At 36.2% G+C, this 280,335-nt stretch overlaps 12 protein-coding genes and 1 long non-coding RNA gene across 24 annotated transcripts; 8 read left to right on the top strand and 5 right to left on the bottom strand.

Moving 5' to 3' along the window:
- The first annotated feature begins 15,992 nt into the window (after positions 1-15,992).
- On the top strand, positions 15,993-20,401 carry Aduk (unc-51 like kinase 3 homolog Aduk). 2 transcript variants are annotated; one of them, XM_090163265.1, is made up of 13 exons: positions 15,993-16,261; positions 16,568-16,708; positions 16,769-16,889; positions 16,948-17,052; positions 17,395-17,538; positions 17,594-17,676; positions 17,745-17,900; positions 18,684-18,789; positions 18,844-19,076; positions 19,141-19,216; positions 19,810-19,850; positions 19,919-20,042; positions 20,111-20,397. In XM_090163265.1, the coding sequence occupies exons 1-13, from the start codon at positions 16,124-16,126 to the stop codon at positions 20,131-20,133; spliced, it is 1,491 nt and encodes a 496-aa protein (XP_090019391.1). In that variant the 5' UTR covers positions 15,993-16,123; the 3' UTR covers positions 20,134-20,397. The 2 variants fall into 2 exon arrangements, 1 of the variants encoding a protein (XP_090019391.1); XR_016477257.1 differs by lacking the exon at positions 19,141-19,216 and having other exon boundaries at positions 20,111-20,401.
- On the bottom strand, positions 20,342-21,454 carry Xpac (DNA repair protein complementing XP-A cells homolog Xpac). Its single transcript, XM_090163266.1, has 3 exons — positions 21,234-21,454; positions 20,654-21,168; positions 20,342-20,577 (listed from the first exon to the last, which is right to left on the bottom strand). The coding sequence occupies exons 1-3, from the start codon at positions 21,362-21,364 to the stop codon at positions 20,426-20,428; spliced, it is 798 nt and encodes a 265-aa protein (XP_090019392.1). The 5' UTR covers positions 21,365-21,454; the 3' UTR covers positions 20,342-20,425.
- A 12,874-nt stretch (positions 21,455-34,328) lies between these two features.
- On the top strand, positions 34,329-35,680 carry LOC149921270 (uncharacterized). 2 transcript variants are annotated; one of them, XR_016477358.1, is made up of 4 exons: positions 34,329-34,740; positions 34,863-34,988; positions 35,057-35,333; positions 35,394-35,680. It is a non-coding gene; the product is annotated as an uncharacterized LOC149921270 (long non-coding RNA). The 2 variants fall into 2 exon arrangements; XR_016477357.1 differs by lacking the exon at positions 34,329-34,740 and having other exon boundaries at positions 34,810-34,988.
- A 2,283-nt stretch (positions 35,681-37,963) lies between these two features.
- On the bottom strand, positions 37,964-60,365 carry LOC149921269 (sodium/glucose cotransporter 4-like). The gene is made up of 14 exons (XM_090163723.1): positions 60,197-60,365; positions 55,135-55,206; positions 53,772-53,876; positions 51,857-51,916; positions 51,501-51,605; positions 50,448-50,553; positions 50,292-50,372; positions 49,021-49,241; positions 48,828-48,963; positions 47,392-47,650; positions 45,760-45,928; positions 42,434-42,655; positions 40,968-41,199; positions 37,964-38,681 (listed from the first exon to the last, which is right to left on the bottom strand). The coding sequence occupies exons 1-14, from the start codon at positions 60,281-60,283 to the stop codon at positions 38,464-38,466; spliced, it is 2,073 nt and encodes a 690-aa protein (XP_090019849.1). The 5' UTR covers positions 60,284-60,365; the 3' UTR covers positions 37,964-38,463.
- Positions 60,366-68,431: 8,066 nt separating this feature from the next.
- ATP8B (ATPase phospholipid transporting 8B) lies at positions 68,432-191,088 on the bottom strand. Of its 3 annotated transcripts, none has more exons than XM_090164115.1 (18): positions 190,815-191,088; positions 111,618-111,713; positions 84,418-84,476; positions 83,164-83,277; positions 83,002-83,100; positions 82,102-82,236; positions 79,730-79,800; positions 77,422-77,504; positions 77,110-77,357; positions 76,242-76,453; positions 74,852-75,350; positions 74,283-74,384; positions 74,094-74,213; positions 73,938-74,035; positions 73,007-73,871; positions 72,309-72,392; positions 71,999-72,244; positions 68,432-71,612 (listed from the first exon to the last, which is right to left on the bottom strand). In XM_090164115.1, the coding sequence occupies exons 2-18, from the start codon at positions 111,652-111,654 to the stop codon at positions 71,076-71,078; spliced, it is 3,609 nt and encodes a 1,202-aa protein (XP_090020241.1). In that variant the 5' UTR covers positions 111,655-111,713; positions 190,815-191,088; the 3' UTR covers positions 68,432-71,075. The 3 variants fall into 3 exon arrangements, with proteins under 3 accessions (XP_090020241.1, XP_090020242.1, XP_090020240.1); XM_090164116.1 differs by lacking the exon at positions 190,815-191,088 and adding an exon at positions 188,424-188,628; XM_090164114.1 differs by lacking the exon at positions 190,815-191,088 and adding an exon at positions 112,854-113,075.
- A 243-nt stretch (positions 191,089-191,331) lies between these two features.
- On the top strand, positions 191,332-195,038 carry pkaap (A-kinase anchoring protein pkaap). 2 transcript variants are annotated; one of them, XM_090163492.1, is made up of 12 exons: positions 191,332-191,422; positions 191,663-191,788; positions 191,854-191,946; positions 192,001-192,477; positions 192,538-192,636; positions 192,695-192,785; positions 193,375-193,498; positions 193,563-193,702; positions 193,874-194,018; positions 194,075-194,376; positions 194,468-194,597; positions 194,668-195,038. In XM_090163492.1, exons 2-12 carry the CDS (start codon positions 191,740-191,742, stop codon positions 194,779-194,781), a joined length of 1,764 nt encoding a protein of 587 aa, XP_090019618.1. In that variant the 5' UTR covers positions 191,332-191,422; positions 191,663-191,739; the 3' UTR covers positions 194,782-195,038. The 2 variants fall into 2 exon arrangements, with proteins under 2 accessions (XP_090019618.1, XP_090019617.1); XM_090163491.1 differs by having other exon boundaries at positions 191,359-191,487.
- A 27,674-nt stretch (positions 195,039-222,712) lies between these two features.
- On the top strand, positions 222,713-223,810 carry LOC149921266 (uncharacterized). The gene has a single exon (XM_090162139.1). It carries the CDS (start codon positions 222,713-222,715, stop codon positions 223,808-223,810), a length of 1,098 nt encoding a protein of 365 aa, XP_090018265.1.
- A 183-nt stretch (positions 223,811-223,993) lies between these two features.
- On the top strand, positions 223,994-224,899 carry LOC149921265 (uncharacterized). Its single transcript, XM_090162138.1, has 2 exons — positions 223,994-224,131; positions 224,228-224,899. Exons 1-2 carry the CDS (start codon positions 223,994-223,996, stop codon positions 224,897-224,899), a joined length of 810 nt encoding a protein of 269 aa, XP_090018264.1.
- Positions 224,900-225,310: 411 nt separating this feature from the next.
- On the top strand, positions 225,311-226,177 carry LOC149921264 (uncharacterized). The gene has a single exon (XM_090162137.1). It carries the CDS (start codon positions 225,311-225,313, stop codon positions 226,175-226,177), a length of 867 nt encoding a protein of 288 aa, XP_090018263.1.
- A 7,668-nt stretch (positions 226,178-233,845) lies between these two features.
- Positions 233,846-239,147, top strand: LOC149921263 (uncharacterized). 4 transcript variants are annotated; one of them, XM_090162464.1, is made up of 18 exons: positions 233,846-233,883; positions 233,986-234,098; positions 234,255-234,324; positions 234,398-234,472; positions 234,543-234,650; positions 234,713-234,757; positions 234,816-234,903; positions 234,977-235,006; positions 235,069-235,214; positions 235,276-235,399; positions 235,457-235,588; positions 236,191-236,272; positions 236,336-236,502; positions 236,566-236,882; positions 236,944-238,133; positions 238,202-238,245; positions 238,308-238,814; positions 238,895-239,147. In XM_090162464.1, the coding sequence occupies exons 3-17, from the start codon at positions 234,261-234,263 to the stop codon at positions 238,804-238,806; spliced, it is 3,111 nt and encodes a 1,036-aa protein (XP_090018590.1). In that variant the 5' UTR covers positions 233,846-233,883; positions 233,986-234,098; positions 234,255-234,260; the 3' UTR covers positions 238,807-238,814; positions 238,895-239,147. The 4 variants fall into 4 exon arrangements, 3 of the variants coding, with proteins under 3 accessions (XP_090018590.1, XP_090018591.1, XP_090018592.1); XR_016477141.1 differs by lacking the exons at positions 233,846-233,883; positions 238,202-238,245; positions 238,308-238,814; positions 238,895-239,147 and having other exon boundaries at positions 233,907-234,098; positions 236,944-237,539; positions 237,598-237,732; positions 237,804-237,886; XM_090162465.1 differs by lacking the exons at positions 233,846-233,883; positions 238,202-238,245; positions 238,308-238,814; positions 238,895-239,147 and having other exon boundaries at positions 233,907-234,098; positions 236,944-237,732; positions 237,804-238,008.
- Positions 239,148-239,189: 42 nt separating this feature from the next.
- LOC149921262 (uncharacterized) lies at positions 239,190-256,033 on the bottom strand. Its single transcript, XM_090162467.1, has 5 exons — positions 255,879-256,033; positions 251,616-251,721; positions 251,430-251,536; positions 245,605-245,777; positions 239,190-239,643 (listed from the first exon to the last, which is right to left on the bottom strand). The coding sequence occupies exons 1-5, from the start codon at positions 255,979-255,981 to the stop codon at positions 239,356-239,358; spliced, it is 777 nt and encodes a 258-aa protein (XP_090018593.1). The 5' UTR covers positions 255,982-256,033; the 3' UTR covers positions 239,190-239,355.
- A 120-nt stretch (positions 256,034-256,153) lies between these two features.
- On the top strand, positions 256,154-259,838 carry LOC149921261 (putative RNA-binding protein 19). Its single transcript, XM_090162659.1, has 17 exons — positions 256,154-256,390; positions 256,454-256,795; positions 256,861-257,064; positions 257,126-257,194; positions 257,260-257,398; positions 257,455-257,567; positions 257,634-257,840; positions 257,900-257,957; positions 258,019-258,073; positions 258,143-258,239; positions 258,300-258,611; positions 258,683-258,889; positions 258,946-259,148; positions 259,218-259,334; positions 259,401-259,506; positions 259,562-259,688; positions 259,748-259,838. Exons 1-17 carry the CDS (start codon positions 256,355-256,357, stop codon positions 259,795-259,797), a joined length of 2,442 nt encoding a protein of 813 aa, XP_090018785.1. The 5' UTR covers positions 256,154-256,354; the 3' UTR covers positions 259,798-259,838.
- A 7,369-nt stretch (positions 259,839-267,207) lies between these two features.
- LOC149921260 (ovostatin-like) lies at positions 267,208-279,980 on the bottom strand. 4 transcript variants are annotated; one of them, XM_090163949.1, is made up of 25 exons: positions 279,727-279,980; positions 278,618-278,778; positions 273,641-273,801; positions 273,374-273,571; positions 273,254-273,309; positions 273,031-273,103; positions 272,842-272,958; positions 272,569-272,768; positions 272,390-272,501; positions 272,185-272,303; positions 271,896-272,102; positions 271,305-271,835; positions 271,008-271,230; positions 270,671-270,874; positions 270,485-270,556; positions 270,220-270,385; positions 269,899-270,127; positions 269,586-269,825; positions 269,460-269,511; positions 269,305-269,394; positions 268,593-269,243; positions 268,004-268,517; positions 267,847-267,943; positions 267,608-267,782; positions 267,208-267,546 (listed from the first exon to the last, which is right to left on the bottom strand). In XM_090163949.1, the coding sequence occupies exons 2-25, from the start codon at positions 278,677-278,679 to the stop codon at positions 267,500-267,502; spliced, it is 4,596 nt and encodes a 1,531-aa protein (XP_090020075.1). In that variant the 5' UTR covers positions 278,680-278,778; positions 279,727-279,980; the 3' UTR covers positions 267,208-267,499. The 4 variants fall into 4 exon arrangements, with proteins under 4 accessions (XP_090020075.1, XP_090020077.1, XP_090020076.1 ...); XM_090163951.1 differs by having other exon boundaries at positions 270,485-270,532; XM_090163950.1 differs by having other exon boundaries at positions 271,305-271,811.
- Between the last annotated feature and the right edge of the window lie 355 nt (positions 279,981-280,335).

The following is a 280,335-nucleotide window of genomic DNA, read 5'->3' as shown; positions in this document are numbered from 1 at the left end:
AAGTTTACTTTTAAGAATACTGGAAGAGTTCTTAGATGTAACAAAAAAAAACAAATCTGCCTTTGAATATATAATATAATGAAATTTACATAACATTAGATTTTGAAATCATTCTTCAGTGTAGCGCCTATTTTCCTTTAAATATTCTAGAGTGCAGGCTCCCCGCCAGCAATAGGCACAAGTTGGCACGTGCCTACGTTGAAAAAGTGTAGGCCTACTTTGGGGGCCTCTAAATTTTGAAACGGTGCCTATTATAACCCTCAATATTTTTAGTTACTAGTTTGTAAAATAAGATTTGATATTTCCATTTTTAGCCTACTGAGAGTAATATAACAGATTGGAAACGAAGAAAATCGAAAGTTAATTTTATCGAAATGTACTATAATTAGAGTACGGTTGGCAACGTTGTCCGTTATTATAGATTTTCCCTCAGATTTTCCCCTTGAAAAAACTTTTTCTTTTGAATTGACTGATAAGAGATGGTGATGCCGGGAGGGGGAAATACGTCATGCTAGGCCGCAAAGTGCAGGGACACCTGTCTTTTTGCCTCGGTGTCAGTGAGAAGCTATAATACACACAACAAAGACATTTAGTTTCTTGGAATTTGACGACGTCAGTGAAGAGAACCGGAGGGGGGATTGCCAAAACTGGATTTATCTCTTTCTCGTCCCAGCAGAGGTAAAGCCCAAGCCTATTGCTTTGATAGGAAGGGGTTATTCTTTCAAATATTGAGGAATTTGGGTTTCCCCTTTTTCCCTCTTTTGCGAAGTCACGTGATTTCAGTGACCATCGAACGGGGTCCGTCAGTGATTAGGGCCTCGCGTTTCGTCAATCGTCATTTCGTTTTCGTCTCCTGAGCAAGATAGTTCTCAATTTCGAGTCTCTTTTGGCCAGAATTTAACTAGATTTAATAGTTTTCAACAACCTTTTTCAAGGCTAATAAGCTATTGTAGCTTAATTTTCCAAACAGCCTTTTTCAAGGCTAATAAGCTATTTGTAGCTTAATTTTCCAAACAGCCTTTTTCAAGGCTAATAAGCTATTGTAGCTTAATTTTCCAAACAGCCTTTTTCAAGGCTAATAAGCTATTGTAGATTAATTTTCCAAACAGCCTTTTTCAAGGCTAATAAGCTATTGTAGCTTAATTTTCCAAACAGCCTTTTTCAAGGCTAATAAGCTATTGTAGCTTAATTTTCCAAACAGCCTTTTTCAAGGCTAATAAGCTATTGTAGCTTAATTTTCCAAACAGCCTTTTTCAAGGCTAATAAGCTATTGTAGCTTAATTTTCCAAACAGCCTTTTTCAAGGCTAATAAGCTATTTGTAGCTTAATTTTCCAAACAGCCTTTTTCAAGGCTAATAAGCTATTTGTAGCTTAATTTTCCAAACAGCCTTTTTCAAGGCTAATAAGCTATTGTAGCTTAATTTTCCAAACATCCTTTTTCAAGGCTAATAAGCTATTTGTAGCTTAATTTTCCAAACAGCCTTTTTCAAGGCTAATAAGCTATTGTAGCTTAATTTTCCAAACAGCCTTTTTCAAGGCTAATAAGCTATTGTAGATTAATTTTCCAAACAGCCTTTTTCAAGGCTAATAAGCTATTGTAGCTTAATTTTCCAAACAGCCTTTTTCAAGGCTAATAAGCTATTGTAGCTTAATTTTCCAAACAGCCTTTTTCAAGGCTAATAAGCTATTGTAGCTTAATTTTCCAAACAGCCTTTTTCAAGGCTAATAAGCTATTGTAGCTGATTTTCCCACTGCCTTTTTGGAACCTAATTAGCTATTATATTTACATATACTATAGCTCTGCTTTATCCAAACGGTCTTTTCGAGACTACTAAGCTATAACAAGCTTCGTTTAGAATAGGTTTTAAATTAAGTGTTTATCTGGGGCCCAAAAACGCCAGAAGCGCAAGAGAGAAGGTGGTGTTGTTAGTAGTCAGAAAGGCGCGATGGAACGTTTTTTGAAATCGTCAGGCAAGAGTCATAATGATAGTCCCGGGGAAAGCTTGGGAAATAAAGAGGGTTTAGAATTCGAAGGTGGTAATATTTCTGAGGTTCTTCCAAACGTCAGTTCTGCTTTAGACATTGCACTAAGTAATGAAGCCGAAATTATTAGAAACCCTACTATATCTGCCGATGTGCAAGATTTAACTAATTTAACAGAAGTGCGCTTACACGAATTGGATATTAGTTTAGATAAAGATTGCCTTCCAGTTCAGCCTAAACTCAATCCTTTTCCGAAAACTTTAATGGGTGGTAAAAATCGTGGTTTCATTTCTTCTTGGTACGACAAATATCGAATGCTTGAGTATTCAGTTGCAGAAAATGCAGTTTACTGCTTTTGTTGCCGTCATTTTCTAGGCAGTAGAAATAATGGATTTGTGAACGGATTTTCGGATTGGAAAAATATGGCGAAAAAATTCGAAGAACATTTCACTTCGAATAAATCTTCCCACCAACTAACCTATAGAATGTATTTAGACTACACTGAATTAAAATCTCGTGGATCAATAGCGTGTCAGGTTAATGGCCACCATAGACTTGACGTAATTAGAAATAGATAGGTATTATCTGTACACGTGGAAGTCATAATTTTATGTTCTCAACAAGATTTAGCACTTCAGGGGAATACATCTGCCGATAAAATTGGAAACAGAGGAAATTTTATTGAAATTTTAGAACTTCTGAAAAGAAAATGTCCTGATTTGAAAGCCAAATGCGAGAGTATGCCCAATAATGCAAAATATATTCACAGCAGTGTACAAAATGAAATAATTGACATTTGTGCAAATTTAGTAAGGAAAATGATTGTCGAAGAGGTCATCGAATCCGGTGGGTTTTACTCTGTAATTGCCGATGAAACCCTAGACAATGCAGGGGTGGAGCAGCTAAGCGTTTGTATTCGATATACTAGAATAGAAATAGGTGTCGTAGAAAGATTTCTAGGTTTGATTCTGAGAATATCAGCTTGGCAATTATAAATCTTTTGCCAGAGGGTGGTTTAAAACTGGAGAATTGCGTTGGACAGACATATGACGGGGCAAATGTAATGAGCGGACACGTAAAAGGAGTGAGGGTGAAAGTAGAAGAGGCAGTAGGCGGACATTGTCCTTACGTGTATTGCTACGCGCACCGCTTAAATTTAGTTTTAGTTGACTGTTGCTCCAAAATATTGGCAGTTAGGGAACTACTTGGTTTGGTTCAGGCCATATACAATTTTCAAAGCAATTTGGTTATTAGAAGCGAATATTTTGAAAACTCCCAAAAAGATCTGGGCTATGAGATACTTAAAATGCCACAAAGCTGCGACACTCGGTGGTGGAGTAAAAAAAAAGGTGTTAGTTATTTTAGAAATAGACTCGATTCCGTAGTTTTAACGTTAGAGAATCTAATTGAAAACGGAAAACCAGAGGAAGCTGCTGAGTGTCGTGGGTATATATCCCAATTACATAACTTTAACAACTTAATATTAATTGTCGCACTAGACGAAGTATTAGGCGTAACGAATTCCCTGTCGGAATACTTGCAAAGTTCGAAAGTTATTTTAACGGAAGCCGTTGCCATTTGCCAAGCTACCGTTAAGACCTTAGAAGAATGTAGGAACTCGGAACGTTTTGATTTAATTTGGGTAGAAGCTACTAAAATCGCAGAATCTGCTTTTATTGCAATACCTGATCGTAACAGCGAACCGATAGCTTTACGGAAACGTAAAATAATCCCTAACAAGAGATTAAAACATAGTGTGGTAACGAGTACAACGGGTAGCAGGGAAACGGAAGCAAAAACCCTGATTGACCAGTTGAGGTCCACCTATTTCGAATTAGTTGATAAATTTATTTCAGAAATGAAAATTCGACTATTGGAAAACTCTGGCATATTCAAAGGTATAATGGCGTCTGACCCTAACTCGGAAAACTTTCTTAACGAAAACGATATCGTAACCCATTGTAACACTTATAAATGGTTTCAATTCGACCTGAATTTGTTAAAAAGCCAAATTAAAATAGCCAGAAATTTAATTATCCCCAAGAAATTTACCAGCGTAATCGACTGCTTCCACTATTTAATTAAAATGGCAGATGGGTTCCCTGACCTAGTGAAATACTACAAAATTGTTTCTTGCATTCCTGTGGCAAATACAATCTCAGAAAGAAGTTTCAGTTCACTCAAAATAATTGAAACACGTCTACGGACAACTATGGGAGAATTTAGGCTTTCAAATCTTGCTACACTGTCGATAAATCGTGATTTGTCGAATGGTTTAAAAGAAAACCCAAAGTTAGTAGTCGACGAATTTGGAAAAAAACTAATCGAAGAGTGTCATTCCTTGATTAAAATGCCTTTAAAAAATTCAATGGGAAAATAGAAATCATGTCAAAATTTAAAACATTTAAATAAAAAAAATCCTTGAAACTCGGGAATTTTTTAAATAAACATTATAGATGGGGCCTCTAATTCAGGCTGGGCCTACGTGCATAAAATCCCTGGCGGGGCTACTGCTAGAGTGTATTTACCATATCACATTATAGCGTAAAAATTAATGTACACTTTCCGCACCTAATCAATAAAATATTATTCTAGTCGTTGGGCGTCACTTTATTTCACACAAAATCAATGTAAGCAAGTAATGCGTCAAAGATGAAGACACGGTACAGTTAATGAAGCTGATTTCAAGTATTTAGCAAGATAAATATGTATTCGCTGGTTAGAAATGAAATCATTTTTTGACATTTATACGGCCTTAAGGTGGTCCCCTAGGAGGGTGTTTACAATCACCGTGTCTGTCTGTGGGTCTGTCTGTCTGGGCTGCGAACGCGTACGCAATTTCGGGGCAAAGTGTAATCACTACGTTCGCAGTTTCTTGGAATTAGGGAAAAGCTTTTTCCAAAAGAACCCTCTCCTGGTCATTGGGTGTATTATAATTTTTTTGTTTTTCAATTTGCGTTAGTAGCGGGCGGGATTCGACCCGAATCCTCCTGCACGACAGGTGAGCGTTCTCTTCCGAGGAGAGGTATATTTTGGCTTGACAACTTGTTTACGTTTAAAATGATATCCCTTACCCTTTTTTAGAATACAATTTGCCTAAGAAATCGCTCCCTCAATATTTGGGGGTCAAGGCAATTTCATCAACAAGTTGGCAAGCTTGCCAAAATATACCTATCCTCGGAAGAGTTTGCCCTTGTGCGTATTAACTACTTATAGACACGGCACTCAATGAAATACCGCCATATTCAGTGCGTCCGCTTAAAATCATAATCCGAGTCATATCCCGACCGTTTTTTTATAATAATTAAAATAAATAGTGCAAATGTTTTTGCCTTAAACAAAAATCCAACCTTAGACCAAACACGTTATTAAATTAACAAAGCAACAAAAATGAGGAACAGAAAATACAAAATTAACAATTATAAGAATGCTCACGAAACGTAAAATATATACGCGCGATAAACTATTTTAAAGACAAAAACCAAGTCATTGTACTTAAAGGTCTTAAACCATCAAATGTATACGGATAACAAAAGTTTAAGCGAAACCAAAAACTATTAGTGAAAGCACTAATAACAATACTAAAGAATAGACAAAAAAACAATACCAAAGAATAGACATGAAAACAATACCAAAGAATAGACATGAAAACAATACCAAAGAATAGACAAAAAACAATAGCAAACAATAGACAAAAAACAACGCTATCTCGAGCAGTGTGTCAGAATTTATAGCCCGGTGTACCTAGTAACAAAGACCATACCACCGGAGGCCTATCATCATAGTGCCCTACGCCAACGCACAGTGTTTCCAAATGCCCCAAAAACGGCAGAATTGGAGAAAATGCTATAATTTAAATAATATTTGCATATTTGGTATTAAAATGAACGCTGAATTAACGGAGAACCAACATTTTTTAGCTGCGCCCCCTAGCGGCGAAGTTAGCTTCCCTTGGGGAGTACAAGCTTTTGGTTGGTGACATTCGATAGCCCGTAATGGCGTTATTAAGTAGTATTAAATTCATGTCCATGGGTTTCTATATTTTTTGTCTACATTCAATTTTTGTGTCCAAAAACCTCGTTTTCAGGCCGGCCTGCCCGCATTTTATTCGGAAAGGCGCAAGTACAAACTTATAATTTTTTCAAAGCCCTCTAGTAAACATCCAAATATGTCCATTTCAGAATTATGATTAGTTTCCCTTCGCGGTTTTTCTTGAAAGTCGAGTTTCAAAATGTGGCAATATACGACTGAATTTCACGCCCAATTTTGGCTATATAAAATTATATACGAAATTATATTTTGCAAAATAAATTAGTGTCACCACTGTAGCTAAATCTAATATGAGCAACCTATAATATATTGGTACAAAATTAATAAATAACACCGTTAGTAATGTTATAAGTAATACACGAATGTGAGTTTTATTCGCTTTTTAATGTAAAGAGATATTGCATACACATTTAAACTACGTCCTCGGCCGTTAAACTCAATGAAAAATCCAACCGATCTAGATCGTGATGATTATTTTCGGTATTCGATTCGTCTTCGCTATCTGTGCCTTCCTCAGAAATATTTCTAAAATTAGGGTAAGTCGGCTCCTCGGGTACCTAAAGTAAGTTGATCACTGCTTTTACAAGTGGAGTTTTCTTCTGTTTAACTGCCCTTTTACCTTGGGAAAAGCTAAAAACTATGGGGTCGCTTGAGTCCATTGCTCGGTTAAATACGTCCCTCAAATTATCGACACGAGACGTTTTCCTGGAATGCATTTCCCTGTCACGACGGTAAAGTTTGTTTCGTGACTCACCGGCTTGTTCGCTAAGCATTCCAATTGGTAACGTAGCTTTCTCAATAATGGTTTCCTCGTGCACAAGAATTTTGTGTAAGGTGACGGGTAAGTAGAACCAATTATAATGTGCAACGTATTTAATAATAAACTCTTGACAAAACTGGCTGAATTTTCCGGAATCTATAGGGAGATTGGATGATATTGCCCATAAAATTACGTGCAAACCTTCGACAAGCCAGTTTTCAATACCAAGAATTTCGGTAAATAACTTTTGATTTAATGGAGAAAAGGCTCTTCTGGCTGTATTTCCGTCGTTGCTTGTGCCCGATCCACCTGAATTTGGAAAGTCTACCCTTAAAGACAGCTGCTCCCACATCGTACGCTGAATATCTTGCTTTCTTCTTTTAAATAACGGATTTCTATCTCCTCCCTTAACCCTCCAAGTTTTCAGTCAAAGCACCAGAAATAATGCTAAGTACCTTTCCATCGATTACCGTGAGATTGAGTTCATACGCATCATATTAGTCGTGAACGCGTGTAAATGTTCAATTTGATTTCTGACCCAATCTCTTTCTGCTACAATAGATTCCTTTGATTCTTTAATACATTGTATTCTAAGTGGTCGACATAAGCGTACGGACTGCGGGGTTGGGTTACTCCAAATGGTATGTCCAATTTCTGATTTCAAATTCAAATGAATAATTGTCGTTACAAAGAGGGAAGCGTCGCTGGATTCGTAAGAACAAATTTCTGTTTATATTGTGACTGGTCGGAGCTTCCGTCAAAAACCCAAGAAACTGCCAAATTAAGTCGTAAATTATCGAGGTGTAGAACTTCGACGTACCTAACAAGATATTCTTCTTGTAGTTTTAATAATCGGCTTATTGTGTGGTCTAAGAGCGCTTGAAGTGATACGAACGCGACAGTTTCTGAGTTCTGACACATGAACATTTGCCGGTCTGCATTGTTCTTTAACACTAAGTACCTTTTTATATGACGGAAAAAGAGACGATCCGTATAGTAGAGCAGTTTGTCTAATCATATTATAAGAATTAACCGACAAATTCCCGTCTAAAATAAGAGCAAGAGCTTCGTCGTCGGTACAACTTGTTGGTAGGTCTTTAGACAGTCTTGAACGTAGAACCGATACGCTAATTGGAGTGCGCGTTAAATCACGCAAAATCAGTGACAATTCGTGGTCTCCTTTCCTCTTAATGGCTACTGCTGCTGACTTTAATATTGTCTCAGGTGGTTCGTCTTCTAATAAAGACGCTAATTGAGCGACGTTGTCCCGTTTTGTGCGGTTCGATACCTCAGAGAATTTGGTAGATGTCCTTTCAACATTAGCGTCTTCCAAAACGTCTGTTAATGAAGTGTTCGGCTCAAAACTATTTAAAAGAGGCTTTGGAACGGTATAATAAGACTAAAGCCACAAATGATGCCTCCTTTCAAAGGTATTCATCTTTCTAAAAGTCTGTTTCCACCAACGGTTGTAAGTTTTTCAGATTCTCTTAAACATTCCATTTGAAATATCGACGGCTTTTTCTTTAGGAGAGTACCAAGTAACGTTCTCACAGCTGAAACACAGTCATCGAGGTTTGTATATTTCTTGAAAATCGTAACTAATTCCCTTTTAGTAATAGGTTCTGAGATAGTGGTCGCTGAAGTTGTACTATCGTTGGTCGAAGACGTACTTGGAATAGTAGAATTAAACGAGTCGTTTGGTGGTGTATGCAAAGGCGTTGCTTCTAACGTAATGTCATTATTGCTATTTAAAACAACAACATTTTGAACAGGCGCGTTTTCCATGATGCTTATTTAAACAGATATTTGCTAACTACTTTCGTTAATTTATTGCGTTTTGCCGAACACTGCAGTCGCGTCGTAGCGAAAGCTTCTCCCGTGAAAGACGATCAAATTCCCTTAAAAAACTACATCACCGCGTGGGGTTACGCGGGTCACTAATTTGTGTTTTACGTTTGAAGCATTTTTCCCAATAACATTTTTCTAGCCCAATGTGGCGGCTTAGGTCGATTTCTTTGGAAAAAATCGTACACTTTTGAAACTCGACTTTCAAGAAAAGCCGCGAAGGGAAACTTATCATAATTCTGGAATGGATATATTTGGATGTTTACCAGAGGGCTTTGAAAAAATTATAGGTTTGTACTTGCGCCTTTCCGAATAAAATGCGTGTAAACCTGCCTGTAAACGAGGTTTCTGGACACAAAAAATGAATGTAGACAAAAAATAAAGAAACCCATGGACATGAATTTAATACTACTTAATAACGCCATTACGGGCTATCGAATGTCACCAACCAAAATCTTGTACTCCCCAAGGGAAGCTAACTTCGCCGCTAGGGGGCGCAGCTAAAAAATGTTGGTTCTCCGTTAATTCAGCATTCATTTTAATACCAAATATGCAAATATTATTTAAATTATAGCATTTTCTCCAATTCTGCCGTTTTTGGGGCATTTGGAAACACTGTGCAGCGTCCCCAACCCGGACAGGTGACAAATCCAGCATGGGTAGCAGAACCCTACTACTGACGGCCGCACGTTAGACGCAAGCCACTCAACCCAGCAGAAGGTGCAGCAATGGGTGGACCAATCCCCACTTCGCCCACAGCAGTGGGATTAAGAGTGGATGCTATAGCAACTCCTGCCGACACCCTACCTACGTCGGTAAGGAGTCAAACCCTTTGGAGAGAGCTCCTAAATTGGAACGACGAGCACACAGCAGCCCAAGTAACGAATACCGTGAACAATTGGTGGAAACCCTGCCATTGGAATTTAAGAGGTTGCCATAACACTCAGCACTCAGTCCATCCCAAAAGTCAATAAGAAGAAGTTGAAGAGAAAACACCCGTGCACACACAAACACAACAAACGCAACACCCACAACCGTCACTCATAACACAACAAACACAAACAAAACAGAACACACCTAACATTCACAACCGTCATAACACAAACTCAACATTCACACCCTACATATAAACATTACAATAACGAAATATCCAATCAAACTGAGTTAAAACTTTGGCGACGGTGAGCGTTAACGAAAATAATATCCAAACCAAACCCAACCGCAAATTATCAAATATCGTCTGTCGTGTCGTCTGCAACTAGCCTTCACGCGTTACTTGTAACTTGTCTATTTGTATCGCAATAATCAAAAATTATTATAGTGTATGATAATAATAATAATCAGCTAGGCTAATACCCAAGGCACCACCTTAGGCCCAAGTCATCATGCGACTTTTGAAGCCCTTAATTCAGGTGACCGGGTTACAATGCGTAGGAGGGTGGTGGCAAGTCCTGCATGCCACGAGATCGAGCCAACAGCTCCCTACACTAACTATTACCGTTAACCTAGACAAGTTTTTATGGAAGGGGAAACCGAAGAACTCGAGGGAAAACCCCTTAAACCAGTGGGGAGAGAACTTGCACACTCAACGCAGAAGGAGTTGTTCCGAGTTTTCACCCATGTTATCATGTCTTACAAAAAACAATTAAGTGGAAGTGAGAAAAGAAAAAAGAAAAAGGAAGAAGAGGAGAAAGCGTCTAAATTACCTAAAATCAGTGGATTTTTGCACCTTTTGAAGAAACAGGTAAATCGACAGTGAATAAGGGCACTATAACTAATGAGGAAGAAACAAATAATTATCAGACCAAACGTAACTATGAAGATAATGATTATGATGCGACTACCATGCCGAACATCATCGATTCTTCCGAGAAACCTAATAGCATAGCTAAAGCTAATAGTGATGATACCTGTTTCGAGGTAACTATACTCTAAGGTGAGTGAAGACATGGCTACGATCAACGATGACCAATGCAGGTTTAAATGGTCTTTGCATGATGAGTGTCCATCGACAGCGCATTAAAGATTTGGAAACTAAACGAGCTTTCATAGAAAAGGTGATAGATACATTCGCGATAAAACCACGTAAAATGTAATAATTCAAGTTGTTCAACTGAATTTACTGAAACCGAATTAACCGATTAATCAAAAACTGCACCTGTAACACCTCAATCAAATTGACCAATAAAAACACATTTAATAATATTTCTTATAATAATATAGAGTCACATCATTGTAAAAATAATTTTGGAAAATGCCCCCCCTAAGAAAATGGTCTGTGGGCGCCCATGCTCCTACACCCTCTGCATTACGGCAGCATGCTCTGCGAGCTGCTTACCAGGCAGGTAATGTGTGGGGACGATCTATTTCTGCAAGTGATCGCCCCACTGATCCCTCAGCATGGGGGTGGAAGTGAGGCAAAGTGGGCTGGGAGCCGAACTGGACCAAAGAGGCACAAATATGGAAAGAGCTTCCAGTCCTAGGGAAATGCGGCTGCAAGTCCCTGCACCTGTGAGACCATGAGATGTTCATGTTTACGCAACAGCCTTCCATGCACTCTATAGTGTACTAACTGCAGAGGACACTGCAAAAATCACAGGCAAGTAGTTTTACCTTGAAATTTTATTCACATTAGGTAGAAACGGAACTGTCGCAGTTTGTTTTTTTTAAGCCGAGACTAATTAAGTTCTTTTCAATCCCAATGGACGGAACTTCCGGCTCTGCGACTCAATTCGCTCTAATAGGTCTAGGAAACAAGTGTACGAAGTGGCACAATTCTAATACAAAGTGTAGTTTGTCCCCACGAACCGCTCGCTACAAACGGCGAAGAGAAATTCAGAGGTGTTTGGAGAGGATCCTTCTTGCTCGTCTTGTGGTGGGTGAAACGATGTAAGTGGGCAAACACGAGGTCAAACACTAACTAACTCTCTGCTGTAGGGTTGTAAACTCCATAGTAGAAAAGACCTCCATTCGCTGGATTTTCCAGATAGATGGGGGCTCGATGTCTGCTATCAGGAAGGCCGAGTTCAGGGCAGATACCGGCTTGGATAGGGGTATCTTTAAGGTGCTTCACGGTCCAAGTACGGATAAACCCGATGATGGTTCAGATAAACCTGCACCACTGTAAGGCAGCCTCAGCAGTATTATGCCTTGGACCCTTAAGGGCCAAATTCTTGGTCTTAAAAATGCAGGTAACGTCTTTTATGATTATAACTGCGATACACCTAGGACATGCATACTAGTAAGAAAGGGAATTCATTATCTTCCGGTATCTATGTATTTTTCTAGGGACATGACTGTAGTTAGCCTGGTAGGCGATGAAGAGCTAACTATAGCATCTGCATACTTCCCGTATGATGAGGCTATGTCCCCTCCATCACAGGAGGTGACCAATCTGGTCAACCACTGTGAAAGAGAGGGAAAGAAGCTGATTATCGGATGCGAGGCAAATGCACACCATGTGGTATGGGCAAGCAGCTACTGCAACAGACTAGTTGAGGACTTACTGGAATATTTGGTTAGTACAAAACTCCATATTCTCAATCAACACAATGTACCAACTTTTGTTACCAGTAACAGAAGTGAGGTCATTGATCTTACGCTGTGCACAGAGAATGTCGCAGATGTAATTCATAAATGGCATGTGTCTAGTGAACCGTCACTTTCGGATTACAGACACATTTGCTTTAATATCCTGGTTAAACCCACTCGGGTTGACACAGAGATTCGTAATCACAGACGTACGAATTGGTCTGGCTATAGGGAAGACCTAGGTCTTTATATCTTAAGGATGTTGCCAAGGCTCTCATCGGTGCTGCACTTCGATTGGCTGTTGATCATATGCAACATGCCATTATCGATTCCTACCACCAAAACTGTCCGGTGAAGTCTACCAACCAGCCAAGACTAGTTCCTTAGTGGTCAGCTGAGATTGGTGGACTTAATAAAACAAGGAAGCTCTTCAATAGGGCAAAGAAAACGGGCGACTGGGTTTCCTACAAGAGTACTCTTACCGTCTATCATAAAGCTATATTCGCGATGCCAAGAGGGCATCATGGAGAAGTTTTTGCGAGAATATGTCTGATATTCCCAGCACTGCCAAACTAATGAAAATTATGGCACATGATAACAATAAACATCTTGACACCATTAGGCTGAAGGATGGAAGTTTTTCGACCTCTGGCAAGGAAACTCTAACACATATGTTAGAGACGCACTTTCCAGACTCTAGAGTCACAGACAGCAGCTGCTGTGGCACTGATAGTCTCCCTTTTAGGATAGAACCATAGATATAAGAACTGTATATAAAGGTCTAGATAAATTTCGGGGTGTCTAAGCCTAACTTAAAATACGGAATTGACACCTAGCAGACACCGAGGAAGACACGTGACCAAGAGTGCGAGCTCTCTTAGCATATTAGTACTAAGTGCTTGACCTTTCCGCAGGCCGTAGTCTTTAAACACCATCTGTTGGTGACTTTTAGTATAATTTTTAAGCAGGAGACAATGGCTCTCGCGACGATAGCACGAGCTTTCTTACCGATAGCAAGCGCCTTATAAGGATAGCCTGCAGAAATTACGCGTTTCTGCTAGCTGTCACCTCCGTATTCACTCCCTTTGAAATATTTTATCTAGACCTTTATATACGTTTCCTATATCTATGGATACAACGTACCAAAAGGGAAGATTAGGCTGTGGCAAAACAGGTTGTCACCTAGGAGCAACAAACACAAGGAGAACGCAGCTAGCCTTTAAACACGCTAACGAAGGGTTGTGTACGAATTTCATTGGACGAGCGTCACGAGCCTTTAAGCTGAACGTTTTACGGGCGGGGGGGAAGACAATTTCCGAATTTTCCCCTTCCGACGGCAGCAGCCGCTAAAGCGTCTAGCCAATGAAAAACGTACACAAGAAAATCCACGACTTTTGTCGGGTTGCGTTCTCCTTGTGTGGGTGTTGTGTTTGTTGCTCCTAGTTGTCACACACTCCAGGCTTATGTGGGCGATATATTCTTTTAAGCCCTATTTGTCCCCAGGTCCGAATGGGATTTTTCCCATGCTCCTGCAAGAGGGCAGCGACACTCTCTGCCCATTGCTTTGCAGCATCTACAGGACTTGTATTGCCTTAGGGCATATTCCAAGCTCCTGGAAGCTCTCTAGTGATTTCTGCTATCTGCTTCAGTGTTGACTTCTGTCTCAAGAAGAACTATCGCGGGAAAGTTATCCAAATTAGTTCGGATAGCCAGGCTGCTTTAAAAGCTCTGAACCAGTCTAGTGTTTCTTCCAGACTGATTCTTGGTTGCTTGGATCTCCTTTCTAAACTCGGGACGCTTAATAAGGTTCAGCTTTTTTGGGTCCCCGGACATAAGGGGTATCATGGGAATGAAAAGGCTGGCATCTTGGACAGGGAGGGTACGACGGCTGGGTTCTGTGGGACAGAACCTGCTTTCCCTATCCCCCGTGGCTTGATACGCAGCCTGGTCTCCAAGTACATGACTAACCGTCAACTTGAGCTTTGGCTCGAGATGGATGGCCAAAGACAGGCTAAGGAGTTTATCCCTGGCCCCTCTAGGCAAAGGGCGAAAGAACTGCTTCAAAATCTAGTATAAGGTTGGTTACTGGCCTGCTTACAGGTCACTGCCAACTCAACAGACATTTAAATTTTATTGGTATCAGCCTGCATGGCCAAGGAGGAAACTGCCTCTCAGGTTCTTTGTAGCTGCGATTTTTATGCGGCTCAAAGGCTAGAGCATTTTGGGATGCATCAATTAGAAACTAACGACTTCTTTAATATGCCAGCCAAAAGTATTTTAAGGTTTGTGTCGGAGATAGGACTTTTATAAGTCATAGGTTAGGGGTGCACAATGGAACTAAGTCACCTAAGGTTGAAGTGCATGGTTGGGCATTCATGCCTCCCCGCCCCCTTTCAATAATAATAATAATAACTAACTTTTTAATATCTCAATTCAATTTTTGTAAATATTGTTCTTTAATGTGTATTTTTAAAATATTACTATTTTCAAAAATAGGTAGACATTTTTGCTATTTGTAGATATTTAAAATTAATCCTGTGAGCTTAGTTCCTCCCTGATGTGTAAGGGACCCCAAGTTGGGGTGTGAAAATAAACAAACGCAAGGAGAACGCATCTAGCCTTTAAACACGCTAACGCAGGGATTTGTACAAACAAGCCTTTAAGCTGAACGTTTTACGGAAAGAGGGGGAGACAATTTCCGAATTTTTCCCTTCCGACGGCAGTATAGGCGCTAAAACGTCTAACCAATGAAAAATGTACAGAAGAAAACCCACGACTTTTGACGGGTAGCATTCTCCTTGTGTGGGGTGCTGTGTTTGTTGCTCCCAGCCGTAACGAACATTTCATAGAAAGGTCTATTGATAACCGCACGGGCCCTTGGGAATAGTTTTCTCCCAAAAGGGGATAAAAATGAGAACAGTTATCTTCTCCGAGAATTGATAACCGCACGGGCCCTTTGACGGGGTTTTGTCAACCCATGGCTAGGTATCATATAGTTCAAAACTGCAAGCCATTTTCTTCATTGAGTGGAGAGTATAGTACTTCTAGAGTAAAATTTTTTATTTATTTACTTTTAATTTACATCTGCTCAATAAGCCTCTAACAATGAGGACGGGCTTTTGTTTGAGCATCGATACATGCAAGTTGAGTTAAACACCCGAAGACAGTAACAAAATACAAATTTATTCAATGTTTACGATTTTGAGGGGAAACTATATCACGCAAAAGGGAAGATACATGGCGGCGAAAAGTGTGGCGATTTGGGATAGAAATAATTGCTTGGGGAAGAGAGTTCCAGTCATTAATAGTTGATGGTTGGGGGCAGTGGCGTAAATAGCGCCTCCGCAGACCCCGTGGCGCGGGGGGGGGCGAGAACTAGGGGCCACCAAACGTTTATGATTAAAATCGGTGCTTTTTAAAAGGGCCCCGAGTTATTTTTCGCGGGGGGGCCCTGGAGTTCCTAGTTACGCCACTGGTTGGGGGCACTTTCCTGAAATCACCTTCGTCATCTACCGCAAGCCAGTGGTGAGAAGAATTTAAGCTAGTGGCTCTATCTACCACTAGCGTGAACAGAGTACAAGTAGTCGATATTTAAATTGTGGCTCTGGGGTACGTTCAGTAACGCTCATCAAAAAATCGGTGAGTAATCGGTAACGGGAGGTACTATATTCCCAGCTCAATGATTTTCTTGGTATTCATGATTTAAATATGGTGTCAGTTCCTCAAGGCCATTATGGATCTTGTATCGCCATCTATATTATTACCATTAGGCATACAAAAAAAATTACTTTTGCTACAGCCTACATATCGTCTGCTACTATGGTTCTCACAGTACTCATCGTTCCTTAATCTTGATGACCGTTGGTCGTTTTATACATACATTTTTACTTTTAAATTGAGTTACAAGAAAGTAAAAGGTTTTTAAATGAATTTGTCATTAACATAATATAAAATATGGCTAGTTTAAGTCGAGCGAGTAGCCTTGTGGGCGGTAAAGCACCTGATCCAGGTCCAGCTGTATTGAGGGATTATCAATTCACCAATAAGCTTGGACAAGGAACTTATGCAAATGTATATAAAGCTTACAAAAAGGTAAAAATTATAAATTTTTCACTGGGAAACATATGAAACATTACGTTACCTTGGTTAAAAAAGGTGTAACGATTATGGGATTTGGCTATCATTGGCTTTCACTAAGGGAACATTTTACGCTATCAACATAGATTAATTAACTTGAAACATTGCTAGAGTTGTAGTACCAAAACTATGTAGAACTGGTAATGTAAAATGTCTCTATGAAAAAATATGTTGTTATGGAAAATAAATTGTTTACAAATTCTCTCAATTACTTCAACAAGACATTTTCACAACCTAAAATACCCTCTGATCATCTTTCAGGGAAACACACACAACTTTGTAGCCATAAAATGTATATTATTGTCATCTTTGACAAAATCAGCGCAAGATAACATTGTGACTGAAATAGAAATTTTAAAGAAAATTAATAGTGAATATATTGTCCAACTAATAGATTTTCTGGTATGTAACTTTACATAAGTAAATAAGCATTTTAGAAGTGTGAATTGTTAATTTCAACAGTGGGATGCTAATTATATCTATCTCATTATGGAATACTGCCCAGGTGGCGATTTATCCCATTTCATTCGACAACGAAAAAGAATTCCTGAAAACATTGTGAAACGATTCCTCCAGCAAATTGGTGTGTATATTGTTCTTCATTAAAAGCTTAATTATTCATTTATTTTGATTTTGTTTAGCCACTGCCATGAAAGTTCTACGCGAACTCAATATATGCCACATGGATCTAAAACCTCAAAATATTTTGCTAAGCTCAACTAAAGATCCTAAACTAAAAATTGCAGGTAATTTTATGGTAGCCACGTGTGAGTACTCGATCGAGTTAGGGAAATTTTTTATACTCGAGACTCGACTCGAAATCATGACTATTTATTTTAAATTTCATTTATACCCTCAAGAGTGCTCTGGGATCAGTTTAGATTTAGAGAACATTATTTTATTGTTGCTAGATAAACCTTGGCGCTCTCTGAGGGTCGTTAATGGAATTTCCAAGTAGTTTTAGACTAAAACTACTTGGAAATTCCAAACCGTTTTAGTCCATGATTCGACTAACCTTAGCTGAACCTCGTTAAGCCTTAGTTGAAACAATATGCTTTGATGAAAACTAAGAGGATCCAAATTTTTAGATTTTGGTTTTGCGCAGTACTTAGGAAATAAAGATGAAGCTACGTCATTAAGGGGATCACCATTGTATATGGCGCCTGAAATTCTATTGAAACAGCAGTACGATGCCAGGGTTGATCTCTGGTCCATTGGAATTATTTTATTTGGTAATTATTATTTTTCACCTGCACGTTCTTTTTAACAAGTTCTGTCTTCATTTAGAATGTTTGTTTGGGAAAGCTCCATACAGCTCAGATACGTTTGCGGAATTAGCTGAGAAAATTAAATGTGATAAACCTATTGAAGTTGGTTTGTGTGCTGTTTTTTAATAGTCTGTTACTTAAATTAACGGTTTTATTTTTTTCTGTTTTAGATTCCTTCAGCTATTGATCTTAGTGACGAATGTGTAGATTTGCTAACTCGACTCTTGCAACGAAATCCTAGTCAAAGAATAACATTTGATGAGTTTTTCGCTCATGCCTTTGTTGATTTGGAACACATGCCTTCATCATACTCTTATGAAAGAGGGGTATGTTTTGATATAAAGCCAGTTATGTATTAAGTCTTGACTTATCAATCTTCTGCAAAACTTCACTAACGAGGTTGAAATGACACCAACTAGGCTTAAGGTTTTCAACTATTAACTTGGTTGAAAATGCACCAACTAGGCTTAAGGTGTCCATCTATTAGCTATAGTTGAAATGGCAGCAACTAGCTTAGCTAGGTTTATTTTGTGTAAACCGTGGCTAATTCTATTGAAATTGCGCCAAGCCTTGGCTAATTCTGTTTAAATTGCTCAAAGCTTTGGCAAATTCGGTTGAAATTGCACCAAGCCTTGGTTAATTCTATTTAAGAAAGTACCACTTCAATTACACAGGTGCCGTCAAGCTTTCTTCATTTATAAATTTAAGAGTAATTTTGCTATATGTAGGTAGAAAGGGTAATGATATAGTTTGATGTTATTGGTAGAATTCATGCGGGTGTAAGCTAGTGGCTTTTTCACAACTGGTTACTATGCTATAAATTAGGCTTAAGGAGGAATTGTGCCAAATGTAGGATTAAATTGGTTGAACTTGTGCTAATCCTAAAATTATATCATAAAAGGTTTAAAAATGGTAAACTTTTTACCAAAAACCAGGCGAGAGGAGTTATGGTCTCTTCAAAAAAGTGACTTGCAGAAGACACTTGTGAACAAATCTGCACAAAATTGTGCTAAAACGTGCTTTCATTTGGAAGAAATTATGTTAAACCTTTAATTAAATAGGTTGAATTACGGTAAACTTTGGTTATATAAATTTCCTTTTATTTTAAGCTCTCTTTGATTAGAGACGCAGTTGAGAAAGACAAGAGAGGGCAATGTGAAAGAGCATCTCAGTTATATTTTGAAGGTCTTTTATACCTAGTGCCGCATGTTCAATGTAAGGAAAACCTACCTCCATTTTGAGGGAATTCAATTTAACAAGTTATTTTAGGCGAGTCTAATGTCCAAAAAAGAAGAGTACTGAGATTAAAAGTAACTGAATACATGGATAGAGCGGAGCTTTTGCGTAATCGCTCCAGAGAAAGTGAAGATGATGAGGCTACTTATTCTGTGCCAAACACAGAAGCTTTTTGCAACACAAGGGAAGATCTTCTCGCTAATATTTTATCCAACAACGACTCTTTGTCGGAAGCTTTTGCAAAATCACATGTAGCTGATGAACAAGTAATTATTATATTATCATTTACTATTATTACTATTTATATAAAAATAAATCTATGTTTCTAAGATGATGGCTGGAAATTATAGTAAGGCATTGGCACTGTATAAGCAAGCATTGAATGTTATTGTACCTTTGGTTAAAGGTATTTAAACTATTTAGGCTGTGTACCGCTTTTGACGTGACATTGTCATGATTGTTATGATATTTAAGGGAATATGAACTTCCGTATCTATGGGTGATCAAGGAATTAACATTTCTGCCGCCTAGGAGCAACAAACACAAGGAGAATGCAGCTAACCTTTAAACACGCTAACGCAGTGTTGTGTACAAATTTCATTGGACGAACCTTTACGCTGAGTGTTTTATGGAAAGGGGAAGACAATTTCAAAATTTTCCCCTTCTTACGGCATTAGGTGCAAAAGCTTCTAACCAATGAAAAATGTCCAGAAGAAAATGTCTGAATTCTAACGGGCTGCGTTCTCCTTGTGTGAGGTGTTGTTTGTTGCTCCTAACTGCCACCAGGTTTAACAGAAGCAAGCAATGATTGGCACTAGTTACATCAAAAACAAGTAACGCATGTTAGCAGATTCTTTGATTAAGTTCATGCTTCCTTCAAGTGACTTTTTTTCTATTAAAACCCACAATAGAAGATAACTATCATTGTATATTGTTTACGACAAAGTTATGTCAATTTATTATGAGAAAATAGATGAATTAAATGAAATTAAATTTTAGCTCTACCTGCTGGACCAAAAAGAGAGGTTTTACACTATGAAGTAAGTTTTTGATTAATTTTAGTTGCTAATAAATAAAAAAATTATAACTTTTTTTTTTTTAATACAAGGCCTCAAACTGGTTACGGAAAGGTGAAGAAGCTAAATCATGTGTTGCAATCCAAAAGCTTAAAATGAAAGATGTAGCTGAAGCCATAAAGAAAGGAGAGGATGTTGACGAAATTTCAACTTTGAGTAAGTTTGTTACGTGTTTAAAAAAATTAGTGCTAACTTGACAGAAATTGATATCAAATTGGATACAGGTACAAACTGCAGCATTCAATGATCATGTTCAGCTTTATGTGATGTAATTTATGAAAGTTTTTATTACAAAATACTTTTACTCGAAAAGAATTCTTTTTATGAAGGTAGTATTGTTAAGCATGTGATGTGCAAGATGGCTTTTATTTACTGTTAAGCTACTTCTTTTAAAAAGCAAGCTATTTTAATTTAAGTTATGTTAATAATTTACACACACAATGTTCTTTGTAATTAACAAGGAATTTCATAAAAAAATTAAATTTTAATACTTTTAATAAATATAACTGAAAGAAAAATTATTAAAAAATAATAAATGGCTACATTTTTTCATAACTCATAACATGCCCACATGAAATGCATTTCTTCTGATAAACATCGTTGCTTTCGACGTACGTTTCCTCACCATACACATGAGTATGACTTTTTTGCTCTTTCCTATAAAGACTGCTTCGAACTTCCATTCTTAATGCTGAATAAATTAAATTGCTATATTTAATTCTAATTTACATATTATCCAAATGATTTTATAGTTAGCAAATAATCACCTTTAATTTTTTTGTCATATTGCTTTTGTTTTCGTTTCTCGCGGTCAATTTCTCTTTTCTCATCAGCTTCTTCAACTGCTTCTTCACTACCCCAAACAACTAAAGCTCTTTCTTCGACTTGACATTGTAGATAAAGCTTCATATCACCACCTTTTTTATGTGGGTTCTTTTTAATTATATACTTTAAAGGGGGTTCTCGTTTCTCAATATCACAATCTTTTAATAAATAAAGTTTCAGGGCTTCAGTTTTTGGGATTAATGTGTGTTTATCACGGTGGCGGCACGCATCACAAACTGTATAGTTGAAATGAGAGTTAAGGAAAGATTCTTCAAATTGTTTCTCACATTCCAAACAAGTAGGTTTTTCTGCAGGATCTAATACAGGTACAACTGAGGATGTTGACGCAATTGTTGGAGTTGGATCATCGAAATCATCTTCTGGTATAAATCCACCTCCAGTTGCTGAAGAATTTGGAATTACACTTGTTGATGGTGGTAATACTTGTGACACAGAACTAAACCCAATAATAAACTTTTATAGACGAAATATATATTAAATTAAAAGATTAGCTTTATATACTTCAAGTTTGTTGACTTTAAGTTAGCAAGTCTAGTTTTCTTAAGCAGCAAAGCTCGTTGACGGTTTCTTTCTATTCGTTCTCGCTGCTTATCGGTCAGTACCACTTTAGTTTCATTTATTTCATTTTCCATTTTAGTTAATTATGGAACTCTTTTGAAGTTATGCGTTTTTTTAATATTCATAGAGTAAGAGGCCGAGCCTAACTAAAAATTTATCTATAAACCTTGAGCCTAAAGGCCCTAATGGCCTATAAAAAAAGCAGACGATTAAGCAGACTAAACACTTTCTAATAGTAAAGTTGGAATTTTGGAAATAAAGGTCAGGGGCAGGGCCAGGCTTGGAAATAAGGTTTATTTCTAAACTAGTCTATTTGGCCAGTGACTCCCAACTCTTGAATTATTTAAGTGGTCACGTAGACCAGTTGGTTAATATTACCACAGACCAATCTGTGATATTAAGGTAGATATTTTAAATTAATAAACTGGACACTGGACCAGTGAACCCCTAGCTTTTGAAAAAAAAAACTGGTCCGAGCAATTAATAAACTGGTCTTTGACCCAGTGACCACCGCTTATTTCCAAGCCTGGTCAGGGCTGGTCATAGTCACGGCATTTGACTACTAAAATAAATACTCTGAGACTACTAAAATTAATCGAAATCTGGGGCTCACTAGTCAATCTGACTAGTGAGAAACTTACCAAAATAAAAAGAAATTGTGATCGAGCAAAGTCATGTAACTCAAGTGATAATAAACTCATATTTTCTTTCTGATGGGTGAAGCAAAATGTTGGCAGTTCTTATTGTTTTTATTAGTCAGTGACTACTAAAATAAATTAAGATATAAAATATAATCTTGGAGGAATAAAACAAGTATACAGGAGTTGCGGAGAGCTGCGAAATCGGTTACGTCAGTGACCGTGAACTCGAGCGAGACGGAGGGGTTCAAACGCGACTAGCGCCAACTGCATACGGAATTTTGCAACTATTATCATTTTATAGCATTGTTTTCACGTCGTCTGGTTTGTTTTGAAACATTTCTAAATTCTTTGCGCCTTTTTCCAAAATGACTCGTATTTGTTTGGAGGAATAAAACAAACCAGACGACGCGAAAACAATGATATTAAACGATAATAGTTGCAAAATTCCGTATGCAGTTGGCGCTAGTCGCGTTTGAACCCCTCCGTCTCGCGCGAGTTCACGGTCACTGACGAAACCGATTTCGCAGCTCTCCGCAACTCCTGTATACTTGTTTTATTCCTCCAAGATATAATTATGTCCAATCCTGATAACGGTGGTCAGTTGGTCAAAGACCAGTTTATCAATTACTCAGACCAGTTTATTTATTCAAAATTTTCTAATCACTGGTTACCGTGTCCCTTGACCGTGTCCAGTTTATTAATTCGAAATAAAAACAAAAAATAAGAAATGACCTGTTTATTAATTTAGTTCAAGCATTATGTAACATAATTACTCATAAGTATGCCACAAACTCGATTTCTTCACTAACGGTTTGTTTCACAGATATTGCGTCATCCGTACCCTGCAGAATATTTGACGTCATCGAATCTCAAATGCCGATTTTGCCGTCGCACAATTAGCTCTGCGTCTGATAACAGTGGCGGCGCCAGGAATTCTCGCGAGGGTAGGCAAACCAAATAAATGGGCCCCCGACCCGGGACCCCCCTGTTCTCAACGAAATGCTTCAATAAAATAAAGTAGTGATGTACATGACGAACAAAAAAAGTTCTAACAATAGTAAAGCGAGTCCAAATATAACAGAACTGGTTTTATTTTCTAGGAGATACATTATCGACAATTGTTTCATTGTTATTTATAAATAATTTTATCTCTTGGGACAATTTTGAGACCCTTTCTAGATCAATTTGGGGCCCCTTATAGGGTGATTTTGGGGCCCCTCAAAATTTTAAGGTAGGCAGTGGCCTACCTGGCCTACCCCCTAGCGCCACCACTGTCTGATAAACTAACGGCCATTATTTTAGTAAACAAACCGGTATGAACAATCAAGGCTTAGGATCTAAAATGAACTACAATTTAGTGTCAAGTGCTGTTACTGCAATTAATATGCAAATTAATGAAGTTTTCGGGGACTCAGGTTCTTAAATAAATTTGCATGGTCAGATAAAAGAAGCAGGTTTATTGGAAAAAATAGTTGAAATTCAGGTTGATCTTTTCTGGGGCATCTACAGATTCTTTAGAGCCTAGGCCTAAATCATCTAGATTTGGTAGGGGACCCCTACCAAACGTCGAAACCTACTAGGGGTTTTAATAACGCTGGTGGAATTTGACGACTTGTTCCATTTTCGGAAAGCGATCACTGAACCGAACCGTATTGGTCATTTTCTGCAACCTTTTATTTTTCTAAACTACTCATTATTAAACCTCGGGTACGTTCAGCAGCCCTCATCAGACTCTCCGATTAGTAATCGCTGACATGGGTTTCCTACTGTACGCTTTTTCGCGTTTCCGGTTTTGACGTCACGATGATCATCGTTTACTCACCGAAGTCATCGGATGGGGCCTGGAAGGGCCGGTTTTTTCGATGACTGACGTCATTACTGACGTAAAACAGGGGTACGGTCAGTAGCAGTCAACGGAAAAAAAACCCGATGGACTTGATATTTTCCACCGATGAGCTTTTTCGTCATAATGAAGTCGAAAGTTGCTGAACGCTTTTATTCAGTCATCGGTGTTTTTTAAAATGGCGTAGCTTTTATAGTAGTTTTACGTCAGTAATGACGTCAGTCATCGGAAAAACCGACTCTTCCAGCCGATGACTTGGGTGAGTAACCGATGACTATCGTGACGTCAAAACCGGAAACTTTAAAAAGCGTACAGTAGGAAACCGATGTCACCGATTACTAATCGGTGAGTCCGATGAGCTCTGCTGAACGCAGCCCTACTATTAATTCAACGCCATTTTAAAAAAACAACGTTTTTTGGGATATATTGACTACCCGAAGTATTTTGTATTATGTACCATGTTACTTTATTTTAGTTTATTTTTAATTTTTATTTTACTAGTTTATTTTCTTACTAGTCTGTTCATTTTGTTCCATCCTTTGGATAAATTGGATATATTAATGTATTTTGATAGCTGTGGTCACTTTTGTAGAGCCGCCCTGTTTCAAAAGTGTGTTATCTCTACGGCTTAAATAAAAACCTTTTAACCTTTTAACCGGTGGCTGAATAAAAGCGTTCAACAACTTACGACATCAATCACGTCATTATGACGAAAAGGTTCATCAGTGGAAAATATAAATCCATCGGGGTTTTTTCGTTGACTGTTACTGAACGTACCCTTCATCGGCACAAACCGAGCGAGTTTATAAATTTCAATAAAGTTAGATTGGGCTGACTAAAATTCCGACACAAAAAATTATTTCTCAATTTAGAGGTTTTCCATTGGCTTTAACACATATGTTAGTAGCCAATAGTGGTACTCCCAAAATTAGAAGAATGAATAAAAAGGTTAAAATCAAACGTAGTCCACCTTTTTACTGGTTCGTAGTGAGGCTTTATGCAGAGTCCCTCGAACGAGTCGAACTGTCTGGCCCATAGAAATCGGATACCAAACCTTGGAGTAGAGAAGTTGACTGGAGGGGAAAAGACGGTGGGAAGTCTGTAAGCTCAACGTTACCCAGAATCCTTTGCTTCGCGGTAGGGGCGCCTTAGTGTCGCCCTCAATCGGGCAGTAATCCATTTTAAACATTTTTCCAAAGTTGCATGGTTTTTACCAGGTTTTGGAACTGGGTGGAATGTTATATTTACATGGTATCTTGAATCACTTTTGCAATTTTTATAACAGCAGTACTTTTTCATTATGAACAATTCTAACTATGTCAATGGTTAAACTATATAGTACCGTTTTTAAAACATAATTTTGACGGTTACAAATTTGCCATTCTAACCTCTAAGTTCAAACCTTTAACGGTTTGTTCGGCCTTAGTTCTATAAATTCAACATCAAATATTCACAACACCCTTGGAAATAGCTCTCTTTTTCGCCGCTAGAGTAAACCAAACTAGAACGATTTTTGAAATTTTGTCGCGTGGTCCGATTAGAACTTTTAAAGAACCCTGCCTTTGGCCCATCCTTTTCGTTTGGCTGGCAACGTAAGTTGCACCATCGTCGCCGCACTGGTGAACTATCAGTATTTCGCCTAAGATTAAATCTTGGAGTAGAGAAGTAGCTCACCGCGAACGCGGTTTTTACATCTTTAAAGCTATATGTTTAATTAAAGTTGAAGAATGGCTCAAAATTGCGTAATTAAATCGTGTAAGAGTAAATACACAAAAGAAAACATATCTTATTCACAGGTTGGTGTTAAAAATAGTTTTCTTTTTACGATAATTTCCAATCGCTAAGAACGCGCTAGAAAACGCGTTTCTTTCAAATCATAGAAAGCTAGTATTTTTTAAAGGGGCTCCAAAGTTCAGTGGCAAAAAAAAGGAACCGTAAATTTCGCACTTTACTGACTTTACACACATTTTGCCACCGAACTTTGGAGCCCCTTTAAATAAAAATTGAAGAATGGTTCAAAATTCCGTAATTAAATATTTTAGGAGTAATTACTCAAACAAAACCATATCTTTTCATGGGTTACTGTTAGAAATAGTTGTTTGGCGCGCAATGGTTATTAGGAAACCGGTGCACAGTAATGGTTTATCGCTAATATCTACGTTAGTATTGTATGTACGGCTATAAATCCAAATACGAACATTAGGGCCGGCTATTTCCTACATACGAGCAATCGTTGTGTCGTATTCGCAGTTTTAACGTTGTGCTCGAAACGCGTCTTACAATTTTACGCCTTCGTTGACTTAAAACGCATCCGCCGCTCTTCATTCTTGTTATTTCTGCAATAAATCGCTTTAAAATGAAGCTATTGTGAAGGTTGTGTGAGCTAAAATTATGGGAAAGTCGGAATAATGGGTCACTTCAATTTAAGTTCATCTTGACTGCCGTAAGTATTAAATCCACAAGACCAGCTAGGCCTATGCGACCAATGTAAAATTATCAAACAAACAGTGAAGAAGCAAAGCCTAAGCCTTCCTAACTAGCCCTAAATATTCAAAAGATAATCTATCATCTCGTAAAATAACAAAGAAATGCTGTATTTACCTTTCGAAAAATATGAATCCGAAAACCACATTCTGGATAGTTCTGGTGATCTCCGATATGAGCCGAGTTATACCTATTTTAATAATAAGAAAAGCTGTTAAAATTCTGGTAAATATTTTGGTGTATTTAAAAATGCGTGCGTCGCAAAGCAGATAAATTCTATTGTATTCTCACGCCATCTGTTTTCATTTTGAGTAGCTTAGTATAGTCTAATCATTTTTACGTCTTTCTGAGTTCTACGTTAGCCCAAAAATACTTTTCGTTGAAAATGATTTCGGCGAATTGATGGTCGTCGCCATTGAGTTGGGAATATTAATCTAGAGATGCAATCAAATCTGCTCCCCGCGAAACACGTTTTTGAAAAATACGAATGTGCCGTCTGCTCTAAAATGACGAGCAAACCAAGGGGACCTACTGAGCGAAATAAATTGTCATTGGCTAGCTGCATAAGCAGCCGATGCCGGGATGGTGACGTCAGTGGGAAGCCAGAAGCTCAGATTTCCGCATTGAAATCAAGGCCTTGACTAAAAAGCACAAGCGCACACCGTTCACAAGCGCACACCGCTTCTTCCTTCAATATGCTTCGCTAAAAAGCACAAAACGCACACCGCGCACACCATTCACAACTTTTTGATTTCTCTCTCTTTCGATTTCCTTCCTCTTTTCGACTTATTCGCACAACAATTCAGCAACATCACCGCTCTTTGCACGCCCCCGCTTCCATCGAAGCTCTGTCTCTGTCGTTTGGACGGCAATTCGGACAAAGTTGTGCCCCGCAAAACTAGCGGTGTGCGCCGTCAAGTAAACGGCACAACTTTGCGTAAGTACCGTGAAGCTGTTAAATTTGATGGAGGCGCCTAGGCTTATCGCTCTAGATTGAAGGATAATCAAAGTACTTATATTTTTAAAATTCTTTTAAATTTTCCAACACTATTAAAGTGTATTTTTGTGTCTTATCAGTTGAACAAAATTGAAAAAAAAACCTTGATTTAATCTTGGATTAACTAGTTAATCCAAGATTTAATGATGTATTAAAACATTAAAGTTTAAAGGTTACATTTAATTAAAAATAAAACCTATTTTTTCGTGAAGCTTACAGTATAATATATCTTAAGAACAATTCATTTATTATTTTGTGACCATAATTAATTTTTAATTCGCATTACAAAGTTGACATTTAAGCAGACGACGCGATTCACTTCAAAACGGGAAAACGCTAGCGGTCGATTTAAAAAAGTTGTGCCCCGCAAAACTAGCGGTGTGCGCCGTCAAGTAAACGGCACAACTTTACGTCGACTAGGCCTATACGTTAGATTTCTTTCATGACTAAAAAGCACAAAGCGCACACCGCACACCGTTCACAACTTTTTTAGATCGACGTTCTCGCTTCGACGGCAATTTAAAAAAGTTGTGCCCCGCAAAACTAGCGGTGTGCGCCGTGACAGGAAAAAGCACAACTTTGCGTAAGTACCGTGAAGCTTTTAAATTTGACGGAGGCGCCTAGGCTTATCGCTCTAGATGGTAGGATTTTCAAAGTTCTTAATATATTTTTAAAATTATTTTAAATTTTCCAAAACTATTAAAGTGTATTTTTGTGTCTTATCAGTTGAACAAAATTGAAAAAGAAAACCTTAATTAAGTTTAATGATGTATTAAAAATGAAGTTTAAAGGTTACATTTAATAAAAATTAAAACCTATTTTTTCGTGAAGCTTACAGTATAATATATCTTAAGAACAATTCATTTATTATTTTGTGACCGTAATTAATTTTTAATTCGCATTACAAAGTTGACATTTAAGCAGACGACGCGATTCACTTCAAAACGGGAAAACACTAGCGGTCGATTTAAAAAAGTTGTGCCCCGCAAAACTAGCGGTGTGCGCCGTCAAGTAAACGGCACAACTTTTTGTCGACTAGGCCTACAAGGTAAAATTCTTTCATGACTAAAAAGCACAAAACGCACACCGTTCACAACTTTTTTAGATCGACGTACTCGCTTCGACGGCAATTTAAAAAAGTTGTGCCCCGCAAAACTAGCGGTGAGCGCCGTATAGGAAAAAGCACAACTTTGCGTAAGTACCGTGAAGCTGTTAAATTTGACGGAGGTGCCTAGGCTTATCGCTCTAGATGGTAGGATATTCAAAGTACTTATATTTTTAAAATTCTTTTAAATTTTCCAAAACTATTAAAGTGTATTTTTGTGTCTTATCAGTTGAACAAAATTGGAAAAAAAAACCTTAATTTAATCTTGGATTAACTAGTTAATCCAAGATTTAATGATGTATTAAAACATTAAAGTTTAAAGGTTACATTTAATTAAAAATAAAACCTATTTTTTCGTGAAGCTTACAGTATAATATATCTTAAGAACAATTCATTTATTATTTTGTGACCGTAATTAATTTTTAATTCGCATTACAAAGTTGACATTTAAGCAGACGACGCGATTCACTTCAAAACGGGAAAATGCTAGCGGTCGATTTAAAAAAGTTGTGCCCCGCAAAACTAGCGGTGTGCGCCGTCAAGTAAACGGCACAACTTTACGTCGACTAGGCCTATACGTTAGATTTCTTTCATGACTAAAAAGCACAAAGCGCACACCGCACACCGTTCACAACTTTTTTAGATCGACGTTCTCGCTTCGACGGCAATTTAAAAAAGTTGTGCCCCGCAAAACTAGCGGTGTGCGCCGTGACAGGAAAAAGCACAACTTTGCGTAAGTACCGTGAAGCTTTTAAATTTGACGGAGGCGCCTAGGCTTATCGCTCTAGATGGTAGGATTTTCAAAGTTCTTAATATATTTTTAAAATTATTTTAAATTTTCCAAAACTATTAAAGTGTATTTTTGTGTCTTATCAGTTGAACAAAATTGAAAAAGAAAACCTTAATTAAGTTTAATGATGTATTAAAAATGAAGTTTAAAGGTTACATTTAATAAAAATTAAAACCTATTTTTTCGTGAAGCTTACAGTATAATATATCTTAAGAACAATTCATTTATTATTTTGTGACCGTAATTAATTTTTAATTCGCATTACAAAGTTGACATTTAAGCAGACGACGCGATTCACTTCAAAACGGGAAAACACTAGCGGTCGATTTAAAAAAGTTGTGCCCCGCAAAACTAGCGGTGTGCGCCGTCAAGTAAACGGCACAACTTTTTGTCGACTAGGCCTACAAGGTAAAATTCTTTCATGACTAAAAAGCACAAAACGCACACCGTTCACAACTTTTTTAGATCGACGTACTCGCTTCGACGGCAATTTAAAAAAGTTGTGCCCCGCAAAACTAGCGGTGAGCGCCGTATAGGAAAAAGCACAACTTTGCGTAAGTACCGTGAAGCTGTTAAATTTGACGGAGGTGCCTAGGCTTATCGCTCTAGATGGTAGGATATTCAAAGTACTTATATTTTTAAAATTCTTTTAAATTTTCCAAAACTATTAAAGTGTATTTTTGTGTCTTATCAGTTGAACAAAATTGGAAAAAAAAAACCTTAATTTAATCTTGGATTAACTAGTTAATCCAAGATTTAATGATGTATTAAAACATTAAAGTTTAAAGGTTACATTTAATTAAAAATAAAACCTATTTTTTCGTGAAGCTTACAGTATAATATATCTTAAGAACAATTCATTTATTATTTTGTGACCGTAATTAATTTTTAATTCGCATTACAAAGTTGACATTTAAGCAGACGACGCGATTCACTTCAAAACGGGAAAATGCTAGCGGTCGATTTAAAAAAGTTGTGCCCCGCAAAACTAGCGGTGTGCGCCGTCAAGTAAACGGCACAACTTTACGTCGACTAGGCCTATACGTTAGATTTCTTTCATGACTAAAAAGCACAAAGCGCACACCGCACACCGTTCACAACTTTTTTAGATCGACGTTCTCGCTTCGACGGCAATTTAAAAAAGTTGTGCCCCGCAAAACTAGCGGTGTGCGCCGTGACAGGAAAAAGCACAACTTTGCGTAAGTACCGTGAAGCTTTTAAATTTGACGGAGGCGCCTAGGCTTATCGCTCTAGATGGTAGGATTTTCAAAGTTCTTAATATATTTTTAAAATTATTTTAAATTTTCCAAAACTATTAAAGTGTATTTTTGTGTCTTATCAGTTGAACAAAATTGAAAAAGAAAACCTTAATTAAGTTTAATGATGTATTAAAAATGAAGTTTAAAGGTTACATTTAATAAAAATTAAAACCTATTTTTTCGTGAAGCTTACAGTATAATATATCTTAAGAACAATTCATTTATTATTTTGTGACCGTAATTAATTTTTAATTCGCATTACAAAGTTGACATTTAAGCAGACGACGCGATTCACTTCAAAACGGGAAAACACTAGCGGTCGATTTAAAAAAGTTGTGCCCCGCAAAACTAGCGGTGTGCGCCGTCAAGTAAACGGCACAACTTTTTGTCGACTAGGCCTACAAGGTAAAATTCTTTCATGACTAAAAAGCACAAAACGCACACCGTTCACAACTTTTTTAGATCGACGTACTCGCTTCGACGGCAATTTAAAAAAGTTGTGCCCCGCAAAACTAGCGGTGAGCGCCGTATAGGAAAAAGCACAACTTTGCGTAAGTACCGTGAAGCTGTTAAATTTGACGGAGGTGCCTAGGCTTATCGCTCTAGATGGTAGGATATTCAAAGTACTTATATTTTTAAAATTCTTTTAAATTTTCCAAAACTATTAAAGTGTATTTTTGTGTCTTATCAGTTGAACAAAATTGGAAAAAAAAACCTTAATTTAATCTTGGATTAACTAGTTAATCCAAGATTTAATGATGTATTAAAACATTAAAGTTTAAAGGTTACATTTAATTAAAAATAAAACCTATTTTTTCGTGAAGCTTACAGTATAATATATCTTAAGAACAATTCATTTATTATTTTGTGACCGTAATTAATTTTTAATTCGCATTACCACGGCCCCCTGCACGCGCTCACGCTGCTCGCGACGATAGCGGCCCCGGCGATCGACTGAAAATTGCGAAAGTGAAATTAGTTAACTTTTTTCCTACATCGACCTTTGGCGCTGACGTAACAACTAAGAAATGGCTGGAGTATATGGCGAAAACGTTCCAATTTTTAGAGTTTCATTAATTATTACTAATTGTGTAATTTTAGGGTTATAATTTCTTTCCGTAATCTTTAAATTACTTATTAATAAATAAGTAAAATACGTTTGGATATTTTTTAAATCAAAATACGCGCCGAGAAAACCAGACAAAGAAGACGCTGTCGACGTTAATAATGTAAACAAAAGAACTAGTCATGTGTCCGCTTATCAGCTGTTGTTTTTCGATTTTATTCTTACAGTTCTTTGATAGTAAGTTGTTTTAATATTTACAAAGTTAACTTCAATTTAAGTAAATAAGTAGTAAATGTAATGCAGATTATAAAACTAGAATATTATTTTTACAGTTAACAAAGTCAGACAATGTTGAAGATTGCTGAAAATCTATGAATGAGACATGTAAGCATTCTAAATCACAGACTCACTAGTCTCACTCACAGTTCACAATATGGTTTAGGTCTAAATGTAGAAATTCCCATTTTTTTTACCATAATTTAAGTTAAAATTGGTTTTTGTTAATTGCTTTTAAGAATCTCGATAACTTAGTAGTCCCACGCTCACATTAAAGTAATCAGCTTTTTTCAAGTAAAATTCATCAAGATTCAATTAAAATTACTGGATGATGTAGGAACATGCTGGATGATGTAGGAACATGCTGGATGATGTAGGAACATGCTGGATGATGTAGGAACATGCTGGATGATGTAGGACCATGCTGGATGATGTAGGAACATGCTGGATGATGTAGGAACATGCTGGATGATGTAGGAACATGCTGGATGATGTAGGAACATGCTGGATGATGTAGGAACATGCTGGATGATGTAGGAACATGCTGGATGATGTAGGAACATGCTGGATGATGTAGGAACATGCTGGATGATGTAGGAACATGCTGGATGATGTAGGAACATGCTGGATGATGTAGGAATATGCTGGATGATGTAGGAATATGCTGGATGATGTAGGAATATGCTGGATGAGGTTGAAATATGCTGGATGATGTGGATAAACATTCTTTTCGTTTCTGATGGTAGTTATATTCGAATTTGAGACCTAATCGTATATTGGCTCATATGTAATGCCACCAATTAAGTAATAGGTAGTGACGTACATCTGGTTCCAAATCCTACGATTACGCATTAGCCTCACAACAGACTATCATTAACTGAAGTTCCTTAAAATGCAAACCACAAACCAATCTTCCATGTGAAGTGTATGCTTCGTTGACTACAAAATCATTCCTGGAGATGCTCTTAATCCACAGTTTGCATAAATTTTCATCAGCGGGTAACTGATGAAATGACACTTTGGTCTTCTTAAAAGTAGATGAACACAATGGAACAGAACAATGCTGGTATTTTTTAAATGGGTAATTTGGAGGGGCAGGTCACTTCCTTGATTAACGACGCACCTCTCAAAAGATTAAATCGTTATTATTTTGATTAAATTCAATTTAATCACGATTATGTTGATTAAATCATGTTTAATTAATTAATATAATCTTTAAATCTATTTAATCATGATTAAATGATTAAATCTGATATAAATGATTAAATCTGATTGAAACAATTAAATCTGATTGAAACGATTAAATCGTGATTAGTATGATTAAATCGCGATTAGAAATTAGAACGAGAATCAGAATGATTATATTGGTGATTGGAATGATTATAATTGTGCGTGATTTTATCGAGCTTATTAGAATAATTTACTAAGTGATTAGAATTATTATTTCGTATTTACCGCGCTCGATAAAATCTCGATTCGACCGATTATATTGATTAAATCGTGATTAAAATGTTTAAATCATGATTAAGTTTAAATCGTGATTAAAATGTTTAAATCATGATTAAGTTTAAATCGTGATTAAAATGATTAAATCTAATTAAAATGATTAAATCCTGATTAAAAAGATTAGATCCTGATTAGAATGATTAATTTTTGTTGAAGAAATAAAAAACAATGAAGATATTTTGTAACAAAGTCATTCAACAGTACTAGTCCGTTCTTAATAGTCAGTTTTCTGTTGTACTACCATCGTTTCATTAATTGCTATGTATATATATATTTTAACCAAGTCGAAAATAAATCGTTCATTACTTGTAGCTGATGTCACTGGATTTATTTCGGTATCTGCGCTCTGCTCCGTGTTGCTGTTGAAAACTTCAACAATTTTTTTAATTTTAATTACGCTGATTTAATCACGATTACCTTGATTTAATAATTTTACTATGATTAAGACGCACCCAAAATGGAAGTGACCTGCCCCTCCCGGTAATTTTCACTTATTAAAAAAACAGGATGTAACGCAGCCAGGGTAATGGCATTTGAACAAATATTAATGTTTTATCTTATGCAAATTATAAAGAACAAAGTTTGGTGAATATGACAAAAATTATGAGCAGTTATCATAATTATAGTCTTAAATAACTACAAAATACAGTTTTTAATAACTTGAAAACTCATTGCCAATACAAAACTTAAACCATTTATGGTTAGGCTTAGCAATAAAATGTTACCACTCAAAATATTGAAATATTTATTAAAAAAAAATTTTTGAAATGAAAACTTACATACTTAAAAAGTGTAATTACTAATTGTTTGTTACAAACTTCTCCAAATTCAATAAAACAGTTGGAAAAAAACTTCACTAATGCAAATTCATCGCCATTGAAACGTATGTTAAACTTCCCGCCTCTTTGATAGATTCCGGTTGTTACACCAGCGTTCCAAGCGACGGAAAATCGCTGTCGCGAAAATACATGGGGAGGAAATTCTTTGCCGGGGCCGCTATCGTCGCAAGCAGCGTGAGCGCGTGCAGGGGGCCGTGGCATTACAAAGTTGACATTTAAGCAGACGACGCGATTCACTTCAAAACGGGAAAACGCTAGCCGTCAATTTAAAAAAGTTGTGCCCCGCAAAACTAGCGGTGTGCGCCGTCAAGTAAACGGCACAACTTTACGTCGACTAGGCCTACAAGGTAAAATTCTTTCATGACTAAAAAGCACAAAACGCACACCGCGCACCGTTCACAACTTTTTTAGATCGACGTACTCCCATCGACGGCAATTTAAAAAAGTTGTGCCCCGCAAAACTAGCGGTGAGCGCCGGTATTCCAATTCAAAGCCGTTAAGAAAGTTTTAAAGACAGAAATTTAATGGATATCCCAAAGATTAAAGTTCCGTAAATGAAAGCAACTATTTGTGTCTTATCGGTCGAAGGAAATAGTAAAGACGGTAACTTAATGATGTCCTAAAACATTAAAGTTTCGCTAATGGTAAGCAACTACTTGTGTCTTAACAATGTTTTTTTTTTAATCAATGTAGGAATTTAGATTGTTAATAGCGCACGTCGTGGCTTTCAATGACAGAAAATGTTAAAATTCATTGTTTTCAATAGAAATTTAAACTTAATGGACTTCATGGTTATTAATGAAAAACACGATGGACCTTATGTTTTTATCAATGTTCAAGTTCATTATTCTTCAAGTTAATTGTTGATTATGCCAGGAATTCGAAGTATGAGGTAAGAAGAAATTAACACAATTGTTTAAATATCATTTTTTACACTAAACAATTCGTTATACATTCTAGGTCGTGGTGGTTCGAGGAGCTCAGATCGAATCCATACCCCGGAAACAACAATGGTGATTACATTTTTATTGAGTCTGATGATGCTTTGGCTGCTTCAAGTGGTTCGCAAATCACGGCTGCTGGTAGTCCTTCGCTAAGTTAGGGCCTGTTGCAAAAGCCCTAGCCAAAGTGCTAGCCCATTGAATTTAACATGTGCGATTCTAGCAAAGCAGACTTTTGCAACAGGCCCTAATACTTCCAGCTCGGGAACGAGAGATCTGTCACGACTACCTCCAAAGTAACTTAAGACTTTCTGTTTATGACAAGAAAACCATTGACAATAATTGTACAATTTCAGAAATTTTCCTATAAATCAACCAAGGAATTCAAATCTGGGACCTAATTTGAGTCATTATGATGGAAGAAGATTCAGTCTTAGATTGCCCAGAGGCAGCGCTCCCGTAAGTCGTATAGGAAATGCAGCTTCGAGAACTTAAAGTGGTATAGCTTCGCCATCTTCAATAAAACCTCCAACTACACCTACTCAGTATCAGTAACATAGCTGGCAAAATAGTGGATCTAACTGGGTACCTCCAGCCAGCCAAAGAGCAAACTCGTTGAGATGAAACTCTTTAATAGTCATTCAAACTAATATGGAATAATTTACCAATAGCAATAGTACCGTATGAAATCAAGTTTCCTTCCTAATCACACAAATTTAACATTTCAGGAGGATTGTCCTTGCTCTCTCTTTGTTATAGCTATTGATTGGAGCCATGTACCCTTTAGCGTATGGATTTCGTGAATTGAGGATATCAAAAGCTCTGAGGTAAGCAAAACAAACTTAATATCTTAACATGTGCTAATGATTACACCCTATCTCTACCTATCCACAATTTCAATGAAGTTAACTGTTGGATCACATTTCTGAAACTCTTTGACCTTAATTGCCTTCAGAATTTTCATGGCGCTCGCTACTGAGGCACTCATTGTTTGTACTGCTAATTTTACTATCATCTTTTGTGTATGAAACTTAATGTGAAAGCGTGTAAGTTTGTTGGCCAGACTAAGACCCTCTACAGCTTGGATGCTCTCGAGTAATTCTACCAAAGACCATAATATTTCCTATTATTTGTCAAGATGTTAATAATTTTATATTTTTTTCCAGAAGTTAAAATAAAATTTTCTTTACTTCGTTATAATCATTTCGCTGATCAAAGATAACCTTGAAAAATCCCCACAAGTTTCTTAGAAGTTTGAACATATGACATATATCCAAAATGAATACTACTTTTTTCTCTGGGTTTGCTAAATTTATAAATTTTAAGTTAAAATTTCTATTTTTAATAATTATGAATTTTACCAGGCTTAGGAAAAACTGATTTTATTTCTTTGGATGTCATAACTACTACTAGTCGCTGGGCCATTGCAATATTGGAAGAAATTCCATCACCTACCATTCAGCACCAGTGGCTTTGATGTGATGAAAAGCTTCCCGAACCAGCTTGTCCAACAACCAGGCTGGTGTTCCGTGAACAAAAAAAAAACAATTGGAATTTTCCAACTGCCATTAATGGCAACAAAAAAAAAACAAAGCCAGAAGTTGTTATGGTGTTGCTTTCAAGAGATGTCTCTAGACAAAATTGCGCATTTCCTACTCATTATGCTTAAAATTTCACTCAAAATCTATTAAATAATAGTAAAGAACTCGCAAAAGAAACCTTATTGTGTGAATAAAGAGTTTTCAGATATACATGACTTTAATTTAAAAAAACGTGTTTTCAAATTTTTTCTTAAAAACGCGTCGCTTTCCCACTTCAATTCAAAAGTTAAAATTATAATAGTTCACAAAGTCGCTAATAGGTGGCGGCAGGGGCCATCGAAGAATTTTTCATTTAAATAGTTGCATTTTTCGCTCATAGGTGTCTTTTGTCGTAGTTGATAACCCTCCCATGATTTTCGTTCCTATCTTCACTAATGCTGTGTTAAAGCCTATGGGGAAATTTTGAACTGGGGCTCTAGATAGTATTATTCCCAACTCAATGGTCAGGCCCGTCTTAAGACCTTTTGGGGCCCTGGGCTAAATTATTTCTTAAGACCTTTTTGATCCCCAACGGTCAGCCTTTGTATGTACGTTGTCTAAATTCAACTGCACAATAATCAAACCAAAACTTTTAATTTCAAAAGTATAACATAGGCCTACTGAAAATAATATTTTTACTGACAGTGACTCTGTTAGGTTTTAGAAATTTTTGGTACCGTAGGATACGCGATGTGGCGATGAGTCAAATTACTTTAGACGTAACTAAAAGATACGTAATATTAATTTAGCATAAATAATATTTAACTAACTAAAGAGTTATCCCTAGAGTAGAGACTGTATGGCAGGCCTTTCCAGGGCCCTAAAACTGGCTGGGGGCCCTGGGCTGTAGCCCATTTAGCCCATGCCTTAAGACGGCCCTGCAGGCTGTGGTCACCTTGTTATCATTAAAATTGGGGTTGTGGTGAGCCCTCGACTCATTAATAAATTTTAAAAAATGTGCTATACATTCGACGTAGTTTAAGCCAATTCGTTTCTGCAGCTCGGGGGCAATAGAACCTTAACTATTCCAACTAATGCTATTGTATTCATCGCTATGTTTTGGTATGTAACACCAAATAATTCGGTGCGGTTTGTTTGCTGTTTAAATTACATTTTAGTGCTTTTTTGCCCCGATTTAAAGGACCATTTGAATTTTGATGGTGGGTTTCATGATCATGTGTTTTGAGAGGCTAGAAGGCACGCCTGAGTCACACGATGGAAAGGAAGGAGCTACCTGAAAAACATCCCGAATTTTTCAAACGATTTTATGCACCTTTAAATGAAATAAAATCTTGAAACTTAAAAGGACCTTAGAACTGCATTGTTTTATTAATTAAACAAAAATCTTTAAATAAAATCTCTTTTTATTCAATTTTTCTTTTTCAACACAATCAAATATAAACTTAATCTGATAAAAATTAACGTAGTTTACTCTTGGCAATCTTAATTCATTAAATGTCTTGATTTCTAGAAGTTTATTATTAATCAATGATTCACTGTATAAAACCTCCAAACATTTAGTCACGATATTTAAATTAAAAACAAATTTGATAAAACTGAATTTTGAATACCCGAAAACAGTACCAAAAAGGACGTAATAATATTAATTACTCTACGCATAAATTAATTTACAAGTTACAACACATAATGACTATGTACAGAATATCAAAACCTCTTCAATGAGGTAATAAAAAATCTTAGATCAGATTTTATTTGGAGGAAAAATTGTCTAAAAATCCACTTGGAATGTTTACAAGTTAGTTTAACTTAATTATTTTTTTAACTTTGAAATTTCAAAGTGGCACGAAGTTGAGCCTTGGCTTTGGATTTTATGGTGAAATGCGCATTACGCGTAGAAGCCCCATACGAAGGCACCCACGACTAGAAGTAGGATAGCGTTAAAGTTCGTAACGCTAGACCAGAATTTGTTTTCCTTGAGAAAGCCAACGGCTTGTTGGGCTTCTTCGGTAGGAGACAGTTGAGGAGCTTCTTGCTTCTGGGTATCCCTGAGGTCTTTGCTGACGCCACAAACGCAGAAGAATGCCTTTTTCCAAATTGGAAGATCTAAATAAATATATTAATAAAATCATTTCATTAAATTTTCAACTATCAACGGAAAAATTTTAATATATAGGTGTTATGCATGAAAATTGCTATCTGCTAGGCTTAGAACAAATTTAAACCACTAGATAGCCGAGGGGCAGGTCACTTCCATTTTGGGTGTGTCTTAATAATAGTAAAATGATTAAATCAGGGTAATCGTGATTAAATCAGGGTATTCAAGATTAAAAAATCTAATCAAGATTAGAAAATCTAATCACGATTTAAAAGAGATTTAATTATTCTAATCATGATTTAATCTTTTTAATCAGGATTTAATCATTTAAACGAGATTTAATCATTTTAATCATGATCTAATCTTTTTAATTAGGTTTATACATTTTAATAAGATTTAATCATTTTAATCACGATTTAATCAATATAATCGGTCGAATCGATAATTTATCATTAAAATCAAAACTAAAGTACGATTTAATCATACTAATCACGATATAATTTTTTAATCAGGATTTAATCATTTTAATCAGATTTAATCAATTAATCATGATTAAATCAGATTTAAACATTCTAATCATGATTAAACGTGATTTAATCAACTTAATCGTGATTAAATTGAATTTAATCAAAATAATCACGATTAAATCGGATATAATCTTTTGAGGAGTGCGTCGTTAATCAAGGAAGTGACCTGCCCCTCGTAGATAGCAGCTTTGAAGTTAGCAGATTCAACGGCGTTGCTAGACGTACGTATAATTATCGTACATGTCGATTACACCAATACGCAAATATGAGAAGGCCCTTTTACGGGGGTACCACCATTGTGTGTAAAATTTTAATAATCTACTTGTTACTAGATGGCGCCATCAGTTCACAATCTGAAATATCAAAAATTATAAAACCCGCGAAAGTCTAATTTAAATTGTGGTTATTTAAAAGCTTAAATTTTGTATAATTATATTTTCTAAAATATTGTATATAAACTTTCAGCTTGAAATAGCACTTAAATTATTATAATTATATAATAAATATAATAACTTAATTTTGTTTTAAAATTTTGCTCTAAAAAATCCATGCTGGCGTCATCTGGTGTAGAAATACGAAATTAAAATTTTATACTCGATGGTGGTTTCTAAATGTTTGTTTCCCTGTATGTAATATGCAAATTGGTTTGCTATTTTCGATCATTTGGTCTGAGGATACGATAATGTACGATACATTTTCTAATTTATGTTAAAACAGGTTAAAATTGTAACCTTTAATATTAGTTTTTTGGTTTAGTGATGATGAAATTTTTTGATTTATCATCAATTTAACAAGCTACTGATTTATATCTCTTTGTTGGTAGAATGATTACTAGGTTACTTTGAAGGCTATAAATACAACTGAACGCGTTTTTACCTCAAATTTCAAAATAAGTATCTTCAGAAACGAAGCGAATGCTTATAAAAGTCAATTTCAAGCTCCGATTCAATAGTCCGCCATTATGTCGCCGAAGTTAGCGTTACTTTTCACAAAAATAGCGTTTTAATTATCAATAGGCCTTGGTCTTATTACAAAAATAGTATTAGTCGATAGCTACGCCGCAAAATTTTCGTTTTGAAAACGAAAACATTTGAGAGAGTTGGCCGTTTTCGGTCTATCGAAATCTGGCAGCCTTGCCTGCCTTCCGGCCTGTATCTCCATACCGAAAATGGCCGACGATTACGCCGCCGAAAATATTTTACTAAACTGATCGGCGGCGTTTTTGAATTATCGACTAAGACTATTAGCTAGAAAAGGAGATTCCTCTCCGTTGTTACCTGGAAGTTACATACAGCGCCAAGCTCGCTACCTTAGTTCCGAAATCAAGTATCCCAAAAACAAACATTCGAGTTCATCATTATTTAAGTTTTAAAATATATTACTACGAAATGCTTTTTAAAAATATTATTAATTAATATTATTTTTAATATTTTATTAAATTAAGGTTGAAAACTTTGAATGCTTTTAAGAAAGACGCCGAAAAAGTAAATTCACTTAAGTCGAGTTACTTGGTTTTGGAGCCAATGAAGCGTAATTTATTTTCAAATTCAAATATACCGCCAATTTTGAAGTGTGTGAGTCAATAGTTGATTTTATAAAATGTCTTTACGCTTGCCCAACTTGTTGAAATGTTGCCCTAGAATAGTTCAGCCAAACTCTTTAGTGGGAGAGAAAACGGATCCACAGCTGAAGCGGGGAGGCAACATTTCAACAAGATGGCCAAGGTTTTATAAAAAGAACTATTGAAATGTTAAAAAATGTGCTTACCTTCGTCAGAATATTGGCTTTGAGGCGGTGCCACCTCATTTGGTCCAATGGCCTTCATTTCTAAGCCAGCTCCTTTCTCAGTCGGCTGTTCGCTGATGACCGCGTCATCAAAGGCATTGTTGACTTTGCCGCCATTGGAAATGATGGTATTGGCGTTGGTGTCGTTCTTGGCCTTGCGAATTTCTTTACGTGGTTGGTCGTTATGTCTTGTCCAGTAAGTCAGTCTGTATAACTAAATACGCGCGAAGAAAATTTATTTATTTGAGCCAAATGAGAAAAACACTTCATTCAATTTAATGGTCATTGATAATTCGACTCATTTACTTCTGTTAATATGAAATCTTAAACTTGTGTAACCTGGCTAATATACAATTTAAATATTCTTATTATTAATATCAAGAATGTATTTATTTATACTCAGGGAGAATGAATATGTCGAGATTATTTTTAGCGTTTCTCTAATTCCACCCGTTGGGGCCCCCGGTATGCTCCTCCGCTTTAATAAAATCAAATAATACTGCAAGCTCATTGGTTCTTAAAAATTACGTTTTTCGACGCGATTAACGCTGCTGCGAGGACGCAAAAAATAAGACCGCCTCCTCCCCCCCCCCCCCTTCGCGTGACAGGGTTAGGGGCTCAACGTTTCCGTCAATAGTCTCGACATATTCATTCTCCCTGAGTATAAATAAATACATTCTTGTTAATATTGAAAGTTTTAATTAATCGATTTTTTAAATCAAATCACCACAAAATTAGCCTATATGTAGAGCGAGATGTAGAGCCACTTAGCCGGCAATGTTCATAAGTTTCTGGCTAATACATTAATATGTTTAACGCGCGATTTAACGTGGTTCCCATAGAGTTGTACGCTTTGAACTTTGACATCAAATATCTCGGATTAAAGACGGAATTATAAAATTCAGCCTTGGTCAGAAAAGAGGTCTAATGCAGGCCTAGCTATGGTCAAACTTCATTCAAACCGGTTATAGTTATCATTTAAGGCACTAAAAGTCGCTAGATGACTTGGGCCTAAGGTGGTATTAGTCTAGCTGATTATTATGCTTACGGCGGTGACTATAATTAAGGATGGAACCTAGGAGCAACAAACATAACACCTCACGCAAGGAGAACGCAACCCGTCAAAATTCGTGGATTTTCTTGTGTACGTTTTTCATTGGTTAGACGCTATATCACCTGCTGGCGTCGGAAGGGGAAAATTCGGAAATTGTCTTTCCCCCGCCCGTAAAACGTTCAGCGTAAAGGCTCGTGATGCTAGTCCAATGAAATTCGTTCACAAACCTTCGTTGCGTTTGTGGCTCCTAGCTATAATTAAGGATGGAACGAACATTTCGCCATTTGACTGTGTAATAAGGAAGCATCTCTTCAATAAGACTGTTTCGAAATACTTTAGCAGCATTTTAATACCCTACGTGAATCATACCATAAGTAGATAAATATGCGCTTACGTTTTCGGGCTTGGCCGGTTCAGTGAGCAGGCTGACGACGGTGGTGATGACGCCGGAAATGACGAAGAGTATGATGCCAAAGTGAAGGTAGTGAACCCGGGCTAACACTAGAGGTCGAGGGTCTTCGAGCCCAGAGGCGCAAGATGGAGCGGTGAAGATGAATTCCAAAGCGAATCGAATCAGACCGATTATAAGGCCAGACATCAGACCCCAAAAGGCACCCTGTTTTCAACAGAAATGACAGCGTGAGGAAATCGGAAATACGACAGATGACACTCACTGAAGCATCAATTTACCAAAATAAGTCTACTGAATCCCCGTGTTGTTCAATTCTATTTACCCTGTCATTGTGACAACCCTGGCTGCAGTAGCGGCGCCAGGATTTTTGGGGAGGTAGGCCAACTATTTGGAGGCCCCACTAAAATTATGGAGGCCCCCCCCCCACCACAATTTTTTCAAATCCATCCACGTGGATTATTTAATTTTTTTGAAGCAAGTGGTGAAATTTTTGGGTAAAATGGGTACGCGACGAAAAATTAGAGTTAATTAGGAATTTAAACATTACTAAAAACTGAGTGTGATGATCCTTTTTTGTGTTCCGATAACACTTAACAAATGAGTGGTTATTTACTTATTTCTACGACTGAAATCCAGTCCATAAATTTACATTTATTCCTTCGGTACTTCGCATGTACATGCCTTACATCAGAACTTAAAACTTTACGAAAATGAATGTACGTAGGTACACTAACGTAAGTTAAGTAAGTTTAAGAAGGTTGTAAAGATTAAATTAAAGATACAATTTCGATATAGTAGCGCTCGCGAAAAATTAGAACTAAAAAATAAACTACTGTCAAAGAAAAGTGACTCGTACCTTTGAAAGGAATAAAAACAGCAGTGTCGTTAAGCGAATCACTCGCGTTGAATATTGGATAATTAATAAATAAATAAATTATTTCGCAAACAAATTATAGAAATTTTTTATATTAAATAATTTGGAGGCCCATACATTAAATTTTGGAGGCCCCGTAAGACGACTTTTGGAGGCCCCGTAAGACGACTTTTGGAGGCCCCTACCAAAATTTCAAGTAGGCCCAGGCCTACCCCGGCCTATTGCTGGCACCGCTACTGCCTGGCTGTGAAAAACATGACGCCATCTCTAGATTAATTGCTGAACTAACAAGGAGACATCCCCAGGTGTTTCTCCCCGATTTTTTTCAAACTCGGGGGTTAAGTACAAGGGGGTCTCGATCAAGAAGATGTTTGAAAAAATATCTGTACGAGTTAAAATTGATGACGTCATCCAGATGAGCCTCCGTTGATTTTCAATACGATCTCATCTGGGTGACGTCACGATTTTACATAGCCACGCAAAACTCGTAATATTTTGATAAAAAACCACGCGATCGAGGCAACCTTATAGTTCCCTTTTTTTTCGAATCTTGGGTTAAGTAGACCTTCATTTATTTTGAAAGCTCCTAAATGGAAAAGTTTCAATGGCCTTTCGTTTTTCCATGGCAACCAAAAAGGTTTTTGACAACTCAAGCATGCATTTGACTGAAATTTTATCGATAAATGATTGTAGACCATTGGACCGAAATCCCATTCGTCCGAATGTACCATTTAACCGAATCCCAATCGACCGAAAACCGCGTTTTGCGCGGTTTTCATTCAATATACCGTTAGTGATACATATTTATATATCGTAGGTTACGTGACGATAGTATATCTAATTTGGACTAAACTATGTCTTAAATATTTATTATTTCGTACCGATGTGTATTTTTTGACCTTTTTCCCTTGAAATTCGATATTTTCCGGGTTTAATTTTTGAAAATAACCTTGATAAGACCCGACGTGAAATAGTTGCCTACCATATCTAACCTAACCCAACCTAACCTAACCTGAACTAACCTAACCTACCCGAAGTGAAAATGAACCAGATTTAAATTTCCCGTTCAACCGAATCCCGCTATGTTGGGCTATAAACGAAAATACGTTTCGGTTCAATGGGATTCGGTCCAATAGTATACAACCTCGATAAATGGGTAACCATTTTTATCAATTATATCCAATTGTTTTGCCAAAATTTTAATTTTTAATTTTTGGAAAATGTTAGGATTTTTCCATGCTATTTTACGTAGAGAAAGTTTAAACTTGAGTTGTGAAAAACATTTTTGGTTGCCATGGCGAAACGGATGGCCATTGAAACTTTTCCCTTTAGGAGCTTTCAAGATACACGAAGGTCTGCTCAACCCCCGAGTTTGAAACACCTCGGGATACGTCTCCTTGTTAGTGCTTCCAACCGATTCTCAGATAACAGTTGCAAACCAGCTTGTTTAAACCCCAAACTAATCTGAGTTAATTCTAACGTTAATTCGCTAATTTTATCATCCTTTGAATTAATTGTAAACCAACCGACAGAAGGTGAGCGGATTTCAAATGCTTCACAGTTATCTTTTTAATATATCACCCGATTAAATTCCTTTCGAAATTTTTAATTAGTTTGTTTTAATTTGCTTTCCACAAGATTATAAATACTAAACGTATAAGTCAGAAAACTGTTCATCAATCTGAATTTGGTGAGATGATTTATCAGTTTAAATCGGTTACTCGAGACAATAAATCAGATACAGTTGGAAATGAGATTGCATGGGTGAGGGAAATATAACAGATCAACCTAGTGTTGTAAGTCAGAAAATTTACCGAAAAATGACCGAGACCTTTTATCCGGAAAATTTTCCGTATTTTTCCGAAAAAAATAAAAAAAGGTTTCATTCCATGATTAATCTAATATTGTTTGCAAATTTAAATAAAGCGGCTTTTTCGCCTCATTTTTACGAATCTAAAAGTAAAATTAAACATCTAGACTAGTTTAAACTGATTAACAATGTTACACTATTAATGTTTTGTAGTATGTTTACTGATATTAGACATTATATATCGATAAAAAGTTACAAACATTACAAATCCTTGAAAAGTAATTTCAGTTTCAATTTTTTATTTTTTCCGATTTTCTGAAAAATCTTCCGCATTTTATTTTTCCGGAAAATTAACAACACTAGATCAACCTGATCTGACTAACTGATTACCTTCAGATATCTGAAAATCACGACCTGAATAGCCTGATCAATTGGAAGCACTAGCCGAACTTTTAATTAATTAAGCTCGCGAGATTCTAGAAAACATCGTCTGCAAAATAATGGTCCAGTAGTGTTGGCTTTCGTCTGCTATGGCAGGAATTTACCATAGGCTGAAACTCTAGTGTACATACTTAGCAACTTATTAACTACTTAGTTAACTTCTGATAAGTAGTAAATGCTTACGCTTTCGTTGATGCGCTCCCAAAGAACGGCCAACAGGTAGACGGCGCAGACGGGTGGGGCCAAGAAGCTCGTCACACTTTGGATGTAGTGGAACAGTTGGCTTCCTTGGGCCAACTGGATGATGGGAATCCACGCGATACTGATGGCGACCAGGACCAAAGTGAACACCCTGTTGAATCAAATAAATATATTATAGATTTGCCTTCTTGTTACATAATTAATAGACCTTCTTGTATGGTATGATAACAGGAAATTATACTGGTATACACTTGGACTGTCTAAAGAAGACTATGGGGATAGAAATGGGCGTGTTTTACAGCCGAGATTTTCCCCTCGCGACGTGTTGAAATCTGACTGGTGTTTGATGTAATATGGTAATATTGTAATATCGTTAGATTTATGAACTTAAGGTGGCGCCACCAGCCGTAGCGGTAAGCGAACATTAACGGGCAAGCTGCCCCTCTCCCCCTCTCCCTCATCACTCTTACTAAGCAGAACATCTTAGTAATAATAAATCACAATAAATACTACTTTTAAGTAAATAATAGTTATATATTTAATGCACAAATGAAACACAACAGTCTTCATAATACCTTATTTGTTTTTTAGTGATATTCCTGATGATTATTATATCACATAATCACATATATGGATTTTTAGATTAACAAAAGTTAAAGAACCGAATAAGTCGTTTCCCTACAGTATTCCAATTACTGTCGTCCCATAAACGCGCTTGTTTTCTAACTTCTCAATTATTGTCAATGATGAATGCCATTTCCCGGCATCCTCCACGCGTATTGTGAGGTAGAATCAGGCGCGTGGGAACGTTAAGGGGAGTGCAGTTTGGATGCTAAATTTGGCGCCCCTTTCCAATTTCAAGGGGGGTACATTGAGCCCCTGTACCCCCCCCCCATTCTTACGCCACTGGGTAAAATAACACTATTCACCTACCAACTCAGTACATTTAGTTCACACAGGCACCATGGTCTAGTTTATAGTTATAGTTTTAAACCACTAATCGTGGTTGCCAAGCCACTGAGTTTCTACGTCCTCATAAGCTCGTGTCTAATGACCTTGGTAATCAGGCATTCAAATTTCATGTGATCTACCATTTGCACTGTATGCGTGGTACTGCGCAAATCGCGGATGACCTCAACTTAATTCTGAATATCCTCGCATTGGTAGGAATTCTATCATTGGAGCTGTAATAATGAAACGTATCCAACTGCCAGCTAGGAGTAACAAACACAAGGAGAACGCAGCTAGCTTTTGAATACACTAACACGGTGTTGTGTACAAATTGCATTGGACGAGCCTTTACGCTGCACGTTTTACGGAAAGGAGGAAGACAATTTTCCCCTTCTGACAGCAGCAGGCGCTAAGACGTCTAGAGGCTTTAGCGAATCAAAATTGTACGCAAGAAAATGCAAGACTGTTGACGGGTTGCGTTCTCCTTGTGTGGGGGTGCTGTGTTTGTTGCTCCTAGCTGCCACTCGTTTCAAAAAACTAACAAGGTAATGAAAGGCAAGATTGTTGACGGGTTGCGTTCTCCTTGTGTGGGGGTGCTGTGTTTGTTGCTCCTAGCTTCCATTCGCTTCAAAAACGTAACAAGGTAATGAAAGGCGCACTCACTTTCCGACAATGAGGAGTTCCATTTCGGAGGCCTGTCGTCTCAGACGTCTCCAGATGTCCATGGTGAAAAGGGTGGAGCTACTGTTGAAGATGGAGGTCAACGAACTCATGAGAGCGGCCAGCATGACGGAAAGCATAATGCCACGGACTCCGTGAGGCATCAACTCGATGACCAACTTTGGATAGGCAATGTTACTGCAGCCACCTTTGCTGCCGCAAATTTGGAAACACTTCTCTTCGTCGGAGCACGCTATTTCGTCTGGAAACAATAGGAAATCTTGTAGATACGTCATTTTACTTAAAGGGGAACGGTCAAGCTTTAACCAGTTAGATAGCCCTATAGCCCATTAAAAACTAAAATTTATGGCGAAAACCGCGTCAAAAAATCGAGTGGTTAATTTTTAATAAAATAAAGAAACTTCGGGAAATCGAAAAGCGCGCATCCGCCGCGACACCTGGTGAGAAGTCGGTGAGACGGAAAAACAACGTAGAAGCGAGCGCTGCTGAAGACGCAAAAAATTGGTTTCGCACGGGCGGCGCGTTCCAGTTATAAGAGACCTAAGCCTAAATTGCGCGATTTTAAAAGTTAGGATAGTTCGCAAATCGCTCATACGGGGTTAGTGGCGCTGGCGGCAGCCCCTAAGATGGCGGCGAAAATTCAAACCCAAACACCTGGCGTTATTTTTCGTTTAAACTTTTTGGGCCAAAAGCTATTTTTTCCAGACAAAAAAGGTACGTGTTAGTATATTGAACGTCTTATTAATCCTTTGATACGGAAATAAGGCCATATTTTTAAAAGATTGGCCGTTCCCCATTAAGACCAGAAGTTAATAAACGTCTTAATTCTGAGAAAATCAATTACACAATGGCGTATTCACGATTTCGTTTTGGGTGGAGTTTCAATTGTTTACCCTTTTTTGACCTTCAACTAATTTCCTTTTTGAACCCCCTCGAGTCTGAATTGAAATGTGGTTTTGTAACCCCCTCCCCTTGATCTATTTCGGAGGACAGTTTGAACCACCAAACCCTCCCGGTTCAAAAGCCATCTTTGTCAGAAAAGTAGGGTTAAAGGTGCACAGAATCGTTTATAAATTCGGGCCGAATATTAGGTAGCTCCTCCCCTTCCGTTACCTGACTCCGGCATACCTTCCCGTTTCTCAAAACACTTGATTATGTAGCTCCACATTTGAAAATCAAAACGATTATGTGGCCTTAAAATTTGAAGTACATTGTAGTGGTTTTTCGTAGACGGCCACTTTCACGACTACGAATTAACCCAAGTCATAACGTTCCTAAATTGCAATAAAAAGGCGTTACCCAAAAGCTCCACGGGCGTAACAACGGGTTTTTCAATGTCAGGATAGAATTTTTTTTAAAGTTAAGCTCAAAGAAGCGTTTAGAAGTTACAATTCCGAAGAAACACTTTATGAACTTACTTGGGAAAAGCACCCTGGCGGCCATTCCAGGCAATACCAACAAGAACAAAGGAGTCAACTTTAAGTACCCAGCCAAGATACAACCAGCCTTGGCGTGAGTTAAGCTCTTAGCGGACAAAGAACGTTGCACAATGACCTGTTAATTGAAATAAATTAGACCACGTCGACGCTAAAAGTGAGTGAAACACTGTACCTGATCGGAACACCAATACCAAATGGCGGAAATGGTCAAGCCAAAGATCATTCCTGTCCATGGAAGTTCGGGATCGTCGGCCGATCTCAGAATGTGTTCGTAATTGTCCGCTACTTGACTGCAAGATTGGTTGTCCCTTCCGTAGCCAATGTATTCTGGTTCAGGCTGAACGTTTTTGAAGTCGTGCAGAAGTTTCTCGTAACCACCAACTCGTATCAGACCTATTCGTTAAGAGATCATTTACGAATATCATAAGTAAATGGTATCACACAGGACACACGTCTCATAAATGACAATTACTACTTATTTTCACTACTGACAAATAAGTGTAACTATTAGCATAAGTAACGTACTATAAACATTAAAATTGCCCTAACCATATTTTTAACAGTCTTTTCACCAATAACCGATTCAACGTTAAAATGGCGATTATTTTCGTTGAATTATGGTTAATTATTGAATTAATGCACTTATTTAGGGTGTTTGAAAAGGTTATGCAAACATTTTAAGGATTTGTAGGGGTGATTTGAGAAGTATGCCTGTTTTTTCACCATTTTCCAACGATGAGTTAAAAGAGCGCCAGAGAGCTTCAAAGTGTGGCCTACTAGCAGCTGGAAGTAGGCTGCAACAAGCGCAAAACCAAGCAGCAGGGAAATGCAAACACTAAGGTGATAGGTAAAAAAGGACTTTGTAAATAAATCGAGGTAACCAGAGTAAAAAAGTAAACTTAAACAGTATTTAAAGTCGTGATGGACCGCGATTTCATCGTACCCCTGAAATCACATTTCCCCGCTGCTTGGTTTGCGCTTGTGGCAGCCTACTTCCAGGGGCTAGTGGGCCACACTTTGAAGCTCTCTGGCGCTCTTTTCACTCATCGTAGGAAAATGGTGAAAAAACAGGCATACTTCTCAACTCACCCCTACAAATCATTAAAATGTTTGCATAACCTCTTGAAACACCCTGTATACAATACGCTATAGTATATAGTTCAGGAACTTGCCACCGCATGGCGTTATTTAAATATTTTTGCCATCACAATCTAAATATTTAAAATATATGCCTAAAATATTTGTGTGTTTTTTTTAATTAGGATAATTTTGGCCAACTGAACGTTTTGCTACTCATATGACCTACTCATGACAAGAATGTGCTCTGGTGCATGGAGAAAGGGTAAACATTACACGAGGGGTTTCTTCCATATACATATTTTATATTCACTCGAACACATTCTTGCTAATGGTCGTATGAAGTGAGTATTTGAAACCACTTACTTATAATAGTTAAAGCGAAAGCACCAACAAGCATCAGGATAGTTTGAAAGAAATCAGTCCACATGACAGCGGTCAGACCACCTTTAAAGACACAGACCAATTAAAATGACTCAGGGTCTGAGGATTGAATGGTTTCCAAGGGCAAGAAGCGCTTACCAGCGACTGTGAATAAGGCAGCGATGAGTAAGAGTGCTCCGATGGACACGTACAAATCCCATTGAAGAGCTTCTTTGATGAAAATCGCTCCAGAAAATAAATCAGCCTGAAATTAGGTTAAAATTTAAATATATTTTAACGTTTACGTAAATTTATACATTGTTATTTTTAATACTACATTACTATACAAATTTAGTTTAAAATGCAACGTTTTAAAATGTTGGATAGGCATATTTAGATAATAATTAAATTAAATTATGCTAAATTATTTATAATAAGTTATACGTTTTCCTTTTTTCATGGTCGTGCGTGTTAAAAATTGTTCTTCGTGGTTTAGCTTGATATGCACCAAATTTCGCCTACGTCTGGTAAAATAACCTGAAGAGGGATTTTCGGTAAACTAATATTAACAGCAATATGAAAAGCGCGTTTTCGTATTGTTGAAACACATTTGGTCTTCATGTACACTGGTTTACCACAAACGCATAAACCATGTAAAAATTTACTTGAAACCGTATTAGTTTTCTTTAAGAATTGAACTGTGAACTTAGACCATTTTTGTTTAACTATTAATGTCTATTTTGAGATAAAAAATTAAAAGTTGTTGGTAGCGCACACATCTTTAAAATATAATGCCATAAGTAACATAGCTATTGCATAAGTATGACGTTTTCTGAAAACTACTTATTTTGATCACTGATAAATTATAACAAGGATTCAAATTGGGATGTTTTTCTTCGTTACATACCTATGGAAATTTATGTTACTTATGGTCAAGTGTTAATCAGAGCAACGCTATGTTGTACTCAAAACCACTGTTACCAGCGATCACTATCAAAGGCGGGGATATTACTGGCTCCGTCTGAAGTAAATATTAGGTAAAGATATCTAACGCATTTTAACCGGGCACCTGAATTAAAGGCAATAAAAGTCGCTTGATGACTTAGGTCTAAGGTGGTGCCTGGCATCTCCTTGGTTCTCTAAATCGTAGACCTCCCCCTAATTAGCAATAAATTCTCGATAGTACATTCCAAAGGTTAAAAAAACCCTTACAGATATTTTGGTGAAGATGTACAACAGTAAGGCTAAGACGGATAAATATATTCGAATTCTTTGTCCACCGAACCTCTTTCTCAAGTACTCGGGCATCGTGTACACCTGCGGAAGATAAAAATTCCACCTGTCAATTTATTTCTGAGTTACGATCGAATGACACTTTCGAAATATGAAAATGAAATAATAAAGGTTTAGCAAAACCGAAGTTTGAACGGGAAAGTCAAAACGCTTCTACGGGACTGCCGAGTTCGCTTGACGAAACGTCTGCGGAGGACTGTGGAAGCCTAGACGTTCCCGTTCATGCCGGCGACGGTGCTTAACCAGCTTCTTTTGTAATAGAAAGTGAAACTCACCCCTGATGCCATGTACACTGGGACGAACAGCCAACCCAGGATCAGGAGCACAAACATCGCCTGAAATAACAATACGGAACATCATTATCCGTACACGTATTAAGTTGCAATGAAATCGAAGCACTTAAACACGTTGGATAAGCTAAAAAATAACTAAACAGTCATTAAATACAAGAGCTGATTGAAGCAATTGAAAATACATCCTACTATCATTTGAAACATTAAGATTTTGCTTAAAAGAAGGCTAAATGTACTCTAAATTGAAGTATATTTTAGTAAATACATGTTTTCAAGGAAGACGCCATCTTGAATTCTTATTGACCATTCTTTTGGTTTCTCCCCTTTGGAAAATTCGGGCCGAATTTAAGGAGGCTCCTCCCAATCAGTAACGTGACCCATGCATACCTTCCCGCTCCCCAAAACGCATGATTCTGTAGCGCCACCCTCAAAATTTAAAAGATTCCAAGTAAATTATCGCCCGTATTCGAAGACGACTACACTCACGACTACGTATCTACCCATATCATAAGTTTCCCATATTGAAATGATAGGGTGCTGCCCAAAAGCTCCACCGGTGAAACAGCGGGTGTTTCAATGTCAGGATAGGAGCGTTTGCGCAAGGATTCAATTCATTGGAAATACAGACTAGCGGCGTAAAACGAATGTCAATATTTTCAAGGGCTTGTCATTGTAGTTCTACGCAAGGATAAACGCTATAGTTCGACACGGAAACCATATTTAATAAATGGTATCTTTATTCAGACCAAATTAAATCTGAATTGTACAAAATATGGGCAAACACGCTTTGATTCTGTAAACATCGAATCAGCAAAATTCCCAAATAATTGAAATCTTTTATGTAATATTCGATCCCAAATTCAAAATCACGATTGAATTTTTCCAATGACAATGCCGAATTCAAATCTGGAGGTAGAACACTCTTACGTAAAAGAGAACGTGCGAAGTTGATTTTTTAAATAATGTACAAATTTCGAGAAAAACTGTTAATTTTAATAGCTGACAGATTTCCATAAAATCTGACAATTTTAATAGCTGGCAGATTTCGAGAAAACTGAAAATTTCCATAGCTGACAGATTTCGAGAAAAACTATAATTTTTAATTAATAGTCGTTTTTCTGGAAAAGTCAACGGAAAATTATGTACAAATTTCGAGAAAATCCAAATTGTAAATAATCGACAAATTTCGAGAAAAGTCATATTGTAAATAATCGACAAATTTCGAGAAAAGTCAAATTTTAAATAATGGACAAATTTCGAGAAAAGTCAAGTTTTAAATAGTGGACAAATTTCGAGAAAAATCAAGTTTTAAATAATGGAAAAATTTCGAGAAAAATCAAGTTTTAAATAATGGAAAAATTTCAAGAAAAATAAAATTTTAAATAACGGACAAATTTCGAGAAAAGTAAAATTTTAAATAATGGAAAAATTTCAAGAAAAATAAAATTTTAAATAACGGACAAATTTCGAGAAAAGTAAAATTTTAAATAATGGAAAAATTTCAGGAAAGCTGTCCTAATCTTAGAACGGATTTCTGTATAAACTGTTGCAATAAAATTGCTTTTTATTGAACTGATGTGGAAGGAACATTACAGCAAACGTTCGCAAACAATAGCTTCGTACGTTCTCCGTTACGTATTCGAGTTCTCGCTCTTAAGAATGTCATTATCATAGATCTGTCATTTTTTATCAAGTTTATTTTATGACAATCCAGGAACTAGCGCTAAATTCTGGGTAATCATCTACGCGATAAGCGAAACGTTTACCTAACCGGGGGTTCAGAGGTTACGTAAAAGTACAATCGTTCGCAGAAATGAGTAAATGTTTTCGCTATTTTTAAGCGGAAAATAAATGGTAACAAAAATGAACGCAATAAAAAGAAAGAATGGAGGCTCACGTTGAGTTCGAATCCGGCGATGCCGATGCCGGAAACGGCCCCGGATCCGGCCAGGCCCACGAAATGCCCACTGCCGATGTTGCTGGCGAACAGAGATGCACCCACCTGTGACGTCAGGAAACAAACACTTTTAAATCAGTGGGAAAATAAACAATATATTACACATTGAAGAGAAACAGGGGGAAAAATGTGACATTATGCAATATGTCATCAATGAAATCCAGGAGCGTAGGAAGGTATACTTTTCGTACTTCTGATGTTGGGAAATTATTTTAAGAGTGATAAATAGTGATTTGCTTAAACAAAGGTAGTTTAACTAGTCCAACGGTTTGATAGTTTTGAAGTAACGATAATCGATTCCAGAGTATGATAGTTTTGAAGTAACGATAATCGATTCCGAAGTATGATAGTTTTGAAGTAACGATAATCGATTCCGTAGTATGATAGTTTTGAAATAACGATAATCGATTCCGCAGTATAATAGTTCTGAAGTAACGATAATCGATTCCAGTTTTAAATTAATTTTCTTAGTTTTGAAGAAACGATAAACGATTTCAGTTTTAAATTAGTTTCAATAGATTTGAAGTAACGATAATCGATTCCACAGTTTAATAAATTTCCATAGATTTGAAGTAACGATAATCGATTCCAGTTTAATACATTTCCATAGATTTGAAGTAACGATAGTCGATTCTATTTTTAAATTAATTTCCCTAGTGGCGAAGAAACAATAATGAATTTCCGTTTAAAATTAATTTCAATATTTGTGAAATTACGAAATTATATTTTTTAGTTATGAATGTAGAAAAAGCTATTCCACAGTTTGAAATAAACTCAAATTGATTCTTCGTTTTTAATTTAACGAAGATTAAGACAGTGTCCAATTACCAACAATCGATTCGATTGTCCTTAAATAACGATAACTGATTCGATATATTGAAAACTAATTCAATTATCTATAAATTGATAATAAAAATAATAAGAAATAATTCGCGGGACAAAAAGTGAATACAAGTCGAACTATTTCAGGTATGTTTTGAGCAATTCAGTGTAATAATTTTTCTAATACTCTCAAAACCATAGAAACCCTTAGGACTAATTTAACCATTACCGATAATAGCTTTAAATCGTAAAGAATATAATTAGATAAACGTGTTTAGGAAGCCAATGTAAAAAAACAGGTTGAAACTATTACTTATTACCGTTATTACAGATAAAAGTACACGACAATGATTTCCATAACTACTAAAATACAAGGTAAAAGCATTATAATAAGCAGTTTCTGGAAGATTGAAATTGAGAGGAATATTTTCCGCTAGATTAATCTTCAATTCTTTCTTGAAATTAATAATTTCAAACTTACCGTAACCCAATGCATACTCCTCCCGGCCAAGAAATATCCACTGACTGAATCACGTTTGCTTTTGAATGAAGACTAAAAAAAATAATATAAATTTAAAATTTTACATAAATAAACCATACACTAAATAACCCATAAAAAGAGGAACTCTATATAAATCGAATATAACCTAAACGAATAAATGTCAATACTGTTATTAAATAGATTACGCCCGTGCAAATTAATTTAAAATAATAGTAACTTCAGCGATTAATTTTAATGGTTAGTGTTAATAGAGAAACATATGTTTTTAAAGAATGGGATTTTGCATTAGTTTTTGAATATCGAATTTCTCATTGCAGTCTTTGGGAGGGAAAACCTAGGATTTACGAGTTTTTTTAATCTTTTTTTCCTGACGGATTCATCATATAAAGACTATGTAAACTTTGGAAAGTAAAACCTAGGTTTTTTGTATATAGACTTTTAAGGATTTTTCATATAAAAGATCTTTAAGGATTTTCCATAAAGAGTCTATGGGAAGTAAATTTTTTGAATTTTTTATTAAATGTTTTTTAATGATTTTTGGTATAAAATATATTCTTTGTGGATCTCCATATAAAGTCTTTAGGAAGGAAAATGTAGGATTTGGGATATTTATAAATCTTGATTTCTTTACGAATTCTTCATATAAAGATTATGGAAAGTAAAATATGATTTTAAAATCCATACTTTTGAAGGATTTTTCGTATAAAGTCTAATTAAAACATACCGGCTCTTTGTGGTTTGGCCAGTTAACCTCTAATGGTACGAGGAGGTCATCTTTAGAAAAGTAATATTTCAAAAAGTGTTAAGTAGTTATAACTATAATTACGATCGAAATGTGTCAGCAGGGGTCTCATTCAAGTATCAATCATAAATAATAGACAAGGGTAGACAAATTATGTTAATACTAGACTTACGAATACATGAATAATAAAACTATGGAAGGGTTTTTTCCAAGGTTTTGTTTCATTTATCCATCGACCATTAAATTTAACGGAAAAGTTTAAACCGGTTTAGGATATTAATCTGTGTATTCAGTTGTAGATTTCTAGGGAGCGGTTGGCTCGATCGCGTGGCATGCAGGGCTTGCCACCACCCTCCTACGCATTGTAACCCGGCCACCTGAATTAAAGGCTTCAAAAGTCGCTTGATGACTTAGGCCTAAGGTGGTGCCTTGGGTATTAGCCTAGCTGATTATTATAAATATACTTAAGGTATTCCCCAGAATTTTACTGTTTCTATTTTGCTTCGTTTATTAACATAATGGATTAAAGTTACAACAAAGTTTGATTTGCTTTTAAGTCAATTAAATTTTGGTATACCAAGTAGAATTCATCGTGGTAATGGGTGATTTTTCGGGCGCAAAATTACCCCCTCGGATATTGCATCGCGTTTTAAAATACCCAAAAAGATCGTGATTGAACCAAGCACTTATCTACGTAACAGAGAACGTTTGAAGTTAACCTTGAGCTTTGCTGGAGTGACTGAATAAGTATTTGCTGCTAAAAAGTAACCTTCAAAATCGACTAATTTCTAAAATAGTATTTGAATGCTATAATATAGTTAAAAATTGCTAAATATTGGTATTTTTATTTTATTGGAATTATAATATTTATATAATAATAAATAAATAAATAATATAAAATATTCAAAGCCATCAATTGCTTAAAAATAATGTTGCGCTTAATACGTCAATCATAATAGATATGTATATTAAGTAATAGCCTATCTTAACCTTGGAAAATCATAAGGAATCTCGAAAAATCATCTTATCAAAAACACGCCTCGAAATGTTTTAGTTTGGAAATATACAAATGTCAAGCATTATTGATAGCTGAGAAATAAACTGAGAGCCAAGTATGTATACAGATAAACGGAGAATATGTATCGACAACTATAGCCTCTGTTTCTATGATTTCCGGAAGAGAATCTCCGCCTACAAGGAGAGCAAGAATGGAATTGTGCTGGAGTGTCTTCCCCTCTTACGGAGATAAAGTGGGAGAGGATTACAAGAGATGGGCGTGGTTTCTCTTCGGGGCATCACGATTGAACAAATGTTTCCATTTTTTTTTCAAGAAAAAGCGTTTCACCCAAATCCGTAAATGGTTTTTTCATATCACACTACGATTTAAAATGAAATCGAAACAAGTAGTTTCCAAAAACAGTTAAGGGGGAAGAATACAGTAAAAGCCTGTTTTTCGTTCAAGCTGAAAGTTTCTGTTTTAACAATTACATAATCGAATTATATTTTTCTTATTAGGCTGAACCTTCCTCTAGGGCCTAAAATAATTTTGATAATTTTAATATTAATAGTTAACGAGGTATAAGGTCCTAACTAAAGGGTAGTTTGGGCGCTTGCCCAACTTGTTTAGCTCCGGGGGTTCGAATTAAAACGTAATAACTTAATTATTTTAAGCACTAAACCAGAGGCTGTTCTACACTTAAATATTAATTTTATAAATTAAAATACAATTTTAAAAGAGTTCAGCTTGAAATAGCGCGAAAGTAGACAATGGCCACTGTAGTCTTCCCCCTTAAACACCAGATAAATCCACTTGTGTTTGTCAATTTCAACAATTAATTGACAAGACAGTCTAACTGAAAATTCTCGGAAACTACAAACGCTGTTCAATCATTATCTATGACACTTTTCGTGACGTATTTTTCGCAAATGGAGCGTTTAAAGTGGAGTGCTAAATTAAGATACGTTTGGAAATTACGACAAGAATGTCAGGCTTGTTTAGCGCATTTGTTAAACCTATCGACTTCTACCTCCCTACAGTGTTAGACAAACTCCTGATCTTACAAGTGTTCTATAAAGATAATTGACTACTTAATCTCCCTCATTTGTCAATTTGAGATAACATTAAAAATCAATCGAATCAAACGCCGTTAATTCGAATGAGAATTATCTCAGTCTTATAGTTGGGGGTTTTTCCAAGCCTTCTAGGAATAACAAAAGCTTAGCACATACCGTTTGTGAAATAGGTCTGAGAAGATAAAACCACAAAATAACAATTGATGTAGTAACAAAAGATTGTTGAAGTACCCTATTTTATTGCTCTTGTATGTTGAAATTACGATAATTTTCAAACGTACTGTTTTGACGGACTAAAACTATCATTCCAGACTTATCTACAAATTATAGTTGTTCCGTGTTTAAAAGTGTAACGTTTCAATTTTTGTACAAACTTAAATTAAAAATTAAATGAAGCTTAAAATATTAATATATTATAATTAATACTTAAACGTACCGCGCTACTTATAAAACTAACCCGAAGATAATAGGCGCCTAAATAAAACATCTTCAAGGAAATCCCCAAGAAGAAATATTTTCGAGAGCCAGGACCTGCAAGTTACTGTTGACATAGTGCTTGTGGAAATAATGGAAATATTTCACCTGTAACAGGACGACGTGTTTTTGCTATGCCTTATAAACACCCTTATTTCACCACAACTATATTAACCATGCCTTGCGGGTCCTGGCTCTCGGAAATATTACTTCTTGGCGATTTCCTTGAAAATGTTTTATCTAAGCTTCTATTAAGTTTGGGAAAACTTATAAATTATAACTTAATTTACAATCAATATTCATAAATTAAATATCCAAATTATTTTATAATAAATGAAAAATATTAAAAATATTTATTTTAAAAACTTAACCCAATATCAATATTAATTAAATTTCAACAAAAACTGTACAATAAAAAGTAATTAAAATTATTATTTCATAGCCTCAAGGTAAAGGTTTCCACATAGAAAAAGGACTTTAACCGTAGTCTCAGACTATGAAAACTAAATAACTCTTAAAGATGAAGAAAAAAAATCCCTTCATCAATTTATCGCGGTCACAACATTGTGCAGTCGAATGTAAAGGGTTAAATATAAATCTTAAACAGGAGCCAAAGAACACCAAATAAAAAAAAGCTACATTCTTTCTAGAAATACCGGTTTACTTAGGTCTGCATTATTAATACTGTAGTCTCCATAATGTAGGTTGTAGTATAATATTATTTTAATTAATTAGCATTATAGATTAACTAATAAAAATAAACTATTGGCTTACGGGGTAAATATTAAATAAAATAATAAATAAATAAATATTTAAGAAAAACTTATTTTATTAAGTAGAATTTAACTTTAACTAACATTTAACATCTAAATAATCTAAAAGTTATTTTAACTCAATATTAAGTAACGTAATTTGGTTTTATTAGTAAGAAAATATTTAGGTAAAGCTAGACTAATTTCGAAAATCTTTGTGTATGGATTAAACTAATATAAAACCGACTTTAATCTAAATAGAGTGTATGTAATAAAATGAAATCTTGAATTAAGATTTACAAGTATACCTATGATAGTGATAAAGGTAATTCCACATCATAAAATAATCAAAACTCTTGTCTTTCCAAGAACTATCTGGTAAACACACCTGATACTATAACCAGAAAATCGTCAAAGGTTGGTAAGGGTTCAAGCGTATATGTCAAATTTCAGAAAGGGGTCGAGTACAGTCAAATAACAAAAACCTTTTTAAAAATTAATTTATTTAAAAGCCTTATCAAAAAAATCGCTTAGCATAGTAACTAGATTAGCATTATTTAATTTTATTTCTTAATAACCTGAATATAAAAAATATTTTTCATAACATTAGAAAAGGCTCTGATTTAAATAAAATTATATCCTAAAATACCTAAAATTTTCCATATTTAATTTAATTCCATTCATTTTAAAATTAAAAAGCATCATTAAAATTAATAATTATGAATAAAATTTAATCTCAAATACTTTATTCTTAAATAAAATCTCTCCAAAAATACCTAAATATTCCAATATTTAATTTCATTTAATTAAATTAAATTTAAAATTAAAAAAGCATAATTTAAATATATAATTATGAATAAAATTTAATCTCAAACGGTTTATTCTAAAATAAAATATCTCCTAAAATACCTAAACATTCTAAAAATGTATTTAATTTCATTCATTTTAAAGTAACAAAAAACTCATTTAGATGAATAATTCAGAATAAAATTTAACTTACGAAAATTCCAACTCCAAGTACGCCAACAAAATACAAAACAATCACCACAATGTCACCCCATTCCAGCTTAATGTCTTCACTAGCCATTGTAACGTATTACTATTTCCAATTTCTTTCAATATATTGCTTATTAAAACTCGACCGTAAATGTTACGAGCGACTGGGCAATCGCGACTTCGAAATATATATAGTACCTCACCTCTTCGCGCAGACGGTTTTAGAACTTTGTCTGCCACGGAAACAACGCGTCTTATTGGCTGAGACAGAGGCGTACATATTCAGGGGGGCTGGAACGATAACAATGACGTTTTGGAAGAGTAGTGTAACGTCAGGGTGCATCTTCGCGATAAGGAAATTTTTGCGTTATTAATTATTTGCACCTATTTAACAATAATTATGAGTACTTAGCTTAGTGGGATTTTCTCTAAGAAACGTTTTGTGTTTTAAATCGATATTATTTTAATCGATTACCTTAGCCTAATTTAGCCCTTGGCTATATAACTCCAAGGAAATACAAGTGACTGCTATGTTTGAAACGTAAGGTTAAACGATATAAACATAATCATTGGGGTATTAAATTAATATTTTCAATGTTGTTTTAATTGAAATTATGTATATATAGTTGACCTTTGGTTTGACAAATCTGGTAATTCTTGTAAACGCGGGGAGGTAAGCCTTGTGTATTTTCATTTTCTAGCTTTTTTGCAGCTAATTTGTAAATTGCTATTGAAAGTGATGGTTAAAGTGAAGCGGGACACGTGACGGAGATTAGCAATGAAGATATTTAAATAAGAGTATTGAAAAAGATTGACTTTCAAGGCGTTTATTTAGCTTTGATTATTTTTAAATATTGTTAGTTCCTTCGCGATTCCTATTATATTTGGGGAAAATATTGAAGCTTCGTTATCAGTCCCACCAATTAGCTATAAAAGGTACAAAATTTGTATATTATACTTCCATCACGAGTCCTATTTCACCTAAAACCGGTACTAATATTCAATTGGAAACGGCTTTGATTGTACCATAAGGAACTTAGTATGATATTACTTTTTACTTTCACCAATGGCTAATAAATGTAATAATTTTTTTTATTATAAATGTAAAGATTAGTAAGTCCATAACTCCAAAGGTTAATAGTCTATGGTTTCCCTTTTTGTATAGATCAACGATAAAGTGCAAAATTAGCATATTACGCGTTAATAAACTTAACGACCTCACCACCACGTGGTGTTATGTCAACATTTTAACTGTCACTGTCAGTAAAGGTCTACAGAATTAAAACAATTCTTTGGTCATGTAATCTCTTTAACATCAATATGTTAATGCGTAACATACGATGTTACATATGATATGTTACTTATGATTATACCCACAAATACCTGAAATCAACATCTATCTGTCTAAAAACGGTAATTGTTAACAAAAGAACACAAATCACCTGAAAAACGATATATTTTCAAGGTTGGCATCACAATGTACCTGAAAAAAAAATAGCATAGACGCAAAAATTGTCGCCACGTCCGCGTTCAATAGATGGCGCGCAAAAATTCCCGGACGTTTATAAAAGGGAAGTTTTTCCTGTTGCATCTAGTGTCGCAACTCCACACCTCTCGTTTTAATTCTAAAAAAGATCTGGGAGCGCTGTGACGTAAACCGATTCTGGATCCGGTTAAATTGAGCGCGAATTCCAGTTTTCGCTAAGTAAGATTTTTAATACTCTGTTACGCAACGATGAAGCCTACATTTTAAAGAAAAAAATCTACGAGGGAAAAAACCTGTTGTCTAAGGCGGGCTATTTTGGTTTAGAAGGGTTGAAATTATAACTGTTTGGCAGTATCGTATGCCGAACACGTATATAGGTGGCTGTTAATAACGTAGCAATGAATGATAGAACGTCTGTTTCTTTAAATTTAATTTTTTAAGACAAATTTTTAATACTACGTCATTTGAAATGACTTAAAAGGTTTTTTCGCTAATATTTCGATTAGTGTAAGGATAAAATTAAATACAAATTACGCCAGTTTGAAAATATGAGGAAATGCCCTTTCGCATTTTTGGGTTCTTGTTGCGCAATCGGATGTCGCCGAACACGCGAAGAAAATAATGACCGGAGGAAATATTTTGGCATTTTTACCCGAATATTTCAGTTTGATTGTTTAATTTTCCCATAATGCGTAATATTATGTAACAAACAGTGAAAACTTTAAATATATTCCTGTGAGTTTATTTAAATGGTGCATTCAAGCAAACAATAACAATTTAAATTGTAATTTGCGTACAAATTGATTTAAATTAAGTTATACAATATTTTGCTCGGATTAATATAAAAAATATTATTAATTTTATTTTATTTAACTTTCGGTATATTTCATTTGGTTCATTTAAATGATGCATTAAATTAAATCAATAATAATTTAAATTGTTTTAAAAAATTTGCTCAGAATAAATTTAAGTAATATACAAAATATTCAGTATATTCACGGCCAACTTAGATCCACTGCTACTCGCACTAGTGCGAGTAGCAGTGGATCTAAGTTGGCCGTGGTATATTTTATTAAACTTTATAATAATAATAAGCAAGTTTCAATAATATCTGACACATGTGCAGTTAAAACAAAAAAGTAGACGAGGATGGTCATATCTCAGGGTGACCTCGCTAACCTATGACCTCAGCTAAGGCTTCCCTTTGTTGTGAGAAGTACCATCCTAATAGCAAAAGTAGCATAAGACCCAAAAGTGTGTCAGCTGTACCTTCACGCCTATTAAAATTTCTAGTGAAACTATAGACTACATAACCTACTAGTTAAAATAGTACTAGCAACATTATATTTAGTCTATATTCTGGCGTGATTTTCTCTCTTCGATTTACTCGCCCTTAGAGGTAATTTAGGATCCTTGCTTAGACATACATGTACGTTCTAAAACGCCTCACTCGGCGGCGCTGGAGTACCTCGATTTTGATGACGTGTTTTCCGACCCCCTTCGTTTCCCTTTTTACTTTGCGACAAACTCTCATTAACTACTATACCGTTCTGACACGCTTTTGGGTCTTATGCTACTTTTGCTAATAGTTATTTTTAAAGCCGATGCGGTGCTGTTATTGGTGGATCTTAAAATTCATTTTGCGCGTGAAAATACGCCGCCATGTTAGGGTATAAAACAGATAAATATGCCGGTTATACCTCACAATGTAAAGGTACTGTCACGCGCAAAAACGTAATTTTGAAATCGCTCAATTGATTCTCACTTACTTAAATAATTTCCTCGAATGATACCCAATAACTAAAATATTATTTATTGTATTTTATTTTATAAAATTTATATTCAAATTAGCTATTTTAGAAAAATTTTATTTGTTAATAATTTTTTTCTGTTTAGTCACATTTTAAATAATTTTTCAAATTTAATTATTTTAAAATGAAAACCACATTTCTTTCGACTTCGGATTCGCTAAGGCCTAAGTCAAGGGCAATGTTCTTGAAGAAACTGCACAATTGTTCTTTCATAGAAATTAAAAATGCATTATATTCCCATTATATATGTATACAGGATGTCTTCATTTGATCGGCCCAGGCATTTTGCTCAAAAACTATATCTTCTAGAAATGTGAAATTTTCGGAATGTACTCTCTCGGTGGAGATCGTTGTTATTTGTGAATTTCAGAAAAATCATGAAATTTTTCACGGTTTTAGAATTTGTAGTTTTTGAACGCTAGGAGGTAGACGAAAAGTTTCAATGAGTAAGGTGTAGAGCATACTCGAAAACCTTTTATGGAGTTGGTGTGGTCAAAGTCGTACATTTTGTCACTGAAATAATAGGTCATGAAAAATAACAAGTTGGTACTACCCAAATGTTTTTACGCTTCATGTTATTGTAATGATTGTCTGTGAAAAAGAACATGTTTTGAGCCAAATCATTGTTTTACCATTACAAAATAAGTGTTAGAACAAGTGAAATTTTACTAAAACGGACCCACATTTTAAACGAATTATAAGTGCAAAAAAAAACTTTCGGAAATTCAGTTGGCATAAATTAGACATTTTGTAGACCCTAAAACTACTTTTTCTTGTTTAATAAAAAAACACCAACATTTTGTCCCTAGAGAACGTGTTTGGGGTCCTACTGTAATTCCTTATAAAATTGCACTTGTTCTAACACTTAATAGACGGTAAAATAAATGGGGGTGGAATTTTAAACCGTCATTTCCACTTAAAAACTGGACACTAGCCAGGGAGGGAACACCGGATTGGTTGGTATTGGAGTATGCGCAGAGACCAATTTTTAACTGTCGCTGAGTAACAAATATCTAAATCGTGATTCTTCGTAGAGCACGTGGTGCCATCTAAGTAAACTGACCGTTATATTTCGGGAATAAAAGCTTTACAAAATGGTTGTTTAACTGTAAATTTACCTATAACTTGAATTCTTTAAATTAAAATACAAATTATTAACTGAGATCAATCGTAATAGACGTGAAAAACGGTTGAAATGATTTCAGTGACAATTAAAGTCGCGAAGCGGGGAGGCTGGCAGCCATGCTGTCACGAAACATTTCCCCTTTTTTCGTACCCCCAAATTCAAAAACCCTTCAGAGGCTGGGAAGCCGTTGGAATTTATTTTACCGTCTATTTGTAAAGGTAAAACAATGATTTGGCTCAAAACATGTTCTTTTTCACAGACAATCATTACAATAACATGAAGCGTAAAAACATTTGGGTAGTACCAACTTGTTATTTTTCATGACCTATTATTTCAGTGACAAAATGTACGATTTTGACAACACCAACTCCATTAAAGGTTTTCGATTATGCTCTACAACTTACTCATTGAAACTTTTTGTCTACCACCTAGCGTTCAAAAACTACAAATTCTAAAACCGTGAAAAATTTCACGATTTTTCTGAAATTCGCAAATAACAACGATCTCCACCGAGAGAGTACATTCCGAAAATTTCACATTTCTAGAAGGTATAGTTTTTGAGCAAAATGCCTGGGCCGATCAAATAAAGACACCCTGTATATAGCTTAGAATACATTATTTTAAAAAGACTTACAAACGAAGATGCTCGGGGCTTCGGCAACAAGCGGGGTTTTTCCTTATAAACTTTTTTCCAGTAGGTTTTTTTGGAAAATTAAAATTAGGTAGTCGAGAGTATAGCTCAAGGCACGTGTATACCAATTTCCATGGCTGTATACCAATTCCGAACAATTTATCAGCCTGCACTCTCACTATTAGGACCCGATTTCCGAGATTAAAATTATCTTTTATCTAGTGAAATAATTGAAAATTCACCTAGAACCCGCACCACATTCATAACTAAATCTGTGAGATTCAATTTCAACGCGGCTGATGGTCATCTTAGATTTTTCCTAGTTGCTAAAAATGTCAATGAATTTTAAGCAAACTAAATTAACGGAACTGGCGGCGGCTATTAAAGTGGTTGCCCGAGATGCAGGTCACTCTGTTGCAGGGTGTCCTATAGTAATAATCATGATTTAAAATTTAATAATGAATTAATAATTTTTATTTGTGTACAACCAAAGCTAAATATTTCATTTTTAACTATATTTAATAATTATTTAGTCATGTGATGGGTGTCCTAATAATCAAGGAAGTGATCTGCTTAGTCCAAGAGCCCATGACAAAATAAGCACGTGATAAGGTACACGATGGGTCGAGGTATTTTTTAATTAGGTTAGTGATTTGTAACAAAGAACTGTTTGTCTTACGGGTCAAAGTGGGGGCTTTCCGGAAATACGAAACACGTGACGTCACTTCCGGTGACCTTGAAAATTGATATGACCTGATATTGGTATCATTCGATTGGTCTCAACGTGCTCTTATCAAATATCGCTAAATTAACCTTCAAATCTGAACCAAGACGAAACGCGAACTGGCCAAGTCCTATAGGTCAGTGTGTCAGAATTTATAGGCCTTTGTACCTAGTAACAGAGACCATACCACCGGAGGCCTATCATCATAGTGCCCTACGCCAGCGTCCACAGCCCGGATAGGTGACAAATCCAGCATGGGTAGTAGAACCCCGCAGAAGGTTCAGCAATGGGTGGACCAATCCCCACTTCGCACACAGCAGTGGGATTAAGAGTGGATGCTATAGCAACTCCAGCCGACACCCTACCTACGTAGGTAAACAGTCGGCACAGCTGGCACCGGAGATCCTGGTGTGACTCCAAAAGGCCGGAAAACAGGACCGCCGTGCCCTCATACGGTGGCCCGCCGCCCCACAGTAGGCTACCAATCCACCGAGGCGGCCAGTTTGCACGGACCCTCTCCGTTAGCCTGAGCCGAGGCTCAGTATCCAGCCCAAACCTGACCGAAGTCGGAGGTGGAGATAGGACTGTTTGATCGGAGCTAACATATCCCAGTGTGCCACCGCCCTTATGGGTTACAAGAGCCGGACCCCGACTCCCCGATAAAGCCACACTCTAACCCATTGAGGGCCCGTCCTATAGGTCACTACGAAATCCAAATTTTGAAATTCGAACTGTGGTCTCAGGTACTTAGCCTCAAAATTTACTCAATGTTAAGTAACGTAATAACAATAAGTATGACGCTACCAGTGCTATTGTAACCTATTGTTTAAATGCTTATTTTCGACACTGACCTTCTCACCAAGCTCCGACTTGGACTGGTACTCGAACTAAGTAGCGTGTTATCGTCCTTGGTAAGAGTATATTTCGCTTTAGACATATTTAGACACTAGGTGGCTCTGTGCTGAGAACTAAACGTAGATTGCGCAATAGCTCTGAAAATCAATTCTTAATCATACTTGTTGTCATTATGTTACTTATGGTATAACGAGTTAAACTTGAAATTTAAATCCATTTCATTTATATTACACTTTGATCCTAATAACAACCTCCTTCCACCTAGGAGCAACAGACACAAGGAGAACGCAGCTAGCCTTTAAACACGCTAACGAAGGGTTGTGTACAAATTTCATTGGGCGAGCGTCACGAGCCTTTACGCTGGACGTTTTACGGGCGGGGGGGGGGGGAGACAATTTCCGAATTTTCCCCTTCCGACGGTAGCAGGTGCTAAAGCGTCTAGCCAATGAAAAACGTACACAAGAAAATGCACGACTTTTGACGGGTTGCGTTCGCCTTGTGTGGGGTGTTGTGTTTGTTGCTCCTAGCTTCCACCCAGTAGTGGCGCCACAGGAATTTTGTGGAGGTAAGCCAACCATTTGGAGCCCCCCCCCCCCCCCCCAAATTATGGAGGCCCATCCACCGCAATTTTTTCAAATCCGTCCACGTGGATTATTTAATTTTTTTTAAGCAAGTGGTGCAATTTTTGGGTAAAATGGGTACGCGACGAACAAAATAGAACTAATTATGTACATCCCTTACATCAGAACTTACAACTTTACGAAAATGAATGTACATAAAGGAGAGTACCCGAGGTGTTAATTGTCTATATTCTTCAAAGTCCGGCTTAATGTAGACCTATATGAGATATGAAATTTCCCAAAAGGAGAAGTTGCACTACCCATTCGCTTTGCCATGGCAACCGAAAATGTTTTGGACCACTTAAACAAGAAAAATATCCTTTTAAAACTAAGAAAACTTTAAAAAAAAATTAAAATCACGAAATGGGCGACACTACAGGTACATGTCTTGGGCACACAGCCTTCATCTTTGCGTGCTTTATTGACCATAACATGTAGAAGTATTTTCACGCCCAAAATGAATTTTAAAAGCCGTCAATTATACTTTTCAGTTTACATTATAGCCCCGAGAAGTACATCAGGTAGCTCGTTTTGAATGCGCAGGTGTGAACGTCCTTCAAATCATGTGTATTTTTGCGTGATTTTGAATAAAAACTAGTTTAATTTATTATAAAAAATGACAATTGCTTTATTAATACAATTTTCTTAAACTGGCTACAATAAGACCCCCGATTCAGTTAATCTTAACGATTTCTAAAAAGACTTGTAAAATACGTAGGTTTTACGTCGTAAAATACGCAATCCTATATTTAGGAATAGAACTATTTTTCCTAATTATTTACCACTTAAATGTTAATATTAATTAGTTGCAACTATTACTACTTAACAAATTGACATATTAGTATTTTCAAAACGTTTTTCCCCCTATTTTAATTTCAAAGGAATCACAGTTTCAACCCATTTTTCATCCGATTATCGACACATGATTATTTTCTTTTATTATCCAGAAATAAAATTATATAAATACTGGTAAAATACGCTCTTATTATCAATGTATTTTAAATAACCTTCAGCAAAAATACCCAAAAAACATTTCGCATATTTTATCAAATACCGCGCTACAAATTGTTAAACCGTGACATGTAAAATTACATATTTATATTATTTAGGAATATAAATATACAATTTCTAATAGTAATAGTAAAAGTGCAGTTTTATTACAGCAGGGGCTCTCAAGGGGAAATTTACTGCTCTTGGCCGAGCACTTCTGAAGATGCGGGCAAATTGTGGATTATTTAAATTTAAATGCATTTACTACCTCACTGATTAACAACCCTTTCGCGCTAATTTTTCAACCTTTTCTTTATACATTTAAGGGAAAAAATAATTTTATTTTACAAATTTTAGTCATATTAAACCCACGGAAGCTTTGTTTTGGTGATTAAAATTTCAATTAATATTACAATTACCCATTAAGTTTACACATCAACAAGGGGAAACAAACTAAATCTAGACAATTACAAGCTGTAATTAAAATTTTCTGATAACTATATTAATTACTTCCTGAGACGTTGGTAGCTAAGGAACTGGTTAGTGATATCAAAAGACCGACATTTGTTAACAAACCCTAAGTTTCCTGCCAGGAAAACTACTTGGTGCACAAACAAGTTGTACAAATGCGCTAATAAGGCAAAAATACAAATTGTAAGGCAGACATCAATACACAACAGTCTTAGGGCAAACTGTGTGGTTCTTGTTTTTTATCGAAATATTTATTCTTCTACCACTAAATAGCACGTGGATCTAAGGCCTAAACCAATAAGGCGGCACAATTTTTTTAGGGTTAACCAGCATCTATGGGTGCCGAGCAGTTTTAAATTTAATTTTTGAAATAACTTTCCAGCCCCTTATTTTAACAAAACTTTTCCAAGACCATATTTAAAAATTAACGGGTAATCTGCATAGAATATATATTGAAACCCTCATGAAGTCCAGCTAGGCACCAGATAGGAATTTCAATATCATCTCAACTGGACACGATTTGAACCAGATTCTAATCCAGCTCGCTGATTTAAGATTGAATAAAAACTGATAAAATTCTATTAGGAAATTCCTCTAGTTTCCGTTTTAGTTTATCTACCTTAACGAGACAAAACGCAAAGATGGAATATACATTTTTTTTTAACTGATAAAACTATATTTAAGGCATACAGTTTTACAACATTGATATTTTTTTACATTTCTCAAATTAAAAAGGACGGTATCAACTTTAAAAACCTATTACCAAATGAAAGATAAGTAATTTATAAAATGATAAGAAAATGAAGTATTTTGCTCACGAGGAATACATTTTTATCTACCATTTCACAAATTTTATACAAGATTTGATATATTTTTAATAATTTTCTGTAGTTTTTCTCTTTAAAGTTATTCAAATATGTTTTTTTACGCTACGAGTGATATGTCAGGTACAATTTTTCTTCTCGAATTTCTATTAGGCTTGGTATAGTACCTAGGATAATTTTTATTTAGATATATTTGTCACTAAATTTCTTTATATATAAACAATTAAATTGGATGGAACTGTGCTGACGATCCGCAACTGAAAAATATATATATCTTTTTTTTTTTAAATATTGCCAAAGGTTATTGTTGACAAATTAAATATGGAATAAATTATGATTTTGTAAAAATCATAAATTTCGCTTGATCCTCTATGTAAAAAATAAAACATTAAGCACCGTGCTTTTGATTTTTTTTGATTTTTTTGTTAACTTTTATTTTATAAAATAAAAATTGTGTGCATAGAGAATTGGCTGTCTATTATTCAATACAAAAAAAATTAATAAAAGCAAAATAATGAGCGTGTTTAAATGACGATATATTTCCGATTTCCCTAAGCCCACAGACCACAAAATGTAAAGGCAGTAGCGTTTAAGGCTTTCAACGTTAGAAGACACTTATACTACGAAGCTACCTTCCTGAATTCTTTTATTTTTGGTTTTCAATTCAAACTTGGAATCTTAATATATATAACATGGTTAAAAAATAGTGACTAAAATTTAAGTCTTCGACAAATCATGCAAATTTTCATCGTTCCCTTCATCAATTAGAAAGGCAATAGGAGTTTTTAATACAATATATATAGTCGACGGAAATGTGAAAATTTGTAAGATTTTTGTTTTAAAATTAAAAGTAATACTCTTAAGCACGAAAATATTGTGCAGTTTCGATGGAAAATTAAATAAATGAACCAAAACCGTTAATCTAGCGAGACAGAGGCAGTCTCAACTACATTTGTATACAACCTAGTTTCAGTTTTTTTTCACATAATGCTAGACGTTAAAATATAATTTCACCGAACGCTTTCACCAAACACTTTAAAATCATTGGTCGTATTTAAAATTAAGTGTCAAATATTCATACAATTTGATTGGTAACTAATTAGTTATCACAATGGTCACTTCTCTCCGTTAACAGAGAAGAAATTCTATTATATAATCTAACGATATATCTATCAAAAATGATAGAGTTAGCATTTAATTGAAGGAGGGGGTTACTGGCGTAGGATGAGGTTTCAATGATCTATACATATAATAAAAAATTAACCAGGTGGGACAGTTCTTTTTATCTTTACGGTAGTCACCCAAAAATACTTTGTTACGAAATAGACAACCCAATATCTTTCGGTTACACCTCAACAGTAGACGGACTAGTTCTGTTATCTCGAGAAGTAGCTCGAGGGCTAAAATTTATCAATCCTGGTAACGGGGGTTGCAAATTGTTCCCGAAATTCCCCGATTTGCTTTTCTTCATAATTTTCCCGCTCATGATCAATCGACCGAAACCTTCTTGGTGGGCGAAAGCGTAGCCTGAGCGCAGTGACCTGCGGCTACTGCGTCGGACACTATGCGTACGAAGTTGAGGTTCAGAGGGACGGCTCCTGAGTCGTGATCGGCGCTGCTTCAAGCGGACACGATCAGAAAGCGTCGGATACACATCAACGTGGTAGAATCGAATGGCTCCGATGGGTACCAACAGCACCACCAAAGTCAGGAACGTTGTAAACCAAAATTGGCCCGAGCTAAGGGTCATTCTTAATGAACCCATATAGGAGTTGCCAATAAAATCGGAGTTGATGAAAAGCGTCATTGCGAAATAGAATCCAACACTGCCCCAGATTACAATGTGATTGAATAATGTCCAATACGCGGTGTCCAAAGCAATCTATAGAAAAGTTATTAACAAATATGAAGCGACTATTAGAGTCGAAATACGAGAAATGTGAAACGGTTGTAAAGACAGTACTTTCAATATAAACAAAATCTCAATAGATATACAAACAAGGCGGGCGGTATAAAGGGTTTACTACTAAACCTAACATTATAAAATTATAATAAAAATTGAATAAAATTTTATATGTTTTTAAAAAATCACAACAATTTATAAAACAAAATTAATAAAAATATTATAAAAAATTTAATTTAAATCCTCAAATGTTAGGCTTAGGAGTAAAATCCTAAATCACCATAAACAAAACAGCGTATTTGAGTGATATTAAAAGTAGGGTCTTCCAAAACATTTAATATTATATGTATGAACAAGAGACAAACCTGAGCAGTAACGACCAAAACCAAGATAGTAGACACAACAGTTCCAAAAAGTTGATGACCATCAAGATTGATCCCGTTTAAGTCGACGCTGTTAGTGAAGGCGCCGTACGGGATGAAGAACAGGAGGAACGATGTCACAATACCATGCGCCACACTCTTTAAAAACTCCAGTTTGTTGAATAACAAGTTTAAGTGACCTGGCATGTACAGTTTGGGGTAGGTTATGGAGTTCTTGTCATTTACATCCTGGTGACAGAAGTACACAATTGTTAGATTAATTAAGTAAATATTCTTAAGTTGATTAATTTACCTGGTCAAACACCCCTAGGGCCAAGACAGGCAAAGATGTATAGAAAACATTGTAGAAAGATATGAAGGCTGGGTCGTAGAGTGTCTGTAATAAACACTTATATGTTACCCCACCCATACTTATAACAAGTGGCGGCTCCAAAAAAAAACCCTGGTATGCTTTTCCATATTACACCAAAAGTATAGGTAGTGTCATCGAGAATTTTTTTTAAGTTATTACCCACCAATTAGGTCGATTGGGAATTTTCGCGCTCTGACAAAAAGTACCCAGTTTACGCGTGCCATCAAATGTACCCACGAGAACTAATTATCAATTTACGCCTATGGCGAGTGCTGCTTATCTAGCTGAAATTATGGTAATAAACCATCATAAACGCATTTATATAAGTTACGACAAAATTTTAAACAGCATTGATCAAAAGACGCTCAATGTAATAAGCACTTGTATGATAGAGCTTTTAAAGAGACACGCACATGACCCGTTAGATTTTGCAATACACTATCTTAAAATGGCCTCTAACAACTTCACATATCAAGTCATCAAAATGCCTGCTAACAGCTTCCACGTATTAAGTCATAAAAATGGCCGCTAACAACTACATCTATCGAGTCATCAAAATGGTTGCTAACAAATAAATCTATCAAGACATTGAATTACTACACCAGAGCCGCCACTTACAATATTATCAATGAACATACCTGCGCAGAGAACCCGCAGAAGAAGGCAAACCAGAAATGGCAAAGAGTGAAGGCAAAGTTCTTGTAAAAGAAGTACCGTAAAAACTTGGACATTCTCAGGTAAGACCACCGGCCATGTACCAGCAGGAGTCTCTCTAAGAAACGAAATTGCGCCAACGAGAAATCGCTGGCCAGGACTGCTTGCATCCCTTCCTGACCACTAATTCCAACTCCAATATGCGCAGCTTTAATCATGCTAACGTCATTGGCGCCGTCGCCAATGGCTAAAGTGACGGCTTTCTTGTGCTTCTTGACCAATTCAACCACGAGGGCTTTTTGCAAAGGGGTCACTCGACAGCAAATAACGGCTTTGCAATTCGAGGCCACGTCTAAGAAGAGTTCCTCCATTTGAGGGGTAAGAGCGTGTACGAGAGAGTGACCGTTCACAACCAACGCGAAACCGCCAAAGTTTTGACCTTCCGTGTTGCTGGGGACATTGTCCGTATTTGGATATTCATAGTCGTCGGTGAATGTTATGACCGAACAGTCAGGGGCTCCTTTGGTTGAAGCCAAGACGCTGGAGATATTCTCCCGGAACGTAGACAGCTGTTTCAAGACTTCTTCCTCTTCATAGGCGTCGACGATAAATATATCCACCATGTCATCTGTCAACAGTTGGCAGGAATAGCCGATATTTATGGCAGTTTCTTGTTTGTCGCCGGTTAACACCCAGAGTTTAATGCCAGCTAGGGCTAGGTTAGCGATCGCTTGAGGAACTCCATCTTGTAGCTTATCTTCGATGGCAGACGCTCCGATTAAATAGAGCTCTTTTTCAATTTCTTCGTAGATTTCGTTCACTTTCTCTTCTCGATTGTCTAATGTCGTTCTGTAAAATATTACATTTTCTACATTCCCAATCTGTCATTGCAAAAAAATTTCCTGATGTACGTACGAGGCCTCATGTAGTTTTACTTTCCAACTTTCAAAGACATGTTCATCAATATCTTTTTCAGCCAAACAAAGTGTGCGTAAGCCTTCACCAGCGAATTTCTGAGTGATAAAACAATGGCAATTATTGGGATGTAAATTTATCACTGTGAAATCTTACATTTAAATGTTCCACCATTGTGACTTTGGTCTCGGCACAATCGGGATGGATTCTTTCAAATATCACCGAATCGGCTCCTTTACAATAAAGTTTAATTTTCCCATCTCGTCTAAGTATCACCTGCAACGTCGTAATAATTATAATAAATGGTGCTTTTAACAGTATTCAACTTAGAGACTCTCAACATACCGACATCCTTTTTCTAACATTATTAAAGTCAAGAATAGCTAAAAGTTCGTAATCTTCCCTCTGTCCCATAACTTCAATTGTGACTGTTGAGGGGGTGCGAAACTGTAAAAAGTGAGTTTAAATCAATTAAATATAAGTAGTTTTTTCTTCCAAGTTCCAAGTAAGAAGCGTGATCTTTTTATGAAGAGGTCATAGCACGGGCCTATCCCTGCCAAATGTAGTTGCCTCCTGATGTGGGGATAGGGAGTACATAATATTGGAAAATCCATTTATCAATTGCTAATGATTTTTAGATTGTACACTATGGTAAACTGAATACAGGCTGTACACTACAATATATTACAGAAATTGGTTAATATTAGAATATTAATAATTTAAAAAACAAAATAAAATAAATTAAAAAAAGAAGGAGAAAATAAGTACATTGGTACCTTAACATAATTGTTTTCCATAATATCTTATATGTAGTTTGGGGTACCAACATAGATAAAACTGACGAACGACTTGCTACAAACATGCAAGCGCACAATGAAGTCTCCATTAAAAGATCCTGAAAGAAGTGTTCATACCCTAAAAACAAAACCAAAATTCCTGGCTGCGGATGTTAAGGCTTCCTCATCTGGAGATTGTGCTTGATATTCTAAACGTCCTTCCTTTTCTTCGGACATGACGGTGTGGCAAAGGGCAAGCAGTTTGAAGAAACGATGTACTTCCGGGTCACCCTTCTTCACTTCGTCGTAGAGCGCCTGATCGTAAAATTTAAATTTGGGCTCATAAACGGGGTTATCGCTGAAATCTACGCTTCTCATTTCCTCGGTAATTTCCAACGGCTCGCCGGTCACTTCGTCGAAGATTTCTCCATAGTATTTTCCGTTGATGGTACACTTGTTGAAGGTCATTATATTCTGAGTCAAAGTGCCCGTCTTATCGGAAAATACATATTCAATTTGCCCAAGCTCTTCGTTCAAGGTGGTTGTTCTGGCTCGGGCAGGAGTATCCTTCGGCGCATAGTACATTTTTTCATCCCAATTGATCCACAAACTGTGGCAGAATCGAATGACTTCAACACTGTCACAAGATTAAATTTAAAATTATAAAATCTATTTGAATCAGTTTTGGGTAAAGCAGTAAATGAACCGAAGAAAAAAGGAGGTAAAGCTAGTATAATGCACATTGGAAAATCGACTGCTACCAAGAGCTATGGCTAGATTCTGTTAAATTAGGTGGAAGAATTGCCAAATTAGGTGAGTCATCATAAATAGAACTTATTATCTCTTTAAAAAAAAATACAACCACATTTAAATAGGCGTTAAATAAAAACAAAAACGGCATTTAAAAAATTACTTTACAACATTGCTGACCCCTATCGCTTTGGTCTTAAGCCTTACTTGAAAATGACTAGTATAAATACAAATTCTGTCCTAAAGCCTAGGGGCACACGAATCACAAGGGGAAGTTGAGGGACCCAAAGAAGCCCCAAGCCTAGGGGCCCCGCCACGGTTTGATACATACGGCACTGCCCTTTTCCCTACCCCATTTAAATGACCCTGAAACAAGTGCGTCTCGCGATGGCAGTCTATAACGTGGATAGGGGGGAGAAAGCCTTGAACACGGTAAGAATGTAATGATTTATACCAAAAGTGACATGATGTTTATACTTAGGAAGAATGACTATTTTGCGACGACCCGCGCGCAATCATGGTCAAGTTGGACACCGGCGTGCGCTTAAATCGCGTCGAAACACCAATGATACTGGGCCCACTAGGGTGATTTCTTTTTAGAGCAACGAGCGTACTTGGGTGCAACGCTAAAAATCATCTCAACATAGTCATTCTGTCGAAGTATAAATGGTTAGGGACATTTATAAATGATTACATTCTTGACACGTAAAGCATCGCTCGTGGAGTACTTCGGTTCATTTACTTCGGAGCGGTAATAAATAATGTTCTTCTTCCTCACCTAACATAGAGTGAAATGGGCACAACGGTATTCATAACAATAGCGTATGAGAAAAATACCAGTACAGCGATGACCGTAGCTCCCTTCGTGGGTTGGTCAGGCACCAGAGAGTCCCAAGGCAGATACTCGCGAAAGTTTTTCCCCGTTACTGTTTCCCAAACTCCGCACGCGATCGTGCAGAAAAGGCACATGCTAAATAAAAAACACACAATCTGGAAAGAACACGAAATTTCATTAAAAAGTGCAGTAATTCGACAACCATAAGTCTAGAATTATGTTAAATGAAGTGTCAGTTTCCAGATGAAATAGCTGGTATTTATGTTTAGAAATCAAATAATCGCAGCTTCCTGAACGCGCTCACTATAACGACGACGCAAATAGCACGTATTAGAGAAGCGACTGAACTTCGCAACAGTTCCCAATTGCAATGGATTACGTTATCTAGTTTATTTCCACGAAAATCGCGAACTTATGGCTAGGCTTGTTTTCGTGTGATTTTGATTAAATTAGGTTAGGTTTAGGTTCAATGATTCACATTGCAAGATAATTTTTGACCAATGAAAATTTGGAACCGTTGTTACGTTATATCAGACCTCATTTTAACACTTGAAAGATAGGTAACTGACATACTTATGAGAAAGGTTATATAAACTTCTGGTGTCACTAACGAGGAAGATATTTACTCAGTCTATACTGAAGATGGAGTTGCGCAACACTAGGGGCTTTTCCGCTAATCTTTTTGATAACGGCGCACGACGCACGCTCGGTGGCACGTTGCAATTAACACTTGAGACCTAGCAAGGCCCCTAATGATATGTAGCTCCATCTTCAGCATTAAACGAAGATTTATAAATGAAGAGTGGTGTACCCCTATGATGAGGAAGTTGAGCAGCCGATCCAAACTTGTGCGCTTGAATATAGTTTTGCCGCTATTTTGCATGAGTTTGGTATCTTTACCAGCGAAGATGACCAAACCGTAGCACCATTTGGTGTTTCGCAAAACACAACCTCGTAAAAGCACCTTATCATTGTCGAGGGGGAACGTTTTGCTTTCGAAGTGTAACGTCCCTTCGTATCGGCTCAGGTTGTTATTGGGAGGCTCGCAAACGACCTCGCCTAAATTCAAATTACAAAACACATTTATAGTAAATATAACGAAACACTATCTTATTTTACAGACCATCAAATTTTCCCATCAGTGTGTTGTCCTCCCCCAACTCGGCCGTCTCCGGTAAGGCTTGGCGACACTTCAAATTCGTTTCCCTTTGCAAATAAATTAATATTCAGAGTTAAATTTTCATTTAAATTTTTTCAAAAAATAGACTTTTTTAAACTTTTTTGATTTGATTATTATTAACTTCCCCTTTTACACAATGGCACTCTAACCAGCCTACGCGTTGTAACTTTGCCACCTGTTTAAAGGTATTATAAGTCTTTATATGACTTGGGCCTAAGGTGGGGCCTTGGGTATTAGCCAGCTGATTAATATTATTAATTTTAAGAAAAATTAATTTAATATAAATTAAATTTAATTTCATCTAATTACTTAGTTGGCTTTGAATAAAATTGTTAACAAAGCTTTTTGGTCACTTTTGTCCATTGAAATAAGTTAAGTAATTTTTTGAAATTATCGATTTAAAGTACATAATTTATTTAAATTGACTTAGTTTAAATATAAATGTAGTAAAATCAAATTTAAGTACCGTCTTATAATGAAAGAATAAATTAAAAAGATTTCCTCCGACTGAAGAAAATTATTTTCATTATCTTCACTCTGGACTGCTCGAAATAAATTGCCCTCTGACGTTTTATATAGTAAAATAACAATATTTTAAAATATTTATTTGAAATTGTTTTAAATTATAATTTAACCCGTAAATTAAGATTTAAAATTATTTTAAACATTTGATTTAACCCATAAATTAAGATTTAAATTAAATTATTTTGAACATATTTGATTTAACCCGTAAATTAAATCCAATTATTTTTATGTGATTTAAATCAAACGATTTAACTTACCGATTTAAGGGGCGTAGGAACCGGGAGGGGCAGGGGGGGGGCAATGCCCCTCCCTAGAATTTGGCTGGGAGGGGCAACTAATGTTATTGCCCCCTCCAACTCTTTGGTCAGTTGAAATCTTCAAAAGTCTCAAATTATCATTTTGAAAGCATATACAGTTTATAGAATCTCAACTGTGTTTAAATTTCAGTATTTTCCCGCCAATTTACATAGTACTAAAAAGTACACATGCATTCGGAGAATCTACACTCCATTAAAAATTAAAAACCATTCTCCAGACCCCTTTTGGTTTCACTTTGCCCCCTCCAACTTCTAGAACGTTCCTACTGTTTAAGAAATTGTTTTAAAATATTATTAATTAACTAATTAATAAGACTAAGGGCATTTTATTTCGAGTAGTCCAGATTTGAAGTAAAAAATCTCATTTTCCAAGAAGCAATTTATTTATCTATTATCAGAAGGCATTTAAAGAGGATCAAACAAAGCTTGATTTCAATACTGTCTTTTGGAATTCTGAAAATTTTCAGGGCACAAAAAGTATTAAAGAGAGTATTAAGTTCAGTATTTATGGTGGATACACGAAATTAGCATTTGAGGTTGCATATAATCCACGTTACGGTCAAAGAGAGAGTCGATTTTCGTCTGCCAGACACTTTGTAATAGCCCATTCTATACAGTCCGAGCAAAATGGGCCAAACATTTCACAAAGCCTATTCGACCAAGTTTGTGGGAATAGCAACATTATCTATTCTTTGGTTTCAAAACTTTTATTTTGGGAGATATTTCTAGAATTGTTTTTTTTTTCGAAACCCAGCACATGTTTGCCAAATAAATAATTTTATCTGCGTCAAAAATCTGTGCAAACTTCCCCACCACTCATACTTTAAAGGGGCAAAGCATTCGTAGCTGATTTTATAGAACGGTCTTAGCAGACGAAAATCCAGCACTAACAAGGAGACGACCCGAGGTGATAATCGCCGATTTTGTTCAAACTCTGGTATAGTGTACACCTCCATGTACCTTGAAAAACCTATAAGTTGTCAAAAACGATATTTGGCGTTTCCGGCAGATATGGAAATGCTACACGTGAATCAAGACATAGGTATGAAAGATATTAGTAAAATATTAAAAATAAAATTGGTTTCAACTTGCTATCTTTCATAGTTTTTGAGATAATCGCAAATAAGTGCCAAAATCCCAACGGCCGAAGACTTATTTAACAGAGTGTACATAATACCCGAGTTTGAACAAAATCGGTGATTATCACCTCGGGTCGTCTCCTTGTAAGTGAACCTACTAAGCTGGCCGTTACTTGTCTCTTTTCAAAAGGCGAATTTAACATTTCTTCCACTAGGTTTAACAGACGCTAGGGGGTAACTGGCGCTAGTTACGGCAAAAACAAGTCATCGCCGGTTGGCAGACGATTTTTCTAGTACAAAAAGTCGAAAAGTGAAGAATGAAGTACTTACCCATCAAGTTCGGCAGTTTCGATATAACAGAGGCCATTAGGCTCACTAGTTGATAACAATAATAAATCGGCCTGCAAAATATAATGAAATAGGGTCAAGTACAGTTTTTCAGACCCATTATTAATGACAAAAACTCAATAAGGATCGAAGTGCACTTAATAGAATACAAAAATAATCGAAACAAGTTGGCCCAGTACATTATATCAGTGCGTCTCTAAGATATTAAAAAAAACTTCAAAGGAATATCCCTTTCAGAACATCTGTACGTCAATTTGATAAGAATTCTAGCAAGGAGAGATATATTTTTGTGTTCTAGAAAATTAGACAATTTTTTCAAAGTAGATGATAAGAATTCATTGTAAGAATGCTTTGAGAATATTTCATATTCAAAATTAAAACCGAAAATAAACGACTATATAAATTAGCTTTAATAAGCCGTTTAAAAAAATTCAAGACTTGGCGTTCCATATAATCATAAATCTTTAATAATTCCATAAGTATATTTCGTTCGGAAATATTTTACTGAAAGCTGTTGGCAGAATGACGTCATCACAGGAAAGTGTACGAGAGACTTAAGAGTGTGAACCGGTACAGAATGTGTGTAGCGAAAAACTTTAAAAAAGCGAAGTGAAATATTTATGTAACTATATCCGATATCATAGACTTATGATATTACATCATCTCGAAATATTCTTACGGTAAGATTGCTTCTTTGAAAACATTGTTCTTACGTAACCCAGGTGTTTTAATACTTTTGGAAGGCAAATGATATGACTACATTACTACATAGAAACATGATTTATTTCAGGACGAAGTAAAAAAAATCAATGAAATATTTCCATACAGCGAAAATAAAGTATATAAACGCACACACGAAGGGCTAGCGTAATACGGATGGAAATGTCAACTTTAACCTATTCTTTGAAACACAATTTCGAGTTTAAAAAGAAAGTAAAAAATATATTAACCGAAGCGTCACGGCAAAATACAAGATTACACGTTGGTGGCGGTCACAAGCTAATGGGATCCATAAAACAATGCGAGCCAGGGGTCACTCAATAAAATATTAGAGCTTACGCTGTACCCTAACCGTTATATTTTATTACTTCGAGATCGAGTCCGATATGGATTAAATTTTTATAGGCAATTTCCCGACAACAATCTTCAGGGTTAAAAAAAGGAGTCGTAATTTTTCGAACATAAAAAGTATAGATCATAAATGGGTCAAACGCCTGTAGAAGAGTTTCGACCGCGCTGTGCCAATATCAACCTACAATCCGTTTCGATTCTGCGAATTCCACTTTCATTATTTGAAAACATTCCGCATTTTAATCCTAAATTTGGAACATTTGTAACGATAAGTATATAATTACTATTCACATAAGTGTCAGTTCCTTTCTTTTAAATTTACTGAGAGCAATTTCTAGAATGACAACACAATTTCGGTGGACTTGACCATAAGTAATAAGTTTAATACTGCTCTTTGCCTCATCGTCCCAGCCAAGGTGCGGGGTCATTTGATTTTAAAGGGGAACGGTCAAGCTTTAACCAGTTAAATAGCCCTATAGCCCATTAAAAACTAAAATTAATGGCGAAAACCGCATCAAAAAATATTGAGTGGTTAATTTTTAATAAAATGAAGAAATTCCGGGAAATCGAAAAGCACGCGTCCGCCGCGACACCTGGTGAGAAGTCGGTGAGACAGAAAAACAACGTAAAAGCGCGCGCTGCTGAAGACGCAGAAAATATGTTTCGCACGCGCGGTTCCAGTTATAAGAGACCTAAGCCTAAATGGCGCGATTTTAAAAGTTAGGATAGTTCGCTAATCGCTCATACGGGGTTAGGGGCGCTGGCGGCAGCCCCAAAGATGGCGGCGAAAATTCAAACCCAAACACCTGGCGTTATTTTTCGTTTCAACTTTTTGGACCAAAAGCTATTTTTCCGAGACAAAAAAAGGTACGTGTTAGTATATTGAACGTCTTGTTAATCTTTTGATACAGAAATAAGGCCATATTTGGAAAAGCTTGGCCGTTCCCCCTTAAGTTGCGTATTGTTCTCAATTATCTTTTTAGGTACGATGACAATTCTACGTCACAACCACAAAAGTCATTATTTCAACTAACTGACACACTTATGGAACATAATTACTTAATTTCGTAATACAAATGATATAAAAATAATTATATACAATACGACATCGCAATTAGCGGACTGTTCACGTAAGCTCGTGATAAAAATATATATTTAATATTCAAAGAGCGTTTTCAGAGCAAATTAAAGTAATTTTTACAGTATGAAGAATGCAGATTCTTCATATTCAGGGACTGCATTTCTCGCGTCGATACCCAAGATTGGAAAAAAATGTCGCTCACCGCTACAAATTGGTCGTTTTCCATCCTAATGATGTCTCCAACTTGAACTTTGTGCCACCTTTCATCAACCAGTCGTCCTCCGCGCAAAACTTGCGACAAACGGTTGTTAACTTGATTGTCACTACGATGCCGTTGCTAAGAAGATGCGAAAATTTAAAATATTGTTGGTTAGGCAACACGGATGTACATTTTCAGATATATAGCGAGTATATATTCGGGTGAACAGATAATATGTGGACAGCACTGTTTACACGGTGATTCCAGGAAGATAAACCACGCCCCCGTACAGTCTGAGAATATCTTCCGGGAATCATGGATATAGAGACTATAGTTCCATGACAAAATCTAGTAAACGCCATTTTATTAATATAATAATAATAATATATAATTAAGTTTTCGATTTTAAATTACCTTACTTCTTACTGTACTGTAAGTGATACTTACTGGTATATTTTATTGGGGCTGTATTTTAACAGTAGGTTTCCAATTGAATTTACTGGACATGTTCGCGGTCACATTATCAGTTAATCCGAATAAGTTCTTCGTGGTGGGGTGGCGGAGTGGTTGGCACTTTCACCTCGCAGCAAGAGGAGCAGGGTTCGATCCCAGATTGTTGCACTAGTTCTACTTCCGCGTAGTTTTGCAAGTTATCTCCCTACTGGTTAGAAGGGGTTTCCCCATCCCATAAAAACTTGTAGAGGTTAACGGTAATAGTTAAGTGTATGGAGCTGTTGGCTCGCGTGTCATGAAGTGCTTGCCACCACCCTCCTACGCATTGTAACACGGCCACCTGAATTAATGGTTTCAAAGGTCGCATGGTGACTTAGGCCTAGGATGATGTCTCGGGTACTAGCTTAGCTGATTATTATTATTATTATTATTATTATTACTACTACTTACAAAATCATCGATGGCATCTTTAATCGCAGTGACGGATAACACAACAAACAAAGGCACAGCAGTGGTGATTGGCGTCAGGGAAGATATTTGCGGGATTAACTGAGAAATAAAAGTGTCGAATGAGGCAAGGTTCGAGCCCGATATTGTCCGTTATCAATTTACCTGCATAACCAACAAGCATAAGAAATAAAAATTGGCCAGCCGTCGGAACTGTTCCAGTAGGTTCTTTGGCATGAAAAACGCGAGGGTGTACTTGGATGTGCGGATGTAATTGTCCTGAAATTCAGATGGAATTGGTCATTGTAAATGCTAGACTACTACTACGCCTACTACCGATCATAATATAACATCAACTTCCCTTTTCCCGACCAACTCCAAAACGTCCCCTTCCCTTTTCCCGACCTACTCCAAAACGTCCCCTTCCCTTTTCCCGACCTACTCCAAAACGTCCCCTTCCCTTTTCCCGACCTACTCCAAAACGTCCCCTTCCCTTTTCCCGACCTACTCCAAAACGTCCCCTTCCCTTTTCCCGACCTACTCCAAAACGTCCCCTTCCCTTTTCCCGACCTACTCCAAAACGTCCCCTTCCCTTTTCCCGACCTACTCCAAAACGTCCCCTTCCCTTTTCCCGACCTACTCCAAAACGTCCCCTTCCCTTTTCCCGACCTACTCCAAAACGTCCCCTTCCCTTTTCCCGACCTACTCCAAAACGTCCCCTTCCCTTTTCCCGACCTACTCCAAAACGTCCCCTTCCCTTTTCCCGACCTACTCCAAAACGTCCCCTTCCCTTTTCCCGACCTACTCCAAAACGTCCCCTTCCCTTTTCCCGACCTACTCCAAAACGTCCCCTTCCCTTTTCCCGACCTACTCCAAAACGTCCCCTTCCCTTTTCCCGACCTACTCCAAAACGTCCCCTTCCCTTTTCCCGACCTACTCCAAAACGTCCCCTTCCCTTTTCCCGACCTACTCCAAAACGTCCCCTTCCCTTTTCCCGACCTACTCCAAAACGTCCCCTTCCCTTTTCCCGACCTACTCCAAAACGTCCCCTTCCCTTTTCCCGACCTACTCCAAAACGTCCCCTTCCCTTTTCCCGACCTACTCCAAAACGTCCCCTTCCCTTTTCCCGACCTACTCCAAAACGTCCCCTTCCCTTTTCCCGACCTACTCCAAAACGTCCCCTTCCCTTTTCCCGACCATCTCAAAAACGTCCCCTTTCATTATCCCGACCATCTCAAAAACGTCCCCTTTCATTATCCCGACCATCTCAAAAACGTTCCCTTTCATTATCCCGACCATCTCAAAAACGTTCCCTTTCATTATCCCGACCATCTCAAAATGTGAATTACAAGTAAAGGATTGTGAGCTATTATTTCGACGAATTAACTTCACTACTGAAGCCCCAAATCGTATATTTACCGCATAGTTAAACTGGGTATTGTATTCTGGATCATTGGCCTTGATTCTTCTTTCAGTTTCTGAAAATAGAAAAAAATGGTAAATTTGAAACTATGCTTAAAAATTTACAAATTCGAAAAAGCGGAAATTATCAGTTCTACCATAAGTAATATAAAATTAATAAGGATGACACGGTAATATTTCGGTAAATGATAGTCTGACGCTGTTGTATTACGTAAGCGTAAGTCTCGGAAGAGGAAACATGTCAATCGAAAAAATTAAGTTAACCATTACAAAACTGTTTCTTTTGTGATCCGATTAAATAATTTATCATTATTTTGCCCTAGTAAAAATAAATTACAGTTGAAAACGATTTAAATTTTAATAACCCACATTACAAGGTTTAAATTATATTAAATGGGAACCGCTAAGTTCTAACCGGGAAGATGACCGTAAAGACGACGAAAATCTTAAATTTATGGCGAAAACCGCGTTGAGAAATATTCAGCGGTGGTTTTGTAATGAATTTTTAAAGATTGGTTTTCTTCATTTCACAGCCACTGTAGCGCCCTCTTCCGAAAATTTTACCAACTTTAACTAGCGTCCTCCGTGTCCAGCCTGTGTAACCATGGTGACTCGGCAACCACGTGATTAGTTCGTGATTTAGCGCGCGCGTCAGTATTAACCTATGCCAGTTTGTTTTTGCGTCTTCCGCAGAGTGGCGCTGCGGGTATTCATATTAAATTAAATGGCGCAGATATTAGAGATTCAGATTGAAGCCGAAACAGAAATAACTATTTTGGAACAATTAAACAACGTACTTAGTATTTTTTTACTTAATTAGGGCCTTGGTCAACTTTTAAATCGAAAATAAGTTGATATTCAGAAAAGTTAAGCCTAGCTAAACTTTACAAAAATTATTGCAAACCGGCAAACGAGCAGTGGCAGTTTGGAAGGCGATAACACTTTGCGGGGAAAAGCGTTTTGACAGTTATGTAGTTTTTCTTCCATTTTCAACTTCTAAATGGATTTTTAACGCGACCACCAACATCGAGGGGGCGCTCCGTGTCAAACTGTTCGATTTGTTTCGCATTATTCAGAGGACCATCGTTTGTGATATGAATGAAGCGCGAGATGCCATTCCTTAACGTATGGCCAAGGCCCAAGCGTTACTCGTTTTTTTAGCGCACCACGAAGTTGCGTTTTGCGAATAACGTATGCCTCTTTTTACGGACAAAAATAAATCACCGCTTTTAACTGTACACCGAAGCTACTGTTTTTCGAATAAATGTCGTAGTGGTGGTAGTTATAGATCATTTACGCAACTGAAAACGTTTACAGGTTTTTTAATTGATGTGGGTTATTGGGAAAATATAAATACGGTGTCGCCATCTGTGAGAGATTTAGATATTTCGTTTTATATTAAGTCAATGTGGAAATTTAATAGTCAAACTTCACCCAGTTTTGAAAAAAAAACTTTGAAAGGTAGTAGAATTAAATTGTCGAAACGAAAAAATTAATAAACTGAACATCATTATACGAACATTTAAGTAAATGTCATTAAGAAATTCATAATTTGTCATTAATATTAAGACCATATTTGGTGTAAAACATTTTTTTCAAACTTGCCAAAAATAATTAAGGTCTCTTACATCAAAGATGATATAGACCTTGTAGCCTAGATTCGTGTCGAACTCCAAAAAATGAAGCCCCATAGTTACTACGTTAACCAGCTATAGTTAACGCCCTACAGCAACCGACGGAGGCCGATTTAGCGCCGGCCACATCCGACATCCCTGTGATAATTTTTAATTTATACCTTTCATTAAAGGCCGACTACATAGTTGTTCGGTTTACATATGCTACGCAAGCAGCCAGGGGCGTAGAAACCTAGAATTTTGCTGGGAGGGGGCAACTAATGTTATTGCCCCCTCCAACCTTTGGTCAGTTGAAATCTTCAAAAGGCTCAAATTATCATTTTAAAAGCATATACAGTTTAAATAACCTCAACTGTGTTTAAATTTCAGTCTTTTCCCGCCAATTTACATAGTAGTAACAAGTACACATGCATTCGGAGAAGCTACACTCCATTAATAATTAAAAACCATTCTCCAAACCCCTTTTCGTTTATCTTTGTCCCTTCCAACTTCTAGAACGTTCCTACGCCCCTGCAAGCAGCCAACTACCAGCGAAAAACAGAGTAAACCGAATAAATATGTAGTCGGCCTTTAAGTGAAAAAATGCGCGATTTTTTTTTAAATCGCTAGGGGGTAGCTTCTCATTTGACGCGAATATTTAAAAACGCTAAAGCTTAATATCGCTTCAAAATGAACCAAATGAAGAGAATTGTTGAAAATTTTAGTAAAATAAATTAAATTTTACTTTATATTTTATTGGTTTATACGCCATGATAAATGTTTCTCCAAAAATCAAAGACGTTTTTGGATTCGAGATATATTTCTAAAAAAACACGAACAGGGCTATTTCAAAAACCTTATTCAAGAAATGAGGAAGTGACCTAGAAAGTTTTTTCGAGGGAATAATTTGAAATAAACAATGTTTGACAGATTAAGAAAGTTAAATTTTATTTGCTTTGTATGTTCTTACGAATGAATCCAGAACAATACTAAATCTAGTGAGAAATATGTTATTTCGCTAAGACGACAAACGAAAAAAAAAAATAGAACGTTTTCTTCGACCCGCGGAAGCGCAATTTTGGTGACGAATTTGAAAATTTGACGCGACAATAAAATTTGTGAAATTTACAGCGCGAAAACTGCTTTTTTCGGCAAGTGGGAACTAGTCTAGCAGGGCTCCCAGCGATTTTCTTATAAATATTATAGGAATTATAGGAAATTTCGTAGAAAATATAATTTATACGAACAATTTTGAAAAAATAGGAAATTATAAGAGTATATTGAAATTATAGGAATTTATAGGAACTCTGGGAGCCCAACCGTTGAGGGTTTCGGGAACACCGGACCTAAGCCAGAATTAAGCTCTATTTAAAAGGAAAATTTTTCCCAAATGTTAAGGCTGTTTTCTAATTATTTTTAAAATTATAGGAATTTCTGGATATAGCTATCGAATAGCTAGAAAATTTCGAAAAAATAGGAATTTATAGGAACAATTGAGAAAATAGGAAATTATAGGAGCATATGGAAATTATAGGAATTCAGGGCCCCCACTCAAATCTTCAATTTTTTATAGGACAAATAGGATTATTTTTCTAAAAATATAGGACTTCATAGGACTATTTTCACAAAATTATATAGAACTGTTATTTAATTTGCTAACTTTATGCATTTAAAAACAAAATCGATATTTAGAGAAATAAATCTTTGATTTTCACTTAAAAAAAAACTAATCATTTTATCATAAAAATATACTAGTAGCTAACCATGTTAACAATAACAAAAGTATAGAGACTTGGTATAGGAATTTCTCCTATAGCTAAATCTAGCAAATTTCAATTAGTGGCGCGATTTGAAATGCGTGAAATATCAAAATTATAGGATTTTATAGGACTTTTGGGGTATTTTACTAAAAATATTGGATGTTATAGGACATTTTTGAAAATATATGATTTTATAGGAATTATAGGACCTCTGGGAGCCCTGGGAATTATAGGAACTCTGGGAGCCCTGGGCTAGTTTATTTTCGCGTCAAGGTTTTGGCGAATCAATTAGCGCCTACAAATCAAGCGCGTTCTTGGCATAGCAATTCGATCGACGTGCAACCGTCCATTAGGGCCAACCCCACTTGTTAATAGATTGGTTTGTCTTTTTATTAGCCTGGAGGATTCCTATGTATGGGAATATACCGTGTAGGTCGTTATGGCGAAAGGTATAATGTATCTCTGGTCAAATAGCCCATCAACGACCGCAACTAGGGCCCCATCAGAGCGGGGCCCCGGGGGGGATTGGATAGCGCGCTAGCCGAGAGAGAGAGAGAGAGAGAGAGAGAGAGAGAGAGAGAGAGAGAGAGAGAGAGAGAGAGAACTACCAAAAAAAGGGGGTCGTCGCCATGGCAACGCCCCGACTGAAAAAAAAAAGGTTTTCCCGGAGATAAATACGCCAAGATGGATTTTATAACGTCGGTCTGCCTTTCTGTCTCTCTCCTTTACGAGAAGAGGTTTACTGAAATCCCATTTCCATCAGATCTTGTCGGAATAAAGCGGGTTTTAAATTAACATGTTTGAGATAACATTACAATAAAATTCCCACGAATCGACATTTTGGCTGAAGGTAGATTTAGAAAATTACTGACAATCGTTACAAGAATATCGATACGGCTACACTTAACATATGACGATGGATTTTCTATATTTAACGCGTCTATTTAAACTTCCGTATATGGAAATAAAGGAACTCAATTTAAATGAGTTCAGTGTTACCGAATACAGCCCACTTTTCGAATACAATTATATTATCATATGTTAAATTTTGTTCGTTACTTTTGTAAGTGTATAATTTCAAAACGCGTAATACTGAAAGTCTTAAAACAAACAGTACTAAGTAATAATAGAGGTTAAGCTCGTGCTAAAAACGTGTAAATTGAACCACTTCGGAGTGTAGGAGTAGCTTTCTTGCGCACAGTCTACCCGTTCTTCCAATAAGTTTTCTAGCGCGCGTTTAATCTCTTTAATAAAGCAGGTGCAATAAAACAATGATTATTTGTTGAAATTAAAATATCTCGCGCAAAATATATTTTTGAAAACTACGAAAAACAAAGTAGTTAATTTTTAATCACCAAATGGTTTATTTTTAAGATAATCATCACAGGTAATTGAAAGATATTATCATTAAAAAGAAACTACCGGAATTTACCTTGAAGGCCTAGGATTTCTTCTGCCAGTTTTCCTTCCCCACCGCGCAAATATCCTGGTGGTAGGCCAACCGCAGAACACGTTGGCCTACCACCAGGATATTTGCGCGGCGGGAAGAAAACTTTAAGGGAAAACTGGCAGAAGAAATCCTAGGCCTTTAAGTAACTTAACGCAATAGAGCAGTACAAATACACCACTTCTATACTATGGTACTGAGTTACTGACGCGCCATCTACAGTCGAAAAGAGAAATACTTAATACACAATATCCTTATCTTCCATTTCAGCAAAACTAAAATATTAATTGCTTTCGAAAATCTATAGTAGATGGCGCCTCAATACTAACAACTGTAAACGCGTATTTCCGTTAATGTTTCTTGGATTATTTGGGCTTAATGGTACTGTTACCGTGGAAAGTAGAATCCCGAATGGGCAGACAAAATCTCTCTAATGGCCTCCATGAAAACCATCAAAATTGATAATATCTTAAGTCCCAAGAATTTATTCAAAATGGGATGGGGTACAGAATTAAGTTGATAAAATGTATTGACATAAATTAATTTTTTTTGCAACTTTTTACAGGTAATTTATGGCAAAATTCATTTTTAAAATAACGATTTGAAAGCAATACATTTCGTCTAAAATTGAAATAAACAAATTAAAATAAATTAGCATGTCTTTAATTTTGAAAAACTTTAAATATGACGATTTATGTCATTTTTGGAACAGTTTCTCATTAAACTTGACTAACTATAAACCATATATTTCGGCTATTTTTGAATCCATTTTGTATGAAAATGACGCGAGATAAATTGTTAAATGGGTAAAAACTTAAAATTTTGGTTATAAATTAATGCAAACAAATTATTTAAGACCGGCTTTTTTAGTCACACTTAAGTCTTCGTTCTCGATATTTATAGCGCCCAATAGATTTGTTTTTCATATAATTTATTAGTTTCCATCTGGTGGCAAAAATTAACAGGTTTTTCATTTAGTAAAATTATCTTTGTTTTTATCAACTAAGACGTTTCAAAATTCGATTGCTTAGCGTTTTGTAAAATTTACTTTCCTTCCAAACAAATACCCTGGTGGTAGGCCAACGTGTTCTGCTGTTGGCCTACCACCAGGGTATTTGTTTGGAAATAAAGTAAATTTAAAGGGTGACAGACAGAAGAAAACCTAGGACTTAACAAATTTGGCCTTCTTGCGCCTGTAAAAGTATTCCACACTTCGAACACCGGTGTTCAGGGTGAAGTTAATTTACAGGGAAAGGCTTAGTTTCCACCTATAAATTCAAGATATTCAAGAGCTTATTATGTTACCTAGAACATCGATATATCGGCTAATCGTGGCCGATAATATCGGCCGATTTTATCGGCCTAGGATAGCCGATATATCGGCCGATATTAACAAAGTTACCTATCACAATATTATGCTTTTTTGTTTACTCTCGTAACCACCTGTTAAAAAATGATATGATCTATGGCTTTTGGAGTCGAAAAACCACTTATGATTCCTGACCGTTTTGGACGCGAATAATTATTTCCTACAACAGCGATCAACTGGCCTTTTTAAAAGGAAATGTAAGGTTGTGGCAATAAATGTTTTCCATTAATTAGTTAGTTGAGTATCGCCTTTTTTTAAAGTTTTTCCTGAAAATATTTTTCTAATACCAGAAGTATCGGCTAATATCGGCCTCGCTTAAGCCGATATTGGCCGATACCGATATTTGAAAAATTAGCCGATATATCGGTTACCGATATATCGGTGCATCCCTACCTAGAACGGTCAAGTTTAACTAACAATTTGTAAGTACTATTGAAAGTTGTAATTTAAACAGTAACGCCATTAAAATAATTTTCTTGATTCAATAATTGAGGATCTATAAATTATTTTTGCAATTAAACTAAATTGGTAAATTCACCTTTAATGGACCAATTTAATTTAATTATTAATTTTTCTCTACACATAAAAACGTTCTCACGAGCGATACTAGATGGCGCAATACAATTGAAAAAAATGGAGGTTTTTCATTTGAAAGAGAAACTTGGGCAAATAGATGGATGGCTTAGAAGGTAGGCAACATTTAACAATTACAATTTGTACACCATCCAGTTAAACAACGAATTGCCAAGAACTCCTTCATCCATCGAGGTTCCAGAAATATGAGGTAGTTTAGATTGCGTAGCTCAAAGTCGTAAGAAAATTTAGTTAAAAGGGTTTAATAAGCGAGCTGTAACAATCGCACCACTATCTACCAGCTTTTAAAAATAAATACTAGGATGGTACTCATCAACAGAGGAAAATTAAAAATGACGTCAGCGGTCAGTGTAGGGAGCTGTTGCCACCACCCTCCTACGCATTATAGCCCGGCCACCTGTTTAAGGGCATTAGAAGTCGCTAGATGACTTGGGTCTAAGGTGGTGCCTTGGGTATTAGCCTAGCTGATTATTATTATTAATATTATTAGTCAGCTTTTTGGGAGTACCTGCGCGTGCGTATGACATTATTGAAACCACAAACAACTTCATTTCCTGTATACGGATTTGCTAATGTTTATATTTTTATGTCGGTGGTTAAATTAGGGATAATATTGAGACGGGGGAAAGGGAAAAACGTCACCGGCGTGCCCTTCAATGGCGTAGATTCCGACGTCAGTTTCAGGGAACCAATGAGATACAAGACTGATTTGATTGATTCTTAAGGGGGAGGAGCTTCCTGTTAGAGCGTGAGTGGGATTGAGTACAACGCTATCGTATTAACATAAAAATTAGAACTCTTGATATAATTAATCAAAACACTACGCAACAACCGGTAGTCGTTTCTTATGCAGAATGGAAAGGGTCTATTACTTTTGTGGTCTAAGGTGGTGCCTTGGGTATTAGCTCTATTAAAAAAAAACTTACCTTTAATTTTCCCCCTTCTTTTAACCAAAGAATCCGACACGAAAAACGGTGCCGCCATCTACATTCACTTTTTTATCAATCACGTTCGGTTGACCAGTCGCGATTCAGCGTATTCCCGCTAGGGGTAGTACAGACGTTCCCGTAACGCCAAGAGAAGAGCACCTCCCACGGATCCTAATAGATGAGGAGCGAGTGGGGAAAGGTGGGCTCAAAATCAAGAAGGTAAAAAGGGGGTGCCGTTAAATGAGGCCGGTCCTTCATCGGTGCCTCGACACGGCGAGCTCCGAATCATCTCCCGGCGCGCGGACGGGACTATATCAAAAACGCCAAAAAAGGGTATAACCCCATCAAACGCGCGCGACACCACCTGGTGGTCGACGTTGGCAACTCAGTCTATCACGCACGCCGCTATCTACCGATACCGTGATCTAACGGCGAAATTGTGTGCAGGGGGCTTCCAAAATTGAGGACCGTTAGCACTACCCTCACCCCTATCGTATTGCGGTGCTAGAGATATTCGCGATTTGTAAACGAACATTCCGGTTATGGGGGAAATTATCGAAAATCTCAGATAAGGAAGGAAATTAAAACGTTCAGACTGGATATGGAAAATATTAAAAAGGAATTGGAAACTATAAGGAAAGAAACGCTATGAAAAAATATTAGAGAAGGAGATAAAATGAAAAAATTAAATAAAATTTATGAAAAGAAATGAAAAATTTAAAAAAAGATTAAAATTAAGGAACAAAATGAAAAATATGGAAGGAAATGAAAAAATTTACATCCTTACATATTTTTCCTTAATTTTTCATTTCCTTCCTTTTTTCCTTAATTTTATTAGCATCCATATTTTTCGTAATTTTTCATTTCCTTGCTTTTTTCATTGTGTAACTTAATTTTATTTCCTTCCTTAATTTAATGAAAAATAAGGAAGGAAAAGAAAATTAAGGAGGGAAATGAAAAATTAAGGAAAAATAGAGAAGGAAATAAAATTAATCAACAAAATCAAAAAATGAAGACTGAAATAAACTTTAATAGAAGAAAATTATAAATAAATAAAAAACAAAGATAAAACATTAATGTAATGAATAGATACATTTTGGAAAGAGGACAACTAGATAAACGCGGCGCATTTTCAGTGAACAAACTTAAGTCAAGTTGGCGTGGGTGGGTCCGATCATAAACAAAACACCCTGTGCAACGGCGAGTTTATATTCAAAAGAATTCACCTGTCCCTTGAGTTAGTGATTCGCGGCATTTCGCGGGCGTTGAAAGCAGCGCGGGGAAAACGCGGTACAGGGATTTGCCTCCTTAAACAGGGCGACGCGGTGTACGGGTAAACACGCGAATGTGGTGATCCCGCGATGGGCGCGTCCCGCCCGTGAGCCTCCGGTCCACGCGGGCTGCCCCGAGATGAGGGCCATCTAAATGGATAGCGGGAAACGAGGGCAGGGCCACCTAAAAGACCAAGATGGAGACAAGTTGGACGAGCCCAAACATTGAGGACGTTACCATTTCCAACATCGGCCCGTTTTAGCTCTAGCAGTAAGCTGCTAACCCATAAACAAATTCAATCAAGTCCGTTGTCTCAGCTAGGAGCAACAAACACAAGGAGAACGCAGCTACCCTTTAAAAACGCTAGCGAGTGTTGTGTACAAATTTCATTGGACACGCCTTTACACTGTACATTTTACGGAAAGGGGGAAGACAATTTCCCAATTTTCCCCTTCCGACGGCAGCAGGCGTTTAAGCGCCTAACCAATGAAAAATAATGTATGCAAGAAAATGCACGACTTTGGACGGGTTGCGTTTTCTCCTTGTGTTTGTTGCTCCTAGGTTAAATTAACGCATTCTTTATTAAAATTAAGGGCTAAAGCGATAAAAATCTGATTATTTAATTTATATCAGATCTTTTAATGGATTTGGTTTATATTTAAACATTTTTTGCTTTTCATGTTGGAGGATTTATTGATAATTCGCGTTCATTGGAAACTTAAATACAAAATTAAATTAATCCTAATTTAATTTCACAGCTACTTGAAATTTGCTTTGAATTGGAATTGGCCAAAAATTATTCCATTCCAGGCTCCACTACCTAAGCTTATCATTCAAACGGAAATCGTCAATTTTCTCAAAGGAAATCTTTTAGACGCAACGACTATCTTTAACGTCGATTAAAGAGCTGCATTTGAAGCATAAACGTTACCATTCCCGCGCAAATAATTCATATTCCGATTTCGTTCAAATACTTGTTTTCCAAAAATTCGCATTTCCATACCCTTATGTAGATAGTTTGTCAGCTCTCCAACGACGCTGGCGGAAGAGAAAAAGGCATAGCCTCGACGAAAATGACCCGTTCGCGTCCGCAGCGAAAAAGAGCAAGGCGATGATTTTTCGGAGGCTACGCCCAAGTAGTGGTACCCGCGAGTTCATTCCCGTTGATTACCGTGTCGCTCAAATCTATCAAGTCTATAAAACGGGGCTCTAATGGATGCTCGAGAGATTTTTCAGCGCGGGGGTTCGCCTGGAGGTGGGCTTCCCCCTCCGTCTCTCTCTGTGGGCTGTTGTGCTGGGATGCGATTTAAAAAGGCGGATGCGCAGCCATTAGAGGTTTGTTTCCTCTCATTTGCGGTTTACCACGACGGGTCGCTTCGGGGGATCGCGCTAAATTGACTGATCAATCGTATAATCTTTCCACTTGCTTCAATTTTAAAGTTTTACGAGTAATTATGGGTCAGTGTTACGAGCTGGAAAAATCCAGGTGGCCAATGGTATGGGAAATTGTCGTATTGACCCCTAAACCGGAAACGACTAATAGCGGACAATATATTGGTTTTTTACTGAAAATAAATTAGTAAAGGTTGTACGTCACCTGGAAACTAAAGCTACGTAACTCTAATTAAGTTATTTTTGCTTTAAATTTTTTAAATTTGGGGATTAATTCTGATAAGAGTGGTGGCAGCCCTAGGCTTACCACAAATGTTCGACTAAATATCGATTTTTATACAATTCACGTGCCTTTACTATCGGATATTCTTAAATATCTAAATAAATATTTCTTAAAATGAGCGCCAAAACGTTGTGGTTTTGGTTTTCAGGGGATGATATATCAGGTAGACCGATTTACTATGAAATATAATGTTACTCTAAAGTATTTTAAATATTTATATCAAACTAGTTGATTTAGCTCTATTCCTGTATCAGGGTGACCAGGGAAAAGCTTTGAAAATTTTATAGGAAAAATAGGAAAATACAGGAAACTAAATAGGCGAATTATCGGAAACTAAATAGGCTAAATATAAAATATGCGAATTATCGGAAACTAAATAGGCTAAGAAAAATATGGGGAAAATAATAAGGTAATTATTGAATATCGGTATACTTTGACTCTAATCACCTAGAATATTTATAATGTTTTGTACACTGCTTTATTGCATTATTGGATCACTTAGCGGATTTACAAGGCTCGTATATTTCAAGATTTTGTTCGAAAATGGCAGTATTTACAGTACAAAAAAGTTATTTTCAAAAGACCGTGAAATTATAGGAAAATAGGTAAGAATAAAGGAAATTATAGGAAGGCATTAAAAATATAGGAAGTCTGGTCACCCTGGTATTAGCCACTTTTCAACATTTTCCACTACAATAAATTGTTCTTTTGGTGACGTTGTTGGGGTAATAGAAATTAAAATGACAGTAAAACGTCATCACGTTAATAACTCGACATTTTTTGACAATGTGAAATGTCCGTCAATTAACCTTAATTATTTCATCATGAGTTTTAAACCGCGTAATAATCTTAATAAAATCATAATAATAATAAAATAATTATCCGCTTAATCGCTCTAATTTCGTCACAACGATTTCCTGTCTGGGGTATGCCTAGAAGACATTTAGGCAATAGAGAACAAGCTAGTACAAGAGTCAGTAAAACAATTTAACGGTTTTTTTACACAAAATCAGTACCAAGATCACGTACAGTGTAGCCGCTGCCGAATCTTACATAACTCTTCGCTTTAGTCCCATTCGACCGAAGGCGTTTTTTGAGGTGTCCCATTCGACCGAAATCCGCCGAAACGTGCGGTTTTTTATGTGTCCCATTCGACCGAACGCTTTTATGTGTCCCATTCGACCGAACGCTGCTATATAAATTGGCTTTTGGAATGAGCATGAATTATATTTTTATCTTCACCTAGTCAAGAAAAGTAACTGAACCAAAACTGAAATAGTAAACTTAACCAACTCTAACCTAACCTAACATAAACATGGATCTTCGATAGTACATACCTTATAAATAAAATACCAAATCACCCCGCCAATTGAGCTACATTTTAAAATTCTTTCGGTCGAATGGGATTCGGTCGAATGGGAATAAACGAACTCTTCAACAGTTAAGCCTAGAAGTGTCAGTGCTATGTCAATCGAAAGCATTTATCATGCCCTCGGTAGCCCATTTTAATGTTTTTAAATCAAAGCGCAAAACAATTAGTCATTTTTAGTGGTTTTTAGCGATTTTCGCGTTAAAATCTACAACCTTTTTTAAATGAAAACCGATTTGGTTGCAAATTATATTTTTAATTAGTACTGATTATTTGTGAAAAACGTATTCAGTTGCATTAAGAAATTTTAATTTTAAGTGAGATTCCTGGACATTTCGCGGGAACCAACCGACCCACGTACGCACTATGGCCATATTTGAATTTCGTGCCAATTGATACAAGCGCCATCTAACTACAAATAAAACATGGTTACCTTATTTTTAAAACCAGGTAAAAATTTGAACTCGAAAAATTCATTTTCTATGTAATTCCTCTTTGGTTTATTAAGTTTATGTACAAGATAGTAGAAAATTTATTCAAATTTAAATTTAATACTTAAAATATATTTAAAACATCGAGGGATTGTGTGTACTTAAATGTCCGTGACATCTTGTTTAACATTGGATCGAAAGTTACCGATTTTCGCCAAGAAACTTATTCTTAAAAGATACTTGTACAAAACGTTTTGAGTGACAAATTAAAGGGGTTTATATTACCCTAAATTTAACGTAAAAACAGCTGCGTAAATAAGTTGCTTAAAACAAGTTCAACAAGCTGTTTAAATTTTCATCCACTAACCAAGATGATAAATTAAAATGATAGTGTGAAAAATTTGAATGATCAAGGTCTTTTGAATAACGCGCTAGCCAGCCATCCCTACGAGTATCAAACAAATACTTTCGGTTATCATTCTACGAAGTAAAAACATGGTTAATAAACGACTCTAAATAACCCCGGTAAATAGTAAAATAGCTGGCAGCAATCCACAATTCGGCTTCAAAGAGACGCGATGCCGGGGAATAAAACTCTTTTTACCGAGATTAAACGAAGGTGAATGGGAAAGATAAAGGAGCGGGTTAATCTGGCAATATATAAAAATAACAGACTTGACAGAAAAGGCGGTTAACAATAACAAAAGGAAATATGTCACGGAGAAGGTTGGTTCTGCCGAAGCCGATTGGCCGAACACCTGGATCAAAGGGGGCCGGTTGAAGGCTTCCGATGGTCAGCCCCTCTGCTCCGTATGACCAGGGAGGACACGCATCAAGCGCCTTTCCCCATCTAATGGCTTACAGGGGTTGCCAGAATAGACCACTGGGCGGCTTTCTTAACGGTTTGGCTGGCAGATTTTACCGCGTATTTCATGATTTACTTTTATTTTAAGATTTAACGGGTTACGGGCTCTTTTGATTTGCACTTTTAATCCCTAATAGCAGGGCTCCCACCAAAATCTCAAAAAAAATAGGGAAATAGGGGATTTTTCTGGCTAGAAATAGGGTGAAATAGGAACCAAATATTTTAAAGTAGGAACCAAATATAAGATATTTATTTAAACTTTTAAAAGCAGCAAATTTTTAAAACTGAATGTTTTATCACAAAAATTAAGTACTTAGTTTTAATTTCTAAAAAAACTTTTATCAATCCCAAAAATGACTATAAATTTTGCTTTAGTCCCATTCGACCGAAATCCCATTCGACCGAAGGCGGTTTTTGAGGTGTCCCATTCGACCGAAATCCGCCTAAACGTGCGGTTTTTATGTGTCCCATTCGACCGAACGCTTTTATGTGTCCCATTCGACCGAACGCTTTTATGTGTCCCATTCGACCGAACGCTGCTATATAAATTGGCTTTTGCTATGTTTTCAATTTAGTTACTGAAATAGTTAACTTAATCAACTCTAACCTAACCTAACCTATCCTAAACATGGATCTTCGATAGTACATACCTTATAAATAAAATACCAAATCACCCCGCCAATTGGGCTACATTTTAAAATTCTTTCGGTCGAATGGGATTCGGTCGAATGGGAATAAACGTAAATTTTTTGTAATAATTCTATCACCGCCGCTGCCGATAATTACAACGCGCCGATCGCGCCGCCGCCTTCGCCGCCGATACAAAGAACGGCGCGCCGCCGTTTCTTTTTTTATACACTTTATTTTTGGTATATATTTCATTTACGCGAAAATAACGACATTTGAACACGACGTCGAACGCCAAATTTTGGTTTTCGTATTTCGGTCGACGCAGAGTAATAGCACTTTCACTTAGCGTCAATAGATTCCAGCATTGCTATCTTGGCTATAGAGAGAGCCACTAATATAACCAAGGCTTATCCACATTTTAATTCCCTTTATATTTAAATGTTACTTGGTTTATCGATATGTTCCCCCCCCCCCCTTTCCTTCTTCCCCGGTTGACCCTAGTTTTCCGTTAGTTCCTAACTCCACCGCCAGAGCGCACATTTAACAATCGCCCGAAGCAAATATTCGGAAACGGGGCGTACATGTGTGAAGTACATTAATTAGTCCATGGAAGGACTAGTACGAGTTGGTATTTGCCCTTGCCCTTCTGGTCGCGTGTTTTTTAAACTGTAGCTACAAAAAAATGGCTCTAAAATTTATACAAACGCCGGCGTACGCCGCCGTAATATTTTGGGTCAAACGCCGCCGCCGAACCATATCAGATCGGCGCAGGCCTCTATTCCCTAAGGCCTGGAGCACGTACAAATTTCACGGAAGCCAAAATGAATCGTAATCATTAAAATATTTCCGTAAAAATACAGCTTACACGACGGAAAAGTGAGGTGAAAAGGTTTTGATGCATACGAGTAATAATAGGCTGGTGTCGTCCAAGTGCGTATGCGTGTGTGTGATCGGGAAGGCGGAAATATGCGAAGCCAAACGTACGGAACGTGTACAGTCAGAGTTGTGAAGAGCATCGGGGAAAGCGGTGTAGCCCAAGCGTGCGGAAAGAGGTACAGTTTCGCGGGGTACAGTCAACAGTAACGTATACACTGACGCATGGGTTCTTACATGTCGAGTAGAAATAATATGGCGGACGGCTAGTCAGATTTACACATAATTCATAACTAATACAAAATCTAGATGCAAATAGACCTTTCTATAAATTACTAGCTAAACAGACCGAACACTTTCACGAAGACAAACTTATTTATTCTTTGCTCTTAAAATTCTGCTTATGCTCATTCCTATTTGATTGGTGTTTATGGATGCGTCAGGCATGAAGTCGATTTTCAAAATATAGCTAAGGTAGCCTACGTTAAGATAGTATACTTCAAAATATAGTAAGTCCATAACTGAACTATTTACAAAATAAATGAGATATAGTTAATTAACTATTTATAATGGTCTGTATGGGTAATTTTCCAAGGCACCCTTAGAAATTTTCAAAATCCCATGTTATTTTCGGTAAGGAAATTTCCATTTTGCGTTGTCGAAAACATTTTCGGTTGCCATGGCAAAACTCATGCCCGTTGAAGTTTTCCTTTTGGGAATTTTGTTGATTCATTATGGCCTACTTAACCCCCGAGTTTGAACAAAATCGGCGTGTTACACCTCGGGTAGTCTCCTTGGGGAAGGTGGTCTGTGATCACTTTAACATTTGTATAACATGACTTATTTAAAACACTGAATTATGTAATTGTACACTAATCCTTTTTTACATTCAAAAATAATGAAAAAAATTCACCTAAACACGGGTACACGATTCTTTACAAAAATGTATTTTAGTTTCCTCGCTACTTTTCGCGTCGTAAAATATCCGTTCGCGGTCACGAAATAGACGGTCGCCATTGCACTATTGCAGTGACACCCAAGTGTTTTTAGATGCAATTTTTCTCTATTACTATTAATTAATATTAACATTATCTCGTTAAAGTTCGACTTTGAGATGGCGTTGCGGTAGAATTTCAAATGGAAGAAAAATTAACGTTGCGAAATGGATCAAACAGTAACGTCATATATTTGTTTTTCAAGATACCTTCGGGTATTTCCAGAGGGCCAAGATACCTTCGGGTATTTCCAGAGGGCCAAGATACCTTCGGGTATTTCCAGAGGGCCAAGATACCTTCGGGTATTTCCAGAGGGCCAAGATACCTTCGGGTATTTCCAGAGGGCCAAGATACCTTCGGGTATTTCCAGAGGGCCAAGATACCTTCGGGTATTTCCAGAGGGCCAAGATACCTTCGGGTATTTCCAGAGGGCCAAGATACCTTCGGGTATTTCCAGAGGGCCAAGATACCTTCGGGTATTTCCAGAGGGCCAAGATACCTTCGGGTATTTCCAGAGGGCCAAGATACCTTCGGGTATTTCCAGAGGGCCAAGATACCTTCGGGTATTTCCAGAGGGCCAAGATACCTTCGGGTATTTCCAGAGGGCCAAGATACCTTCGGGTATTTCCAGAGGGCCAAGATACCTTCGGGTATTTCCAGAGGGCCAAGATACCTTCGGGTATTTCCAGAGGGCCAAGATACCTTCGGGTATTTCCAGAGGGCCAAGATACCTTCGGGTATTTCCAGAGGGCCAAGATACCTTCGGGTATTTCCAGAGGGCCAAGATACCTTCGGGTATTTCCAGAGGGCCAAGATACCTTCGGGTATTTCCAGAGGGCCAAGATACCTTCGGGTATTTCCAGAGGGCCAAGATACCTTCGGGTATTTCCAGAGGGCCAAGATACCTTCGGGTATTTCCAGAGGGCCAAGATACCTTCGGGTATTTCCAGAGGGCCAAGATACCTTCGGGTATTTCCAGAGGGCCAAGATACCTTCGGGTATTTCCAGAGGGCCAAGATACCTTCGGGTATTTCCAGAGGGCCAAGATACCTTCGGGTATTTCCAGAGGGCCAAGATACCTTCGGGTATTTCCAGAGGGCCAAGATACCTTCGGGTATTTCCAGAGGGCCAAGATACCTTCGGGTATTTCCAGAGGGCCAAGATACCTTCGGGTATTTCCAGAGGGCCAAGATACCTTCGGGTATTTCCAGAGGGCCAAGATACCTTCGGGTATTTCCAGAGGGCCAAGATACCTTCGGGTATTTCCAGAGGGCCAAGATACCTTCGGGTATTTCCAGAGGGCCAAGATACCTTCGGGTATTTCCAGAGGGCCAAGATACCTTCGGGTATTTCCAGAGGGCCAAGATACCTTCGGGTATTTCCAGAGGGCCAAGATACCTTCGGGTATTTCCAGAGGGCCAAGATACCTTCGGGTATTTCCAGAGGGCCAAGATACCTTCGGGTATTTCCAGAGGGCCAAGATACCTTCGGGTATTTCCAGAGGGCCAAGATACCTTCGGGTATTTCCAGAGGGCCAAGATACCTTCGGGTATTTCCAGAGGGCCAAGATACCTTCGGGTATTTCCAGAGGGCCAAGATACCTTCGGGTATTTCCAGAGGGCCAAGATACCTTCGGGTATTTCCAGAGGGCCAAGATACCTTCGGGTATTTCCAGAGGGCCAAGATACCTTCGGGTATTTCCAGAGGGCCAAGATACCTTCGGGTATTTCCAGAGGGCCAAGATACCTTCGGGTATTTCCAGAGGGCCAAGATACCTTCGGGTATTTCCAGAGGGCCAAGATACCTTCGGGTATTTCCAGAGGGCCAAGATACCTTCGGGTATTTCCAGAGGGCCAAGATACCTTCGGGTATTTCCAGAGGGCCAAGATACCTTCGGGTATTTCCAGAGGGCCAAGATACCTTCGGGTATTTCCAGAGGGCCAAGATACCTTCGGGTATTTCCAGAGGGCCAAGATACCTTCGGGTATTTCCAGAGGGCCAAGATACCTTCGGGTATTTCCAGAGGGCCAAGATACCTTCGGGTATTTCCAGAGGGCCAAGATACCTTCGGGTATTTCCAGAGGGCCAAGATACCTTCGGGTATTTCCAGAGGGCCAAGATACCTTCGGGTATTTCCAGAGGGCCAAGATACCTTCGGGTATTTCCAGAGGGCCAAGATACCTTCGGGTATTTCCAGAGGGCCAAGATACCTTCGGGTATTTCCAGAGGGCCAAGATACCTTCGGGTATTTCCAGAGGGCCAAGATACCTTCGGGTATTTCCAGAGGGCCAAGATACCTTCGGGTATTTCCAGAGGGCCAAGATACCTTCGGGTATTTCCAGAGGGCCAAGATACCTTCGGGTATTTCCAGAGGGCCAAGATACCTTCGGGTATTTCCAGAGGGCCAAGATACCTTCGGGTATTTCCAGAGGGCCAAGATACCTTCGGGTATTTCCAGAGGGCCAAGATACCTTCGGGTATTTCCAGAGGGCCAAGATACCTTCGGGTATTTCCAGAGGGCCAAGATACCTTCGGGTATTTCCAGAGGGCCAAGATACCTTCGGGTATTTCCAGAGGGCCAAGATACCTTCGGGTATTTCCAGAGGGCCAAGATACCTTCGGGTATTTCCAGAGGGCCAAGATACCTTCGGGTATTTCCAGAGGGCCAAGATACCTTCGGGTATTTCCAGAGGGCCAAGATACCTTCGGGTATTTCCAGAGGGCCAAGATACCTTCGGGTATTTCCAGAGGGCCAAGATACCTTCGGGTATTTCCAGAGGGCCAAGATACCTTCGGGTATTTCCAGAGGGCCAAGATACCTTCGGGTATTTCCAGAGGGCCAAGATACCTTCGGGTATTTCCAGAGGGCCAAGATACCTTCGGGTATTTCCAGAGGGCCAAGATACCTTCGGGTATTTCCAGAGGGCCAAGATACCTTCGGGTATTTCCAGAGGGCCAAGATACCTTCGGGTATTTCCAGAGGGCCAAGATACCTTCGGGTATTTCCAGAGGGCCAAGATACCTTCGGGTATTTCCAGAGGGCCAAGATACCTTCGGGTATTTCCAGAGGGCCAAGATACCTTCGGGTATTTCCAGAGGGCCAAGATACCTTCGGGTATTTCCAGAGGGCCAAGATACCTTCGGGTATTTCCAGAGGGCCAAGATACCTTCGGGTATTTCCAGAGGGCCAAGATACCTTCGGGTATTTCCAGAGGGCCAAGATACCTTCGGGTATTTCCAGAGGGCCAAGATACCTTCGGGTATTTCCAGAGGGCCAAGATACCTTCGGGTATTTCCAGAGGGCCAAGATACGTTCGGGTTTTTCCAGAGAGCTGCTAGTACTATTCCAACTAGTAGGTTATGTAGTCTATAGTGTGACTATCACTAGAAATTTTAATAGGCGCGAAGTTACAGCTGACACACTTTTGGGTTTTCTTTTGCAAATACTGAATCTCAAAACGAAATGACCCGTAAAGCCAGTTTTGGGCTATTTCGTCAAACACATCTGGCTGTAGATGGTAAGAACGTGGCAACTCCGTTGACGCTTTAACCTTGACGAAAAGAGCGATATCGCGGGTGGGGGGCGATCCATTAGTTCTGTGGCGAATTTTTGGGGTCGGGGTGGAGTAGCTTATCACGCTAACAGAGATTACGGTCGCGACTAGAGCGGACAACGCCAGCATCGGCGATAACCAAGGCTTAAGGATCAACCCTCGCCCTATTTTATTGATCAAATTTACCCTCTCGCTGCGGAAAAAGGTAAAAAAATACATAAAACAGGCTGCGATGGTGGCTCCGAAGTGAGACCCGCGCAAAGATGAGCGAGGAGGATCTTCAGGGACGAGGCTTATTACGGATCGGCGTGCGAAGGCTGGCCAATTACCGGACAAGGTAGATGACCGGCTAAATCGCAATTGGAAAGAGACATTATTTATTTTAATGGTTGTTTGTAGTTTCCTAAAAGCGATAGTGCTCGATCAAATTTAACGGTGTGCACACGGAATAAATGCGTTTACGGTTAGTTTCCATAGCGATACTGGGATTGTCAAGCACGTAGATATAGAAAGTCTAAGGGGGGGGGGGACGGGTTATAACACAACCAGATGAAATCGCGAGCGCGAAATTTTTCGTTAGCAATAACGCATATTTAAAGTACTGGCTAGACTCGGGACGAGTGACAATGACATTTCCGCACGTGTATCAAACGAAGTTTTTTAATACATTTGCGAGAAAATGATAATATTAATGATCTTATTAATATATTTAATATATTAATATATTTTACTGTGCTGCGTTGCGGATATTTCAATTCATTTTTACGTCTTACTGTTTCTTAATGTTGCGCTTCTTTCGTAAGAAAGGAATCGAGTCCTAAGGGGGGGGGGGGTTTGAACCACCTAACCCCCCTTATATACGTCCTTGGAGATTGTTAATAACACCAAGTTCTTGGTCGCATTCAAATAGAAGCCATTTCATATGTAGATCATAATTTTTGTCGGGCATAATTCTTTAAGAAGGGTAATTTTGCCAATGCGAAATCTAAGTTGATGAATATTAAATGAGAAATTATCAGTATTCGCAAAACCTTCTCGGTTCTGAACGAACACGTGGTACATAATCGGCCTTAGAAAAACTGACGGGTACGAAACTTGTCACCATATCGAAATTGCAATGACATTTTGGACATAATGAAAATGGAGCACGTGACGAAGGTCAGATTGCGAAATTCAAAATGTTTCCGAGGTATTTCCAAGATGTGTTTTTACACACAATCTTAAGGGATTGGGGTGTACTGGGCCCTCGTACAGTGTAGCCGATGCCGCCACAAAACTTTCCACGAATTAGGCGTAGAAGTGCCCGGGATATCTCAATCGTAAGGAAATATCATGCCCTCGATAGCCCGTTATAAATTGGAGCCGAACAAGTTAATCATTTTTCGATTTAAGCGGTTTTTGGCGATTTTCGACTTAAAATTTACATAATTTTTTTAATTAAGAGCGACTTGGTTGAATATTATATTTTCAGTTAGTACTGATCATTTCTGAACTACGATTTCGGTTGCCAATTCGAGGGACCCTACAACTCGTATTTGAATTTAGTGCCCATTGATACAGGCGCCATCTAACTCGTCCACGCTTCAAAAACCAGTTAACTAGAAAAATTCCGAGTTGTCTAAAAATTAATTTTAAATATCTTGTTCGCGTTTCGCTACTTTATTTCCAAAACCAGGTAACTCGGAAAATTCATTTTCAATAAAATTCCTCTTAGGTTAATCCGTTAAAGTGCAAGATAAATTTAATTTTGAACAAATTTTCAATTAAGATTTAAAATATAGGTAATACATCGGGAGGATTGCGTGTACTTAAATGTCCGTGACATCTTGTTATTTTCATATTTACAATTGAAAAAAAAATTGTCCTGATCCAGCAAATTTAAATTATTTAATATAATTAAAATATTAGTTTGAAATTATTTTTTATACCCCGTTTTAGAAATGGTTTTAAGTACCTCGTTCTTGAAATTATTTTTATACCTATTTTATTTGTATGTTTCGAGTTGAACTGAAGGCGTGGCTAGGTACCATTGCGGGCGCGACTCGAGGCGTATTTTACAATCCGTCTAATCTTGGCAAAATATACCTCAAAAATAGAACTCGCAGGGCTCCCAGCCAATACCCTCTAAAAATTATAGGTATTATAGGTTTGGAATCCCTAAATTATAGGTTAAATATAGGTCTAAAATTATCAATATATAGGTTTTTAGAGGATCAAAATTCACGGATACTTAAACTTTAATAAAACAATATCACAAAATTATGACTAAAAGTATCACATTTTTGCTTTTTTGGAATACATAAAGCAGCCTGGACCACTTTTAAAATACCAACTTGTTTCAATTGTTTCTACCTCACGCAAAATTAAGGTGGTTGATCCGCTGAGATTCGTCAATTTTTAACCCTTCCAATTGTAGTAGTTTAAAATCATCGATTAAATTACTGTAAAACTTGACATCAACATCGAATGGTAGAGACTTTGCCACTCTTACACATCTCTCTAAGCTAATAGGCTTCTTGATTTCACTCGGTTTTAGAAATTGTAAATTTTTTTAAGATATTTTTGGAGATTTGCGAGTTTTTGATCAGGTAATCTGCCATTTTCCAAGAAAACCTTTGGCACAAATTTAAAGAGGCGGGAGTTTCGAGAAAAAAACGTAAACAATCCGAAATTTAATCAAACTGTCTTAGTATAATTTTCAACAAAATGTTAAAAGTATAGGATAAAAAAAGGAATTCTAGGTTTTTATAGGACCCTTTCAGAATTATGGGTAAATATAGGTATTATAGGTTCGCTGGGAGCCCTGAACTCGTACCACATTTTCAAAACATTATCAGTAAATAAACCGTCAATTAAAGCGGGAAACCGTATCAAATGATAGTTTTTATTCTTCAAGAAAACCACGAAAAGCGAATAATTTAATTTATGGTTTTAAACGGACTCGCGTGTCCAAGTCACCGAAGCGACTAAAAATACTCCCTCTTTTCTAGGTCAAATAAATAAACTACGATTTCCGGCCCCTTTAAAAGCCCCATTTTCGGGGGGTGGTGAAGGGTCCAGTTTGGAAGTTTTCGAACGGTTAAGCCGAGTTATGGCTCTGAAAACAAAAGATAAAAGCGAAAGTCGGTGAGACCGAAGAACCCAACGACGCGTTGCGATGACAAAGGACATTAAACGACGGAGCCGAAGGAGACCATCAAGGCATAATCCTCGCGCGATTCACGTAGAAAAACTACACGGTCATAATGTCCTACGGAAATTGCTCATAAATTTCCAAGTCATAACCGGAACTATCGATATTGTATCGAGACTAAAGTTAAGGAAAATCATGCCATCGATACTCCCACAAATTGCACGCTCATAAAACTGGTAGCTTTAAGTTTCAAGAACTATAAACTAAAAAATCTATAAAATTGTAATACGAACTGATTATTGTAAAAACCATTAGCTTGAATAATATAATTATATTAAAACAATTGTTAGCTCATAATATGGATGTCGATAACGAATAAAATATATTGTAAAACGTTTGAAGATTAATAATTACCAAACGATACATAAATTATTTGTGAAAGCTATGGATTACTATACAGAAGATTTATAAATCTTTAATTTATGGGTTTTTGTGATTATAGGTTAAAACATTACGACCCGCTTTCACTTCCAGGAGTCTACCGCAGTTTTGTGATAAGGAGTTATTAAAAATTCTATTGAAATTAATACTAACCTAACTCCAATTAGATCTTACGGAAACAATTTACCATATTTTTTCCAATGTAGGTTACAAACCTGTTTTTACTCCCTTACAAACAATTCAAAATATTATAGTTTCTACTAAAGATAAATTATCAGATACGGAAAAACTTGGCATTTATTCAATTTCTTGCTCTTGTACTATAGTGAGTTGCAGGCTAAGAAAGACAAAATATATAGTACAGTTGGCGCAAAGATACCTCAGATCATTTCCGGACAGTCGACCGCGCCTAATTTAAATTTGACCACTTTACGGTCAATTTCAAATATCGTGAGTTTCATCGTTTTTTCGCGCCATCTAGGAACCGAAATTGGAATCTATTTTTTAATTTCCTGTTGTCACGAACTTAATTACTGAATACAGCTAAAGAAGGTTCGATAATTGAAGCTCCAAATATTTTAAATAGCCCAAGAGGTTACTATAAAAAGCATGATAAAGGTTTATTGTTAACAAGTAAAGAGAAAAATATAATTTTAAACGTCTATAGCTCATTAAGACAACGTTACCCCCAAGAAAGCGTGGTAACTATTTTAAAAGAAACTGCTGATTTAACTGGTAAGACGTAGAAATAAATTTACAAAAATAAATAATTATCTATACTATTTTAAATTTAAGAATGATAGGAATGCCTTATCTTTTAAATTTGCTCGCCACCACAATTATGAAATTAAAAAATAAAGATTCCAATTTCGGTCTCTAGATGGCGCTAAAAGACGACAAAAAGAGCAAAATTCGAATTTGACCGTAAAATGGCCAAATTCAAATTTCGCGCGGTGGAATGACCGGAAACGATCTGAGGCATCCTTGCGCCGATTGTACTATATATTTTGTCTTTCTTAGCCTGCAACTCACTATAGTCAATATATAGGCCAAACTAACAGAACTTTCAAAAAACGTATCAATGAACAAGTGAAGGATTTACATTATAAAAGACCGTGGAAACCTCTATTACAACCCTGAGATAATTTTGAAGATATTAATTTTACTTTTCTAAATAACCGCTTACATCTTGATGTACGCAAATCTTTAAAAGTCCAATACGCTGTTTGAAATAACGGTTCTTTAAACCGAGGTGGGGACCAGTGCTTTAAAGGGGAACGGTCCAGCTTTAACCAGTTAGTGTTTAGTGGGCTATAGCCCATTAAAAACTAAAATTTATCGCGAAAACCGTATCAAAAAATATTGAGTGGTTAATTTTTAATAAAATAAAGAAAGACGCGAAAAATACGTTTTCCATGCGCGGCGCGTTCCAGTTATAAGAGACTTAAGCCTAAATTGCGCGATTTTAAAAGTTAGGATAGTTCGCAAATCGCTCATACGGGGTTAGGGGCGCTGGCAGCCCCTAAGATGGCGGTGAAAATTCAAACCCAAACACTTGGGCGTTATTTTTCGTTTCAACTTTTTGGGCCAAAAGCTATTTTTTCAAGACAAAAAAGGTACGTGGTAGTATATTGAACGTCTTGTTAATCTTTTGATACGGAAATAAGGCCATATAAGAACAAACAACCAAAATATAAATATAATAAGTAATAAAAAATAAATAGGAATGTATAAAATGTCTTTCTATGCTCCGATTGTATTGTTTCCCCGATGATGGCCTAAATATAGTCGTTCTTCGTAAACACTGAATTTAAAATAAAATAAAATAAACTAATGTTAATTTTCCGGAAAAATAAAACGGAAAAATATCCAGAAAATTTTCCAAATCGGAAAAATAAAAAATTTAAACAAATTAATTTTTAGGGGTTTTTATTTTTTTTTTACTTTTTACCGATATAAAATGTCTAATATCAGTAAACATACTACAAAACATTAATAGTGTTACATTGTTAATCAGTTTAAAGCTAGTCTAGAGGTTTAGTTTTAAAACGAGGTGAAAATGTCGCTTTATTTATATTTGAAAACCATATTAGACTAAACATGGAATCGCAACTTATTTTTCCGGAAAATTACGGAAAATTTTCCGATTTACAAGACTATAAAAAAAAAACGTTGTTTTTTCAATTTTGTTACTTATGCACAAGTAGCCACCACCAATTTTATTGAGTTATAAGAGGTAAAGCAGTTTTACCGTATATGGGTTACGTAATTATGGTTTATCACAGTTATGGGTTTTGGTGATTATGGGCTAATTATGATAGTGTTTTTTTAGCCTTATTGATTACGAAGGCATCGCGTACCTCAAAACCATCCGACCTGCCTTGGTTTCCAGGAATCTAGCGCATTTTTAAGCAAATTTATTTGCGATCACGAAAGTCAGTAACGCGTATTGAAACGCACAAGACTTCAATTTGGTAATTCGTAATTTGTTTAAAACTTGGCACGCGTTCGGAAGAGGTTTACGATGAGCCCATGATGTCGTCAGGACCACCCTAAAATTGATTAAGGTCACTCACGCTAGGCCTCTATTACCAAAGGCAGAGAGAGAGGTTAAAAGTAAGCCGACCAATCATTTTGTTTTACGTCGGGAGTTCGGCAGTTGCTACCGCGTTCTCGCCTCATCGTTACCTAAAATTCAGTACTCCGTTATTGACCTAAGAAACGCGCTCTTAATGATACGAGTCCATTAAGAAATTTAGGCTCCGGCCAAATTATTTCGACGAAAGATTACAAGGGCTTAACACTTCTCATATTCGCCACGTACAGGGTGCTGAGATTCTCTTTTTTCCACTTTCTAAATATGAATCGACCATTGTGAATTCAAAAACGCGCGAGTCAGTGCCGTAGAACCAATATTTAAAAGGTTGTCAAAAATGAGTTTTGACGGTACCCGCCAAAACTATTAATTTTTGGCGGACGAAACCGATAAATAACGAAAGATATTGGAAAATAAATAATAGTTGCATTGCACGATTTACGAACCTTGGGTTTCATCGACCTATTTATTATAGTTTTCTAGCAGAATTAAAAAGAGGGCAAACATTTCACCTGTCAAAGACTTTTTAAACAGAGTGTACTCTGGGCGCGCGACGAACGCTCGGTTATTAAATAGAAGTGAGAAAGTTCCGTTATGTTAAATAGCGCCACCTTCAGCCTCAAAATATCATAGCTAAATCGCTATTTCGCAGACGACAGTTTCTTGAATACTGACATATTTGCTAATTAGTAGTTCAGCAATGAATCTAGGGATGGCGCCACGTTGGCGGCTGCCGAGCGCTAGTCGCCATGACAGGCAAAATTATCGGTTCAGTTACCCTAATTATTCGCCCACACCAAGCTGCGAGTATTGGTTTCAGGCAATCGAGTACCAAATATTTTTTCATCGAGTATTCGAGTACTCGAGTACTGATTAACGGTAAACTTTATCTTATTCGAGTCGAGTAACTAACAAAAAACCTTTAGTAATATTTTTAACGAGTCGAGTTATCGAGTACTTGATTAGGAGCTGGTTTTAATCAGTTAATAATGAAAATAAATTTAAAAGGAGTATAAAGTAACTTTCAATGCTAAAACTAATGAACCACAGTTTCCACAACTTTGTAGGTACCGTTTATTGCCCCCAAAAAGTTGTAAAAACCCCTCTTTGAACTTTGAAGCCAGGAGGATAGAAAAAACAAATACTCGACGAGTTTAGAGAGCAGCTTATTCGAGTAATCGGGTACCCGACTATGCAATTTTTAGGTACTCTGTAATCGAAGAGTATTCTCCAATTACTTATTCGAGGTCAAGAAAGCCCTAGTCCAGGGACTATAAGGGTTTTCAATGTTTTGTCAAAGATTTAGAAAAATCATGAATTTTTTTCAAATAAAACCCTTCTTCTATAGACTGTTCAACAAAACTAACAGTCAAATGAACTCTCCACCGCGCCAGGCCCGGCGAATTGTTTCCAGCAATGACCTTTCGTATCGAGATAGATAACCCAGCTACGGGCAAAATAAATATTTCTGCAGTCAAACCCGCGAGTAACTGCATTATGGCAGCCATTTCAAAACTAATTTCGTATTCAAAAAATTAATTTATCCGTAAAAACCTGAAGCAATTTAATATTAAGGAATGTGATTTCAAGCTCGAGTGGATGGGCACGACCGAGCTTCGGAACGGACGGCAAAGAAACAGAAGTTACCTACCTTTTCTAACTTCCTTCTGCCAGAAGGCCTTGACCATGGTGGGCGAACAGGGATGTTCCTATCCATGCAATGGCTTCAGTGGCCCATCAAATTCGTCTAAGGAAAGAAACATTCATTAATAACCATATCAAATGTCTACAGAAAACAAGGTCTTTCTTAAGATATCTCGCTTCTATTTTCACATATTCTAGAGTGAACTTGGAACTGGCTCAGTTTTTATTCTATGTAGTTCTACCAATTTTTTTTATTATTTTCGTAAGACTCAAAATCCGTCATTTATTAATAATTTAAATTTAGCTGATTAATAATGGAAATTTCTACAAATACTTAATTTAACCAATTTCTAACGAATTCTAAATATACTTTTGGAAAATACTGCAACGAGAATATTAAATTTACGTTTCATACTATTAATATTAATTACATAAGAAAATAATATGAATTGAATGTAATTAATGTGCGATATATATTACAAAATATAACTTATTTATAGAAATAATATTTATAACCATATAATAATGCTGAGGAATAATTTTCCGTATTCCTTTCAAGAGATGGCGCTTTAAACTTAAAATCAAGACGGAGCCTGAAAAGAGGCGGGGCATCGGTATAACAGCGTAACACAGGAGCTACAAGCTGAAGTCATATTTTTCTTTGAGTAAATTATTTCTCGTCATAACAAAGAATACCGTTAAGATAATAAGAGTACTGGCAAGAATAATTCTTTCAATCTTAACTGTTTTTTTGTTAAAACCGGAAACGTAACGAATGATCTAGCTGCGGTTACAAGATTTGTTAGAACGCCTCGATAAGAACCCAAGATGGCTACTTCCTTAAAACATACACGTTGGAAGCAACCATTTAAAATTTCAAAATGTCAACATTTTTAAGTAAATAATTAAGGCAGTTTATGAAATAATGTTTTGTGGGTTAACTACCATAAACAGCTTTTATCGAAGGAAAAAACTGAACTTCTTTAAAAAGCAGAACTTCAGCGTTTCAAATCATCAAGTATTCTACACCTCCTTACAAAGAATAAAGTTCTTAAAATAACGAGACATTTAGCCCTAATTGGATTAGTTTACACCGTTAATTATAATTACGGCAAGAGAAGACTACCCTGGGCCAGTATGCGTTAATCAGCGTATTAAATATTAACTACAAATGAATTAATTATTAATTAATTACCGCGTTATGAATTAACAAACACTTAAAACCAAAAATTATCCACTATACCTGTCTGAATTATTCCATAATTAAAACTTAGTTTGAAGGAGTACGTATGCGGTTGGATTAATTATTAATTAACTCTTTATTAATTACGACACACACCGTTAACGCGAAATGAACGACTTTAGGTTGGATGGAAGTCGCCGAATATAATAAAAAAGATTTCGACCGCGTTATAATGAAGCGCTCTTATAAATGGCCTATCCTGAGTAAGACCTGTACGTTTTCGAGATTGGACTTAAGGAGTTTTTATCAAAGACCTACAAGTAACCTCTGCCGCGTTTCGATAAGGATTTTTTACTATTGTTAGAGGGGCGGTATGAGAGATAAAGTTACATATATCCCATTGAAAAACGTCATGTATAAAAATGAAATCGGATGTGATGTAATTTATGCGTTATTTTCTAACCGTAATACCACAAACAAATTTTCGAAATTCTTTAAAATAGACATAGGGCGACTATAAGAAGGCCTTACAATTTTTTATAAAAGAATTGTAAATTTGTTTTAAGAAAACAAATGAAAACATATGATGTTTATGTTCGAACGACAGGAAAATTTATAAATGAATATAAATCGAGCGAGGATTTTTAATAGGATCAAAATGTTTTGGCTGAGTCTGTGTGACTTAATAGCTTAAGTTATTTTGTTCAAAATGTTTTCCCACTATGTAGTTTTTAATACAGCCAAATGATAGGACTTCATTGAAAATATAGGATAGAATTTAAATATAAGCGTGACTACTCAAAACGGAAAATAGGCTTGTATTCAATATGATAGCGTCTACAATCCTACCCGCTCACTGTACGCGTTTTTTTAAATGTCTAATTACAAAAATTATCACAGCAAATCGATTCCATTTATATTATTATCAGCTGTTTTTTTTACAAATAATAAAAAATTATTAATAAAAAAACCAATCGAAATTTTGGAACCTATTCTTATTTAATCAAAAACCATTAACCAAAATTTTAACCCAATGAAAATCTTGGATATAATTACCACCCAATGAAAATCTTGGATAAAATTACCACCCAATGAAAATCTTGGATAAAATTACCACCCGATGAAAATTTGGATAAAATTACCACCCAATGAAAATCTTGGATAAAATTACCACCCAATGAAAATCTTGGATAAAATTACCACCCGATGAAAATTTGGATAAAATTACCAACCAATGAAAATCTTGGATAAAATTACCAGGCAATGAAAATCTTGGATAAAATTACCAGGCAATGAAAATCTTGGATAAAATTACCACCCGATGAAAATCTTGGATAAAATTACCACCCGATGAAAATCTTGGATAAAATTACCACCCGATGAAAATCTTGGATAAAATTACCACCCAATGAAAATCTTGGATAAAATTACCACCCGATGAAAATCTTGGATAAAATTACCACCCGATGAAAATCTTGGATAAAATTACCACCCAATGAAAATCTTGGATAAAATTACCACCCGATGAAAATCTTGGATAAAATTACCACCTGATGAAAATCTTGGATAAAATTACCACCTGATGAAAATCTTGGATAAAATTACCACCCAATGAAAATCTTGGATAAAATTACCACCCGATGAAAATTTGGATAAAATTACCACCCAATGAAAATCTTGGATAAAATTACCACCCGATGAAAATTTGGATAAAATTACCACCCGATGAAAATCTTGGATAAAATTACCACCCGATGAAAATCTTGGATAAAATTACCACCCGATGAAAATCTTGGATAAAATTACCACCCGATGAAAATCTTGGATAAAATTACCACCCGATGAAAATCTTGGATAAAATTACCACCCGATGAAAATCTTGGATAAAATTACCACCCGATGAAAATCTTGTATAAAATTACCACCCAAAGAAAATCTTGGATAAAATTACCACTCGATGAAAATCTTGGATAAAATTACCACCCAATGAAAATCTTGGATAAAATTACCACCCGATGAAAATCTTGGATAAAATTACCACCCGATGAAAATCTTGGATAAAATTACCACCCAATGAAAATCTTGGATAAAATTACCACCCGATGAAAATCTTGGATAAAATTACCACCCGATGAAAATCTTGGATAAAATTACCACCCAATGAAAATCTTGGATAAAATTACCAGGCAATGAAAATCTTGGATAAAATTACCACTCGATGAAAATCTTGGATAAAATTACCACCCAATGAAAATCTTGGATAAAATTACCACCCGATGAAAATCTTGGATAAAATTACCACCCAATGAAAATCTTGGATAAAATTACCACCCGATGAAAATTTGGATAAAATTACCACCCAATGAAAATCTTGGATAAAATTACCACCCAATGAAAATCTTGGATAAAATTACCACCCGATGAAAATTTGGATAAAATTACCACCCAATGAAAATCTTGGATAAAATTACCAGGCAATGAAAATCTGGGATAAAATTACCAGGCAATGAAAATCTTGGATAAAATTACCACCCGATGAAAATCTTGGATAAAATTACCAGGCAATGAAAATCTTGGATAAAATTACCAGGCAATGAAAATCTTGGATAAAATTACCACCCGATGAAAATCTTGGATAAAATTACCACCCGATGAAAATCTTGGATAAAATTACCACCCGATGAAAATCTTGGATAAAATTACCACCCGATGAAAATCTTGGATAAAATTACCACCCGATGAAAATCATGGATAAAATTACCACCCAATGAAAATCTTGGATAAAATTACCACCCAATGAAAATCTTGGATAAAATTACCACTCGATGAAAATCTTGGATAAAATTACCACCCAATGAAAATCTTGGATAAAATTACCACCCAATGAAAATCTTGGATAAAATTACCACCCGATGAAAATCTTGGATAAAATTACCACCCAATGAAAATCTTGGATAAAATTACCACCCGATGAAAATCTTGGATAAAATTACCACCCGATGAAAATCTTGGATAAAATTACCACCCAATGAAAATCTTGGATAAAATTACCAGGCAATGAAAATCTTGGATAAAATTACCACTCGATGAAAATCTTGGATAAAATTACCACCCGATGAAAATCTTGGATAAAATTACCACCCGATGAAAATCTTGGATAAAATTACCACCCAATGAAAATCTTGGATAAAATTACCACCCGATAAAAATCTCGGATAAAATTACCACCCGATGAAAATCTTGGATAAAATTACCACCCGATGAAAATCTTGGATAAAATTACCACCCGATGAAAATCTTGGATAAAATTACCATCCGATGAAAATCTTGGATAAAATTACCACCCAATGAAAATCTTGGATAAAATTACCACTCGATGAAAATCTTGGATAAAATTACCACCCAATGAAAATCTTGGATAAAATTACCACCCGATGAAAATCTTGGATAAAATTACCACCCGATGAAAATCTTGGATAAAATTACCACCCAATGAAAATCTTGGATAAAATTACCACCCGATGAAAATCTTGGATAAAATTACCACCCGATGAAAATCTTGGATAAAATTACCACCCAATGAAAATCTTGGATAAAATTAACAGGCAATGAAAATCTTGGATAAAATTACCAGGCAATGAAAATCTTGGATAAAATTACCACTCGATGAAAATCTTGGATAAAATTACCACCCGCTGAAAATCTTGGATAAAATTACCACCCAATGAAAATCTTGGATAAAATTACCACCCGATAAAAATCTCGGATAAAATTACCACCCGATGAAAATCTTGGATAAAATTACCACCCGATGAAAATCTTGGATAAAATTACCACCCGATGAAAATCTTCGATAAAATTACCATCCGATGAAAATCTTGGATAAAATTACCACCCAATGAAAATCTTGGATAAAATTACCACTCGATGAAAATCTTGGATAAAATTACCACCCAATGAAAATCTTGGATAAAATTACCAGGCAATGAAAATCTTGGATAAAATTACCACTCGATGAAAATCTTGGATAAAATTACCACCCAATGAAAATCTTGGATAAAATTACCACCCGATGAAAATCTTGGATAAAATTACCACCCAATGAAAATCTTGGATAAAATTACCACCTGATGAAAATCTTGGATAAAATTACCACCCAATGAAAATCTTGGATAAAATTACCACCCGATGAAAATCTTGGATAAAATTACCACCCGATGAAAATCTTGGATAAAATTACCACCCAATGAAAATCTTGGATAAAATTACCAGGCAATGAAAATCTTGGATAAAATTACCACTCGATGAAAATCTTGGATAAAATTACCACCCGATGAAAATCTTGGATAAAATTACCACCCAATGAAAATCTTGGATAAAATTACCAGGCAATGAAAATCTTGGATAAAATTACCACTCGATGAAAATCTTGGATAAAATTACCACCCAATGAAAATCTTGGATAAAATTACCACCCGATGAAAATCTTGGATAAAATTACCACCCAATGAAAATCTTGGATAAAATTACCACCCGATGAAAATTTGGATAAAATTACCACCCAATGAAAATCTTGGATAAAATTACCACCCAATGAAAATCTTGGATAAAATTACCACCCGATGAAAATTTGGATAAAATTACCACCCAATGAAAATCTTGGATAAAATTACCAGGCAATGAAAATCTGGGATAAAATTACCAGGCAATGAAAATCTTGGATAAAATTACCACCCGATGAAAATCTTGGATAAAATTACCAGGCAATGAAAATCTTGGATAAAATTACCAGGCAATGAAAATCTTGGATAAAATTACCACCCGATGAAAATCTTGGATAAAATTACCACCCGATGAAAATCTTGGATAAAATTACCACCCGATGAAAATCTTGGATAAAATTACCACCCGATGAAAATCTTGGATAAAATTACCACCCGATGAAAATCTTGGATAAAATTACCACCCAATGAAAATCTTGGATAAAATTACCACCCAATGAAAATCTTGGATAAAATTACCACTCGATGAAAATCTTGGATAAAATTACCACCCAATGAAAATCTTGGATAAAATTACCACCCGATGAAAATCTTGGATAAAATTACCACCCGATGAAAATCTTGGATAAAATTACCACCCAATGAAAATCTTGGATAAAATTACCACCCGATGAAAATCTTGGATAAAATTACCACCCGATGAAAATCTTGGATAAAATTACCACCCAATGAAAATCTTGGATAAAATTACCAGGCAATGAAAATCTTGGATAAAATTACCACTCGATGAAAATCTTGGATAAAATTACCACCCGATGAAAATCTTGGATAAAATTACCACCCGATGAAAATCTTGGATAAAATTACCACCCAATGAAAATCTTGGATAAAATTACCACCCGATAAAAATCTCGGATAAAATTACCACCCGATGAAAATCTTGGATAAAATTACCACCCGATGAAAATCTTGGATAAAATTACCACCCGATGAAAATCTTGGATAAAATTACCATCCGATGAAAATCTTGGATAAAATTACCACCCAATGAAAATCTTGGATAAAATTACCACTCGATGAAAATCTTGGATAAAATTACCACCCAATGAAAATCTTGGATAAAATTACCACCCGATGAAAATCTTGGATAAAATTACCACCCGATGAAAATCTTGGATAAAATTACCACCCAATGAAAATCTTGGATAAAATTACCACCCGATGAAAATCTTGGATAAAATTACCACCCGATGAAAATCTTGGATAAAATTACCACCCAATGAAAATCTTGGATAAAATTACCAGGCAATGAAAATCTTGGATAAAATTACCAGGCAATGAAAATCTTGGATAAAATTACCACTCGATGAAAATCTTGGATAAAATTACCACCCGCTGAAAATCTTGGATAAAATTACCACCCAATGAAAATCTTGGATAAAATTACCACCCGATAAAAATCTCGGATAAAATTACCACCCGATGAAAATCTTGGATAAAATTACCACCCGATGAAAATCTTGGATAAAATTACCACCCGATGAAAATCTTCGATAAAATTACCATCCGATGAAAATCTTGGATAAAATTACCACCCAATGAAAATCTTGGATAAAATTACCACTCGATGAAAATCTTGGATAAAATTACCACCCAATGAAAATCTTGGATAAAATTACCACCCATTGAAAATCTTGGATAAAATTACCAGGCAATGAAAATCTTGGATAAAATTACCAGGCAATGAAAATCTTTGATAAAATTACCACTCGATGAAAATCTTGGATAAAATTACCACTCGATGAAAATCTTGGATAAAATTACCACCCAATGAAAATCTTGGATAAAATTACCACCCGATGAAAATCTTGGATAAAATTACCACCCGATGAAAATCTTGGATAAAATTACCACCCAATGAAAATCTTGGATAAAATTACCACCCGATGAAAATCTTGGATAAAATTACCACCCGATGAAAATCTTGGATAAAATTACCACCCGATGAAAATCTTGGATAAAATTACCACCCAATGAAAATCTTGGATAAAATTACCAGGCAATGAAAATCTTGGATAAAATTACCAGGCAATGAAAATCTTGGATAAAATTACCACTCGATGAAAATCTTGGATAAAATTACCACCCGATGAAAATCTTGGATAAAATTACCACCCGATAAAAATCTCGGATAAAATTACCAGGCAATGAAAATCTTGGATAAAATTACCACTCGATGAAAATCTTGGATAAAATTACCACCCAATGAAAATCTTGGATAAAATTACCACCCGATAAAAATCTCGGATAAAATTACCAGGCAATGAAAATCTTGGATAAAATTACCACCCAATTAACTTTTATAGTACCAATTACAATACAGGATTCATACATCTATTGCTCAATTGAATTTTCCAGGTACCAGAGCACCCAATGTTTTAAGATGTCATCGCTAACTTAACCAATCCTATGAAGAGTTAAAGGGCTACTCATTTCATGATTGACATTTAAAGTAAATTAATCCATATGTAATAGAAGTAATGAAGACAAATCTTAAGTAAGAAAAATATATTGGTGTAATTTGGTACTCTTAAGGGAAAGCTTTCTGGACCCTAATAAATTTCCTCATTTGTACCAAAAAATAAAGGAATTTCCCTGACTTTTCTGTCGACAATCTAAATCTCTGATATTTCCCAGTTTTCGGGGTCTGTGTGAACCCTACAGCATTGCCAAGCAACGGTGATGGGCAGGCTCCGCTCGTTTTAGAGAAGTTTGGAGTCAAATAATTGAGAGCGGAAGAGCGGATCTGCCTCTATATTTTAGTTATTAATGAGTGAGAGCGATCGATAAACTAAATTTGAGCTTGATTAAATGAGCGGAAGAGAGGAGTTTTCGGGCGGAAGGTGAGCGGACGTTAGAGCGCGGCACTCAGTCATAGATTGAGCGAGAGGAGAGCCGAGCCGTCTTTTCCAATTTGAAAATCTCGACAAACTGAGACGAGCGAATGAGAGAATGTATTCTGGGGCCAATAAATTTACGTTTTTACGTTGATTTTTCTGAATTTTATATTATTTTCGGAGCTCTAGTATTTATTTGGTTGATTACATTTATAATATGATGGAATTAGTTTAGGTTTTCAGTTTTTAAGGAACCGATTCAGTTTCTACTTTCGTTGACCTGTTTGATGAGACTAGCGAAATTTCTTATATTTTCTTTAAGGGGGAAGACTACAGTGGCCATTGTCTACTTTCGCGCTATTTCAAGCTGAACTCTTTTAATTTTGTATTTTAACTTATAAAATTAAAATTTAAGTCTAGAACAGCCTCTTGTTTAGTGACTAAAATAATTTTTACAATCTTAAATTTAAAAGTAATTAAGTTATTACGTTTTAATTCGGACCCCCGGAGCTAAACAAGTTGGACAAGCACCCAAATTACCCTTTAGTTAGAACCTTTTATCTCGTTAACTATTAATATTAGAATTATCAAAATTATTTTAAGCACTAGAGGAAGGTTCATCCTAATAAGAAAAATATAGTTAAATTATGTAATTGTTAAAACAGAAACGTTCAGCTTGAACGAAAAAGAGGCTTTTACTATACTCTTCTCCCCTTAAGCGGGAGAGAGCAGTCGAAATAACGAAAGAAATGAGCTATCAGTAAACGCGTTTGATATGAGCGGTTATGAGAAGAGCGTGAAATACCAATATGTCAGGTTAGCAAATGAGCGGCTTGTGAGGTGAGTTTAAATTTTCCACAAATGCCCATCACTGCCAAGCAATGACTACCTGTACAGTCCACAAATTGTATTAGTTTCCAAGCACTTTCCGAGAAGTAGCAGCGTCACTGTTCTATTTCGCCGCGTCATGACATTTTAATTTAGTAAAAGCGTTTTTCAGTTCCCGACCATCCTCCCGACTCGATTTCGCGGCAAATCCCTAAACTCCAAAATGGAGAGGTTATTGCACTAGTCCCAACTAACGTCCCAGTCCCTTTAACGCTATGTTAATATCCCGTTACAACGTCTACGGAGGGTTTGCTTTCCCGGCGCCGTTAACAGCGGAAGAATACAAATGGAGGAAAACATAAACATTGTCGCCACAGTTAATTGCGAAATTAAGAACGTCAAAATACGTCACGCGAGTACGTCAAGCGAAAACGGCTATTTCAAAGCGTTTCTTAGGACTATTTTTCTGACGCGTTTTGCGTAATTAGACTTGTTTTGTTTTGTTTAGGCAAGCCATCGTGATCCAACTGCAAAATATCCTCAATTCCGTGGCGTACTATCAACCAGAGTCCTAGACTAGACGACAGACACCATCAGCCTTCAAGGAGACTTTTTTCTGATGTAAAACGCGCGTTCGAAGGCGTGCGAGTTGGAAAAAATACAAATATAAACATTGTACAAAGGCACCTACAACAAACCAGTATCACGACCAAACGTCTAAAGATTTTGTCTCCAACATGAACACGCCAGTAAAATAAAACAAAAAAATGGAATAAATTAACTTGTTGTAATCATATAAATTGAATTTTGTATCCATGGTTAAAAATTTATAATAAAATTAAAATAACGCAACTGATACTTTATGGCTTTAAAAACATTATTTTAATGTTATAAATGTTAAAATTGTGAGCTATCGGGTACGTGACCGCTTGTCAAGCACTAGGTTTGATTGTAAACCTAGTGCTAGACAAGGGATTGTAAACCTAGTGCTATTAAATAATGTTTTTAAAGTAACTTGTTGTAGTATCGTGTGTTGATATTTAAAAAATAAAATGATAAATGTGTAAATATAACATTCATTTAAAAAACAAGTTACGTAAACACGAATTAGAGAATATTACATTTTCACACAAAAACCTATCATTTTAATCTAACCCCCCGATATCTATATTTTCGAGGACGTTGTTGGAAGTGGTGTCGGTAGTGACTAGGGGCCCATAAAATTGGGCAATTGATATCTCTGAACCCATTTGGGACTAAAATAATTCGGCCATAAAAGTTGAGGTTAATTGTAATAGTGAGTGTAGGGAGCTGTTGGCTCGCGTGGCATGAAGGGCTTGCTACTACCCTCCTACGCGCATTGTAACCAGGCCACCTGAAAAAAAGGCTTTAAAAGTCGCTTGATGACTTAGGCCTAAGGTGGTGCCTTGGGTATTAGCCTAGCTGATTATTATTAATTGAAAACTATTCGTAATTCCGGAACCGTTCAAAGAACTGATTCAGACTGAGCTATGACGTCACTAAAACGTCCCGGCCAGTTCAGAACTTTTTGTACGAATAGTCTGAAAAACCATCCTAAAAGCAGGTATTGACTAGCCTAAATTACTATTGCAGTCGAATTTAAGAGAGCTCAGCCTTGGGTTCTTGATGGTACCTGATTTTGAGTAAGTACTGCTCGAACAATCCGAGAAACGGTTCTCGATAGCCAATAGTCTGCGCCCAAACAAGGCAAAACTACTGTTCCTAATATGTTTTAAAATCGATAGGAAATATCTAAATTGTATGTGGTTCCGTCCACTTTGGATTATTACATTGAAAAATAATACGCGAATGAAATAACATGTTTCTGATGAGGAAATTTTAACGGCGGATTTTTCAAGAAAAAAACCGGGTGGAAAAAAATAGTTTTTAGCGCAGTTTTTTCACCAGTTGTTTTCCTGTTAAAAACCATGTGAAAAAACGTATTTCCATGTTTTTATCCATATCTAGTGGCAAAATTCAATAAAAAATAAAAGCAGTGATATTCTTCTATTCACTCTTCTTCATTACTCCTATTCGGAATGACCAAATTATATATTATATATATCTCTCAATGATTAATATAAACTGAAAAGGGTTTTTTTAATTTTTTCCGGTTTTTACCAGTTTTTCACACATGTTCCGGGTTTTTGCCAACCCTGAAACGAACTTGGTATATTTGATATGGAAACATGTTTCTAAAGTACTACATGACAATTGGCACTACAAGGGAGGTTTATCGATTGTAGCTATTATTGTGCCCTGTGCCATCTGGTTAGCGCCAGATAATATTTTAGCCCAACTTAATTGGTCACCACAGATGACCAACAGATTTGATGCTTGTGGTCACATTATCATTTTTGTTGGCCAGCTTTTACCAAGACCAAGGTTATAACAAAATTGAATCTAATGATTTTTGCGTTCCTTTTAAACGAGGGGCAGGTCACTTCCATTTTTGGTGCGTCTTAATCATATTAAAATGATTAAATCAGGGTAATCGTGATTAAATCCGGGTAATAAAGATTAAAAAATCTAATCACCATTTAATCAATCTAATCACGATTTAAACGAGATTTAATCATTCTAATCATGGTCTAATCTTCTTAATCAGGATTTAATCAGATTTAATCACATTTAATCATTTTAATTAGATTTAATCCTTTTAATCACGATTGAATCAATATAATCGGTCGAATCGAGATTTTATAACTAAAATCAAAACTAAAGTACGATTAATTATTAATATTGATGGTTCTATCGCATTTGTGTTTGATTGAAATGATCGAAAAATTAACTTATCACATTTTATTTAAAACATCCGGAAACATCACAGCTTAGTAATTAAGGTAAACTTACTTTTTTTCAATATAAAATTATTCTAATCCGCTCGTTCTATTCACGCACAATTATAATAATTCCAATCACCAATATTATCATTCTGATTCTCGTTTTAATTTATAATCACGATTTAATCATTTTAATCAGATTTAATCATGAATAAATAAGATTTAAACATTCTAATCAGGATTAAACGTGATTTAATCAACATAATCGTGATTAAATTGAATTTAATCAAAATAATCACGACTAAATCGGATTTAATCTTTTGAGGAGTGCGTCGTTAATCAAGGAAGTGACCTGCCCCTCTCTTTCAAATAAATGGCATAATTTAAAATCGCGCGATTCTTAAAATGTCCATCGACGTATTTTCCATATTTTGTACCAGCAAGAACGTATTTATGTTGAGACAATTGTATGCCTCGCTCTAAATCCCTCTCACGCTCTAAAAGTAAGCTCTTATCCCCTAAAAAGAGTAATTTAGTTTTGACATAACCTAGACAGATGGCGACACGGTATCTTTATTTCTCCACTTAACCACATACGGCAAATGTGAATAGAAACAAGACCGTCTAGGAAGAATTCTTTTGTACATTCTACACCGCGTAAGGGAGTTACTATTAAGCCGAGTTCCCACTTGACGAATTTTCGAGACTTTCGCGACGAATTTAATTTTCGTCGTAACTTTGAGCTTCACTAAATTTCACTCGCTTGCGTCAATTCGCTTCGCGAAAACTGCATTTTTCGCTAAGTGGGAACTAGCCTTTAGAGCATAGCGCCAATCTGATTCGATTCGGCAGCGGCGTTTCGAGAAATCACCCGGCGGCGGCGCGTCGCACTGATTTTTCAAAATTCTTCGGCACCGTTGAATTTTTTTCGGCGGCGGCGGCGGCGCAAAAGTTTCTCCCCCCTTTGAAAATTTTGAAAAAAAAAAATTCCAAAATGTTTTTGAATGAAAAGAAAAAGTAAAATTTCGGCGGTGGGATCAAAATTTAATGGCTGAAAAATAAATGACCCGGTTCGGCGTCAGAGAAAATAGCGGCGGCGGCGGCGCGAAGGGACAAAAGTTTTTCCCCCTTTGAAAATGTTGAAAAAAATTCAAAAATGTTTCTAAATGAAAAAAAAAGTAACTCAAAAAATTTCGGCGGTGGGATAAAAATTTACTGGTGGCGGCGTCGGCGGCGCGCTGAAAAGTAAATGACCCGGTTCGGCGCCAGATAAAATTAAGGCGGCGGCGTTGGATCGTTGACGCTAGGCTCTAGTTACTATTGACACCGTACGATAACGTAGCGCCTAATTGTAATACCATCATCGCGTTCCTTACCAAAATAAGTGCTGTAGGTAAAAATGAGACGCACGTCGAAACAAACTTATAAAAACTTAGAAAGAATAACTATGTAGCGACGATTAGCGGGCATAGTTTTTCCCCGGCACTAGGAGGGGAAGGGAAAACGTCACAGTGTTAGGGGACCAATGAGATAGCGTTCTGATTTGATTGACCCTAGGGGGGTGTGGCTTACTGTTATAGCGTGAGGTGCATTGGGTGCGACGCTTAAAACAGTCATTCTCCCTAAGTAAAAATAATCCCATCTTTAAAGTGAGGGTTGACTAACCCCAAATGGTCGGAGTTGGAGAGCCTCTGAAATTAGCCGCCATTCCGTTTCTCTCTAAATGATTCATTAATTGCGGCTGCCGCAGACATTCGGAATGTCAGAGTGCGAATGTACTGGCGGATTAAAAATAAAATTACAGTCAAAAACAGGCCACTATAACCCAAATATAATCCGGGTAGGAATGACCTCAAAAGCGACGCGATCCATTCTCGCCGTTAAATAAGGGCCCGTGAGGGCTCTAGTCTATTAGGCCGCGTACGATTTCACTGGCACACTACCATACACCAGAAGAAAATAGGGGGAAGTACGCTTCTAGTCAGCTTTGGAAAGGCGTCACTTTTCACGAATTTTCGCGCCAAAATGGTTTGGCGGGTAATCGCGGATGAATACATCGTTTAAAAAATAAATTTTTCTTAAATTGAACAATTGTCACATATTGTCCTTCTCATTCTCTGCTAATTGAGCTAAGGCGTATTTGATTTCGTCGTTTATAGCCGTGTTGAAAACTTGAATCGAAACAAAAGTGGAACTGCTTTTTCAGTTTGGTTAATACGCGTAAAAAGGCGTTTTCGTGGGTCACAAGATGACTTCTACGGCTCAAAGCTACAGATACGTACTTCCCCTATTTTCTTCTGCGTACACCCATTTAAATGGAGATGTAAGCTACGATGTTCGCCGCTAGGAGTGCCACGGGGCGACGCCCGAGTAATCAGTTATCCGATTAGAGGCACGCTAGCGACGGAGCCTTAGATATTCCTAGTGGTAGTCGGATATAATTTCCCGATTCAAGTTAGATTCCTCACCAAATTGGAGGCAGTTTGAAAAATTACCAATTCGGGACATTTTATAAAAAGTAACCGCTACACTGAAATGAAGATGAAAAACGGATTTAAAGGGAATATAACATCAGGTATTTTGTGTGGAACACCAACGTCTGCAGCTCTGGCCGCTCTTGCCTTTGGCTTTAAAAATGTTTGGCGCCACTGTACAGGGAAATTTGTAAAATTGAAGGGGTCTTCCATAAATATTGCTTTGCAGGTTATATTCGATTTAAAAAGAAAATATTAATAACTACTATACATATCAAAATATATAATTCAGTATAATTATAATGCATAATTACAGTATAATACATAATTACAGTATAATTATAATACATAATGCGGTATAATTATAATACATAATGCGGTATAATTATACATAATGCGGTATAATTATACATAATGCGGTATAATTATACATAATGCGGTATAATTATACATAATGCGGTATAATTATACATAATGCGGTATAATTATACATAATGCGGTATAATTATACATAATGCGGTATAATTATACATAATGCGGTATAATTATACATAATGCGGTATAATTATACATAATGCGGTATAATTATACATAATGCGGTATAATTATACATAATGCGGTATAATTATACATAATGCGGTATAATTATACATAATGCGGTATAATTATAATACATAATGCGGTATAATTATAATGCGGTATAATTATAATGCGGTATAATTATAATACATAATGCAATATAATTATAATACATAATACAGTATAATTATAATACATAATATAGTATAATTATAATACAAAATACAGTATAATTATAATACAAAATACAGTATAATTATAATACATAAATCTATATAATTATAATACATAATACAGTATAATTATAATACATAATACAGTATAATTATAATACATAATACAGTATAATTATAATACATAATACAGTATAATTATAATACATAATACAGTATAATTATAATACATAATACAGTATAATTATAATACATAATACAGTATAATTATAATACATAATACAGTATAATTATAATACATAATACAGTATAATTATAATACATAATACAGTATAATTATAATACATAATACAGTATAATTATAATACATAATACAATATAATTATATAATAGATTATATAAATATATAATATCCCAACGCATCATAAAATAGTTTCATTTTAGATGCAGCTGGGAATATTGGTACTCTGTATACGGATAACGTTTAAAAATATTAACATTGAAAGAAAAAGCTGTCTCATAAAAGAACAACGCACGCAATGGAGAGATTAAGCCGGCACAATAAAACATCTGGATAAAATGTGTAGATTGTTAATGTCAAATTTCAAATAACCATCAATGGCTGGGTTTTACATAACGCAAAATAGTGCTTCCTACGGCCAACTGATCAAGTTAATCAGATCGTAATTTTCAGGTATCTGAATTTGATCCGTCAGATCATGTTAATTATATATATATATATTTTCATAAGTATCGTCTCTTTACTCCACTTTTCGGGAACAATACTCTTTATATTTTTAGGTCAGAGTTGGCTGTAGAGTGTAGACCATATACACACATATATATATATATATATATGTGTATATATATATATATATATATATATATATATATATATATATATATATATATATATATATATGTGGATAACCTGATATCGGTAGTTAGGTACAACTTGTGAGTAACGTAACTAGCGCCAATTACCCCACGCTGCTCTTAAACCTGGTGGCAGAATTTACGCAGAAATGGTAAATATTAAATACTACACTCCCTTTGATGAAAACATTGGTGTAATGAAATTAAACAGCTCTACGCGTTGTACGTACGCGTTTTATTGTACGGGCTGAATATCCCTCGTAATAGAGTTCACTGAACCGATCGCGTAGACAAGGTAAGTCCACAGAATCGGAAATAAATCGTTGTATTATTTTTGTTCGGGGAAACAACATGACACGAGCGAAATCTAGACTTCACAGTCACTTCCGCACGTAGCCAGGGACCATTACTTATTAACCTTCGCCCGGATATTGACGAGAGGCGATCGCGTGATGTCATCATCGGCGCGGTCGAAGGCTGTCGTCACTTCCTTTTCCAGCGGAGGTAACTTGACGAGAATAGAGAGGATCATTACGCTCGTGGCCAATGATGCAAAACGACTCCAGAAAAGATAAGCTACTGACCATTACAATCGGACGGAATTACTTTATACTGTCGGATCCGCTCATTTTCGTTGCGTAGGAAAAATAGCCCTACAGTGGATTCCTTCAAGACGTTGCGTGATGATCATATGGGTATATGAATGTGAAATGAAGAACGCATTTACGAAACTGAGAACATGAGAGAACCGTATTACTTTCCAAGTAATAGGCGTCTCTATAAAATCAGATCAGCGAGTACCCAAAGAGTAATAGCATTGAGAGCGTAGAATGGAAAGCTACGTTTTAGTTAGTCCTTGTTAGGGAGTAGGAACGAATTTCACATTCCTGCTACAAAGTTTAACCGAAACTAAAAACAACGATTTTCAATTTAGTTTCTACTCCCTTTAAAGGGGCCATAAGCTTGGGCTATTCGAACTATGCAAAAATCTACTAGATTATTACCCTATTTGAAAAAAAAAGGTCTTTATTTAATATCTAAAATCTAATTAAGGATATATAATTAAAAAAAGTTTAAATTAATTAAAAATAAATTATTCTGCTTAGCTTTAAGACACCCCATAATTGTTATTTCTAAAACTACATATCACTAGTTGTTTCACTTCGTTACTTTAGTTTAAAAAAGTCGTAACTTGGGCTTTGTTAAAGATAGAGTTACGACTAAGGTATCGACTTATGCTCTTAGGTAGGGCAGGGTTGCCACAATATTATCAGAATTAATTTCCCTGGCCATTTTAATAGATTTCCCCTGACTTTTAAAAACCAAAATTAGACAATTTTAATCTTTATATTTTACATTAAGTAACAGAAGCTAATAAATATATATTTCAGTAAAAATATTATTGCAACGTTAAAATGATTAGCAAAACCTTTAAGGAACTAAATAATAATAACAAATCTGTCATAGAACTAGTGTAAAATTAACTTCAAAAAGTGTCAAGATAAAGTTTAATCCCCTGACTTTTAACGAATTCCTAAAATTCCCATTTTGAAATTCACCGAATTTAAAGCTAAAACAACGTAACTCGTCTTACGTCTTAATCGCTTTCAGGCCTCACGTTTAGCTTCCCAAAAAATGCGTCTCCAAATGTAGAAAAGGAGAAAATGGGACATCAGCAACGAATGCCTAACTCCATTGAAAGCGACATTCATGAAAAAAAGGGGGAAGCTGACTATTTACCTTAACAAACGTCCTGAAAAGTGTCGCCCCAACTGGGATATTTTATCCGGATTTTGAAAAGCCGACTCAAAAGCGCAGCAGCTGCGGGAGTCATCAGCGGCCATTGAAATTTCAACTTCTGGGTGTCGCGCGAGAAGGCGACAAAGGGCGCGGGCACTCTTTATGCGAGGATCAAAGTCGGCGCCGACGTCGTTAAAGGGATATTTGCAGCCACCACGCGGAGCAGTCGCCGCCATCTCCACACACCCCATCCATTCCCTTTAATTTCCGCTTTTTGCGAACGCCCCGCAGTGCCCCTACGACTCGCCAAATCGGACGGCAAAAAGCACCAAATCGACTCCAAGCAATACCAGAAGTCTATAATATTCGTGTAAAGGCGTGTTTGCTTCGTTGGTTTTGTACTCGTATAAAGTTTGCAAAAATTACGATCTTCGTTTCACCAACTCGTGGGCTGGCGGAGTGGTTAGCACTTTCGCCTCGCCGCGTTAGAAGTCGGGTTCGATCCCAGCTTGTGGCACTGGGTGGAAACTCGGAACTACTCCTTCCGCGTTGAGCTTGCAAGTTCTCTCACCACTGAATAATAATAATAATCAGCTAGGCTAATACCCAAGGCACCACCCTAGGCCTAAGTCATCAAGCGACTTTTAAAGCCATTAATTCAGGTGGCCGGGTTACAACGCGTAGGAGGGTGGTGACAAGCCCCGCAACCCACGCGAGCCAACAACTCCCTACACTCACTATTACCGTTTATATGGAAAGGGCAAATCGAAGAGCTCGGGGGTAAACCCCTTGAACCAGTTGGGAGAGAACTTGCTAATTCAACGCGGAAGGAGTTGTTCCGAGTTTTCATCCAGTGCCACAAGCTGGGATCGAACCCGGCTCCTCTTGCTGCGAGGCGAAAGTACTAACCACTCCCCCAAGATCTTCGGTTTCCCCTTCCATAAAAACTTGTAGATGTTAACGGTAATAGTGAGTGCAGAGAGCTGTTGGCTCTCGTAGTACTTTAACCCGGCCACGTGAATTAATGACATTAATATTCGATTTGGTATTCGATCGAATTAATTGGCGTAACCAAATACTTAGCATCAAATTTTTCAGTGGAGAGTTAAGCCACCTGTATTATGAAAGGCCCCTGCAATAGAGCAGGTCATGAATCTATCAGAGGAGAGCGTGGAGCCATCTATTTATGGCAAAGTATTCTAAAATTAAAAATAGCCAAACGATAACGTCGTCAGAGAGCCATTGTAGAGTTTTATAGTTAGACAACTTATACTCTATTTAATGGACTTTAACCTAAATTAAATATCCCGTGTAAAAATAGTTTATAATTGCTGTAATTTATGTTATTGGCCAATTTACAAACGATCAAATCAACGCGAGGGGTACCGCCTTTTTGATTTCGACGATAGCGACATCTATTGAAGAAAGATATACTTCTCGTCGAGTAGAGATGAGTCGGACCAACCCGTCAAAATTATTCATTTCAAAAACCCGACCCCGATCGGCCCAAGAAATTTTTTTAAATTTTAAACTCGACCCGTACAGGCCCGATAAAACTTGTACTTTTTATGTATACGCTTGTACTAGATGCTAGAGTGATCTCCCAGATTCAAATTTGGTCAGTAGATGGCGCTTGGAGTTCTTTGAGAAACGGTAAAAAATTAGTGAACGTGCCAAGAGTATGATTAACACGTGGTAATGATTCGCTTTCTGAATGTTGAGATTTGCTGTTGCGAATAAAATAGAAACACTGATATATAAAAAACCCGGCCCGACCTGCAGTCAGTTTTACGTAAAAAGCACGGCCCGCAAAACAAATTATAAAATTACACCCGACCCGCCAAATATTGATAAACCCGAGTAGAATAATTTTAAACGTCGGCTCTATAACATCTCTATTTGTTATAAAGTGGTGCAACTAAGTGCCACAATTCGCTCCAAGCCGGTCGTACAATATATCGCGTCTCTTTTGTGGTAGATCTAAATCCTCGCTTAAAAAGAGAAGAACGTTGGTATAGACTATCAATCACGGAGAGGATGTGCCACCCATCAAAGGCCAGTATGCGTGCGAGCTCAATTTGACGGACACGCTCGTGGGGCATGTCGTCGCATTGCCCAACTCGCTTTTCATTATTACTCGGAGTTCCCCCGCAAAAAGAACTTAGTCGCTCGCTAAAAGCCTAAAAAACTCTTAATAGGTTTTAGACTATACAAATGTTTGCGAAATTTGTGAAATTTCAAAAATTATTTCCCAGGGTTGGCAATTTTTTGATTTTTTTAAAAAAAATCAAATAAATCGATTTTTTTTATTTAAATCAGATTTTTATTGATTTTTTGATTTTAATTAAAATTTCAAAGTTTTATGTAATTAAGTATCATAATTTTACCTAAAACCACTATGTTTTAATTTTTAAAGACTTAATCTATATATATATGTATAATGAATTTATTAAATTTAAGCTAATAATCATATAGAAGTTTTTATTTTTTAAAACCTATTTTTGGTACTTTACAAAACAAATTCGGCAGAATCTCCACCCACAGGTAGAATCCAACGCAACATTAGGGGGAAGTACAAGAAAGATTATATTTAAACCTAAATTATAGCAATTGGCCAGGTTTTTCTTTTTCAAAAATACTATATAAAAATTGATTTAAATCAACGATTTTTTTTGAAAAAAATCATTGATTAAAATCGCGATTTAAATCGTGATTTAAATCAAATTGATTTAAATCGGCCAACCCTGTTATTTCCAGACCTCTAAATAAATCATTCATATAAGGGTTCAGGAGGTCACCACGGCCCCCAATTTAAATTATAAACATTTATATAAAATTGTCAAATATATTTTATATTTAACATCGAATTTTTATATTATGTTCTTCTTTATATAATTTTAGAGTTGTTAATTTTCCGCAAATCGGAAAAATATAAAATTGAAACGTAAATTCCTTTTTAAGGTTTTTATGATAAAACTATAGTCTAGAGGTTTAGTTTTACTTTTAGATTCGAAAAAATTAGCCGAAAATGCCGCTTTATTTAAAATTGCAAACAATATATTTGACTAATCATCGAATGAAACCTTTTTATTATTTTTTTTCGGAAAAATACGGAAAAGTTTCCGGAAAAAGGGCCTCGGTCATTTTCCGACTTACAACTCTATAATTTCTTAATTTGAATCCCCCATTTAACTTTCCCACGTGTCAATGACCATCACGAAAAATAGACAGGAGAGCTAGCGGTCAAAAGGATCCCAGCCAAAATATCACTATTTACTTGAGAGAAGACGATGGAGCAGACGACGCGAGGGGTCCGACATTGGTACAAATCCCGCACACTCTAGAGAAAAATTTAATTATTTTAGAAATCTTGAAATAAACTTAAAATTCCGAAATATGAGCAAAAATCGGTTCCAAAATCTGGCAATCAGCCGAAAAAATCCGAAATCAACACGAAAATTGGGCTCTGAAATCTCAAAATCAGTTCTGATTTCTAATTCAGAACCCCGTACGCGAAATTTGCAAACATCGGACCCCCGAGACGATGTTATGACGTAGCCTGGGTGGCGAAGATACGGAGAACGAAATTTTAACCCACACATTTTCTAGATCGACCTATTATCAAGAACCAATTTACGCGAGGAAGAACTTGGAACCGGCACAGTTTTCATTTCCACGTAGCTCTACCAATAGTTCTTTTTATAAAATAGCCTTGGCCATCTTGTTGAAATGTTGCCTCCCCGCTTCAGCTGTGGATCCGTTTTCTCTCCCACTAAAGAGCTTATGAACTCATTCTTAGGCATTGGCTGAACTATTCCAGGGCAACATTTCAACAAGTTGGGCAAGCGTAAAGACATCTAGTGAGCGGAATCCAAAGTATTAATAATGGCAACTTTCACAATTACAAAATTTAAAAAAAGGCTCTTTTTAGGAAATACTGTAACGATATTTTTTTATAAACTGAGTTCTTTTTGTAATATTAATAGTGAATGAGTAAAATTACATTATACCTAAGCAACTGCGAATTAATTCATAAATAAATAAATATAAATTAAATTATTAAATTATTTATGCATATTTATAAAAAAATATATACTTATGAAAAATGTATCTTGTTCCGTTCAATAGATGACATTCTAGACCTAAAATCCAGATGAACTCTGAAATAGGGCGGGGCGTCGGTATAATATAAGCTACAGTCCCAGGTTCTTCCTTGCGTAAATCTGTTCTTGCTTTTACTGTATCATAAAAATTCACTTTTCTTAAATACTATACCTAGACCAAATTCTTTGATCTCGCAAATACCCTGCATATTAAATTCGCAAAAAAATTTCGATAATTTCTGGATCTTAAAAATATTATTATACCCTGAAAATTCCCAAATTAGCCCAAATGCTTTGATCTAACAAATTCCATGCAAATTCAATTTCCAAAAAAAAATTATTATTCTATTCCAAAAATTCCTCATCTTGTAGTGGCTAAAATTTCTCGATCGGGGGAGTGCAGTAGTACTTACAAACTTCCTTTTTTTTAATTTTGTGCCCTCCCCAAAACCAAATCCTGGATAAGCCACTGTCCTCGATATAGCAAATACCCAGCATATACTAACATACAACGTCGTTCCTTTAAATTTTACTCCGTAAAATTGCTATCGCGAAATGTTTAAAGTTATCAAGTTTAAGACAACAAAATTGATTCGCCATTTAAAAGTTTTCCGGTGGCCGGCGCTAGGAGGCGTCCCGACCAATCAACTGGACAGTGTTTCGGGCGACACGCGATCAGACAGGCCTCTGGGCGGACACGGAAACGTAGGCGCGTCCACACGATCTGCTATTTACATGGCGAGGTTTTGAAAACAACGAATTATCGATTGAAACAAATCAGTTTTTCCGATAAAATGTCTCAAAGTGTTCTCAACAACAACGTCGCGCGCTTCGTTTAAACCTCGAAATGTAGGTAAAAATGGGAAGCTCGAATTCAGGGGCATCCACGCCATTTATAGTTTCACTTTTCCCGGTGTATCACATCCGGTGGCAGACTCTCCGCCCTAGGAACGGATGTCTGATAGATTTATATTTCACAGGATATACACTAAAATAATGAATTAACAAAATTTTATAATTATGGCCATATCGGGGGAAATTTTGTCCAACGGCCATATCGGGGGAAATTTTGTCCAACGGCCATATCGGGGGAAATTTAGTCCAACGGCCATATCGGGGGAAATTTAGTCCAACGGCCATATCGGGGGACATTTTGTCCAACGGCCATATCGGGGGACATTTTGTCCATCGGCCCTTTCGGGGGAAATTTTGTCCATCGGCCATATCGGGGGAAATTTTGTCCAACGGCCATATCGGGGGAAATTTTGTCCAACGGCCATATCGGGGGAAATTTTGTCCAACGGCCATTTCGGGGGAAATTTTGTCCAACGGCCATATCGGGGGAAATTTTGTCCAACGGCCATATCGGGGGAAATTTTGTCCAACGGCCATATCGGGGGAAATTTTGTCCAACGGCCATATCGGGGGAAATTTTGTCCAACGGCCATATCGGGGGAAATTTTGTCCAACGGCCATATCGGGGGAAATTTTGTCCAACGGCCATATCGGGGGAAATTTTGTCCAACGGCCATATCGGGGGAAATTTTGTCCAACGGCCATATCGGGGGAAATTTTGTCCAACGGCCATATCGGGGGAAATTTTGTCCAACGGCCATATCGGGGGAAATTTTGTCCAACGGCCATATCGGGGCCAGTTTTATAAAATGGCCATATTGAGGGACTTTTCTTCAGCATATTTTCAACTACTTTCAACTTAAACAGGGTACGTACAAAATTCCTGGAATTAAATTCCCTGACATTTCCAGGATTTCCCTGACCAAATTGCCAAATTTCCCTGACCATTTTTGTAGAATAAATTAATGTTTTGAGGTGAAATCTTGAAAAATATTGATTATATATTTTTAATACATCTTTCCAAAAATTTATTTGCCGGGTTTTTTTGGGGTCATTTTAAAATTCCCTGACTTTTCCCTGACCTTTTGGAAACATTTTTAAATTCCCTGACTTTTCCCTGACCTTTTGGAAACATTTTCAAATTCCCTGACTTTTCCCTGATCTTTTGGAAACATTTTCAAATTCCCTGACTTTTCCCTGATCTTTTGGAAACATTTTCAAATTCCCTGACTTTTCCCTGACCTTTTGGAAACATTTTCAAATTCCCTGACTTTTCCCTGATCTTTTGAAAACATTTTCAAATTCCCTGACTTTTCCCTGACCTTTTGGAAACATTTTCAAATTCCCTGACTTTTCCCTGATCTTTTGGAAACATTTTCAAATTCCCTGACTTTTCCCTGATCTTTTGGAAACATTTTCAAATTCCCTGACTTTTCCCTGACCTTTTGGAAACATTTTCAAATTCCCTGACTTTTCCCTGACCTTTTGGAAACATTTTCAAATTCCCTGACTTTTCCCTGACCTTTTGGAAACATTTTCAAATTCCCTGACTTTTCCCTGACCTTTTGGAAACATTTTCAAATTCCCTGACTTTTCCCTGACCTTTTGGAAACATTTTCAAATTCCCTGATCTTTTGGAAACATTTTCAAATTCCCTGACTTTTCCCTGATCTTTTGGAAACATTTTCAAATTCCCTGACTTTTCCCTGATCTTTTGGAAACATTTTCAAATTCCCTGACTTTTCCCTGATCTTTTGGAAACATTTTCAAATTCCCTGACTTTTCCCTGATCTTTTGGAAACATTTTCAAATTCCCTGACTTTTCCCTGATCTTTTGGAAACATTTTCAAATTCCCTGACTTTTCCAGGTATTCCATATTTGAATTTAAATTAATCAGATAGATGGCGCTAGGACATTTGATGCCGCCGTTTGAATTTAGATGAGAACGGAGTATCGCGCTATCTATCCTTTAAAACTTTGTTAAATTAATAAACAGCGATAAAATGTCCCCGACCTTTCCTTGGCTTAGATAAATGAATAACAAAGTAACTCCGTAAGGTAAGGCGAAATAAATCAACGAGACTCGGGAAAGAGTGGAAAACTTCAGCGTCGTCACCCCTTCTCCGATGATTGGGGCTTCCGGTCAAGATTTTAGGCGCGGGCGGAAATTAATTTTCCACACGCCATTTCCGTCCCCTCTTCCCAACTCGCTCATTTCCTCAAAGCGAAAGAAGTCGACGAAGATTTTATGGCCAGCCGGAAGACTTTATACGCCGTGCTCGATTACGGCCGGGATGGACAGTTCTGATCGTTACAATGAAGGCCGAGAATACTTTTTGCCGACTTCGATACAGTTTCCAAAAACCAAGGCTTAAATTAAGAAACACGAAGGCGCGTATAGGGGTACACTTCTCAGGGTGACCAGCCTAGTGAAAGGCTTGTGAATTTTTTTAAGGGAAAATATGAATTTAGGGGCGAGTTATAGGAAAATATAGGACACTAAATAGGACAATTATAGTAAAATATAGGACACTAAATAGGACAATTATAAGAAAATATAGGACACTAAATAGGACAATTATAACAAAATATAGGACACTAAATAGGACATTTATAAGAAAATATAGGACACTAAATAGGACAATTATAGGGAAATATAGGACACTAAAAAGGACAATTATGGGAAAATATAGGACACTAAAAAGTACAATTATAGTTATATTATTATATAATATACTAGTTAAACTTCAGTATATTATATAATATACTAGTTAAACTTCAGTATATTATATAATATACCAGTTAAACTTCAGTATATTATATAATATACTAGTTACAAACTTCAGTATATTATATTATTTAGTTAAACTAAATACTTTCATGTACTGAAGTTTTAACTAAATATTTTCATGTACTGAAGTTTTAACTAAATATTTTCATGTACTGAAGTTTTAACTAAATATTTTCATGTACTGAAGTTAACTAAATATTTTAATTTACTGAAATTTAACCGAAGTTATCGAAATAGCGTTCAGTATCGGAGGGCGTTTTAATTGTGAAAATGATGAGAAAATCGAGTGAAAAAAAGCTAATTTCCATCCCCGTCTTTTAACGCGATAAATTGCACTTAGAAATAGCTATACCCACAATTTCCATGTATAAAAAATGGTTTCATAAAAATCAAAACTTTTTCAGCCTAGGAGTGCGCAAAATTTCAAATTCGAGGTCAAAATGTAACTTCATAAGGAAAATGCCTCCAACATGGGGAGCATAGCAGTCTGAGAACTTAGGTTCATTTACTTTTGACTAAACTCATTAAATACAGAAAGTAAGTTAACGGAAGTGTAAACAAATCCTACAAAATACGAGAGTCAAGAGTTTTTCCGAACCCCCTTAAGAATCCTAAAAATAAACACAACACTATACTTAAATGAAAACACATAAATTAAAGTTCTAAATAGAACATTTTTCCGAAATATAAAAAATGAAATTTTGCTGGTTATTAGCCGAGAATTAAGGCTGAATGCCCACTCAAATTAAAGAAGACTTTTATCCAACTATCAAAGGCGTCTTCGGCCTTTTTAATCATTAAGGAAAACTCGGAACAAACAGCCACCCACGCGACGTTTTTGTACGTGGAACTTCGACTGAGCACTTTTTCGGGGGAAACGCGTGGGCTAGAATTTTTTCTTGAAGCCAAATTCGTACTAGGCCAATTTTGGACGTCAAAAATTGAGTACTTGACCTATTAGCGCTGTTCAACCAACTTTATATTTGACCAGCTAAATTCGCATAGTAAAATAATAGTATACTTTGAAAGGTGGAAAATTCTGACAATATGGCGTCACGGGTAAAATAAACCTGGTGGCGCCATCGGTTGCGACTTGGTGAACTAACACAAATATTTCGTTCGTTTACTGTTTTCTTGCTGAGGTGTAATCCCTAAAATTAGAAGCATTTCTGTAAACAACGCGTTGACGGTTATATTCCATTTAATAATAACCACGAAGAATGGATTTTCTATTCCCTTTATTAGCGTAATATCATTTCAGTATTTTAATTTCTATTGGCAACGAGCAAGTGGCTGCTCTATCAAAAAAAGTAACTAAAAGGTTTACAAAAATGCTTCTAAAAGCGCTTCTAGGTGGCACCACCTTCCGGCGACTTAAAGCGAGTTGTCTGCCATCTATTGGCTTCCCGAAACCACGTGTTTAATAAGCTAATAATCACGTGATTCCGAAAAGCCAATCAAAACGAGAAGCTCCCAATTTGCCACACCTTTTAGACTAGATTTTGACGCTTACTCAACTAGTTTTGATTAATACGTTAACGACATCTAGTGCGAGCGAATGCAACTAGACAGGAGCAGCCAATTGATTTAACAAGGTTGCCACAATAATCTCAGATTCAAATTCCCGGACCATTTTAAGATATTTTTCCTGACTTTTTAAGGTTAATGAATTTTATCAACTGATATTTCAGTACTAAAGTTATTTCAACGTTAAAAAACCTTCTTTCAAGGATCTAAATAATAATAACAGAATTGATCTAGAGTAAAATTACCTTAAGAAAGTGTCAAGATTACAATGAACCTTTCCCTGACTTTTTACAAATTCTTAAAATTCCCTGACCTTTCCGACGCATTTTTAATTCCCTGACGTTTGGCAACCCTGTTTAAATAAAATTAATCGTCATAATTAAAATACTATTAGAGTCTATGAACATTACTATGAACTATTTATAAAGGTTAACCGAGAATACCCGGCTTTAAATATAGCCTCTATCAAAAGTGACATAACTACCGAAAATGTATCAATCGGAGTACAATGAATGTTACGAGCGAAATACAAGTTAGGAGGGGAGAAGGGAAAGTATGCCCTGGGGAGGGAAGGAAGTTAAAACCAACAAATAACGCCTCCTACTGAGGAACGGAGGAACTAAGTAGCACTGGTCAAAGTTAGTGTTTTTTTTCGTCTTTCTGCGGAGATGCTATCGCCATCTACCTAAGATAGACTAAAAAAAGATCCAGAAAGGCGACAATAAATAGTCTTTTATGTGGTCGATTTCGAGTCGAGCATTCATTAAACCTGTAGCGTACGAAAGTACAGGGATTGTCACACTTTTGGTAATCATGTCACTTTTGGCTCTATTGTGATCATTCCCGGAAGAGAATCTCCGCCTACACGGAAGGACAGTCTGTGATCCAACCGCAGTGTCTTCCCCCTTACCGGAGAAAGGGGGTCAGGATCGCAAAAGGAAAGGCGGAGGGGCGTGGTTTCTTCCGGGCAATCACGAGGCGAACCGGATGCTGCCCCCATGTGCTCCGTCCACCTAACAATGTAAGTACAATTTGGCTACGAGCTAATTTGTTGCTGTTCTTCGCTGCGGGATTTCAACGCGGATAATAATTTTCAGTGTTGGAAAAAAACAGTTTTTTTTTAATAAAAACCCAAAAATCCTTAGGGATTTGTGTGTATTACGATCACCTACTGTGTAGCCGCCGCCGCTGCCGCCGCTGCCGTACACACGATTGCTCGCGGTACGTTAGTGGTACAAAGGCGATTGATATCTCAATCGATAGGCACTATTATAGCCTCGACGGGATTTTCGTAATTTTGGGATCGGAGCCCGAGAAGTTGGGCATTTGCCCACTTTAGTGTTTTTGGTCGATTGTCATATTTGAATTTTGTGCCAATTGATACAGGTGCCATCTAACTCGTTCGCGTTTCGCTACCTTATTTCCAAAACCAGGTAACTCGAAAAACTTGGTTTTTATAAAAATCAATTTAAATGAACGTGTTCGCGTTTCGCCACCTTATTTCCAAAACCAGGTAACTTGAAAAACTTGGACCTTATTTCCAAAACCAGGTAACTCCAAAAACTTGGTTTTTATAAAAATTAATTTAAATGAACGTGTTCGCGTTTCGCCACCTTATTTCCAAAACCAGGTAACTCGGAAAACTTGGTTTTTATAAAAATTAATTTAAATTAACGTGTTCGCGTTTCGCCACCTTATTTCCAAAACCAGGTAACTCGAATAATTCTTTTCCGATAATATTCCTCTTGGGTTTATTAAGTTAATACATCAGTGGGATTGTGTGTACTTAAATGTCCGTGACATCTTGTTTGGTTTAAACCGGTTTTTTTAAACAATGCTTTATTTTACTTTTAATCTATTTTTCGCTTTTATTTAACCGTGCTGCGAGGCGAAAGTGCTAACCACTCCGCCACCCCACCTCATAATAACAATAATTTTTAAATTTTTAATTTTTCAGATTTGTGAAAATATTTCCGGAAATTGTTCCATATTTTATTTTTCTGGAAAATTAAAAACTCTAGTTATAGCTATGTTTCGAATACTAGCCTTCATAAATTCGGAAACCCTAGTTCGAATTTTCCAATTTTCTCAAAACTAATTCAAAAGTGGAAATGACTACAAACAAACAATGAAAATGACTGGCGTATTTCGGTCATGCACTAATATTAAGATATCATTGGGTCACAGTCAAAACAGATCAATTTAAACCGTCGTAGAATAAAGCTATAGGAAGGGTGGCAGACGGGAAGTTTACGGATATCTCCTAAATATGCAGAAAACACGGCATTTCAAAACATTCCAAGAACAATAAAGTTAGATTGCACGAAAGCGTATACAACATTTATCGAACGCCAGATGCGGACCTTTTCTGGCTAAGGCGTAAAAAAGACGCGATTTGAATGACCTACTAACATTTGACGTTCAAGTCGGGCCAGCTGTAAGAAGGGACATTTTACAGTGACTACCCGAGGCGGTTATCAACGATTTTGTTGAAACTCGGGGGTTCGGTAGACCTTATGCTAGTATGAAAATTGCCAAAGGGGAAAGTTGCAATGGGCTTTTGTTTTCCGGTGGCAACCCAAAATTCCCGGACTTCTCCCGGATTTTTAGACCCATTATCTAATCCACGAATTCCAGGTTTTCCAGATACTGTGGCAACCGGTGGCAACCTTGAAAAAGTGCTTTTTGAAGTAGCTATGGTAACTCAACATCTACTTATTTTTCAGACCACGCCTACTTTAAATATCGCGGGGACATCTGTTGAGTGGAAAAGGTACAAGTTACGATATGTTCTTGACAAATATTTTTAGGCAACAGGATTAAAAGGGCGTACAATTATCAAGGAGAGATTAACACCACCGTTTTTACCTTCGTTTTTTGTTGTCATTGGGTGTAGTATAAATATTTTTCAATTTGCGTTAGTACCGGGCGAGATTCGAACCCAAGCCCTCCTGCACGTCAAGTGAGTATTCTACCACAGAACGACGTGGGATAAAATAAACCGCGACGGTTTCAAATTATAATATCGTTAGTGACCTTGAAATAAGCTCCGCCCACAAAAGTTTCAAAGTAGTAGATCATGGAACCGTAGGAAGGTTATTTAGTTTGTCCCCAAGTGAAAATCACAAATTTTTGTCGTGATGGATAAATATTTAAAACGATTAATAAATTACATAATACTCATAAATTTGTTACTTAATTAGAATTAATTAAAATCCATTAAATATACAAAGATAAGTAAGATTAAGTAACAAATCTCACGAGTATTCCATAATTTATTCATCTTTTTAAATATTTAGGTGGTTTTTTTCGCCTGTTCTGGGTTTTTTGAGCAGGTTAGTGAGGTCATCAATATATGACTCATTTTTCTTATTTATTTAATAATAATAATCAGCTAGGCTAATACTCAAGGCACCACCTTAGGTCTAAGTCATCAAGCTACTTTTAAAGTCATTAACTAGCATTTAACAATTAGATTTACGTTATTAAAAGCTTGCCACATGTGAAGATGTTCAAAGCCCGTCATGTTTTCGTGAAATCAAATTTAAGCATACGAATTTTCTATATAAGCTAGATTACTCCCTCTACACCTCCTTTCGAGGAGAAGTAAAAAGTGTAACATTTAAGCTCTGGAACAAGCGCGCAAAATTCGGGACAGGGTAAATCTTACCCCGAGAACAGGCGAATAAAACGTTTTAGGGGAAAAAGTTTACACTTTTTGTCCTCGGACAAGCGAAAAAAAACCACCTATAGTTCTCACTTGCCTGTCCGTGGTTGCCTCGATCAGTTCCGGATTATGACAGTTTGAAATTGTCCGTATAGATGGCGACACCGCATCAATTTTAATACAGTCGCGACTTTAATAACAAAAAAATACATAATAATAGCTTTATTGCATACTTTCGGTCGGCTAAATGAATACTTATCAATACAAAACAAAAGCTTCGCTCTAGCCAGAGCTTTCAGGGTCAGCGAAAACAATCTAGACGCAAGGTGAATCTGGTGATTATAGAATGGCAGAGGAAGCACGCACGCGGTTCTTATTGAATTCAGATTAAAAGAGAAACTCATTTTCCGATCCGGCGAGCTTACAGGAAAAAATGCCCTTTGGGAAAAGCTCAACCAATATAGAAGATATAATTAAATCAAGAAAAAATTCCCAATGCAAGGTTCGGCTAGGTTGTCCGCTTCGAGAACCTTTTCGGGTCGAGTTTAATAGCATAGAGATAATTACTTAACTATTTATATTTGCCCAGTTTTAATGATGGAGTTTGAAGCAATATTTGTAGGTTACAACATACGTAATAATAAATTACGCTAGTCAAAATAAAGTAAATAAAATTTTGAAATAAATTTGATACGGCGCGTATAAAATATGAAATACGCTCGCAGTCAGTCTGTAGGATTATTATTTATCATTAGTTTCGGTTTTCAAAATGTGTGGTTTGCATTTTGAAATCTGATAATATCTGAACGTGTTCAATATTTGGGTGTAAATCTTTCCAATCAAGATACGGGCTCAATAGTTTATTTGTCCAATAATTACGAAATAAAAATGATGCAATTTTAATAGTAATACAAGAGAAGCCTCTAACCCAAAATCGTGGAATGTCTCGTTTTCGAACTAGAGGTATTCGGAGGGATACAAATTAGTTAAGGCGATATGTGGCCAGAAAATATAGTCCTCTCGATATATTCATACCGAGGGACTTCGGGTGTACAAATCAGCTGTGAAATCACGTAAATTTAGTAGCTTTAATACCTTTAATCAATTAAAAATTGATATCACTTGAAATCTGAAATCAGATGTACAAAATTTCTAACATTTCAATGATTGGATAGCGCGGGCAGTAGCGGGGAAAACATTTGAAAAATGCAGACGACGATTCTTTACATTTTAGCTCTTAGAATTACCATAGGATTTTGCTGGGGATTTTAAATTTTGAGAGACTCGCCTCGTTTTGATTGAACTTGGTTATTTCTACATTATAAAGGTAATAAATATTAAAACCATTATTAGCTATCATAAATAAACATACTAATGAACAATTATCGTGATTCTGAAGGCGATATCTCCGTATAATTTTCTCGATACGCTTTGAAAAACCTTAAGCCTTGCCCGCCTTTCGCGTTTTAAGTTTTAAACCAAGGATGATCTATACCTACGTTTCCGGTTTGCCAACCGACGTTTTGGAGAGCAAACTACTTTTTCGCTACAAAGACTAGAATCGCTAGTCCTAGGCCGCGTTAATTTCTTCTTTGCTCCGTGTCGAAAACAAGAAGTTTCAAAAGTTTTACGTTGGCGGTATAGCGAGTTAGAGGCTTCTGCTATTATAGGCTGCTGCTAATACCAATAACATTTGAATTACAATTATCCTGGTCGTAGTTACTATCATTTAAACAGTTTCAATTATCTAATAGCCTCACAAAACGCGTTTTCAACAAATAGCTACTATGTAAATATAATTTAAACGTTAATTCCAATAGTTTTATTACAGCGATTTCAGTCCTAATGGTTTTTGGTTGAAATGGAAGAATATTGAGATTCGTACCACACCGGATAAATATTAAACGGAAAATTCTGGTTTTATAATGACCTAAGCTCCTATTTCCGTTGGGATCATTAAAGAAAGCCAATCCCAAATGCCAGTCACAAACAAACGAAATAAAGCTTACCAATTATTCATATAGGCGGTATGACGAATCCAAAAGGTACGCCAGTTTCTAGAATTTTCCACGTCATTATTTCAATAACGTAAGTTTTGTAAAAAATAAAATACCTATAATAATCGATACGTAATGAGCCGCTATTACAAACGGGAATGTGTTTTAAGTGGGTGGCCATCTTGAAAGAAATGGGCAAAAATTCATCTGAAAGTAACTTTTTGACTATTCTAGACAGGGTTGCCTGGTTTAAACCACACTGGTTTAATCTATGGTTTAAATCATGGTGATTTTTTTTAATTGGTCTTTTAATTAACTAAAAATGATTCAAAAATGCTTGTACATTTTCATACCGAAATGATTACATTTCTAAAACATTTACAAGGTGACCACATTTCCTATATTTTCAATACCTTCCTATAAATTCCTTAGGTTTTCTCATGTAGTATAACCCGAAAACATTTATTTTATCTATTGTTTTTCGATAATAATCCTTATTTTTGCTTTTGGTTTTTCCTATATTTTCCTTTAATTCGCTTGAAAATTTCCTACTTTTTCTATAAAATTTTCAGAGAGATTGTGAATGGTTTAATCTTGGCATATTTTTTATTACTCATTAATATTTAGTTGATTGGTAATATGTATAGAGTAATGGCACTGTGACGTTCTAGTACGTCACCCATGGTCTTTCCTATAGATAAAAAATTTGCGACCAAAATGGCGGCCATGGTCAAAGCTACGGAGTGCTACTACTCTATAGAGGGTTAAACAAAAGTGAAAAATAGATTAAAAGTAAAATAAAGCAGTGTTTAAAAAAAACTGATTTAAACAAAAAAAAACTTTTTTTCGGGTTTTAAAAAAAAAACCAAACGGTTTTTTGGAGTTTTTTAACCCTGATTCTAGATACGCCATTACTTTGCATAAAAAGGGGATATCATTGGTTCTTATTTCCGGCTTGATGTGGACGACACCTAAATATATTCTACTATTCTGTCGGATATCATTATGGACTTTGCTGAAATTTCCATACCTCTCTATAGGATGTATTTATCAATTTGAACCGCTCGAAGCTCAACACAGCGAAATTAAGATTAATATTTGTAATCACGTAGTGAATTTTACTAGTTTATGAAACATAACATGGTGTTAAACAAGTCAGTCGTAATAATAAGGCCACTGTCAAAATTTTACATAATCATTGGTTATTACCTTACTTATGATATTTTATAAATATTAAAGTTTTTGTTCCATAAGTGCGTTAGTTAGTCGTACAAGTCACTGATAGGTTATTATGACTCTTTTACATAGCAAATTCATTAATAATTTTAGTGCAGGGGTAATGCAAGTCAAAATTTAAGTTAATCTAGAGGCGCATATCACTTTGTTATAGGTAATCCTAATAATCACGATTAAAAGTTTAATAACGATTTAATCACTTTTAATCTTTGTACAGCCGAAGCTATGGATTTAATTTTAAACTAATCTAATCATGATTTAATCATACGAGGGTGTGTCCTAATAATCATTAGAGTGAGCTGCCCCTAGGTTAATCTTCATTAAATTTAATAATTAAAATTAAATTCAGTTTTCTCTGAATTGTCATTGCTAGAGCTTGGATAAATAATAGTAGTTCCTACCTGGATATATCAGTTGAAAAAAAAACCTGACCAGCAAATGGCTTTTGCGACAGCAGCGCCGCTTCGGCGAAGTTAGCAGTTAATTTCCGAAACTCCCGTAACACGTAGCCTTCTACAAGGCAGAACCCGTAACATACACTTAGCAAATGCACGCGGAACTATAGAATGATATATCCAGGCAGGAGCTGCTATTATTAATCCAAGGCAAAGTATAATAAATAATTTATATCAATGATTATTTCTTAAAAAAATGATTTATATCAATGATTATTTCTTAAAAAATGATTTTTATCAATGATTATTTCTTAAAAAATGATTTATATCAATGATTATTTCTTAAAAAAATGATTTATATCACTGATTATTTCTTAAAAAAAATGATTTATATCAATGATTTAAAAAATATATAAATCCCGGGCAGCATTGGCAAAAGTAGAGTTGCCATTCCTCTTGTATATTATTTACGCTGATACGTTCTCAGTGGCGTAAATGCGTTCTTGGAGTGGTGGCTCTGGCGGGACCTTGAAAACGGCCTTTTCAGCAAGATAAAAGGTTGGAATAAGCAGCGGCTATCGTCGAAAGGGCGGTAAACAAAGGGCGACAAAAGAACGCCGTTAAGAGCTTCTTTCTCACCTTTCCCGCGAGATGGCGCCGTAGAGGTCTTCTATTTACTAATAAAGGGGGAGCACGTCAGCCCGACGGCACGTAGGACCTAGTACACTCAATCAGTCCCGCGGAAAAAACCCAATAAAAGCCATTTCCTCCGGGCACGTTTTCTTTTAATAAATCGCTGCTAAACGAATAACTGTCAATTCAACGAGCATTCGCTTTACGGGTACTACACTAGCGCCCTATTTTCACTTCTGGGTTTTCGTTGAAACATTTTAAATACACTTTTTAAGTAAGGTGGTCCGCGCAAACGTATAGGCGCCATCTAATGCTCGGTATCATAAGTAACGTAATACCAAAAAGTAACGATCTAAGGTTGGCCACAGAATACATTCGAAACCAGTGTTGTTAATTTTCCGGAAAAGTTTCCGCAAATCAGAAAAATAAAAAATTTAAACAAATTACTTTTTAAGGTTTTTTAATGTATTAACTTTTTATCGATATAAAATGTCTAATACTAGTAAACATACTACAAAACATTAATAGTGTTACATTGTTAATCAGTTTAAAGCTAGTCTAGAGGTTTAGTTTTACTTTCACTCTTTCAGATTCGAAAAAATGAGGCGAAAATGCCGCTTTATTTAAATTTGCAAACAATATATTAGACTAATCATGGAATGAAAACTTTTTATTTTTTTCGGAAAAATACGGAAAATTTTCCGGAAAAAAGGCCTCGGTCATTTTCCGGAAAATTTTCCAACTTAAAACACTATTCAAAACATTTATAAGCAAAAAACAAACTTGTATTTCATTTATAAGATTTAATAGGAGATATTTTTATAAGGGAAAATTTTGACTACTTTCTGATGGAATTTAAAAAAGAGGTTTTAAATACTTTAAATTAAAGGGCCACACCAGCGTTTGAAAAAAAAATGGACCGGATTTACTACGTGGTGGCAGATACGACCATTCATATTCTGGACACAAGCTCGTGAAACTGGTTAAATTCCAACGCCGGTGTGTCCCTTAATACTTAGTGTTCTATGGAAATTATTTTACTATTTCGCTGAGTGAGCAACGATTTATAAAGCGATGTAAAACATTTTGAATTAAATTTGTAAAACGTGATAATTGATCAAAACACTTTCTAACTTTGTAGTTTTGCCAACTAAATCAAACAACTGGTAAACTACGAAAAAATTGGAAAATAAGAAGACATTGAAAATATAGGGAAAGAATATTAAATATAAGAGGTGTAGTCACCCTGCAATTAGCCAAAATGATTACCGGTTTTTCACATATATTGGGCTTAGATCAGCAAAAGCTATTTCAACGTTAAGAAACCTTTCAATTTTCAAGGATCTAAATAATAATAGCAGAAGTAAAATTACCTTCAAAAAGTGTCAAGATTAAACTGAATTCCTACACTTTACCCTAACTTTTTACAAACTCTTAAAATTATCTTATTTTTCCCTGACTTTTTAGGCCCATTTTAAAATTCCCTGATCTTTCCCTGACTTTTTAGGCTCATTTTTAAATTCCCTGATCTTTCCCTGGCGTTTTAGGCCCATTTTTAAATTCCCTGATCTTTCCCTGGCGTTTTAGGCCCATTTTTAAATTCCCTGATCTTTCCCTGGCGTTTTAGGCCCATTTTTAAATTCCCTGATCTTTCCCTGACTTTTTAGGCCCATTTTAAAAATCCCTGATGTTTCCCTGACTTTTTAGGCCCATTTTAAAAATCCCTGATGTTTCCCTGACTTTTTAGGCCCATTTTTAAAATCCCTGATGTTTCCCTGACTTTTTAGGCCCATTTTTAAAATCCCTGATTTTTCCCTGACTTTTAGTCCCATTTTTAATTTCCCTGACTTTTTCCTGACGTGTGGCAAAAATTAATATATTTTTGGTCATCACGTTCATTTTGCTTACGAAGAGTACGTTGATAAAGCAACGGGAACTTTCTTCAAGTGGATAACATTAGCGGCATAGTGAGATTAATATTTTTCGTTTTTTATACTTCTGTTATAACTTATTCCGGTAAGTCGGTGCTAATACACTGCCCACTAATAAACAATCACGCTATTAATGTAGCCGGTCATGGTTTGCTTAAGGTTGGCTGATTTAAATCAAGTTTTTTTTTAAATCATTAATTTAAATCACGCAATATATTTCAATAGAGTAATAAAAATTGTAAAAAATTCAATCTGAGAAAACAATAGTAATTAAATTTAACTAAGATTTATTTTAGTTCAAGATTATCTAACTGATAAAAGTAAAATATACAGGAAAATAGTCATTAATTGTATAAACTCAAAAAAATAAAAAAATCCAATTTAAATAAAAAAATCGATTAATTTGATTTTTATTAAAAAAAAAAAGTGCCAGCCCTGGGTTTGTTCAAAATGGCGGTGCGTGTTAGTAGACGCATTTTCGATGTAGTATATACTCCCTTTAATCACGCAGCCGACGTTAACTACGTTCCACGTTATTTGGTATGGCAAAAGCGCCATCTACAATAGGTTTCTTGAGAAAATTGGATTTCGATATTCGGTAAAAAAATCGGTTTTCGGTAGATTTTTAACGATTAATCGGTAACCGATACGCATCTCGTATCGGTTTATACCCATCCCTAATATTTATAGTGAATATTCTAAGTACAGTACGAATTCAGGTGGTTATAAAAAAAAAGGATTAGGAAAAATATTTATCTCCACATAACCAAGAACCAATTCACGCATGTAGTTCTAACAATTTGTGTATTTATTTTTGAAAGTTAGATGACGTCATTCAGTGAGCGGAATCCAAAGTATTAATAATGGAAACTTTCAAAAGTACAAAACTTTCAATAATAGCTACCAATAAATATACTTTTATAAACTTTTGTAAATATTTTTTTTTATAAACTGAGTTCTTTTTATAATATCAAAATGAATGAGGAAAATTAAATTATACCTAAGCAACTACGAAACTATTCATAAATAAATATAAATTTAATTTATACGCGAAATGCAAATATTATAAAATATCACCTAAACTTGTTACAATTCAAAACTGTTGAAACATTTTGAAGCAGCTCATAAAACGCATAAATCATAAAGCGTAAACGGTACACCGAAAATAATCTAGAAACCCGAAAAATTATAAAACGTAATATACGTTTCTATAAAATAAAATGCATAAAAAGCATTTATAAGATGTTGTTCATACGTCACTAGACAAAGCGCGCGCCATTGCACGTGCCCTAGAAAGTAATAATATCTCTGTCGACTCTAGCACGCGCTCGTAGACTTATCAAAGCAGGAACCTATTTCCTATGCCTGAGACTACAGCTTGTAGCTTCGGTGTTACGCTGTTATACCCACGCCCCACACCATTTCAAGCTCCATCTTGATTTTAGCTCTTGAATAATTTTTAATAAATACGTAATATTTATGATAATATCGCGTATAAATTAAATTTAATTCATATTATTTTGATGCTTTTTTAGTTATAATTATGTGTTTTACTCAATTACTAATTAATATTCTAAAAATAATTAATTTTAGATTTAACATTTTCGTTACTGTATTTTCCAAAAGTATTATTAGAAGTAGTAGAAATTTAGAAAAGTTTATTATTTAATCGTACGTAGGTATATATTATCTTTAGTACAATCAAGGAAAATTAAATCTTCCTTTAAGTTCCTTGGTACAATTCAGGCTCCATCTTGAATTTCGGTCTAGAGCGCCATCTCTTGAAAGTAATACGAAACCGTATTATAATATTAATTAATTACTATAAATATATTTTTATTAAATTTTGTAAAATTAATTACATTTCATTTATGTTATTTTGCAGTTTTTCTTTTTATATATAATATAATATTTAATCATTAATAATTAATTGTATACTCATTTTAGATTTAACATCTCGTTACAGTATTAATATTTTCGATTTCGCTCAATAGATGGCGCCATTCGAATCTTACTAAAAATTTAAAATTGCTACAAATAAATGGAAATGAAAACTGAAATGAAGGGCTGGCCACCACCCTCCTACGCATTGTAACCCGGCCACCTGTTTAAAGGCATTAAGAGTCGCTCGTTGACTTAGGCCTAGGGTGGTGCCTTAAGTATTAGCCTAGCTGATTATTTATTTATTTTATTCTTAAAATTGGAAAGAGCTCGAATGAAACAATAAGGCCACGTTACTTTATAAAACGAACAATAGATATTTCTATAAAAATAAATTTAACAAAAAATATGAATACTAAATAATTATCTTACGTCACGAGACAGAGCTTTATTAGTATAATTTAGAAGAAAAAAAGCTTTTATTCCATGATTAGTCTAATATATTGTTTGCTTTGCAATTTAAATAAAGCGGCACTTTCGTCTACTTTATTCGAATCTGAAAGTAAATATAAACCTATTAATGTTTTGCAGTATGTTTACAGATGTTAGACATTTTATATCGGTGAAAAGTTAAAAATATTTAAAACCCTTAAAAAGTAAATTGTGTTTCTGTAAATTTTTCCGCATTTTATTTTTCCGGAAAATTAACAACACTAGTATAATCGTAGCACCTAGGAGCAACAAACACAGCACCCCACACAAGGAGAACGCCACCCACCAAAAGTCGCGCATTTTCTTGTGTACGTTTTTCATTGGCTAGACGCTTTAGCGCCGCTGCCGTCGGAAGGGGAAATTGCGAGGGGTCGGACATTTGCCTGTTTTGTGTACGGGATTTTGGATTTTTTAAAAATCCAGGATTTTTTATTGTGGATTTGTCATACAAAGTCTATGGGAGCAAAATTCGTGGATTTTGGATTTGTGGATTTTTTCCCAAATTTTGTACGGGATTTGGCCAAATGTCCGACCCCTCGGGAAATTGTCTCCCCCTTTTCCGTAAAACGTTCAGCGTAAAGGCTCGTCCAATGAAATTTGTCACCCAGAGTTGCCAGATGTACGATCCGGATCGTATTTGTACGATAGTTGAACCCGCGGTACGATATACGATCCGAAGGCTGGATCGTACGGCAAAAATTCGATCCAAAGTCCGATCCGTGTAAAAACTGTTTTCTTTAGAGCCGAAACCTTTTACATCTATAAATATTGCATCTTTAGTGAAGGTTATCTGCTTATCTCCCAAATTTCAGACTCTCACTTCCAAACACGCTCTTGCGGTTTGGTGGGGGTGTGATAATTGTCGCCATGAATCGGAAATATTAACAAAATATTTTCTCACGTGTTTTTTTCGTACATAAAAGTAAGCTAAAATTTACAACATAATAAGTTTATCAAACGGTTTTTTTATCTATAAATATCTTTTGGGCTTAAGTGACTGGTTTTCAGCCGTACGATCCTTCTTAATTTAGTACGATCGAAATCGAAATCGGTACGATAATCCAGCGTTTGGAAAAAAAGGAGTGATACGACGTAAATTACGGCGGCTCTATTTGATGTAAGTCACGAATTTTATCGAGTAACGGAATGACAGGCGGAAGCGACGAAACTTTAAAAAATGTGCCCGCGACACCGCGGAGAGCGATTTAACGATTCGTTGTCGAGTCGTGGGCAGGCGCGTAATGGGGGAATTACCATTGCCATGGTAACATAACGAATAGATTGGCCAGCTGAGCTAATCGAAACAGTTTTCCTCTACTAATATACTGACCTACTCTTCCTGTTACGCTCGATCGGGGGATGCAAAAATAAGAGCGCGGTTGAACTTGCGCTAGATGACGAAATTGCCAGTACGCTTTCAGAACTGCTTTACTCTTAAGGCGATATAATGATAATTATATAATAATAATGTGGGGTGGCGGAGGGGTTAGCACTTTCGCCTCGCAAAAAGAGGAGCCGGGTTCGATCCCAACTTGTGGCACTGGGTGCAAACTCGAAGCAACTCCTTCCGCGTTGAGTTTGCCAGTTCTCTCCCCACTGGTTAAAGGGGTTTTCCCCCGCGTTCTTCGGTTTCCCCTTTCCATAAAAACTTGTTGAGGTTAACGGTAATATTTAGTGTAGGGATCTGTTGGCATGAAGGGCTTGCCCCCACCCTCCTACGCATTGCCACCTGTTTAAGGCATTAAAACTTGCACGATGACTTGGGTTTGGGGTATTAGCCTAGCTGATTATCATTATATTTCATCAATTAACCTTAAAGGGAGTATGACCCTAGCCGGGAAGTTCAAGGTCATGGCGCGACCATAGACTAATGGCTTAGTCTATGGGCGCGACCGACCAATTCCACATAATGTTGTGTAGTATAGATAAATATCACTGGGAGTCTTTATAGGTCATAATATATTTGTTCTATTATTAAATTGATTTTTGAATTTCTCACCAGCCTACGAAAGCTGAGAAATTAAAACTTTATATTTATAAATTTGCTCCTTCTTAGATTTACTATTTAAAATCTATTAAAAGAATTATTTTGATATATTTCAATTGGGTTTACTATTTAAAAGATCAATTTTGAAATCTGTCAGTTAGATTTACTGTTTAACGTTACGCAAGAATTTGTACTTGGATCCGAAAACAATATGCGAGCTATTTTTAGCAGGGTAGCTACAAATTTACATTTTCATTCTTTGATTTTCATTTTTCAGTAAAAATTTGGCCAAATTTTCACCCATATTTTTGTAAACATGAAAAACAAAATTTGTCGGTTAATTTTTGACACGATAATAGACAGGTTTAGAAAATGTGTAAGAGAAAACCTGAGGAGTGCTGAGCAGGGTGACCACAGGAAACCCTTCAATTGTTCATTGGAGTAATTTTTAGGTAAATAAAGGAATAATTTTAATAAAGATAAAACAAATACTTTTAAGCAACTTTGGTTTTATAATAATATTACATTTAATATGAAAGCATCGCAAACGTTGTGACAAGATATATGTATTAAGGTAATATTACATTTTCGTTTTAAAAGATAATTAAATTAGTGCTTTAGTAACAGGCTAGCTGTTTTTGGGCGCCTTCTAAGTTCTATGGAACTTAAAAACTAAATTGAAAGCAAAGTGCAAAGTAAGAAAAACAGGAAAATATAGGAAAAATGATAAAATAGACGAAGATGTTAGCAGAACCCTTCGTCCTAGGAGAGCTCTTTGGGCCTAATTTAATTCTTAATAACTTCAACACCTTTTGGTTTTATTTTAATTATTTATTAATTCATCCATATGGTATTTTAACGCTCATTTCGTAAGCACGAATTTAAATCTCTTTTGGATAAGTCAGGGATATTAACCACTCCAAAATGAACCATTATCTCATTTATCTGGTCAGAAACATCGTCGATTACTCGGCATTTTTTGCGGTCGAGTACTAGACCTCGACCTCGAATAAGTAATTGGAAAATACTCGTCGATTATTGTGCACCGAAAAATTGCATAGTCGGGGCAAGGATCCTATATGTTAGTCGGGGACCCGATTACTCGAATGATCTGCTCTCGAAAGTCGTTGAGTATTTGATTTTTAATCCTCGTTGCTTCAAAGTTCAAAGAGGGGTTTTTTGCCACTTTTTCGGGTTGCAATAATAAACGGTACCTACAAGACGTACAAACAACAAACGCTACGAATTACCATGGGAACGGTTTTTAATACGTGGTGCGCCTGCGTGGTTTTTATTCAAACTATATTATTAAGTTTTGATTTTGGTTTGGAGCGTCATATGATGTCAGCCGGCGTTAGAGCTCAGAAGTCTTAACTTCCGAAGCCATATACGAACAGACGGTACTTTAATAATTAAAAAAATGTATTTGATATTGTTATTTTACTATTAAAATAATTAGCTTAGTAGCCTAGTATAGTAGGCTTTTATATCCCACTAATCACTATAAGGTTACTAAAGTTCTGGAAAAAGTGGTACATTTAAATTAAAGGAATATTTTTCAGCATTGAAAGTTACTTTATACTTCTATTAAATTTAATTTAATAATTACTTGAGTAAAACCAGATCCTAATCAAGTACTCGATAACCCGACTCGTTAAAAATATTATTCGACTCGAATACTCGATGAAAAGAAAATTAGTACTCGATACCCAACTCGAATGCCTAAAACCATGGTCAAAAAAAATATATAAAACAAGATGTCACCAACATTTAAGTACACACAGTCCCCGTGATGTATTAAATATATTTGAAATATTAACTTTTGACCAATTTTCAATTATCTTCTACATTAACTTAATAAACCCCATAGGAATTTTGTCTAAAATGAATTTTTCGAGTAACTGATTTTGGAAATAAGGTAGCGAAACGTGAACACGTTCGTTTAAATTAATTTTTAGAGAAACCGAATTATCGAGTTACCTGGTTTTGGAAATAAGGTAGCAAAACTCGATCGCTTTGAATGCACTCAATGTTTCTTGGAGTTAGATGGCGCTTGTATCAATTGGTTGTGGGGTCCCGCGAATTGACCAGAAATCTCATTTAAAATTTAAATTTCTTAATACAACCGTAAACATAGTTCCAAAATGTAATTTTCAACCAAGTCCGTCTTAATTTAAAATTCATAACAGGCTACCGATGCCATGATATTTCTTTTCGATTGAGATAACCCTAAGCCTAATTCTTGGAGAGTTATGTGGAATACGATGGCGGCGGCGGCATCGGCTACACATTACGTGAGCCCAGTACACACGAATCCCTTGGGGATTGTGTGTAAAAACAAGAATATATAAAAATATACAGTAGCTTTGCCGTGTACATTCGACACTGCTGTAAGTTCCTCGTACACGTTTTCGAGGGGTGGCTCAACTCGCCTAATATCTTTTTTAATAACAATACGTCAACTTTAACTTTGTGTTGGTTGAGAATTGTGGTTTTGGTTTCCACTCTGACTCCATCTTGGAAAATGGACGATAAATATTATACGGATTTAACTATAACTGCCGTAGTTTTAGGGTATTTCGCTAACTTTTTGTACTAATTAGTATTGCGGCAATGTTTAGCTAATTGGTTTCAAATTCTACCGAATGCAAGAGCGGTAAAAAACTAGAGTCTCTCAAATATTTGGTTTTGTGACCAATAAATGGACTTAGGAGTAACACAATATTAGTACAGTCAAAGGTACGGCTCTGTACACCGATTACGCGAAGTGATCAGCCGCTCGTTACATATGTCAAAAAAAAACCCCCTAGTCAAGAGAAATTAGAAATGTCTTATGTCGCGTCCTGCTAAAAGAGATTGTAGGGACTAGATATCGTCTGCTAGGTAGACTGCTTAACTTTTTTTGTGTCAGAAAAAGCTGAAAAGCTTGTAAAAGTGTACAGATACTGCAAAGGCAGCAAAGTTGAACCAAAGGACTGGTAGAAATCTGAAGTCATAAGTCTCAAGTCACAACTATTAAGTTAACAAGCCGGTTAACTTTGTAAATTACTATTAATTAACTATAACTATATATATATATATTAAAGTGATCATTGCACCTTGAAAAAATGCCTTTTCATTAAAATATGAAATTTCGAAGTGGGTTTTTTGGGGTGGGTGGGTCCAAAAAAACCACTGAATTTTTTGGGTCGAGTTTTTTGTTTTCGAACCCAGATTATCTCTCGACCGAATAGCTCTATCGTATACTCGACTAAATGCTTTACATCATTTTCCAACATTTCAAAAAAATTAGAAGCGCGCCAAAAATAATAAATTCATAACCTAATCAGCAAAAATACTCCATCAAATTAATTTATTAGCATATATTATTATTCCAAACCACGGCGATACGCGTGGAATTTGTCCGAATGGCGTACTCGGCTCAGTCGGGGGTCCGAGTACGCGGCGGCGCTAAGGATAAAACCTTAAGGGAAATCAGTACTACGAGTTCCCGCTGAGCGCGAGACAAATTCGCCATACTAATTTCGCCTGGAATGCCCCCGCGGTGTTCCCAGCATGCCTTATTAATGGAAGCTTAATCTTCTCGGAGTGCCGCGCTTCGCCTGGCAAAATATACTAACTCGAAAGGTCGACGAAAATCGCGTAAACGGTTACGCCACCGATCAAATTCGTGTAGGGATAACTTGTAGACTGTACAAATTAAATCAACGTTTACACTCCTACAAGTTTAAGGTATTATCCAGAATTACGAAGGGGAGGCGGGGAGTTAATCTTCCTAACTATAAATAAATACAATAGAAATTATATCTAACTTTGGGATATTTATCTGCAAAACTAAAAATTTAGATTTAAAAGTCGGAATCAAATTGTAAAAGTTTAGGGATGCACCGATATATCGGCTTATTTTTCGAAAATAGGTATCGGCCAATATCGGCTTAAACGAAGTCGATATTGGCCGGCACAGGTATATTAGAACAATATTCTCAGGGAAAACAACAAAATTACAACAAAAAATTGTACATCCGGATCCGGGTTCGCAATTCGTACATCCGGGTTCGCAATTCGTACATCCGGGTTCGCAATTCGTACATCCGGGTTCGCAATTCGTACATCCGGGTTCGCAATTCGTACATCCGGGTTCGCAATTCGTACATCCGGGTTCGCAATTCGTACATCCGGGTCCGCAATTCGTACATCCTGGTTCGCAATTCGTACATCCGGGTTCGCAATTCGTACATCCGGGTTCGCAATTCGTACATCCGGGTTCGCAATTCGTACATCCGGGTTCGCAATTCGTACATCCGGGTTCGCAATTCGTACACCCGGGTTCGCAATTCGTACACCCGGGTTCGCAATTCGTACACCCGGGTTCGCAATTCGTACACCCGGGTCCGCAATTCGTACACCCGGGTCCGCAATTCGTACACCCGGGTTCGCAATTCGTACACCCGGGTCCGCAATTCGTACACCCGGGTCCGCAATTCGTACATCCGGGTCCGCAATTCGTACATCCGGGTCCGCAATTCGTACATCCGGGTCCGCAATTCGTACATCCGGGTTCGCAATGTATGAAAACGACTTATTCCATTTGGAACGTAATTAGCGACTCCGTAAATTGTGTATTTGCTTCATAATTTCATAAAGGATTCGTTGAGTGATTTAAAGATAATTTACGCTCAAAACTATCATAATGGAGTTAGGGCATTTTGGCCGCGAGAGGGCGTCCGCCCATCTTCTCTGATTAAAAATACAATCCAGGCGAGAGCGGCATCTAGCGCTTTTATGCCGCGATATTGCCGGCTCTCCGGGGTTTTCGGATCAGATTTTTGACAGCTTATGTCCCCACCTTTTCGCCGCCTATTGGTCACGTATACTTGTTGACTTTATCACCGTGCTAACTCGAACCTTTCACTTTCGAATGACAGTTTTCCGGGGTACCGCGGGACGTTTTGGGTTTCAAATCGACAGATATAATATTGGTGCTTCGATTTATGTTAGAAATTAGCAGTTTACGATCACAGTTGGGCAGAATGTCTGTATTAGTTTAGTAACCATAATAAGAGTTAAAATACTCGAGTATACTAAACAGGTTATAGGCATGGATTATATAATATTTAATCCGTGAAACAGGGTTGCCACATATTGCAATACCCCGACTTTTCCAGGTTTTCCTCGATTATTTTACGAGAGAAAACGTTTCTGTATGGCTACCAGATTACCCAGAAAAACGGTTTGGAAATAGCACGGATAACCGTGTGGTTAAGCCAGCATCCAAAGGTTGGCTGATTTAAATAAATTTGATTTAAAGGGGAATGGTCAAGCTTTAACCAGTTAGATAGTCCTATAGCCCATTAAAAACTAAAATTAATGGCGAAAACCACATAAAAAAATATTGAGTGGTTAATTTTTAAGGCTTGAGTGGGTTATTTTTTAATAAAATAAAGAAATTTCGGGAAATCGAAAAGCGCGCGTCCGCCGTGACACCTGGTGAGAAGTCGGTGAGACAGAAAAACAAACTAAAAGCGCGCGCTGCTGAAGACACAAAAAATATGTTTTGCACGCGCGGCGCGTTCCAGTTATAAGAGATCTAAGCCAAAATTGCGCGATTTTAAAAGTTAGAATAGTTAGAATAGTTCGTAAATAGCTCATACGGGGTTAGAGGCGCTGGCGGCAGCCCCTAAGATGGCGGCGACAATTCAAACCCAAACACCTGGCGTTATTTTTCGTTTAAACTTTTTGAGCCAAAAGCTATTTTTTCAAGACAAAAAAGGTACGTGTTAGTATATTGAACGTCTTGTTAATCTTTTGATACGGAAATAAGGCCATATTTGGAAAAGCTTGGCCGTTCCCCTTTAAATCATAATTATAGTCAAGTGATTTTTTTAAATCGTTGATTTAAATCACACAATGTATTTCAATGAAGGAATAAAAAATGGTAAAAAAATAGGTTCTTAAAAAAATAAAATACATAGTAAATATGAGCAAACCAAAATATTAAATAGCAATTAAAATTAATTAAGATTTCATTTAATTGAAGATTATCTAACCGATAAAAGAAACGTATCCGTTAATTATGCAGGAAAAGAGCCACATATAAAAATCAATAAATTCATAAAATCCGATTTAAATAACAAGACGTACGCCGGCCAGAATACACACAATCCTTCTAATGTGTTAAGTTTGTTTGAGCTATTCACAGCAGCCCGCAACGCAACCAAAGTATATCCACGGTCTCACATATATACATATTTACACTTATTTGTTACTTCTAGTCATACTTTGAAATCATCGAAGATTCCTTCGATCAGTGTCACTCTGAACGGCCTTGATAAACGCCAGAGGGAAACGGGCGCGTAGACCTCTATAAACACGCGGATTTACAATGTTGGAAATTGCGGGGATCCGTATACGCTGCCCAAAAAAAACTTACTTAGAATTAAATTTAAGGAACGTATTTGCAATTCTAGGTTAAATATAAACCACAGCTATTCAAAAATATAACTTTCATGAAAATCGGACTCAAATATGTAGATTTTTAGGCGGAAATATGAAACCACGAAAATTGGGGTCCCGTAAATTACCCTGAAAACTATACTTAAATTTAATATTTACTGATATAACCGAAGTTGTAGGTCCGCTGAATCCTAACCTATCCAATAATATTTTTTTTAACGTTATCGGACTTAATTTTAAACAAAATATCTACCACATAAAGGAAATCACCGAAAATAGTAAATTGGGCAAATTCCCAACTTCTTGGGCTCCGATTTGAAAACTTTATGAAAGGCTATCAATGGCAATATCTGTACATCCGAACGAGATATCATTGACTCTTCTAGCCCTAACCGTTGAAGAGATATGCGCGACACGGCGGCATCGGCTACACTGTACGTGAGACTAATACACACAAATCCTTAGGATTGTGTGTAAAAAACCGATTGATTTGATTTTTATTAAAAAAAGTGCTTTACATTAACAAATCTAAGCGTAATAAGTACATTTTTATGTCTTTATTTTTATATGTATAAATAATCTGTAGAACGTATTAGTTTATTTATGTATTTAGTTAATTTTTATATTTATGTCTTCAATTTTATATTTATAAATTCTTCGTACAATAATTTAATTTAACAATAACATTTGTATTACTTTGCAATCGTTTTTTTTTGCTGGCTTCATATGTCTAATATTTTAAGTATTGTAAAGGCTAAGAAATTACCGAAAATTTTAAATAATAAATTTTTTAATTCAAACTATAAAAAACGAAAGAAAACTAAAATTTTACTTGTTAATCAAATTCTTTCAGTTTGAACCAACTTTTAGACCCATTTTTGAATTCCTTGCCTTTTCCAGGTTTTCAAGTTACCCTGTATAACGTGCAGTTTTCGGTCTAATAAATCGACGTTATTTTATAGAAACGACTAATTTTAGCGCTTCTCTACACGAAAGAGGGACTATAGGTTTAAAACCCCATAATTATACATTTATAATAGGATTGAAATTATCCATATATATTCGGAAACACATTTTAGAATTGTGGGAAAACGTAAGAATGACGTCAGGAATCCAAACCTCTACTTGGAATGCTTATCCTGTCGTATCGCGTATGGTAAGACCACTCTGACGGCTTTGGCCCCGCCTACGAGATAAAAAATCCCCTCTCACGCAGTTGTTCGTTAAGTTAACATAGTGACGTCAAAAAAAACCGTCAGCCACATGCAGACGAAAATCAGCCGCGATAAGCATTCCAAGTAGAGGTATGGATTCCTGCCTAAGGTTAATTGTTACTGAATAAAAATAATTAATTGTTACCTAAAAAATTAAAAGTGGAAACTTCCGGTACTTGTTATTTACAGGGTTCGTACAAAATTAAATTCCCTGACATTTCCAGGTTTTCCCCGAGGGGCTAACCACTCTTAGAAAGTCTGTACACCGGATTACGCTTAGATTAGCACTGCCAAAGGCAGGGACTTCGAAGATTACGCGTAATCCCATTAGTACAGTCAAAGGTACGGCTCTGTACACCGATTACGCGGGGTGATCAGCCCCTCGGTTTTCCCTGACAAAATTTCGAAATATTCCCTGACCATTTTTGTAGAATAAATTAATATTTTCTTTCAAAATTTATTTGCCTGATTTTTAGGGTCATTTACTTAATTACTTTTCGAGACCATTTTCAAATTCCTTGTTTCCCTGACATTTTGGAATCATTTTCAAATTCCTTGTTTCCCTGACATTTTGGAATCATTTTCAAATTCCTTGTTTCCCTGACATTTTGGAATCATTTTCAAATTCCTTGTTTCCCTGACATTTTGGAATCATTTTCAAATTCCTTGTTTCCCTGACATTTTGGAATCATTTTCAAATTCCTTGTTTCCCTGACATTTTGGAATCATTTTCAAATTCCTTGTTTCCCTGACATTTTGGAATCATTTTCAAATTCCTTGTTTCCCTGACATTTTGGAATCATTTTCAAATTCCTTGTTTCCCTGACATTTTGGAATCATTTTCAAATTCCTTGTTTCCCTGACATTTTGGAATCATTTTCAAATTCCTTGTTTCCCTGACATTTTGGAATCATTTTCAAATTCCTTGTTTCCCTGACATTTTGGAATCATTTTCAAATTCCTTGTTTCCCTGACATTTTGGAATCATTTTCAAATTCCTTGTTTCCCTGACATTTTGGAATCATTTTCAAATTCCTTGTTTCCCTGACATTTTGGAATCATTTTCAAATTCCTTGTTTCCCTGACATTTTGGAATCATTTTCAAATTCCTTGTTTCCCTGACATTTTGGAATCATTTTCAAATTCCTTGTTTCCCTGACATTTTGGAATCATTTTCAAATTCCTTGTTTCCCTGACATTTTGGAATCATTTTCAAATTCCTTGTTTCCCTGACATTTTGGAATCATTTTCAAATTCCTTGTTTCCCTGACATTTTGGAATCATTTTCAAATTCCTTGTTTCCCTGACATTTTGGAATCATTTTCAAATTCCTTGTTTCCCTGACATTTTGGAATCATTTTCAAATTCCTTGTTTCCCTGACATTTTGGAATCATTTTCAAATTCCTTGTTTCCCTGACATTTTGGAATCATTTTCAAATTCCTTGTTTCCCTGACATTTTGGAATCATTTTCAAATTCCTTGTTTCCCTGACATTTTGGAATCATTTTCAAATTCCTTGTTTCCCTGACATTTTGGAATCATTTTCAAATTCCTTGTTTCCCTGACATTTTGGAATCATTTTCAAATTCCTTGTTTCCCTGACATTTTGGAATCATTTTCAAATTCCTTGTTTCCCTGACATTTTGGAATCATTTTCAAATTCCTTGTTTCCCTGACATTTTGGAATCATTTTCAAATTCCTTGTTTCCCTGACATTTTGGAATCATTTTCAAATTCCTTGTTTCCCTGACATTTTGGAATCATTTTCAAATTCCTTGTTTCCCTGACATTTTGGAATCATTTTCAAATTCCTTGTTTCCCTGACATTTTGGAATCATTTTCAAATTCCTTGTTTCCCTGACATTTTGGAATCATTTTCAAATTCCTTGTTTCCCTGACATTTTGGAATCATTTTCAAATTCCTTGTTTCCCTGACATTTTGGAATCATTTTCAAATTCCTTGTTTCCCTGACATTTTGGAATCATTTTCAAATTCCTTGTTTCCCTGACATTTTGGAATCATTTTCAAATTCCTTGTTTCCCTGACATTTTGGAATCATTTTCAAATTCCTTGTTTCCCTGACATTTTGGAATCATTTTCAAATTCCTTGTTTCCCTGACATTTTGGAATCATTTTCAAATTCCTTGTTTCCCTGACATTTTGGAATCATTTTCAAATTCCTTGTTTCCCTGACATTTTGGAATCATTTTCAAATTCCTTGTTTCCCTGACATTTTGGAATCATTTTCAAATTCCTTGTTTCCCTGACATTTTGGAATCATTTTCAAATTCCTTGTTTCCCTGACATTTTGGAATCATTTTCAAATTCCTTGTTTCCCTGACATTTTGGAATCATTTTCAAATTCCTTGTTTCCCTGACATTTTGGAATCATTTTCAAATTCCTTGTTTCCCTGACATTTTGGAATCATTTTCAAATTCCTTGTTTCCCTGACATTTTGGAATCATTTTCAAATTCCTTGTTTCCCTGACATTTTGGAATCATTTTCAAATTCCTTGTTTCCCTGACATTTTGGAATCATTTTCAAATTCCTTGTTTCCCTGACATTTTGGAATCATTTTCAAATTCCTTGTTTCCCTGACATTTTGGAATCATTTTCAAATTCCTTGTTTCCCTGACATTTTGGAATCATTTTCAAATTCCTTGTTTCCCTGACATTTTGGAATCATTTTCAAATTCCTTGTTTCCCTGACATTTTGGAATCATTTTCAAATTCCTTGTTTCCCTGACATTTTGGAATCATTTTCAAATTCCTTGTTTCCCTGACATTTTGGAATCATTTTCAAATTCCTTGTTTCCCTGACATTTTGGAATCATTTTCAAATTCCTTGTTTCCCTGACATTTTGGAATCATTTTCAAATTCCTTGTTTCCCTGACATTTTGGAATCATTTTCAAATTCCTTGTTTCCCTGACATTTTGGAATCATTTTCAAATTCCTTGTTTCCCTGACATTTTGGAATCATTTTCAAATTCCTTGTTTCCCTGACATTTTGGAATCATTTTCAAATTCCTTGTTTCCCTGACATTTTGGAATCATTTTCAAATTCCTTGTTTCCCTGACATTTTGGAATCATTTTCAAATTCCTTGTTTCCCTGACATTTTGGAATCATTTTCAAATTCCTTGTTTCCCTGACATTTTGGAATCATTTTCAAATTCCTTGTTTCCCTGACATTTTGGAATCATTTTCAAATTCCTTGTTTCCCTGACATTTTGGAATCATTTTCAAATTCCTTGTTTCCCTGACATTTTGGAATCATTTTCAAATTCCTTGTTTCCCTGACATTTTGGAATCATTTTCAAATTCCTTGTTTCCCTGACATTTTGGAATCATTTTCAAATTCCTTGTTTCCCTGACATTTTGGAATCATTTTCAAATTCCTTGTTTCCCTGACATTTTGGAATCATTTTCAAATTCCTTGTTTCCCTGACATTTTGGAATCATTTTCAAATTCCTTGTTTCCCTGACATTTTGGAATCATTTTCAAATTCCTTGTTTCCCTGACATTTTGGAATCATTTTCAAATTCCTTGTTTCCCTGACATTTTGGAATCATTTTCAAATTCCTTGTTTCCCTGACATTTTGGAATCATTTTCAAATTCCTTGTTTCCCTGACATTTTGGAATCATTTTCAAATTCCTTGTTTCCCTGACATTTTGGAATCATTTTCAAATTCCTTGTTTCCCTGACATTTTGGAATCATTTTCAAATTCCTTGTTTCCCTGACATTTTGGAATCATTTTCAAATTCCTTGTTTCCCTGACATTTTGGAATCATTTTCAAATTCCTTGTTTCCCTGACATTTTGGAATCATTTTCAAATTCCTTGTTTCCCTGACATTTTGGAATCATTTTCAAATTCCTTGTTTCCCTGACATTTTGGAATCATTTTCAAATTCCTTGTTTCCCTGACATTTTGGAATCATTTTCAAATTCCTTGTTTCCCTGACATTTTGGAATCATTTTCAAATTCCTTGTTTCCCTGACATTTTGGAATCATTTTCAAATTCCTTGTTTCCCTGACATTTTGGAATCATTTTCAAATTCCTTGTTTCCCTGACATTTTGGAATCATTTTCAAATTCCTTGTTTCCCTGACATTTTGGAATCATTTTCAAATTCCTTGTTTCCCTGACATTTTGGAATCATTTTCAAATTCCTTGTTTCCCTGACATTTTGGAATCATTTTCAAATTCCTTGTTTCCCTGACATTTTGGAATCATTTTCAAATTCCTTGTTTCCCTGACATTTTGGAATCATTTTCAAATTCCTTGTTTCCCTGACATTTTGGAATCATTTTCAAATTCCTTGTTTCCCTGACATTTTGGAATCATTTTCAAATTCCTTGTTTCCCTGACATTTTGGAATCATTTTCAAATTCCTTGTTTCCCTGACATTTTGGAATCATTTTCAAATTCCTTGTTTCCCTGACATTTTGGAATCATTTTCAAATTCCTTGTTTCCCTGACATTTTGGAATCATTTTCAAATTCCTTGTTTCCCTGACATTTTGGAATCATTTTCAAATTCCTTGTTTCCCTGACATTTTGGAATCATTTTCAAATTCCTTGTTTCCCTGACATTTTGGAATCATTTTCAAATTCCTTGTTTCCCTGACATTTTGGAATCATTTTCAAATTCCTTGTTTCCCTGACATTTTGGAATCATTTTCAAATTCCTTGTTTCCCTGACATTTTGGAATCATTTTCAAATTCCTTGTTTCCCTGACATTTTGGAATCATTTTCAAATTCCTTGTTTCCCTGACATTTTGGAATCATTTTCAAATTCCTTGTTTCCCTGACATTTTGGAATCATTTTCAAATTCCTTGTTTCCCTGACATTTTGGAATCATTTTCAAATTCCTTGTTTCCCTGACATTTTGGAATCATTTTCAAATTCCTTGTTTCCCTGACATTTTGGAATCATTTTCAAATTCCTTGTTTCCCTGACATTTTGGAATCATTTTCAAATTCCTTGTTTCCCTGACATTTTGGAATCATTTTCAAATTCCTTGTTTCCCTGACATTTTGGAATCATTTTCAAATTCCTTGTTTCCCTGACATTTTGGAATCATTTTCAAATTCCTTGTTTCCCTGACATTTTGGAATCATTTTCAAATTCCTTGTTTCCCTGACATTTTGGAATCATTTTCAAATTCCTTGTTTCCCTGACATTTTGGAATCATTTTCAAATTCCTTGTTTCCCTGACATTTTGGAATCATTTTCAAATTCCTTGTTTCCCTGACATTTTGGAATCATTTTCAAATTCCTTGTTTCCCTGACATTTTGGAATCATTTTCAAATTCCTTGTTTCCCTGACATTTTGGAATCATTTTCAAATTCCTTGTTTCCCTGACATTTTGGAATCATTTTCAAATTCCTTGTTTCCCTGACATTTTGGAATCATTTTCAAATTCCTTGTTTCCCTGACATTTTGGAATCATTTTCAAATTCCTTGTTTCCCTGACATTTTGGAATCATTTTCAAATTCCTTGTTTCCCTGACATTTTGGAATCATTTTCAAATTCCTTGTTTCCCTGACATTTTGGAATCATTTTCAAATTCCTTGTTTCCCTGACATTTTGGAATCATTTTCAAATTCCTTGTTTCCCTGACATTTTGGAATCATTTTCAAATTCCTTGTTTCCCTGACATTTTGGAATCATTTTCAAATTCCTTGTTTCCCTGACATTTTGGAATCATTTTCAAATTCCTTGTTTCCCTGACATTTTGGAATCATTTTCAAATTCCTTGTTTCCCTGACATTTTGGAATCATTTTCAAATTCCTTGTTTCCCTGACATTTTGGAATCATTTTCAAATTCCTTGTTTCCCTGACATTTTGGAATCATTTTCAAATTCCTTGTTTCCCTGACATTTTGGAATCATTTTCAAATTCCTTGTTTCCCTGACATTTTGGAATCATTTTCAAATTCCTTGTTTCCCTGACATTTTGGAATCATTTTCAAATTCCTTGTTTCCCTGACATTTTGGAATCATTTTCAAATTCCTTGTTTCCCTGACATTTTGGAATCATTTTCAAATTCCTTGTTTCCCTGACATTTTGGAATCATTTTCAAATTCCTTGTTTCCCTGACATTTTGGAATCATTTTCAAATTCCTTGTTTCCCTGACATTTTGGAATCATTTTCAAATTCCTTGTTTCCCTGACATTTTGGAATCATTTTCAAATTCCTTGTTTCCCTGACATTTTGGAATCATTTTCAAATTCCTTGTTTCCCTGACATTTTGGAATCATTTTCAAATTCCTTGTTTCCCTGACATTTTGGAATCATTTTCAAATTCCTTGTTTCCCTGACATTTTGGAATCATTTTCAAATTCCTTGTTTCCCTGACATTTTGGAATCATTTTCAAATTCCTTGTTTCCCTGACATTTTGGAATCATTTTCAAATTCCTTGTTTCCCTGACATTTTGGAATCATTTTCAAATTCCTTGTTTCCCTGACATTTTGGAATCATTTTCAAATTCCTTGTTTCCCTGACATTTTGGAATCATTTTCAAATTCCTTGTTTCCCTGACATTTTGGAATCATTTTCAAATTCCTTGTTTCCCTGACATTTTGGAATCATTTTCAAATTCCTTGTTTCCCTGACATTTTGGAATCATTTTCAAATTCCTTGTTTCCCTGACATTTTGGAATCATTTTCAAATTCCTTGTTTCCCTGACATTTTGGAATCATTTTCAAATTCCTTGTTTCCCTGACATTTTGGAATCATTTTCAAATTCCTTGTTTCCCTGACATTTTGGAATCATTTTCAAATTCCTTGTTTCCCTGACATTTTGGAATCATTTTCAAATTCCTTGTTTCCCTGACATTTTGGAATCATTTTCAAATTCCTTGTTTCCCTGACATTTTGGAATCATTTTCAAATTCCTTGTTTCCCTGACATTTTGGAATCATTTTCAAATTCCTTGTTTCCCTGACATTTTGGAATCATTTTCAAATTCCTTGTTTCCCTGACATTTTGGAATCATTTTCAAATTCCTTGTTTCCCTGACATTTTGGAATCATTTTCAAATTCCTTGTTTCCCTGACATTTTGGAATCATTTTCAAATTCCTTGTTTCCCTGACATTTTGGAATCATTTTCAAATTCCTTGTTTCCCTGACATTTTGGAATCATTTTCAAATTCCTTGTTTCCCTGACATTTTGGAATCATTTTCAAATTCCTTGTTTCCCTGACATTTTGGAATCATTTTCAAATTCCTTGTTTCCCTGACATTTTGGAATCATTTTCAAATTCCTTGTTTCCCTGACATTTTGGAATCATTTTCAAATTCCTTGTTTCCCTGACATTTTGGAATCATTTTCAAATTCCTTGTTTCCCTGACATTTTGGAATCATTTTCAAATTCCTTGTTTCCCTGACATTTTGGAATCATTTTCAAATTCCTTGTTTCCCTGACATTTTGGAATCATTTTCAAATTCCTTGTTTCCCTGACATTTTGGAATCATTTTCAAATTCCTTGTTTCCCTGACATTTTGGAATCATTTTCAAATTCCTTGTTTCCCTGACATTTTGGAATCATTTTCAAATTCCTTGTTTCCCTGACATTTTGGAATCATTTTCAAATTCCTTGTTTCCCTGACATTTTGGAATCATTTTCAAATTCCTTGTTTCCCTGACATTTTGGAATCATTTTCAAATTCCTTGTTTCCCTGACATTTTGGAATCATTTTCAAATTCCTTGTTTCCCTGACATTTTGGAATCATTTTCAAATTCCTTGTTTCCCTGACATTTTGGAATCATTTTCAAATTCCTTGTTTCCCTGACATTTTGGAATCATTTTCAAATTCCTTGTTTCCCTGACATTTTGGAATCATTTTCAAATTCCTTGTTTCCCTGACATTTTGGAATCATTTTCAAATTCCTTGTTTCCCTGACATTTTGGAATCATTTTCAAATTCCTTGTTTCCCTGACATTTTGGAATCATTTTCAAATTCCTTGTTTCCCTGACATTTTGGAATCATTTTCAAATTCCTTGTTTCCCTGACATTTTGGAATCATTTTCAAATTCCTTGTTTCCCTGACATTTTGGAATCATTTTCAAATTCCTTGTTTCCCTGACATTTTGGAATCATTTTCAAATTCCTTGTTTCCCTGACATTTTGGAATCATTTTCAAATTCCTTGTTTCCCTGACATTTTGGAATCATTTTCAAATTCCTTGTTTCCCTGACATTTTGGAATCATTTTCAAATTCCTTGTTTCCCTGACATTTTGGAATCATTTTCAAATTCCTTGTTTCCCTGACATTTTGGAATCATTTTCAAATTCCTTGTTTCCCTGACATTTTGGAATCATTTTCAAATTCCTTGTTTCCCTGACATTTTGGAATCATTTTCAAATTCCTTGTTTCCCTGACATTTTGGAATCATTTTCAAATTCCTTGTTTCCCTGACATTTTGGAATCATTTTCAAATTCCTTGTTTCCCTGACATTTTGGAATCATTTTCAAATTCCTTGTTTCCCTGACATTTTGGAATCATTTTCAAATTCCTTGTTTCCCTGACATTTTGGAATCATTTTCAAATTCCTTGTTTCCCTGACATTTTGGAATCATTTTCAAATTCCTTGTTTCCCTGACATTTTGGAATCATTTTCAAATTCCTTGTTTCCCTGACATTTTGGAATCATTTTCAAATTCCTTGTTTCCCTGACATTTTGGAATCATTTTCAAATTCCTTGTTTCCCTGACATTTTGGAATCATTTTCAAATTCCTTGTTTCCCTGACATTTTGGAATCATTTTCAAATTCCTTGTTTCCCTGACATTTTGGAATCATTTTCAAATTCCTTGTTTCCCTGACATTTTGGAATCATTTTCAAATTCCTTGTTTCCCTGACATTTTGGAATCATTTTCAAATTCCTTGTTTCCCTGACATTTTGGAATCATTTTCAAATTCCTTGTTTCCCTGACATTTTGGAATCATTTTCAAATTCCTTGTTTCCCTGACATTTTGGAATCATTTTCAAATTCCTTGTTTCCCTGACATTTTGGAATCATTTTCAAATTCCTTGTTTCCCTGACATTTTGGAATCATTTTCAAATTCCTTGTTTCCCTGACATTTTGGAATCATTTTCAAATTCCTTGTTTCCCTGACATTTTGGAATCATTTTCAAATTCCTTGTTTCCCTGACATTTTGGAATCATTTTCAAATTCCTTGTTTCCCTGACATTTTGGAATCATTTTCAAATTCCTTGTTTCCCTGACATTTTGGAATCATTTTCAAATTCCTTGTTTCCCTGACATTTTGGAATCATTTTCAAATTCCTTGTTTCCCTGACATTTTGGAATCATTTTCAAATTCCTTGTTTCCCTGACATTTTGGAATCATTTTCAAATTCCTTGTTTCCCTGACATTTTGGAATCATTTTCAAATTCCTTGTTTCCCTGACATTTTGGAATCATTTTCAAATTCCTTGTTTCCCTGACATTTTGGAATCATTTTCAAATTCCTTGTTTCCCTGACATTTTGGAATCATTTTCAAATTCCTTGTTTCCCTGACATTTTGGAATCATTTTCAAATTCCTTGTTTCCCTGACATTTTGGAATCATTTTCAAATTCCTTGTTTCCCTGACATTTTGGAATCATTTTCAAATTCCTTGTTTCCCTGACATTTTGGAATCATTTTCAAATTCCTTGTTTCCCTGACATTTTGGAATCATTTTCAAATTCCTTGTTTCCCTGACATTTTGGAATCATTTTCAAATTCCTTGTTTCCCTGACATTAAGGAATCATTTTCAAATTCCTTGTTTCCCTGACATTAAGGAATCATTTTCAAATTCCTTGTTTCCCTGACATTAAGGAATCATTTTCAAATTCCTTGTTTCCCTGACATTTTGGAATCATTTTCAAATTCCTTGTTTCCCTGACATTTTGGAATCATTTTCAAATTCCTTGTTTCCCTGACATTTTGGAATCATTTTCAAATTCCTTGTTTCCCTGACATTAAGGAATCATTTTCAAATTCCTTGTTTCCCTGACATTAAGGAATCATTTTCAAATTCCTTGTTTCCCTGACATTTTGGAATCATTTTCAAATTCCTTGTTTCCCTGACATTAAGGAATCATTTTCAAATTCCTTGTTTCCCTGACATTAAGGAATCATTTTCAAATTCCCCGACCTTTGTGAAACCTTTTAAAATTCCCTGACCTTTTGGAAACCTTTCCAAATTCCCTGACCTTTTGGAAACCTTTTCAAATTCCCTGACCTTTTGGAAACCTTTTCAAATTCCCTGACCTTTTGGAAACCTTTTCAAATTCCCTGACCTTTTGGAAATCTTTTCAAATTCCCTGACCTTTTGGAAACCTTTTCAAATTCCCTGACCTTTTGGAAACCTTTTCAAATTCCCTGACCTTTTGGAAACCTTTTCAAATTCCCTGACCTTTTGGAAACCTTTTCAAATTCCCTGACCTTTTGGAAACCTTTTCAAATTCCCTGACCTTTTGGAAACCTTTTCAAATTCCCTGACCTTTTGGAAACCTTTTCAAATTCCCTGACCTTTTGGAAACCTTTTCAAATTCCCTGACCTTTTGGAAACCTTTTCAAATTCCCTGACCTTTTGGAAACCTTTTCAAATTCCCTGACCTTTTGGAAACCTTTTCAAATTCCCTGACCTTTTGGAAACCTTTTCAAATTCCCTGACCTTTTGGAAACCTTTTCAAATTCCCTGACCTTTTGGAAACCTTTTCAAATTCCCTGACCTTTCCAGGTCGTGTACGAACCCTGTATTATCATCGTGATTGATTTTAGGGAGCGGCCATTTTGAATTCTTATCTTGTCTAAACTATTCTTACTAATCTAGCATTAAGCAACGAAATTATTTAATTTCCAGCTTTTGTAAAGCGTCCAGGTGAGTCGTGAACGAAGGAAATCGTAGCATTAACTTGACGCACCCAAGACAGTCTCGCGAGTTCCCAGTAGGCGTAGACGAAATCTCGATACATATTCAATTATCGTATAATCAAGCAGCATAAAATCTGGGACTACATATTTAATGACGCATTCAAGGTTTCAGTCAATAATTACGAAAGTTCGGAGTTTCTGCCAATTCACAACGCAGAAAGAAAAATCCGATAACAAAAATCGAAGGCGATGTTTTATGAAAACCATTCTCCAAAGCCCAGAGCGTTATTTGTATTTGCCAAGTGTCTCTCGCCTACTTTTTCCTGAGGGCGAATTTCGTCGATAACGACGCGTTTTAAGGTTTTGGTTCGATACGCTTCGCGCCCCGAAGTACACCTTCTGGCTTTTCGATTGAAGTCGACTTTTAATTCCGATATGGAGTTAGCTACTAAGCTAAAAATGGAAGCCGACATACCGCTACATTCCAAGCGTGATTCTTAATTGTCATCATGCGGTTGCGCGCTTTTCAACTTGACGATAATTTATAGACGTGGATAAATAGTAAAAGATTATTTGAACGAACTTCGTAACTAAAGCTAAAATACGCGTACTATAGGACGGTTTGAACAGTGTTCCAAAAATACTACTTTTTTAATAATGCGTACACCATTGGTAAATAACTGTTATATAATATGTAATAAATGGTAAATAATGTTTTAACGTTTTACCACTATTCATGAATCATGAATGAGTTAATTAAACAAAATATTGATTTAAATTTTAGTTCAAACTAATTGTTGTAAATTTAATAACTAGTGATTTATACACCACATATATTCGTAAGGTTTAACACTTAATTCAACAAGTGTTTTTACCTCTCCGAGGGGACTTTGTACCATGGAGGGGTATTACAATCACCGTGTCTGTCTGTCTGTCTGTGGGTCTGTCCTGCGAACGCGTTCGCATTTTCCGTGCAAAGGTTAATCATTGCGTACGCAGTTTCTCGAAATCTCTGCGTTCGCAGTTTCTCGAAGGGTTGGCAAAACCACCGTGTGACGGTGAGCGTTAACGGATTCATTTGCGGTTTGGTTTGGATGGTGTTTTTTCGCTCACCGTCGTAACGGCTTGGTGTATTACGTTTTTGTAATGTTTATGCGTAGGTTGTGAATGTTGAGTTCGTGTTATGACGGTTGTGAGTGTTGAGTTTGTTGTGTTTGTGTTTTGATGGTTGTGTATGTTGGTGTAGAGATTGTGGTGTCTGTGTTATGATGGTTGTAGATATTGAGTCTGTTGTGTTTGTACGGGCGTTTTCTCTCCAGCTTCTACTTAATGACTTTGGGACGGACCGAATGCTGAGTGTTATGCAACCTCTCAGCGTCCAATGGCAGGGTTTCCACCAATTGTTCACGGTATTCGTCTTAGTATCAATTTGCGATTTATTGGCGCCGGCCGGGAATCGAACCCGGGTCTGCCTCGTGCAAGAGATTTACTCTAACCACTCAGCCACCAACGCTTGTTAAGTCACAGTGTTTTTGGCGAATGTCATTTACAAAGTTATAACGTTAGGTACTATAATTTATTCTACATCATTTTAAATATTTATAAATTATATTAATCTTATATTTAATGAAATATTTATAAATTATATTAATCTTATATTTAATGGAATATTTATAAATTATATAATCTTATATTTAATTAAATATTTATAAATTATATTAATCTTATATTTACTGAAATATTTATAAATTATATTAATCTTATATTTAATGAAATATTTATAAATTATATTAATCTTATATTGAATTAAATATTTATAAATTATATTAATCTTATATTTAATTAAATATTTATAAATTATATTAATATTATATTTAATTAAATATCTGAGTATTTTAATTTATTTGATGGTGTTCAGGAATTGAACTCGGGTCGCATCGTTACAATACCATTGACTTCCTTTAGGAAAATAAAAAGTAAAGAAACCATTATGACAAGGCGGGTTTTTTACCTTTTAATAACGCTTAGAAAAAGGATAATTATTCAAAACTCCCGCTGAAACTATATAAAAGTAATAATATAGCGCCACCGTGTGGAGAACTATCAATCAAACCTGGTAAAAAATATAATTCTTCAATTTTTCGAACTTCAGTCAAATCTCGACGGGTCAAAAAAAACACGAAATAATTTAGAAGATTTAGTCTTTCTTAGTTCTTGGCTGTCAGACGAAATACTACAGGACGGGGTCCTGGTGTCGGTCAAAAGTTATGAGGTAACTTTGCGGTTTTAATTAGTATGTTCGGTCTTTGGTCAAGAAAAGAGTTAAATTGTGTTTCGCGTTTGGAACGTGAGTGAATGGACTTAAGTGTATGAACAGTGCGTGTTTAAGACTGAAAGTGTTATAGTAATTGTGAACTAACTCAAGTCAGCTGTAAGATAAAATTGATTGTTATTTTTTTTTGAATTGGAATAACCTAATTATACCCTTGAAATTGTCAACTCAACCTGTAAGGCTAATTAAGTAGATTGGAAGTAATTAGTAGCGAACAGCTCTCAATTAAGACGAGTTTATAGTTAGGTAGTTTGAATTTAGTTAAAATTACTCAGTACAATTTATAATATTTACTTAAGTGTAAGTGTGTTTTGGTTTATGTTTCAATCACGATGAACTAAGACAAATCTAGTCTTAGACACTTAAGTACCAGTTCTGTACAATTACGTAGAAGGGATATATATTGTTGGGCTATTGATGAAAGTTAAATCAAGAACGTTCCATAGACTGTTCTGAATAAAAATAAACATTTATAATTTTGTATAATTCTGGTTGCCATTTTATTTTCTAATCACTCGCCCACAACATTACAGTTCTGGCAATCCCGAATAAATTTTCGATATAACGGCGACGGGAAATTATTCTCGTAAATTTATCGCGCGGCCTTAGGGAATATTCTTTTAACAAAATTTCGATAAACTATCGTTTAATTAAAATCAGCCCGATTCCGTTAAAATTATAAACCAAAAAGCGAACGGTCGTTATAATACCCTCTGTAGATATTTCTTTCATTAAAATTTGCTTCGTATTATACATGTATTCAACTTATAAACGTGTACTGTAAAAAAGGGTTAAATTCAATTGTGCAGTGTTATAGTACGTCTAACTCACTGTTGTAACAACTAACTTATGATATATCTTAGAGTTATCTTGAGAAATTAATACCACTAGGGACTATTCTTCCGAGGAGAGGTATATTTTGGCTGGCCAACTAGTATATACTTAAAATAAACGTGAAATTTCGGCATATTTTTTCGACAACAGGTAACGTATACGACAAATACTAAATATAAACCAAATATACACGTGCTCTTGCTACCTGGGCATTATTTACTATATTTACCACTTATTGCATTTTATTCTACAATTAAAACAAGTTGTCACGGGCATTTGAAATACACACAATCCCCTGATAAATTAAATATTAAGGTAGCGAAACACGAACGCGTTAATTTAAATTAATTTTTAGAGTTACCTGGTTTTTGTAGTACAGTAACGAAACACGAACGCGTTAATTTAAATTCCTTTTTAGATAAAACCCAATTTTTAGATATACCTGGTTTTTGAAATACGGTAACGAAACACGAACGCGTTAATTTAAATTCCTTTTTAGATAAAACCCAATTTTTAGAAATACCTGGTTTTGGAAATACGGTAACGAAACGCAAATACAGTAATTTAAATAAATTTTTAGACTAACCGAATTTTTCGAGTTACCTGGTTTTGGAAATAAGATAGCCATGTTTTTCAAGTATCAATTGGTACGAAATTCAAATATGACAATTAAGCGTACGCGGGCTGTAAGGTCCCGCGAATTTGCCAGAAATCTCACTTCAAATTAAAATTTCTTAATGCAACCGAAAACATATTTCAAAAATGATCAGTACCAACTAAAAATATAATTTTCAACCAAGTTGGTCTTAATTTAAAAAAAAATATGTAGAGGTAGTCGAAAATTGCAAAACCCACTTAAATGAAAAAATTATTAACTTTTTGGGCTCCGATTTCGAAAATTTATAACGGCTAACGACGGCACGATATTTCCTTTCGATTAAGATATCCCTGGCCCTTCTAAGCCTAATTCTTGGAGAGTTACGGCGGCATCCGCGCCACCCCTGCCAAAATACTTTCGACCCTCATTTTATTTAAACGCACCTACTCCTAGCGCCAGAGATGGGTAGCGGACGGTTCTAGAATCACAGTACGTATACATCGAAAGGCGGAAAACGCGATATTGCACACGATTAAAGAGGCGAGGTATGTGTTTCTCGAAAGTAGCGGTAGGTGGCGCCGCTGCGTTACTGCACTGAAATAATTTTAATTTCTAAAATTTATTACAAATTAAATTATTATTTTTTAAATTAAATACTAATGACGCTGGTTTTTTAATTAAACTGAAAGGTTCACACGGGGACATTTTACCTTTGATATTCGCATTTCTAAAGGCTTATTCAAAAAAGGCAATATTTTGGCCCACTTTGTAGGTGAGCACAGTTTTCCATTAGAGTTCGCGAAACAAGTTGCGTTTCGTTCACACGAAAAGTTAACCGGCAAGCCAATTATTCGTAATTCTTGAAAAATTACAACAAAATATGTTAATTAACATTAATAAACGCATTTTATATTCATATTATCATTTAGTTTGGTACAATCGAGAATGAGTATCCAAAAATAATTCGATATTTGGAGCTAAGGCTGGGTCACCATAGCAGTGCTACATGCAGGGTTGGCCGATTTAAATCAACTTGATTTAAATCACGATTTAAATCGCGATTTTAATCAATGATTTTTTTCAAAAAAAATCGTTGATTTAAATCAATTTTTATATAGTATTTTTGAAAAGGAAAAACCTGGCCAATTGCTATAATTTAGGTTTAAATATAATATTTCTTGTACTTCCCCCTAATGTTGCATTGGATTCTACCTGTGGGTGGAGATTCTGCCGAATTTGTTTTGTAAAGTACCAAAATAGGTTTTAAAAAATAAAAACTTCTATATGATTATTAGCTTAAATTTAATAAATTCATTATACATATAAAAATAGATTAAGTCTTTAAAAATTAAAACATAGTGGTTTTAGGTAAAATTATGATACTTAATTATATAAAACTTTGAAATTTTAATTTAAATCAATAAATCAAAAAAATCAATAAAAATCTGATTTAAATCAAAAAAATCGATTTATTTGATTTTTTTTAAAAAAAAACAAAAAAATGCCAACCCTGGCTACATGGGAAGGGGAATAATTTCTGCGATAAAGGAAATTGTACATTAAAGCTACCTGCAGATAAACCTGCGAGGGGGGGATTGTGAGTTAAGGGGGGGGATACGTTCAAAAGAGGGTAAAGCACGCGTGGTCACCCTCTACCGGAATTCCAACATACAACCTAGACACGCCCTCTGATTCCCTAGAAGCCACGCCCATTTTCATTAAAAATTAAGATAATAAAGAAATTGAGTATCAGATTAAGCCATAGAAAATATAAAAGAGGAATAGCAACTCGGTCGATTTATCGTTTGAGTTTTAAGCCTATTAATTTCCGCAAATATTACGAATTAGTGTTGTAAGTCGGAAAATGACCGAAGCCTTTTTTCCGGAAAATATTCCGTATTTTTCCGAAATAAATAAAAAAAGTTATAATTCCACGATTAGTCTAATATTGTTTGCAAATTTAAAAAAATCGCCATTTTCGCCTCATTTTTCCGAATCTAAAAGTAAAACTAAACCTCTAGACTCAATGTAACACTATTAATGTTTTGTTCTATGTTTACCGATACTAGATATTTTATATCGATAAAATGTTAAAACATTAAAAACCTTTAAAAAGTAATTTATGTTTCAATTTTTTATTTTTCCGATTTGCGGAAAATTTTCCGCATTTATTTTTCCGGAAAATTAACAACACTATTACGAATTCATAGCTTTACAGCTTTACAACCATTTTAATCTTCATATTTCCGTTGATGTATCGATACAAACGAGGCGATAAATCGGTCACAATGCCTCAAGTTCATCGACATTTAGTATAATCAATAATTGCCAAACCTTCAGTGAGGTTAAGCCCTGACATAATGAACGCGAACGTCTAGGCTTTCACGGTCCTTGGCAGAAGTTTCATCAGAGTTTTTCGAAAGTCCTGAGCAAACCGCTAGAGGGCTTAAAGTGGACCGGCTAAAATAGCCTCCTACGCTCCTGAATATGCCAGAATACGCTTTTCACGCTCCAATAATTTATAGAAGGAATATACTGTTTCTGGATGACTCAACTTCGACCAGGTGGCGCTAAAGGGTACGTATACAGTAAACCGTAGAATTAGTAGGGGTACAGACACGCGTCAAATTTATTTCTTTTAGAAATGGTTTCTTATAAACACAATTTTATTGTGTTATTTAATTTTAGATCACTACAAACCATAACTCGACTTGTCCCCAGCCAAAAAAACTGGGTTTAAGATAAACTGGGTTTAATCTAAACTGGGTTTAAGCTAGTGTTGTAAGTCGGAAAATTTTCCGGAAAATTACCGAGGCCTTTTTTCCGGAAAATTTTCCGTATTTTTCCGAACAATATTAAAAACGTTTTCATTCCATGATTTGTCTAATATATTGTTTGCAAATTTAAATAAAGCGGCATTTTCGCCTCATTTTTTTCGAATCTAAAAGTAAAACTAAACCTATAGACTAGTTTAAACTGGTTGAAATGTAACACTATTAATGTTTTGTAGTATGTTTACTGATATTAGTCATTTTAAATCGATAAAAAGTTTAAAACATTAAAAACCCTTGAAAAGTAATTTATGTTTAAATTTTATATTTTTCAGATTTGCGGAAAATTTTCCGCAATTCGGAAAATTTTCCGGAAAATTTTCTGGAAATTTTTCCGCATTTAATTTTTCCGGAAAATTAACAACCCTAGTTTAAGCCATGGACTAATTTAATTAGTCCATGTTTAAGCTAAACTGGGTTTAAACCTTGGTGCTACTTCGGTACGATTTGGATTTGTGACTATTGTTTCGTTTCGACACTTGGGCTTATGATCAGTCCTATTGGTGGTTATTGTATAAAGAATAAAGTTAAAAGGAATGACCTATGGACTGCATTGTAAAGGATGATAAAATTAGCGAATAAGTAGATTCAAAGTCCATTAGAAAAGGATAATAAATCTAAACCCTAAACAAATTTGAAGAAATTAAAAACTTACAAATAGCTCGTACCGATAGGTCTTCGAGCAAACTAAAAGACGCGAAAATCTGACCAAATAGAGATCTTCGAGTTAAAAACTAAATTAAATTAAATAAAATATCCAGAATTTCCAACGGTAGACCGATTTCGTCCTATTTGGGACTCGTCAGAATGAAGTACCAGTCATGAAGTCGATTTTTTTATACATAACCAACGCGAAAAGGGTATATTTCAAAATTTATCAATAATATCAATAGAATATTAACACAATAAAAGAGATATCGTTATTCCAAAGTATAGAATGGTTTGTTCAAAAATGTAACCGATAAATGAGTAAGGTTTTGCACTCATATATTTAACCACTCGACTTTCAGAGGATGGGTCTATTAGTTTATTTTCAATTTAAACCCATTTAGGGAATAGACTAAATAGTTAAAGGGTAATTAGTAAAGCAGCGTCGAAAACAACTGTTCCATGGACATTAAATCCATTTTTCATCTAAAATACACGCCTTGAAATATATTATTTCTAAAAGTAAATTTTTACTTTTGCTATTTCGCTATAAAGTTTAATTGCTAACATTTTCTTTGGGCTCAGAAAATAACAGAAAATAGCATTTCAGATTGTGACGATATTTCTTCCTGAGATGGAGCAGCTAATAGTTCTTTCTATTAATTTTTACGCTTATCCAATTTGTTAAAAGTAGATGTATATCATGTTGCTCTTACGTCACAAGACTAACAAGGAGACATCCCGAAGTGTAACCCACCGATTTTGTTCAAACTCGGGGGATTGGTAGACCTTCATGTATCATGAAAAATCATAAAGGGAATTTATTCAATGGGCAACCGTTTTGCCATGGCAATGAAAAATGTTTTTGACAACACAAAATATTAAATTTTCCCATTGAAAATAACATGGGATTTTGACCTCAAATTGATCAAAAGTAGATCAATTTTGATGTTTTTTTTGTCAATTTTTATCTATTTTTTCTATTTTTGGCATTTTCGAAATTTTGAAATTTGTTAAAATTTTTCACAGGGTCCTAAGAATGGGTTAGAATTCCATGTTATTTTCAATGGGAAAATTTCCATTTGTTGTTGTCAAAAACATTTTTCGTTGCCATGGCAAAACGGTTGCCCATTGAATAAATTCCCTTTAGGATTTTTCATGATACATGAAGGTCTACCAATCAACCGAGTTTGAACAAAATCGATGGGTTACACTTCGGGATGTATCCTTGTGGTTTTGGTAGAATTATCTTAGCACGCGCGATTTGCACGAGCGTTAGAAAATAGGAAGCTCCTCGTGATACGAGCGCGCGCTCGTAGTGTAGGAAAAGGTAAATATAGTGACGTAAGAGCTACATTAAAACAAGAAGGCCATGTTACTTTATAGAAAGAACTATTCCTTGCCTCCTGGTGCTAAGAGGTCAATGACGTAGTAAATTTATTAACTTGAGATGGAGTTGAGAGTAGTTTCGGAGTAGCGCGTAGAAAATGTGGTTTCCCCCCGGTTCTTCGGTTTCCACTGTCCATAAAAACTTGTACTACAGATAGCCAAAATCCAATTAGAGGCCCAAGGACTAAAAATTATAGATTTCCAGTTCAAATTATAGGACACATTGTATTTGGCGGTAATTTCAATTTTGCATCGGATATACCACTGATATAAAAAGTCAAAATTTAGGCCAGAGAATCCAACAGTAGACCGGTTTCGCCCTTTTGGGGCTCATCAGTACTGTGTAGGAACTCTGGCTATCCTCGGAAATCTGCCGATATCAGTAAAACTAATAAACATTATATAGGGCACTCTCAATGTTTATTATATCACTGATGTTTGATAAAATTTCACTTTCAAATAAACCCATTGACGTATGGTAAAATAAAACCTTTTCTATAAAAACAAATTTATTCATCGCATTTGTCGGCGGCGATCCGGTTAACGCTTACAGTAAGAGATTTTCAGATTATAGGATTTATACGTCATCCATATCGAAATATCAGAAAAAACGCCCTATATAGTACACTGTTAAAATTATAGGACACCGAAAATTTTGTAGATAGATTTTTCCTATAATTATAGGACGCCTGGCAACGAAGACTTGTAGTAGAGGTTAACGCTAATAGTTAGTGTAGGGAGCTGTTGGCTCACGTGGCATGAAGGGTTAGCCACCACTCTCCTACGCTTTGTAACCCGGCCACCTGAATTAATGGCAAGTCGCTAGATAACTTGGGCCAAAGCTGGGCTTTGGTACCATTCGACCGAATGCGTTTTTATTTTTTTATCCCATTCGACCGAAAGTAGTCCAAATGAGCGATTTATAATTAAACATAATTTTGGTCCCATTCGACCGAAATTAAGTTCCATTTTACTACCGTCTACGGAGACCCTAAACCAAACCCAACCCAACCCAGCCCAACATAACCAATCCTTACCCAACCTATCCTTACCCAACCTATCCTTACCCAACCTATCCTTACCCAACCTATCCTTACCCAACCTATCCTTACCCAAATTGAATGGGACTTTGCTAACCCTTTGGGCTCGAAAATATTCGGTCGAAAGGGACGATACCTAAGGTGGTGCCTTGGGTATTAGCCTAGCCGATTGTTATTATTATTATTAGAATATATATATAAAATAATTCCTGCGTAATAACAAAAATAAATTATTATTATTATTATTATTAAAACGCCATAGCCTTTCAGTTCTCACTTATATTAAACTAACACTTGGTAAAATTTCGAAAAAATTACCGAATTTCTTTTCAGAGTCGCGTATTTAGGCGAAACGGTTGCCATGTAACACGAAAGGTTCAGTTTTCGCTTGTAAAGACAGTGAATGAGGCAAAAAAGATAATGGACACAAATAGATATCGGAAGTAGCTTCAAAAATGACCAAAACGGGCCACCAGAAAACGAAACGGACAAGTCATTAGAGGGATTAAGCGAGGCGCAATAAAACGCCTAGGAAAAACGCGTATAGCGGCCACATTTTGATACACGACCGATTTTATTACGATAAATTGGGACCTAATTAATTTGGTTCCAAAGACATTTCGTATGAAAAAGAAAATGTCAAATTAGTGGCCGTTTGCGTGTGTTATCTAGACGTTTTATTGTCGGGGCTTAATCTCTTTATTGAGACGAGAAACATTATGTTTCATTAGTCTTACAAGCTCATAAGTAACATCCGGACACGTTTAGTGGCTGGAAATTCATAATATGGGTCAAACGGGGGAATTAGGTAAAATCTGCGCAGTTTTTTTTTTCCTAGTGAATAGAGAGCCCCGGAACTTAAGGTACAGGGTCCAATTATTTTAGGCAATATCCGGGCTTTTAGCCTAACGAGCCGTTTCGGCCCTGCACCCTCGTTTTGAATGTGTGTAAGTTATACTAGGAATTTATAGGAACCACCTATGGACTGCATTGTAAAGGATGATAAAATTGGCGAATAAGTAGATAAGTCCATAATGAAAAGGGATAATAAAGCTAAACCCTAAACAAATTTGAAGAAATTTAAAAACTTACAAATAGCTCGTACCGATAGGTCTTCGAGCGGACAAAAACGCGAAACTCGGACCAAATAGATCTTCGAGTGAATAATTAAATTAAATTAAATCTATTTGGTCCGAGTTTCGCGTCTATTTGTTTGCTCGAAGACCTATCGGTACGAGCTATTAGTAAGTTTTTAAATTTCTTCAAATTTGTTTAGGGTTTAGCTTTATTATCCCTTTTCATTATGGACTTATCTACTTATTCGTCAATTTTATCATCCTAGGAAAATATTTATATACGTACACTTGGAGATGACATCATCTAAATACTGGGGATGCACCGATATTAACAAAGTTATCTATCATAACCGTAGTGTATATGATAAAATCATTGTAAAAGACGGTTCAGTACACTGTCATACTGAAATATGGCGTACGTGGCGCGTCCAGTCAAATAAAATATAATCATTAATTAGTTAGTTAATCGATAGTTTTCCTATTTTTAAATATTTTTCTGAAAATATTTTTCGGCATCGGTATCGGCCAATATCGGCTTTGCTTAAACCGATATTAACCGATACCGATATTAGAAAAATATGCCGATATATATAGTTACCGATATATCGGTGCATCCCTACTAAATACGTGGTTTTATGCATAAGTAGACCAGTTTTGTCGAAGAACCTCCGATTTTCCAGTGAACGGCTTCCATTTCTATTCGCGATATCTCGGTCTTGATAATCAAGATTCAAAATGTAATCATTTTTAATCTTTATCATAAACTACCGATCTGATTCTAATAAGATTTAATCAGACGATGGTATCCTAATAACCAAGGGAGTGGTCTGGCTCTCGAGTTCGACCACAGTTTAAGCCCATCCCATTTCTACAGGCACATTCCCAACACGGTGCAATGCAGCTTCAGGTAAGTATCGACAGATGACTTCATTCGTACAAAAAAATCGACCATCTGCTACATAAAGGGTCGGCTTCGTTTGAAGGAGATGGCATTAGAAAAATTACTATTTCGTCTGCTATGACAGTCCATGACATCGCCTTATTACTGACGCTGCTAATTTCCGTCTTATTATAAGTAACAAAATTGACGTAACACTGGTCTGCATTATGGTCATTCAAGAAATGGTTCACAGTAAAAATTCAATACGTGGAAGATATCTTTTAAGATAAATAGATGATCTGCAAGCATAGTGGACGAAATTACCCCCCGGAACAAGTGGGGGAAGGAAACTTGTCACCGGCGTGCACTTCAATAGGCGGTTTCAACTCGCTTGTTCCGGCATTTCGGAGTAGGGTAAGAAGAGTGAGGTGGCGAATAGTTTGAGTCGGAGTAAAAACGTTTTTCCAAAATGGCTGCCTGTGGTCTTTTTAGTAGATAAATTCTGGCTAGCAGACGACAAAATCCGATTGGGGTGGCGGAGTGGTTAGCACTTTCGCCTCGCAGCCAGAGGAGCCGGGTTCGATCCCACCCTGTGGCGCTGGGTGAAAACTGCGAACAACTCCTTCCGCGTTGAGTTCGCAAGTTCTCTCCCCGCTGGTTTGAGGGGTTTTCCCCCGAGCTCTTTGGTTTCCCCTTCCCATAAAAACTAGTCAAGGTTAACGGTAATAGTTAGTGTAGGGAGCTGTTGGCTCACGTGTCATGAAGGGCTTGCCACCACCCTCCTACGCGTTGTAACCCGGCCACCTGAATTAGTGGCAATAAAAAGTCGCTCTATGACTTAAGCCTAAGGTGGTGCCTTGGGTATTAGCCTAGTTAAAATCGTCTCAACCTAATAATTTTTCTTGGTGTACCATAATTATAAAGTTATTATTCTATGTTACATAAATGTATTCTTCTATTTACACTCGATTAAGAGTCATATCGATGAGAAACAACTTAAAATAGCTTGCCCAACTTGTCCCTTCAGTTCTTAATTAACAACCCAACGCGATTAGAATTCGAAGACTATATTAGAGTGACATTGCCGGTTTTTACCACGATTTGACACGCTCTTAGACCTAACACTTACTACCAAAAATCTTGATATTTTTCTTTTAAGCCTTTGCGTTTTTTCCCTTAGGGTTTATCGTGCGGGCTAAAAGCAGGGCGCAATAAAAATATTTGAAAAGATTAAGCTCCTTTTTTTATTTAGGAAATGGGGGGAATTTTTAGGGTTAGGGTTATGCGGGTGTGACTTTAGGCGCGTGCCAGCAATATTTTTCAGAGACAATTTTCCAGCCCTCAACCCACGGATGAGATGAGATAAAATTGAAATTTATGGGCCAAATTCAGAGGCCTTCAAACATGACCCCGTTTTGTAAAAAAGATTCGCTTTACAGATTTTTAACAGGATATGATTTTAAAAAAAGGTTTTTGAAATTCTAAATTCGACGAATTGAAATATGGAACACTCGCGCGAAGACTGCAAAGGCCCATCTAGTTGCTCAAACTTTAACAAGTGGCTCTACGTTTAGTCAATGGGGGTTCGAATTGGGACGTGGAACTCTTAAGAGTGAAATGACGAGTGTAAAGTAGGCTTAGATTTTTGTCTAAGTTTTAACGCGAAAATGTTATTAAAATAAATTGAAAACGGTAAATACAATTGATGTAGCAGTATAGAATAAATATAAATAAATATTTCGTTTAAGCTTGGTGTCAAAATCTGAATAATTTAGCTTGGATTAAGAATATACTTATTAGACGTCTCAAGAATGACAATGTTGATCCAAAATTTTCAATTTCAAATTCCCCGACTATTCCCCGTTTTCCCTGACCATTTTATGATAAGTTAATATATTTAAAACCAACTTATATTTCTGTAAAAACGTTATGGAAATGTTGAAAAAATTAGCCAAACTTTCAAGGAATTAAATGATAGATAGATCTAGAATAAAAAAGCTTTAACAAAATGTCATCTAAAATTTAATTCCCTGACTTTCAACAAATTCTTAAAATTCCTCGAATTTTTAAGCCCATTTTTAAATTCCCTGACGCGTGGCAACCCTGGATTTTTAGCGCTGCTCCCAATTTACCTCACGCTCTAACAGTAAGCTCCGCCCCCCTTACGTCAATCAAATCATCCCGGTACCTCAATGGTTCCTTACACAATCGAAGAGCACGCCAGTGACATATTTCCTTCCCCCTCTCGCTCAAGGGGAAAATTCGATGCTAATGCAATTTAACCCGGCCACCTGAATTAAAGGCAGTAAAAGTCGTTAGATGACTTGGGTCTAGGGTCACAGGGTGGTGCCAAGGGTATTAGCCTAGCCTAGCTAAATCGTCCGAATGATAAATTAATACATTTTTGGAATATTTTTAATCTAAGAGTTTAACTAATCTTAAATTCAGTAGAAAGTTTCATATTTCTGGTGGACCACCTAATTTCACATATCTGCCACTAACAAGGAGACGACCCGAGGTGTTACACACCGATTTTGTTCAAACTCGAGGGATTGGTAGACCTTCATGTAACTTGAAAAATCCTAAAGGGAATTTATTCAATGGGCAACGGTTTTGCCATGACAACGAAAAATGTTTTTGACAACATAAAATTGAAATTTTTCCTATCTAAGCCATATCGGTTCATTTTCACCCATTTGGTTCAAATTGATCAAAATGTGACCAATTTTGATTTTTTTCGTCAATTTTTAATTTTTTTTTTATAATTTTGGTATTTTAAAATTTTAAAATTTTTTAAAATCTTTCACATGTCATTTTCAATGGGAAAATTTCCATTTTATGTTGTCAAAAACATTTTTCGTTGCCATGGCAAAACCGTTGCCCATTGAATAAATTCCCTTTAGGATTTTTCAAGTTACAATCCCCCGAGTTTGAACAAAATCGGTGCGTTACACCTCCGGTCGTCTCCTTGTAATTTTAACAGAACTGGCGCTAGTTAAATAGACACAACAATATAAGTATTCCTAACGATTTTCATGTAAACTATTTTCTAACGTTGCAAATGTTCACAATTTAACCAGATCCATTTAAAAATAATTTGCAGTAGTGTAAATGGGTTACGGCTAACAATAATCGTAAGAACTCCGTTATTTAAGCCTATTACAGGTATTAAGAATAATAGGCTAAGCCTCGGCGAAATGAAATGCCTACATCCTCTGAAAGAGTGAACTTACTGAAGAATGCAATCTAAAGTAGCTCAAATGGGGTTTTGTGGAATTCAAGAAGGCCCGGAGGCATTTTCAAAGTTACAAATTGAACGGAGAGAGGGCGACTCTAGTCTCGGCGAAGTGATGAGTGACACTCCGGTACAATTTCTCGCAGTCTGGCCGCGGGGCCCGCGAATTTAAATCGATTTCCCACAATAAAAGAATCGCGGTTACTAAGGGAGCTGTTCTAAGCCCGACTGACTTATATTTTTGATTCATAGATTTGCAAGGCTGTGTCCGATTTAAATGGGTTACAGAGATTAAGCCCGTACTCAAAAACGTCTAAGAAGAACCCCTGGAGGGTAAAAAATTGTTTTAAATAATTCCATAATTGGGTCACGCAATAGCGTAGCTAGGATTTTAGTACGGGGGGGGGGGGGCACGTGTCCCCTGTAAGCCCCCCCCCCCCCCGGCTACGTCTATGTTGTCACTACGAGTGTTAAACAACCTGCTATTCGCTAAGAATTTTACTGTACGGGATTAATCTAAATGTTTTATTAATAATTAATGTTAAGTTTAATTCCTTATTAATATTAGTATACATAATCTCTGTGAGTCGGTATATAATTTTCAATAAACTGAGTTTTTAAGAGTAAATCACACTAGCACACGAAACGTCGAACACCTAATCCAAAAAGGTTTCTTGAAATCTTATCCCTAAATAAATTCCAAATTTTATAAAATCTAACAATCGGCATTAAAAAATTCGGTACGAAAATCGTTAGTGAGATTTCCAAACAATATGTTTTCAAAGTCCTGCGCGTAAAATATCTAAGCGTCTATGAATAAAATCTTAAAATTAGAAAAAAATCTAGTACCTAGAGTTAAGGTATAAAAATTTAGAAACCTAGTTTTAAAAATAAAAGTGATATCATAGGCTTGAATCTCAGTCTATTTTAGCATCAATCCACAAAAATCAGAATTGAGATTAAAATCTGGTTTTCTAATCAAAAACCAAATGAAATTTACTCAAATAGCACAGAGTCTCGTTTTGCTCCTTGGCTTCGTACCGGAAGGGCATTTCGCAACATGGCGGAGCTTCCGGTTGGTAAATCTAAAGTGACAACAGGTTACGAGTACTTGATCTCGAACCAGGCCTACCGATCTAGAATCCGCGGTAAGCAACAGCTGTTGTTAGACAGTTAAAATCATCTTTTCGCGTGGCTATGAGCTTCGATTTTGCGTGGGAATTCCCATTTCACTCAAATGTCGTTTAACTTAGCGTAAAAATAGAGATAAATTTTTTAATGAAACTGAGCATTTCAAAATATTAAAATTTTTCTTGGGGCACATCAATATACTATTAAGTATTTACATTTTCCTTATCGTGTGTGGCTAATAACAATTCTATGTCTTTTGCTTCTACCAACCTCGCATTTTAAAGCGATTGACGAAAGTTAAAACAATATTTTCATTTATTCAGCTGAAATTCTTAATCCTAAAATTTTGCGTCAGCTCAAAACTTAGGATAGAAATTGTCATTTTCGATGTGGAAAAATGCAACCCAGTTTAGAAAATAAATTTAACTGTTTGCGTATACAGTCTCTAGAATAGGCAAATGTACAGCTACCAAAGTTAAACATACGTAAATACTAAAATTAGAAATACTTATACTAACGTCGCCACGGTCTCATATTTTTCATATCAAAACACACTCATTAGAAAATAGGCGCGCAGTAACCAAATCGATTAAAACATTACTGACAGAGTAAAAACAAACATCAAAAATGGCCTATTTCGCGTCGTGTACTTATGGTTCAATAGTAACTGGGTCTTAAGATACAAAAATTAAACTTACCTCCAATCATGATAGCGGACTTTGTAATTATAACCATAAGAGTTATCTTTTTCGTTAATGGTTTACCGCGCGTTCGGAATTTAAATTAACGAAATACGATTATTCCTTTAACTTACGTAAAAACGTCACCGGAAACTGCGTGAAGTGAAAGCGTAATTTGCAAGATTGAAACCGTAATCGAGGAAATCGTGTAGACACAGAATAGAGCAATGCCGATTTCGGCGGGTTGTGAAGCCTCGGCCGCGTCAAGTCCTACTGAACACGAAAACACGCGATCGGGGATTCCTGGCATCGAGCGGCCGGGTTTCCAACGCTACTTGAATGGGAGAGCGACCGGCAACCTTACGAGAACGACCTCATAGTAAAACGTCACTACGAATTTATCACGGGTGGGTGTAGAATGGGATAATAGAAAACGGCTCAGACTTCGTGCGCGGACTTCGCCTACAACGACGTTCGTTTAAAAGTAGGCGGATCCTTTCCGTCTGTTCCGAGAATAGGATCTAGGGTAGCTAGTGTAGCTCTTTGACGTTCTTTTTACTCCAATTCCGTTCTTGCGAATAGTTCGGGTAGGTGTAACGCAATTGATGAAATGATAAGTATATTTTAAATTTTAGGCCAATACTTTAGGCCTGCCCTCTAGCAGTTTAAAGTAAATTAAACCATTCAGTGTACACCATTTACTCAAAGTGAAACTAATAAGTGTAATAAATTAAACTATGCAGCGTCCATAGTTAAACTATTCACTTTTTACACAAATTATTCAGTGACTTAGTCTATACAATTTACTTTAAGCTTTTCAATGCACAATTTGTACTCTAAATTAAGCTATTCAATGCACAATTTGTACTCTAAATTAAGCTATTCAATGCACGATTTGTACTCTAAATTAAGCTATTCAATGCACAATTTGTAGTCTAAATTAAACTATTTATTGCACAATTTGTACTCTAAATTAAACTATTTAATGCTAAATTTTTACTCTAAATTAAAATATTTACTGTACATTTTTTACCTCGTTTTTTACTCTAAATCAAACTATTTACTGTACATTTTTTACCTCGTTTTTACTCTAAATCAAACAATTTAGTATACATTTTATACTCTAAATTGGACTATTTAATGTACACTTTCTCTAAATCTTATTACAGTACGCTTTTTACTAACAATTAAGCTATTTATTGTACACTTTTTACCCTAACAGCTACTCTTCTACACCAACAGAGCAACTATTAACTACGACTTTTAAGCCGATTACTGCCACTTTTTAAGAGTAGAAAGTCTAGCCCAAATCCCTGTTGCCCTGGTTGCATGGTTCACATTGAAGAGTAATACCAACATCGGAGCAGAATTGGATTTAGCACTAACGTCGTAAGTAACCGCCCACTATTATTTCTCAGAATCAACCAGGAACTTGGCCGGTATTTGCTATATTGATTCTCGGAAAAGCTTTTTGTTGAGTTTATGTTAGTCGAATTATTAATACTGACTAATTATGTTTTATACGAAAGCGTTGCGTATTTTAAACTCAAGAGATAAAGTTGGCAGCGCGCCTGGCGGTTAAGTTCTGAAACGCGTTTCCTGCGATGTTTTAAATGCCGAAGTTGGCTTTAATAGTGTTCAAACGCATCACAGTCATTAGGTTTAGGTCATTATTAATTAACTAATTAAATAATACATAGTTAAAATACGCGATAAAATATTAGAGATTCAGCCAGTATTAGAAACCGTATAGGGAGGGCGCGTAAACGGATCACAATTAATTACTAGATATTGTTATCTAGTCAATTTAAAATATATTCGTGTTAAACAACGAAATAATTGTAATAAAAACATTCAAGTAATGAAATTGATCGGCTCAGTGCGCTTTCTCCGTACATGTTTCATTGTATGAGTTTTAGAGCTACATTTGAGCGCTGAAAACTCCCTTTTTTTGCTTGTTTATAAGCCCGCCAGTGCGAATGTACCGACCTTTAGCGGTGGGGGAAATGAACCACGGTGAAACAGACACAATCAACCACGGAGATGATTCAAAATAGCGAGGCTGGTGGAAAGGGGTGAAGCATTGAGCGTTACTTCGGTTATTATCAAGGTTATTTTTGTACTCTTTAAAACCGAACTTTGTGCTAAGAGCTATATAATTAATGAAGTTCTATTGTCTTATTTGTCTTCCATGTGATTAAGTTTCGTTTTTGTTTCATATTTAAAATCTAACCTCATTTGTATTTTGCGTTTCTTACAATGTGGCAGCATCGCTTCAGTGATTTTGGAACCCACTATCATAACCTTAATACGAATTTTTCTTAATTTACCCATCTATTCAATGCGCTCGACCAAATTATCCAAATTTCCCAATTGCTACAATGTACTTTAATGTTGAAATTCTCTTACCATTCCCGTTGCATTTGCATAGCACGTTTTGGTACCATAAAACCCTTGCTTCAATTTCGTGTTTTTCAAAGTTTGGGGCGAAGTTCGATGACCAAATCACGATATTTACTTAAAAATTGATAGTTCGCTTATTAAAAAGTTCATTCTGTTCACAAAATCGATTTTTTAAACTTTATTTAATTAATATCTAGCCCGGCAGATATCCAACGTAAAGAAATCAGAAACCCGACGAAAGACGCTAGCAGACAGGCAGTCGACCATCGACGCTTTCCCGGCTGCCAGATTGAATCGGTGTACACTTTAACCGCTGTACATAAGCATTAACGTGACTATTAAAATTAAAGAAAAATTTAAGAATAGGATGCTAAACACATGTAAAAATCTTAAACTGATCATTAAAATTATTTAATGGAAATATTTTTTCACAACTTTTCACAAAATAATTCCAATATAGCAATAGCATCGCCATCTATACGCTATATTATTCATTATAAAATGGATAAATTAAACGTAAATACGAGGATTTGTAAAATGTCCTATTAAGTATAAAAGTCGTCGTTGTTTCCAAGGATAATTAAGTGTCAGCGGCCTCAAACGCATAGCAAGTTGTTAAGCTGTTTTGTTGTAATTATTTAAAAAAATCTTTTGTTAAATTTATAAAACTCTATCAAAGGTACGTAAATCACAATAATAAAGCATCTTTTCATGATAATAGTAAAATAACATACACTTGTGAACGACTAAAACAAAGAACTAGTAGGCCTACCTAAGAAGTTCTATAAATTACCCTAAAGAAGCTCTAAAGTTACATAATTAATTGCAATAACCTTTCAAACACATATTTCAAGGTTCAACCCAACATGTAGCTGACAAATGGAGGATGAAAACTTGATAATTTAAGCTTTTGCGCTAGACATTAGTCATTATGCCTTTCTTCAAAAAGAAGAAAAACGAAATTGTCAAAAACAGTTCTGGTAAACTATCTTCATTTAAACTAATGTCAAAATTTCTTAAAATGTACTGTTATTTTGGGGTGTAGATATTTCACAAGTAGCCCATAATGGTGCTGTTGCTATGCAATGGACTTCCATTCCATTGGAGAAACCGCCAAATGCCCCATCAGTTTCAACAGGTAAATTGATTATAGGTGATCAAATTTAAAGTTTCACATCTGATGCATTTTTAGCGGAATCAACATATGATCCAAATCTTCGAATGCGGACAAAATCGCGACTGTCTAAAACTCTACAAGAGTTTTTAGATGATCATAGCGCATTAGCCTATTTCATTCAGTTCATGGACCTCGAAGGAGCTAAACACCTTGTCAAATTTTGGCTAGAAGTGCAAAGTTTTCGGTCAGCAACTTTAATGAGGGCTGCCAAAAGCCCCCAATTATTATCACATTCAAACGTAAAACGGACTAAATGCAAAAATGCCAAATCAGTGAGCTTCCAATTAGACGAAGATATTGAACGAAGAAGAACGAAACAGTACAGTGATAGAAGCTCTTCGCTGGACGATTCTGATACTTTATCCAATGATTCCCTGCCAGTTTTTAGTGAGTCGTCTTCAAATAGTACGAAAACCAGCAATGGTCTCGGAAAAAGCCATAATTCTAGCGACGAATCTTTAGAAAGGTCACAAGGATCAAGGCTTAAAACAAGTGTGATTAGGTTATCATTTTAATCATTCCACACTTAATAACAGTTGTTTGTAATTATAGGTAGTGAACAAGATGCCACGCATATATTCCAAAAATACTTAGCACATGATGCACTTTCGTCCGTTGGAATTTCTGATGAAATTCGGAATAAATTATTAGGTTGGAAATCCATTTGAACTTAATGAAAAGAGTAGGCTCTGACAAAATATTTTCTCAGATATTTTAAACAAAACGGATGAAAAAGTTAATGTTGACCCAGAATGCTTTACAGATGCTCAACTATTTGTGTATGACAATATGGAGAAAAGGTAACTTTAAAGTTTGTACTATTGGGTGCTTGCTCGTAGCGTTGTAGGCATACGTCGTAGCTAAGTCCAGCCTTGGAACAACTGCCATGAAATTAGTTTCACGTCCCAGATAACGAGGTTAAACACCACACGATCCTGCGAAAAAATAACGTGACCACCATTGGCGTATTAATGTCATGGCCGACCTACACATGATAGCACAGCAACAAACACAGAGCACACCCACGACCAAGCTACGAAATTATAATCTTGGCTGCGTTCAGTAACTCTCAACGTAGTATCTAAAAAATTATTTTCGTTGACACCATTGCTAATGTGACGTAGGATATTGTTAAACGCTTCTTACGCTAGTAAATTTTTTTAAATATCGTCTGTTGCGGTGTTTGCAGCTAGCCTTACTCCGTGCTGCGACGTCACGTGACCGTTGAGCATCAGAAAAACCTGCTCTCACAGTCGATGACTTTGTTGCTTAATGGACGGGCAACGTGACGTCAAAACTGGAAGTCAAAAAACCCGTTCACTAAAAGCCGCTGACCGTGGAGCTTTTTTAGAGTTACTGAACGTAGCCCTGTTTTATTTTCTGTTTTAGTTATTTTCCAAGGTTTTTGAGGAGTAGTTTTCATTGTAAACATCAAGTTGATATGCTTACGACGGAACAAGTCTTTATCGCAGACATCCTCTACAATGATTCCACCCTTTTTTATTTTATGGAGGTAATAAGCGAATTGTGATGGCTTTTAAAGGCTTATCTAGTTAATTGGGTAATTTTCACAATAGTTTATGGAGCAAGAAGGTGTCCGCCATTTAGTTGACTTCTTGTTAATGGCGGAAAATTTCCGGAGTCAGCTTTTAGCTAAACGCGAATCTGGCTATGATGTTGAACAAGCCCAAGATGATGCCATGGTTATTTATGATAAGTATGTTTTTATATTTGTTCAAATTCAGATTGTGTGATTTTTCAAGAATTTAAAAATGCCCTTCTCTTATTTTAAAAAATGTGTTTCCCCTTGTGCCTTTTGAAAAATGTTTATATGCCTACTTTTAAAAAGTGTTTTATTTTTATTTTTTAAACATTTTTGTTCTTGAAGGTATTTTTCTCTCCAAGCAACTAGTCCATTAGGGTTGAGTGATCAAATTCGGTTTGAACTTGAACAGAATATTTGTCAAGAAGCTGGACTTCAACCAGACTGCTTTACGAAACCAGTGATGATTCTTCTTCAATACATTGAAAAAGTAAAAATTATCTTGTTAAGTTGTCTTAACCAGTATTAATGTCATGATTTTTCCAGACATACCTCCCGCAATTTCTCAGTAGTCAACTATACTTCAAATATTTATCGGAATGTATTGTAACTATTCAAACTAATGGATTTCTACAAGGTCATAGAAAACGTTCCGGTAGTGATAGCAGTAGCAGCGAAGTCAGTTCATTATCTCAGCAAACCCAAAATACACTATTAGCAATGGACAGCAAACAGCCTGGAAACCCTGCGGGTAAAAAACCATTGAAGAGTCTAATGGGGGAAAATGATATGAGGATTGACTTGGGGCAATTTGATCCAGATGCATTGTGGAAACGGAATATGTCAGGGTATGTTTGTTTTTTTAAATAAGAAATTTTTTATTGTAATTTTTTTTGGACAGAATACAGTTTTTTTTTTTCAACCACTTATTTCTTTCAGGAAATTGCAAATGGCCCGTGTAGATAGGTATGGAAAACTTTATTCAGAGTTTGAACCAGAACCAGAGAGAAAACATAGTTCAAAATTAACTAAGGCCGTTCTCAAATTAGTTAATTGGGAAGATGATAAGGTAGGTTCTCAATAGCTTTTTATTGTAAGCAGAGTTTCACTTGGCTAATTTAAAATTATTTTTAAATTAGGCGCAAGAAGCGATGGCGTGGCAAGTTGCAGAAATGATAGTTAAGGATGTTTGTAGTATAACATTGGGCAATAGTGACAATAATCCAGGGTTTCCAAGGAAAATTACGCTTTGATGTTTACTTTTTCGTGTGTGGTAAGAATGACCGTGAACAAGTAAATTTAAATTCGAATGTGATATGAAGGGGAGTACGTGTAAATAGTAGATAAGGTACTTTACTCATTAGAAGTCAGACTGATAAAAATTATCCTTGGTGATTTTCATCTCAAAGAAAACACTTGTCATGGCCCACTTCCGAACTGATTAGTTTCCGATAATTGAAAGGTAATATTAAAAGGAAGGAGTTTATGCCTTAATATGTTCAAATGTGAAATATATCAAAATTATTTTAACCTCCATCTTTTACGCTTATGAAACACCACCTCCAAAATGTCCTTTTAACTAAAAGTTACGCAAGAGAGGTGACGTCATTTTCTAAAGCTCATAAGTTGATATTCTGTTAAAATAATTCCAAATAAATTTTATTTATGAACAATTACATTGGTATAATTTCTATCAGTGCCAGATTAAAGTTTAATATAATTAAAAATAAGCCTTGGCTCTATAAATGGTATATCCGCCATTTTGTCCTTATGATTCTCTGGAATTTAACGCCATCTTGTTACTTACTAACCTGTCAAAATAAATTCCTACCTCTTTGAAATATCAAAATTTTAAATTATAGCCACATTTTTTCATTGTTCTATTCCTTAAATGCTTTGTATTATTTTGAGCTATCAAAAATTAATATGGGTGCTTTATAATCTGAAAAAGAATCTCCAGTTAAAGGTATTGGAAATGCAAAAAGTTACTAAACATTACTTTTTATTTATTTTATTGGGATTTAAATAAATGCTATTTATTTTTAGACTATAGGCTCACTTTATATATATTTGATAGAGGTGCTTTATAAACTACTGCCACTCAGTTTATCCTATTAAATAATAATTGCCTCCATAGTTTCCACTTATTTATCTGGATTATCATTTTTATTCGAATGGGAGAGATAATTAAAGTCTTGTTGTTAAAAAATTACCCACTAGTTTCATGAATTAGATTCATAGCATATTATTTTACACATGTTTAAAATGTAATACAAGTAACTTTAAAAGAATTAACCCCTATTGTTAACCGTTATAGCATGCCAAGTATTGTTTATAAAATAAGAATGAACGTAGAATACTTTTAGTCTATCTGTAAATATACTTTTTTAAACAATAAAAATAAAAACCTATGAGAATGGAACAAATAGAAAAATAAACAAATGTAAAGTTTGGTTATTGTATATAAAAATATTGATAGGTGTTGTGAAATTATCAGCGAATTTTTGTTTCTTACAAAATAATAAGGGGCTGATTGGTTTGTGTTAAAAAGGGCAGATTTGTAAATCTATTAAAGTTGTTAAAGAAAACAATTTCTTGTTATTTTCTTGATTTTTCTGTTTTACGTAAAATTTAATGGATTTTTAAGATGCTCCGATTGCTTCAAAACGCGATGCCAATCCCATTGGGTTCATCATGGTCAAGTTTGCTATACCTTTATTTAAAATATTTGACTAAAATTATCCCGAAATACTGCATTAAAACATGGCTATTTTTTCTTCATTCAACGTATTTATCAGATAGTAAACATGGCATTTATCATTAGAAAAATCGCTCTCGCATAAATGAAACTCACGACGTCGTATAAAATTTGCTTGATCCTACTGGAAATAGATAGCAGCAAGAGACAGACATAGAAGGGAAGGAACATGGCCTATGCTTGGAGGAGAGAGGTATACTTCCCTCCTCCAAGGCCTATGGGCCAAGTAAAGTAATGATAAAATGAGCAACCATGCAACCCAAAGATAAACCATAGAAATCGGATAACAAACTAGAACGATTTTTGAAATTTTGTCGCGTGTTCCGATTAGAACTCTTAAAGAACCCTGCCTTTGGCCCATCCTTTTCGTTTTAAGTTACGCCATCGGCGCCGCACTGGTGAATTATCACTCTATTTCGCCAAAGATTAAATCTTGGAGTAGAGAAGTAGCCTGCCGCTAACGCGGTTTTTTCGACATCTTTAAAGCTACTTAAATTAATACTTTTAATTAAAGTTGAAGAATGGCTAAAAATTGCGTAATTAAATCGTGTAAGAGTAAATACACAAAAGAAAACATATCTTTTCACAGGTTGGTGTTAAAAATAGTTTTCTTTTTACCATAATTTCCAATCGCTAAGAACGCGCTAGAAAACGCGTTTCTTTCAAATCATAGAAAGCTAGTATTTTTTAAATAAAAATTGAAGAATGATTCAAAATTGCGTAATTAAATATTTTAGGAGTAATTACTCAAACAAAAACATATCTTTTCACAGGCTACTGTTAGTAATAGTTGTTTTACGCGCAATGGTAATGGGGGAAACCGGTGCACAGTAATGGTTTACCATGAATATCTACGTTAGTATTGTATGTACGGCTATAAATCCTAATACGAACATTAGGGCCGGCTATTTCCTACAAAAACTGTTCTATGAACATTTTACATACGAACAATCGTTGTGTCGTATTGGCGGTTTTAACGTTGTACCCGAAACGCGTCTTACAATTTTGCGCCTTCACGTCTTCACGTAACCGCGTTTAAAATTTACCACCCAGCTAACTCTTGTTATTTCTCCAATAAATCGCTTGAAAATGAAGCTATTGTGAAAGTTGTGTGAGATAAAATGATCGGAAAGTCGGAATATAGGGTAACTTCAATCTTGGAATAACAATAGTAGTGCACTTTCAATTTAAATTAATATTGACTGCCGTAAGGATTAAATCCACAAAACCAGTATCAATGCTTTGAAAAGAAAACACGACACCGATGAGACTGTTCGACGTGTAAAACGCGAGCGAATTAAACGTATAATAAATTATAAAGTATTTAATACCTTAAATTAGTATATACATTGTGTATTATTTCAACGCTAAATGTAGACTTCAGAGCCAGCAAGAATATACTCCTTATATAATCCTTTAGCAAAGACAGTTTCTCTAAACAAAAGTACATCTAATTTTAAAAGAAGCAATGTAAAATTCCCAAACAAACAGTGAAGAAAAATTTAATTTTTGGATATGAGCTAGCTTAGCCTAGCTAAGTAACATCAAGGACGGATTTGGTAACATATAATTGCATAACATTAGCTTACAAGAGTGACAGAATCAGATAGCAAAGGCTAAGCTTAAGCCTTCCTAACTAGCCCCTAAATACAGTAAACTATTTTTTTAATAATAAAAATAAGTTACAACAATTATTCAAAAGATAATCTATCATCTCTTAAAATAACAATGAAATACTATATTTATCTTTCGAAAAATATGAATCCGAAAACCACATTCTGGATATAGTTGCAGCATGGGCCAAATAAATGATAAATCATTTTATTTATCAAGCCTTGGCGGCCCCCCAAACGCTGTGTTCAAAAACTAACAAGTTGATGGAAAGGCACCCATTATGCACCATTTTGCACCATCAGTAAACCATTACGCACCCATGGTGTTCAGTAAGAAATTGCAATTTCAAAGGGGGGCCAACTTTATCCGAGCTCCCCCACTTCCACTTTTCCCTAAAACTTGTTAACCAATCAAACGCACCCATTACGCACCATTATGCACCACAGTCAAATCATTACGCACCATTATGCACCACAGTCGAATCATTACGCACCATTATGCACCACAGTCGAATCATTACGCACCCTTATTCCTATAGCATTACATCAAATAATAATGGGGGGGCTAGGTAACCCCAGCCCCCCCTTTCACCCTTAGCGTCGAAAATGGTGCCATTCAAACGCACCCATTACGCACTATTATGCACCACAGTCGAATCATTACGCCGCATTACGCACCATACTAGTTAACGAAATAACTTAATTTTTCAATTTTGGACTTTCAAATTTTCGAATTAAAAAAGTGGGGGCTAGGTTAACCCCAGCCCCCGCATTCACCATTGGTATCGAAAATGGTGCCATTCAAACGCACCCATTACGCACTATTATGCACCACAGTCGAATCATTACGCCGCATTACGCCGCATTACGCACCATACTAGTTAACGAAATAACTTAATTTTTCAATTTTGGACTTTCAAATTTTCGAATTAAAAAAGTGGGGGCTAGGTTAACCCCAGCCCCCGCATTCACCATTGGCATCGAAAATGGTGCCAATATAACGTAAGCTCTAGCGTAGAATTATCTTCCGTACTCAAATTATTAGGCACCATTACATTATATCATTATTTAATTATTTAATCTAATGAAATGCTCCGCAAAATAATAACACTATTTACCTGGATAGCTTTTTCCGCAAACTCCCGGATTACAATTAATTATAATTTCGCATCACACTTACAAGTTAGTTCGCTGTTCAAAATAGAAATTATAAAATAGAAATTAATAAATAACAAGTTCGCAAGCCAAAATATACCTCTCCTCGGAAGAATTGTCCCTAGCGGTATTAATTTTTCGAGATGACTTTTAAAGATATATCTCCGCAATTCCGAGTTATTTACTAAAAACGTAATCCCGGTTCAATCCCGCCCGGTATAAAATTTTAATTATAATTAAAATAATTGAGACGAAACAACCGAGTATAATTTATTCAGAATATTATAAATTAAGTAGTTACAACAGCGAGTTACACGTACTAAAACAATTCTCAATTGAATTTAACCCTATTTACGGTACAAGTTTATCAGTTAAATATAATACGAAGCCAATTTTAATGAAAGCAACTATAGCAATATCTACAGAGGGTATTTGTATTTTTCTCGCTTATGAAATACTTGCCGCATCTTTAACGCTCATTTTATTTCAAATTAAACATCTTAGACAGTCGAGAAAAATTTTAGAATAAATAACGAAGTAATGACGACCCAGTTAAAAACCAGACCACCATAAGTGTAAGCGCACGATGTATACAACTCGATAAAAATATACGACTGAAAAAACGAAATAAAATACAAATAAAACGAAAGATATTTAAAATTAAAAAAACTGATCCTAATAAAACGTAAAAATACCCTCCACATCACGCACATTCGAAATACGCAGAATTAACGTTATACTATATCCAGTTTAAAATATTAGAGTATCAAAAAATAAAAATAACGAATAAAAAAATACACAATAACAACCTAATCAATCAGACTTCAGAAACAAAACTCATAGAAAAATATTATAACGCAGTCAAGCAATCAGACTTCAGAATCAAAATAATTCATAAAAAAATATCATGACGCAGTCAAGCAATAAATTAGTTCAAATATTTAGAAATCAAGCAATAGAAAATATGATATCAAGAAGCGCAACACCTTACCATTCACAAATACGATTTTTCACGTTATTATAATGAAACCGGATAAGCTTTTAGCCATGACTTATGCTCTGAAAGGTTCCTCTAAGACTGGACGATTTTGCGGGAAAAAGGAAATAAACTTAAACAAGTTGGCAAGCCAAAATATACCTCTCCTCGGAAGAATGGTCCCTAGTGGTATTAATTTCTCGACACGACCCCCAAAGATATCTCCGCAATTCAGAGTTATTTACGACAAACGTATTCTCGGTTCAAACCCTGCCCGGTATAAAATTTTAATTGGACGAAACAATCGAGTTTAATTTATTCAGAATATTATAAATTAAGTAGTTACAACAGCGAGTTAGACTTACTAAAACAATGCACAATTGAATTTAACCCTTTTTACAGTACATGTTTATCAGTTGAATTTTAATGAAAGAAATATCTACAGATGGTATTTGTATTTTTCTCGCTTACGAAATACTTGCCGCATCTTTAACGCTCATTTTATTTCAACGCTCGTAGACTTCCAGTTGACGTTGTGACACATACCGCATGAAAAAGACCAATGCCGTCCAATTTCCAATATCATATAATGACTCGCACACCCAGGAAATCATTGACTGCGTTAGAAATCGTAGATATCCAAATATAAACACCAAATATATTTACAAGAAGCAAAAACCTTACCATCAACAAAGCACAGAGAGCCACTTGACTAACCGCCAGCTCTTAAAGCAATTAACGTTAAATTATCTCCTTTGAATTAACACAAGTCAATTAATAATACCCGTAAAAAAATAACAAAAAAACTAACAAAGTGGACCACCCACAGGGTCTACCCTTTAACCCTCTAATCTCGGCTGACTGCGCTAAAACAAGATTTAACCTTTAAAATTTCATTCGTAAAAAAACCAGATTAGGCCTTCATAAATTCATTAATAAAAAAAGACTTTATTACCTATTATGCTTACGATGCGTGTCTTAATTTCAGTGAACCTAAGCAGCTATCGGTGGTTCTGTGGTAGAGCGCTCGACTGCCAAGCCGAATGGCCTGGGTTCGAAACCTGGGTGGCGCATTTGTTTTTAATTAATAGAGAAACGCTAAATTAGAATTTCTTCGATGCAATAATTTCAATTTCAATTCTATTTCAATTAAACCAAAATTTCGTACTCTATTAAATACGCTTCCGATAAAGCTGAAGGTCTAGTTTTCAATGAAGCGTAACAAGTGTCGGTGGTTCTGTGGTAGAACGTCCGCCTGTCAAGCAGGAGGTCTCGGGTTCAAATCCCGCCCGTTGCGAACGCAAATTGATACTAAGACGAATACCGTGTACAACTGGTGGAAACCCTGCCATTGGACGTTGAGAGGTAGCATTGCACTCGGTCCGTCCCAAAGTCGTTAAGAAGAAGTTGGAGAGAAAACGCCCATACAAACACAACAGACTCAACATGCACAACCATCAGAACACAAACTCAACACTCACAACCTACGCATAAACATTACAAAAACGTAATACACTAAACCGTCATGACGGTGAGCGAAAAAACACCATCCAAACCAAACCGCGAATGAATCCGTTAACGCTCACCGTCACACGGTGGTTTTGCCAACCCTTCGAGAAACTGCGTACGCAGTGATTACACTTTGCACCGAAAATGCGAACGCGTTCGCAGGCCTGACAGACCCACAGACCCACAGACAGACACGGTGGTTGTATAACCCCTCCTAGGGGACTTTGTCCCCTCGGAGAGGTAAAAAGCGTATCCGAAACAAGATTTCACCTTTAAAATTTCATACGTAAAAAATGTAGACTTTAAAAACCATTAATATACTCTTCCAAGAAGCTGAGTTTATAATTTTCAAAGAAGAGTAACATGTATCGGTGGATCTGTGGTAGAGCAATCACCTGTCACGCAGGAGGGCTCGGGTTCGAAACCTGGGCGGCGCTTTCGTTTTTAATCAACAGAGAATACGCTACATTAGAATTACTTCGATGCAATAATTTAAATGGAACTCGAAATTTCGTTCTATTTATAGTAACAACCAAAATTTAATACTCTGTTAATTTGTAATAAACGCTTCCGCTAAAGCTGAGGGTCTAATTTTCGATTACGCGTCGGTGGTTCTGTGGTAGAACGTCCGCCTGTCAAACAGAAGGTCTCGGGTTCAAATCCCGCCTGATGCGATCGCAAATTGATACTAAAACGAATACCGTAAACAATTGGTGGAAACACTGCCATTTGGACGTTTATCGTAACCCTCAGCACTCGGTCCGTCCCAAAAAGTCGATAAGAAGAAGTTGGAGAGCAAAGACGCATATGCAAATTCAACACTCACAACCGCCATTACAGAAACCCAAAACTCACAACCGCCATAACAAACAAATCCAATATTCCTACACCACACATAAACATAACATTGCAACAAATTCCCATTACAACTGGGCCGAAACCGCAACGACGGCGAGCGTTAACGAAAAAAACGACCAATCCGCTCCCTACGCAACCGCAACTTTACCCGTTAACGCTCACCGTCAGATTGTTAATGAAAATTGTCAATATATTATATATAATATATATTTAATGCGCATGACCCTTTTTGTATCGTTTAAAATAAACCGATACAAAGTGGCTTAATCGGAAGTCAAAGTAAAGTATAGGGCCAATAATAAAGTTGCGTATTCTAGATTTACACCGTGTTACGGATAAATCCGAATAATTTATTCTATCGGTCCCTACGAGTTTAAAATGTCAAATGAACTATGGTCCTAAAAAGCCCCGTTTCAGAGCTCTCAAAAATGGGTCTGAAAAACACTCAACGCTAATGTGAAATCTTTATTCTTCCTTGACCCCAATGGTTTTCATAAATTTATCGGTTGTTTTTTAGCGAAAAAGTGATAAACAGATTGTCGAATATCAAAAGATCATTAAAAGATCGTTCAGGAGTATGCACCGCCAGTTTTTGAAATTAATAATTAGTCAATTTTCCTAGCTTAAATTTAGTAAATCTTTCAAGTTATTGATAAAATCAGCTAAACCCTTGCAGTGAGTGATACGCAAAAACCAAGGACACATAATGAAATTGTTAACATTTTTTACAAAAATAAAAAAATAATTTTACAACCACTATTCTAAATGCCCAACTTGGGCTCTAATACACAAATGACAACGCCTGTTAAATGATTGACGAACGTTTGCAAAGATTTCCGGTGTGTTATGAATAGTCTCACATTCATCAATTACGCGCTGCCATGAGTCGTCGACATCTTGGACTACGGTTTGGTAAACTAAAGACCTTTTCACACGAGCCAACTTTTCAAATTAAAATGCTGAGTCAGCAAAAATGGATCAGTGATCCATTTTTTTCTCGCGTACTTTTTTGGTGGATCAACTCATCGAACTTTTATTCACACGAACCAACTAGTTTACTCAACTCAAAGTTGACTCATCTAGTTGGATCAAAAAGTTGGCTCGTGTGAATAGACCTTAAGTCTTTGAGATGTCCCCAAAGGTAAAAATCGCGCCGGCCATGGAATGGCTCCTCCTCGTCCTACCCACCTGAATTTTTCATGGTGCGATGCGACAACAGCTCCGTGAGGGTTGTTTTGGCGCACTGTATCAACTTCTGCCCGTGGTTTATGGACAGTGCACAGGATGATCCTCTGTTCCCAAGTATCATCCTAGCACGCGAAGAGTCCAATTTCTCCCGAGTATAGCCAAAACAACCAAGACAGAGCGGTTGTTGCATCGCACCAAGAGAAATTCTCAACATCTGGTATGGCATTGTTGGAGACAATTTAGAGGAACCCTACTTCCTACACTCTTAAAAATAAAGGCGTTAAAAAGGTGTTTAAGGGTGTTATAATGGTTTGAAAGGGGTGTGAAAATGGTGTATATCCTCTTGTTAAAGGGAATATAACCTGCAAAGCAATCTTTACGGAAGACCCCTTCAATCTTCCAAATTTCCCTGTACAGTGGCGCCAAACATTTCTAAAACCAAAGGCAAGAGCGGCCAGAGCTGCAAACGTTGGTGTTCCACACCAAATACCTGAGGTTATATTCCCTTTAAGGAGTGAAAAAAGTGTGCAAAGGAGTGAGAGAGGTGTTAAAAGAGCATATAATAAAGATGTTTTATCTTATAAAATGGTGTTTAAAAGCGCCCTAGTAAAGGATTACCTCTACACCCTATACTACGAAAATGGAAACATAAATGGTATTAAAGCTCCTTTTAGGAAGGTGTAGTTACTCTTTTTATACTGTTAAAAACACCCTTTTGAAGATCTAAGTGACACCCATAAATGATTAAATTACACCGTATATGTTCTAATTAACACCTTTAAAGATCTGAATTAACACCTCTCGGGATCCAAATTAACACCGATTTGCCAAAGTGTTGTTGTTTGTGTGGGCATTTAGAATAGTGGTGGTAATTGTTTTTTAAACTGATAACAATTTCATTATGTGTCCTTAGTTTTTGCGTATCACCCAAAAGGAGTGTGGTGCAATGGAAACTAACTGCGGTGCATAGTACTACATTGAGGGTGCAATCGCTTAGGCGCGTTAAAATTATCAAATTCGAATACGACGGCGCTGTCGTTAAACTAGCCCCCCCCCCCAAAAAAAAATTTCGTTATTATTTTAACTTATATATTTCCTTAACGAGTGCGGTGCTATGAAATATCTCTGTGGTGCATGGCAGTGCATTCTTTTAGTCACGTTTTAATTATCGAAATCGAAAGTGGGAAGGGGCGTTCGTTAACAGCAAATATTTTAATTTTTTTAAAAGCTTGGAAAGAGCAAATTCAATTATATCTCCTAAAGGGGTATGGTGCAATGATAAATCTCTGTGGTGCATGGTAGCGCATCGTTGGTGCATTCGATTAGGCACGTTAAAAGTATCGATATCGAGAGTGGGGGTGCTACCGTTAACTTAGCACCCCATATGGTTATGACGAGTTCCTATTGAAGGAGCATGGTGCAATTAAAAACTCTGTGGTGTACGATGGTGCATGACGGGTGCATTATTAATAGAATGTGGTGCATAATGGGTGCAATTGAATGCAACCAATTTCAGGGCGATTTGTGAAATGGGGGGTGCCTTAACTCTGTCCCCGTGAAAAAGTGAAAAGTGAGACCCCAAATTTCCAAATTAATTTTTTTTCGCTAATTATTATGGTGCATAATAAATCGACTGTGGTGCATAATGGTGCGTAATGAGCGCATTTGAATGGTACCATATTTAGGGCGATTAGTAAAAGTGGGGCGGGCAAACGTAATTTTTCCCCTGCTAAAAATTGAAAATGGAAAGCCCAAATTCAAAAATAAATTATTTCTGCTAACTAGAATGGTGCATAATCAATCTACTGTGGTTCATAATGGTGTCTAATGGGTGCATTCAAATAGTACCTTTTCAGGGCGATTGGTGAAAGTGGCGGGCTAACGAAAATCTGTCCTAACTAAAAATTTAAAATGGAAAGCTCAAATTTAAAAATTAATTATTTCCGCTAACTACTATGGTGCATAATAATTCGACTGTGGCGCATAGTGGTTGCATTTGCATGGCACAATTTTTAGGGGGATTGGTGAATAGCTTTTGTGTAAAGTGGTTATTTTTACCGCAAATGTGTATATTTATTTACGGATTATTTCTGCCTTAAATCTTAATTAGGGCCTTATAGGCCATTTGAGGTTATGGCGTCTGTTTTTGTTTAGTTTTGGGGTGTCGGGGATATGGAGAGATCTGGGTCATTCCATGTGAAATCGACCAACGTCCCCACGGCACCATCTCCGATTTTATTGAAACTCCATACACAATTAAAATGAACATATTTAGGAAGAAATCCAAATTTTTAGAACCAAACTCTTATAACTTTTGGAGAAATGGTCTTTTGAAATTTGTTAGTGCACGTAACTTTTTTTGCGCCGTTTTAAAGTGCGATGTTTGAGCCTTTATTATTAATTAATATAAAGGAGTACATTTATGAAAAAAATTGTAACATTTAAAGACTTGTTGGAAATTCGCTTAAAAATATTAGTTTTGTACTGTGGGATATATATAATTTTTAAAAAAATGTCAAAGTCGGCGTAATTTTCACCGAAACTGCAAAATGAGATAAGCTAAAAGGTCAAGATTTTCAAATTTTTTCTTTACGGTTACTATAAAACTTTGAATATTTTTGCTAAAGGATGCCTTTCACCGGAAAATACATTAATATTCAGGATCTCAGTAAAACTTTTCCAATTTAACCTCCTTCAATATAGACGTTTTTACCAAAAACGTGAAAACATGGTAATACGTTTAGTGTTATATAGACTGTTGGGAAACTAAAAATAACATAAAATCTTATACCAATAAAAAGGCAAGATTTCTATCTACAACATGTAAAAATAAAAATGTTGACTATTAAGGTTTTTCTGGTCCAAATTTAAACGTCAACTTTGACCGTTTCTCAGATATTTATTTGTTGCTTTTGTACAAAGATACTATTTTGTCATAGTCTAATTTTTTTAGAACGTATTTTTTACAGTCTGAAGTTGTTTGCGGAGCAAGAATTGCTAATATGTTCTGTGACGGTATCCAACATACATCTATTCTGCGTGGAAAGCCCTTTCTGTTTCATGCAGTTTACCGAGACATCTTTCTGCTCTTCTGATCGTTCGATAACGTTTCCTACGTAACGTACCACTCTTCATCATAGGTACAAGCAATGAAAACCCCTGGTATGCAATCTTCCCATGATCAGGGGCGGCTGAAGGGCCGGGCAGCCCGGGCAACTGCCCGGGGCGCCGGTTTGAGAGGGGCGCCGAAATTGAGTTGCGCGCCTTTTTGGTTTACCAAGAATTGGATTTGTTTATAAAATTTTAATGAAAGCATAGCATAATTCGAAAAATCTTTAGCTAATTCCCAACGAAAATGTCCAACATCGTCGATGAACGTTTTTTCTCTACTATATACTTTAAATTATCCATAAAATTACAGTGGATAGTTCTGACGGATAAAGCATTTTCCTGGTATTTTCATTATAAACCAGGGTATATAATATGAAGAAGAAAAAGTGATTGGGCGATACTACAAGAATGGAAGGAAGCCCAAAGGAATACAGTACTTCAATGTACTTGCTTGCTATTATCAGTGTTCCTAAAATGTAACTTTTTTCGAATATAGGCCATGTCACTGGTAAATAGTGACAAATAATGGCAAATTTGACAAATAATGGCATATAGTGACAAATAATGGCATTTAATGACAAATAGGGAAAAAAATATATACTTGAGAAAAATAGCCAAAAAATTTTATATATTTATGCGAAAAATATACAAAATAGCCCAATTATTGGCAACCCCGCATACTATAATTACAAAAAAAAATGTTTTTTTATGGTATTTCATATGAAAACTTTATTAGTATTTTTACTTTTTCTATTATTTGCCATTATATGTCAATTTGTCACTAAAAATCATTATTTGCCATGACACTTTTTGCCACAATTTGCCACAATAAATGTCAGTTGGTATTTACCACCCCGGAACACTGGCTATTATGTTGTCGTTTATCCAGCTTTATGATAAATAAACTAGCAGGCCATCTTCAAGAATTCTATTTGTTTTTTAGGCTCTTATGAACCTGCATTCAATAATCTAAAATGCATTTAAATCGTTTTCGATGGCTAGTTCCAAAGCAGTCTATCGGTACGATTTATTTTGTCGTGTGTCCGTGGTTACAGTTAGTCTCTTCTATTTTACGAGCACGCGCAGAAAGCCATTTATTAGTTTAATTAGATAGATATTAATTAGAGTAACGTTGAATTGAATTAAGATGTCCGAGAAAAAGAAGCATTCTGGTTCATTTTATAAAAAAGGAAATGAAGAGAAGCCGTTGAAGCAGAAAAGCAAGCGACAGCTTTGAAAAGTCCATAAGTGTAGGCCTTAAAAAAATCCCGAAAAATAGTGTTTTAATTAAGTTGTTAAAGGAATTAATGTAAGGAAAAAATAATTAAGTTTACTAAGGAGAAACCGTGAGTTTAAAATAAAAATATACATAATTATAATCTTTAACTCACGGGTTCTTCGTAAACTTAATTCTTTTATTTCACATATATTAAAGTTCTAAAGTTTTGAAGTATTTTAATTCCGACAAAATGCGATGCTCATCACGTCAGAGTAGAAGAGAAGGTCAGCTTAGAGCTGACCTAAATATTTCACGTGTGAAGTTTACGCGGTTTGGCAGGGACTTCAGGTGGTCCGGGAGAGAGTTCCAGTCCTTGATGGAGGAGGGAACAAATGCGTGCTTGCGAAGCTTAGTTTTCAGATAGGGGATAAGAGAGGATTGGCTGGTTTTCAAACCGTGGGGGGTACGCATCCACGATGATATTGTATGTGCGATTGGTGAAAGCGCCCCATTCGCTTTATTGATGATGGAGTTTATCGCCACAAGACGTTTGATGCGGCGACGCGACGCGAGAGTAGCCAGTTAACATTCTTAAGTACTTGTGAGATACTGGTGTCCCATGAGTACGCGACCGATGTGGCAAAACGGAGGCCTTTCGTTGAACCATTTTGAGTTTGTGGGTTTCCGCCGCCGTGTGTGGGGACCACACGGTCGAGCAGTACTCCAAAATCGGAGTGGCGTAGGTTTTTATGGCCAATGCTTTCGGGGGAAAGGAGCAGCCGTGGAGGGTTCGGCTGAGGAAGCCGAGAGCTCGGTGAGCCCTAGAGACAGTCATAGAAACGTGGACATCCCAGGAGAACGTGGATGTTAAAATAACACCGAGATACTTGAAATCTTGAAAGTGATCGATGGCCGTGCCTTCAACTTGGTACCCGAAGGAGGTGGGTTAAAACCCTGGGCGGTGAAGGCTTAGCACTTTGCATTTTTTCGAGTTTAGTTTCAGCTTCCAGTGGCAGCTCCAGAGCATGATTTGGTCGAGGTCCAGCTGCAGGGTGTCGTGATAGCCAGGACAGCAAATTGCTCGAGACAGGGTGACGTTGTTGTCGTAAATGGACAAACGAGAGAATACACCAGAGCCTACGTCATTGACATAAATTGTGAAGGGAAAAGGGCCAAGTACTGAGCCCTATGGTACGCCTGAAGTTACGGGATACCAATCTGACTCGGCACCAGGAAGGACTACACGGAACTCACGCCCCTCCAGGTAGGAAGCTAGCCACCGTAGAGTGGGGCCGCGTACGCCATAGCTATGTAGTTTCGAAAGAAGAAGCACCGTGTCAAATGCCTTTCTGAAGTCTAGGAAGACCACATCCACTTGTGGGGCGGTCTCCAGGCCAGTAGACCAAGCGTCCACGCTGGAGAGGAGCTGGGTTTCGGTACTGTAACCGCGGCAGAAGCCGTGTTGGGCTGGAGTAATGGCATTATGGAGCTCCAAGTGGGTGGTGACGGAGGAGGTGTCAACGTGCTCAGCAACCTTTAAGGAAGTCGTGGTCCCCGAGACCTGGGCGGTGTATCACGTCGCCAACAACTCCTGCGGGAGACGAGAGCGCTAAGTCGAGAATGCTTTCACAGGAAGACGTAGTTCTGGTAGCACTTAGAACGTGCTGCGTGTAGTTGCACGAGAGCACAGTGCACAAGAACTTCGAATCGAGAGTTAAAGGGGCTGGTAACAGTTCCAGTCTATGAATTTATAGTTGAAATCGCCAACTACTAGGAAATCAGAGACACCCTGGGACAGCTTTTCAAATAAGGTGTTGACCCGGGCAGAATACGACTTATTGGACGAGGGGGGACAATAGACGCAAGCGACCCTCAGACATTTGGAGCCCATAGTAAGTCGCACTACAACCGCCTCAACGGTATCCTCGGAGCGCACTGGATAAGATTTTATGCTATTGGCGACCGCGATCAGGACACCACCACCGTGTCGATTTCGGTCGTGACGGTATACGGCAAAGTCCGAGCCAAATATTTCCGAGAAATTATCGAGGAGTCCAATTTGGTCTCAGTTAACGCGACAATAGCAGGGCGGAGAGTTGAGAGGTAACCCCGGAAGGCCGGGATTTTATTGCAGAGCTATTCCATTTTGGCGAAGAGGAGTATTGTGTTGGTCGTAGATAGGTCTGTTATCAGAACTGTAAATTGAGTTACATATAGAGACTATATACACTTAAGTAATGGAAGAGTCTAAATTAAACTAAACAACTTTTTAATGCAACTAATCAATACAGGATTAACACGGAACCAGGGGCGAGCTGTTACTATTTAGCTTTTGGCGCGGTGGCTAACTCTAGCGCTATTGGGGATCACAAGAGTAAAGAAAGGGGCTTTCCCTATTAGAGACGCTAGCGCCATCTAACCTAATACGTAGAACATAACAACTCCTCCCTGTTTACATTGGAAGTTACACTTCAAACTAATATAAAATTACAAAATCAAAATAGGAACTTAATCTTTAAGTTTCACATATTCTTAGTAGTTATAGAGAACTTAAGCTTAAAGTTCTTGGCAGTTAACCATAAAGTTAAAGATTGAGTTTAATAGGGTGTTTTATTAAACGACCAGAACGGCGAAGTGGAATTGTTGCAGTATCGTTGGCCGTTTCAGTGGCGTTGGAATTTTCACGTCGGAGACTAGAGGTATTAGTTATTTGTCCATTGCTCCGGATAGGTGTTTTTTCGACGGTAATAGGAATAGGTGTAGCTTGTCTCCTGGGTGAGACACTTCCGCGTTGAGGTAGTTGACTAGGACTACTCTGACTTTTAGGAGGCTTGGGATAGGAAAAAGATTGGTTTGGAGAAGTGGGAGCTTGAACTGCTCTTTCAGCTACAGATTCAACTCGTTCGATTATTTGATCTTGATGTCTTCTCCAAATGGCGTTTTCGTTGGTCTGTAATCGGTAAGACAGTGGTCCAGTTCGATCGATGACTTTTGCTTGTGTCCAGGTTGGTTTAGTTTCTCTGTAGTCGCGGGCGTAAACTGAATCACCGACGTTAAACGACGTATTCCTTGAAGAATGCTGATCTCGCAGTAAGACTTGGTATGTCTGTTGAGATCTGACTTTAGCATTGACATCAGGTTTTAAGAGAGTAAGACGTGTTCGTAAGTGTCTCTTTAAGAACAAATTCGCTGGGGTTTCTCCAGTCGCTGCATGAGGAGTGTTTCGGTACGACATTAGAAAATCGTCCAAGTGTCGCTGTATAGATGTCGATGTATGCGGGTGTTTGAGATTTCGTTTCAAAGTTTGAACGAATCTTTCAGCTTGCCCATTCGTCGAAGGATGAAATGGGGCGGAGAAAGCGTGTCTAATTCCGTTAACTTTAGTAAATTCGGCGAACTCTGAACTTGTAAAATTAGATCCGTTATCGCTAACGATGCACTCTGCTAGTCCAAATCGTGAAAAGATATTTGTTAGGAAATCGATGGTGCGTTCGGAGGTTGATGATTTGGTCATGTAGACTTCCGGCCATTTTGAGTAGGCGTCGACAGCAACGAAAAACATATGGTTGCGAAAAGGTCCGGCGTAATCGACGTGAAAGCGCTGTAGCGGTCTGTCAGCGTGTATCCAAGGATGCAATGCGCTTTTAGTCGGGTTTTTTCGTGAAAGTTGGCATTCGGTACACGATTTAACCTGGTTTTCTAGATCGTTGTCTATACCTTTCCAATAGACAAAACTACGCGCAATGGCTTTCATATTAACGATACCTGGATGGTTGCGATGAAGCTCTTCCAAAACTTTCAGTCTGCACTTTGGCGGTATTACAACTCGCATTCCCCGTAATAAACGCCCTTGGGTTACGGTAAGATCATCTCTCCTGGAGAAGTAAAACTTCAAATCCACCTCCTCTTTCTTTAAAATCGGCCATCCGTTCAAGGTATACTCCAGTACTCGAGACAAGGTCGGATCGTTACGGGTGTCTTTTGCGATATCGTGACTGGTCAGTGGCATGTTGCTCAGCTGATTTAGATTAAATAGCTCTGCGCCGTCGTCTTTTTCAAGTAATGTAGTTGGCAAAGGCAAACGTGACAAGGCGTTCGCATTGGCGTGTCCGGAAGCGGGTTTGTACTTAATTGTGTAGTTATGAGCTGATAAAATCACGGCCCATCGCTGCAAGCGGGACGCAGCCAAAGTTGGAATACCAGAATGGTGACCAAAAATTCTTGTTAAGGGCTGCTGATCCGTGTAGAGAGTGAAATGTGCACCATAGAGGTAAGCGTGAAACCTCTTAATACCGAATATTAAGGATAAGGCTTCTTTTTCAACTTGCGCGTATCTCTGTTCGGTTTTCGTCAGAGTCCTAGAGGCGAAAGCTATCGGGCGTTCGTCGCCGTTAGCCATAGTATGTGCCAGAACACAACCGATACCATAGGGCGAAGCATCGCATGACAAAACGAGAGGTAAATTCGGACTATAATTTACCAGTACGTGACTCGAAGTCAGTTCATTCCTAATATTTATAAAGGCATCGTGGCAAGCTTCAGTCCATTTCCACTGTTCGTTCTTATTCAAGAGTTTGTGCAACGGATATAGCTTCATACTTAAATTTTGTATGAATTTCCCATAATAGTTCACAAGTCCTAAAAACGACCTTAGTTGAGAAACATCAGTTGGAATAGGTGCATTTCTAATAGCGTCGATCTTCTTGGTAGTTGGGTGCAAACCCTTCGAATCTATGACGTGTCCTAAACATTCTAGAGTGTCCACAAAAAGGTGCACTTTTCTTTTCGCGCACGCAGACCATAGTCTTTTAATTGCTGAAGTATTTTATCCAAGTTTTCCAAGTGTTCCTCATCCGTTTTACCAGTGACTAAAATGTCATCTTGGAAGTTGCAGGTTCCCTTTAATCCAGATAATAATTGTTCCAGAACCTTCTGAAATATTGCCGGGGAAGACGCAATTCCGTAGGCTAGTCTATTTACTTTATAAAGTCCTTTCGATGTGTTAATGGTTAAAAGCTTACTAGTATCTTCATCAACGGGAATTTGCATGAAGGCTTCGCTGAGATCTATTTTGGAATAACGTTGTCCTTCGGCCAGTTTATCGAACATTTCTTCGACCCGAGGCATTGGATGTTGATCAACTAATAAAGATTGGTTTACCGTTACTTTGTAATCACCGCACAGGCGAATGGAGCCATTTGGCTTGACTATAGGAACTATCGGTGTAGCCCAATCACTGAAATCGACAGGGGTAATAACATTTTCTTTTTCCAGACGTTCTAATTCTTGATCAACCATCGGGCGGAGAGCGTATGGCACGTTGCGGGCTTTGCAAAACTTAGCGTGTTCTCCGTCTCGGAGATTGAGATGAGCTTCGAAATGTTTCAATTTGCCAAGCGAACAATCAAAAACTTGTGAGTGCTTTTCAAGTATTTCATTAAGTTTTTCTGGCCGATCATTCGGTATCACGGATACGGACGCTCCGGTATCGAGTTCCATCAGTAGGCGCTTTTTCTACACTTCCAACTCTATAAATATCGGGGCGTCTTGTTCGTCACCCATCTGGATTGTAAATACGTTGTGTAAGAAGTGGCAGTCATCTTCGTTTTCGGAACCAGAATTACCGGTCTTTTCGACGTCAAGTGAATGAACATGTTTCTTCTTGTTGTTGGTACGTTTCTCTTGGCGTTTATTACGCTCGATATTCTGTTTACACATTCGTTTGATATGACCATGCCGCTTACAAAAATTACACTGGGCTCGTTTAAATCTACAGGAACTTTCAACGTGAGCCGTCTATCCACAACGAAAACAAGGTGTACTTGCACCAGCACCTCCTCCCGAATGAGAACGCGACCCAGAAGCGGGTGAACCAAAGGTCGAACGCGCGGGAAAACGAGTCCCGCCAGTACGAAAAGCGTGTACGGAGCCAGTGGTGGGAAGCGAGGTTGAACGTTGGAGTTCGGCGGAATCTTTGGCAGCGGTTTCCATGGACACCGCTATATCCACTCCCGTTTGAAAAGTTAAAGCACTCTCCGACAACAAGCGTTTTAAAATGGCGTCATTGGCCAGGCCAGATACGAATCTATCACGTAAAAGATCATCGAGATTCGCGCCAAAATCACAGCGGACAGAGAGACGTTTAAGTTCGGCAACAAAAGCATGCACCGGCTGACCGTCTAGTTGGCGGCAGCGATTAACGCGAAAACGTTCGGCCACGAGCAAAGGCTTAGGCGCCAAATGATTTTCTAAAATAGTCTTTAGTTGAGCTAGCGTTTTCGACGAAGGCGCGGCGGGGGCGGTAAGATTGCGGACTAAGGTGTACGTCTTCGGGCCTAATAAATTGAGCAAAGTCGCTACTTGCTTGGCATCTGGAATATCATTGGCAATAAAGTAGAGTTCCACTCGTTCCATGTAGGTAGGCCAATCACACGAAGACTCATCGAAGGGCTCCAGAAGAGCAGAAGGGGCAGTCGCCATTATGAATATAACAAAGCCGCTGCAGTTCGTTGTTCGTCTCCGTCGCCAATTTATTGTGTTAGTCGTAGATAGGTCTGTTATCAGAACTGTAAATTGAGTTACATATAGAGACTATATACACTTAAGTAATGGAAGAGTCTAAATTAAACTAAACAACTTTTTAATGCAACTAATCAATACAGGATTACCACGGAACCAGGGGCGAGCTGTTACTATTTAGCTTTTGGGTTTTGGCGCGGTGGCTAACTCTAGCGCTATTGGGGATCACAAGAGTAAAGAAAGGGGCTTTCCCTATTAGAGACGCTAGCGCCATCTAACCTAATACGTAGAACATAACAAGGAGAGTCCGTCGGAACGGTCAGGCCAAAGAATATAAAGCCCGAGGAATGGTAGGTTTTTAAAGAGAGACCGGGTTCCGTTAACCGTTTCCGGTTACTCTGATTTGCTTTGCCGGAAGTTTCTAACGAAACCAAAACACGCGGCCAATAATATCAATCCTTCCATTCCTGGGGCTCTATATTCATTGGTCAGGCCGACACAGTCGCTGTTTTGGAAGTGTTTTTTGGCACTGATACTATTCAGTATGGACATTATAATTAATGTATTTAAGGTATACTAGTCTTGCCACCTTACCTAGTGTTTCAAGCTCCATGTAAAATGGCTATGTACCATAAAGAAGTTATAAAATATGTTTTTAGTATTTAGAAAGTGATTAAAGGGATTATTTATTGTTCTGAAAAACGTAAATTTATAACACGGACATGCTGGTAATGTTTTTTACGGGGGGGGGGTAGCTTAATTTAGCTTCCAAATAACAGGGGCGCCAAAAATCCCCCTTGCCCGGGTGAAAAAAATTACTTGAGCCGGCCCTGCCCATGATGTTAGTTGAAAGACTCATCTCCTCTAACCACCATAAACTAACTTATTATCTCATCTCCTCTCATCGAATTTCGCTATTTAATCTACCCTCGCGTGCACTCCCGCTATTTTTGTTGAAAAATCTTATCTCATCTCACGCTCTTTTCCGTTTATGGCAGTCACAAAATATCTCCTAACAATCTCCTCTCTCTGAAATTCATACTTTGTGAAGTTCCTCTCACGCTCCTCTCCTTTTGAAGTTTTGGCCATCTCACCACCTCTCAGATTCTCACACATTAGATTTACTGTCTTTATCTTCTTATAACCTTCTCACGTCAGCATGTTATCTTATTGTACGTTTGGGCTTTGTTATTGGTCAAAGTTACATAATTATATTTCCTTTGTTTTGGTTTTCTTACATCTAAACTCAAACTCCCCTTCTCTCACCACCGCAAACTAACTTTTTAGTTGATCTCCTCTCATTGCATTTCATTAATTAAATTAACGTCGCTCACACTCCAAAAACTTTCTTCGAAAAATATTATTTCCATTCACTCTCCTCTCCCTTAAATTCATAGCTTGGGAACTCATTTCACGCTCCTCTCCATTGGAAGCTTAGAGCATCTCAGCTCCTCCCAATTGCTCTCCCTGATCTCACGGTGAGAGGTGAGTGCCCATCACTGTACGTACCACTTCATCATAGGTACAAGCAATGAAAACTACTGGTATGCAATCTTCCCATGATGTTAGTTGAAAGACAACTGGACGAAATAATACAAATTTTGTACTAAAATTAACGGCAGATATTCTTTTGATATTAACCTCGTTCTCAGACTCTGGTATAAAAGCGTGATGTGATCGCGTTCCCGAAATAGACTTAATACCAATGTGCCTCTCGTTGAGGCAGAACTCTGTCACATGGTTGGCAACGTCTACTTTGGAAAGGTACCCAAAATCAATGATTTTTATGTTCAAACAACACCAAAGGAACATTTCTTTACGTGTTTGAAATTGAGACTTGTTTAACACTGCTCGTAAACTGGCTTTAACTACTAATCGTTTTACTGTACTATCGATACCGTCACAAGGGCTTTTACCGTGTGAGGTGGCGAAGAAATGACACTCTGCCTTTATATTGAAGTCATTTTCGTGAGCGCTTAAATTAGCTAAGTTCTTATAATTCTTATACTGGATCGCGGCGCCATCACTGAAGTAAAATATTTTCGTGATATTCGGAAACTTAATTTGAACCTTTTCTAACATTTTCCCCAAAAATGCGTGAACGGTGTTAGCATCGTGTGTCAAGCAGTTAGATATTATACACAAATTGAAATGATTCAAAAGCCTCGTATCAGAGTTCTTCGCCACCTCACACGGTAAAAGCCCTTGTGACGGTATCGGTGGTACAGTAAAACGATTAATAGCTAAAGCCAGTTTACGAGCGGTGTTAAACAAGTCTCAAATTCAAACACGTGAAGAAATGTTCCTTTGGTGTTGTTTGAACATAAAAATCATTGATTTTAGGGTACCTTTCCACATTGGTATTAAGTCTATTCCGCGTGGCTTGCAGGGCTTGCCACCACCCTCCTACGCATTGTAACCCGGCCACCTAAATTAAAAAAGGCTTTAAAAGTCGCTTGATGACTTAGGCCTAAGGTGGTGCCTTGGGTATTAGCCTAGCTGATTATTTATTATTATTAGTATTATTTAACGCGATCACATAACGCTTTTATACCACAGTCTGAGAACGAGATTAATATCAAAAGAGTATCTGCCGATAATTTTTGTACAAAATTTGTATTATTTCGTCCAGTCGTCTTTCAACTAACATCAATGGAAGATTGCATACCAGGGGTTTTCATTGCTTGTACCTATGATGAAGAGTGGTACGTTACGTAGGAAACGTTATCGAACGATCAGAAGAGCAGAAAGATGTCTCGGTAAACTGCATGAAACAGAAAGGGCTTTCCACGCAGAATGGATGTATGTTGGATACCGTCACAGAACATATTAGCAATTCTTGCTCCGCAAACGACTTCAGACTGTAAAAAATACCTTCTAAAAAAATTAGACTATGACAAAATAGTATCTTTGTACAAAAGCAACAAATAAATATCTGAGAAACGGTCAAAGTTGACGTTTAAATTTGGACCAGAAAAACCTTAATAGTCAACATTTTTATTTTTACATGTTGTAGATAGAAATCTTGCCTTTTTATTGGTATCAGATTTTATGTGATTTTTAGTTTCCCAACAGTCTATATAACACTAAACGTATTACCATGTTTTCACGTTTTTGGTAAAAACGTCTATATTGAAGGAGGTTAAATTGGAAAAGTTTTACTGAGATCCTGAATATTAATGTATTTTCCGGTGAAAGGCATCCTTTAGCAAAAATATTCAAAGTTTTATAGTAACCGTAAAGAAAAAATTTGAAAATCTTGACCTTTTAGCTTATCTCATTTTGCAGTTTCGGTGAAAATTACGCCGACTTTGACATTTTTTTAAAAATTATATATATCCCACAGTACAAAACTAATATTTTTAAGCGAATTTCCAACAAGTCTTTAAATGTTACAATTTTTTTCATAAATGTACTCCTTTATATTAATTAATTATAAAGGCTCAAACATCGCACTTTAAAACGGCGCAAAAAAAAGTTACGTGCACTAACAAATTTCAAAAGACCATTTCTCCAAAAGTTATAAGAGTTTGGACCTAAAACTTTGGATTTCTTCCTAAATATGTTCATTTTGATTGTGTATGGAGTTTCAATAAAATCGGAGATGGTGCCGTGGGGACGTTGGTCGATTTCACATGGAATGACCCATCTATTTAAATTTCATAAGCATTTTGTATCGGTTTATTTTAAACTCGATGCTAAGGGTGAAAGGGGGGGGGGGGCTGGGGTTCAAATCAAAAATTAAATCAAATTTTATTGTTGTAAGTATACTCGTTGGTTAACCATTATTATTTGATGTAATGCTATAGGGATAAGGATAATGATTCGACTGTGGTGCATAATGGTGCGTAATGGGTGCGTGTGATTGGTTAACACGTTTTAGGGAAAAGTGGAAGTGGGGGAGCTCGTATAAAGTTGACCCCCCTTTGAAATTGCAATTTCTTAACGAACACCATGGGTGCGTAATGGTTTACTGATGGTGCAAAATGGTGCATAATTGGTGCCTTTCAAAAAACTTGTTAGTTTTTGAACACAGCGTTTGTGGGGGGGGGGGCAAGTCAACTGGGCCGCCAAGGCTTGATAAATAAAGTGATTATTGGGCCCATGCTTGCAGCCTTCTCTTGCTTTGTACTTACAGCTAAAACCGTTAAAGAAAGTGGAAAAGACCACTAATGAATCAACAACACCTGTGAATGTTTATTTGCATCAGTGCCTACGTTATTCACAAAGTAGGCCTGATCACTAGATAAAATAAGCTTCGTGTGCGTGTCGTAGATGGTGTTACTGTCGTTTTAGCCAAGACTCTAATCGGTGGGCTGCCAGCCATTCGATTAAGCGTTCTAGTTTGTTATCCGATTTATATAAGATAAACGCCATTTGAATTGATCAGGGTGCGTCGAGTTAGCAGGTTTTTAAAACTATAAAGGCTGGACACCTTGAAAAAATACTGATCCGCAGTGCTTCCACTTGTAGGAAATTTCTCCCTTTGTTCAGATTCAACCATAGAAATCTTATACTCCTACCTAGAATGTAGCAACGACTAATGATTATATAGTCTTTGCTTAAGCTTCAGCCAATCAGCGGCCATTCGTTGACTACGGCAAGCCCCAGCGCCCTAACATGGCGGTTAAAAATAGTAGAAGTTCAGACGATTCTTACAGGATCCATCCGATTCAAGCTCGCAGAATTCCCATAGGTTTTTGCTGGAATTTTTCACATGAACCACTTCAACGTTTTTGGATTTTTATTAAATAATAGTGTTCAGTCATAACTCTAAGTGTTTTACAAATTCACCTTTTTTTTAATTTTCATGTTTTTTACGCTTATCAGTCATTAGATATGATATCCTATTTTTTAATTGTGTATATATTCATTGCCATTTTTATTAAAAGTCAGTAACGATCAGATCTTTAATTGTAGCATGTAATCGTCCTAAAATAAATAATTGATTGATTTTCTTTGAACCGTCGTCACGAACATTATTTGGTCCGTCGAGCCGGATATAATTCGCGTTACAGTTAATTGACCAGATTAATTGTCAACACCAGTATCCTGGTTCGTGAGAAGCAGTATAACCTAATTAGAATCCGGTTCGAGTATTCAAACTCAGTTATTAACCATTATGGACGGCTACCTCGTCAGGAGACGAACCGTCAAGGGACAACTTACTAGATTGGAATCAATAGTATCCAACCATGTGATTACGCCAATCACACCGGTCGCAACAACAGTCTACAAGCAGAGGGCCGACGCGCTGGCAGCAGAGTTGGAGATCGTACAACAACATATCACCGCTTCATGCCCTACATAGGACTTCGATGCTCACGAAACCGAGTACAATCAGCTCGTAGCTCGTATGGAAGACATTGTTATATTTTTCAACACTCTTAGTAGTCAAGCAGCAGTTATTCGAACATCCAGTTTCAGTCAACCAACAGCCAACATCAAGTTACAAAAATGGAGTTACCGGTATTTGGGGGCAATTACATCGATTGGTTCCTATTCCACGACCTCTTTACAGCGACAGTTCACAACAATGGCTCGCTGTCAAGTGCTCAGAAGTTTCAATACCTAAAATCCACTCTACGCAGCAAAGCAGCTTTGCTTATCCATTCCATTCCAGTGACTGACGGTAACTACGCAGAGGCTTGGGACATTCTACTGAATCGAATTAATAACACCAGAGAGATCATTAATGCTCATGTGAAGCGCCTGTTCAATCAACCGCAAGTCAAGGACGAATCAGCTACCTCATTGCGACGCCTGATTGATACCACGGCAGAGTGCATACCCGCACTTAAAGTTCTAAAAGAGCCAGTCCAATTCTGGCACGCAATTCTCCTTCATATAATTGGCGAAAAACTCGACCATGAATGCAGACGACATCAGATTGTTGTATTTATATACCCCGTGCACCGCCAAAGCATTACAGGGGTTACTCATCATCTGTCCTGGTCGAGCCGTCGACCTGTATACAAAGATAGGAAATGCTTCCTAAATCAGATACACACAACGGTATACACCCGTATACCTGCATCTCCAACTCACGACTCACTCGTGAGTTCGTCAAAATTCACAACGATATAACGCATTACGCGTTCAAGATCGTTGATCGTTTCGTTATCCAGATTGTGGAGTCCATTCTCGCGGATTGGTCTCCTTAACAAATGGTTTGTTCTAGGACAATTACGAACATAGTGCTCTGAGTCTGCTTCCAAAGCGCCGCATATGCATTTGGGCGATGCAATATGACCCAAGTTGAACAGGTAAAGTGGGAACTTACCGTGTTCACTTAGGATTTGCGTCAAATAGTAATTCGTGTTGAAGCTACCATTGACCTTAGGAAAGTACTTCTTAGTTACCTTTCCCTTCTCACTCTCATCCCACGACTCCTGCCACCTTTGATTCGTCACCTCATTGAGCCACCTTTTAATCACCAACTTAGTTGGCTTCATCTCCTTCTCCTCGGGAAGATCGGTTGCTGACTTTGCAAGAAAGTCAGCCCTTTCATTCCCTGCACACCCAGTGTGCGACTTTATCCAAGTAAAGTTGACTTGAGTTTCCATCCGTTTTAACACCTTACGGATATCATGGCATAAACCACGATTGTTTTTATGATTGCTTATTGCGTTAATAGCAAAATGACAATCTGCACCATCACCAGGACGCTGACCATGCGTCCTTAACCAGCAAATACCCTCATATATTGCTAAAAACTCAAGAGAAAACGCATCCACCTTACCATTAATGCGAGTGACCTCGTTGTACACTTCCACACCATCTCTGTACACAGCAAATGCCACTCCGGCACCCCGACCGCACAACGAACCGTCAGTAAACACCTCTATCCCATTGCCATTGGGTAGTTGCTCTGTGATGTTTATAATGCTTCTGACCGCTGGGTGGTCCTCCCATGGGTCGCCTGGGTAGAGGTAGTTACCACCACGTAACTCCACCCCACAGTGCTTACTGTCTTCTCTAAAAGAAAAGGATCTGAACACAGCAGCTTCCTGATTCACCACCAGGTCCAACGGTTGAATACCAGCAAGGATCCGCAGCGCATCGCTCGAGACAGTCCGGTAAGCACAAGTAATACGAAGGGCCGCAATTCTCTGAATTGAGCTCAACTTCCTCACCATCACACTATTTTGCGTGCTCTTCCACCAAGCACCGCAAGCGTAAGCCACTACTCTCACAATACACCCGTTGTAGATAGTCCTTAACGCTTTATGGTCAAGGCCCCACTCAACCTTTGCAAAACAAGCAATGCTTTGCACCAGCTTCGTCACCCGGACACTTACTTCCTCGAGATGAGGAAGAAAGGAAAGCTTGCTGTCGATGGTGACACCAACAACTTTCAACTTGTCAACATTTGCAATGTTGACGGCTCCCATCTTATAGATTGGGAGCCTTTTCATTATGGATTTTGCGGCGAAGGTGATAGCCGCCGACTTTTTAATGCAGACGACAGTGGGAACTATCACTAAAGGGCACAGCAAGACCAAGTTATGAAAACCTGACCACATTTCTCAACAACAAAGGATTCCAGAGTCAAACCATCCACCACATTTACCAAGAAGATCCCGATTTCGCACTATGGATCAGTACGAGATGGCGCTTGTCCGATCTGCACAGAACTGCATCCTACATTCAAATGTCCATCACTGTTGAAAGTCTCGCACGAAGATCGGTGGAATCTGGTCAAGACCCATTCTCTCTGTTTCAACTGCCTAAGAAGGGATCATCTGAGTAGTGACTGCAAATCCGGTAGGTGTCGGAAATGCAACGCTAAACACAACACACTCTTGCGTCAAGATTCGCAAGAGAAGGAGTCGATATCCCGAAGCAGATTGAACAGCGAGGTATGGCTCATGTATCCAGGCAGTTACTAGGCCCATCTCAAGTAATACTTCCAACGGCCATTATCCAAGTCAAGGGAGGAAATGGCTATCTCTGGTCAGCTCGAGCCCTGATAGACTCCGGATCCCAAGCAAGCTTTATTTCTGAGAAGTTCATGCAGAAATTGCAACTTGTACGAAATCACCAGAGCACGAGCATTGGAGGAGTTGGTGGAATCGGGATCAGTCATTCTTACGGCAGCGCAACTTTGCACATTAACTCCAGAATTGACGCAAAATTTAACGCAACGATCCAAGTTTTAATACTGAAGGAAGTCACGGAGAAACTCCCTAACTTTACCGTCAATCTACGAGATTGCGCTCACATCAAGAAGTTATAGTTAACCGACCCAACATTTCACGTTACAGGAGCGGTCGACATGCTACTTGGAGCGGATGTCTACCTTGACCTAATTCAAGGTGGAAAATTCCTGGGAAGATCTGGAGTTCCGGGTGCCTTTAACACCGTCTTTGGCTGGGTAATCACTGGAAGCCTGGGAAGCCAAGATCGAGGGTTGACTAGTCCGTCAATCACCGTCAATTATTGCCACCTCGAAACAAAACTTGCCAAATTCTGGGAAATTGAAGAAGTAGGACACAGACCGAATCTTACACCCGTGGAAACTCGAAGTGAACAAATCTTCCAAGACACCGTCAGACGAGATGATTCTGGGAGATACATCGTAAAACTACCAATCACCAAAGATACAAGGAAACTTGGTGAATCAAGAAACGTCGCATTACGAAGATTCAAGTATACCGAACGACGTCTAGAAGCAACATCCGAACTTCATGACAAGTACAGAAGGTTCATGGAAGAATATATCAACTTAAACCATATGGAGCCTGTACCATCCGATAGCATGTACATCAAGAACGCTTACTACTTACCTCTTCATGCAGTTTTCAAGGAGTCAAGTTCGACAACGAAACTCAGAGTCGTATTTGATGGGTCTTCAAAAACAACCAACGGCATTTCCTTGAACGACATACTTCTCGTTGGTCCAAAACTACAACCTGATTTGGTAAATCTTCTAATTCGATTCCGAAGTCACGCAATGGCATTAATGGCGGATATAGAGAAAATGTATCGCCAGATTTTAATCAACCCAGAAGACCTTCATTACCAACGAATTCTGTGGAGGCGTCAAGGGGATGGACCAATTGAGGATTATCAATTGCGTACAGTCACGTATGGGACGGCGTCAGCACCCTACCTGGCCACGAAAGTCTTGCAACAATTATCAAAAGACGTCGCCTTCAAATATCCATTGGCATCTCAAGTCCTTAGTGAAGATTTACTATCAGGCGCTGATGATAGTACCACTGCTATCAACTTACAGCGAGAGCTCAGTCAAGCCACATCCGAAGCAGGACTTCCTTTACGAAAATGGGCATCAAATGATCCAGGCCTATTGGAAGGCATTCCATCCGAGCTGCGAGAGATTTTGATCCCTTTGAACATCGACAACAACTAATCCATCCAAACATTGGGACTACAATGGACACCAGTGACAGACGTTCTGTCATTTCTCGTAAAAGCACCAAGAGCCAGACTAACCGTCACCAAACGCACTATCCTGTCCGACACGGCTACGGTATTTGACCCCTTGGGTTTACTGTCACCTGTAATCGTCCGAGCAAAAATCCTACTACAAGAAATGTGGCTAATCAAGGTCGGTTGGGACGAAGAGTTGCCTGAGTCGCTCGTTTATAAATGGCACACCTTCCGAGAAGACTTAACTAACATTGAAAACCTTCGTATTCAGCGTTATATCAGCCAACCCCATCACAAGAGCGTTAGTATCTTTGGGTTCTGCGATGCTTCGGAGAAAGCTTAGGCGGCAGCAGTCTACTTGAAAACTATAACTAATTCCGGCGCTATCAACGTTCAGCTGGTCGTCACCAAAACGAAAATAGCGCCTCTCAAACAGATTACGCTACCAAGATTAGAACTTTGCGCTACCGTTCTTCTCTCAAAACTCGTTTCACTTGTACAACAGTCTCTACGATATACCATTACCGACGTCCATGGTTGGAGTGACAGCAAAATTGTACTTTTCTGGTTGGCATCACCTCCGCAGAGGTGGAAGACGTTCGTAGCGAACAGGGTCTCAGAAGTTCAGGATACTCAACCGACTATTCAGTGGCATCATGTTTCTGGCTCATCCAATCCTGCAGACTGCGCATCACGTGGAATCAAAGCTACGGAACTTCTTGATCATCCGCTATGGTGGCATGGACCAAATTGGCTGCAAGACGAAACAGTCTATGATATCCCAATTCTAGAAGACGCAACTGAGTGCCGTAGCGAAGAACGAGTCCGATCAGTCGTCGTCCTACGTTGCAACGTAGACCAGAGCCTTCTCACGAAATATTCTTCACTGACCACTTTAATCCACGTTACGGCGTACATTCAGCGTTTTAGTCGTAACGCAAGAGCAACCATGGACTCAAGACAACTAGGACCTTTAACCAAAGAAGAGAACGACATGGCGTTTAATCACTGGATAAAAACAACACAGTCAATCAACTTCAGGGAGGAAATCTATCAGCTGAAGAGTTAGAAGGACCTTTCAACAAAAAGCAGAATTCTGTCGCTTACACCTTTCCTTGACCCATCCGGTATCCTGAGAGTTGGAGGACGCATTCGGCACGCAAGGATTACAATAGACCAAATTCATCCAGTAATTCTACCCAGAAAAAGCCCACTCACTGATCTTATAATCATCAACGAACATATTAAATCGCTTCATGGTGGTCCACAACTGATGATGGCGTCACTGCAGTCAAAATTTTGGATCATTGGACTTCGTGATGCGGTCAGATATCATGTCCGAAAGTGCCTGAAATGCGTTCGACAACAAGCAAAGACGATAACTCAACTCATGGGTAACTTACCAGCTCCTTGAGTTAACGCTGGTCGGGCTTTCATAAAGTGCGGAGTGGACTACGCTGGACCGTTTCGTCTCAAGGTCATGAAGGGTCGTGGCTGTCGATCATTCAAGGGCTACATTTCAATTTTTGCCTGTTTCACAACCCGTGCCTTACATCTAGAACTTGTCAGTGATATGACGACCAATGCCTTCCTAGCTGCTTTTAAGCGGTTTGTATCTTGTCGAGGAAGATGTACGGATGTCTTTAGTGATTGTGGGACGAATTTTGTTGGAGCTAACAAAGAATTAAAGGAATTCATGACGACCATTTCTACCAACACGAAGGATCCGACTATAGCACGCTGGATGAGCGATGAAGGAATTATCTGGAACTTCAACCCACCCGCGTCACCTCACTTCGGCGGACTTTGGGAGGCCGGAGTGAAGTCCGTCAAATACCACCTAAAAAGAGTTATCGGAGAAACAAGCCTGACGTTTGAGGAAATGCAGACTCTTTTATGTCAAGTAGAAGCCTGTCTAAATTCCCGTCCTCTTACGCCAATGACGTCAGACCCAAGCGATCTCGCCGTATTAACACCTGGACATTTTTTAATCGGTGATGCGCTTACAGCTATTCCAGAGCCCGATTTGACTTCAACCAAAATAAACCGATTGTCCAGGTGGCAACTCGGACAGCAATTACTACAGCACCTTTGGCGACGTTGGCAAGCAGAGTTTCTATCCAGGCTTCAGCAACGTCCAAAATGGACAAAACCTAATCGAAATCTACAGATCGGCGACTTAGTACTACTCAAGGAAGAATTACCACCAACCAAATGGAAGATGGCCAGAATTACCCAAGTACACCCCGGCGAGGATCAACTGGTACGTGTAGTCACAGTGAAGACGTCGGACAAGGAGTTAAAAAGACCGGTCACCAAACTTTGCCGATTACCGTTGGACTCGTGATGTTAGTATTTCTTGAAATTTAAAATTAATATTTTAAGGTGGCCGGAATGTTCAGTCATAACTCTAAGTGTTTTACAAATTCACCTTTTTTTTAATTTTCATGTTTTTTACGCTTATCAGTCATTAGATATGAGATCCTATTTTTTAATTATGTATATATTCATTGCCATTTTTATTAAAAGTCAGTAACGATCAGATCTTTAATTGTAGCATGTAATCGTCCTAAAATAAATAATTGATTGATTTTCTTTGAACCGTCGTATATTCTTATTTCGTATCTGCAGTGGTGTAGTCGGGCCAGGGCGGGGCAGGGCGTCGCCCCGGTGCTTTTTTCAAAGGCAGGGCCCCGCCCCGCCTTGGTTTTTCCATTTTGCCAGGGCGGGCCCTGTCTCTTTTTTTCAACTTGCCAGGGCGCGCCTTGCTTCTATTTCGTATATCATTTTTTGAAATAAAGGGTGTGTGAATTTATGGTAAATTTTGCCCGCAGAAAAATACCATAACAATTTCAAATCGTTAAAAATTGAAGTTGGACGTACATTTATAGATTTAAGATTTATTGGTAAACCCATACAAAGTACAACCCCTTGAAATCGGGGCGGCGTCACCAAATTAAAGAGAGCACGGTTTAAAAACAATACACAACATTAAACCAAATATATAATATATAGTACTGGAAAGTATCAAATATTAGTTACAGAATGCAACAATAAAATTATATATATAACGAATAAACATTTAAATTCCTAAATATTTTCACGACGCCACTCAAGGGGTGATTATTCCTCGTTTCGGTTTGTCTCTCCGTCAGAAAATCGAGAGCTCCTCTAGTCGCAGTCGCGTGTGACGTAGTTGGATCCCTTCTTCGAAGCGCCTACGATCTAGACACAATAATGAGGCGTCTTACAATCTCAAAACCATGTATAAACTATGTCTGTCATTTTAAAAACTTCAATCGTTTTTATAAGAATTTAGGACTATAAGGGAACTTATGGCACACCGTTCAGGACTAAATTCAACCAAAAATATTTATATATTTTTTGTAAATATAAAGGTGTTTTTAAAATATAAAGGCGTTTTTGAAATATAAATTACTTTTCAAAATATAAGGCGAATTCGTCTAAGACATTCGAGGCCAGTTTAAGAAATGTACTACCTACCTGGAAGGTACAAACGCACTATAGTAACACTGGAAGGTGCAAACGCACTATAGTAACACTGGAAGGTACAAACGCACTATAGTAACACTGGAAATTACAAACGCACTATAGTAACACATACCTCACAGGCAGTGGCGTAGACAAGGGGGATTTCCGTGTCACCGCCCCCATTAGGCCTACGTTTGACTGTACTAAATTGTCACCCCTCCTCGACCCCCTTTGACGAATTTCTGACTACGCCACTGCTTACAGCCTACAAGGATAGTTTTTAGTTCCACATCGAGATATATATATATATCGAAGTGGGACTATTGCTATGGACGGATTGTCGTTAAGTGTTGTGTGTGTGTTTGTGTGTTTGTTTGTTTGGTGTGGAAAGCAACGACACGGCAGATGGCGCTGCGAAAATAATTTGCAGCTTTGGCGAAACCGGAATCCGAACTCGCAGTCAAAAACTCCGAATAATGACGCCTTTACGCTCTCGGTCACTGGAAGCTTACCAAAAGTTGTTCGGAACTTCTACTGTATTCTCGTCAGTTTTAGCGGCGCGGGGGGAGTTGGCTAGTTAAGTTGTCGAAATTCTCGTCCGTTTTTACGCCTCATTTTACGTATATTTTCGGAGTTTAAGGTCAAGTGAACCTCAAACTTCGCGTCGGGTGGTGGGTGGTGGGTGGTGGGCACACTCACTTAAGATGCCTCGCTCGAAAGTGAGTACTCGAATAAACGAGCTCGAAAATTTTAAATGTTCGGGTGGTGAGCAGTGAGCAGTGGTAAACATTAAAAAGGTTATAAAAAATATCTGACAAGGGTAGCGATAACCGCAAACATCAGGTTTAATTATTTAAAAAATTTAATCACCGAGATAATATAAAATCACATGGCCTGAACAGCTTTTGTATTAGTTTGCCCACCCGGGTATCCTGAGGGTGGGCGGTGGCCACTCTTTAACATAGGATGGTAAATTATATATCAAATGATAGGAACTCACATGACCTCAACAGCTTTTGTATTGGTTTGCCCACCCGGGTATCCTGAGGGTAGGCGGTGGCCACTCTTTAACATAGGATGGTAAATTATATATCAAATGATAGGAACTCACATGGCCTCAACAGCTTTTGTATTGGTTTGCCCACCCGGGTATCCTGAGGGTGGGCGGCACCCACTCTTTAACTTAGAATGGCAATTTATATATCAAACGATAAGAAATCACGTAGCCTTAACAGTTTTTGTATTAGTTTGCCTACCTGTGTCTACTAAGGGTGTATGGGTTGCCCACTCGAATACACTGATGTGGAACTAATATTACGGCCTGGGCCGGCTTGTTTATGTTTATTTCCTGCAACTATGTATTAGGAGACAGCAAATAAACCAAAACTTTCTCCTACAATGCAGGAAAAATGGAGTACACCCTAAATCATTTCTCCTAAGCATACCCATGGCATACCAATGGAAAAAGGACAAAACCAGAGACCCTATATTTTAAAAACACCTTTATATTTTGAAAGTGCTTTATATTTTAAAAACGACTTTATATTTTAAAAACAACTTTATATTTAAAAAAATACCCCCATATTTACAAAAAAATCTCTATTTTTTTATTGAGTTTTGTCCTGAACAGCGTGCCATAGGAACTCTTATTTATTTACATCTAAATAATCCAGTTTATATTTTCATAAAAACACAAGTACAGAAATATTTATCACAGAGGCATGTAAAATGATAAAACACCTTTCAATTAAATTATTAATACTAGTTAAGTGACACCTTTCAATATATTAACGCTTTTAATATTTTATACATTCAGTAACTATATAACGTAATGTGATACCTTTATTATATAAAATTATAGATTTTTACTTTTAAGTATTTTAAAGTATATTAATTATACATATTCAAAATTTACATTAACAATCAACTAGAACTTTAATTACCAATTTTATAATATAACACCTTAAATTTAAAATTTTAACATTAACAGAAATCTATACATTCCTGTTACTTTAGTAAATTTTAAATTTGTACATATTTAAACTTTAAATAACACGCTACCATTATCCACATCTGACGCTACTAATACTTTATCACTTTCTTTATACTATATTTCATTCCTTGTTCTTTTTTGAAGGAATGGCAGTGGGTATTCAGAGCCTCTTTGTATTGGGTTCATCAATTCTACTCTCAGATCTCTTGGATAATCTTCTTCATAGAAATGTTCTGAGCAAATCCTTGCATATTTCACATTTATTTTGTCTTGGGAACGTCCGCAAGAGGTTATCCATTTTTGCCTTATAGTTATTTGAGATGGGAATAGATGGTATGACAAATTCTTCTTTCGGGTGACAATTAAGGAATTATTGCACCCGAGAACCGAGCATTTTAATCCGTGCATTACTGTATTATGTTGAGTTCATGACAACTTGACAAGCCTTTATTAACAAAATTCAAAATAACCGCCTTTAAAATATTAAAAGTTAAGCCTCGGCTATAAAATTCATGGTTTAAAATAGTCAAAAATACTATTATTATATAACTATACCATTTAACACTAGTAAAAATGTAATAATATAATGGATCTAATTTATGGGTAAACGATTAATGCTTACCTGAATTTTAATCCACAAAGGAATTTTATAAAAAGGCGGACGCGGGCTGCCGGCCGAAGAGGAATGTTTGTTTACAGTCAGCTCTCCCGCTCGGCTGTCTTCCCAACGCGGAGTTTCTGAGTTACGCGACGCCTGTTTATTTTCGTTGTAGATCGTTCGCTGGGAACCAGCTACGTCACACACCGGGAAAAAACCGTGTTTTCCCCCCGTTTTTTTCTCAGCAGATATCTCTATTCCCGACCCCGCGTTATACGCTAACCTTATAATACACAGTATTTTTACCAACCTTGGACGCCCCTTATATTTATTAGCCCTCCAGGTAACCAGAATGTGTTTAACTATATACAAGTGATGAAAATTTCCTGACAATCCAAGGGCTTCCTCTAAGGAGATTTCCCGGTTCCGCACGCGCCATTCAAAGATATCTTCATCGCTTTCACCAACCGGACAATGAAAGAGTACATGGGCGATGTCTTCATAGGCATTCCCACACAGCTTGCAGGCCGGTTCAAAAGCAAACAACCGATGTTGCCTCTTTCCCGTCAGAAGGCAGCCCGTTCTAGCGCTCGAACAGGAGGCCACTACACCAAGAACCATCATAACACGATTCGGTTTGTGGCTTCTGTTTCACTTGGTAGAGCTTCAGACTATTCTTACTTTTGACATCATTACGCCAACGCCTCTCCGTCGCTTCATGAACATCTCGCACTACTACAGCAGCCCATTCTCTCTCGTTCGTAGCTGTATTCCGGTTCGTGCCATTGCCAAAGACACGATCAAGCTGTGCCATACGCTTAAGTAGCCTGGTCTCAACTCCTTGAAGCCTCAGCGATCTAAAAACTAGCCCAGGAAGCATGGACGCCGGCATAAGTATTTCAGCTTATTCGTAGCTTCACGTTCCTCCATGCTGCTCCAACCCATTTCACCTTTAATTGCAGCCTTAGCTGCGAAAGGGCCCGCCGAAAGTGCAACACGGCCAACTTCTCTCTGAGCATATTCAAAGGCTGTGATTGAGACCCGGGAATACGGTAGAACATCGTTTGCATACGTGATGGTGGGTACCGCCACAGCTTTCCACAAAGTCCTAGATACACTGTATTTGTTATATGATCCATCCGCCATATTCTTGACCACCCACCGTAGACGAGTAGTTTTAGCTACAAGGTTGCGCTCATGATTTTCCATATAGTTAGGCTTGGAACAGAACAGGACACCAGGATAGCTTTACTCTTCCACCACTTCCAAAGAGGCGTTTTCCAACGTAAATGGGACCGGGCTAGCTTCCTTTGACGTACCAAACATCAAAACTTTTGATTTCTCTGGGCTAAACCTTAACGCCTTGGAATTAGCATAAGCGGAACATCTATCCAACAGCTCCTGTAAATCCGCCACAGAATGTGCCAAAAGAAGAATGTCATATGCAAACAGTAAGCAAGGGATCGACACTTTGCCAACAGAGGCACCTTTATCCTTCTCCACCTTTTCGATCTTAGCGCCAACTCCCGACTCGGACAAACTCACCGCAAGGCCATTGATATAAGAAATTAACAGTACGGGGGACAGTGGACACCCCTGGCGCAAACCTACACCACACCTCAACGCCTCAGTAGTAACACCTTGGGCTGTGTATATATACGAGCTATCAGCGTACAGTTTTTGAATTTGGCGAACTACACTCGGGACAAAGCCGAAGCCACGCAACGTTTTCCACAACTTATAATAATAGTAATAATAATAATCAGCTAGGCTAATACCCAAGGCACCACCTTAACTTATCATGATTGACACTGTCGTACGCCTTGTGAAGGTCAAGAAACGCAGAATAAAGAGAGAGCCCCTGCTTCTGATAGAGTTCAACCAGCTGAGAAAGCACAAAAATATTGTCTACCTCTTCGAAAACCATACTGAGCTTCATCGAGCAAGCCGTTTATTTCCATATACCCGCTAATTACGTTCTTTCCAAAGTATGGCATACACTTTGTGGAAGACCGACGTTACTGCTATAGGACGATAGGAACTGAGTTCTTCCTCAGCCTTTCCCTTTCCTTTGAAAACCACGTGACTCTTTCCAGCTATCCGGAATATCATCTTGATGCATAATTTCGTTAAACAGAAACCAAATACAATCCTTTGCCGGTACAGCCAACTTCGATTTCGCGCGTAATCGAAATTGGCTGTATCGGTAACGCCCTGGTTCTTTTTATTTTAGGACTACACCACTGCGTATCTGTCACGAACAAATAGTGTTAAGATTTTTTGAACTTTTAGTTTTGTTTTCATATTTACTTATTATAAGGAATAATTAAATGCCATTGTGAGGAAGATAAATAAGATGTCGTTTAGGTTCGCTTTCAAAATATTTAAGCCTAGGCCTGACATAGGCCCAAATTTTAAAATAGCAGGCAATGTCAATGGCAGTTTTGGGAGAAGCAGTGACTGAAGGTCCTTAGTATTAACCTTTGTATTTAAAGGTTATTTAACATTTAAAGTAAGTAATATTATATTTATTATTATATTTGTAGAAACTTAGATAAACAAAAACCTTATGAAAGAGTAATTATATCCCAGAAAAAATACATTACACTAAAGAATGACACTTATGACGAATTGACGAGTCGTTGAATTAAACAGCAACAATCATACTGGTAATTGTCTTTTTTTCAAAACTTTACCTTCTATTTAATAATATGCTTTTTCTCTTAGAAGCTTAGCCAAGATAAATGTCTCACACCAGTGGCGTAGCCAGGATTTTGTTTCGGGGGGGGGGGGGGGCACACCCATGAAAAAAAAAAGTAAAAAAATAAAAATATTTGTACGTACGACCATACGTTTCGGGGGGGTGTGCCCCCCTGGCTACGCCACTGTCTCACACTCTGCTTAAATTCAACATTCCACCATAGAAGGATTCCACTGTTAAACAACAAAAGAGATAGTACTCAACGAAGACCGATATTTACAATGTTAAATAAAGTGTTTTTAAAAAAACGGATATTGCAGTAATTATAGTCCTGAGTTGTTGTTCCACTAGGCTCACTGAACTTCCTGAAGTAACTTTTACCAAATCATCAATTTGAAAGCCCGCCGTTTGTTAACATTTCAAATTGCCCCGAGGCTTAAGGAAACCCAAACTTTTACCTGTACAACGACACATTACCGTCCACCGCAAATCGATTTCTACATGTGGAAATGAAACATCGAGGAGCCATAACAACAAACAACGCAATAGTAATCCAAAACGTTTGCATATAAGAAAAAATCTTTACGAGTAAAGAAACAGTCTACCACGTTTAAAAACTACATTAAACCAGAGATCCTGGCAGTTATAGAGATGCGAAACTCCGCCGAAAACCTGACAAAAAAATGCAAGCATCAGCGCCGCCCTTCGGCCGGAAGAAAGCGCCCGTTTCAAGCCGAGAGACGCAAAAATTGTAAACAACGGGAACAATCCTAGGATCTCTGCGATTACTCCCCACGTACAGGCGTCGCTGCGATCGGCAAAATTTTGAAAAAAACTGGTTTGCTTAGGGTATAGGGAGTTTCGCATCTCTATAACTGATGGATCTCTGATTAAACTAAACTCGATCACGGCCCCCTGAGCGTGTGCAGGGGGCTGTGATTCGATGGACGTGGGCCAATCAAATGCGGGTTCTTAAGGTGACGTAATCTAAAATCGAATTATTATTTTCAGTAATTCAAACTAGATGGCAACGAGTCGTCGCCGTAGTCACTCTTTGAATCGTGATTGGCTGATAATGACGAGACTTCTGAAAATGTAATTGGCCCATTTTGTATTTAGACGGAATCATTCTATGTTATAAGATTTCTATGGACACTTTTCGGGAATTTTTTACATTTAAGATAGAAAAAAAGGAAATTTTTTAGGTTACCTAGTACAGAAAAAGGAAATTTAAATTTTTTCAAAGTGGAAGCACTGTTGATCAGTACGGTTAGTAACCAATTTAGTAACTTGGCTTGTTAAGGGTTAAGGCCCATTCTCCAAGTCGTGTATAACTTCGGATTTTATTATTTTTAATTTAATTTCTTGTAGTGTAACTAAAGAAGTAAATGGAGAGAATAATATTACATATGAACTTTAAGTAATACATATTTAATTGTCAATTCGAATAACTGACACCCAAAAAATAAGTTGGAACGAAAACAGTAAGAAATTTTTAAGCCTTTGCCATAAAATTGCCATGCTTAATTTGCTTATAAAGCGCTTTTTAACTTTTTGGCCTTATTTTCTTCAAAATACATTTTTCTGGAATTTTGTGGTATACAGAACTTATTTTTTAAACATTTAATGTTTATCTTTAGCTCAAGATGACTGTTGAGAAGAAATATAGACCTCGTTGCTTCTTTGATATGGAAATTGGAGGACAACCTGGTAGGCATATACAAGATAATGTAAATGTGAGAAACTTAAAATCATTAAATCTGCTTATTGAATCATTTACTAGTTGGTCGAATTGTTTTTGAATTGTTCGCTGACATTTGCCCAGTAACGTGTGATAACTTCAGAGCATTATGCACAGGTATACATTTTTTTAAGTGTAGTGTCAAATGGAATTGCACTATATGTATATTTTTATCAAATTATTATAGGCGAAAAAGGCATTGGCAAAACTACCAGTAAGGCTTTGCACTACAAAAGCAGCATTTTTCATCGAGTGGTTAAGAATTTCATGGTCCAAGGTGGAGATTTTTCAGCAGGTATAGTCTTACAGTTCAAAGGTAGAATAATCACAAATTTAACTGATAATTTTAATCTTTAGGAAATGGAAGTGGTGGCGAATCAATATATGGTGGAACTTTTAAAGGTTTGGAATTATTTTTTAAATATACATTTGCTCCAATTAATTAGTTTTTATATTTCAGATGAAAATTTTGAACTTAAACATGATAATTCCTTTCTGTTGTCAATGGCAAATCGTGGAAAAGATACCAATGGCTCACAGTTCTTCATGTATGTTATTCATTTTAAATAAAATTGTTTTAGCAAATTTGTAATATATTTTCTCTTCACTTTTGTTTTGCAGATTAACAAGACCCGCTTCTCATTTGGATGGGTTAGAATTTCATTTTCATTTATTTTTCTGATCTCTGTTGACAACTATGAATTGTTTTTCAGGGTGCATGTTGTTTTTGGACAAGTCATATCTGGTCAGGAAGTAGTAACAGAAATTGAAAATCTGAAATGCGACCAAAACAGTAGACCATTTGTGGACGTCCAAGTAGCAAATTGTGGCGAGCTGGTGCTAAAGCTTAAATCTAAAGGTTAAAAATTTTACTGTCCTTATTATTTCTATATTTATCATCTAAATTTTGTTGTTATTAGAGAAAAAACGCAAAAAGGAGTCTTCTGAAGAAGAAGGCGAGATGACGGATGAGAAGAAGAAACGTAAAAAGCACAAGAAACATTCTAAAAAGTCAAAAAAAGAAAAACATCCCAAGAAAACAGAGTATGTTTTTTAATTGGATTGATTTATGTAATTTTTTTTAACTTACTTGTTTTGAAGGGTTGAGGAAGAAGTTAAGAAAAAGGACGAGGAAGAAAGCCAAGATTGCAGTGTTCGACCTGAAGAAATACCTGATGTTCCTTCGAATAGCTTCTTAATGCGAAGGACAACTAATAATGAAGATGGGAGAAGGTACTGATAAATTATTAATTGATATTTTTATTTGACCTGTGCGAGTACTTGACTCAAGTCTGAGTACTCGGACTCACAACGTCTTAATATATTACTCGTACGGGTATCCGAGTCCTTTGCTAAGGCTTAAGAATTAATCTAAATGGTCTTGAGTCCTTAATTCAAGGAGTTCTTATTTTTTAAATGCGTAGTTGCATTCAACGGCTCACCACCAGGTTAAATCCCATAATCGTGCTATGGTTGGTTTAACGGAGATTGAGCATATTTTCTGATTTTAGATTTGATTTCTGCACTCTGTAGTGAAGAGAGGACTTTCCTTAGTGCTGGTGACGCTGCTTTTGTTTTTTACAATAGTCGTAAGAAGTTAAAACTTTAAGTTTAGTTAAACTGCTCTGAGACTCTTAGAAGTGCTTCCCATAGGGCTCAGACTCAAACTGGGCTCGACCAGAAAATTGAGGTCTACTCGAACAGACTCGGAACTAATTCTTAAGGACTTAACTAGTACTCGGGAATTGGAATCAAAACTATTGAGCACAATTCACCATTTAAAGAGGACTCGCACACCCTTTATTTTTGTAATTTTTTGGTTTTTCTTAAAATAGGGGAAATTTTAGACCAGAGGGATATCAGCGTCGTCCCAAAATATCTCGATCTGGGAGAAAAATTAAGGGACGAGGATTTATGGTAACATGAAATGGTAATAATGGCCTTCGGAATTTCTTGTCTTACGTTTATCTTTTGTTTTAGCGTTATCGAACACCTTCACCTACTGGCAGTCGTTCAGGTAGTGAAACACCACCTCACTGGAAACAAGCTCAATCTAGGGTTCGTCCTCTGAAGGACATAATGGACACCCAAAAGACTGATGGAGAAGATGGTGGTGAAGAGAGAAATGCAGAGGAGGCTAAGATCAAGTATAGTTTGTAACTAAATGTTCTACATATGCCACTATATCATAATGACCATTTTTATTCTAGTGATGTAAATAATGAAAGGGCCGAATCTAATAAAAATAGGCGCCGTTCGCTTAAAGAAGAACGAGAACCTTCCCAAGAGTTTGAAAGTAAAAGTCGATCGAGAGAAAGGAAACGTAGACACGAACGCGGGCATAGAAATAGGGCTGATGATAGAGAGCAGTCTGATTCTCGTAAAGGCCATCGACCGAACCAGCCATTACGAACTCGAAACGATTACAGATCAGAGTCTACATCACCATCAAGACGAGATCGTATTCAATCTGCCATAATAATTCGGGTTGTAAATGACAAAGTAGTTGGCGATAGGTCTAGTAAAGGTAGGTCTCATAATATTAAAATTGGTAAACTTATTGTAATATTTTTAAATTGTTAAAACAGATACTAAAACTGATGATTATGATAACAAAAGCAAATCGCAGGTTGATGAAAGATCCAGATACAGCCGTCGGCGCTACAGATCAAGCTCTCGCCACAGTAGATCAGAAGAAAATGAAGTTCCTCGTCAAAGAACTTCAAAACGAGTTTTTCGTGAAGAACCACCCGACAGGAGAAACAGTACCTCTGAAAGACGCCCCTATCATGGTCGTTATCCGGAACGAGAAGTATTCCCTCCGGCAAAGTCTCATCAGTCATATAATATTGAAAGCCATGGAGAACTGGGACAATCTCCAATGGCAATGCTAGAAGCCGACAAAGATACTAGCATGATTGAAATGGATATTTCAGCCCCTCAAAATCGTAAAAAGGAGGAAAAAGAAAATGGAGAACTAAGCGATCACTCTAACAGCAGTCACGAACAGCCACCAATACCGGGTTTGGATTCATCACTAATTCCCATTCCAGGCCTCGAACCTGCAAAAATTTCAGCTCTGCAAGTGAAGGAAGTTAAAATACCTGGATTGGATATTCAGACAGATCGTCCGTCAAAATTTGATGTTAAACTTAAAACTTCAAAGATGAGCAAGTTTGAACCTGTAATTCCTGGTTTAGATACGTTAACTTCGGATAATCAGCCCCCAATTCCTGGTCTAGATTCTCTTCCTACTGATCGTCATTCTTTTCAATCAGCCACTATGCCCGCAACTTCGATCATGTCACGCAGTTTAAATATACCTATTCCGGGTTCAGACCCGCCATTGCCTTCCACCACAGGGTCGCTTATTCCAGGTTTATATCAGCCCATAATCTCTAGTTCTTTAAATCCGCCTATACCGGGATTAAATCTGCTAACTCCGCAGCAACCACAACAACCACCAACAATTTCTTCCACCTACACTATGGCCACTTCCTACAATATTGTTGATAACAGTAGCTTTAGTGGGAAACACAAATTTGATAAATCTGAGGCGATAAGCCAGGAAAGAACTTCTAGGTTTGATCAGAGTCGATCGGCAATTGTTGCTGAATATGAGGAGGAAGAAGAACCTCCACCTCCTGGAACAACAACACCGGACCCTATATATCCTGATATCTCCAGCATTGAACTTCCACCACAAAAACCTCCTGAAACAAACTCTTCCAAAACAATTGCTAAAAGTTTTGAACCAGTTAAACAGGACACTTCTGAGGTAACCAAATTCTAAAAAGATTAAATATTAGTTTTGGAATTATGGTTTTAATATCATTTTTTTAACAGAAACCTCCTGAAGTCTCAAAATCTTCGAGTCCATCTAAGGATAGGTAATATTTGGAATAATGTGATATTCCGCAAGCCCACAGCTATTTATATTCCATGCTTTTAGGCAAGTCTCTAAATCCAGTCGTGATAGGAGTAGATCACGATCAAGGTCTCGTAATCGTAGAGGCCGATCACGTTCAACATCCCGACGACGATTTAGCCCAGATAGACGTCGAGGTAGACCTTCACCATTCCGTGGTAGACGAGACTATCGATCCAGGGGCCAGTGGGACAGATGGCGTCCACGTCGAAGAAGTGGAAGCAATGATAGACGCAGAAGTCGTAGTAGACGAGGATCAACAAGAAGTAGAAGCCGATCGAGGAACAGATTCCGTCGCTCTTCACCAACTCGTAGAGACTCTTCTCCAAGAAGAGGAGCTAGAAGACGTTCTCGGTCAAGTTCAAGAGGAAAGAGGTCATTTGCGCGAGGGAGAAGGTCCTCTAGAGACAGTAGTTCGTCTCGTAGTAGAAGTCGAAGTCATAGCAAATTGAGGAAGAGGTCAAGCAAGGCTTCTACTCGTTCTAAATCTCCCCGGTCAAGAAGCCGTTCATCTTCATCTTAAATTTAGTGGTAAAACTAAAACTTAGTTTTTCTCTTAAGTAAATTTACAATTTTTTTTCATATTTTTTCTCTTTTCTGGACTGTTAAAGGCTTTAGTTTGGAAGAAAACATTAACTCCAGTTTTTTGCTAGATGTCATTTACAATAATTCTAAAACGTATGTTTAAAATTCTCGAAGGCATTCATTGTAGTTTTGCCCCTCCCCCCTCCCCTTAGAAACAAAATCCATTAGGAAAAAATTTCTTTGCCTTAATCTAATTCTATGACTCTTAATTTTCCCTTGCTTCACGACTCATTCCCATCTTGTGTATTCATCCTTTAAATTTGGAATTAAATCATTTAAAAGTGAAATTCAATGTTTTATTGAACATACAAATCAGAACGTCATTTTTGTTTGCCTTGTAAAGCTTGAGTGTTGACTGTTGAAGCTTATAATCAATTGAATTTGCACAGTTATTTTCTGAAGATTCTGGGTTTAAGTACACTTAATTTTTATAAAAATTTAATAATTGAACAAGTTTCATTCAGCGGAATAGTTCCATTGTCAATGTTTACCAAATGTATGGTACCAAGACTGCTGTGTTTTTCAAATACCTAACGTAATCTTCGTCACGGCCCCATTTCTTATTGGCCGCTTTCTCCAAATGTGGAATTCCGCTAAGTAACGTGATAAGGAGAGCGTCGAACAAGGGGCAACATAGTAAGGCTGTCCTCTGCAAGACGTGTAGGTGAGAAAACCCTGAGGACGCTGAGATAAATAGCCCGAACCACAATAAGATCTCTCCTAAGTAGTTGGGATGGCGAGAAACACTCCACAATCCACTATGAATGAATTTATCCTAACGCAAAGATAATTTATTAAATAGGGGCTTCCGCTTTATAAAACAACCTCAAGGAAATTGCCAAGACGTAATATTTCCGAGAGCCAGGACCTGCAAGTTTTCCTTTTAAACCCGTAGCTTTTTTTGACATATTGAGGCCTAGCAAAAACAGGACTTTCTATTAACATGGCAATGTGGGTGTCGTCACTGTAACCCCAACAGTGTATATTTTACCACACTATCAGTGCAGAAACGGTTAACTTTCTCATCCTCGTCCATTTTCGATTCCAGGAGGGAAAATCCATTCCCCAACCAAAAATATAAGACAGCAATCTGATCCCTGTGGTATTCCTATGGTAAAATAAAAAACATTTTCCACTAGTGATGGGGGAACACCAGTGACAACCAAGGTATTATCCAATTCTCGAACGAAATCTAACACTACGCCCTCTTCGGCGAAAGTTTGAGCGGTGACGTGGAATCAGACGTTAAGCTATTATAATTTTGGGTGACTGGGTCAGCAATACAAATCTAGAATGATTTTTTTACATCGCGAGAATTAGTCCATGATAAAACCATGGGTGACGTCACAAAGGTTTCTAATAAAGTAATTACATGAATGCATTCATTTCAACCGTGAATATCGAATTATATCATTACCCTTTCTACCATCTGAGGCTAGGATGGGCGTTTCTTTTACGAACCTTGGGCGTTGCCTTTCTGGGTTTGCCATTGCCTCCATCCACCAAACGTTTCCGGGAATGTGCGTTTTAAAATTACTTTTAAAGGGCCACACAGGCGTTGGTATTTGACCTGTTTGACGCGCTAGCTTCCAAAATATGATTGGTGCTAAATTTGGCCCTTTAATTTCCCGCGGGAATCCACGGTTAATAATTTCTATCTAATGGAATGGGAATGGATGGAAATGCAATATTTTCAGTTCGGGAATGGATTTTATCGTTTCTGTACGTCATTTATCAGGGCGCTAAGTCAGTGCCTCTGAAATATCTGTCGCAGGTTCGCAGCGAAACGGGCGCGTCTATCCTAATTTTTGACCAATATAGTGTAGAGGACTAGCGGGGATATCCGCAGTAGGTGGTTTCTTATCGCCTGTTCTCAGACTAAAAGTGTACTCTTTTTACCCTAAAACATTTTATTCGCCTGTTCCGGGGATGAGAATTACTCCGGCCCATAAACTATTCGCTTGTTCCGAAGTATTAGCGCTACTCTTTTTACTCCTTCTGAAAAGGAGGTGTAAAGGAGGAAATCGGATTTGGTCGTCTGCTGGCCAGAATTTATCCGCTAAAAAGGCCACAGGCAGCCTTTTTGGAATAACGTTTTTACTCTGACTCAAACTATTCGCCACCACAGAATCGGAGTAAAACACGTCATAATGTTACTCTTCTTAACCTACTGCGAAATCCCGGAACGAGTGAAAAGAAACCACCTATAATTAAGGGGATATTTTTAGTGGTTTCGTCTTAAAAACTCTCAAGGTTTTGATTAAATCATCCGTCAATCACCCCTGGTGATAGTCCCGGCGTACTCTGACAAAACAATAAATTTAGAAACTTCAGAACCTTCTACAAAGCATATTGTAAAACAATTAATGCTAAATGGTAGCGAATGATTTAGTTCATGTAAACTACGAAATGTATGTTCTTTTGTTTGGAAGACGTTTTCAGAAATAAAATTTGACCCAATATGTGTTATGCCTAATTTGGCTAATAATAATGTTCGAAATTCTTTGATTCGGAAATAAAAATTTCGCGAGTATAGGGAATAAATAATAATAATAATCAGCTATGCTAATACCCAAGGCACCACCATAGGCCCATCTAGCGACTTTTAATGCCTTATACATGTGGCCGGGTTACAATGCGTAGGAGGGTGGTGGAATGAACGGGAATGACCAATGGAATTGGAATTGATAGAAACGGTAGTCAGGGAATGACCAATGGGAATGGATAGAAACGGTAGTCAGGGAATGGAAATGGATAGAAACGGTAGTCAGGGAATGGAAATGGATAGAAACGGTAGTCAGGGAATGGGAATGGATAGAAACGGTAGTCAGGGAATGGGAATGGATAGAAACGGTAGTCAGGGAATGGGAATGGATAGAAACGGTAGTCAGGGAATGGGAATGGATAGAAACGGTAGTCATGCAATGGGAATGGATGGAAACGGTAGTCACGGAATGGGAATTGATGGAAACGGTAGTCACGAAATGGGAATTGATGGAAACGGTAGTCACGGAATGGGAATTGATGGAAACGGTAGTCACGGAATGGGAATTGATGGAAACGGTAGTCACGGAATGGGAATTGATGGAAACGGTAGTCATGGAATAAGAATGGGAATTGATGGAAACGGTAGTCATGGAATAAGAATGGGAATTGATGGAAACGGTAGTCATGGAATAAGAATGGGAATTGATGGAAACGGTAGTCATGGAATAAGAATGGGAATTGATGGAAACGGTAGTCATGGAATAAGAATGGATGGATGATGGTAATTTCAACGGGAACGGTGTGGGAATGGAATTTTCCCCTTCGGGAATGGGAATGTTTTCGACTCAATTGCAGCTCTCTATTGTACTACTTCAAAATCATAAACATAGGTATTTGCACAGTTGTTAATATTTTTACCTATTTTCATTCAATGAAAAAGATACGCATTAAAATTTACTAAATTAATTTCGCCCTAAGCCTTGGCAATGGAACTAGCAAAGTTTCAAAACGTTGCCCATTTAAACAATTTTTGAGCAACATAATGTTAATGAAGCCCCTCCCAGCCCAACGACTGAAATTTGAAATCAAAAACGCGTTTTCTATTAGTTGATTCTCTGTAGACAGTTTCAGTTTGGATTAATTAACGCAGAGAGATATTCCGGTTTAGCAAAAACCTGGAAACCTATGCTAATGGCGCTCTAGCGGCGAGAAAATAATAATCAGCTAGGCTAATACCCAAAGCACCACCTTAAGCCTAAGTCATCAAGCGACTTTTAAAGCCATTAATTTAGGTGGCCGGGTTACAATGCGTAGGAGGGTGGTGGCAAGCCCTGCATGCCACGCGAGCCAATAGCTCCATACACTAACTATTACCACAAGTTTTTAAGGAAGGTGAAACCGAAGAACTCGGGGGAAAACCCCTTAAACTAAAACTGTATCTGCGCACAAATATATTCAGAAAGTAGGGACACCTGACGTTTATCTTTCCAACTAGTTTGGGCGTCCAATTTGAAAGCAGATATATTAACATTAACGGGTGGCGTAATTTACTTAGAAAAAAGTGCGCCCCGTTTTTGGCGCATGCGCGGACGTTGTCACGTTTATCTTTCCCGATAGAGCGCCACTAGCTAGGATTTTCCGCCAGTGAAGGGAATTTCAACAAGACCGGAATATCCTTATGCATTAAATATCCAACGCAGGCCCGTACACGGGGGGGGGGGCAGGGGATGCTCAGCGCCCCCAAATGAGTACTTGAGCATCCCCAATCCGACTGACCCAAAAAAAATCGATTGCTCAATTACCGAAAGATATGATCTAAAATATTTGTATATTAATCAAAAAGGAAAATTACTTTTACTAGCGAGCTGGTATCATTAAATATTTGAAACCATTATACTAAAGTTTATGAAAATTGCTTTCGCGCGTCTCACTGCACCAGAAAAACATTTCAATTGTAGAAATATTGAACCAGCTGATCAAAGATGTTTTGACGGATATTTTAGGGCTACAACCGGATTAGTATATTTACCAATTTCATAGGTGGGGAGATAAAAATTACTCAAGGTATTGGCACCCCCAAAAAGAATTTGAGTGCCCCCGAGTTTTGGCGGCTGTGTACGGGCCTGATCCAACGACGCGTAAAAATTGTAATACGTGAAACGGGAGGAATAAACTCTGCAGGAATAGAGATTGCAGGGACAACATCAACTATAGACGGACTAAGATACGCGCTATAGACTTCTATATAAAAAGAGCGCGTGACACACGCAAGTCCCACCTAGCGTGCGTCTTTTCGCAACCGAAAACTATCGTTAAACCCTCTTTCAGCTGTCATCGAAAACTAGATAGAAAGCGTATTAGCAGACGCTATTAGATTGGGCAGCCAGTATAGAGTAATGGCAGTGCTACGTCACACAACGTCACCCATGCTTTTCCTATTCTTAAAAAATTCGCGCCCACAATGGCGGCCATGGCCAAAGCTACGGAGTGCTACTACTCTACAGTTTACGCGTAGAAGATGGAAATGATGGATTAAATAGACGGTTAATATTTGCATAATTGGTTTTTGTTTGGTCCATGGTAACACGACGCCTAGTATTTAGTAATTTTTCTTTAATTCTACAATAATGGACGCTAAATCAAAGGCGCTACCACGGAATAGCCGCTTACCTCGTTTCGGTTGCGAATTAAATAGAAGTATAGAGGAATGGCACTGTGACGTCCTAGTAAGTCACCTATAGATAAAAAATTTGAGACCAAAATGGCGGTCATGGCCAAAACTACGGAGTGCTACTACTCTATGAAAGCTCCAACTTCAGCCTACTCAATTGAAACTAGCGCGTCATAATGTAGTTTTCTTTTACTGTGTAAAAACGTGTACGGGCCAAAGTTGAGTGCTAATGTAAATTTTGAACGCAACAAGGGTTGCGTTCAGTAACTTTCAACGAAGTATCTGAACCGTTACTAACGTGACGTAGGATCTTGTTGAACGGTTGTTGTAAATTTTGTAAAATATCGTCTGTTGCGGCGTCTGCAGCTAGACTTACTCCGTGCTGTGAGTCACGTGACCGTTGAGCAACGGAAAAACCCGCTCTTACAGCCGATGATTTGCTTTAGTCCCATTCGACCGAAGGCGGTTTTTGAGGTGTCTCATTCGACCGAATTCCGCCGAAACGTGCGGTTTTTATGTGTCCCATTCGACCGAACGCTGCTATATAAATTGGCTTTTGGAATGAGCATGAATTATATTTTTATCTTCACCTAGTCAAGAAAAGTAACTGAACCAAAACTGAAATAGTAAACTTAACCAACTCTAACCTAACCTAACCTAACCTAACCTAAACATGGATCTTCGATAGTACATACCTTATAAATAAAATACCAAATCACCCCGCCAATTGGGCTACATTTTAAAATTCTTTCGGTCGAATGCGATTCGGTCGAATGGGAATAAACGGATGATTTCGTTGCTCAACGGACGGGTAACGTGACGTCGAAACCGGAAGTAAAAAAAAACCGTTCAGTAAAAAACCGCTGAGTCAGCGATGAGCTTTTTTAGAGTTACTGAACGTAGCCATGATGTACCGAGGTACTATGTCTTAACGGGCCCAAATTAAAAATGTTCGTCTGCGGTTTGAGATATTCGAGCTTGAGGTTTAAAGGGGAACGGCCAAGCTTTTCCAAATATCGCCTTATTTGCATACCAAAAGATCAACATGACGTTTAATATACTTACACGTACCTTATTTTGCCTTTGAAAAATAGTTTTTGGCCTAAAGTATTTGGGTTTGAATTTTCGCCGCCATCTTAAGGTGTATCGCCAGCGCCAGCAGCACCTCAGTGAGCGATTTGCGAACTATCCTAACTTTTAAAATCGCGCAATTTAGGCTTAGGTCTCATATAACTGGAACGCGCCGCGCGTGCAAAACAAATCTTTCGCGTCTTCAGCAGCGCGCACTTTTACGTTGTTTTTCTGTCTGACCGATTTCTCACCAGGTGTTGCGGTGGACGCGCGCATTTCAATTTCCCGAAATTTATTTATTTTATTAAAAATTAACTACTCAATATTTTTACGCGGTTTTCGCCATAAATTTTAGTTTTTAATGGGCTATAGGGCTATTTAACTGCTTAAAGCTTGACCGTTCTCCTTTAAGACACGCAAGACTATGGGAAAATAAATGAAAATGGAGTACGAACTAAATCGCGAAATCATCTGCTAACGCATAGATGCGTGTCAGGTGTTTCTTACTTGATTTAACGGGTTTTTCCTGAAAACACTCTTTTGGTGATCAGCGATTGCTTCCATCGTAAACCCAGCCGCGAAAATACTCCATCCGAGTATTTCCTTCAAAGATAAACTCTCCTCTATCGGGTTGGAAAGCATCACCAAGGACGGTAGTAAGGTAACGATGACCCAAACACCTAAAATATATTCAAACCAGTTGTCAAAAGGCACTTCAACGCCGACTACATAGTTATTCGGTTTACTCTGTATTTCCCTGGAAGCTGGCTCGCTGCAAGACACATGTGCTATTAACGCAGCCAACTTCCAGTGCAAGACAGAGTAAACCGAATGACTATGTAGTCGGCCTTTAAATCGACATCAACATTCGTCAAACAGAACATTTTGCGAAAAAAGCAATAATAATAAAGTCATATTTGATGTTAATTTCATTTGCTTTGCATTCATTCTTCATTTTAATTTACTACTAATTTACTACTAAATTAGTTAAATATTAATTTACTAACTTAAATTAATATTAATTTACTAAATTAGATTAATATTAATTTATTAATAAATTAGTTTACTACTAATTTAACTCTTAATTTTAATTAACTCTTAATTTAATTCCTAATTTTAATTAACTACTAATTTAATTCCTAATTTTAATTAACTACTAATTTAATTCTTAATTTTAATTTACTACTAATTTAATTCTTAATTTTAATTTACTACTAATTTATTTCTTAATTTAATATTAATTTATTTCTTAATTTAATATTAATTTATTTCTTAATTTAATATTAATTTATTTCTTAATTTAATATTAATTTATTTCTTAATTTAATATTAATTTATTTCTTAATTTAATATTAATTTATTTCTTAATTTAATATTAATTTATTTCTTAATTTAATATTAATTTATTTCTTAATTTAATATTAATTTATTTCTTAATTTAATATTAATTTATTTCTTAATTTAATATTAATTTATTTCTTAATTTAATATTAATTTATTTCTTAATTTAATATTAATTTATTTCTTAATTTAATATTAATTTATTTCTTAATTTAATATTAATTTACTTCTTAATTTAATATTAATTTATTTCTTAATTTTAATTTAAAAATTATTTACTTCTTAATTTAATATTAATTTATTTCTTAATTTAATATTAATTTATTTCTTAATTTAATATTAATTTATTTCTTAATTTAATATTAATTTATTTCTTAATTTAATATTAATTTATTTCTTCATTTAATATTAATTTATTTCTTAATTTAATATTAATTTATTTCTTAATTTAATATTAATTTATTTCTTCATTTAATATTAATTTATTTCTTAATTTAATATTAATTTATTTCTTAATTTAATATTAATTTATTTCTTAATTTTAATTTAAAAATTATTTACTTCTTAATTTAATATTAATTTATTTCTTAATTTAATATTAATTTATTTCTTAATTTAATATTAATTTATTTCTTAATTTAATATTAATTTATTTCTTAATTTAATATTAATTTATTTCTTAATTTAATATTAATTTATTTCTTAATTTAATATTAATTTATTTCTTAATTTTAATTTAAAAATTATTTACTTCTTAATTTTAATTTACTACTAATTTAATTCTTAGCTTAATATTTATTTAATTCTTAATTTAGATTTAATACTAATTTAATATTAATTCAGATTTAATATTAATTTATTGTTAATTTAGATTTAATATTAATTCAGATTTAATATTAATTTATTGTTAATTTAGATTTAATACTAATTTATTGTTAATTTAGATTTAATATTAATTCAGATTTAATATTAATTCAGATTTAATATTAATTTATTGTTAATTTAGATTTAATACTAATTTAATATTAATTTAATTCTGAATTTAGATTTAATACTAATTTAATATTAATTTAATTCTGAATTAAGATTGAATACTAATTTAATATTAATTTATTTCTTCATTTAATATTAATTTATTTCTTAATTTAATATTAATTTATTTCTTAATTTAATATTAATTTATTTCTTAATTTTAATTTAAAAATTATTTACTTCTTAATTTAATATTAATTTATTTCTTAATTTAATATTAATTTATTTCTTAATTTAATATTAATTTATTTCTTAATTTAATATTAATTTATTTCTTAATTTAATATTAATTTATTTCTTAATTTAATATTAATTTATTTCTTAATTTAATATTAATTTATTTCTTAATTTTAATTTAAAAATTATTTACTTCTTAATTTTAATTTACTACTAATTTAATTCTTAGCTTAATATTTATTTAATTCTTAATTTAGATTTAATACTAATTTAATATTAATTCAGATTTAATATTAATTTATTGTTAATTTAGATTTAATATTAATTCAGATTTAATATTAATTTATTGTTAATTTAGATTTAATACTAATTTATTGTTAATTTAGATTTAATATTAATTCAGATTTAATATTAATTCAGATTTAATATTAATTTATTGTTAATTTAGATTTAATACTAATTTAATATTAATTTAATTCTGAATTTAGATTTAATACTAATTTAATATTAATTTAATTCTTAATTTAGATTTAATACTAATTTAATATTAATTTAATTCTGAATTTAGATTTAATACTAATATAATATTAATTTAATTCTGAATTTAGATTTAATATTAATTTAATTCTGAATTTAGATTTAAAACTAATTTAATATTAATTTAATTCTGAATTTAGATTTAAAACTAATTTAATATTAATTTAATTCTCAATTTTTTAATATTATTTAAATTCCTAGTTATGTTAATATTAATTTAATTCTTAACTAGTTCAATATTATTTTAGTTCCCAATTAGTTTTATATTATTTTGGTTCCTAATTAGGATAATATTAATTTAATTTTTAATTAGTATAATATTAATTTAATTCTTAATTAGTATAATATTAATTTAATTCTTAATTAGTATAATATTAATTTAATTCTTAATTAGTATAATATTTATTTCACTCTTAATTAGTATAATATTTATTTCACTCTTAATTAGTATATTATTTATTTAATTCTTAATTAGTATAATATTAATTTAATTCTTAATTAGTATAATATTTATTTCATTCTTAATTAGTATAATATTTATTTCACTCTTAATTAGTATAATATTTATTTAATTCTTAATTAGTATAATATTTATTTCATTCTTAATTAGTATATTTATTTCATTCTTAATTAGTATAATATTTATTTCATTCTTAATTAGTATATTATTTATTTCATTCTTAATTAGTATAATATTTATTTCATTCTTAATTAGTATAATATTTATTTCATTCTTAATTAGTATAATATTTATTTAATTCTTAATTAGTATAATATTTATTTCATTCTTAATTAGTATAATATTTATTTCATTCTTAATTAGTATAATATTTATTTCATTCTTAATTAGTATAATATTTATTTCATTCTTAATTAGTATAATATTTATTTAATTCTTAATTAGTATAATATTTATTTAATTCTTAATTAGTATAATATTTATTTAATTCTTAATTAGTATAATATTTATTTAATTCTTAATTAGTATATTTAATTAATTTTTAATTAGTATAATATTTATTTCATTCTTAATTAGTATAATATTTATTTCATTCTTAATTAGTATAATATTTATTTCATTCTTAATTAGTATAATATTTATTTCATTCTTAATTAGTATAATATTTATTTCATTCTTAATTAGTATAATATTTATTTCATTCTTAATTAGTATAATATTTATTTCATTCTTAATTAGTATAATATTTATTTCATTCTTAATTAGTATAATATTTATTTCATTCTTAATTAGTATAATATTTATTTCATTCTTAATTAGTATAATATTTATTTCATTCTTAATTAGTATAATATTTATTTCATTCTTAATTAGTATAATATTTATTTCATTCTTAATTAGTATAATATTTATTTCATTCTTAATTAGTATAATATTTATTTCATTCTTAATTAGTATAATATTTATTTCATTCTTAATTAGTATAATATTTATTTCATTCTTAATTAGTATAATATTTATTTCATTCTTAATTAGTATAATATTTATTTCATTCTTAATTAGTATAATATTTATTTCATTCTTAATTAGTATAATATTTATTTCATTCTTAATTAGTATAATATTTATTTCATTCTTAATTAGTATAATATTTATTTCATTCTTAATTAGTATAATATTTATTTCATTCTTAATTAGTATAATATTTATTTCATTCTTAATTAGTATAATATTTATTTCATTCTTAATTAGTATAATATTTATTTCATTCTTAATTAGTATAATATTTATTTCATTCTTAATTAGTATAATATTTATTTCATTCTTAATTAGTATAATATTTATTTCATTCTTAATTAGTATAATATTTATTTCATTCTTAATTAGTATAATATTTATTTCATTCTTAATTAGTATAATATTTATTTCATTCTTAATTAGTATAATATTTATTTCATTCTTAATTAGTATAATATTTATTTCATTCTTAATTAGTATAATATTTATTTCATTCTTAATTAGTATAATATTTATTTCATTCTTAATTAGTATAATCAAGAATGTATTTATTTATTATTAGGAAGAATGATTATGTGGCGACAATCGCGGGGCACGTTGAACGCCTATCCCCCGTCTCGCGCGGGGGGAAAGACAAAACGTCATCGGCGTTTGATTTCCATCGCGTTAGGTGACGTAAATTTTAAGCAGCCAATGAAATACCGGGACTATTCGTTTTATTTTAAGCGGAGGAGCGTACTGGGGGGACCAACGGGTGGATTGAGAGAAAGGCTAAAAACCGTCTCGACATAGACATTCTCCCTAGGTATAAATAAATACATTCTTGGTATAATATTTATTTAATTCTTAATTAGTATAATATTTATTTAATTCTTAATTAGTATAATATTAATTTAATTCTTAATTTGTATAATATTAATTTAATTCTTAATTAGTATAATATTAATTTAATTCTTAATTTGTATAATATTAATTTAATTCTTAATTAGTATAATATTAATTTAATTCTTAATTAGTATAATATTAATTTAATTATTAATTAGTATAATATTTATTTAATTCTTAATTAGTATATTTAATTCATTCTTAATTAGTATAATATTAATTTAATTCTTAATTAGTATAATATTTATTTAATTCTTAATTAGTATAATATTTATTTCATTCTTAATTCGTATAATATTTATTTATTTCTTAATTCGTATAATATTTATTTAATTCTTAATTAGTATAATATTTATTTAATTCTTAATTAGTATAATATTTATTTAATTCTTAATTAGTATAATATTTATTTAATTCTTAATTAGTATAATATTTATTTAATTCTTAATTAGTATAATATTTATTTAATTCTTAATTAGTATAATATTTATTTAATTCTTAATTAGTATAATATTTATTTAATTCTTAATTAGTATAATATTTATTTAATTCTTAATTAGTATATTTAATTAATTTTTAATTAGTATAATATTTATTTAATTCTTAATTAGTATAATATTTAATTAATTTTTAATTAGTATAATATTTATTTAATTCTTAATTAGTATAATATTTATTTAATTCTAAAATTACGCTTAACAGTTCAACCTACAACCCAACTAGATAGAGGGCTTGATATTCCTAGAACAAACAACGACGAAGCGAAAAGCCCTATATACCCTTGGAGTAAGTTAGCATAGCCATTCTAGCATTGGAAATGTTGTCACGCAAAACGAAATATATCAGTGTATTATCTACATATCGCGAAAGGTACTTGAGTTACCTTGCAAAGTCCAGAAAACGAAGAATTTTGGTGGATTATTTCGAACTCTATCGAATCTTCTATCTTTCCCGTCGTGTAGAATCCTCGTAAATAAGTATGTTCCCAATCTAAAAAGTTATAAACGAAAACAGTTATTTTTTTAATAAAAACCTTAATTTTTAAAGAGTTATTTTTCGCTTTAACTACCTTAGTGCCCAAATTAACAACAGTCCTGTTTGTACTGCTTTCCGGATTCCCGTGGCGTTCGACCATTTATAAGCAAAAAGTGACAAGGTGACAAAAGTCAACGAACCTGAAAAAATTGTTAAATAAAAGCTAAACTTTCTAAAATATTCTTTAACAATAACCAATAATGTATTTATTTACAGTTAGAGAGAATTACTATGATCGAAATTTTTCCCCCGCCACTAGTGGTGGGAGGGGGGTAGAGAGAGAGGAGGTAAAACGTCGCCTTTGTGGAAAAAAGCCACCATGGTCAGCATCGACGCAAATTTTTTTTTTTTTTTTTGAAGCTCGTTATGAGCAATTGTAACGGGTGGGACAATTCAGTCCGCTCGTCCATTTGATTAATCAGGTGCGAGATATGTGTTACGGCCACGCCAACGGGGGGATACTTGGGGATAGGGTTGGGACACCCGTGGCGGAAGTATGACAACCACCCGTTGGGGGATTAGTGGTCGTCCTCACACGGCCATCCACAAACTCTGCCTCCCGGACGCCTGGGATTACAGGAGTGAGCCACTACTCCCGGCAAAATTTGTTTTAGGCCTAAATAAATGTTTGCTGCATACGGGCCCGTGGGAAGCACTTGGAAAAGACTGCTAGCAGAAGACCCATATTTTCTGGATGCGCTACGTAGTAGTGCCATCTATCGGTGTTCAAAATTAGTATTAGGAAAAAACAACGCGGTAAATTAGGCCCATTAATGTTGATAGCCCAAGAGTAACGTGGAGTAAAAGTAAAATTCCATTTTTCTTTTCTTTTGGTGGAAAGATGGCGCTATAACGTAGCACATCCAGAAAATACGCGTTGTCTGCTAGCTGCCACTTCCGTATCAGTCTCTCGTAGAATCGTGGATCGGCCCTAAATGGGTTAGAGTGTGCAATAACTGGTGGCTTTACCGGGGAGTTGGGGTCCGGCTCTTGTAACCCATAAGGGCGGTGGCGCACTGGGATATGTTAGCTCTGATCAAATGGTCCTATCTACACCTCCGACTTCGGTTAGGTTTGGGCTGGATACTGAGTTTCGACTCAGGCTAACGGAGAGGGTCCAGGCAAACTGACCGCCTCGGAGGATTGGGTAGCCTGCTGTGGCGCGGCGGGTCTCCGTATGAGGACACGGTGGTCCTGTTTCCCGACCTTTTGGGGCATACTGGGATCTTCAGTGCCAGCTGTGCCGGGTTATGTGGCCCGCTATGTGCTCGTCGTTCTCCTTTAGGAGCTCTCTCCAAATGGTTTGACTCTTTACCTACGTAGGTAGGGTGTCGGCTGGAGTAGCTACAGCATACACTCTTAATCCCGCTGCTGTGTGCGAAGTAGGAATTGGTCGTCCCATTGCTGCACCTTCTGCTGGGTTGAGTGGCTTGCGTCATCGGTGCGACCATGCTGGATTTGTCACCTGTCCGGGCTTGTGGACGCTGGCGCGTAGGGCACTATAATAATAGACCTCCGGTAGTATGGTCTTTGTTACTAGGTACAACGGGCTATAAATTCTGACACACTAGCCCGCGTCTTAATGCATATTTCTGTACGCGCGTCATAACGTTTGTACGTCCGATCGTCCGAAAGTTGGACGACGCGTCATAACGCGCGCTAGTCGAAAACAAGCTTAACGTGGATTGTTTGCGTCGACGTTCACCGCGTTTTGCTATTTTAATTTCCATATTTTTCGGTTGAAACTTTTAATTGTGCTGCAGAAAGATTTTTGAACAAGCAGAAAACTTTCATATATTCAATTTGAAACTTGATCGATAGGCGGCAATACCAATGACCAAAATTTAAACTATGCAAGAAGCCTATAGAATTGTATTATTTATTGATTTGTCTCGCCATTTTGTACTGGTTCGTGTTTCTTTACAATTGTTTTAATCAAAGCGTACGTATGGTAAACTTATGATCAAACTAAAATCGGACAACTTTTTAACTATTTTATTACTAATTTGGACTAATCTCTGAGTTTAACTAATTGAATTTCATTAAATTAAAGATTTTCATAAAATTAACTTTCTACGAAATTTAACTTGGAAATCTAATAAAATTATTCAACTTCGCGTAATTTCATTTCGAATTTCAAACTTGCCACCAAATTTGAACCAATGACAAGTAAAGTAAATGATATCATCAGTGGCGTAAGTTGAAAATTTAAATAATACGGCACCTTAATTTATTTATTGGACGCATTTCCGCGGCTTCAAATTTTCCATTCGCCTGTAAATATTTCAGTATAGCCTGGTACGATCATTTTCGATCGATTGTAGACCATTGGACCGAAATCCCATTCGTCCGAATGTACCATTTAACCGAATCCCAATCGACCGAAAACCGCGTTTTGCGCGGTTTTCATTCAATATAACGTTAGTGATACATTTTTATATATCGTAGGGTACGTGACGATAGTATATCTAATTTGGACTAAACTATGTCTTAAATATTTATTATTTCGTACCGACGTGTATTTTTAGACCTTTTTCCCTTGAAATTTGATATTTTCCGGGTTTAATTTTGGAAAATAACCTTGATAAGACCCGACGTGAAATAGTTGCCTACCATATCTAACCTAACCCAACCCAACCTAACCTAACCTAACCTAACCCAACCTGAACTAACCTAACCTAACCTAACCCAACCTGAACTAACCTACCCGAAGTGAAAACGAACCAGATTTAAATTTCCCATTCAACTGAATCCCGCCATGTTGGGCTATAAACGAAAATACTTTTCGGTTCAATGGGATTCGGTCAAACGGGATTCGGTCCAATAGTGTACAACCTTTTCGATCTGTTAACTTCTTTCACGCCCCTCAACGTTTACTTTACAAATAAACATTCAGATCAAAAACGGATATATTGACACTCGTTTGGTTTTGCTATATTTCCTATCAATTAATGTACCATTTACAAACTTTGCCCAAACGGTTTCAAATGCACAATTCTATGGGCCCCTGATTTTTATCCAGTCCCCTTTACAATAAATAGACGTTTCCAGGGGATTCATTCGAAGCTTAATATGTCACTGACTGTCCCTATTTAGCTCCACATTGTTGTTTCCCGAAGTGTAGTAGTAGTAGTAGTGCCATAAGAAAGGGTTTGGGTGCCGATTTGAGTACGTATAGGTTCCCTACAGCCATATTGGATGGTTGCTCGTAGCTAAGCCACTCCTTAAAACGGCTGCCATGACATTATTTCATGCGACAGATCACGAGGCCAAACACCACACTATCCTGCGAAATAATCACATGACCTGGTGTCTAAGGCCTTGGGTCGACACCACTTTGTATATATATAAAAAAATACTATGGCCGACCTAAACATGTTACCACGGAAACAAGCACCGGCCACACCCAAAAGAATGACGTTGCCATATTTTTCAGCACCTATTATGATACCCTTTCTGTCCTGGAGGCTCATAAATTTGTGAATTATAAATATATCTCTGAAAACATTAGGGCAATAACTATAAATGCTACATCAATATAGATAAGAAATGAGAAACATTAACGGTCACAGTTTCAATTTGGCCAAAAATGGACTCAATGGAGGCCCAAATATTTGCTCATGAAATATTTCTATGTCAGTGTGAAACTAATATTACGGCTTGGCTTTTTTGTTATTAATATCAATGCTGCGGAACTAACATGGTTGGATAGAGGGAACTAATAAAGATTGAACGGCGCCTCACTGGAAGATATATTGTTATTTATTATTATCAAAAGAAAAAGACGTTTTCCGGGGACCATTCGTATGCTAATACATCGAATTTCCATTTGGGGTACAAAAACCCCCCTTTAACTAATATCCCAGGTACGGCACTACCATGCATATATTTATGGATCTAATATCAATCGAATGACCCAAGTATTATTCGAATGCCGTTGACGATAAATTCACTTTTCATGGGTACCCAGACGAAGCCAAATATTTCATTTAGGGTACTACAAAAACCCCACTGATCAATAGCAGCGGCGGGGCACTGGCATGGTTAAATCATAGACAGTATATATCCCTAACTGTCTATGGTTAAATAGTGGGAAGTAAAAAATGGCCCAGGCCCAAATTTCATTTGAAAAACTAGACTCCGATCAAGAACCAAAGAACCTAGCGCGGGAAATGAATAAATTTCAAACGATACTGCGTCCCTTTAAACCACGCGTAACTATCGAGTTAGCGCATCATAACGGTATAGTTACGCAATAAGTGGTTACGTAATAAAGTTATGGAAAAAAAAAACATACCGGTTATATCATAGAACTTTTCAGTCTGTAACGTAGCAGCCACTACAAAGGCAATCCACTGAATACCAAAATCAATAGCGAGATACCATAAGTAGATGGACATTATGAAAATTTAACTAGTAAAACGCCTCGTTACGAAGTTGCTCCTCAAATGATTAGTATTATCTGCCAGTTGGAAATCGGACTCCGGTGTATTACTTTTAGCAGACGACAAGCACGTGGTAGCTTTCTTCGCATGTGGCATGTCTTGACTTGTCATAAAGTAATTTTTTTTATTTTGTACTATATTTTATGAAGTTTTGTGAATGAAGTAAATAATTTATTTCACCCCGTAAATTTTAAGCTCATTTTCTACAATTAAAGTGTTTGAGAAGAAAGCAATCGTCTAGAGCGTGATATAAAAGCTAAGGCTTAGGAGTACTTATGGATTTATGATTGTGAACTATGAATCATAGAGCTGTTTTGTTCCCATAATTATGTCTCGTATTATCGTAAAAAACTTGCCAAAATCTGTAAGTTTTTACTTTAGGTTGAATGAAACATATGGCATCATTTTGTAATAATAAGAATTTTAGATTTCAGTTGAACAAATACGTGAGCATTTTTCGTCAAAGGGCACAGTTACTTTAACAGATGTACAGCCTAAATACACCAAAGATGGAAAATTTCGACAGTTTGCTTTCATTGGTTTTAAAATGGAAGCAGATGCAGCAACCGCTTTGGAGTATTTCGATAACACTTTTGTGAATTCATCGAGAATAAAGGTCGAATTATGTGAGGCTATTGGAAGTGATGTGGTTAAACCTTGGAGTAAATATAGTAAACAGAAAATTGCTAAGAGTGCTTCTGATAAAGATGAAAATGAAAAGAGTAAAAAAGGAATTAAAAAGCAGACTGAAGAAACTGATGAAGTTGATGTATGAAAATAGTTATCCTACATTTAATAGAAATAAAAATATAATCTAATAAATGTATGTTTCAGATCGAAACAGATCCTAAGTTTGTAGAGTTTTTGGAAGTTCAGAAGAAACGAGGTCAGAAACCACTTTGGAGTAATGACGGTGGTTTAATTCCTAAAGACAATGTTGTATCTCCTGGAAGCTCGGACAGTGATTCAGCTTCAGAATCAGAACAGGAAGAGCCCGAAGAAGAAGAAGAGCCTGATGTTAATGACAAAATACCAATTGTTCGTTGTTTCATTAGTTTTGTACAATTTCTTATTTCGTAATTATTTGATTTTATCGCAGAAAACTGTAAAGCCCAAAAAGAAAACGTATACAGTAAAGGTTAAGGGATTGCCGAAAAAGATTAAAAGAGTATGTTTACGGCTATTAAGTACTTCTTTTTTTTAGGTTATTAATTTTTTCTTTACTCTATTTAGAAAGAACTTCAACAGTTTTTCCATCCTTTGAAATATTTAAGTTTACGTATTCCAAAAAAATGTCCTGATATTGCTTATATTGAGTTTAAAGATGAAAAAAGCATGAATAAGGCTCTTGTTAAACATAGAGGATTTCTTAGTAAGTTGACGAATCTTAGTTTAATTAAACAAAATGATATACAAGTATTTTTTCAGATGGTAATCGAATAAGGGTTTTAATGTATTCAACTGGAAATGACCAAGAGGAATATGAAAGTAAATGGCAAGATAAAAATGAAAAAGAAGATGGGCAAGAAGCGTTGGTCGAGGTATTATTTTAATCTTTCTTTGGTAGTCTTTGGCTCCATTTCTTTAATTTTGTAATTGTTGTATAGACTGGAAGAATATTTGTTCGTAATCTTGCATATACCTGCAAAGAAGAAGATTTGGAAGAACTTTTTAAGAAGTTTGGTCCTCTCTCTGAAGTACATCTCCCAATTGATACTTTTACAAAGAAAATTAAAGGGTTTGCATTTGTGAGTTTCTTGTTTCCGGAACACGCAGTTAACGCTTTTTCCAAACTTGATGGTACTTCTTTTCAGGTTAGAAAATGTTAAAATGTCATCTTAAAAATTATTAATTTAACTAGGATCATTTTTAGGGTCGAACGCTACATTTAATACCATCCAAAGCTAAAAAGGAAGAAAGTTTAGAAATTGGTATTGTAAAGCATGAACCTAATAATTTTATTATGATTTTAATTTAAGTTATTGCGTGTAGGTGGTATGAATTACAAACAAAAGAAAGAAGCTCAGTTGAAAGGTCAACGGAACAAGTAATAATACTTCTGTTTTTAAACTTTTTACATTACATGAACATTGAATGCTTATTTTTCATTGTTAAGTGTTCACACCTGGAATTCACTATTCTTGGGTGCAAATGCAGTTGCGGACGTAATGGCAGAAAAATATCAAACTTCCAAATCAAAACTTTTGGAAGCTGTAAGAATTTTACTATTAAAATATTATAATTTTCATGGTGGCTATTAAGTCATATTTTAGGAATCCAAAGAAAGTATCGCTGTTCGTATGGCACTTGGAGAAACGCAGATAGTTTCTGAAACAAAAGAATATTTGGAAAAAAATGGAGTGCATTTGAATGCGTTCCAAACTCCAAACGCTAACCGCAGCAAAAATGTTATAATTGTGAAAAATTTACCAGCTAATACAAAATCAAAAGATATTGGAACTTTGTTCAAGAAACACGGAACTGTTCAGCGTGTAATAATGCCACCATCTGGAATTGCAGCGATTGTGGAGTTTGAACATGGAACGGAAGCCAAACTTGCGTTCCGTAAATTAGCCTATTCGAAAGTTAGTTCAGAAATATTTAAAACTTTTATAATAGCAAAGCTAAATGAGTAAATGGTTTTAATTTTGAGTAGTTTGAGCATGTTCCTTTGTACTTGGAGTGGGCTCCAGCGGATGTTTTCGCTGCACGAGAAAAGAGTACTATTGAAGTAACAGAAAAGCAAACTGAAGATGCAAAGCCAATGGAAGAATCTGTTGAAGATCAAGATGAAGCTGAGCTTGGGGCAACTTTATTTGTGAAAAATCTAAATTTTGATACTTACGAGGAAGAATTAAAATTGGTAACATTCCTATTACGTATTTTTTATACTATTCTATTAATCAATATTGTTTTTAGCATTTTGAAAATATTGGAAAAGTAGTGAACGTTACGATAGCGAAAAAAAAAGATTTACGTAACCCTGGACAATTTTTATCTATGGGTTATGGATTCGTACAATTTAAAAAGAAAAAATATGCCCAAGAAGCGTTGAAGGAGTTGCAACATTCAGAACTAGAAGGACACGCATTGGAACTAAAAATTTCAAATCGAGAAACAACGTATGTCACAATTGATTATGTGCCAGTATTTCGTGATAGTTGCTATGCTAATAAATACTTTCTAAATAGAATGGAAAATGCCAAGGCCAGAAAACCAGTCAATACGGATAATGAAGAATCAACTAAAATATTAGTGCGTAATATTCCATTTGAAGCATCCCAGAAAGAAGTTAAAGAACTTTTTAAGTAATCTATTTATATATTATTATTATTATTATTTATGATTTTTTTTAAATATAAGTAATTATTTAGAGTATTTGGGGAGCTTAAAAGTGTGAGACTTCCACAAAAAATGTCCGGGTCGGGTCATCATCGGGGCTTTGGATTTGTTGACTTTTTAACCCAACAAGATGCAAAAGTAAGTTTTATCATTTTAATTCAAAGCAGTTTTGAAATATTTTTTTGTATTGCAGAGAGCGATGGATTCTTTAAGTCAAAGTACACATTTGTACGGTAGGCGCCTTGTTTTAGAATGGGCAGAGACAAATGACAAAGATGTTGAGACTCTGAGGAGGAAAACTAACGATACTTTTCATCCAGGTAAAATGCCCATAGTTCTAATGAGAAAATTACACATTTTCATAAAATACTTTTTACAGGTCTTTCTAAGAGTAAAAAGCTTAAACAATTAATAGAAGAAACATTGTAAATGTGTAAATTTTTCATACTCCAATAAAATGAGTTTTAATTATTTGTTTTGACAAAAAAAAATTTATTTGTAATTGGAACTTGTACACCCGATAATTGCTTATGAGAAAATGTTTAATGAGGAGGTAACAGAAAGGATTTCATAGAACCATTTTAACAATGTTCTTCAAAAATAAGATTTAACCTTAAAAAATTAAAAATTTTAATGTTATTAGACAGGTTATGCTACCCTAGGAAACGTGTAAGGGGAATTTTAGTGTATATTGTACCAAAGATCATATAAAATAAATAATCAGCTAGGCTAATACCCAAGGCACCGCTTCAGACCTAAGTAACCTAGATTGGAATTCTGATTGACGGTTTTTTAAAGAAGCGTTTACCCACTTCTAACACGAGAGCTCCAAAATATCAACCTCCTTCAGTGGCTGCTATAGGGAGAGTTTCGTTTGGCCGACTTCTCATTTGGCAGACCACAAAATACACGTTACACCGACTGCACATTTGTCCTACTGAGAAGTCGGCCAAATGGATGGTGCATTTGACCGACTGCTCATTGGTCCGACTACTCGTTTGGCCGACTGCTCATTTGACCGACTGCTCATTTGGCGGTTGGACGATACTAGGTGCGTTTGGCTAAGTACTGTCCTCTAGGTCGCGTTTTAGAAGCCCCAGCTTGGTTATAAAGAATGGGGGTGGGGGCGCCGGTCCGGCCTCTCAGCGCTCGAGCGAAGTGAGTGCGCGGCGCCGTCAGGCGCCAATACTTAGAATACATTGCCCGTTCTATAAGTCAACCCAACACTAAAGACATAGTATAGGGCGGGCTATAGTATTACAGTCGGTCAAATCAGCCGTTCATTTGGCATAGAAAATTCTCAGGTTTGGCAGTATAAAGAGGAACCATAGACAAACCGTTTGTATCTCCGGTCGCGGCAGCACAAACTCTATAATAGGCTATGAATAATCTTTTATTTAAAGTACTATACATAGAGATGTGAGCCGGTAATGGTAAATTTACCGAGTGGTTTTACCGGTCAATTTTCCAATTTTTTTATAATTTCAAATAATTCTGCGGCCCTTTAATTACCATATTCTGTGAATAATGCCCATAGCAAGTCTGTAGTGTGTCGTTGTTTTCGCGTCGTCACGTCATACACTACACAATCCCACGATATAAATTAATGAATAGTTAGCCTTGAATTACATCTTCCCCGTTTACGGCAACAGTTTGAACGGTCAGAATTAAACGAAAAAATTTTATATATAAAAAATTTCCCACTGATTAATATGCTGATTAGTTTATAAAGAGAAAACTTAAAGGGCAATTATTAAAATTTATATAGTTTGAAAGTTGGCAATTATCGAGGGGCTGAGAATTATATTTATTTACATTTTAGACGCCTAATGTTAATGGCAATACAATCAAACTTATTAAAGGCCAGTTTACAAAGAACGACCCTAACCTTTTCAATATACTCTCCGCGACAAATCATGATAAAACATAAATCTGTAAAAACATCCCAAGGAAATTAAGTTAAAACAAACGGAGTTATTTGACGGGTATAAGCCCGGAACCTCGCCAGAGCCTTGGGGAAAACCCGGAGAAAGTAGGGATGGCTTCAAAACCTGATTTAGCCGGACAAACTCTGCGTAATCGGTGTCAAAATTATTTCAGAAATATTTCTTTTTTATCTAAACCATTTTTTAACATCAGTTCCATGGGATCAGTGATGCACAAAAAAAATTATATCTATCTTTTTCGTATCTTTTTACATAGATGGCAGCAGCTATACTATACTATCAATTTTTTCCCTCTGAAATTTCTATAGAATATCATTTAATTTTTGATATTTTTGAGCAAAGATGGCGACAAAATCATTCACAATCTTTCATTTTATTTAGTTTTGGCCCTTTGATTTTTTCCCGATCTTTCAAATTTCTTTAAAGATATGAGAGTTTCAATTAATTTCAATTCTTTTTTGCCCTTGCCTGAAAAATATCAATAGAAATCTTTAAAGATTTGGATAAGTATCATTTCAAATACTTCTTTAGTTTTCATTATTATGAAAAGTATATTTAAAAATATTTCAAATACGTTTCACGAGAAAGTAGAATCAATTTTTTTCATATCAAAAGTTCTAAGTATTAAAATGAATATTTCAATTTTTATCTTTTGATTATTGATTCAGAAGTAAATCCTTCAACATTTGATTTTGATTTTATGGATTAGAATCGATTTTAATTTTAGTATTTTCAAAAACTAAATAATGGAAAATAAATAAAGCTATTGCATCGCCACAGCCCACACCGCCAGTTTGCAACACATGACTCTCTAACTGCGTCTGCGTGGGACCTTGGAGCAAAGAAGTGGACTTCTCTACTCCAAGGTGGGACGGTGGGAAAAATAACTTTTGGGAGTTTTGGTTTTAGTTTTGAAATCGCCTTTCAGGCTGCGCGGCGCGGAATCAAAGTCTCTGCTTTCCGTCCCCCCTCCCTCCGACTGTTTGCCACCCCCCCCCCCCCACCACCGTTATATAACGGCGACCTTTGACCGCTCCTCTCCCTTCAATCACTTAACAGTGTTTCGGGTTTGGCTATATTTCAGTATCACGTGAGATAGGTTCGCCGCTCAAATAGTGTATATTGGCATATCTAGATGGCGCTAAAATATTTCCTCTCAAATACAAACAAAATTGAAGAGAAACCAGAAAAAATCTATCGTGTAATTTCTAATACAAAAAATGGAAGCACTAGCTCTATTCCCGCTCTTTTTTTCGCTAGGCTAGGTAAGAGAAGAATCTTTTCAAATATAGATCGCTTCCGATTTATTATCTTCAAAATTCTATCGCGATCATTTTGCAATGTAGAAGATCATATCAAAATCGTATAATTTTATTTTTATTTTTCGGATAAAGTATCATCTCGTATCCTAAAAGTATCCAAAGATACGAGCGCGTGCATCACTGCATGGGATATCCCCAGGGGCGGATTAACCCCTTTTGCTGCCCTAAGCAGTTTAAACATTTTGATGATCCCTGGGCTGCTATGGAATAATGAAAACCATAATAAATAGTTAAATTATATTTTAATTTTGGAAATGACTAAATCACACTAGGAACTTTAGAAAACCGTATACCCGCAGAAATGTGTCTCAACTAAATCCAAATCATGCATTTGATCTACCCCGTACCTGTTTCATTATCAATTTTTATTAAATCCACTACTTAAGTAATGTATATATATTTATATATATATATATATATATATAAATAACTTCTGCTATAGCCTCAAATACGGCCGTGCCTCAACTATGATGAAGTTTACAAATAACCAAAATATGTTTTAGCCACAAATAACGACTTAAAGAATCAGGGTAATACGCGTGCATTACAATAGAGCCATTTGAACAAAGGGAATGGATCCTGACTGAGAATCCGAGATCCTAACTCAGCTGAAGAACCAATTGAGAAAAACTGACGTCTCTATGGAGACCATGATTGCAATCGCGAGCCCTGGGCACCCAGCGAAAACGAGTGACGGGATATGAACGTAGAAAACACCGTGATTACTCTCCACTACTCGAACTTCAACCCCGAAGACAGTGTTTCCAATGTTTGAGAGTAGAAATTCCCTCTATTTTCTTAAATTTTGTAAGTTTGGGAATTGTGTTTAATAGAAACTTTTTTGCTGCCCCCAATTCTCTTGTTGGCCTAAGCAATTGCTTAACTCGTTTAATCCCAGCCCATGAGGCTACCATAAATATGTAAAATAATCACTCATAAGTATGCCATAAAAGGATTTTCTTAAATGAAACTTTGTAAATTACGTCACTTTCATCAAAGATAATTTAAACTCGTACCCTAGATTCGAAATCACTCTCTCGCGCGTTGCCGATAGCGTCTACCCACTTCCCGCTGGAACTCAGAAAAAATTCACTCCATGGTTTGCGCCTTACCACAACCGATGGAGCCCGATTTTTCTGAGGTCACGTGCCGGAAAAGGGTAAACGCTTCGTAACAAAACCGTCAATGGGAAAGCTCTCAGTATTCGAATCTAGGGTATGAGTTTAAATTATCTTTGCTTTCATCATCAACTTTATAAATGAGAAACGGAAGTTAGTGAAGCGGATTTTGAAAAAGGGCAGTTGTGCCTTGCGATCACGAGATTTCTTTTTAAAGGTAACCTTTTCAGTTGCGCAAGTATTATAAGAATTTTAAATTTTTGGGTCCACTTATTGTATGTTCCGTATGAAATAAGGTCTCAATGAGTGGTTATCTTACATATGAAGCTAGCATAAGTAACATAATACCCCTAAGTATGACACTTGTAGCCTTGCTCATGCATTTTTTATTACTACATCCTTTCTTCACCAACGATAAATCAGAAACACGACTAGCAACTCTGTAACCCGGAAGTTTAATACTCTTTGGGATTTGATTTTTTTATTGGTCATGGAAAAGGAGTCAGAGTTCAAATTTAGCCAATCATATAGCGCTACAAAATATTATGAGGTACGAAATGTAGGAAATAAAATGGCCGTTATGGTAGTCGGCTTATTAGGCCTAACACTATCGGAAAATTATACCTAAATACTAAATATTATTAGGGTCATTTTCAAAGTTTGGACTAAAAAAAAATTTATTACGTAATTAGCAATTGTAAAAGTTATTCCAGAAGCTTGGAGGAATAAAACAAGTATACAGGAGTTGCGGAGAGCTGCGAAATCGGTTACGTCAGTGACCGTGAACTCGAGCGAGACGGAGGGGTTCAAACGCGACTAGCGCCAACTGCATACGGAATTTTGCAACTATTATCATTTTATAGCATTGTTTTCACGTCGTCTGGTTTGTTTTGAAACATTTCTAAATTCTTTGCGCCTTTTTCCAAAATGACTGGTATTTGTTTGGAGGAATAAAACAAACCAGACGACGCGAAAACAATGATATAAAACGATAATAGTTGCAAAATTCTGTATGCAGTTGGCGCTAGTCGCGTTTGAACCCCTCCGTCTCGCGCGAGTTCACGGTCACTGACGAAACCAATTTCGCAGCTCTCCGCAACTCCTGTATACTTGTTTTATTCCTCCAAGCCAGAAGTTTGAAAAAGGTTAATTCTTACATTTTAATTCGTCAATTCATTTTTATTTTGATCACAGCGGACAAATCCAGGCATTCATCCAGGTACAAAATACAAGTATATTCAAATTATAATAGTAAAAATCTGGAAGAAATTGTAATAAAATATTCGTAAACTAAATGAGAAACCTTTTTACATTAAAAACGTAACAAGCTGAAGGTTTTTTAACGTCTGCAGTATTTGGTGCGTAACATTGATAAACATCAATGATATTGATCTTCTCAATGTACTACACTAGTGACCCACAAATTTCGAGTTGTTGGTGAATTTCTAATATAATACTATTTGCTCGATATAAAGATTTAATATTGTTGGGAAAAATACATTCAATTTCTTTAATTTCTTCCGTTGTTAAAGTTTCCGTGGCGAAAACGAAATTAGCGCGGCTGTACGCCTTAAGCCTAAAAATGACTGTTTTCAAAACCGCGGGAATCACGTTCCCGGAAGTTGGGTTAGATTAGTTCATGCCGCCGCTACCGAGTGGCGCTATTTCGAAAAAATTTGGACGTCACTGTGAAGAAAGGATGTAGTAGAAAATTTTCCTAATGTCATACTTAGGGGTATTATGTTACTTATGATGCTATTAATAAAAATGCAGGATTTTTATATGCTAAGCAGCCGATAAATCGGAAAGCGTATTATAGTGTGAGAAGACTGACGTCATATTTACTTCTACCAAAAGTATCGTAAGACCCAAAAGTGTGTCAGAATGGTATAGTAGTTAATGAGAGTTTGTCTCAAAGTAAAAAAAGGGAAAGGAATGGGGGTCGGAAAATGCGTCATCATAATCGAGGTACTCCAGCGCCGCCGAGTGAGGCGTTTTAGAACGTATGTCTACGGGCGAGTAAATCGAAGAGAGATAATCGCGCCAGACTATAGACTAAATATAATGTTGCTAGTACTATTCCAACTAGTAGGTTATGTAGTCTATAGTGTGACTAGGTCTCACTAGAAATTTTAATAGGCGCGAAGGTAGAGCTGACACACTTTTGGGTCTTATGCTACTTTTGCTTCTACCAATCGACAATAAGTACTAACTTCATACTAGCTACACTACAATATTCATTAAAACGGACTTTTGTCGGCTTGTTCGATTTTTTCGGTATATGAATTTGAGAAGCCATCTAAACTACTATTCGCCACCGAAAGCTATCGCGGCGCCCCCTTTGGTTCGCCATTGAAACTTAGATAGGTAGCTGCTAAATCAGGCGCTATTAGTTTTTCCTCATCGTTATTGGTAAATTGGACTTTATGAATAATGATACTTGCATTTCAATATAATTTTTGCATCGTTTGCTTATATTTTGATAGGTTTATTTAAAAAAGATTATTTTTATGACTTTTTAATTTGACTGTAGCAGACGCTAGATTATAGGTGCTACCTCGGAGAAGCTAGTGCCGTTACGCCACCTACACTCGTTTCGGTCGCGAATATTTTTTAACTTATCAATCTTTAAAGAAATTTTAGAAAATTATACCTTTAATTCAAATCGTCGATGTTAAAAATTTTTTCCGCGGCTTTCCACTAATTTAAAATTTTCCAAGTTTCACACCTATGGTGCCATCTGTTACGCCTTCAGATATTTAATAATCGACCTCTAATGGCGTTAGTTTTGTGAAAGGATCTTTGGTATCCTTGAGAAAAGGGGCGGAGAGGAAGCGAGCGCGTTTTCTTTGAGCATGGCTTGACTCATTTAGTGTAGATTAATTTACGCTCCGTACTTAACCCCATCACCCCACAAGCGGGTGAAAAAAGTGTTGTAAATAAAAAGTGGAAGCCATTTCGGTTGCTAAGGCTAAGAATGTTGGAGTTGTTTTTTCTATTGGCATATCGTGCCATCTGCAATTGGTTTTTAGGGCGTACTATTTGTATTAGTTTAAAACACGTTCTTTCGCATCGTGGTAACATGAATAAAGTGGGTTCTTTAGGACATGGTCTATAACCAAGTCCACGTCCCTTTTCTACATAATTATTGTAAAATTAAATTAAGAATATTAATTTATTTTTAAGGCTTTTGTTGGTATGTTCAGTTAATCTGATCGATGATACAGAGCAAGAAGAGCCACGGGTTCGGTCCCAGACTCCCAGTTTGTGGCACTGGATAAAAACTCGAAACCACTCCTGCGTAAAGTTTACAAGGTCTCTCCCCACTGGCTAACCTTTCCGAGGTTAATGGTATATAGTAAGTGTAGGGAGCTGTTTGCTATGTTAAGAAACGAAACTTTAGAACAAATAATACAGTAAAAATATATCCACCCCAAAAATTAAAAACATCAGTACAATAAAATTATTTTTTATTTAGGACTTGACAGGTACAATTTTAAACTGAGTTTCGTAGATACGCCCGAGCGCGGATTTTGAGAACATATAAACAAGACTAGTTTTGGCGCAGTAAAGTTTGAAAGAAAAATGGGGCTAAAAATGAAGTAGTTAATGTATAAACTACACTTTACATAGTCGTAGCAATGCGTTTATGCAACAACATGAGATTCAAAATCATAAAAATACTAAGGCATACGTCATCTAACGTGTGTTTTTTTAAATTTGGAGAGTTCACGGAACTCTACACTTATGGACAATTTGAGTCAATCTTGTATTCCTTGGCAATTTGTTTTTCTGAAAATATAAAGTTTTGTTAAAGAAATTGCTCACGAGTATTGAATAGTTTGATTATTACCAGTGTTATAATAGTCAAAGAGTTTGACTGTTCCTGGTTTGGTGTCTTGAACTTCGAATTCTTGGAGTAACGCTATGCTGAAACACTTCTTCGCGGATACTTTGTTGAAGTAGAGAGCGACGTTGTTGCCATTGATGTCGTACCTCTTGAAATATAATTCGGGGTCATCTCGCAACTGCAATTAAGGGTACACACATTAGTTTTGGGTTTCAAGTTATGAAAGTTGCTTTGCTACTTACTAGTGGAATGCTATCGGCATCCAAAACATAACCAGAAACTAGTTTGATATCTAACAAAGCCATGTTAGACGAGGCGGGTTTACCCTCTTCTTCGTAGCTATAAATGGGTTCGTGCATTAGAAACCTTTAAATTCAGTCAACCTGTCTGATGTCTTACCCCATGCAGAATGTTAACGTAGTTTTCTTGCAAGAGTTTGCTGATCCTCGGGCTGGTGTAATGTCCAAGGTGAAACCAGCTTGGTTTCCAGCATCCAATACATTGTATTTAAGATTGGTTTGTACCAAGCCACAACCAGTTCCAGATCCCTCTACTTCCAAGGGTGAAGGCACTTCTGGTACTTTGACAGACTGAACCAGCAGTTTGTTGTCTTCAGTCACGGTAAATTCTTCTTTCAATCCATTGGCAACTGCGTTGATCTTTAAGTTGACTGGGTCGTGGCTTATTAAAGCGCCGTATGTGGACAAGGCTTGTAGAGCCATAACTGTATCCTGGGTAGAGTAAAATCCACCATTTCCATTACGGCTGTTGGAAATGAATTTGACAATTTCTAAGGCTGTCGTCAAATTTTTGCCACCACAGTCTTGGAGCAATGACAATACAGCGTATGAGGCAATTTCAATTTGGATTGATTTTGAGCGAGTCAGTTCATCTTCCCAATACATAATTCCATCTGGAAATTTCAATGTTACGCACTTAATACCAAAAAGAAGTGATAAATTCAAAGATTGGTGTTAAAATAATTCACCTTTTCTGATAGCTTTATTTAGCAGTTTATCTAAACGTTCCTTGGCCAAAGGGCTATCAGCGAGGCAACTAGCGTAAGTATTAATAGCTAAAGTGTAAGTTGGAGGGTCTGATTCAGTAGCTAAGCATTCCAATCCACTGGCCAGGCTTTCGTTGCTAATTCTTTCGGATTCCAAAAGAGCGGCTAGAATGTAGGCAGTCAAGGCCTTGGAGCCTTTAGCACTGTCCACGCCGCCCTTCATGGCACTATGATGGACTTCACCGACTTCAGGGAAGCATCCATTCTTTTGTTGTTGGGAGGTGATGTAAGCGGTGGTTCTGGTGATGTCTTGTTCATCAACTGCGATGTATTTGCTGGCAGCCTTGAAGGATTTGACGACGAACGTGGATAACCAGATACTGCCTTCTTTGTCATTTTGACCAAATGCACTGTATGAACCGTCTCCGTGTCTGTAGGTAAGTTCTCTCTGGTAGCCGGCTCTAATATACTCCAATAATTTGCTGTTGAGCTCCGGAGTCAGTTTGTTGGTGGCTTTCAAATAGTCTAAGATTAAGATATCTGGTACAAAGCTGATCATGTTCTGTTCACCACAACCAGTTGGCATTTGAATTAGCTTGTCAATATTTTTTAAAGTTGGACCCATCAAATCACCTAATGAAAAGCACAGGTTTTTTTTATTTTCAAAAGAGTTAAGTGTGATACTCTGGCTTACCACAGACTGAGAAATATGCTTTCAAAGAACCTTCGACCAAGTTAGTTGGGGATTCCAAATCCAAATGGGTTTTCAGATTGACTCCATCCTCTACAATGGAATTTATACAATTAATGAATAAATTACTGCTATAATAAGATTGAAATAGGACTTACTGGCTGGACAGAAGAAAGAGCTAATAGTAACATCCCGTTCAAATCCTTCAGGCTGAAGAAATTTAATTATACACAACATTCCTTGAGTTTGAATAAATTAACTTTTACGTAACAATTATCGCTTACCTTGACAATCAACGAATTGGTGGCAGCATCGCGAGCGCTAACTGTATCAATCTTGTTATCTCCGCATACAAGAGAGTCACTAATAGTATAGGCACGGACAGTGAAATTTAACTGTCCAAGAATCTTGGGTTTGACCAAGAAGGTGTAAGTCGCGCTCTTTCCACCGCAGACGCAAAGGGTTTGGTTCAAGGATTCGCTTTGCAAAGTAAATTCTTCAGTTTGATCCAAAGTCAGCGCGATCTACGGAGATAAATTTTTAGTTACATATACCAAATCTTTAAACTGAAAGCTAGTTTGGAGTCTTTGGACTTACGGGTAGGCACTTGTCAAGGTAGTTGAAAAGTGATACGGTAACGGGAGATATTTCTCCTCTGATGATGGAGTAAGGTAGAGTATACGATACGAAGAAAGATTGGAACGAAGTAATGCTGGCTTTATCAGATACTCCTAGACCATCCTTTTTGTTGACGCAAACTGCATTTCCTTGCCATTCCGTGATGGTATCAGGAAGTTGTGGTTTCATTAAGGCTTCTCCATTTTCACTAAAATTACAAGCACCATTATGATCTGTTTATTTCTAATCTGACATATTTAAGCCATCTTAAATTTACTGAAAAAAAGTGTTGTTACTTACTCAACGGTAACTATGTCCCAGAGCCAAGTTTCAGGAAAATCAACACGGACCTCCTTGACTGGTTTCAAAGAAGCACCTTCAGCGAAGTTTCCTCCACGAACAGCGTCCTCTTGTACAACTCCCACTTTAGATAATTCCAATACCTCGTTGGCTACTTGGGGTCGGGCTAAACCAGCAGCACCACCAAAGGCAGCGACTGATTATTACAATGTAAAGAAACACAAAGCGCAAAGCATGTTAATGCAATGCTAAAAACACTACTTGCCAGGTCTAATCCTCGTTCTTGTTGGAATTGGGGCGTGGTAAGCGTAGGCTGTAGAGTGATAATAGCCACCACCAGGAGGAAATGGAAATAACCGACAAGGTTAACAAACGAAAAAGACGCTAATCCCCTTCCCCGTAATTGGGAACCTAATCCCGAATTATTAGTCAAAATTTAATAAATACTTACTGGCCATAGGTGGACTAAAGTAGCTGTCAAACTCGCAGGGTTTCGTTTCCAAAGTCAAGTCTGTGACTACAATAACCTTGCTCTTCTGCACAGCTGTGAATGAATCTGCTTTGTTTGAAAAACCTCCTTCTGGTCGCCAGATAATGGACCTCCTCCTTCGGTTAACGGTGATGTCCCCATATCGTGGTAGGGATGGTACTGGTCCTACAGATGGTGGTTTAGTGTTAATAGACTTAAATATATTGTAACTTTATTTCAAGATAAACCAGGATAATGTCGTACTTATCTCAATTAATGTATTTAACTAGCTTTCTTTATAGAATATTTCTCAACTTACTTGAATTACAACGGCGGTTGTTGTTGTTCCAGTAATAGTTAGTGTTGTCCAATCGTTCAACTTCTTTCAGAGCCGATTCTTGGGTGATTTGACCGTTACTTGAAATTAGCCTCAGACTTTTATCAACGACACTGATTCCACAGATGGACTGAGGACTAGCTTTGATTTGTAATCCAACCTTGGTGCCTGGGTATTGTTTCTTATTTGTGAAGTTCATGGTAACCTAGGCAAGAATTGATAGGATTTCAAGAAATTTTAAAATATCGAAGTCTTAAGTTAAGATTTCGTTTATCTTACATTGTTTCTCAAACATTTGGAAATGGGAATTTCAATAGCGTCAGCGACAATTTCTCCGCTGTCTTTAAGAACGTAAGTGAACAATACACGGGCTTTGGGTGCCATTTCGGGTCTGATCAAGATTGGAGTCTCGAAAGAGCCAGACTCAATATCATTGGCTTTGAAATACTCCGATGTTTCGTCATCATAGGTCAAGAAGTTATCGTCAATTTTCAAATCTTTCTTGATGTCGTTGAACTTTTGCTCCACAGAAGTGTGCATAACAATTTGACCTCTAGACATGACGTACACGTACACTTTGAAGACATCAGCAGGTACCCCAGTCATCAAAACATTGAGGTTCAGAGTCTGTCCGCAGGGCGCGTCTCCCCTAACTGGCTCTATCTGGATGAAGTGGTTGCTAGGAGAGTACCATTGGTTGTAGGTCCTGCTGTTGGTTGGTCGGTAATACAGAACGGATGATGGTTCAATCGGGTTGTTGAGTTGAGGAAAGTTGACCGCGTCCGCCTTTAGTACGAGACGATAATCCTTCTATAGTTTCCAGTCACCAAAAATAAATTCCCAGCAATAATAATATAATTTTATAGTTACTTGAACTTTAAGTTGGGTCATTTTGGATGGACCTGGTGGCAGGGTGTAATGTACGAGACCTTCACTATCGGACGTGTAGTTCTTGCACGAGAGTTTCTTTTCCGTGCGGTATAAACTCGAGCTTGGTCGGGCTTCGATGGTGGCTACTAGACACAGTTGAATCAGTTCGTTGGTTCGTGGAGTGTCATCGGGGTTGGTTACGGAGAGCTATTGGAGATTTGGTTAGTATCATATGGTTTGGTTTACACTCGTTGTCGGATAAAGGCTTAAGGCAGTGTTGACTCCTTACAATTCCATTAATAGGCAATCCTGGTTTGAAATACTGGTTATAGCTTCCATCCGATTGGAATGACATTTTAATAGGATCAGTACCGAGTTTCAAGTTCGTGGTGGCATTTTGTTCAACATCTGAGAAGTAACGAAACGTTTTGGTCATATTAAAGTTGTTTCGCAATTTCAGTATTGAGGAGTTTTCAAGTTAAGGTATATTTTACCCGTTCCATCTTCGATAATGGTGGCGGACACTTTCATATTTCTGTATCGGTAAGAGCTGTTTAACCATTTCAATTCCTTTTGGTTGATTGTTAAGTTGTAGCAGCCTTCAATCTAAATTGCAATGTTATTTAAACACTTTGGACGAACACCCTGTAAATGTATAAATTCAATTACTTACGGGGCCATTGTGACGAATTTTGGGTAGTTGACGCTCGAATTCGCGATCCCAGGAGTGAGTTTCGTAACTGACCACAGCAGTCAAGTTTCCGTTAACATATTGCCCATAAGTGTATTTTCCGCAGATCTTTACCGTGACATTTTCATCACTGAACAAAGCGTAGCTTGGTAGGATAATTTGTACTTCAAATTTAGGCAAAACTGTTTCAAATAATTTGAATCATCTAAAATGAGCATTACTAACATTAGTGCAAAAGGAGTCATACATACTGACCAAATTCATGAACTTTGAAATATTGAATTGTAACGACACCCGTATCGGTTATATTAACAGTGATGGTATATGTTCCTAATGAAGGTTGATCAAACAGTTGCATTTCATATTGACCAACTGCCGTATTATAAAAGTTAATTAGTGAATGTCCCAGAATTATACATTTGAGTAATTTCGAGGTGATCTTACTTTGAGAAACTTCTTTTCCGTTGCTTTGGTAGACTCTGATTCCAGATGGATTTTCTATCCAACAGTCCGCAAACTACCAAGCAATGAAATTAATCAGCCACACCATGACTAAAATTCTTAGTTTTGGTACAATTTTAGTTAAAAGACTATCCTTTTAGCCATTTATAAACGGGGCAACCACCATCTACTAATACAGCGAATTTAAAATTTTTCCGAATATTACCTTTTTCTCAGAAAATAATTTGAGAGCATAATCCAGAACGAAGACTCTGAACCTAACTGTTTTGGGATAAAAAGCCATTAATAACGGATACATTTGGAACTAACATTAGCAATGTCCCACCTAATTGTCCAGGCTTGTAAGTGGGCTGATCGGTTTGAATTAACACAACATCGGAATGACTTTCAAGACCGACGCGATTCGTTTCGTTGAAAGTGTACTTGTCGAAAGTGCCAACAATCCTGATCATGGCTGACACATCCACCCCACCCGCTGGTACTGGGAATTGAATGGCTACGGACTGACCATCAGCGGGCGAAGCTGTTGTAGTTAGATTGTTAGATATATTAACATCGTTGTTGGTTTCTATTCAGCGCTTGGCTAACTTACGCTTGTCCACCTTTGTGGTCACTTCTTGGTAAGTTTTGTTTTGAGAGTTATCCAATAAGGATACCGTGACAGTTCCAGGGCTGGGAATATCATAAAGTGTCAGAACCATGGTTTGGATTGCGCTCTTAGCCAGGGTGTTTGGGAAGACTAGTACATAGCCACTGAAAGACAAAGGTTACGAATAAACACGTTGTTGATATTGGCCGAATTTAGGTAGACTTATCTCGGGGTTTAATTACAATTTAGCAGTTTTGTTCTGACCCTGTCTTATCTTGGGGTAAATTACAATTTAGCTTTTTTGTTCTGACCGTGAATTGTCGTTTTCCCGGAGGGAAGGTCATATTACCATTTAGGCTGAGGGAAGTTTGAATACTACACAGTTTTTAAATTATATACACAAATTGGGCGTGTAAAGATTTCATATATCTTTTCTATAAGATTTTATTTCTGTCAAAACATGTCTTACGCAAACAAAACTTACTAATGCATTAAATATTTAAGACTTTTAATAGGTTTAAGGTAGATTATTAATTAAAATCGTTCAATCTGTATCAAAATGAATGTTGGAAACTTTGGCAACTTCCCAATAAAACAAGAGGGAGTCATTCCCAAATGCGAATTCGTTGTAACATTGTATGGCCAATGACCCCCTGGTCACATTTCCCGGTTTCTCTTGGGCGGTTTATTTTCTAAAGCTCTTAATTTATGCTGTGCCCAAAACCTGACAAAAAAGTCGAGCCGTTTCGCGATAGTTCACGCAATAAAACTGAGACGTCTCCTTGTTTTCGGTTTCTTAAATTCTACATGATCAATCTAAAAAAAAAATCCGGTTTTTCAAATTTCAACCGTGCAAAACCATAATACAATGTCTAGCGGGTCATTTTAAATACTACGCCTTAAGTACCACTAGGATATAACATTATATTAGACTATTGCTGTGATGAGATGGTTATACAGGGTGTTCGAAAAAGTTATTAAATTTTTTTAAGGAGTTGTAGGGGTTGAGTTGAGAAATATGCCTGTTTTTTCCCTACGATGAGAGCTTCAAAGTGTGTATGCCTACTAGCCCCTGCAAGTAGGCTGCTAAAAACGCCAGACCAAGCAGCAGAGACTTTAAATATTGTTTTAAGTTTACTTTTTTACGCTGGTTACAAAGATTGGTTTATCAAGTCCTTTTTTACCTATCACACGAACCAAAACCTTAATGTTCGCATTTCCCTGCTGCTTGATTTTTCGCTTGTGGCAGCCTACTTCCAGGGGCTAGTAGGCCACACTTTGAAGCTCTCTGGCACTCTTTTTTAACTTATCGTACGAAAATGGGGAAAAACAGGTACTTCTCAACACACCCCCTACCACTACTTTTTGCATAACGCTTTGAAACGCCCTGTATATTGTTTAAATTAATTATGATGAATTCGTGGAGCGGTCTCAGTTACCATCCGCCGAACAGCGGTAAATGTCTCCAAAATTATTTATTACGCTTTCATTAGGGCAATTTAATAGTTACATTAATCATGATTTAAGGTTATCATTATGATCGCAATCTACACTGTTTCGACATATAGGTACAAGATTAAATTGGGGACTTATTTCAATATCGTGATTTGAGTACGAATAAAATTTGGGGATTCGTACTCAACGCGAAACAAATAGGCCCTCGTGACTCGCTTGTTATTTTATTCAACTCCCTGTTTGACTACCAGTATCAAGAAACGTTTCTGGAATATATTTGGGTTATATTTTTCTAATGTATCATTGTTTTTCTCAAAATAAAATTGACCTTTTAACTTTCTCGTCAAAAATGAAGTTTTCCTGTTAAAATCACTTTAATATTACATAACATTATATCTAAATTCTAGCTGAAATTAACTTCCAATTTGGTTAGAATTTATTTCATCTAACAAATTATACACTGCAGAGATTTTAACGGGGAAATTTAGGGTAGATGACAATTTTAAGTAGTTGTCAATTTACCGCCCACAGCGAGCTAACTAAGGAAAAATAAGTTTGTAAAACTAATTGGGAAAAACTAATTTAATTACTGACATTGAATTTTTGTGGGCTAATTGGAAGGAAGATGTCATTTAATTTAGACCCACTTTTATTTAATGTTTATTTTCTGCCGTATTTTCGCAATTTTTTTCCCGTTCTAGTTTTTGCCCTCATTAGCATATATTATATATTTAGAGTAAGGGCTGTTCGCGAAACAACCCTCCTGCGAGCGACTATCCGAGATTTCCGAAATGGTACCACTCGTAATTGAACCAAAAAACATGTATTTGTTTACTTTAATTTACACCCCCCAAAATTAAATTGCCAAACGGTTCATAAGTAATTCAATTTTTCTATAAGGTTAATTTAGACATTAGCTAATTATATAATTATTAACACCAAGGTTGTTGATTTTGATTTAAAAAAATTAAGATTCTTATCGATTTGATTTTTTCAAGTTATTGCAGTTTTTTCTTGACAAATTGATAAATAATTTCGTACGGCAATAACGTAAAACTATATATTAAATTAATTATTTACTAAATTGAATTATGATTAATTTAAATTTCTAGAGAACCTAATTTCGTACATTTTCATATATACATTGAAAAATAATGTGGTTTGAATCGATGATTTTTTAAATCAGACAACCCCGACTCACACCCCTCAGATTTTAGCTAAAATATATGAACTAACACTATACAAACCTCATTTTAGTTAAATATATTAATTTAATATAATAATTAAGCTCACTCCATTGATTATTAAGATAACTTCGTATGATTAAATCATGATTTGATTAAAATTAAATCTGTAGCTTTGCCTGTACATAGATTAAAAATTATTAAATCTTGATTAAATTTTTAATCAAGATTATTAGGACAGCCTGTAACAAAGTTATCTGCCCCTCGATTAACACCACCCTCACTTTAGCTAAAATATGTTAATTAACACCCCCAAAAATGGCAACGTTAAATTTGCCCCAAACTTAAATCTAGACTTTTCCCTTAAGGAAAAAGCGCCGAGAGTCTCGCAAATACGTTACTTTTCGTTGCAACTTCAAACGAATGTTACTCGAAATTATAGATATTGTACTAAAGTACAAAACCTCCAAGCTAGACGAGTTTTTTTTGCGACTAAATTGGCACACCGGTTAATTGTTCATTTTGACGGAGGTGTTTGCTCCCAATACTTTATATTTCTAGGAAGACCGAATGGAAGCGAGCCGATTTTTCCCCGTTCTACTGTCAACACGAGATTACCCGAAATGTTACAGGTTAAGAACGCTGAAAAGGTCCGAGGCGTGTTCCAAATTTTATCGTAAATTTTATCTGTTAAGTTTTGTGGGTTTAGGCTGAATTTTAACAAATTATTTTATTAAAGTTTTCATTAACTTGCAAGACACTAAAATTAAAGAATTTTTTGGGTTTATGAGAAATTGAAAATTTATAAGAATTTATAAATTCTTTTACAGATACCAATTTAAACCCCTAAATATTTAAATATTTCAACACGATGGGATGGCACACCTTTAGCTATATTAGCTGCTTAGAAACAAGCAAAAATGTAAATTAGTTATAAACTAATTTGGTAACCGCAGGAGTAATATGAGTTTAAATTAGGAATGAAATTACATCCCTGATAAATATTTAAGGGGGCTACATCCGGTTGCTACGCCCCCGCCTACCGGAAACCAACACTAGTGATTAAATAATTTTAACTTCCTAATTTTATTAGAGTAAAACTCTTTATCTACACACCCCTAAAGGTAAATTTATTTAAATTTATAATATAATTGAGTAGCTTTAGGGCAACAGTAACAAATTTCTTTAATTTGATCTGAAAGATGGAATATTTAAAATATGAAAAATATTCGAATATTTAAGAGGTTCAATGTTTAAGCCACTCTGGGGTTTTTTAACTTTTACGCAGGCTAAATAGTAGACGTTCTGTTGAAAGTTCTAACGGATGGTTTAATTCGAAGCGAAGGTCATGTTGAAGACAACGTTGTGCTTTTTAGAACGTCACAATTACAACGTTTACCTGGGAATGCCTAGTGCGCTCTTATGACAGAGTGCTACATTTTTATGTGTTTCTGATATAATAGGCTCAATATTTCGACAAAGGTATTGAAACGGAAGTATCAATGCACTCAAATTCAGTAACCTTCGATTCGAAGAAAATCAAGCATTTAGTAAATTAAGAGATTTGGCGTTTGATTCAAATAAAATTTAAGGCAAAATATTCATAATTTTAAAATCAAAATCGCTGAACGCAAACAAGTCAAAACATCACTATTGATTTATAGTAATAGCTATACTAATCTAATAGTTTTTTCAAAAAGAACCCCAGGCTAAGATCAATTTCCCAAAAACCAATTTTTTCGAGTTAGTTTATTTTTACACCGATATTGAAAACCAATTTATGCAGTGACAAAAAGCTATCATTTTTAGTTTACAACGTTAGCGGTAGAGGCAAAACTATTAAATGATAAGATTGTATTTTTTTCTTCAGATTTTTGTTGAATATATCGTTTCCGGTTGGTATATTTCGGTGGGCGAAAGATCACCATTATTGAGGTCATCTTCAACTTTCAATTTCAACCGTCATAGTTTTAAAAGATTGCCAGATTCGTTATTTGTCAATTTAAAGTTTGGTTTATTTAAATAATTTTGAAATTTAAAACGTTAACTATTTTACATGTTTCCAAGCCGATGGATTTTCCTCTGATATTGCTGTTAAAACTTTGCAGTCTAAAATCCATCAGCTTGTGAACTTGGCGTGTCTCTATGTAACCCGAAAACGCTTATTGGAAAGATATTTAAAGGGTTTTTAAAAATGTTTAATGTAACAATTTAATACCAAAATAATATTTTTAATTTTGGAAACCCATTATAAGATTACCCCAATAGAAATTAAAACTTTTTTAAACAATTTCTCCCACGATCGGCCGAAGAGTATTGGCAAAATAATAAATGAAGTTACCTCTTAGCTGTAACCCATGGCACGGAGCTGGCCAAAACCGCTAGAATCAGGAACTTCAACATCTTGGAACTTGTCGATCCCAGGCGAACGTCTTTTCGCTGTCGAAGCGTCGTCTCGAGTGAAAGAGTGTGCTGTGGTGGTTCTGCCACGACCTATTGCCCCTGAAATCGAGAAGGAAAATTTTATCAAAATTTCTCTACTCCCAATAGTGTGAGCTAGAAAAGAAACTTTTTTCAAATTGTATCAAATTTCAATTTATCGAAGCGTCTTTTGATAATTTTGTCTACCGCTATTTTATGGGTTTATTTTTGAAGGCTATTTTAACAAAACGTGAGCTAGATAATAAACGTATCTTTTGGGGGTATTTTTTTAACTATTAGATTTTTTGTTATATATGGGTCGATTGAAAAGTAGATCAAAATTTATAATAATAAAAATAGATTTTTTCGTGCTAATTATATTGATATAATACGAAATGAAAGCGTTAAAATTCGTAACATTATCGGTAATTTTGAATTTTTTTTAAAAATTGTATAATTTTATGACGAGTTAAATTATATTTAATTTCATTAATTTTTATTAGTGATTATCCCGCAGTGACAAGATTTATCGACATTTCAAACCATTTCGTGTTTCATATTCGCCCTACAATAACAAACAGAGTTGACAAGTCGTAAATGACATTTAAAACAATAGAAAGGCAATTTAAACCTTTTGGATGTTTCATTGGGCAAACAACGCTGCAATGTTAATTTGCTTATTCAAAAGTATTGTCATACTTAAACATTACAGTAAAACTAAACAGAATAAAATAAAACTAAAATTTAGACTTTGTTCGCTTTACAAGCCAATTAATAATTTGACGAAAACTACGCGTAAAATGGTAAAATATTCAACATAAACCAATAAAAATAAAAATGTATATTTAAATAAAACAAATTAAGTCGAATTAAATAGATTTTCATTTTTAAAAATAACCTATCCCATGAATATTTAAATTAATTTCCCACTATTTAGCTTACTTAACCGAACAATATTTAATTAACTTTAAAATATTACCAATGAAACTGGTGATTTTGAACAAACGATAATATCGAAAATGGGCTTACCTTTCGGTTTCGTCGATTTATAAATCCCTCGCAAACGATTTCCGGGTCTTTGTTAATTAATCAATTAAATAATTAATTAATGGCACGCGCAAATAAACAAAGCAAAGGGGCCCCTTAAAATACAATTAATTATGGCACTGTCGAAATAAATAAGGTTAAAATACTAAAAATATAGCATCTGCCAAACGTAGCAGGAGCTATATAAAAGTAGTCGCTGCGAACGCGAACTACAGGCGTTGTGTCGTCTCAGCCGGCTTCACACTGCCTCTATATACCGGTGCCTACTCTACCCTATCTCTCGATTCGCTGGAGAAGATGTTATCTCTCAGGGGGCAATACTACTGACGTCAAATTTGTGACGTTTGCCATACGTTGTCCACCACTTAATTCGCGGAAAAACGAGATTTCGCGTTGCAGAATGTTCGGATTGAGCTTTGGTTTGGTCGTTTGGACGGTCTCGCGCTATTTCATCCCCCTTTCCACCAGGGGGGGGGGCTCGATTCTTTGTTGAAAAGTATGGAAATTTTAAATTAATGCTGAAGTCTCATTGCACAAGTAATATTTAACAAGGATATCCGATAAGAATGTTTTTTTTTCAGATCACATTTC

Source organism: Leiobunum rupestre, chromosome 11, assembly GCF_980474605.1.
Source record: "Leiobunum rupestre chromosome 11, qqLeiRupe1.1.hap1, whole genome shotgun sequence".
Taxonomy (NCBI): Eukaryota; Metazoa; Arthropoda; class Arachnida; order Opiliones; family Sclerosomatidae; genus Leiobunum; species Leiobunum rupestre.
The sequence above is the reverse complement of the archived record's forward strand: the minus strand, read 5'-3'. Positions and strand labels throughout refer to the sequence as shown.

Excerpts from the sequence above, each read along its gene's own strand:
- Aduk (XM_090163265.1), top strand. The coding sequence starts at position 16,124 with ATGGCTAGTTTAAGTCGAGCGAGTAGCCTTGTGGGCGGTAAAGCACCT. Across the intron at positions 16,262-16,567 it reads TATATAAAGCTTACAAAAAG|GGAAACACACACAACTTTGT; the intron begins GTAAAAATTATA and ends ATCATCTTTCAG. Across the intron at positions 20,043-20,110 it reads TGACGAAATTTCAACTTTGA|GTACAAACTGCAGCATTCAA; the intron begins GTAAGTTTGTTA and ends AATTGGATACAG.
- Xpac (XM_090163266.1), bottom strand. The coding sequence starts at position 21,364 with ATGGAAAATGAAATAAATGAAACTAAAGTGGTACTGACCGATAAGCAG. Across the intron at positions 21,169-21,233 it reads TTAAAGTCAACAAACTTGAA|TTCTGTGTCACAAGTATTAC; the intron begins GTATATAAAGCT and ends TATTGGGTTTAG. Across the intron at positions 20,578-20,653 it reads ATATGACAAAAAAATTAAAG|CATTAAGAATGGAAGTTCGA; the intron begins GTGATTATTTGC and ends TAATTTATTCAG.
- LOC149921269 (XM_090163723.1), bottom strand. The coding sequence starts at position 60,283 with ATGGCTAGTGAAGACATTAAGCTGGAATGGGGTGACATTGTGGTGATT. Across the intron at positions 55,207-60,196 it reads TACTTGGAGTTGGAATTTTC|TCTTCATTCAAAAGCAAACG; the intron begins GTAAGTTAAATT and ends TATTTTTTTTAG. Across the intron at positions 48,964-49,020 it reads GGTATTGGTGTTCCGATCAG|GTCATTGTGCAACGTTCTTT; the intron begins GTACAGTGTTTC and ends TTCAATTAACAG.
- ATP8B (XM_090164115.1), bottom strand. The coding sequence starts at position 111,654 with ATGGTCAAGGCCTTCTGGCAGAAGGAAGTTAGAAAAG. Across the intron at positions 77,505-79,729 it reads GAAACTGCCGAACTTGATGG|GGAAACGAATTTGAAGTGTC; the intron begins GTAAGTACTTCA and ends TTATTTGCAAAG. Across the intron at positions 72,245-72,308 it reads CCCTAGGGGTGTTTGACCAG|GATGTAAATGACAAGAACTC; the intron begins GTAAATTAATCA and ends TTCTGTCACCAG.
- pkaap (XM_090163492.1), top strand. The coding sequence starts at position 191,740 with ATGCCTTTCTTCAAAAAGAAGAAAAACGAAATTGTCAAAAACAGTTCT. Across the intron at positions 191,947-192,000 it reads TGCCCCATCAGTTTCAACAG|CGGAATCAACATATGATCCA; the intron begins GTAAATTGATTA and ends ATGCATTTTTAG. Across the intron at positions 194,377-194,467 it reads TGGAAACGGAATATGTCAGG|GAAATTGCAAATGGCCCGTG; the intron begins GTATGTTTGTTT and ends TATTTCTTTCAG.
- LOC149921266 (XM_090162139.1), top strand. The coding sequence starts at position 222,713 with ATGCTACTTGGAGCGGATGTCTACCTTGACCTAATTCAAGGTGGAAAA.
- LOC149921265 (XM_090162138.1), top strand. The coding sequence starts at position 223,994 with ATGTGGCTAATCAAGGTCGGTTGGGACGAAGAGTTGCCTGAGTCGCTC. Across the intron at positions 224,132-224,227 it reads GCCAACCCCATCACAAGAGC|CTGGTCGTCACCAAAACGAA; the intron begins GTTAGTATCTTT and ends ATCAACGTTCAG.
- LOC149921264 (XM_090162137.1), top strand. The coding sequence starts at position 225,311 with ATGAAGGGTCGTGGCTGTCGATCATTCAAGGGCTACATTTCAATTTTT.
- LOC149921263 (XM_090162464.1), top strand. The coding sequence starts at position 234,261 with ATGACTGTTGAGAAGAAATATAGACCTCGTTGCTTCTTTGATATGGAA. Across the intron at positions 234,325-234,397 it reads GGAAATTGGAGGACAACCTG|TTGGTCGAATTGTTTTTGAA; the intron begins GTAGGCATATAC and ends ATCATTTACTAG. Across the intron at positions 238,134-238,201 it reads TTAAACAGGACACTTCTGAG|AAACCTCCTGAAGTCTCAAA; the intron begins GTAACCAAATTC and ends TTTTTTTAACAG.
- LOC149921262 (XM_090162467.1), bottom strand. The coding sequence starts at position 255,981 with ATGTCCATCTACTTATGGTATCTCGCTATTGATTTTGGTATTCAGTGG. Across the intron at positions 251,537-251,615 it reads TTGTTAATTTGGGCACTAAG|ATTGGGAACATACTTATTTA; the intron begins GTAGTTAAAGCG and ends ATAACTTTTTAG. Across the intron at positions 245,778-251,429 it reads CGTTTTCTGGACTTTGCAAG|GTGTTTGGGTCATCGTTACC; the intron begins GTAACTCAAGTA and ends AATATATTTTAG.
- LOC149921261 (XM_090162659.1), top strand. The coding sequence starts at position 256,355 with ATGTCTCGTATTATCGTAAAAAACTTGCCAAAATCT. Across the intron at positions 258,240-258,299 it reads AATCAAAACTTTTGGAAGCT|GAATCCAAAGAAAGTATCGC; the intron begins GTAAGAATTTTA and ends GTCATATTTTAG. Across the intron at positions 259,507-259,561 it reads TAACCCAACAAGATGCAAAA|AGAGCGATGGATTCTTTAAG; the intron begins GTAAGTTTTATC and ends TTTGTATTGCAG.
- LOC149921260 (XM_090163949.1), bottom strand. The coding sequence starts at position 278,679 with ATGTTGAAGTTCCTGATTCTAGCGGTTTTGGCCAGCTCCGTGCCATGG. Across the intron at positions 272,304-272,389 it reads CATTATCGAAGATGGAACGG|ATGTTGAACAAAATGCCACC; the intron begins GTAAAATATACC and ends GTTACTTCTCAG. Across the intron at positions 268,518-268,592 it reads AAATAAAGCTATCAGAAAAG|ATGGAATTATGTATTGGGAA; the intron begins GTGAATTATTTT and ends TGAAATTTCCAG.